We start from the raw sequence: 281,489 nt of genomic DNA, 5'->3' as shown, positions 1-281,489 counted from the left end.
AACTTCCTCTTTGGCTCCCCCTTCCTTTTGCTCTGGGAATGTCAGGATTTCTGCAGTTGTGCAGGCCTTCTGCACGGCTGTTTACATCAGGTGCCATAAATCAAAGCAAACAGAGAAAGGAATGGAGTGACTAAAGACCCTAAAATTCAAGTGGGTACTAAGTGAGCTCAAGATTGACTCCTCTTTATTCTGTTTGCTTTTCAAGTAAACTCCCAGTGTGAGAGGAGTCAATAAATACACAAATTCACGTAAATATTTTACTGCTGAGAAGCTCCACAAGGGTAAAGGGGCTACCTCTTACCCGCGTCTAGCAAAGAAACATAGTAGGGCCAGTTGGCAAACACATAAGGTGAAGAGGTTGAAGAGACAGGATCATACAGCTGATCTCTGCCTGGTCCCCCCACCCCTCCCCAAGTATCCGCAAGACAGTGTTGGTTAGCCACAAACTCTCTTATAGGCACTTGAGACCACTGATTTTTAATATTTTCTTAAAAAAATACAAAGGAAATGAACTCTTTACACCAATACAACTCGGGGAAAGAGGAAAAAAATGGAATTTTAGAATAAAGGGAAAGTGCATCCTTGTTTAGGTTACCACATCCCCACACTCCCAATACCCACAAAGCCAAGAATTTCACTCCGTAACACAGGGGAGCCTTGAATAGTAGCTCAGAAATTCAGAAATGGTGGTAGCAAGTACTGGCACTAACAAAAGAGTTTTGGTTGCCTTGATTATTCTGTCCCAGGAAGAATAAAATCCACTCTAAGGACAGGTCAGGGAACCTCATAGTAGGAAAAGGACTAATTGTACCAAACACAGCAGTAAAAACCACTCCTTAGCAGAAGTGTGCCCTTAGAAGAACAGGGCAGTAATCAGGTAGCTGAATTTCTACGCTGCTGCCACCCCCACCCCACCCCCAAATAAATAGTAATGAAGTATAATAGTGTAGTAGTATTTGATTCAACACAGACAGACAGTGTCTCACCGACTCAAGGCAAACCTTGCCACGGAGAGATGAGCCCTGGCGGGAAATAAGACGACTGTAAAATCACAGGTACTTCTAGTTTGTTCCCAGGCATACCAAACTCCCACCTTTATTCCATCTCTGCTCCTCCCAACATTTGTTCATTCTTACTCTGTCAATGCCAAGATGCGCACCCAGAAAGATCATGGGGAAATTAAAAGATCCTTCCAATGACACACCCTTTTAAGTCTTCCAGGTTATACCTCAGCGGTGTTCTAGGTTTACTCACGTTCCATCAAATTCTGTTTACTTCCCTTAATCTAAACCCAGTTCTGATACACCAACCTTGTCCCTTAAGGCAATGCCAGGTCTCTCCCCAAGCCCCCCAAGTTTTGATAGGGGGCTTTCCCCTCTATTATCCTCCAGAATGGAACTGTGTCGCCCCTAGTTACCTGCAGACTAGGAAAGACATTTATTCCTGGAAAACAAGACTTGGATTTTACCCAGCTTACTCAAGTTGGTATCCTTCCAATCATACGCTGGATACTGTCCACATCTAGTAGGTCATACTCACCTTAATTCTCTGCAATACGCGAGGCACAACATATATGTGGATTCTCCCAAGCACATGACAGTGCTCTCTGGCCAAGGAGAGATGGTCTGGCCTCTCAGATCCATTCAGTGTGCATTGTCTTCCCTTGAGTGTCTGTTACCCACCCTCCTCAGAGAGAACTACCAGCACAAAGTGGAGTGTGTGTCAAATAAGTACAATCATCACCACACTGGTGCTTGTAATCACCCTGTGCACACGGTGAGAAATAGATATTCTGGAAAGGATCCTTGACGCTCCTGTAAACTGTCCCTTGGACTGGTCACTAGCTCTGGATGGTGCTCCAACAACGGTCACTTCTCTCGAAGAACACACACGCCAGCATCACAGCGCTGGGTTCCCATGGATGTCACTACTTCCCAACTGTCGATGATAGGGTCATAGCACTCGATGCTACTCAGCAGGGAATTCCCATCGTATCTGAGTGGGGAAGAAGCAAAAGAAGAAAATGAACTTTCTATTCCTCTCCATACAGTCCTACATTAAAGTTTGCCACTGGAGATGTCTCCCCCAACCCAAACCCTGTCTCGATCCAAAAATTCGGAATGGATCATGTTGTCCTGGATGCACGACGACTCTAGCCTGGCTTCCAAATCCTTACCCCGCAATAGCATAAAGTCTCCCGCGAAGCACTGTGGCCCCTACATAGCATCGTGGAGTGGTCATACTAGTGACAGTTGTCCAGGAATCGGTGCGAATGTTGTATGCTTCAACAGAAGAAAGGTGGGCTGTACCATCAAATCCCCCCACCACATAAATATGGTCATTCAGCAGGGCTACTCCTGCACCTTGGGGGGAAAAAGGCATAGTAAATCAATACTACTAAGCTTAGGAGAAGAATTCTAAAAACAAAACATGATCATTGGTGGCTAGCTGAGTTCCAGAGTAGCTGAGGGATGTGGACTAGAGCCAGACAGGCTTAGAATAATCTAGTTGTCTTTATTTTCATTATGTTTAGAGAAAAGACAGGCAGAGGAGAATGAAACCAGACTTATGTTTTACATGAGTGAAGTGTACGGTAAAGAAAGAAATACAACTCTGATTTGTTGACACCCTCTTTGACTCCACCACCACTGCGTATGCAAAGATTCATCAGCACAGATTGTCCTCTCCTTTAGATATGAGTGTCTTACCAGAGCGCTTAGTGGCCATTGGTGTAACATTAGTCCAATGTCCTGTGTGGGGATCATATTTCTCAACTGAATTTAAAATATTCAAGCCATCATATCCTCCTGAAAACCAAAGCAGAGACCATTTCAGACAGACTGGTAAACCCTCATGCCCATTCCCAGTGTGCCTCTCTCAGAGTGTTTCAACTAATTCTTATAGTTTCAGCTCTCCTTCAAGAGTTCCAATAATCCAAAGAAAAATCTGATAGTACCCTAATTTCTGCTTCCATGAGAAAGATAACCTCAGTTAACAGAAAAGATATTGGGATAGACTAGGGTTTTAGTTGAAAAAAGCCTATGAACTTCATTTTGATAAAAAGGGGTCCCCACCCATTGAGTTCCCTCATCTTCGCCTCCCAGACTGAATACCTAGGCAGTAGATCACTCCACTGGCCACAACTAGTCCAGCACCCTCCCGGGCGGTTTGCATATCTCCCAGCATGCTCCACTGGTCAATGTTTGGGTCATACCGCTCCATACTGGTATGACGCCTACTTCCATCAAAGCCTCCAGACACGTAGATCATATCTGCTCAGAATGAATGAATCACAGACTATTAGAGGATGAGAGATTTCTTTTTAAATTTTTTATGTTTATTTATTTTAAGGTGGGGGAGGGGCAAGAGGGAGAGACAGAATCCCCAGCAGGCTCCATGCTGTCAGCACAGAGCCCGATGTGGGCCTGAACTCACAAACTGTGAGGTCATGACCTGAGTCGACAGCAAGAGTTGGGCACTTAACTGAGTGAGCCACCCAGGCACCACGATGATGAGAGATTTCTATTAATTCTTCTCCTTACAAATTCCCCACAAGTCCTTTAAATGTTTGGGAACAAAAAGAAAGTGTTTTTTCATGAGATAAGTCAATTAAGTCTTATAGATAAGGAAGACATCAGAGTTAAGACATCTAAAAAGAACGGGGTAAGATGGAATCCTTGAAAGCACTCAAAGACTTCAAAGGTGGAGTTTGCAAAAATATAACCAGTGCCAATTCTCCACTCGGCACACTGGAACTTGATTTACCAGCTCTGTGGTCAGTGTTGAAACACTCATGAATACTGAAAAGCCTTGGTAACATCAATATTTCCCAAAGCAAAAAGGAATATTTGACCTCATGCTCCTGCCAGACAACAGGAGAGTTATGAACCCTGATCCAGCCCCAACAAAATGGAAACACTGCTCTGCACACCAAGCATACCTCCTAGGGTGGTGGCTCCAGCAAGGCCTCGTCGGACATTCATAGGGGCTACAGAATACCAGACCCCATCCTCATCTGCTGTGTAGTCTAGACATTCCACCGAACTAAGGCGGGAACGGCCATCATAGCCACCAATTACATAGATCCGGTCATGTAGGGACACTGAGGCCACGTAACGTCTCTTACGAGTGATGCTCTATGGATTTAGGAGAGAAGAGGTACAAATATTTCAGTCATGCAAATCTTAGGCCTTATCTGCTGCTAACCTTCCTGTTTTTATCTATGTACCTCTCCTTCTTCACTGTGAACCCCCGGGACAGTAGTTCACCCTCAAGTGGCCTCCAAACCCTCTTGTTTGTTGTGATGCTTTTAAAGATGCAACCCTTCTCCACATCTGCCTCTCTCCAAGGCTTCCAAAAAGTTTAATGTCTTTCCATTATCCAGTGTCTGATTCCTTCCTGTTCCACTGGGCTAAAGACTGTTATCTTTCTATAAAGTAGAAAAGTAGCCCCAACTGCTAATCAAAGGGCCAGGATTCCAATATCCTAAAAGTTAGGAGGACTGATTAAAAGATTTCCATGTTCTCAGAACTATTATTGTTCATCCAGCACTGAAACAGAGACATACAAAGGGAGAAAGATATAAACTTCAGACTTCAAGTGAACATTAGTTCAATTTAACATAATTTAACAGAATTCAGCTTAACAGAGCATGACAATGGAGCATGCTGGGAGTTACATGGACAGCTCAGGAAGGTGCTGAAATAGTGGTGGGTCAGGTAAGTTTAATTTCGCACAGGGCCATTGATATTTCTCCTCTTTTGGAACGGGGGCATTGATATTTCTGAAGTCTAATCTTCTAATCAAATGGTCAGGAACGATGGATTGATTAATTGATTTTGAACCTACCATGTACATGACACTATTGTAAGGAGCATCTTACTATTACTAGGCTTTGCTACTTTTAGGGCTGGATTACATATGATCTAGAGTCAGGGACTGAGGACATTTAAACTCTTTCCCAATGACTGGCTCCACCATTACTTACTGGCAAAAAGCTCCACTCCTGAGTCTTGGGGTCATATTTCTCTACCACGTCGATGGGAGACTGCTGGCTTCCGAAGCCCCCAACCACCAGAAGCACTTCATTGGCTCCTGAGGACAAAGAGAGAAAAAGATAGGTTACGTCACCATCCCAAGCTGGGAAACTACTCATAGGGAAACATAAGTAGAAACAGTTGTAGGATTTTGTTTTATGTGGCCCAGAGAAGCAATCTGAAATAGGACACTCATCACAAGGCTGCCTAACAGGAAATTATTTCTTTCTGAGGCTCTAGCTCTTGAGGACCTGGACCTCTGAAATTAAAATTTCAGGACAATATTAAACTCCAGAAGGCAAACTTGAACACACCACACCATTCCAACCTACCTACATGCCTCTGGCTGACATAGTAAATGAGGTTCTAAGTGCAGGCAGGGGGCTAAAGGAGCTCCCTGCCCTTCTCAGGCTGTAAAACTCAAAATGGGAGTTTTTTGCAATGGGGAAATAACATTCTCCTACTAACCTTGTCTCAAGAAAGTGGAAAGTTGTGGTTTAAGGACCAAGTGGTAGGCTTTTTTTTGTAATTTTTAAAATGTTTTTATTTTTGGGAGACAGAGCATGAGTGGGGAGGGGCAGAGACAGAGGGAGACACAGAATGTGAAGCAGGCTCCAGGCTTTGAGCTGTCAGCACAGAGCCCCACACGGGGCTGGAACTCATGAACCATGAGATCATGACCTGAGCCGAAGTCAGACGCTTAACCTACTGAGCCACCCAGGTGCCCTCCAAGTAACAGATTTTTAAAATTCTCTTCCATGAACTTTTATTTTTCCAATGTAGCCAACTATATGACCATGTTCCCTACTAATTCATCACAACTGCCAGGGAATCGTAACAGGTTTTTTTCCCCCTTAAATGTTTGTTTCTTTATTTTGAAAGACAGAGAGTGAGCAGGGGAGAGGCAGACAGAATCCCAAGCAGGCTCCACACTGTCAGTGCAGAGCCCAATGTGGGGCTCGAAGCCACGAACTGTGAGATCATGACCTGAGCCGAAATCAAGAGTCAGACACTTAACTGACCAAGCCACCCAGGTGCACCATCATAACAGCAGGCTTTTAAAGAAAGTCTTTTTCTCTGTTTTCCCAAAGAAGATATTTTGATGTCCTTTATATCTTACTCTCTCCCGTAAAGCCTTCTTGTATTAAATATCTCCTCCTTTGCCTCTTTTCAAAGAGCAAAGTCTTTTGAGAAAATCCTCTGTAAATGTGCTCTACTGAAGTGCATGGAAAGAATGGAGCGTTTTGTATGATTCAATTACTAGGAAGACATTTGAGAGACCAAGGCACTATTATAAATAACTGGACTTTAAAGAGTAAATGGAATACATTTCTTTCTTTTTAAAAAATGTACTTAGAGAGAGAGGGAGAATATGTGTGCACACATGAGCAGGGAAGGGGCAAAAAGAAAGGGAGAGAGAGAGAGAGAGAGAGAGAATTCCAAGCAGGCTCCAGGCTGATGGCGCAGGGCTCTAACCTACGAACTGCAAGATCATGGGCCAAATCAAGAGTCGAATATTTAACCAACTAAGCCACCCAGGCGTCCCACAAATGGAGTACCTTTAAACTGCCAAAAACAGATGCATCCCTGATGAAGTAATGGCTCTGACAATTATCATCAGTGGCTGCTGTAATCATTAGGTGAAAGCAAAAATACTACTTTATAATGCTAAATAGGAAGTATACAACCATCACCTATGAAGTATTCTTGCTAAAAAACTGAACCCAAATCTTGAAACTTACCAAGATTCTAGTGTAATCACCAGTTTACAGACAATACAGGGGACAGAAGAACACACTAAATGACACTACATGGATACAATCAGCAAAATCCAGAATGTGGGAAATTCTAGAGGCCAAACATCTTGGTTTCTTAAATAAATTGCAAGGAAAAACCAAAGCAGGAGGGACAAGCCTATGGATTAAAAGAGACTAGGGGCGCCTGGGTGGCTCAGTCGCTTAAGTGGCTGACTTCAGCTCAGGTCATGATCTCACAGTTTGTGAGTTCAAGCCCCGCATCGGGCTCTGTGCTGATGGCTCGGAGCCTGGAGCCTGCTTCAGATTCTGTGTCTCCCTCCCTCTCTGTCCCTCCCCCTCTCGCAATCTGAGTCTGTCTCTCAAAAATAAAACAAGCGTTAAAAAAAATTTTTTTAAGAGACAAAGAGAGAAAAGAACTCAATGTAACATGTGGACCTTGTCTGGATCCTGATTGGAGAAACTTAAGTGTTCAAAAGCAAAAACTAGGGAAATACTAACAGGTATTTATATCTGATGAAAATAAAGAACTGGCTGTGTTTAAGGGTGATAATGGTGTTTTAGATACATTTAAAAATTTTTTTAATGTTTATTTATATTTTTGAGGGCGGGGGGAGGGAAGGAGGGGCAGAGAGAGACAGACACAGAACCCAGGCAGGCTCCAGGCTCTGAACTGTCAGCACAGAGCCTGACGCGGGGCTCTAACTCATAAGTGGTGAGATCATGACCTGAGCTGAAGTCTGACACCTAACTGACTGAGCCACCCAGGAACCCTGATATATTTTTAAAAAGCTCCTTCTTTCAGTGATACGTATAAAAGCATAATATATATGGATGGAATTATATCCTGAGATTTCTTTCAAAATAGGCCATGAGTTGATAACTGTTGAAACTGGGTGATGGGTACAGGGAATCATTATATTTTTCTGTTTCAGTATATGTTTGAAATTTTTCTTACTATCCCACACATAAACCATGAAGTTTAACCTCATTTAAGAGGACACCTGTCTTGTATACTTGCCAAATAAAGTTAAATGGACCCTTTTCCAAGGTGAGCCAGTAAGCAAGTCTCAGCAGTCAGCTCCTTTCAGAAAATCAAAGCCTTTGAACAAAGGGTCTTTTCATATTATGCTTATTTTATTTGTGCATAAAATTCCTTCAAGCTGGAAGAGGCCAGGACCACAAAGTATTTGTTTCTTCCTTGGCAGCACTATTCCCCTATTTACCCCTTTCTTACAGTACTGCTTCTCTCCCTCTGACTTGAATAGAGAAGGCAAAAACAATTCTATTCACACACATTTCCCTCTGTAGGTAAACAGGATACTAGTGGATGATACCTGTATGGCTAACACAATGAACATACGCCACAGCAACTGAGAGGCATTTTCTATGCTTTGCACATTTAAAAAATTCCCACTGATTTTCAGCTGTAATTCCTGTTGCTTTATGTAATTCCCAGAAACAAAAAAAACAAAAGCCTAGTATTATGCTAAGTGAAATAAGTCAGGCAAAACAGATACCATATGTTTTCACTCATATGTGGACCCTGAGAAACTTAACAGAAGACCATAGGGGAGGGGGAGGGGGAGAGGGAGAAAAGTTACAGAGAGGGAAGGAGGCAAACCATAAGAATCTCTTTAAGCACTGAAAACAAACTGAGGGTTGGTGGGAGGATGGGGGACAGGAGAAAGTGGGTGATGGGCACAGAGGGCACCTGTTGAGATGAGCACTGGGTGTTGTATGGAAACCAATCTGACAATAAATTATATATTTAAAAGGCATTTTTAAAAAAAGAACATACTCATAAAAATGAGTTCTGAGTTTCATTAAATTCTAAGTTTCTCAAATGTTAAAAAAAAAAAAAGCCTAGGGGAAAAAACCACTTTCTTGATAATATTTCACTCAGGCAGCTTCTGAAGGATAGGGCATACAAACAGGTAAGAAATACTTAGACTGTGTTACAAAACCCAGAAAACTGACAGTGCTTCCTCTTAGCTGAAAGTTTCTCCATAACAGTCTGGGAACTATATGTTTACAGTGGAACTTGGACAAATGTATCAGCATGAGGCACTCAGGGATTTTATGGGTCTAAATGCCTGGGGTCCTACCTAGACCATTGGTTCCAAACGTCTTTGTCATGAAGGACTCTTTTCATTATTTTCCCATGACAGATCTTGTGTGTGTGTGTTTTTTAAATGTTTTTATTTATTTTTGAGACAGAGAGAGACAGAGCATGAACGGGGGAGGGTCAGAGAGAGAGGGAGACACAGAATCTGAAGCAGGCTCCAGGCTCCGAACCGTCAGCACACAGCCCGATGTGGGGCTCAAACTCGCGGACTGTGAGTGAGATCACGACCTGAGCCGAAGTTGGACGCCCAACCAACTGAGCCACCCAGGAACCCCTGGGTTTTTTTGTTTTTTTTTTTTGATGTTTATTTATTTTTGAGACAGAGAGAGACAGAGCATGAGCGGGGGAGGGGGAGAGAGACACACACACAGAATCGGAAGCAGGCTCCAGGCTCCGAGCTGTCAGCACAGAGCCCAACGTGGGGCTCAAACTCATGGACCATGAGATCATGACCTGAGCCAAGTCGGACGCTTAACCCACTAAGCCACCCAGGCGCCCCAGATCTTGTGGTTTGAAACACTGTCTACCGAGCTGCATCTAAGTAATTAACTTGCTGGTACTGCTGGAGTTACATGTAAGTACCAACAGAGCTTTTGATAAGTATGAGAGCACCAGTGTTTTCACACTGAACAGATATAATCTTAATTTTTTTTTAATGTTTATTTTTGAGAGAGAGAGAGAGAGACAGAGTGTGAACAGGGGAGGGGTAGGGAGAGAGGGAGACACAGAATCCAAAGCAGGCTCCAGGCTCTGAGCTGTCAGCACAGAGCCCAACATGGGGCTCAAACTCACAAAGCATGAGATCATGACCTGTGCTGAAGTCGGACACTCAACTGACTGAACCACCCAGGCACCCCTGAACAGATAGGAGTTTAGTCTTTATTTAGACTGTGTAGCTTTTTTTTTCCCCAAAAAAAATGTTTATTTTTATTTTTGAGAGAGGGAAAGACAGAGTGCATGTGTGAGCAGGCGAGAGGCAGAGAGAGAGAGAGAGAGAGAGAGAGAGAGAGAGAGAGAGAGATAGAGAGAGAGAATGAATCCCAAGTAGGCTCTGCACTGTCAGCTCAGAGCCTAACTCAGGGCTTGATCCCTCGAACCGTGAGACCATCACCTGATCTGAAACCAAGACTTGTTCGCTTAACCAACAGAGCCATGCAGGTGCCCCGAAATGCCAGTTTTCTTTCTTTCTTTAATGTTTACTCATTTTTGAAAGGCAGAGAGAGATAAGAGCACAAGCATGGGTGGGGCAGAGAGGGGGACACAGAATCTGAAGCAGGCACCAGGCTCTAAGTTGTCAGCACAGAGCCTGATGCAGGGCTCGAACCCACGAACTGTGAGATCATGACCCGAGCCAAAGTCAGACGCTTAACTGACTGAGCCACCCAGGTGCCCCGCCAGTTCTTTTCTTTTTTTTTAAACTAATGTTTATTTATTTTTGAGAGGGAAAGAAAGAGAGTGAGAGCAGGGGAGGGGCAGAGAGAGAGGGAGACACAGAATCCAAAGCAGGTTCCAGGCTCTGAGCTGTCAGCACAGAGCCCGACATGGGACTCGAACCCAGGAGCTGTGAAATCATGCCCTGAGCCAAAGTCAGATGCTCAACCAACTGAGCCACTCAGGCGCCCCCAGTTATTTTCTTAATACAGCATTGGGAGGTTGCTGGAGTGAAGAACATGAACTTAAAAAAAAAAAACACCTTTTTTTTTTAAAAAAAATTTTTTTTTTTTAACGTTTATTTATTTTTGAGACAGAGAGAGACAGAGCATGAACGGGGGAGGGTCAGAGAGAGGGAGACACAGAACCTGAAGCAGGCTCCAGGCTCTGAGCTGTCAGCACAGAGCCCGACGCGGGGCTCAAACTCACAGACTGCAAGATCATGACCTGAGCCGAAGTCGGCCGCTTAACCGACTGAGCCACCCAGGTGCCCCCAAAAAAAAACCTTTTAATAAAAATTATAAAATTACTTTCTGAGGCTTAAAACAATTTATATGGCCACCAACATATATGCCAATTCGTATATATGCCAATTCATTCTACTCTCTGTAGCTGGATATTGTTTTTTTTTTAATCTCTGGTGCTATGGTAGGCAAAAAATTGTATTTATTGTTTTAATTCTTACTTTATTACTAATAAGACTCTATTAGTAATTATGTCACATTTCCCCCCTTATATTTAGTAGTCAATTGTACCTCCCCCTCTGTAAACTGAACACTCAAGTCTTTAGTGTTCCTCCCATGCATTTTTACTGGGCTCTTTACATACAAATAAATTTAACCCTTTGCTGTGGTTGTAGCAAATCTATTTTCCTAATTTGTCTCATAATGTTGCGCATTTTCATTTAGTCAAATACACTACCTTTTCCTTTGTGGTTTCTTGTATTGCTTTTGCCTAGAAAGTCTTCCTCTCCTGGAAGAACTCCAGTGTTCTAATGTCTTCGGACCCTAACTTGGGGACCACTACTTTAACAATCTAACTAATGTGAAAAGAGCTAGTCAAAGGATTGACTGGAAGAAAGCCTGTTTGTTCTTTGCCAATGAATGGGGGTGGGAGGGACTTGTTAGATTTTTATCTTTCCAACGAGGAAGATATGTCTAAAACACCTGACAGGGAGTGCCTGGCTGGTGCCTGGCTGCTCTTGGTTTTGGCTCAGGTCATGGTCTCACAGTCTGTGAAGTTGAGTCCCATGTCAGGCTCCGTGCTGACAGCACAGAGCCTGCTTGGGATTCTCTCTCCCTCTCTGTCCCTACTCAGTTCACGCTCTCTCTCAAAATCAATACACAATCAATCAGTCAATCAATAAAACACCTGACAGAAACAGTGTGAAAAAGCACATTAGTAAAACTGAGGCATCTTGACAATGCCATGGTCATTATTTGTGGGGGGAGGGATTAAGAGTTGTGTGTGTGCTGTGGTGTGATGTTAGAGGAATACAGCAGACAGACTGCAAGCTTGCTAAAATAACACGGTTCAGAGACTACATTGCCATACGTATTGATCTTTAGCTCAGAAAAGGAGACTGTGACAAATTAGGAATTGCAATTTCCATTATATCTTCTGTGAGAAAGTAATGGCTAAGAGGTAAATAACTAAAAGAGAATCCTCACACATGATTTGGCAAGCTATTTTTATGTAGCTGTAAATTTAATTTCCTTATGCTGTATGCAGAAGAGTTATCCTGGTAGCTGGTTTAGCAACCTCTATGAATAGAGATGGGCAGAAGACATGATAGGCAGGAACAATTTACTTCCTAAGGTGCTCATAAGGAGATGCTAAAATAAGAAGAGGGGCTTGTGGGTGGCTCAGTCGGTTAAGCATCCGAGTCTTGAGTTCGGCTCAGGTCATGGTCTCACAGTTTCTGGGATCAAGCCCTGAGTCGGGCTCTGAGCTGACAGTGCAGAGCCTGCTCGGGATTCTCTCTCTTCCTCTCTCTCTGCCCCTCCCCCACCCGTGTGTGTGTGTGTGTGTGTGTGTGTGTGTGTGCGCATGTGCACACGCACACGCGCACTCTTAAAAATAAATTAAAAAAAAAAAGAATCTACTTGGAGTGCCTGGATGGCTCAGTTGGTTAAGCGGCCAACTCTTGGTTTTGGCTCAGGTCATGATCTCACGGTTCATGAGTCTGAGCCCTGATAGGGCTCTACACTGACAGCACAGAGCCTGCTTGGGATTCTCTCTCTCCTGTCTCTCTGCCTCTCTTCGTTCTTGCTATCAAACTAAATAAATAAACATTAAAAAAAAAAAAGGGAATTAGAAATAGCTTCAGAATTTCTTTTCTGGAACTTCTGAAAAATAACCTCAAAATTATAAGGGCATGTAGAATCCTAATCTTTCAAGATCAGGGCAATAAGCAAGTTCTCTAAGCAGGCAGGCACCTTCTCCTGCCAGTACAGAGAAATGCAGAAAATGTATCTCCAAAAAGTCTTCTGGTTTGCTGGTTCACACAAATTTTCATTGGCTTTAGTTCAATTTAACAAGCAGCTAGGAAGTGCTATTGAGTACTCTCTGGGACACTGGCTCTGCAAAAAAGAAATGTTATCTTCTGTATTGGAAAGAACCTCAGTGGTTTGAATTTAACTCCCCTGATATACAGAAGAAATGGTAATCCAGAGAAGTTAAAGGACTTGTCCAGATTCAAAAAGCAAGTTACTAGAGTAATAGCATTGGGAGTCGAAATCAAAGGAAGCAAAGTGTCTTTTCTTCTGTACCAGATGATCTCCACTATATACTGGCTCACATAATATTGAAAGAATATCTATTTTTTATTATTTTTTAAATAACAAAGGTAACCACACATTTATGGTAATAACACAGAAATATATAAATAAAGCAACAGTAAAAATATTCCCCTGCAATCCCATCTTGTTAAAGGTGTTTATCCTTGCATACATATCCTTTGTTTTTAATCATGAAAACATATACATATATAGTACATATATCGGAGTTTTTGCCTTTTTTTCCCCAATGAAAAGTACCCCCAACTTAGTATATACCCAGTTAGTCTGTCCAGCTACACATGTCTGACTCAATGCTTTTAATAGTTTCATAATATTCTATGCTTCAGTTGTACTATAATTCAGTCAACCATTCATTCTTCTTCAGATGGAATTCAGGTTGTTTCCCTTTTTTCCTGAAAATATTTCTTTTTTTTTTTAATTTTTAAAAAATGTTTTATTTATTTTTGAGAGAGAGAGAGAGAGAGAGAGAGAGAGGAGAGAGAGAGAGAGAAAGAAACAGAATGTGAGCTGGGGAGGGGCAGAGAGAGGGGGACACAGAATCCGAAGCAGGCTGCAGGCTCCGAGATGTCAGCACAGAGCCTGATGCGGAGTTTTAACTGACAAGCAGAGAGATCATGATCTCAACAGAAGTTGGATGCACCAGAAGCTGGATGCTTAACCAACTGAGCCACCCAGACGTCCCATCCTGGAAATATTTCTATAGTACAGATTCCCAGATGGGACATAAAGAATATTCACTTAAAAAAAAAAAAGTTTATTGAGAGAGAGAGAGAGAGAGAGAAAGAGAGAGAGGGGAAGGGAGGGACAGAGAATCCCAAGCTGTGGGGGAAATAGGTTCTACTCACATAAATGGGTTAGAAAAAAGCTTAGGGTGGAAAGTCACCACCACAGGGTGAAAGCGCCTAAGGTTAGCTAGCAAGATACTGTAATGGGATCAGGAGCAGCTTGTTATATCACCTGCAGGAAATTACTTTCCATCTAGTGCCAATGTACCTTGCTAACAAACTCCACTTGCTCCCCCAGACCCTTTGCTTCTTACACACACAAGTTAATGATTACTATCTGATTGTTTTCTTCACGTTCACCATGTGCAAGATCTTGAGCGTTCAATAAATACGGAGATGAAAGCCCTGTTAGGGGCTCTTGTCTCCTCCCGGGCAATAGCCTCTTTTGTATTCAATTCTGCATCCGCTCTCTTGCTGGAAAAGAGAGAACTCCAGACTCACAGTTTGCAACACCAAGCAGGCTCTGCACTCTCAGTGCAGCCCCATGTAGGGCTCAATCCCACGAACTTTGAGATCATGACCTGAGCCAAAATTAAGAGTCAGATACTCTACTGAGCCACTCAGGCGCCCGGAAATATTTTTAGTATCTTCCACTTCAATAAATATCTTATTCTAAGGGGCGCCTGGGTGGCTCAGTCAGTTAAGTGTTGACTTCAGCTCAGGTCATGATCTCATGGCTCATGAGTTCGAGCCCTGAATGGGGCTCTCTGCTGTCAGCACACAGCCCGCTTTGGATCTTCTGTGCCCTTCTTTCTCTGCCCCTTCCCTGCTTGCACTCTCTGTCTCTCTCAAAAATAAACAAACAAACTTAAAAAATAACTTGTTCTAACCTTCATTTCTAGACCTGGTAATGAACTATATTTTCAAATGTTCATTGTTCACTTGTATTTCAGCTTCAGTGGGCTACTATAAGTCTTTCATGCCAATTTTCTATTGTGTTGTTTTTTTTTTTCTTGTTGATTTATATGGTTCCTGGGGTGTTTTTCTTGGTTTATTTATTTATTTTTTTTTTGAGGATAGTTCACACACAATGCTACATGAGTTTCAGGTGCACAAATAGTGATTTGACAACTCTATACATTATGCTGCACTCACCACAAGCATGGCTACCATCTGGGTATGGACTTTTTAGTTTTGTAAGATGAAAATAATTCTAGAGATTGGTTGTAGAACAATGTGAAAAAATATATATATACATTAAACGTTTATTTATTTTTGAGAGGGGGCAGGGGCAGAGAGAGAGGGAGAGAATCCCAAGCAGGTTCCACACATCAGCAAAGAGCCCGATGCAAGGCTCAAACCCATAAACTGTGAGATCATGACCCGAACCAAAATCAAGAGTTGGACACCTAACCGACTGAGCCCCCCAGGCATCAATGAACTGTACACTTAAAAATGGTTAAGACGGTAAATTTTACCACAACTAAAACTAGAAAAAAAAAAAAAGGCTCCCACCCAAAAGTTATACAAATATTTTCCTCTAACTTCTAATATTACCATGGTTTTTCATGCTTAGTCCTTCAATCTGTCTTGTTGATTAGTATGTATCCCTGTATATAGTATGAGATACAGACCACATGTTGTCATCCTGCAGGAATTAGTAGAACAGTATCATTTACTACCTCTTCTCTGAGTCCCCTTAAAAAAACAAAAAAAAACAAAACCCCAAACAAAGCAACATCTCTGGGTGGTAGGATTATGGATGATTTTTATTTATTTTTTGCTTCGCTGTGTTTCTAAAATTTCTATGTTGACATATGGTACTTATGCCATCAAAAATATAGGGGACGTTGAAACATTATTACAAGATGTTAACTAACTTGGATTTAAATTAAAAGCATATATATAGGAGACAAATCATCATTCTACTTAAAGCAATCAGTGAACAGCTTAATTATAATTTAATACCTTGGCAGGCCTGAGTCCACAGTCAGGGGAAAAACAGAAAGCAACAAAAACAAAATGCCACCCCATATATCATTTATAACCTACGACAGCAAAATAGGGAGGACAGGAAACAGAAGTAAGGTAATATCTGAGTCTTACCACCTGTCGGCTAAAATGTCAGGCATCTTACATACACTATCCTGTTTAATCTCCGTAACAACACAGTGAGATAAGATGCTCGGACCCTCACTTTAGAGGCAGAAGCACAGGCTCAGATAAACTGATACCTTACCCAAGGCCATACAGCCTGTCGTTGGTGGGGCTGAGATCTGCACCTAAGCCTCCTTGCTAAAACAACAGCTAATGTGCACAGCACTTGTTATGTGCCAAGAACTCTTTTAACCCTTTTACATACATTACTTCATTTACTCTTCAGAACAACCTCTGAGGCAGGAGCTGTGATGATGCCCACTTTACAGAGGAGGCAACTGACGCATAGGGAGGTTAAGTTTCTTGCCAAAGTTAATACACCTAGTAAGTGGTAAGCTGGGATCTGCACCCACACCGGCTCCGGAGTGCAGGCTCCAGGTTCTTAAGTACTACATGTCACTCCTGAATTTTATACTATGCTGCTGCCTTTCCTTCCTCTTTTCATCCAGAATGAGAAAACTACTACTTGGTATTTGAAATAATTTCTAATTCACAAGACTCCAAATATCTTGAAATAATAACTTGCATAATATTTTACAATTTAGAAGGTGCTTTTACACACTCTATACCATTTAATCCTCCAAATAGTTACGGGAAATAGATAGGGAAGGTATCCTTGGTTTATAGTAGAGCTCAGGGTGGCAAAGTGACTTGTCCAAGGTGACACCCTTTCTAAAAGGTTAAAAACAGGTCTAAAACAGGTCTTTGTATTTCTTACAGAATGTTCTTTTCAACTACATCATGCCACCTGGCAAGGGGTAGCTGAAAAATATCCCTCCTTCTGCCAAGATGCCGGCTTACCTAGACGAGCCCTCGTCCTGGGTCCCTGCATCTGACTTCGCAGTTCAGGTCTCAGATGAAACTTCTTTGCTTCATCAACTAGATCCCTGCACTGTAAACTACAGCGGATGAAAGGCTGAAATACAGCAGGCAGTAAAGTGAGCCACAGGGGTCACGTCTTTAATATTACGAGTATAAATGGCACACATAAGAATTCACTTCTTGATATAGAAAACCAGTTTATAAAGCCCTGTGGTTCCAAGAGGGCTGCTGGTAATAACTACGTTGCTGGTTTCCAGAAATGATTAAAAAAAATTTTTTAATAGACAATATATTATTACATGGTTCAAAAATCAAATGACATAAAAAGATATACTGAGAAGTATTCCCTATCTACCTCGGCACTAGGCAGTAACTATTTTAATTAGTTTGTCTGTACATCCTTCCAGTGATTACACAAACACAAGTATGTAATAGCTAACAAAAATTTTAAGGGAAAACCAAAAGGCTACTGTTAATTCCTGGGATGACAGGGAGAAGTAAATCTTGCCTGAAATAATTTCCCAAATGTTCACAACACTGTCACGATGCCTAGGTCTCCCCTGATGGAGCTCTGTACTGGGCAGCTCTCCTTCGTAACCTAATTCACTCCACATCCTTCTTCACTCTACTCTCTGGCTTGGAAGACTGGCCTACGTGAACTACGTCGTAGGGTCCCCATGCCCTCTGACTTCTGGCTCGGCTCAGCCAGTGAGGAGCCCTAGAGGAGCTCAGAGGGAGAAGGGGAGTGAGGCCAGGTTCCCCCACTCCAGGATGAGTGGTGAATATAGGATTTCAGTCTCCTGAGTCTGACTCGAGAGTCTGGGCTGTGAACCACAATATAAGGAAACAGACACAACAGCAATATGAATTGTTAGAAAGAAATTACAAATATGAGAAAGTGAGTTTGACATGTGACACTAATCAGCCTGCAACTTTTCTAATGTGAACTGGAAAACTGTGTTTGTAGTTAACTCTCAAAGAGGTCTGAGGCTGGGCCAGAGGAAGGAATGCATTCACTGACCTGGGCTTTACCTATGTGCTAAACAGCAGTGTTCGCCCAAAGTACAGTCAGGTAAACAGGTGATACATACGGTAAAAACCGTGAAAACATACCACACACAAAGAGCTTGTGTTGGAGAAACACTTTTATAAATAAACACCGTAAAAAACAAACAAGTAAGTAAATAAAAATAAATAAACACACACAGTATAACCTAAATTCATATAAGAATGCATCAAATTACTTTGGTGTTGGGTTTCACAAGAGGTCAAAAATAAAGACATTTGATAAGCAAAGCATCTTTTTCAGGGCAATTTGGAACAATTTATGTTTGATGGAGAAGGGGACATTTGTCATCTGATGTTGCTTACGTGAAACACAGGGGCATAGCAAACAAAAAGACAAGAAAACAGAAAATTAAACCATAGATTTCCATTTCCAGAAGGATAACTTGCCAACCAATTATCTGGAGACCACCTAGCACCATCCTCTCTGGCACTCCTAGAGACGCTAACCAGGAGACTCTGTGCCTACAGTGAATAACCAATTTGAAGTACATAATACTAAGCTGCAAGAGATACTCATGGTTTTCGATCCCGTGTGTTTTGCCTGACTTACCTCAGCATCTATGACGTCTGTGATGTACCTGGGGGTCAGCAGGGGCATCCGGACATACTGCAGCAGGTCAGGTAAGGATTCTTCTCGCTCCTTTTTGGCGTGCTTCACCCAGTTGATGACAGCTTCAAAGACTGGCTCCTCAGAATCCACCTATAAACGTGTAATTACACATCATGGAACTAACTCTGCCTTTCCAATGTTCTCACAATTTCAAAAAGTAACCATGCTTACTTTCTCCTTCCTGCTCCCCATCCCCTACCACCATTATTTCCTCTCTTCCAGAAACAGCTAAGCTCTTGGGAAAACAATCCTTTTCAGACACGACTCATTAAGACCAGCAAAAGAACTACAGTCAAACTGGGTAAAAAAAAAAAAAAAAAAAAATCAGATAGTGCCTAATAAACCATCAGTTACAAGTGGGCTTTTACTTCAGAATTGTTTCCATTCCTGAATTTTTTTTTTTTTTTAATTTGGGAGAGAGAGAGAGAGAGAGAAAGAGAGAAGGGCAGAGAGAGAGAATCTTAAGCAGGCTCCATGCTCAGTGTGGAGCCCAACACAGGACTCAATCTCATGACCCTGGGATCATTAACTGAGCTGACATCCAAGAGCTGGACACTCAACTGACTGAGCCACCTACGTGGCCCTTTTCTGGTCATTTTTGAAAATTTGCAGGGGGAGGAGGAATCTGTTGCCCTATTCAAAATTTGCTATATATTTTTTAAAATACGCTCTACGCTCAACGTGGGGCTTGAACTCACAACCCTGAGATAGAGTTGCATGCTCTACTGACTGAACCAGCCAGGCACCCCCAAAATTTCCTCTTAAAACAACTTGTGTTTATAAGTGTTGTCTAACGACCTCCAGGATTGCTCCCCAACACCTCCACCCAAGCCTGTGAAGCAGAAACTTCTATCATTATGCTATAATGCTGCAGTTTCCAAAGAATTGTCAATTAGCATCTGAACAAATACTATTTATATATATATAAATATGTAATTATATGTATATATGTATAAATATATATAGAAATATATAATATATATAATATAAATACTATTTATCAGGCACAATGCTTTGAGATGATATATGCAATTAATCATTTGGGGAACTTAGGTCTAAGCTTACATGTAACAAATTGCATAAGGCACAGCCTAAAAAACCTACATTGTATCCCTGCAAGAGCACTACATCTACTAACACCTAAGACCTCCCGAAGACAGACACCTGCATATAGGTCCTGTGCCTCTTCCACCAGCGCCTAGAACGCATCTGTTCTGAGACCTTTCAGAATGTGACAGTGCCCAGACAGAGACACCATTCTGTGAACTTTTCCCAAGAACTGAAAAGGCAGACGTTTCAGAAGGTTCATTCATCGGATGTACCAAAAACCTACTACGCGCCAGGCCCAGTGCTGGAAGCTGGTTATACACTGGTAACAAATGAGACATGAACCTTGCTTTTAAGTGGGGAGATAACAGGTAAGTTGGAAAAACGAACAATGCCACTTTGTCATTCTGTACTATGTAGGAAAAGTACAGGGGCTATGAGACAGAATAACACGAGATTTCCTAATTTAGGTTGATGGGTCAGAAAAGGCCTCCCTGCAGAAGAAATAGATTTCAGTATGATGGGTGAGTAGCAATTAGCCATGAAGAGTTAAGAGAGTGCTCCAAGGCAAGCAGGAGAGCACATGCTGAAACCCTAAAGCTGTACTGTCCAATATGGTAGCCACCAGCTACGTATGGAGATTTATAATTACATTAATTAAAATTAAGTTAAGGGGTGCCTGGGTGGCTCAGTTGGTTGAGTGTTCAACTGTTGATTTCAGTTCAGGTCATGATCCCAGGGTCGTGGGATGGAGCCCGGTGTTGGGCTCCGTGCCCTTCTGCTCCACTCCCCTGCTTGCTCTGTTAAAAAAAAAAAAATTAAGTGGGGCACCTGGGTAGCTCAGTCAGTTAAGCGTCTGACTTCAGCTCAGCTCATGATCTCACAGCTTGTGAGTTCAAGTCCTGCATCGGGCTCTGTGCCAACAGCTCGGAGCCTGGAGCCCGCTTCGGATTCTGTGTCTCCCTCTCTTCCTCCCCTGCTCATATTCTGTCTCTCTCTCAAAAATTAAATAAACGTTAAAAAATTTAAGTTAAATTAAAAACTCAGCTGCTCAGTCACACCAGCCACATTAGAAGTGCTCAACAGCCATGTGTGCCTAGCAAACTGGACAACACAATCTTAGAGCAAAAAAGAACACAGTTTGAGAAATGATACAAGGCTGGTGTAGTAGAAGGAATGAGGCAGGGGAAGAATGGTAAAAGATCAAACTGGAGAGGTAAGCAAGGGCCAGCTCAGAGAGAGCGTTAGAAGACTGGAATTTACTCTAACAGCAATGGGAACCCATGAAAAGGTTTCAAGCAAGCTTGGGATATGATCATGTCAATGTTCTGTAAAGATCACCCTGAATAGCATGGGTAGAACAGATTAGAAGGGCCAAGAGCTGGGACACCAGCTGGCACATTAGGCAAATGGTGATGGGTACTTAAGCCATAGCAGTGGTGACTGAAATTTATGCACCAAATTTATGGGAGGTGAAACTAACCCAGCCTGCTGATGGATTAGAGGCAGGGAAGTACGCAGAAGGGTGCCCACAATTAAAAAAAAAAAAAAAAGACAAGCTAACAGTTGTAAACCGCTCCATGCTAGGCTCTAACACATTCTAGGTTTAAATTAGATACATCAGTTTATAATGGGGTTTTTCAATCATGAGCAGCGACCCTTGATCTTACTGAAGAGAGAATAAACTAGACTTGCAGAGAAACAGCTAAACTGGGAGGAAAAAACCTTCACATTAATGTTTCACTATGGAGAAAAATTTCCCCATAATAAATTTTCAGAGAACTATTTTATGTATCAGGCACTGATATTCTTTTTTTTCTTTTAATTTTTTTTTAACGTTTATTTATTTTTGAGACAGAGAGAGACACAGCACGAACGGGGGAGGGTCAGAGAGAGAGGGAGACACAGAATCTGAAACAGGCTCCAGGCTCTGAGCCGTCAGCACAGAGCCCGATGCGGGGCTCGAACTCACAGACCATGAGATTGTGACCTGAGCCGGAAGTCGGACACGTAACCGTAACCGACTGAGCCACCCAGGCGCCCCAAGGCACTGATATTCTTATTTAATGATCAGAATGACCTCATGCACTAAGTAGGACTATTATCTACAGAAGAGGAAACTGAAGATTAGTGGTTAGGTTAACACGTGCCACACAGCCAAAATAAACCCCACCCTGATTCTAAAGCCTATGTTGTTTTAACCAGTACAACATACTGCTTCTGTGTTAAGTAGTATCTTTTTATGTAATTAAGAAGTATTAGCTGGGGAGTTAGACATCTGGTTCCTCTTTCTGGCTGGAATACATAAGAGAAACAATGTGCCACTTGCTGTCTTTCCAGAAAAAAAAGACAGTCTTTACAGACACTGAGGGAAGAGTTCTCAAACTCTTTTCATCTGAGTTTCTGAATAAAAAAGTTTTTTGCTCTCCCTATTCCATTTAGTTTTATTCCAAAGTATATATAGTTCTATGACTACATATGACTTCTGTAACTGCTCGCTGATTTGGTCAATTAGAAACTAACTAGGCAACCAGCTCATAGTTTCATGGAACAGAACAGAATCTGGAGCCAGACTGCTCAGATATGAGGCCTGGCTCTGCCACTTATTAGCTCCAGTATGACGCTTACCCTCGAAGCATCAGTTTCTTTCTCTGAAAAATGGGGACAGTTTTGACAACTACATAAGATAAAATATACCAAGAATGGTGCCATTAAAATGAAAAGTCCAGAGTATAGTAATTTTTTATCTGTTGTGTTCACAATTGGATTGCTGGCACCCAGAACCGTTCTGGGCACAAAGTGCCCAATAAATATTTAATAAAGGAAACCAATAGTAAATGCTGAGTAAGTTTTAGCAATTTTGTTATGTGCAGTGAACTTTAAGTCTATATTGTTCGCGCTATTTACTGCATTTCCTAATGCATGGTTAAATCAAGAAAAATCAAGATATTCTAGCAAATTACCAACTTCCCAAGTCTGAAGAATGTGCCATTTGTCTACACCTGGCATTTCAGTGCATGGACACAATGTTCTACCACAGCAAGAGTGAGAACAAAACTTTAGCAAATATTTGTCTCAGTAACACTTGTAACACCAGCTTCTCTGGGCTAATAAGTCAAACTGGAAAAATGATTCCTCTTTATTTTGGAAACAATGTCACCAATGTACCTTAATAAATTTTCCCTCAGAAGTCCGTAGGGGAAGGCAAAAACAAAAAGTTGGCTAAAATATGATAAATATTCTTAAGATCTTATTATATTACATGAAAATTCTAGTTTTAACAAAATAAATCAGAGAGTTATCATTTGGTTTATGAAAGTAAACTATAGGATTTCTTTAGCAAATTTCTTCTACATCATTTACTTTTTTAATTTTTATTTATTTATTTTAATGTTTATTTAGTTTTTTTTTTTTTATATTTTTTAAACATTTATTTTTGAGACAGAGAGAGACAGAGCATGAACGGGGGAGGGTCAGAGAGAGAGGGAGACACAGAATCTGAAGCAGGCTCCAGGCTCTGAGCCGTCAGCCCAGAGCCCGACGCGAGGCTTGAACTCACGGACTGCGAGATCGTGACCTGAGTTGAAGTCGGACGCTTAACTGACTGAGCCTCCCAGGCACCCCAATGTTTATTTAGTTTAGAGAGAGAGAGAGACACACACACACACAGAGTATGAGCAGGGGAGGGGCAGAAAGAGAGAGGCAGACACGGAATCTGAAGCAGGCTCCAGGCTCTGAGCTGTCAGCACAAGCTCGCCGCGGGGCTCAAACTCACAAACTGTGAGATCATGACCTAAGCCGAAGTCAGATGCTTAACCACCTGAGCCACCTAGGCACCCCCAGCTTCTATAGCATTTGGAATATTAATCAGATTTTGATTCCTTCCCAATATATCTCTTGTTTAAACTGAGGTGCCACTAACTTCCGGGAATCCACTAATTCAAAATTTATCTGAGCAGAGCGGGAGGAAAACAAATGAACTCTTAGCCTTCCTAGACAAGTGAATTTCTCCTGACGAGGGGAAACAATTGTCACTCTAATTGTTACCCTAACTACAGACCTCTGTGCAATAAAAACTCTGCTGGCTACTGGCACTATGACTTAGCATCAGGATTACCTAAGATCCTTCTTGCTGGGCCAAGTGACTGAACCCTTGCCTGTGCCCAGGTGGCTTCCCCTCTGCTGGGTGAAACACAACTCCTTCAAGATGCAGTTCATATGTTCCTTCTCCCCACTCCCTCATTACCCCCCCCCCCCCATTAGGCACTTATGATCTGCCTCCTGTTTACGGTTTCCAACCTTTGTTTCACTTCTTTTTGATCCACTTCCTTTTTGGTCTAATTTAAATGTAAAAGGTTTATTCTTCTTTCTTCTAATTTCTTCACTTTGAATAACCTCATTATTCTCACTATATTCTATTAAGTTTTGTCTTTCTCTGTCTCTACCACTATGTTGTGAATTACTGAAAACAAGGACTGTATCTTACTCACCCTTGGAGCCATAGCACCTGGCACAGTTTATTCAGAATATCTACTGCTGTAGAGTAGATATTCTCCGTAAATGTTTGTAAAATGAGTGAATGAGTAATACAGAAGTGCTCTATAGAAATCTCTTTACTTCAAATTTCTGCTTATTCCACACCACTGTCTCTTCAATAGTGACTCTTAACCATTGGGATTGTATATTGAGGAAGGTGGCTAACTCCTTCCCAAAACTCCCTCCCATAAATTTGGCATAAAATTTCAGGGGTATTTAATGAAACCTTTGGAGACAATATTGACACTTAAGATGCCCTGCTACAGAAACACAGTAAATCCACCTTGCTTTTTCCTAGTTTTGTGTTTGTTTTCTTTTAGTAGGTTCCACACCCAACCCAGAGCCCAACACGGGGCTTTAACTCACGACTTGAGATCAAGACCTGAGCTGAGATCAAGAGTCAGACGTTCAACCAACTGAGTCACCCGAGTGCCCCCCCCTTTCCCAAGTTTTGTAATGTTCCAGTCTTGAAGAAACCCCAATACCAAGCCAAATTTGTACCTGAATTTCATCGCACTTGATTAGCTTTTCCACTTCTCCTTGACTTAGAAGAATGAATTCTTCATGCTGTACCACTTCCGGAAAATGCTTCTGACTAAAAACCTCAGCTGCTTGCATCAGGTCAACACAATTGTGAGTTTCAGCAAAATCCCTGATACCCAGGCAATTAGAGGGGTCCAACTGACTTTCTAAGAACTCACAGCAGGCTTGCTTGACACCTAGGACAAACACAGACAATGAACACTTCAGGGTACTTGACCAGGTGTGAACTGGTTGGTCTACATTCTTGGAAGGAGACATCTTCTCTACAAGGTAACAGAGGAATCCTGGCTCAACATGGGTAAGGATCAAATTAGAAATTTTATGCTTAAGGAATTCAAATCCAATTTCTGTCTTATGTGTCGTGCGACCTTCAAGCAAGGTCTTGTGTGTCTCTGTTTCAGCTTTAAAAATAAGTATAGCAAGACAAATTGCTTCTATGGACACTGGCACAATTAAACAAAACATACTCCTGGGAACGAAGCTTTTATAAAACCAATCATAACTTAACATAATGTACCTAATTTCTACTCCCTATGAAAACTTGACTGAAAGACTCCTGCCAAGGAAAAATAAGAGCTACTAATGACAACCCCTTATTTCTCTAATTGCAAAGTTCAGAGTATAAACCTAATTTGTGCACTAATGCAAAAGCTTCAATACTGTTTTTCAATCATGTATTAAAAACAGAACACTTTCAACCAGGCATTTAGAAATACTAAAAATAACAGAAACATCAATGCAGGTTAAGAAAGACAGTCTGGAAATAGGAAGGGGGACCACCCCATATCCTGTGAAAACATTATATACTTTCATTTTTGTGTGCCAATTTAAATTTTCAATACATAATTTACGTGGCTCAAAATTAAAAGTACAAAAGAGTTTACCGTGAATAACCCCCCAGCCTCCCTTTCCACCTGGCCATCTAGTTCCCTTCCATATAGGCGATGAACAGTATCAGTTTCTTGTGTCTCCTTGTAGAGCTAGTATGTACATACATGTAAGAAAATGTGTCTGTTATCCCCTCTTTCATTTTTTTAAAAACAGAAAAGGCGTAAATGCTCTTCTAAAGAGCCAAATGGCCACATATGGAGGGGTTCTTTGACGTTGTGATTGAGACCTGATCTTCTGTGCCGCAGGCGGTAAACATGAGCGTCCACAGTCTGTCTCCATAATTTCCGTGATTAAGTTTACCTGATTAATTCTAAGTATTTCCAAGGCTACCGTGGCATGAGCAATAGCAACTTTATCATCTGTACCTTTCAGCTGAAGCAGACAGGCTGCAGGAAGCAGTTCTTGTACATTCTCCACCGTCACATGTACAGTTTCAGTGTACACGAAGTCCAACAGAATCTCCATGGTAGAAGCAGTTAAGCCTTGAATATCAACATAAGGTTTCCCCTTCTCTGAAAGCTGAGAATTCAAAGGGTATGAAATAACAGTGGTTATGATTCCACGAGATAAAGGCAGAATCTCATATCCGAGAGCTTGAAGGGATGTTAATATTAACGCCCATCTTTTAAAAATTATGGTCGGGGCGCCTGGGTGGCTCAGTCGGTTAAGCGGCCGACATCGGTTAAGCGGCCGACTTCGGCTCAGGTCATGATCTCACAGTCCGGGAGTTTGAGCCCCGCGTCGGGCTCTGTGCTGACAGCTCAGAGCCTGGAGCCTGTTTCAGATTCTGTGTCTCCCTCTCTCTGACCCTCCCCCGTTCATGCTCTGTCTCTCCCTGTCTCAAAAATAAATAAAACGTTAAAAATAAATAAATAAATAAATAATTATGGTCTAATTTGTTTGATTTGTATGAAGCAAATATGGCATGTATTTGTAGCTTGTCCAACTTGGGGCAGCTGCATGCTACTCAAGAGCACACCGGGAGGTGACACCCTGGAATATTAATTTCACCAGTGAATAATTTAAAACACTGCTTTTGTAATAAAACAAGCATAGATCTATTACAGGACTGAATCCAAAAGTTCTGTGAACATAGTACTAGTGTCCATGAGCTTTTAAGATAAAACACAAAATTTCAATGAGATTTCACGCTTGTAGAGGACTCTGTGGCTTACAGCTCCCGACTCATGACTACTCATTATTGTTCTATTTGTTCTTCGAGTACTTTTTTTTTCTTCCACTGTTTATTTATGAGAGAGAGAAAGAGAGAGCACAATCGGGGGAGGGGCAGAGAGCGAGGGAGCTACGGAATCTGAAGCAGGTTGTCAGCACAGAGCCTGACGCACGGCTCAAACTCATGAACCGTGAGACCATGACCTGAAACAAAGTCAGACAGACGCTTAACTGACTAAGCCACCCAGGCGCCCCCGAGTACATTTAGTAATGACCAAATATTCAGGTCATCTTAAGGGGCACTCTACTGTGACACTGGATATAACTGAATTGGTACTTTTTCTAAATATCAGATTGACTATTTTGGCTATATTGGCTATTTTGACTATTTTCACTAATTGTTTAGTGGAATATTTAGTCCCAGAATGCATCATTGCAATTATGAGTATTGAAGACGCCTGGATAATCATAGAAAATTGTTCGGCTAAGGGTATAAATCTTTAATTTTACAGGACAGTAAACTATCTAAAAATCGATTACCTTATGAAACTCTTACTACAACTTAACCTTAGTTGGAAATTCGAATTACTCACAAAATTCCAGTGCGTTTCCATTATGAACTACACATCTTTATCATCTCTGATTCCGCCATCAGCCCAAAAGAATAATAATCAAAAAGTATTCTCTACCAAAGCCAAGAACAAAATCAATCCCTAACATTAAAAATAGCACTCGTAAGCAGGACACCTGGGTGGCTCAGTCGGTTAAGCATCCAACTTTGGCTCAGGTCATGATCTCACGGTCCATGAGTTTGAGCCCCGCATCAGGCTCTCTGCTGTCAGCACAGAACCCACTTTGGATCCTCTGCGTCCCTCTCTCTGCCCCTCCCCCACTCTTTCTCTCTCTCTCTCTCAAAGATAAACACACACACAAAACGTCACTAGAACATTGTTTTGTAAAAACATTTGTTAACTCTGCACACAGTATGTATACAAGCAGCAGAAATATATAAGTACATTTATTCCTAAAACTTCTTATTCAATAAACTATTTTCCCATCAAATAACTTAAATATGAAAATATTTCACTATCTATGAACTCAGAGCAATTTATAGTACCATTTCACACTAATATTTGCTTTACAATTTTTCAGAGTGCTTCTTACTTACTATTATTTCACCTGATTCTCACAGCAACCTGGCAAAGTAGTTAGAGGTCTGATATTATTGCCATTTATGACAAAAAGGATCTAAGGTTCAAAGAAGTTATGTGACTCAACCAAGGTCTCTTAACTAGCAAGAGACAGATAAAACTCAGGTCCTCTTGCCTCACTCAAATGACACTTTAATTGGACCACATTTGAAGAGCATTTTAGGGCGGGAAGAGAAAAATGAAATCATCTAGTTCAACTACTTTATTTTAAAGATCAACCCAGTGAAGTTAAATGGCTGCCAGAGTTCACACAGCATTGTTAAGAGAATTGAGCCTAGGACCCAGGTCTCTGAACCCTCTCCTTTGTGTCAATTACTCTTAAAAATAAAGACAAAACCATCTGGCATTTTCTTGCCTAATACCAGTTTTTAAAGAAAAACTATAAAATGGTCCCTGGTGAGAAAAAAGAGAGAATTCTTTCAGAGAACTCCTTACCACTCTGAATGTGCAGAGAGAGCAAAGACAGACTATTTTCCTCCAGCTCACAGAGAACACGATGCACGCTACATAATTAGCAGTCAGCAGTCCTGACCCATTAGTACCTTCATGCTCAGCAGCTGCTGAGAGAACCGTCCTTACCCAGTTAAATGCCAACTGCTTCTGATGCTCTTGGGCAGATATTCTTTCCGGAGGACAATATGGGATAGGGATCTGTGATGTTATATTACACAAGAGCATTTTAAAATTAGCCTGAAGTCGCTGGAATGATCTGTCAGGTTTCCATGTTTTTCCTACCAGCCATGTGACCGAGCACTGGCTCAGAGAACCATAAACTATTTTGGCTTTGAAATTGGAGAATATAAAAACCCATATATCAGAGGCTAAGGAAGCACAGTAGTTAAAATGTGTATAAAGCAAGTAAGTAAGATCTGCATAGAGCAACACAGCATGTTTGTAGCTTTTCGGATACAGCATATATTGTATGGGTTTAGAGTCAGAAATTTAGGATTAAACCCCATCTCTGTCATTTATAAGCCATGTGATCTTGGGCAAGTCATTTAATATATAAGACCTTGTTCATTCATTTGTAAAATGAGATGGTAACATCTAACCCTAGGGTGAATAACATACAGCAATCACCCAACACAGTACCTGCCCCATAAAAGGTAGTTATTATTATGTAACCACCTCTCTTATTCCGATCCAACAGCAACATCTTCACTAAGATGATAAGATTAACTTAAAAAAAAAAATACTGGTGGTTAAAAAGATTTTTAAAAAAGTGTTGATACAATGAGATATTTCAGGCGTATTTAAGTAGAGGTATGTGATATAATACACATTGGTGTACTCATCACTCAAGGTTAAAAAATTCAAGATAATTTATTTAAAATTTAAAAATCAGACTTGAGATTTTGAAAAATAAAAAAAGTTGCGGTGCTTTCTGCTGTTCAGCTAAGAGTAATTCACAATATTATCAACAGCCTTACTCTATGTTTTAAAAGTTCTGTCAATTACTAAAGCAGGCTTTATTTTTATTTTTGAGAGAGAGGGGAAGAGAGCGTGCATGAGCAGGGAGGGACAGAGAGATTGGGGGACAGAGGATCTGAAGTGGACTCCACACTGACAGCAGAGAGCCCAACGTGGGGCTCGAACTCATGAGCCATGAGATCATGAGCTGAGCCAAAGTCAGATGCTTAACCAACTGAGCCACCCAAGTGCCCCAAGCAGTCTTTCTTAATACCTGTAAGCACAAGCTTTTATCTTGTCAAGCCAACCTTTTCCTTTTTCTCTTTTACTGCTCACACTCCATAGTCAGCATTTTTCCCCAAGTTATACTGCATATACCCATGCAGTCATTGAGTTATTTGTTAAGTCCTCCTCCTCTCATTTGAAATTACACTAAACTCTACATTGGTAGAATGAATACTGATTTTCTTCATATGCTGTTAGGTGGATGAGGACTGAATCCTACACTCCTCTTTCCTTCCCTCTCCCTTATCATCCTAGTATTCACTTTAAAATATTAGATTTTGGGGGCGCCTAGGTGGCTCAGTTCGTTGAGCACCTGACTCTTGATTTCAGCTCAGGTCATGATCTTGCAGTTCATGAAATCAAACCCCACGTCCAACTCCATGCTGACAGCACAGAGCCTGCTTTCTCCCTCTGACCTTCTCCTGCTCGCCACGCGCATGCAAGCATGCACTCTCTCTCAAGATAAATAAATAAAGGTTAAAAAATAAGTAGAATAAATAAAATATTAGACTTTGGAAGGAGAAAAATAGGAAACCAAATTTTAAAAGTAAAATCTGGGGCGCCTGGGTGGCTCAGTCGGTTAAGCGTCCGACCTCGGCTCGGTCATGATCTCGCGGCTTGTGACTTCGAGCCCCGCTTTGGGCTCTGTGCTGACAGCTCAAAGCCTGGAGCCTGCTTCAGATTCTGTGTCTCCCTCTTGCCCTCTACCCCTCCCCCACTCGTGCTCTGTCTCTCTCTCTCTCTCAAAAACAAACATTAAAAATAAATAAATAAATAAACAATAAGTAAAATCCAGTAGCTGACATTTGTGTTTTACCACATGCCAGATGCTGTTGTAAGCACTTCATATGTGATTTTCTCAAATAACTGTCACAATAACCATATGTGATTGCACATTGCTGTGATTCCTAATTTGGAGATGGGGAAACTAAGACACAGTCAAAAGGCAGACCTTGACCAGAGTCTGTGCACTGAACCACCACACCACAGAAATTCACTATTCTATCAAACTTCTATCATTTGATTCACTGAAATGAGACAACTAAAAGGTTACATGTGTGACTTTCATTTGTAAGGTGAAAACTTACCACTTACCTCACTAGTGAACATGGCACAGAAGTAATCGCTACAGGCGGCCAACACAATCCGATGGGCAGGGAAGTCTTTCTGCTCTACTCTCAGTGTCACATCGCAGAGGGTATTGCTCTTCCGGAGGGAGTTCATTGAATTGAGGATGGATTTAGCATGAGTATTTGTCATTATGTCTTTGGGGGCCATAATGCCTCCCATCAAGCAATGTGAAGAAAGAACGAAAGGGGTCCTTGGATTCTGCAACAAGAGAAAAAGAAAATAAACCCAGAACATACTTGAAGGACTAGGACAACTAAAAATGTTCAATTATCAATACGAATTAAGGCGGCTTCCTCAGATATTAAGTAGAGAGCATTCCTACTGGTCTTACCACCACAATCTAGCCACTAATAATCCCAAATAACAACGATTCTTCCTCTGAATTCCAGTATCGAGAGCCCCTACCACTCAACACTATAATCAATACTCAACTGTACTCGAAATATAAAGAAACCACACATATATCACATGTCTTCACAGTGCTGTTATCCCACATGATAAAATGAGAAGATAAAATGTCTTAAAGGTGCGATATCATTATTATTTAAAGAATAAGGAAATAAGTACTTAGAAGGTAGGATCTTGTTTTATATATTTTTCATATATTTACATATTTTTTCCTGTTTATATAGTTTTCCTATTCTGGCAGGTATACAGAATGTTTAGAAATTAAAAGCAAGAAAAGAAAAATTGTGTATTCACCTTACAGCAATAAAGGCCAGTCAGTGAAAACGAACTTTTTCTAAAGAAGTATGCAAAGAATTATTTGTGACTTCCAAATATATCTGGATTTCTTCTTAAAATGACATTTCAAATGAGGACCAATATCTACCCTGAATAATGGAAACACTGCAAGCTTATCTACGGATTTTCATGTGATTAAATTTTTTATTTTAAAACGTGTAGCATGCCAGTGGGGAAGGGACAGTGAGAGAGGAAGAGAGAGAATCCCAAGCAGGCTCCATGTTGTCAGAGCAGAGCCCAATGCCGGGGCAGGACTCCAACTCAGGAACATTGAGATCCTGACCTAAGCCCAAATCAGGAGTTGGAAGCTTAACCAACTGAGCCACCCAAGTGCCTCTCATGTGATTAAGTTATTGAATCTCTTCTATTGAAGGGTCTTCCTACTCTACATTATTAGCAACCGTCCAGTAGTAATTCTTCTATACTGAAACCAAGAACCTAATTATTAGGATAGAAACCTATTAAAACTCCTCTAATTTTACTGCCATAAGCAGTCACTTGCAAAGTTCACTTGTATGCATCGAATAAACTAAGTACATTAAAAAATGTACTTTTTACTTTTTTGATTGTTGACAAGCTTTAGTGACACTCTTTTTGCTTCAAGGAAAATTTCTGGGGAATGAAATGGCAGGGTTATTAAGGCAGTCTTACTGGAATCTATAACTTTCTGAAATGATCCAAGAAAAAAAAACCAAACTACAATCTTCAAGAGTCCACAACTCACGACCATAATTTTTGACTGGCACAAACAAGATCCTAAATTCTCATCTGCTCCTATGTACAGTTAGCATATTATTTTATAAGTACTCTAGAAAATCCCTCCAAAAACCCTGCAAGATCCATTTTACAGAAAAGGAGGTGATTCATCACAGCATACAAAGTTTTTCAAAAAGAGTTTCCTTAAGTCAACTTACTTCCAACTCTGGAGATGTAAAAAAAGTCTGAACAGATACCCACTTACTGTTAACCACAGGGCTCAGCCTAGGACTGGGCTTTACGGTGTCAGTGTCAAAACTGACAGTAACCCTAATGCGCTGTACTCTTCCTCCTTGGGGATTCCTGCCTCATCAGGCAAAACCTCAGCCACATCACTCTCATCTTTTTGAGGTTACCTATTCGGGAACTTCCGTTAACATCTGAATAGAGGAGCTGCACCCTGGAAGACTCGGGGAGGGGGTGAGAGCGAAAAGGTGTCAAATTTTGGAAAGGCTAAATTTCAGGTAGGAGAAGAGAAGGAAGGGCAGTCCCCCCCCCCCCGCTGACAACACGGGAACAGTGCCGGCAGCTCCAGGGGGAGGTCCTGGAAGGGCGCGGTCAGGGCGAAGTTGCGAGGGGGGCGCCCCAGCCCCGCAGACCTCCCTTCGCTCCCTTCGTCTCTCCGTTGCAACCCGGGGGGAGACGATGGTTGGGGGCAGGGCCGTAAGCTGGAATCGGGGGCTAGGAAAGGAAGGGCTGCCTGCCACCACCACCATGCAACTCACCTCCGCTCAGGGGCCCACCCAGCGGCGCCGGGTCCGTTCCCAGCTCGAGGGGATCGGGTGGGGCGCGGGGCCAGCAGGCGGCTCAAGAGGAGCCCAAGCGCCGCCGCCGCCGCCCCGACCCGGAGGCTCTGGAGCCGTCAAGCTGGTAGTCCCGGCTCCAGTCTCCGCGGCCGCGCGACGTGATGACGTAATGCAGCTCGAGGCCCGCCCCCTCCCTGCCCTGGGTCTGCGTCACGTGAGGCGGCGGTGTCACGTGACCCACAGGTACGCTGGGTGGGGTTTTCGGCCCGCTTAGAGGAAGGCAGAAAGAAAGGGTGGGGCAGGGTGGGGTCGGGCAGCGAGGGGCGGGGTGTATAGCCCTCTTGCCCCGTGATTGGCTGAGGCCAGATTCTCCCTGAGTCTCCCCAGAAAGGGCATATTGACAGGATTCCACATTTCTTTTCTTTTTCTTAATTTTTAAAAATGTTTTCACTTATCTTTGAGAGACAGAGCATGAGGCATGAGTGGGGTAGGGGCAGAGAGAGGAGACAGAGAACGGAAGCGGACTCCAGGCTCTGAGCTGTCAGCACAGAGCCTGACTCGGGCTCGAACCCACGTACTGCAAGATCGTGACCTGAGCCGAAGCCGGTCGTTCAACAGACTGAGCCACCCAGGCGCCCCCAGGATTCCACGTTTCTAAACCGAGGAGCTGGCTGTATGTTTTACCTGCCAGGTATTCAGGAACCGTTTCACATCGAGAAAACCCGCGGGGGCTTCACATTTCTTCACGTCTATTGCCCACAGTGGCCTTTTCCAGCGGACCATCGCTGTGGGGAGAATCCTCTGAGCCCTGGGCTCCACACACCTCAACATTCTCTGCATCACAATGGGGCCTATCATCACCCTCGAGGCGGTTCTCCTCCGCTTCGTGCACTTCAGGACAATCAAGTGGAAGGAACTTGTCCCTGGACGCTGGACGTTGTGAGGGAAATTGCAAAGGGTCGTATTAGAAGTCCCAGGAGTCATCATCTCCCCTGTTGCTGTTTTGCTGACTTTTCACCAGCTCCTGGGTGCTGAGTGTTCAGTTTAGGAATTTTGCTTCTAGCTGATTTTGGCACACTTACCTTAGTGGTTCGGAGGGCAGTGAGGTCCCTTAATTCAACTTCTGTGAATGTCCAAAGTAATTACGTTTCATTATACAGTAGTTCCCTCTTATCCTTGGGGAATATGTTCCAAGGCCCCTGGTGGATGCCTGAAACCATGGATAATACTGAACGCTATATATATACTGTGTTTTTTCCGATAGTAGGTATGAAGTTTAATTGCTAAATTAAGCGTGGTAAGAGAATAACAACAATAACTAATAAGGAAACAGTCTATAACAATATATTACAATGAAAGTTGTGTGAATGTAGTCTCCAGAAATATGGTACGGTACCCACCCTTCTTGTGATGACGTGTGAAGATAAAATTTCTACGTGATGGGATGAAGTGAAGTGAATGACATAGACACTGCGGCATAGCGTTAGGCTGCCACCAAGCTGGCAATATGTGCCCCGGATCATCTGCTTTCCGATAATGGTGACGACAGGTAACTGAAATTGTGGAGAAGGGAGAACTATTGTACTATTTTCCTCCGTGGTGCCTTTGATTTTTACAGAGAAAACGATCGCCTAGAGAGCAGCCATCTGATTTTACATACTATTTCCATCTTTCATATTATATCTCTTTGATCTAGAAGTATCCTTTATTTTATTTTTTTAATTCTTTTAACGTTTTTATTTATTTTTGAGACAGAGACAGAGCACGAACGGGGGAGGCGCAGAGAGAGAAGGAGACACAGAATCGGAAGCAGGCTCCAGGCTCCGAGCCATCCGCCCAGAGCCCGGCGCGGGGCTCGAACTCACGGACTGTGAGATCGTGACCTGAGCTGAAGTGGGATGCTTAACGACTGAGCCACCCAGGCGCCCCAGAAGTATCCTTTAGATAGAGGATTGGTACAAGTTCTGTTGGGGGCATTTGGGAAAAGTGCACCAAAATGATGAATGAAGATAACTTTAACTCAGGGATTTTCATAAATTTATCCTTCCGATGTACTCATGCACATGTAAAGTGATATGTGTGCCAGGTTGTTTGTAAATTAGATCGAAAACAAACTTAATATCCATCAGTAGGGAAGTGGCTCAATAAAGTGTGGTCTATCCATACAATCCAATACCAAGAAGCCATGAACAGTGTGTATAGGTTGGTATTAATTGTGTAAAAGTTTGGGGAAATTTTAATATTCACATTTGCCTGTATATGTATAAAACGCATCTGGGAAGACACAAAATGTTGGTTTCTATGGAGAGACGAACTGATTGGTTGTGAGCGTGGGAAAGAGATTTCCCCTCTATATCTTTTTGTGCCTTTTGAACTTTTCATCATGGGGGATTAAAAATATGTACAATTTGGAGCACGTGTGGGCTCAGTCAGTTGAGCGTCTGACTTTGGCTCAGGTCATGATCTCAGGGTTCGTGGGTTCAAGCCCCGCATCAGGCTATGCGCTGACCGTGCGGAGCCTGCCCGGGATTCTCTGTCTCTGTCTCTGTCTCAAAATAAATAAATAAGCTTGGGGTGCCTGGGTAGCTCACTTGGTTGGGCATCCGATTTGGCTCAGGTCATGATCTCACAGCCCATGGAATCGAGTGAGCCCTGCATCGGGCTCTGTACTGATCTCAGAGCCTGGAGCCTGCTTCTGATTCTGTATCTCCCTCTCTCTCTGCACCTCCCCCACTCTCTGTCTCTCTCTCTCTCTCTCAAAATTAAATAAACTTGTTTTTAAAAATTAAAAATAATAAAGTTAAAAAATATGTACAATTTATTTATTAAAAAAATTTTTTTTTCACATTTATTTATTTTTGAGACAGAGAGAGACAGAGCATGAACGGGGGAGGGTCAGAGAGAGGGAGACACAGAATCTGAAACAGGCTCCAGGCTCTGAGCTGTCAGCACAGAGCCCGACGCGGGGCTCGAACTCACGAACTGTGAGATCGTGACCTGAGCCGAAGTCAGACGCTTAATCAACTGAGCCACCCAGGCGCCCCCAAAATATGTACAATTTAAATAAAAAGTAAAAATAGGGGTGCCTGACTGGCCCAGTCGGCGGAGTGTGAAACTCTTGATCTTGGGGTTGTTGAGTTTGAGTCCCACATTGGGTGTAGAGACTACTTAAAAATAAAATCTTAAAAAAAAAAAGTAAAAATAATCCCATGTCTTCTGGATGCAAAATGGCACTTTAATGATATTGCCTAATTCCTCTCTGCTAAACTGAGTTTTTTCATAATGTGAGAGTTTTAGGTCTTTAAGTCATGGGGATACTCTCCTTCCTACACAGTATATTTCCAGTCATTTGGATATCTGACCCAATATCCTACAGCCCAAACTTATTCTGACTTTTTTTAGGCCCATTCTGGAAGGCGGGGGCTGGGTAAGGTAAGTCAGTCTGGTTTCATACATCATCCTGCGTTTATGGTTTTGATATTTATATTAAAGGGTTTCAGTAACAGAAAACAAGGAATTGACCTTGGAACTCTAGATCAAGCACACAGAGTATAGGGTGAATCGCTAAAACCAGCTAGGCAGAATACATTGCATTTTTGCCCCACTAGAGCATGGCAGACAAGAAAACGTACCTCTTAAATTACTCACTGAATGTAATCAAAGCAGGGCCCCGCTGCTGCTTTGGATTTCATCACTGAATCTGCACCCAGGCCCAGGTCATGTCTCCCAAGGGCTGATTACTGGGATGGGAGACATGCTAAGGTAGACCCTTTCTAGGGTAAAAGGGACTCTGTCAGTGGACTTTGGATCAAGGACTTCTCCCAAACAAAGGGCTTTGCTGAGCCTTTCTTAGATTGCAAGGCAGTTCTAGGACACTTCTTTCAACCTTCTCTCCCTCTTTTCTTCACGGGGGCTCAGACCTGCATCACAGCTTCATGGTTCTCCCTACCTTCTATGACTCCGTTTATGTTTTCTTTTACGTATAAGCATTTCCCCTAATAAAATATTTGCATACTTAATTTCATCTTGGTGAATGCTTCTGTAAGGACCAGACTAACAGAGCACTCAATGATTTCTTTAGATTTTATCTGTAGTAATTTAAGAGTTGGCTACTGCTCGGGGCACCTGGGTGGCTTAGTCGGTTAAGTGCCTGACTTCGGCTCAGGTCATGATCTCACAGTTTGTGAGTTTGAGCCCCGTATCGGGCTCTGTACTGACAGGTCAGAGCCTGGAGCCTGCTTTGGATTCTCTCTCTCTCTCTCTCTCTCTCTCTCTCTCTCTCCCTCTCTCTCTCTCTCTCTCTTTCTTTCTCAGAAATAAAGAAACAAAAAAATTTTAAGAGTTGGCTACTGCTCCCAAAGTTCTATGTTTAAATTGAAAATGGATGTTCTAAAAATAGAGATAAGTTAGCCTCACTCCTATTTTTTAATTTATTTATAGGGAAGGGGTAGAACCCGATTCTTAGCTTTTATTCTTGGCCTTTCTTTAATCACAGTTTGACAGTGTTTTGCCATCATTTACTTGTTCTCCTCTAGTGTCTGCTATACAGCAGGTCCTGAACAAGTATTCAGGAAGTGAATGAACCATATGTATTCAGCTAGAGAAAGAAGGTATTATTCACTTGCTACAAGTTAGCAGTTCTGATAAAGGCAAGGAAAGATACTGAAATCAGGATAAGTGATTTTTAAAATGATCTTGGGCTTTAGGGGTGCCTGGGTGGCTCAGTCGGTTAAGCGTCCAACTTGAGCTCAGGTCATGATCTCACACTCTGTGAGTTCAAGCCCTGCGTCAGGTTCTGTGCTAACAGCTCAGAGCCTGGAGCCTGCTTTGGATTCTGTGTCTCCCTCTCTCTCTGCCCCTCCCCTGCTCATACTCTGTCTTTCTCTGTCTCAAAAATAAATAAAAACATTAAAAAAATTTTCTAAATGATCTTGTTCTAAAGCATGGGGTTTTAAGTCAGCATGATCTGCATTCAGATACTGACTCCAATCCCGTCCATCATCTTGGAAAAAAGTCTTGGTCTTTTGGGACCTTAAGTTTTTCATCTGTGGAATGGGATACTACTACCTACTTCACAGGGTTAAAGATAAAAAAAAAAAAAGATATAAAATAACATATGAAAAGTACAAAGATGCTTAGTAAATGTTCTCAGGTCCTCTTTCCCGGGTCCTACTACTGACAAATGAGCAAACATCAACACACTAGGGTTCACCGCGTGCTCTGGGTCTCCGTATGTCCTCACGTACAAAACGGATGCAGTTGGCTAGGAATTTACCCAAGGGATACAGGAGTGGTGATGCATAGGGGCACTTGTACCCCCATGTTTTTGCAGCACTTTCAACAATAGCCAAATTATGGAAAGAGCCTAAATGTCCATCAACTGATGGATGGATAAAGAAGTTGTGGTTTATATATACAATGGAATACTACTTGGCAACGAGAAGGAATGAAATCTGGCCTTTTGTAGCAACGTGGATGGAACTGGAGAGTGTTATGCTAAGTGAAATAAGTCATACAGAGAAAGATACCATATGTTTTCACTCTTATGTAGATCCTGAGAAACTTAACGGAAGACCATGGGGGAGGGGAAGGGGGAAAAAAAGTTAGAGAGGGAGGGAGGCAAACCATAAGAGACTCTTAAAAACTGAGAACATTCTGAGGGTTGATGGGGGGGTGGGAGGGAGGGAAAAGTGGGTGATGGGCATGGAGGAGGGCACCTGTTGGGATGAGCACTGGGTGTTGTACGGAAACCAATTTTTGACAATAAATTTCATATTAAACACAACACAACAAAACAAAACAAAACCCCAAACGGATGCAGTTGGAGCAGATGTGGCCTGTCGCCTTTCTGTGCTACACTAGTGGTTGGAAACTCAGATGCCCACAGGAGCTGGGCCAGCGACTCCCATGAGAGACATCAATGCACTGAGAGCACGAGCCCTGTATAAAGGACCTAGCTGCTCTTGTGCTTCAGTTGGTCGTTCCCCAACCTGTGGGCCAAACGAAGCATGCTTGTGGAGGTCTGGGCCTGCAGGTCACTCTGTGACTTGTGCTATCCAGCTCTTTAAGTACTTTTTAAATTTTCAATTGTTGCGTATCAAAGAGATAGATTTCCTGCACGTAGGCAAGAAAAATAATCATGGTGGGAGCAACACCCAGGAACCCACCACCTAATTGAAAAGAAAAGAAAATATAAGCTTTACTTCAGACATAGTCTGTGTGCCCCTCTGTTCTAATCCTGTTCTTACCCCTTCAGAGGTAACCGTTTTCCTTTTCTTTATTTTAAAGTTATTTATTTAGAGAGGGAGAAAAAGTGCGAGCGGTGGAGGGGCAGGGAGAGCGAGAGAGAGAATCCCCTGCAGACTCCACACTCTGTGCAGAGTCTGATGTGGGGCTCGATCTCATGACCGTGAGATCATGACCTGAGCCAGTATCAAGAGCCGGTATAGAAGACCCTTAACTGACTGAGCCACCCAGGCACCCTGAGGTATCCATTTTTCTGAATTAACCTTTGTTTTTTAAAGCTTTTAGTGTGTATATCCCTAAACTATCTTTAGTGTTACAAATTAATAGCTCTAGATAAACACAATCATACCAAATATATTCTGTGAGTTGCTTCCCTCCCTCCTCTCATCTTTTTCTCCCCCCTAATCTTATTTGAGAGCCAGCCATGTTGTGGCTTGCCACCGAAACCGTCACTGCTAAATAGTGGTTCATTACATGAGAAAACCACGACGTATTTTTCCACTCTACAGTTTTGGGCATTTGGCTTGCGCGCAGTCTGTTGCTACCAGATACAGTTGCAGTCAATCTTTTCATCCAAGTTTCTCAAGGGCAGTGTTTTTCAAAGTGCGAGTTGTGACCCATTCAGTTAGTGGGTCAGAAGGAGCATTTTTAAAAAATCAAGTGATCTAGGATAGGCATCTCATGTTGTAAAGTGTTGTTTCGTAAAACGTTTGAATGTCGTAGCATGTATATATGCTCTATGCACATCCACACTCATCCTACCAAAACAGTTCCACCAGCAGCGTCTGGTCTGCTCCACATCTATACCAACACTTAACATTAGGATCTTTAATTTGTGCCAATCCAGTGGGACTTGGATGGTTTGTCACTTGGGTTTTAATTTACATTTCCCTCATTACTACTTGAGCTTGAGAAACTTCCTGTGCGTTGGCCTAGTTGGATTATTTTTTAAAAGAACCGTTTGTTCTCCCAGTTGTACAAACCTGACTGTTGAGGTGAACCCAACTTTGTAACTCAAGAAGATTCCCGTCTAACTGCCTACAGTTGGTGATTACTGTGGACCTTACGCTATCTGATGAATACAGCACAGGTCAGATTGCGTGCAATTTGCAAAGGCACAGAAAAGCATGGAATAACCCCTTGATGAGACAACCTTAAGCAAGGCAGTTTTAAAAGAACCAAACTCTAGAGGCGCCTGGGTGGCTCAGTTGGTTAAGCGTCCAACTTCGGCTCAGGTCATGATCTCGTGGTCCGTGAGTTTGAGCCCCCCGTCGGGCTCTGTGCTGACAGCTCAGAGCCTGGAACCTGTTTTGGATTCTGTCTCCCTCTCTCTCTGACCCTCCCCCGTTCATGCTCTGTCTCTGTCTCAAAAATAAATAAACGTTAAACAAAAAAATTTAAAAGAACCAAACTCTAAAGTAATAGGTAGTAGAGCTTTGATCACAAGGGATATATTCCTAGCACCTTTCAGAATCTTCTAATCATTGAACGCTACTACAGCAAACCAAACTCTGTAGTAAAATTTCCGTGTGGTAAGTAGAAAAAAAATAAAGCTGTATTGACGAGCTGATGCTAGGAATCCAATTAGACTCATTCATTGGCTCGCATGTGCCTGTCAATCAATTACCTGTGATTCACATTTGTATCTCAGCAGAATCTGAAACTGTTTAACTGGTTGTCATCCTTTGGCGTTGTGTACAAATAGTTGAGACCACACATGTCAGATCTTTGAATGCCAAATGTCTTCTGTACTTTCTTTTATTATCATCATAGTCTTTGCATCAAGATACATAGCAATGATAGCAGGTTTCTTTTTAAAGCTTAGTATTAAATATTAAATATCTTTCCCCATTTTAATTTTACATTACTCTGCCAAGAAAAAAACAAAATTAAAAGTCAAGTTACTTGAAGCCTGGACACGCTTCCATGATTAGCCGGGCTATGTAAAAGTTGGTGGCTGTGTTCTTCCTGCTGTAAAAGCAGGTCCAGGCCCTAGAAAGATGGGACCAGGTTCTAATTGTTTTTGAAAAGTGTGCTACAAAAATGGATGGCCTGTTATAAGCCAGGTTACAAAGTAAGGATGGGGGTAAGGAAGGGACATTTTCCTCCAGAAACAGGATTTCTGAAGAGTCCCAGTCCATCATTTTTTTTCCCAAAATGGCCGGAGGAGCGGTAAAGTCTCGACATGAGCTTCGAAGTCCTGTCTCTGTGAGGGGACGGTAGTTGCTTTGCCAACGAGGGGGACTGCTGAGGCGGGGCATGTCTGAGTCGGACCATCCCTACCCTCCTCAGCTAGGGAAATGGAGAGTCTGTTGCCCAGTGGGTGTGAAAGTGGGCTGAAGCGTGGTTGGTACTGAATTCTCCACGAGGTTTCTTCTAGAAACAGACAGCCCAGACTCTTCCTCTCACATCAACAAAGAAGTTATTTTTAAACGCACTTGGGAAGTTCCTCCTCCACCCCTCAGGTGGGAAGGCTCAGAGGAGGGAGTCATCAGTACAGCCCCCCTCCAGGCCGTAACGGAATTCTTGAAGGTTGGAGACCCCGTAGAAGTGGACAAAGGCTGCTGCCACCACCAGGACGTGGAAAATCTGATGAGACTGGAACTGCAAGGGTAACAAGAGAAGAGCCTTTAGGACAGTGGCAAGGAGAGATTAGAAATAAGTAGCAGAAAGCAGTCTCCTCCTTGAAAACAGTTTTTTTTTTTGTACCATAAAAGTGGTATTTGCGTTGCAGAAAAATTTTAAAAATCTTATCGGCGGTACGTCAAAATGGTAACCTTGGTTATTTCCCTGCCACGTAAATATACGCACCCCCAAACACTACCCGATCTCCATGTCTCTCACCGCCTTTCACTCAGACCTTTCACTGTGGCTGCTCTCACTCACCATCACAGGCCCTTCTGGCAGAGTCATCTCTTACCCATATGTCAAATTTTCCAGGAAAGAAGCGCTCGGGAATTCGAGCAGCATAAAGGCCAGCTCCGGTGATGTACATCACAGCCATGAGGAAGAACCAGCCCATCTGGCCCACTGTGGTGGCCTTGACAAAGCCCTCAGCAATGGTAAAGTGCATGGTGGGCACAACACCGCTCAAGCCAAGTCCCAGGAACACCCCTGAATAAAGCAGAGAGACGACTGTCAGGCAAGGAAGCATCCACTACACGGAAGGCACTGTTGTCTTTCTCCGGAATTCAGATGTGTAGTATGACAATTACCTATCCTCCATGTTTAGGAAATTGAGCCCCTTGATGGATAACAGCAGACATTTCATCAATATCCAGAATGGGAAGAAGGCTGTGTAAGTGCTAACATCGCTATTACCTTGTAAGGAGCACCAAGAGCAAATATCCGCCGTTCTTTTCTTTACTATTTGTTAAGAAATGTGAAGCCTTACCAAAAAAAAAAAAAAAAAGGGGGGGGGGGCGGGGAGAGCGAGAGAGAGCAAAGGCCATATCTATCAAAGCCCTCTGATGGCTGACTCAGACACAGAGCCTAAATGGCAAGGCTTCAGGTAGATGGCTTGCAAGTCAGAGGGAAGTTGGGCACGTTTTCCATTAAGATCATAAAAGATTTAAGTAACAGAACTCTGACCTCCTGGGTAGACAGACACACCCAGATCGGAAGTTGTCAAGGCTGCAGGGACACACGAGTAGGTTAAGAGGAAGGGAAGAATGGGTGTCTGTCTCCACACCACCGCGCTACACATAACTGGAGGGCAGGGACGACCTTCTGCGTTTCTGTGGATGCCCTTGTTAAAGCATGGTGCCTTATTCTTTAACTTCTTTAACTTATTCTTTTAACTGAAGGTTAAAACACAGCAGACATGAAGTCCAAAGGGCCTAAAGACTAGCGGCAACTTGTGTGTTGCTTCCAAAATAAAGCTTAAAAGGGGGGTCCAGATGAGCCAACACAAAGATGTGTATGCTGATGGCTGCTACAGACGTTGTGACCAGTGTTTACGCTCAAGGTACTTTTTCGTTCACCAAACCCAGTCTTCCATTCCCTTAGGAAAAATAACTCCAGGTGTTTGAATTTTAATCCCTTGGTTTGAGTGCTTAGGACTCAGGTCATTAAAATGACCATGCTCTGTACATCTTTTAGCTTTCTGAAACCAAATTTAAGAGTAGTCATTTTTATACTTGCAGTGGATTGATCAACTTGGTGACCAGGTGTCCTGTTAGCTAGCATGCCACTGAAATAGTCTGAAACATGGGGGAGAACTGAACTTTGAAAATCCACGGTGTTTTGAAGGTTAAACACAAGTCCACGTTCAGCTGGGCTCCCCGAACTGCAAACCACAGGGCCCAGGGTTGAGCCTATTAGGGCCCAAGGCCCAAATACAAATGAGGTTTACACTAGGGCTTCCTACCCACCTGCTCTTGTCTGCCGGTGCTTAGGAGTGGCAAACCGGTCCCACTGTGCCACAATGATGGCAGAGATGCCCAGGACACAGACGATGGAGAGGTAGATGAGCCGTGGCTGTGGGGAGCAGTAGAAGGAGTAATAGAGCCAGGGGACAAAGCTCCCCATAATCAGTAGAGCAATCCCTGAATAATCCAGTCTAAAAAAGAGCCACAAAAATGAAATGAATCAGTGGGAGAAAGAAAGACATCCTATGGCTTGTTTAACTTGTTCTTTCTGTTCACCTGCTCCCAGATCTGACCATTCTGTCTCCCTCATTTCCCATACAATCCCATACATACATTTCCCATACAATCCTATATCCTGGATCAAACACCCACCAGGTCAAGCACATCTGTTTTGCAATGGAAAAGTTTCTACGAACCCCTGATCACAGGACTTCATCCCTTCCCTCAGTTGTGGGCAGCCATATCTCCCCCTAGTGGATACTTCGATTTAGGAGTTCTGTCACAATTCCCTGATTCCCAGCTTTCCATTCACAACGGGCTCTGAATGTCCTCCCTTCAGTTCTGATTAAGTTGAGTTCCTAAAACAAAACCCTTAAATTGGGAGTATTCTTAAGAGGTACTGTTTTGACTTAGTCGACTTTTTTAACGATAAAAATGTATTTCTGTTACCAGTGTTACAGGAAAAACAAAACAACCCACCATCACAACCAAAACCACCACCACCACCACCAAGCAAATAAACAGAACTCCGGGGGGCGCCTGGGTGGCTCAGTCAGTTGAGGGTCCAACTTCGGCTCAGGTCATGATCTCGGGGGTTCGTGAGTTCGAGCCCCGTGTCGCGGGCTCTGTGCCGACAGCTCAGAGCCCGGAGCCTGCTTGGGATTCTGTGTCTCCCTCTCTCTCTGCCTCTCCTCCGCTCACGCTCTGTCTCTCTCTGTCTCTCAAAAATGAATAAACATTGAAAAAAAATTAAAAACAACAAACAGAACTCCGGGCGCAGCATTGGGGAATATGAAAAACATTAGATGAGGGGCATCTGGGGCTGCCAGAGTGCCTGGGCAGCACAGATAAGCTTAACTTGACTGGTGGGTAGAAACGCTGGCAGAATGAAGCATGGAACACCGCCACACCCTGCCGGGCCAACAGGAAGGCCAGATAGTACTGGGCACATGCTCGAAGAGCAGCCCACTGGCACCCCAAGTTTACAAAAGGACAGCGCTGCACGGGTAAAAAATATGTTCCACACTCGGGTTCTATCAGTTGCGGAGGCTGTGGGGCATTTTTCCACGAAGGATTTAAGAGAAAAACTGTACCACCCTACTATGCCCACAAAATAGAAAGCCTTTCCCCTGGCCCGTCAATCAGGGAACCTTTGGGAGTTATTGGCGTTTCCACTACCCAGTCAGCCCTCCAGTCACAAGACGTTGACAGTCGCATGCGGTCTTTCGCTCCTGACGTTCTTTCAACTCACTTGGAAAAAGTCCGAGAGACTTTCTCTGAATGACAATAGACGGTGTGAAAGAGCCAGGAGAAGCTGAGACAGAGCACTGCACCCAGAAAGAACATCCCAAAAACCACCTTCTCCTGTAGAGGGGCCATGAAGTACATATTTGGTCTGAGCATGGTCAAGATTCCCAAAAAGAGAAACAGCACAAAACCTGCAGGAGGGAAAAGAAAAAAAAAAAAAAAGCCTAAGGAAAAAGAGAGTACGTGCACTTTTTTTTTTTTGAAATACCAGCATTTTGTTTTGACAGCAGGAATTTATGAACTCGAAGGGTCTGCCTCCATCGAGGACGGTTCTGCCAGGGATCACATGAGAACATCTAGTTCTAATTTCTTTTCCGGGTTCTAGGCCTTCCTCCTCTCGTCTCAGAGATCATGATCGAGGATCAATCCATCAGAATAGCTTTGCCCTTTTTCCTACCCATGGACAAAGGCTATACAATCCCTTGAGATTTGAGAAGACAAAAACAATGGGTATTTCCCCCACCCAGATCACTCACCAAGCAGATGGGTCCAGATGTTGCCAGTTTCTGTATGGATGCGGAAAATGCTCTTGAAGCAAGCCCGGAAGGAGGGCATCGGCGGTCTGTGGCCATGTAGCAGGTAGTCATTGTCCTTTAGCCAGTCGGGGAGTACGTCATATGGGATGACCCTCCAGCGTCCCTCCCAGACCTGGAATACATACACACTCTCTAAGAAGGGTCCCAAAGGAGGCCAGTCTTCCCAGGCACAAGGGGCGAAGGACAGCCAGTCTAGGAGAATGTCAAGCATGCTTTGGGTGGTCCTAGGTAACAGGGAATCAGCCAAGACAGAGTATCAATGAGGCTATCGCAGTACTGTGTATCTCGACCAATTTTTGTTAATGCCTTTGTTCTTCGTTCTGTTAGTTTATCTGGATGTGCTTTAGATTAAGCGTATCTCAATCTTTAAAATTTCAAAATTAATACAGTGAGTGAAAACAAAGAAATAGAAATGAAATATATGGTTTCAAAAAACATACTTTTTTTGCCCTCCTCTGCTCCTCTACTCCAGGGGATTCTGGTTGACCCCTGCTCGATCCTTTCCCCCCAGTAGATTCTAAGTCCTCCTTAGGTTAAGACTGTGTCTTTTTAGAGCAGTGATTCTTAACCCAGGGCACAAGGACAATGGACAGAATCCAGGGAGTGGATGGAAATTTGGATGGGAAGAAATTATTTTTATTTTCACTCACCTCTAACTGAAATCTAACGTTTCTTTCAATTATAAATGTGAACAACAAAGCCCAGTAGTTCTAGACCTTTTGACTGTCACCCACAGAAATCATAGATGTTTTCATACATTAGCTTTGCAGATACCAAAATATTGTTATTCTTCACCGCTTAGAAATTATAAATTTAAATAAAATACGTTATCATTTTCCATGAATGCATATTTAATGTGTTCGTAAAGGAGGCCCACATGAAAATTTTAAGTTTTAAAAATTAAAAAATTCTGATGACTGCCAAAGGGATCCATGGGCAAAAAAAAAAAAAAAAAAAAAAAAAAGAAGCCGAGAACTTCTGTTTTAGAATATATTTTGAACAACGTCTAACATGGTAGGCAATACGGATTCAGGCATAAAAGTTCTTCAATCTAATGCACGTTTGCCAGCTGGGAGCATCCCCAGGAAGCCTGCCGTCCTTCTCCTTCCAGAACGGAACCCAGCGGGCTGTACCTTATACACAAACTCCTCCATCTTCTCCATGGCATGATGGGCTTGCAGGGGAAGTGTCAGTACCCGCACTTCCTCCTCCTCTTCCTGGGGCACTGGGCATGCTTGCTCTTCTTCAGCCTGTAGGGGGGGAAAAAAAACCCCAAAACCCCAAAAAACAATCCTAAGAGTCATCTCATAAATGGTGCCATTCCAGATCAGAAAGATCCAGAGAAACCCAAGCTGAACGCTTTCTGCCTAGCTTCTCTCCTGTACATAGGGCCTTGCAGCTTTTTTCTCTAAAAGCATGACAGTGAGTTTATAACACTACGGTTCAAGCTTTATTAATACTTGGTACAGGCTGGGGTGGATGCTCAATTCAGCAGGCAGGAGACAGACTGACGGGGGCGGACATCAAAGCGATATCGGATTGGCACGTCAGTCCTACCTGTTCTTTAGGTCGGGACAGCCCATCCTTACCTCTTGGACAGTGGTTCTCAACTGTCCCCCATTTCCCAAATGTTTCTCTATTCCAGACCGCTGAATTCTCAAAACAATGGAAAAGACAGAGTTGCAGAGATTCCCTTAACAATTTAAATCTGTTCCTAGTTCCCTGTGCACTGACTCTGGGGATTATATCATGACGGAAACTTTGTATTCCTAGCAGCTCCCAGAGGTGTCAGGGCCTCCAAACTTGGTTCTGTAGAAAGCAGCAGCACTGAGTCCTGTACCCCAAGGAACCTTGACATAAAACTTGCACACGGGTGAGCACTCCCCTATCAGGGAGAGAGACTTTTCTCTCAGTCCCAAGGCTCCAAACCATGGAGATGGAAAGCCTGGAGGTTCAGCTCCTTCTCTGGGCTATTCTCTTTCTCTCTCCTGTTGATGGGCCCTGGGAAACAAACGGTCCCTCTTAAACTTTGTGATGTAGATTCCTGTTTGCCTACCCCAATGTCCATTCTCTCTCTCTTCCTCAGTAAAAAGGTCCTTGGTTTTACGCAGGGTGGCAATGTTACTGTGATTTTACGCAGGCCGAGTGAAGAGGTCTAAAGTCCAGTGCAGCTGAATAGAATGATGTAACTAAGTTCTGGCCTATGGGCTGTAAATGGAAGTGTTGTGAGGTACTTCCAGAAAGGGTGGGCCCTTCTCCTTTTTCCCCTTACTCATTTTTGAGAGTAGTGAGCAAGAGAGCGAGCAGGGGAGGGGCAGAGAGAGAAGGAGATAGAGAATCCCAAGCAGGCTCCGCGTGGTCAGCGCAGAGCCCTATGTGGGGCTTGAACTCACTACTGTGAGATCACGACCTGAGCCGAAATCAAGAATCGGACGCTTAACCGACTGAGCCACCCAGGTGCCCCCTTCCCCCTTCCTCTTTTGTAGTGGCTCGTAGGTGGATGTGATGGGTAACATTAAGAATGAAGGAGGAGTGGGGCACCTGGGTGGCTCAGTCGGTTGGGCGTCCGACTTTGGCTCAGGTCATGATCTCACGGTTCGTGGGTTCGAGCCCCACATCGGGCTCTGTGCTGACAGCTCGGAGCCTGGAGCCTGCTTCAGATTCTGTGCCTCCCTCTCTCTCTGCCCCAACCCACTCGCATTCTGTCTCTGTCTCTCTCAAAAATAAATAAACATTAAAAAAATAATAAAGAAAAAAAAAAGATACGGATAATACAGTATGATAAGGACTGGGATAGAGATACTCCCAGGGTGCTATGGTTCTGCCTTTGGGGAGAGAGGGGAGATCGTAAAAAAGTGGAGACTGACACAGGCCTAATGAGAGGTTCTGATCAAAAGAATGACTCCTGGGATGACAACTTACTTTGGTTGGGTTGGCAATGACCCGTTTGCCCTTCTCTTCTAGCAGGGGTCCCAGTTCAGCCAGCTCCACCGTGTCCGTTTCCCTGTTACTGGCAGGAGCCCCATTGCCCTGTGCCACCACAGATCCTTTGTGAGAAGACATCTGGCTGGTACCTCAATCCCCTGCAGCTTCAGCTTGGGGATAGGTTGGGGTCTCTCAGCCCCAGGGGGCAGAGATCTCCCTGTGGTGGTAAACACTAAAAGCAAACACAAACATGAAGGGTATTGAGAATTGATTCCTCTTACAGTTTCATATCCGCGAGTCGACACTGAGTAAGACACAGCTAATCAACGCACATCCTGTCTCCAATTCTGAAGGCCAGTTAACTGCTAAATTCAAATCCATTCCTTGTTCTCCCTCTTTAATATTAGTCTTTACTCAGAACTTTACTAAGCTGACAGATAAGGTTGAAAATGTAACATCTGGTTGCTTGTCTTCAAAGGATCTGTGGTTATGGTACCAAACTGTCACCAAGAAAATCAGCTACTCACCTGCAACCCCCTCCCACAAGTGTGGAGCCCATTTACTGAGGAGAGTCTAGCCTACCATTCCCAAAGCTATTCTGCCCAAGAAACACTTGGTTCTGAGAATGAGGAGCAAAAATACGAAGCCAGCCCCTGGCTGTAATTACAGTTGGCCCTTGAACAACACGGGTTTGAACTGCATGGGTCCACTTATATGCAGATTTTCCTCAGTACATATATGTACAGTAATGTGAATGTAAATATATTTTCTCTTCCTCATGATTGTCTTAATATCATTTTCTTTTTTCCAGCTTACTATATTGCAAGAATACAGCATATACTACATATAACATACAAAATATGTGTTAATCAACTGTTTATATTATTGGTAAGACTTCTGGTCAACAGTAGGCTATTAGTAGTTAACTTCTGGGGAAGTCAAAAGTTATTATGTAGATTTTCAACTGTGCAGGGGTCAGTGCCCCTAACCTCTGTGTTGTTCAAGGGTCATCTATACTTCAAGAACACCCGAGCCGTAGAAATAAATTAAATGCCAACTGAACTCAGTTGGGCTTTATCTACAAATGCTCTGACACATGTGCCTTGCATGCAGAAGGAACTTGGTTGGGAGCTAGAGGCCCGGGGGTTAATTTCTCTGCGATGTCTACTAATTCCATTGTAGGATTATAGCCTGGGTTCAACATTTGTATAACAAGCTTTCATCACAATCTCTCCTTAAAGCAAGCAATAACTTACCTGGAAGCAGGAAGTTGAAGACAAGGAGGCAGCCCCAGCCTTGCCCTTTGCCACACACATACCAAACAACCGGCTCAGCAAGAGCTTGTCCCCACCACCACTGCTCATCATCTAAGCGCCACTCAAATTAGTCTTTCAGAAACTAGAGACAGGCACACAAATCCTTAACCAGAGAAACCTAGAACTCAGTTTTCTAGGAAAAACTTCAAACACTTGAGGTTCTCCGGAGTTGGACTTCAGGGAGTAGTCTTTCAATTAGGCCTCAGGGAGATGAAAATATGAAAATGATATCAAAAAAGAGAGGAAAAGTGCCCAAAGATGTCCGTCATCTTGTAAATTACTAGTCGAACCCCTCCCCCCACAACAAAGGAGTTTATTACTCCTAGCAATAGTAATGACCAGCATATTCGCATTTTTATGCACTGGTTATCCAAACCCAATAACCACAGGGCCAAACAATACCTGCACAGGGAGTGGGTTGCACTACCAGAGAGGAAATTTAAGCTTAGGGAATCCAACCCTTTTATAATAGGCAGTAATCACCACTGCCTGTGAGAGACACTGTATCTATCTCCCACCACTGTTCACTGTATAAACATCTTTGATATCTTTTTTTGTTTCAAGTTTTTATTTAAATCCCGTGTGTGTGTGTGTGTGTGTGTGTGTGTGTGCGCGCGCGCGCGCGCGCGGGGTGTGTGTTTTTAAACATCTTTGATATCTGTACCAGTTCTCTTTTCATCCAAGACCGATTACAGTTCCTTCTCGGGGATTACAATTGGATATATGTCGTCAGATGAGGGCAGTCCTCAGGTTTCAAAAGTCATGCTATGCTCAACTCACAAGCACAGCTGACAGCGACAGGCAAGTCGAGTTCAAGAGAGCAAACAGTAACTCACTGTACAGCAGACCTTTATATGGTGTCAACACATAGATAGTTTTTCTTCCGTGAAATGCGCAAGATTCTGACAAGACAGACGCCAGCCCGCAGCCATAGCGAACAACTGAGCCCAAGGTGAACAGGAAACTGAAGGCCCCTGAAAACCTCAGGAAATAGGCAATCCACATAAGAAACACTGGGAAATCTTTTTCAATAGGTTGACCGCAAAACATATTTCCTCAGAGTGAATAAACCGCTTTCCTCAGAAATAATTTATACAAGAGGAAAAAAAAAGTTTTGGGCCCTTTGGAGAGGTCTGAATAGGGGAATACACTTAGCTTAAAACACTGCTACCAGCACTTTAGAGGCAGGCCACCAAGGCTAAATAAATGAATGAATGAATGAATGAATGAATGAATAAAGAAAGTACTCAGGTTCTGTGATATGTACCCTTGATTTTGGTCAGAACCTATACAGTATTTCAAAATGAATGAATGAATAGGGCAGCATTCTAGTGGGCAAGCATATGACTTATTAGCTTCTTGTCATTAGCTAAGGGTTTATGTACTTTTTCTTGTGCTTGTGGGGCTTTCTCCTTTTCCTCAGAGTAAGCCAATACATTCACTGAATATTTAACACATATATTTAGCACTAGCACCCTAAGGTATTCTAAGGTACTGTGCAAAATACCCAGTTGAACAAGTGTCTTCAAAGAGCCTTTAACCAGATGGCACAAGGTCATTTCTGACATGTACAAAATCAGCGATACAATTTCACTGTTCCAGGAGGGCAGTGGAGGGAGAGAACACATAACCTAGGATGGCCACACACTAAATTCAGTTATTTCAAATGCTGTGTAACTATTTCACTTGAGGCAATGAGAATAACATAGGCAAACGTTTAAGTTGGGCAGTTAGAGACCCAATGCAGAATCCAGCTTGATATTCATTTCCTCATTTGACCTGCAAAGTTTTTATACCCTCAAGTCTAATGTTCTCCTAGGATGATCTCTGTCTCTTGGCCATCATTAGTCTTTTCGCTTTCAGTCCAAATCACTCTCTGTTAATTCTTCTGATTTCCCTCTAGCTCCTCTGTCACTAGCTCCTACACCTCCCCTCAGCGTTGTCTTCTAGGCCCAGAGTCACTAAACGTAACAGACATCCTAGTTAACTCACAAACCAGCCATCAGCTGCAACTCATCATACAAGATACGGCATCATGCATCATGTAAAGTACATACAATGGAGGTCAATGGAGATCACATCATCATAGTGAGCAAAGTCCATTGTCCGGTTTGGTCTTGTAAACTGTAGCAACACAGAGACAGGAAAGGGAGAGATAGGGATCGGAGGTCTGGCAAGAGAGGAGAGCAAATAACACTAGGACCTGGAAATATAACTTCTGATAGGGTGACCACTCATGAACAACTGGGGATGGTTACAAGCAAGTGTTTTTGTCTCTATTGTATAAAACCAGCATAAACCCTTAAGGTCTCAGGACTGATTCTGAGAACACTCAGGAGCATCAAATATACTTCAGCTTTCTGCCAGCTTTCTACATCCTTATGTATTTTAGAGGAAATACATTTCCCCTCAAACTCGCCACACCCAATATAGCAAATTATAACTGGGCCTAACTCCACTGAGTGCATTTTTGATGGGATTTCGTCAATTCAAGCTAATAAAATCTTTACCACTAAGCTTTCCAACTGGATAAACCTATGATATTAGAGAATAAAGCTGTGGAGGCAGGGAGGTGTTTGTGCTCCTATAAATAAGATAATCCTGTGCCACATTTGGGAAAGAACTGATTCTTAATCACCGGCCAGTTCTAGCTACAGTTTGTATCCCTCACAGTTTCTGGAGACATTTATTCTGTGAGCCAGTTCTGTGAACCAGTTTCCCTCCTTCCCTGGAGTCAAAGGCATAAAGCTTCTTCTGGGAATTTTTAATCTAGAGTCCCCGGACCCTTAGAAATTCTGTGGATAGGCACGGGTAGGCTCTATCTACGTCTGCCCGACTCTACTGTTCTAAAGCAAGATTAGTCTAGCAGTAAAGTCAAAGAACACAGCCATCTTCTCGATGCATGCCTCTGTTAGAGGTGGTTTCACAACTGCTGGGGGAAAAATGAGTCAAGGCCAAGGCCTATGTTTGAAAATCACCAAATTGCAGTAATGGTGCCTTGGCTTTCTCACGGGATGCTAAGTGTCACTGACTTAGAGTCTGAAGTAGAACATCACAATCTAACTTCCTTTGTAGCTCTTCTCCAGCTAGCCCAACAGAAGGAGTCTTTTTGATCCCAAACAGAGACAGAGAACCTTTTTCAAATGCCATGACAAAAAAAAAAAAAAAAAAGTACACAGGCTTATGGAGTTGTATGCCAGTCCCTGTTTTGAATACCTGGCTTTCAGATACATGGTCGATACAGTTATACATCACAGCAGTCACTTTACAAGGTGTACCTCAGAAGCCCCAACCTAGATGCATGCCTAAAAGTCAATCAGTCGGAACTGGTTTGCCTACAGGGCACGTTCAAGGATCCTTTCAATCTAAGATAACTACAAACCTTATAAACATTAATCATGCCAACGTTTCTGAGCAGGAAAAGGGGATTAACTTTGAGCACAGTGAGAGGAACAAAATCTGGTGGGCAACATTAGAGATACACGGACATTAAGGGAAAAATGTAATGACTTTGATGAGTATCCGTACTAGGAAAAAAACAAACAAAAACAAACACCATAATTAATAAAGCTTCTGGGTTTAAGGATGACTGTTTAGTTCACCAGTGTGATTACAGGTAGATGGGACAGGATAATATAGCAAGAGTGTTAAAGAGTTTCAGTGTGGCTTTATAGTATAGGAGTCAAAGGAAATTTCCTAGGCAAACAGAGAACAAACTTAACTGGCCTAGAAAGAAGCACAAACTCTATTCTTTCTCCATCTGACAATATCTATTGATTATTTACAATGTACATGGCACTGTGGCTACAGAGATAAGGCAAAGGAGCATTAGAGGCCTAACATGGTTGCTGACCTCTATTTTAAGAGGGGGCAATAATTTTTGTTTTCTACTAACATCCCTACAAGGCCAAACGTCAGTAAATGCTGGAGGAGAAGTTCAGAAGAAAAGTTCAACTTTAGTTGGAACGATCAGGAAAGGTTTTGTGGAAGATTTTAAGGAAGTATCTTGATAGGTAAAGATGGGACTAGTGGCCATTCCAGAAGCACACCTGGTATGAGCCAAAGCAGGCTTGAAAGAACATAGCGCCCAGGGCAGTGAATAATCCATTTTTCTATAAGGGAATCTTCCAAAGGCAAAATGAGGCCAGACTGAAAAAACTGAAGATAGCCTAAAAGCCTACTTAAGGTGGTACACTTTACCCATTCGCAATGGTGAGCCTAGTGATCCTTTCCTACTTGCAGGCAGAGTGGTCATTTATTTTTTAAATCCCTTCAGAATCATGTAAATTTTTTGGCCACTGAGAACAGAAGGCTTTCAGATTCTACTCTGCAATTAGGTATATTCTGTGGAGGTCTACCTTAAAACCAAAGCTTTGAAGACCTAAAATCTCAAACATGAGATGGCATACATCGATGTGAGATTTCTGAGGTAATAAAATTCCGTTTTCCCCCAGTTTGGATTTTGCTCACATTTCAGCTTTTAGGATTACCTTAAATAAAGGTAAATTGTCCACTAATCTCCCTTTCTCTCCCAAGTCGAGGTGGGGACACTGTTACGGTTCGATCTGCCAAGGACTTGTGGTCGAGGACCCTGGGGGCTGCCCCTGCCACCAAAGGCTGAGAGAGGTGGTTCTGCGACCCAAGCCCGCACCCCCCCACTCCCCACTTGCCTGGCGCAGCGGCCTTGGGAGCCGGCTTAGCTCTGGCCTGGCCCGTCTCGATACAGGGCCGGAATCCAGACGTCTCGACCTCCCACCGGGGCTGGGAAGACTCGGCACTCACCGGGACTGTGGCAGTCGACTGAGAAAGTCGGAGGACGAGCAGCCCACCCGCCCTTAAATTGTAGTGGAGGCCGCCTCGGAGGCGGCGCGAAGTGGGAGGGGCCGGAAATGTTTACAACCCCGACCGCAGAGTAGCCGGGAGGCGCGGCCGGCTCCTGGGTGGGGGTCTCGAGACCCTTGGGGCTTCTGGGCAAGTCAGTCCCAAGGGCTGTCCCAGCCTCAGGCCTGCGCCGAGGCTCCCGGGGGTTCCTGAGCTGCGGCCGATCCCCGCACACCCGCTCGCCGCAGCAGCCGGGGGGAACTTACGGCCGGCAGGCGGGCTCTGCTGGGGGCCGCGATCCCCGGCGCTACATCCCGCGGCGCTGGAGGCGGCCTGCGGCCGAGCGGCCCCGGATCTTCAGCGCCTTCCCCGCGCCGGAAGGGGCGCGCGACCACTCGGCGTCACCTCCGTGGCCGCGTCACCTCCTCTCGGGTGCTCCCTCCTCCTCCTGACAGGCATTCCTCCCGCAGTTCCAATCACAGGCCCTGTCCCCTCGGCCACGCCTCCCGCTCGCGGGGTGCCGCCCCATCCGGCCTGGCCCCGCCCCCTACGCGGCAGGCCCCACCTGCGAGGCCCTGTTTCCCGCGGCAGGCCCCGCCCCCTCGCTCCGCTCCAATCATGAACTCCTCCTCTAAAAGGACCACACCTCCAAGTCACTAACTGGAGCACGTGATAGAGAAGGAATTTCAGGGAATTAGACCGAGCCCTGCGAAGGAATGCCAAATTCCCTACCGTGCACCTTGTTCACTAAATTGGGAAAGTCCCTCCACTTCATCTGTTACCAATGCCAGTCATTTTATCTCCGAAAACGCTTAATTCCTTCTTCAATCTCATGGTCCCTCCCTCCAATCCACAAATATTTATTGAAGCGCTTATCATGTGCTAGCACTGGGCTAGACTTAATTTTGGTTAGTTATTTCTGTTTGGAAACAGCGGAATTGTTTCTAAATAGTCTTGCTTGACGGCTCCCTGCTCCAGCTCCGTGTTCTCATATTGCAGCCAGAGTGGTGGCGCCAGAATGCATGTCGGGAGACTATTGGATGGTGCAGCCCTCATCTGAATCACAGAACGCAGAAACTTTGAGGAACTGTAAGTCAGTTCTCTCAATTCTCCCAAGGATAGTACATAGCTGGTGCTATTCTAGATGCTGAGAGAGAAGGTAATTTATTATAACCTTACATGGATGCCTAAAGCCAGTGGGATGAAATCTTTTGGTGCTGGTAAAAGCATGGGCCCAGGAGTCGGATAGAACCAAGTTTCGGGCCCTGACCAGCTTATGATCTTTAGAATGTTACTGAACCCCTCCAAATAAGAATGATCTCATCTGGAAAACGGCAATAAAATAGTGCTATTTCAGGGGCGCCTGGCTGGCTCAGTCAGTGGAGCACACAACTCTTGATCTCTGGGTTGTGAGTTCAAGCCCCACATTGGCTGTAGAGATTACTTAAAAAAAAAAAAAAATCTTAAAAAACATAGTGCTATGTCACTGGCTCTTGGATAGGATTAAACAAGATAATTTATGGAGGCTCTTAGTGTGATTCCTGGCAAAAGGTGAATGCTTCATAAATGTTAGCTATGTGTTGCCCACAGAACCTCAGAAACTTCCACTGTTCACAGGATTTTTTTAAGTTTATTTATTTTTGAGGGAGAGAGAATCCAAAGCAGGCTCCATGCTCTCAGCACAGAGCCTGACAAAGGGCTTGATACCGCCAATCGTGAGACCAGGACCTGAGCTGAAGTCCAGAGCCGGCCGCCCCCACAGCATTGAGTTTTAAATCTCTTCCCGGTAGTGTTACAAAGGCCTTTCTCAGCTGGCTCTCACCTACTCTCAGAACTCTTCCTCCTCTATTTTCCTTCTGGCATTTAGGCCTCAAAGAACTTCTAGTTCTCCAAATGCGAACTTCTCTTTCATTCCTCCAGCCTTTTTCAAATGCTGATCCTTCTGCTAGATTGCCCTTCCCCCCATTCTCTGCTGCAAGATCCAAGCAGTTTACAGTGCTCAGTTCTGGGTTTGCCTTTGGACTGAGACAATCCTAGGTTCACATTCTGGCTCTGCCAGCCACTGACCGACTTTGACTTTTGGCAACTCCTTAATCTTAGACTCACAGGATTATCATAAGGATTAAGTTATATAGACGAGTACTTTGCACAGTATGTGTTACATAGCTAACTCAAAAATGTCTCTCTCTTCTCTGAATCTTTTCCAAAACCTTCCCATCTGCACCTTGTATCTCTACTATGCTATTAATCACACTGCACACAGTGTTATAATGTTTATCACTTGCCTATCTTACTCTAGACTGAGTTCTTTGGGGACTGAAGACCAGCGTTGGTCATAATTGTGTCCTCAGGAACGAGCACAGTGCTTAGAAGGTGGCAGGTCCTTAGAATACATCCTGTTTGTATGTCGAGTGAATGAGGCAGAAACCCACGTAAGACAAGAAATGGTGAGCTTCTGTGTGGGAAATGCTCTTTGCTGGACTGCTTCACTATTTGAGCCTAACAATCCCTGTGCAAGATCTTTCTTTTTGGAGGTGAGGTGGCCAGGTGTATCTCACAGAGAACAGTGGCATACACATACGAGTTGATCGAGAAATGTTTGATGGAATACTCGTAACAATTTATTGACAACTCTGCTATATGGAGGGGTGAATTCTGGGGGTCCCACAAGCCTTTCTTTTGGGGCCCCAGGGAAAGCAACACATAGTTCCATGCAGAGAAGCAGTGCCGACCTTCTTCTTGAGGCCATTTCATTGTTCTATCCCAATGGGACTAACAAAGAAGATCGGAAGAAGCTGCCCTAGTCCAAATCTGGGAGAAGTGGGTGGATTGTCAGAGCAGAAGAGAAGGGCAGTTAAGACAGATGGGCCTGGGGGTGGCCACGCCTATCCAGGCACCTACAAGTCTGGCTGGGGCTGGTGATATCAGGTTACTTTTTAAAGGGGAAAAGCTTCTCGTCCAAACAGAAAGACAATACTTTCATTTGTTTGCCAGGTACCCTGAAGGGTAAGTTTGGCGAAGGGAGGGCCAAGAGAAGGAAGGGAAAGAGTGGCCAAACCGAGGGACCACTGTGATCGTACCTGGGCTCAAAAAGCCTCCCCTCTAACTTCGGTTCTCCTCCCCCTCCCTTAGAAGCCTCCAGGGAGAAGTTGAGCTCCTGCCTCTGCTGAGACAGCTGTTAAGTGATCACTGAGTGTGTGGCCAGGTCAAATTTCAGCACATGGTACCACTGCTCAAAGGTTCTCTGGAAGACCTGGGAGGAATTCTGTGCTGGGAAATCCTTCCTCCCCAGATTCGCAGACATGAAAAGCCTTAGGAACAAGGACCCCAGACACAACAACCCCGTAGGTTTAACACGGGGGCCTTAGCCCCATTTATTTGCATAGCCAGAGGTCTCTGCCACAAGCGGCAGTCTTAGACTGTGGGTAGCCATTTCCTTCCAGCCTGGGCGGGGGCTGGGAAAGACAGACGCACAAATACATATTTCAGATTCCCTTCTCTGATGTCTGAAGAAATCATTTTCTCCTTTCCTGCAATCTTGAGGAGACCACCTCTGTGAGGCTGCTCAACTTGCGCTCACTAACACACACACAGAATCTGCTGTGGGTTAAGCACCGAATATTAAGTAAAACCCATTACATAGATTGTTCCTTTCATCACAGACACAGAGTGTGATGCTATCAAGGAACTAGTCAGTACAAGCAGCGAAGGTACATGCTTCCTTCTTTCTGACCCATGGAAGAGATGTCTCCACGGGCCTGACCTGGACCTTCTATCACAGGGAGATTTGGGGGGCCCTTTCAGGGAACGACTCAGCTTTAGCCCTCTTCCATGGCTACAAGGATGTCATTCCTGCAGGTATCCTCCAGATTTCAGCTCCAGAGTAAGACAAAAAGGCTGACACTGCCAGGAAAGGAAGCTAGGGCTTATAGCACTTGAGTACTGGCTGAGGACAGTTGCAAGGAACAGGACCAGGGACACAGGCCCACGGAGCAGGAAGCTCAGTAGGTGAATCGCATCTTTTGTGAGTAGCCCAGTTTGTCCAAGTTGGGATGGCAGGCCAGCTGCACCATGGGGGGTGGCCCGCAGAGCAGCAGCAGCACGCCATCCCCTGGGGCGGGCAGGTGTTCCCGGATCATGTCAGCAGTCACAAACCCCTTGCTGTAGGCCCAATCTGCAGTACAGAGGAGAAGAGAGAGCAGACATTCCAGACCAGACCCGAGCTGACAAGGGGCGGAGTACCATGAGGCGGGGAGGAGGGGGAGGGCCCGGAGAGCCTCCAGAGAAGGTCTCAAGTTGTAGCAGCAGCTAGACGGGGAGACTCAGCCTGCTTCAGCTTCACAGCCATGCCTGCCACCCACCCGGAAAACAGGAACCAGAAGGAAAGGGCCCAGGAGATCACCATGTCTGTTGCACTCACACTTGGGAGTGTGGCAGTACCAGGGAGGGCTTGTTTCACTGAAATCAGAACCCCCAGTGCGGGAAGGCCCTGATTTGGGGGTGTCCAGGAACGGGGAGGGTACCTTCTGGGGGGTGATCCAGAGTGAACCAGAGCTTAAAGCGACTGGGATATCGGGCCTGCAGTTCCTCCAGCTCCTCCCGCAAGATTATGTCCTTTTCAGTCTGAAATGAACGGGGAAGCAAAGATTCTAGGAACCTCATGAGGCCCACGTACAAAAAGTTCGCCGCTCTGACAACTTTCCAACCGGGACAAGATTAGAGAGCCAAAGTTCTAGGGAATAATCAGGGCTTTTAGAGAGTTAGCGTGAGGCAAAGAGAGGGGAACGGCCTTTATTTACACAGTATGGAGGAATAAAGATGAAATATTTCACAAAGGAAACCCAAGGAGCAACTTTTTACGCTTCGGACTCGGTTCCTTAAATGTGTCCTTTTCATGTTTCCTTGGGGGCCAGGGAAGGAATTTGGCCCCATGCTCTGTCCTCCTTGCGGTGGTAGAGGGTCCTCTACCTTGCAGGGGGGACCTTGGGCAAAGGCTACAACAGGCTCTGGACTAGCTCTGCCTGCCGGTGCCGCATCTCTCAGGCTGCCTGCACAAGAGCTTTAAAGACCCAGGTGTGAGAAAAGTAAACCAACCTGGTTGGCAAAAAGCAGAGAGCACTGGGTCGGATCTTTAGGGTCCTTCAGGATGGCCCGAATCAGCTGCAGCATTGGGGTGATTCCTGCAAAAAGACAGCCCACCATGAGACAGGATGGCCGCAGACCCTCCCCTGTCCCAGCTCCTGAGCTGACCAACATCTCATCTTAATTCTTTCTACCCATTCACCACCCCGCTCCATTTTTCCTTTAGTATCCCGATCCTCGAATCCTCTCCTGTGTCCTGGAGCACTGACATTCCTGGACAGAGATGCCCTTGACCCCACACTCAACATCATGTCTGGTAGGTGCACTGTGGTCATGCTCCATATTCGCATAAGATCATACAGTTAACAAACGGAGGATTGATGGGGGTGGGAGGGAGGGGAGGGGAGGTGATGGGCATTGAAGAGGGCATCTTTTGGGATGAGCACTGGGTATTGTATGGAAACCAATTTGACAGTAAATTTTATATATTAAAAAAAAAAAAAAGATCATACGGTTGAAATCCTTCCAAGGAACCAATCTAAGACCCTTCCTCTGAAAGTCTGTTGGAGGCTTGGACTCAAATGTCACAGATAACTGTAAGTACCTACTGATTCAGTGATGAGGGTTCTGGAACACTGGACTTGAGGGTTAAGTGCATGTGCTTTGGAAGTGGACAGAGTTAGAAACTAACCCTACCTCTGGTCATTACTGTTTACCCTGTGGAAACCCTTCAACTTCTCGCAACCTCCATTTTTTTCATCTGTAAAAGGGGAAGACTAATATCTACTTCATAGATACACACATAAAGTGACTAGCATAGTGTCTAATATTTAGAAATGTTCACTGTTTGTTCTTTCTCTTCCTTCTTGCCTATCCTATTTCTAGCTGCTTCTCCATTCTCACCTAAAAATTATTAGATTCATTCCATTTGAGGTCTTAGGAGAACCCACATGATTTATTTCTCTCATTCTATTAGTTAAAAAAAAATTCGTTATTTATTAATTTTTTTTGGTTTCTACCTGATTATGATTTTGTTTTCCAGATATCAGGGAGTTCTAAGCATCACCAGGAATCCCCCGACTAACAGCTTGGCTATGATTACCAAACCTTCTGAGGGTCACTTGGGCGTTTTCATGGCAACAACCAATAATGGTGGGAGAGAATGGCCCCTCAAGTGATATACACCTGTTCCGCCGGCAATCATTCCCAGTTTCTTCGCCACTTGGGGTTCTGGCGGAGATTTTTTGTTGGGCTGAATGCTAAAATTCCCTGAAAAGTCAAGTTAAGAGAGGGGTGGAAGAAAAAAGTCAATATGGGGGACTAAGAAAACAAATATAGAACTGAAGATGTGTCCCAGGCCGGTTTAGCAGCTGCAGTGAAATCTGATCCTGGAGCTTGGGTGGAGGTTTGAGTTGAGCCAGCCTTGACAATGATACACTTGAGGGACAATGGGGCCAGGACTATCCGTCCCATATTATTAAGTACCAGTCAGTTTAGGGCCACACAGTGAGTCATTAGCTGCCTCTGGCAGACCGTCACTCCCTGGTGAGGGAGACAGGCATGGGGCCAGGTGTGAATGTATTTTCCCAAGTGGCACAGAGCAGCTCCAGAGGCTTGCTAATGCACACAGCTGTTCCCATGGGCAGGGATGAAAGCTGTGTCTGGCTATCTAAACTGCTCAACTTGAGAAGCGTTCGGGGGAGGGAAAGAGAGACATAGGTTTGCTTTAGGCATCTCCACAGCAGTCATGGCTGGTGAGCTCCAGTGGGTAGGGAGCTGATCCCTGTGGCAAACGGAACTGAGAAATATGCCTTTCCAAAATATCAGCGCTATGTTTAAAGGGCAGGTCTGGCCCTTGCCCACGTACTCACATACATGCACACGCACGGCCGCAGTGTGCCAAGTGGACTACGCGTACTGGAGAAGTGGGAGACAGGCTCAGGGAGAAGAGGGGCCATTACCTTTCCCAGTGTAAGTGAGCAAACCACTTGGCCCTCGAAATTCCACCACATCCCCAATCTTCAGGCTGTTTAGGTACTGAGACATCTTCCCTCCCTCAGGAAATTTGGGGTGCACACCCTTCAGGTACACCTGGTAAGACAGAATGGAAAACACTTTATCTGGAATGTCACTGGCTTCTGAGCTGAAGCTAGAGCAGGAACTACACATGTGCTATCGTCCCCAGTCCACATACCTTCTTCATATGCCCTAAGGACACATGTCTCCTGCTATCAAACAAATCTTGGAAGTTTACAAATTCCAGAAAGAGAGGGATAAGGAGCTCCTGGGGTTCCTTCCTACCCACTTACCTTGATGACAAGATCCACGTAGCCTTGGTCCTCGTCACTGGTGACAGGAGTATATGGCCTGATGACCAGGCTGCCATCGATCCGGGCAGAGAGGTAGACATGTTTGCCTGGGGACCATGTGTAGAGCTACATAAGGGCTGCTGGTGGACGTGTAGCCTTCCTGTCACCTTTCAAAATACTCAAGGAGTTTTGAGAACAAAGATGTCTTGCTTCCTAGAGTGGTTCCAATGAGATAGCAGGCAGGGAGGGCCCCTTAGGGCCCTCAGAAGCCCCCCATTGGAGAAACTCTTGTCAACTACTGCCAGGACCTTAGCAGTAGCAGGAGAATTGAGGGTCTGGGCAATGAGGAAAAAATAAATGTTTGCTCAGGGGGAAATACAAACAAATCCTGCAGGGAGGAGGAAGAACTAGTGAGTGTCAACGATGTCTAGGGGCACAGAAGCCACACCCTGGAGGGGCCCAGTGGTCAGTGATACCTCACCAATCCAAGCTGGGTAGGGAAGGGGAATCACCCTTTTAGGATACCAGGGAAAGGAGCCCACTCCACACTTTCCTTACCCACAGGCAGCCCCAGAACGTGGTGGGCGGTGGGCAGGGCAAAGCGGAACCTCTTGGTGTTGTGGCTCACAGTCTGGAGGATGGATGACACACACGTTTCACCAGGCAGGTCTGGTGCTGCAAAGTGCTTTGGGGCATCCCAACCACAGTGGATGGTCCCTCCTCTACCCGGGCTTTCCTCTACAACTTACCGTCTTGTCTAGCAGTCGCAGCAGGTACTTCTCATTGGGGTCCAGGAGAGTGACCTTTGGCCGGCGGGACTTTCGAACCAAGTACGAGCCCAGAGCCAGGCCAAGCACGGTCAGCAGCCCCACCCCCAGGGAGGCCAGCAGGACTGGGCTCTGTGGGTAGAGAAGGCAGCGTGACCATCATGCTGGGGAAGAACCCGGGGAGTGGGTGGTGACTGTCCCATACGACCAGCCGCCCCAGGGATGGCTTTCCCGAGCTCCAGCGCGAGAGCCTTTCACGGCCAGAAAGGTAACCGGGGAAGGGTCCCAAGCCCGACTGTGCGGTACCGGGACCCCGGATTCCAGGGCAGGTGTAGAGCCCTGCGGAACGGGATCGGCGGCGAGAGCCCCAGGTCCGGAGCTGAGTGCCCAGAACGAGATGGGGCGGAGTCCCCTGGTGCAGGACGCGGAGCAAGGGTCTCACCGGTTGGAAGCCCATGACCGAGCACCTCGTCCTCCACCGCCAGGCCCGCGGACGGATCCCACAATGCGCCGCGGGGCGGGCAGGAGGCGGGGCGGGCAGGAGGCGGGGCGGGCAGGAGGCGGGGCCTGGCGAGGGTGGGGCTGGCGGGCTGAGTGGCTCTGCGCCCCACCCCTTTGCTCTCAGGCTTGGTGGCCAAGGGCCCCAGGAACCTCCAGACTGACCCAAGATCCATGAAGACCGCAGCTCCAGCCCTCCTTCCCCTCCCCAGCCTCCTATTCCCGCCACTTCGATCCGCTTACCCCGAGCAAGAGGGGAGTCCTGTCAAATGTAGAACCACACCAAGTTGGGGGACTAGAAATCTGAGTCTGGAATACTAAACAGAAGGCTGTCTGACATTGAGCCAGTTGAGCAGGAAAGGCTGAAATTAATCATTTTAGAGTCACCTTAGTTTTTCAACAGGCTGAACTGCAACAGCATTGAACAGTCTGGCGGGGTCTTCTTTAGGAATGAGGAGTGTGGCATGGCAACTTCATTTCCCGGTCCCATTTGGTTTTGCATACAGCACCAGGCCTTCGGTACCACTCAGTGGCTTCCTATGGGTCCAAATCAAGCTTCTTGTCCTGATCTGGGTTCTCTTACCCTCAGGGTCAAAGACCTGGGCTTTGGAGGCAGACTGTACAGAATAAGAATCTTGCCTCCAGCACTTACTGGCTCTGTGACCTTAACTTTTCTGCAATTCCTCATCTATAAATGGATATATATTATCTTGTGTCTAGTCCATAGGGGTGTTGTGAGGCTTAAATGAGATGTGTAATGTGCCTAGTGTACTGTCTGTCAGAGCAAAATACTCGATAGATGTCAGCGACTATAATGGCTCAGAAGATAGCGCCAACAGTTAGGGTTTTAGAACTAAGCTCTGTTGGCAGCAAAATGGGACAAAGGGAGTCAGAAATAGACACTGACAGCCACTGGGGCTACACATTTGCCAAGATGGCTGTTCTTTCTCATACACAGTTTCCCAACCAGATTGACATTTGCATTTGATTTCTTCTGAGGTCTCTTGCCTTTGCTTACAGACATCTTTTTATATTTTTACATGGTCTTATACATCTGTGTGTTTGTGCCCTAATCTCCTTATAAGTTCACTAGTCATATTGGACTAGGGATCACCCTAACAACCTCTTTAAAGACTCTATCTCCAAGGGAGCCTGGGTGGCTCATTCAGTTGAATGTCCAACTCTTGGTTTTGGTTCAGGTCATGATCCCAGGGTCATAGGATTGAGCCCCATGTTGGGCTCCACGCTGAGCATGGAGCCTGCTTAAGATTCTCTCTCTCTCTCTCTCTCTCTCTCTCTCTCTCTCTCTCTCCCCCTCCTCCTCCTCCTTCTCCTCCTTCTCCTCCCTCTGCCCCTCTCCCCTGCTCACACTCTTTCTCTCTCTCTCAAAAAAAAAAAAAAGAGTTAAAGACTAACTCCAAATACAGTTACATTCTGAGGCTACGGGCTAGGATTTCAGTATATGAATTTGAGGGGGAGATGTGACACAATTCAGGCCATAATGGAGGGGTGCTATTTTAAATGCTATTGTTCTTAAAGTTTTGATTTCTACTTGTACTTTATTATACAGCAATAGGTTGATTTCTCTGTGTTGACCTTGTATTCTGTGATCTTGCTAAACTCATTCATTAGTTCTAAGAGGTTTATTTTGTTTGTTTTTGGTAGATTTCTTGGAATTTTCTATACAGACAATCATGTCATCTGTGAATAGGAATAGTTTAATTTTTTCCTTTCCAGTCCATATCCATTTTCTTTGACTTGCCTTATTGCACAAACTAGTACTTCCAGTATGAGTACTGCCTCATTCCCATCTAAGGGAGAAAGCATTCAGTTTTTCACCAGGAAGTGTGATGTTAGCTATAAGTGTGTGTTTTGTAGCTGCCCTTTATCGGGTTGAGGAAGTTCCCTTCTATTCCTAGGTTTCTCGGAGTTTTTATCTTGCATGGATACTGAAGTCTATCAAATGTTTTATTCTTCATCAATTGTTATGATCATCTTTACACTATAATATAGTGGATTATGTTTTGTTGTTGTTGTTGTTGTTGTTAATACTGAGCCAGTGTTGCTTTCCTGGGAATAAGCCCCACTTGGTTCTGGTGTATCATTCTTTTTACATATTACTGTATTTGATTAATATTTTGTTGATAGTTTTCACAACCATATTCTTGAGAGATAGTGCTCTATAGCTTTCTACTTTTTCTACTGTTTTTGTCTGGTTTACGTTGTAAATGCATTGTTTGAATCAGGATCCAAATAAAGTCCATCCATCGAGATTTGTTTGTCTCTTAGGTGTTTTTAAAGTATAGATTTCCCCTCCATCTCTCTCTTGCCTTTTTTTCTCCCTTACAAATTTTATTTACTGAAAAATTGAGAAGGCTGCACTCCTAACCACTACAATAAGCTGCTTGTAGAAATTATTTGGGGCCCAGTGTCCAAAGGGCACAGGAATTTATAAGCTTATAGATAGTCCTGGGTGAAGTAGTTCCCAGGGGTCCTACTGATAAGTAGGAGGGTGGGTAGTTGTTATCAGGGAGTTCTGTTTCTCCTCCTGAGATGGGGGGCTCTGTCTGGGTGGAAAGCTATAGTTCAGGATGGTAGAGGGAGCATCTCTTACTTTTAGAGGGTAGATCAAAGAAGGATATATGAGCATTTAGTGTGGGTATTGAAGTCAGGAGGTCAGGCAATGGATTTCAACAGGGGTGCTAACAAAAGTTTCTGAGGCAGGCAGGAGCAGCTGGATTATGAAATGAGGGGGAATCCAAGAAATAGAAAGTGGGAAAAACGATCACAGAACACATTTGCTGAGTGCTTATCATGTTTCAGGCACTATTTCAGGCACTGGGGATATAGAATTCAACAAGACACAGACCAGCTTTAGGGGAATTAATAATCTGGGCCTCCAATCCATTAAAAAACCCCCAAAACCCCATTCTTGGCTCCCCATTGTTCTTAGAATAAACATCAGACATAGCCTCCAGACTCCCTAAAAGAAGTGGTCCCTCTCTAGCTTTTCTTCCTCACATGGTGACAGACTCCATTTGCTTTCTTCCCTTCAGTGACTCTCTTTTCCATTTTCTTGAACAATCATGTTATTAGGGTCTTCGTAGTCTTTGCAAGTTCCATTCCTTTTGCCTGGAACATTCGTCTCCCATCCTTCCACCCACCCTTCACCTAGGTTTTCCTAACTTATTCAGAGATTGTTATAGGCACAGTTCTAAGATGGCTCCCAAGATTATCCCCGATAACCCAATCTCATTAGACATCCTGACTCTGCACTGCTTTTTAAAAAAAAAAAAAATTTTTTTTTAACATTTATTTATTTTTGAGACAGAGAGAGACAGAGCATGAACAGGGGAGGGGCAGAGAGAGAGGGAGACACAGAATTGGAAGCAGGCTCCAGGCTCTGAGCCATCAGCCCAGAGCCCGACGCGGGGCTCGAACCGCGAGATCGTGATCTGAACTGAAGTCGGACGCTTAACCGACTGAGCCACCCAGGCGCCCCTGCACTGCTTGTTGTTAGCACTTACCACAATGGTTATGTCTGAACCATCTTGTAGTCAGTTATTTTCTGTTTCCTGACTAAAATTTCAGCTCCGTGGGGTAGGGACCGACATATTTCCAGCACCTTACGAAGTGTTGTCATACATTAGGGGTTCAATAAATATTAGGGGATTATACACTGTTCTGATATTACAGACAGCACAAGAAAGGAAAATTGTTTACTCTGTATGAACATAAATATAAAATTCATAAATAAAATACTAGCAAATGATATCCAACAATTAATTAACAAAATAAGCCACAATCGTGTTGGGTTTACCTCAGGGATGGAAAGATAGGAAATCTCTATATAAAATTCTTTGCATTAACGGATTCATGGAAAATGATCACATGATCATATCATTAGTTGCCAAAAAACATTTAATAAAGCTCAACCCCATAAGTTTTATAAAATTATTTTTAAGGCTTTTGAAAATGTTTTATTTATTTATTTTGAGAGAGAGAGGGAGAGAGGGAATGCGTGCATGAATGCGGGTGGAGGAGCAGAGAGAAAGGGACAGAGAGAATCTCGAGCAGGCTGTGTGCGGCTTGTTTGGTCCCATGAACCGTGAGATCATGACCTTAGCCGAAATCAAGAGTTGGGCGCCCAACCAACTGAGTCACACAGGAACCCCAAACCCATAATTCTTAGGAAGCTAGGAATAGATGAGAACTTTCTTAATTTGATAAAGATCATATACCAATAGTCTACTTCAAATATCATACTTTAGATACATTTCCTTTAGTCAGGAACAAAGCTAGAATATCTGTCATCAATGCTATTATTTAACATGGTATTGGAAATCCTTGCCCAGAAGTTGGCAAACTTTTTCTGTTTGGGTTGAATAGTAACTATTTTAGGACATACAGTCTGTGTTGCAATTATTCTACTGTGCTGTTGTAGCATGAAAGCAGTCATAGGTAATACATGAATGAATGAAAGTGACTATGTTCCATTAAAACTTTATTTACAAAAACTGGCTGGGGTGCCTGGGTGGTTCAGTCAGTTAAGTGTCTGACTCTTGATTTCAGCCCAGGTGGTGATCCCAGGGTCGTGGGATTGAGCCTTGTGTCGGGCTTTGTGCTGACTGAACGTGAAGCCTGCTTAAGAGTCTCTCTCTCTCTCTCTCTCTCTCTCTCTTACTCCCTCTGCCCTTCTCCCCCCAGCTTGAGCACTCTCTGTCTCTGTCTCTCTCTCTCTCTCCCTAAATAACAAATAAATAACCAAAACAAAAAGAAAAACTTTATTTACAGAAACAGGTAATAGGAAATATTTGGCATGTAGGCCATAGTTTGCTAATCTCTGTTCCAGCCAGTGCAACAAGGTAAGAAGAACAAGTGAGGAATAAGAACAGAAAGTGACAAAATAGTCATTACTGGCATATAGTGCACGAGAGTTCAAGAGAATCAATGAGCTCACTATTATAAATAACAAGAAAATTCAAGATGATTTCTGGATACAAGATCAAACTAAAATATTAAATTGTCCACTACATTATAATTGATGAATATAAAATAAAATATTATAGTAATAGTTTAATATATTAATATCATTATAATATGTAATATATAATATTAAATATTATTATATATTATATATATGTATTATATATTATATTACATACAATAATATATAATATATGTTATATATAATATAGTATATATAACATATATAAAATATAATATAATATATTGTATAATATATCAATTATAATATAATATATTATATATTATACAATACTATAATATACTATATAGTATATATGTTATATACACTATATTATATATATTATATAACATATAATATAATATATATTAATGATATATATAATATATATTAAACATAATTATTATATTATTATAATAATTATAATATAATATAATATAATAATAGTAATATTATTATTATGATATAACAATATAATAATATACCATAATATATATTATATTATATATGATATCATTAATATATAACATATACTATATTAATATAATATTAATATATTAATATCAACAGAAAATATGGACTATGTAGGAATAAATGTAATGAAGGAGGTGCAAGGCCCTGATGAGAAAATTTCCAAACTTCCTAAAAAGGCATATAAAAAATTCTTTCCCATTTCAGTGGAGGGCAGCTCCATCTTTCCAGTCATTTGGTCAAACACTTTGGAGTTATTCTTACTGTTTTCTCAAACCCTAAAACCAATCATTCAGGAAATTCTCTTGGATCAATTTTCAAAATACAGTAAAAACTTGGTTTGTGAGCATAATTCGTCCGGAAAACACGCTCGTAATCCAAAGCACTTGTGCATCAAAGCGAATTTTAAGAACCATTGGCTCAGTTGTGATCATGTGACCTTTGGCATCATGTACTACTCGTATGGCAAGGCATCGCTCAGTTTATCAAGTTAAAATTTATTAGAAATGTTTGCTCATCTTGCGGAACACTCGCAGAACAAGTCACTCGCAGTCCAAGGTTTTACTGTACGTTGAAAATATACCTGTTTCCGATTCTGTGTCTCCCTCTCTCTCTGCCCCTCCCCCATTCATGCTCTGTCTCTCTCTGTCCCAAAAATAAATAAACGTTAAAAAAAAAAATATGACCACTTCCACTGCCACCACTCTGGTCTAAACCATCTTGTGTCTGCAGAAGCATCCTAATGAACCCAGTCTCCACTCTTGTTTCTCTATAATCTATTTGCTACATAGCAGCCAGAGTAATTCTTTTACAACTTTGGTCAGATCATGTCACTCTTTTACTCAAACCCCCGCAATCTCTTCTGCCTCACACTTAGTTATTCTGTTCATTGCTTCTCCCACTTTAGTATATGTGCCCCAAGGGGGAGCCATCTTGGTCTGCTTACCGATGCGTCCTGAGTGCCTACAACAGTGCAAGTTAATACAAGAGATAACGGCTAGCTCCAGGGAAAACTTACACATGAAAGAAAATATAATCACGGATCGCTACTGTAAAATCAAGCCATCAAGCAATCCCTGAGCACAGTGTAGCTGCTAGGCTGTCTTGCCACACTTCCATAAATCCAGTTGCTAAGGAAACAAAGACGCCGTTATTACCCATGACACGGCAGGTAGCCTGGACTTCATGCTGCGATAATTCCCTTTGCTCCCTGCCCCCAGTTCTTCTTGGGAAGAACAGTGGATCAGTGTCACACCTGAGAAATGCTAATCTTAGGAAACTCTCAATCTTATAAGGGGACTGCTAGCAAACCTGACCAAACTTTGCCCCTCGGGGAGAGGTTATCTTTATTATCCTGCTGAGGAAACATCTTCTCGGAGGACAGAAGGTCTCTGCAGTACTACATCTCTATATCTCTCCAGAGAGAGAGAGAGAGAGAGAGAGAGAGAGAGAGAGAGAGAGAGTTACTGTCTTTTAAAACAAATCTGCCCTCTGCGGTGGTAGAAGACACTAGCTCTAGGTTCTAAGCCTGTTTGCTGTACAAACATCCTTGAAAAGAGAGCCAGAGTTGTGTAGAAATGCCTTGGACAATTGCCTGCCACCGACTTGTTCAGCAGTGAATACTTGACAAAAGCATGAGAATGTGATCATCAAGAAAACTCTATTGGAAGAATGGGGGAAGGAGAAGGGCCTATTTGTGGAGTAGCATAAAAGGGCTAATCCCTTGGCTGTTATGGTAAGGAATTGTATACAAAACTAATCAAAAAATGGTAGTGTAAGTATATGGTGATACGGACTCAAACAAACACCCGAAGAACACTTAAGAGGGTTGAAAGTAGTTATGTCACGTTGCACTCGCTTGGTTTCCCTCCTACCTCTATAGCGACCCTTTCCCACTGACCCTTGGTGCCTCCCCTTCATCGACTCCACGTCTTCGTGTTGAAATGATCCCGGGCTCCGTCCTTGGAAACCTCGTGGCTTTATATGCTGACAAATTTCAAAATTTGCAACGAGGAGGTCATTAGCAATCTTGACAAAGAGCACCTTTGGTTGGGTGTAGGCACAAAATCCTGACTGGAGAGGGTTTGAGAAATTCATATATTTATAAAGAATGGATATCCTCCCTTTGAGGATTCAGATCATCTTTCTATTACAAATCCCAAGTAAAACCTGATATTTAACAAAAGACACGCAGTTCAAATGTAAAGAATCGTAAAAAGTTACAAGAAATCCTAGCAGAAATTCCTTAAAACTTCACACTCATAAATTTTGTTTTTTATAGACATTTTTCTAGATAGATTTTATGCATGTCGTGACTTACTGAACTAGTGGTTTTGCCTTTCGTGGATAAAACATTTTTTGTTTGCTCCTTCTGCTATGTGATAATTCTATTTTCTCCTTACGTGATTTGGACAATTTCGTCCAAAAATTTTGAAAAACTATTTAAAAGTTGTGACATCCTGTCATGTATGCTGCTGCTGATTAATTGAAAAGCTGGTTTCTCAACATCGGTGCTATTGACATTTTGGGTGGGATATGTCTGTGTGGTCGGGGCTGTTCTGTCTGTTGCGGTTTGTTTAGCAGCATCCTCGGCCTCTTTGTACGAGATGTCAGTCACGTCCCCCGTTGTGACAACCGGAAATATCTCCAGACATTGCCAAATGTCCCCCCTTGGGGGGGTGGTGAGGCCAAATCCCTCCAGGTGGAGGACCATGGTTGTAGAGAGGGTCAGAGAACAATGGAATTCAGGGAGGCTGGGAAGAAGGTACATATACAGTGAGGGTAGAGACAGATTGCAAGTGAAAAGATGGTGAAAAAAAAACTAAAAAAAAAAAAGTTAGATGCTCAACTGACTGAGCCACCCAGGCACCCCTCTAGTGTAATTTTTTTAATGTCTATTTTTATTTTTGAGAGAGAGGGAGGGTGCGGGGCAGAGAGAGAGAGAGAGAGGAGGACAGAGGATCCGAAGTGGGCGCCGTGCCTACAGCAGAGAGCCTGGCACAGGGTCAAACTCATGAACTGAACCGTGAGATCATGACCTGAACCGAAGTTTGACACTTAACCAACTGAGCCACTCAGGTACCAACTCCCCCCCACCCCCCCGCCCTTTTAGTGTAATTTTTAGTGGTGTTTCCTTTCATTCTCAAAAGTGTCCCAGTTTGGATAATAAATTACATGCTCATCCTACTCTGAAGGAGCAGGCCTTGATCAATTTCGGCTTTATTTCTGGTCGGCCATGTGGATTCCATTCCCAAACCCCACCTTTCCAGAATTCCCACTGTAATAACTCTCCTCTTCCTCATGCTGAGTCCAGACTTTGATCTGCCTGATCAGGAGCCAAGACTCTTGAGAGGCTAGCACAAGCAGTCATATACAACTCAACTCCTCCACAGAATCTTCTTCATAAAATACCCTCTGGTCTAAATTTCCTTCCACCAGTGGACCTAGAAGGGTATAGCGGGTGCAGCCTCTGGAATTCTCCAAGGGATCATAGCCCAGCTCCACTTGCCCCTGTCGTAGCCAATACAGCCCTTTTTTGTCAGAACCTGTCAGGACCTCTATCTGGATGACTTTTTGTGGCTTCTCCAAAATCACTGTCAGGTAGTTGCCTCTTACAGGATTGAGAGTAGAGTAGCACTCTTCGTTCAGAGTATAAGCGTATTGTGGAATACCATTCATTTCTGCCATCATGTCAGTGAGGACGCTGGCAATGGGGTTGTCTGGTTCACCAAACACCTTCTCCTTCTCCACAGGAAAGCATGTGTCCTCAAACGCAGGATACTTGCCTATGTGGAAGAAGACTGAGGGACTGAAACGAATTGGAACACTCTGGGCCAAGAGAAGGCGGAATTCAGAGAGAAACAAGTAAATGGGAATATCCTTATGGAAAAGGAGAAAGAGAGAGGCCAGGCGGGAGAGGTCACTGGTGTGGAAAACTTTCCCAGAGAGGCTTAGGCTGCAGAACTCCAGGATCGCCCAAGGTAGTTCTTTCCAGGCTGATAATGCCCAATAGATGGTAGAAATAAATTTGGAAGTGCAGTAAACATAATCTTCCATCATCAGAAAGTATTCAGAGAGGTTGACAGCAAAGTTCATGAGGAGGGCATAATGGACTTTCTGCCTGGAATAATGCGCTTCACAGCGTGAGGTGTGACTAACATTATTCCGATCTCCTGGGAGAGGAGAGTCACCGAGACGACCGTGGATCACGAGCAGCTTCTGGGCCTCAACATGTGGTTTGAAGAGGTGTGAAATATTGGCAACTGTTCGTCTGAGCCATTCGGGGTCGGGATCTGACAGGTGGACCAGCACCACGATACAATTCAGCTCGTGTTCTGAGGAAGCTTGGAACAGGGACCGCAGGGTGTCCAAGAGGTAGTTCCCATTAGGGTGTTGCTCCGAGGAAATCCCTATGGTCAGCAGTTCTAGGGGTGGAGGGAGACAAGGGAGACTTTAGCTCTTCAAGATGGGGGAAAGGTTCCTAGGACTTCCTCTCAGGTCTCCCCTTAATGCCACACCTGTGACAAATTCATATTTCCCTTCCTTGGGAGAGTGTGGTCCAGAGGTGAGGATAATCTCTGGTTAGAAGTTGCCAAGTGGTTTTATTTGATCACAACTTTAAAAGGCTATCGGTGGAAACTTTATGAAAAACAAGCTTCTCTCTGATGGGGGAGGCTGCCATGTACCAAAGGTAAATTTGCTGGCTTGGCCGGTTGGCCAGGCCTTGACCTCAGAGTTTTCTCAGCTACCTTGGATCAAACAGACCCCGATTGGGGGATCTCCAGGGACTCATGTAAACCCAAGGGTTCTGGCAGCCTAGTGCACAGCTAGTCAACATTCACCCTCCCCTTTCTCCCTCTGCTCAGTGCTTTTTACCATAGCTCCCTCCGGGTCCTCTCTCATCATGTCTTCCCCTCCCTGGGGAGCTATGAATGAGCTTCGCTATGGGGTGGCTCCTTAACGGGTCACTATGGACTTCTCAACTTGTTAGTCATTCAAGGGGGTGGCCAGTGGGAAGAAAGTACACTCAGAATTATGATCTACAGCACATTTCAGAGCTTGGTCCTCCCTCAGAGCAACCTGCTTTTCCACCAGACACAAGCTCACGTTCCCTTTTTACCCACCTTCCTTTTTCTTTTCTTTTCTTTTCTTTTCTTTTCTTTTCTTTTCTTTTCTTTTCTTTTTTTTTTTAAGTTTATTTATTTTGAGAGAGAGACAGACAGACAGGGAGAGAGGGAGAGAGAGAGGCAGAGAGAGACAGAGAGACAGAGAGCATCCCAAGCAGGCTCTGCACTGTCAGTGCAGAGCCTGATGCAGGACTCAATCCCATGAACCATGAGATCGTGACCTGAGCGGAAATCAAGAGTTGGAAGCGCAACTGACTAAGCCACCCAGGCGCCCCTCCCCTCCCTTGCCCCCTCCCACCCAATCTTCCTTTTTCTTGTTGGAATACCTTGTCTGACTTTCTCCTAGTCTGACCACTCCCTCCCCTATACTCACTCTTTTCCTGGGGAGGGGATCCAGCCAGCAATTTGTACTTGGCCTGTTGGAGTAAAGGGGAGGCTTTCTGCATGTCCTTGAAGTTCTCTAGATGGTTTCTGCTCTCAGAGATCATTTGGTCCTGATTGAGCTGCCACAGTATTTTCTTCTTTTCCTCCTGCTGAGGATAAGATGAGCATCAGCCCTGATATTCATCCCTAGACTCCTGGAGGCAAATAAGGGGGCAGATCCCCCTTTTAGGACAGGCGGGGCAAGCCCCAGGATCTGGTCACTGGGAGCCCAAGTGTTAGGACTCAGCTGACTGTTATCCCCACCTCGCCATGAGAACACACAGTACTTTCCAGAAGGAGTGGTGGGCCCTGGAGTGAGATAGGAAGTAAGAATCCCTATAGGAAGATCAGAGGCTTATGCAGAGTAAGGACTTGCCTGCCCTACCCTGCCCCACATCTAATTTCTCCTACCATTATCAGGCTGGCAAAAAGTCCTCTAACTCGGCTTAGACTGTGGCAGGTGCTGAAGACCAATGCCTGGTCCTGTCCTTCACGAAGTTATCCACAGTGCCTCAATTCTAAAACCCTTTCTTTTACTCCACTCTGACCATGCACACATTTCTTTTTTTTTTTTTTTTTTTTGGAAAACGTGTCAACTTTTTTATTTTCTTTTATTTTTTTCTTTTTTTTTTCAATTTTTATTCATCTTTTATTTTTTTTTATTTTATTTTTTTCCAATATATGAAATTTATTGTCAAATTGGTTTCCATACAACACCCAGTGCTTATCCCAAAAGGTGCCCTCCTCCATACCCATCACCCACCCTCCCCTCCCTCCCACCCCCCATCAACCCTCAGTTTGTTCTCCGTTTTTAAGAGTCTCTTATGCTTTGGCTCTCTCCCACTCTAACCTCTTTTTTTTTTTTCTCCTTCCCCTCCCCCATGGGTTTCTGTTAAGTTTCTCAGGATCCACATAAGTGTGAAACCATATGGTATCTGTCTTTCTCTGTATGGCTTATTTCACTTAGCATCACACTCTCCAGCTCCATCCACGTTGCTACAAAGGGCCATATTTCGTTCTTTCTCATTGCCATGTAGTACTCCATTGTGTATATAAACCACAATTTCTTTATCCATTCATCAGTTGATGGACATTTAGGCTCTTTCCATAATTTGGCTATTGTTGAGAGTGCTGCTATAAACATTGGGGTACAAGTCCACGCACACATTTCTGAACCATTTCCCCACATCACTTATGTTTTTCTCTAGATGGTTTGAGGCATTAAGGAAAAATGTAGACTTCCAAAACCTGAGCATTTGGTTTTCTCTGCTTGCAGCTGTTGTACATGTGGGAGAAGTTATTTTAGGGCTTTGTGTCTCAATCGCTTCGTAAGAGAAATGGGACGAATAATATCTCTCACGCGAGACTCTGGTCAGGAAAGTGGCCAGCACCCAGGCAGTCCTCATCACATGCAGGTCCTGCCAGTCAGCCTGGTTTTCTAGAAGTATCTGTGCATTGCTCTCTCTGCACTTAAACTGCCCTCTCTTCCTCCTTGCCTTTATTCAACTCTTCTCCATCTTTCAAGGCTGGCTCAATATTTATCTTTTCTCTGACACTCTCCTGATTCTTCAAGTGCCCTCTTCTTAGAACTTCTATGATGATAACTACAGTGTTTGGATAACTGGAAACCCATCCCCTCCTACCGAAGGATTGACAAACAGTCCAGTCTCAGCCTCTGGTTCTTACCAATGATAAGTTATATGTAAGATGCTCTTCATTATTCTCTTGGAGGAAGAAGCTCAGGAAGATTAAGGACACAACAACTATGATATATTTCCATAGGCAATGACGCATGGTGCTGGGGCCTGGAGGAGCTCTGCAAAGAAATGTGAGCAGGATATGAATCTTAAGTGCTTCCAGCTTACAGAAGCATAAGGATGTCCTCCTCCTACCAGGAAGCCTCCCACATCCTTTCCCCCTTCCCTCCGCTGCCGAATTATTTCCATAGTCTTTTCCACGCACTTCAACCCTCCCTCCTACTTGTAGCCATCTATGGAGAGACAAAGGTCAAGGAGTTTGATTCTCTTCCACTTCTACCATCTTCACCTCCTGTCTGGGTTTCCAGGTAAAATTGGAGGAGCTTCTTTTGTTTATCCACTCTTGGAGTAGAGACCCAACCACAGCGGACGCGTTGCCAAGAAGAGGAAATCAAGGGTTAGGCATTAATCATATTTTCCCCTAAACTCTGAATTCAAGTCAAAGACTCTACTTGGATGTTATTGATCAATAAATAACTTTATTATTGTCTTGTCTGTTAGCTCCCTGTTTACTTTTGTGCCTGATCATTTCCAGGATTACGTTAGGCAGATTATGATGTTTTGAATCAACTCAGAGGGACCAAGAGAAACTCTTGTTGGTATATCTTCCCCCCCATCCTGGACTGGTAAGTAGGTTGGAAACTAAAAGTGACCAGAAATTTCTAATCACGTGAAAGTCTTTACCATGTTTGGAGTGCTATGTCCTTCAGAGTCTTTTTGTTTAACAGAAGATGAGGGCTGGAATTTCTCTGAAATCAAAGAGAAAAAACTTTAATATTTTTATGCATGCAGGATAGGGTCCCAGAATGGCTCTTCTGAGGTAGCAGAAACTAGTCACCCCTCCCAGGAAACCCTGCTTGACAACCATTGTCCACCCTGAATGGGGGGCTGGTTACCACTCCAGCCTCACATCGAGCACCTGTTTCTGGATAAGATGAGGCTGAAGTTAAAAAAAAATTTTTTTTTAACATTTATTCATTTCAGAGAGACAGAGAGAGAGACAGAGCATGAGCAGGGGAGGGGCAGAGAGAGAGAGGGAGACACAGAATCAGAAGTAGGCTCCAGGCTCCGAGCTCTCAGCCCAGGGCCAAATGCGGGGCTTGAACTCATGAACCATGAGATCATGAACTGAGCCAAAGTCAGACACTTAGCCGACAGCCACCCAGGTGCCCCAAAATGCAACTGATTTTTGTGTGTTGACTTTGTATTCTGCTTTTTAACTGAAATAGTTTATTAGTTCCGACAGATTTTGTTTATTTGTGAGGAATCTTTAGTATTTTCTACCTGTAAGAAATATCACCTGCAAACAGAAAATTTTACTTCTCCCTTTCCAATTTTGGATGTTTTTTATTTCTTTCTCTTGCCTAAGTGCTCTTGTTAGAACTTCCAATAGTATGTTGAGTAGAAGTGATGAGGTGTAAGCATTTTTAGCTATAAACTCTCCCCTTAGAGTCACTTTCAATGTGTCCCATAAATTTTGGTATACTGTTTTTATAAATTTTCATTCATTTAAATATTTTCTAATTTCCTTTGTGATTTCTTTTTTGATCCATTGATTAAAAGTGTGTTATTTAGGGGACCCTGGATGGCTCAGTCGGTTAAGCATGTGACTCTTGATTTCAGCTCAGGTCATGGTCTCGTGGTTCTTGGGATCAACCCCCCTTGTTGGCCTTGTGCTGACAGCGCAGAGCCTGCTTGGGATTCTCTCTCTCCTTCTCTTTTTTTAAAAAAATTTTTTTTCAATGTTTATTTATTTTTGAGAGACAGAGACAGAGTGTGAGTGGGGGAGGGGCAGAGAGAGAAGGAGACACAGAATCCGAAGCAGGATCCAGGCTCTGAGCTGTCAGCACAGAGACAGATGTGGGGCTTGAACTCATGAACCATGAGATCATGACCTGAGCTGAGGTCGGACACTTAACCGACTGAGCCACCCAGGCGCCCCTCTCTCTCCTCTCTTTGCCCTTCTCCCTCCTCACATGTGCTCTCTCTCAAAAAAAAAAAAAAAAAAAAGTTTTTTAAGTGTGTTATTTAATTCCCCCAATTTTGTGAAATGTCCAGTTTTCCTTTTATTATTGATTGCTAACTTTATCCTATTTTGGTAAAAGAACATACTTTGAACGATATCTATTTTTTTTTTTTTTTTTACAAAATGCATTGAAGCTTAATCTGTGGCCTGACATATGGCATATCCTGAGATATATGCACTTGAGAAGAATGTGTATTCTCTTGTTGGGTAAAGTGCTCTGAAATGCCTGCTAAATCTAGTTGGTTTATTGTGCAGTTTAAGTCCTCTATTTCCTTATTTATTTTATGTTTGGTTGTCCTGTTCATCATTGTCAGTAGGGTACTGAATTGTTTAAATATTATTGTATTTCTCCCTTTAATTCCATCCGTTTTTGCTGCTTATATTTTGAGACTTGCTATTAGGTATGTAAATGTTCATAACTGTTGTATCTCTTTGCTGTGTTGAACACTTATTAACGAACACTTATAATGTCCTTCTTTGTCCCTTGTAAACTTTTTTGATTTAATGTCTATTTTGTTTGTTATTAGTTCAGCTACCCCTTCTCTTTTGCTTACTATACGCATGGAATTTTTTCCCCATCTTTTCACTTGCAATCTGTTAGTTTCTTTGGATTTAAAGTGAATCTCTCATAGATAGCACATAGTTGGATCCGATTTATAAGTCAATTCTGCCAATCTCTGGATTGGAGAGTTTAATCAGTTTGCATTTAAAGTAATTACTCCTAAGGAGACTCTTACTTCTGACATTTTGCTGTGTGTTTTTTACAGTCTTTTTGTCCCTTATTTCCTGTATTACCATCTACTTTTGTGTTTAGTTGGATTTTTTTAATAGCAAAATGTTTTAATTATCTTCTCATTTCCTTTTGTGTATATTTGATAGGTCTTTTCTTTGTGATTGCCATGGGGGATTATACTTAACACCCTAAACTTATAACTCTTTAATTTGAATTTATACTCGTTTAACTTCAGTAACACAGAAACTGCTCCTTTACAGTTCCACTCTCCCCGCTTTTGGTTGTTGTTGTCACAAAATTACATCTTTATACATTGTGTGCCGTGAACTAAGACTTCTTTTAAAAAAAATTTTTTTTAATGTTTATTTATTTTTGAGTCAGAGAGAGACGCAGCATGAGCAGGGAAGGGGCAGAGAGAGCGAGGGAGATACAGAATGTGAAGCAGGCTCCAGGCTCTGAGCTGTCAGCACAGAGCCCGACGCGGGGCTCGAACTCATGAACCATGAGATCATGACCTGAGCCGAAGTCGGACGCTTAACTGACTGAGCCATCCAGATGCCCCTAATACTTCTTTTTAAATGCGCTACTCTCTAATAGAAGTTAGCTACTTCTAGTTACCTACTAGTTATCTAGTAGAAGATAAGATTTAGAGCTACAAACCAAAGTTAAAGTCATACTAGCTTTTACACTAATAGTTTTTCTTTAAATATATTAGTCTCTTAAGTCATATAGAAGACAAAAAGTATAATCAAAAACCATTGTTACAATAATACTACCTTTCATAATTGCCTGTATATTTACCTTTATTGAGATCTTTATTTCTCCATATGGCTTTGAGTTACTGTCTCATGTTCTTTCATTTCAAGCTCAATGCTTCCTTGAGCATTTCCTGTGGAGCAGGTCCACTGGTTATAGATTCCTTTGGCTTTTATCTAGTAATATCTTAATTCCTCCCTCCTTTTTGGACAGTTTTGCTGGATAATGGATTCTTCATTGACAATTGTTTTCCTTTTAGTACTTTGAACATGTTGGCCCACTGTCTTCTTGCCCCCAAAAGATTCTGATTAGAAAGGTGTTAATAATTTTATTGAGGATTGCATGTATGTGGTGATTTGCTTCTCTCTTGCTGCTTTCAAGATTCTCTCTCTGGTTTTGACTTTTGAAAGTTTGATTATAATGTGTTTTGGTGTGAGTCTTTTTGAGTTCATCTTACTTGGAGTTTCGAACTTCTTGGATGTTTATAGCCATCAAACTTGAAACGATTTCAGCCATTATTTCTTCAAATACCCTCTTTGCTCTTTTCTGTCTCTTCTCCTTCTGAATCTCCCACAGTGCTTATGTTGGTCTGCTTTCTGAGCTGAGATATCCATTTTCTGCCCTCAGACATCGACATGCCTGGTTCTCAGGCCTTTGGACTCAGACTGTGATTACATCATCAACTACTCTGGTTCCTGGGCCTTCGAGTTTGGACTGGAACCACACCACTAGCTTTCCTGACCCTCCAGTTTGTAGACAGCAAGTTGTTGAATTCTCAACCTCCACTCCATAACTGTGTGAGCTAATCTCTCATAATAATCTCTTTCACTCTCTCTCTCTCTCCCTCTCTCTCTATCATCTCCTATTGACTTTGTTTCTTTGGAGAACCCAGACTAACACAGGCACTTATTATGGATCTAAGGTTATTAATGCAATCAAGTCAGATCCAGGAGATAATCTCCCTTTCTGACTTGAGACTTCCATTCCCTCAAGGCTTTTGACAACACAAACACACATTTTCATATATATAAAAGTTTCAACCACAACACGTGAAAGTCCTCACCTTTACTGGAGGTATAGTTCTGAGGCTTTTTTTGGGGGGGTGGTGCAGAAGAACTCAGCTTCACAACTCCTGAGACTTCAAGGTTTTCTCCAAAGTCAAGAAGAAAATACAATATTTGTGGGAGCTAGATGAGGCCAGAATGTGCATCCTCTAAGGCAAGGCAAAGTTGGTCACTGCTTTCAGGTGACACTCCACCTACAACTATTGTCCTCTCTGAATGGGACCTGTTTACCTCTCCAACTTCACATGAAACACCAGCTCCTTGGTAAGGGTTGCAGGGAAATGGTGAGGAAGTTTTGACATCAGTGTCCTGAGATTCTGACCTAGATCCAGGACTGTGGACTGGGCCACATTTTTCTCCAAATAGGAATCATTTTTTATTGATATTTTCTCCAAATTCAAATCAATATATGTTTAATGTAAAACATTGGATCAATTACGAAAAAAAAGAATAAAAATTACTCAAAATCCCAATGGCAGGAGATCATCTTTGGTTAGCACCTGGTGAACATCTGGAATCAAAATGAGAAGAGCAGATTGGAATCTGGCTTTATGGCAACAGAGGTCAAGTCACTCGGAAGCTCCCCAAGAAAGTCATTTGGGCAACATGACTTACCAAGTGTGGCAATCTCGTAGAGAGTTTAGGGAAGAAGTAAATCTATCTCCACAAATTTACCAATTTCAGTTTCCTTGGGTGATTTTCAATTCCCACTTATTCCAGACATGCTGGCTCTTTCCCTGAAAATCTCCTTCCACTTTATCTTGTCATCTTCCTTGTCATCATTAAGAATTAATGTCCTAAGTCTGTCTTTCCAACCTCCAGCTCCCCCCCCCCCCATTTTTGGATTGCTCTGAATAAAACATACACTTAGTCACTATCTAAGAAAAATTAATGCCAATAGAATACTATCACTTTTATAAGTCCAGGATTACAGTGTCCTCTTTTAAGAATATCTCTCCAAAAGAACTAGGTCTGCATTAAGAACCAGCTTTTATTTTGTGATGGTGTTGCTTTGATAAAGCCATTTGCTTAAAAATGGGATTCCCTCTTTCCTTCCCCTCTTCTTCTTTTTGATTCAGCCTCCCCATTCTCTTGGCTTCTTAATCTATGTTATCCCCTTTATATTCTTTTGTTTCTTCTCCCTGTAGCCAAAGACCATTTTAAAAGAATGATGTTGAGGGGCACCTGGCTTGCTCAGTCTATACAGCATGCAACTCTTGATCTCAGGGTCATATGCTTGAGCCACATGCTGGGTATATAGACTACTTAAAAAAAAAAAAAGAAAGAAAAGATTATGTTAAGAATAATGGGCATAAGGAGCCACAGGCAGAGTGTAATCTCAGCAGGAGGAGGCTGTGGCCAAGGCCTGCTGTGTAGGTACAGACTGGGCATGGCTGTGGCCTGGGCCCACAATGCAGGCTCATGGGTGGCACCCCTGGAAGCCTCTTCAACATGCCCTCAATGCTGGTGGGGCTTTATGGGGCCTAGCAAGGGCTCAGGCCAAGGGCAAGGTAGGAGACTGGTGGGTACCACTGTCTTCCTTAGAAGAAGCAAAACACATCTATCTGCTCTGTTGCAGGACTGATGCTGTGGTTGGATATTTAGAGGACATTATCATCGACCAAGAGTTCTACGAGTCGCAGGGAAATTCCATGGACAAATACTATCAGGAATTTGAATACGGGAATTATAAAATTGCTTATGCTGCTTATATTTTAACAAAACATATTTACTTAGTAGAAAAGCATATGAAAGAACAGCTGCTGGAGCTTTCCTGGATTTAACTTGGTGACTTTCACATTACAGCCCACAAAGATGAAATGATTGGTAACGTATTTGACAGGCTGCTCCCGTTTATGGATTCTCTGTCTTTCAAAGAAATGTTTCTGAACTACAAAGCAGAAAAGGGAGGTACAGGAAACAACCAGTGGGCTAGTGGCTACTTCATGGTGAACATTATCTTTCTGTCATCCAGAGCACTGCAACACTAGCTTTCACCTCCAGCCAATGGGATTGCTTTGGACACTACAGCCCAATAGGTTGGGAGAAGATTAGGCTAACAATGACAGAAGAATAGGTCTTAGGAAACCTGAATTTGTTTGTGCCTGCTCATTAATGTTAAGTATCAATGAATAATAAAACAAATCCAGAAGATTTCATGTTATTAAGACAATACTCCCAAATTGATAGGCAGATTTAATACAGTCCCCATCAAAATTCCAAGATAAAACAACTCTGTTTCTCTCTCTAGGCTACTCACAACATTTCACTTCTGACACCAGATGCATGGGTTTTTCCATAACAAGCAATTTAACTCAATTCTGATACTATCTACTTGGAGTTAATACCAGATCCTGCAGGTTAAGGGCTCAGTCCCACAAGACTGCTTCCCACTTCAGATGCCAACTGCAAGTTTGGGCCTCTGGTATTTCTGACCAATAGGCTATAAATTGGGGATTCTCACAATCCCATCTTTGGATTTGGTAATTTGCTAGAGTGGCTCACAGAATTCAGGGAAACACGTTTGTCAGTTTCTCCTATCATAAAGGATACAAATGAATACCCAGATGAAGAGGTACATAAGGCATGATCTGGAAGGGTCCCAAAGGTAGGAGCTTCAGTTCTTATAAAGTTGGAGTGTGCCACTCTCCTGGCATGTGGATGTATTCACCAACATGGAAGCTCTCCAAACCCCTTACTTTAGTGATTTTTATGGAGGCTTCATCATGTAGGCATGATCAATTATTAACTCCATCTCTAGCCCCACCTCCCTCCCTGGAGGATGGAGAGGGTGTAAGACTGAAAGTTCCAAGCTTCTAATCATGGCTTGGTCTTTCTGGTGACTAGCCCCCATCCAGGAGCCCATCAAGAGTTGGCTCATTAGAACAAAAGATACTCCTATCACTCAGGAGATTATATATGTTTTGGGAGCTCTGTGTCAGGAATTGGGGGCATATCTATCTATATCTGTATCTATGTCTATGTCTATGTCTATGTCTATGTCTATATCATATCTATTACTATATACCCATATCTATATCTATGGGATTTCACAATTCCAACTGTTTTTTTTCTTCTTCAAGAAATTGATGAGCTGATCCTAAAATTTACATGGAAATGTAAAGGACCCAGAATAGCCAAAACAATCTGGAAAAGACCCATAAAACACCATCAGACAAAGTTAGGGGACTCACATTTCTTGATTTCAAAATTTATTTTATTTTTTAATTTTTTATTTATTAAAAAAATTTTTTTTTCAACGTTTATTTATTTTTGGGACAGAGAGAGACAGAGCATGAACGGGGGAGGGGCAGAGAGAGAGGGAGACACAGAATCGGAAACAGGCTCCAGGCTCTGAGCCATCAGCCCAGAGCCCGACGCGGGCTCGAACTCCCAGACCGCGAGATCGTGACCTGGCTGAAGTCGGACACTTAACCGACTGCGCCACCCAGGCGCCCCTTGATTTCAAAATTTAATTACAAAGCTACAGTAATTAAGACAGTGTGATCGTGGCATTAATGACACACAGATCAATGGGATAGAAGAAAGTTCAGAAATTGCCAAGATAATAAAATGGGAGAAAGAATAGTTTTTTTTTCAACAAAGCGTGTTGAAACTGAATATCCACATGCAAAAGAATGAAGTTAGACTACTACTCCACAAAGACTGACTCAAAATAGATAAAGAACTAAATTTATAAGACTCTTGGAAGAAAACATAGATATAAATCTTCATAATCTTCTGTTAGGCAATGGTGTCTGTTAGGCAATGACAACAAAAATACAAGCAATCAAAGAAAAGTAATGAATTGGACTTCTTCAAAATTAAAAACCTTTGTGCTTCAATGGATACTAAGGAGAAAGTGAAAAAGACAAGCCACAGAATGAGAGAATATCTGCAAATCATATATCTGATAAAGGACTAGTATCCAGCCTATATAAAAAATTGTTACAATAAAATGACAAACAACCCATTTATGAACGGGCAAAGTATTTGAATGGACATTTTACCAAAGTAGATATACAAATGGCTAATAAGCACATGAAAATATGCTCAATATCATTAGTCAATAGGGAAATGAAAATCAAAACCACAATGACATACTATGTCATACCTACTAGAATGGCCATAATAAAAAAGACAGACAATGACAAGTGTTGGTGAGGATGTGGAGAAGTTGGAACCCTCATACGTTGTTGGTGGGAATGTAAACTGATACGACTGCTTTGGAAAACAGTTTTACAGTTCCTCAAAAAGTTAAACATAAAGTTTTTGTATGACATGGCAATTCCACTCCTAGGTGTGTACCTAAGAGAAATGGAAATATATGTCCACACAAAAATTTGTACATGAATATCCAAATATTATTCGAAACAGCCTAAAAGTGGAACCAATCCACATGTCCGTCAATTGATAAACAGATAAATAAAACATGATATTCCATACCATGGAATGTTAGTCAGACATTAAAAGGAATGGAGTGCTTACACATGCTATAGCATGTATGAACCTTGAAAACATCATGCTAAGTGAAAGAAGGCAGACATAAAAGGCCACATATTGTATGATTTCATTTATATGAAACATCCAGAATAGCAGATCTATGGAGACAGAAAGTAGATTACAGGTTGCTAGCAATTTGGGAGAGGGGGAATAGGGAAACTTGATAATGAAAACTGGGAGAAATAAGGCTGTAGTGGTCCCTCGGATCGATGTGATGCTTCAAACATAATATTGGAGGAAAACATTAACTAGAACTGTACAATAAACAATACAGCCCTAAGAAAAACCTCTATTGAAATGTCTCTCTGGGGAGACGGTTGATTTATGTTGCTGAAGCCAAGCAGCAGGGAATGCCTGGCCCGCTCAGGGTGGACAGCCACCTGCTTCTTTTGCTGGTACTTCTCCACTTTCTCAGAGACCATGACCACCTGCTATGGGTCTAATCAGATTCTTTGTGCTTGCTCAACCATAGATTACTCCCGCTAGGTGCTTAAACAAGTTCTGTTTTCCTCCTAAGAATACTCTTTAAACAATATAATAAATTGTGATGCCTATTGATGGTTGATGTGGTTTTCTCAATTAATATGAGAATGAGGAGTTGCTCAGGGCGACCGTCTTTCCAAACTGTCGTCCCCTGCTCCCTTTCTCTTGCAGCTGACTTCTTTATACCTCATTCTTCTCCCAAACGCCGTGAAGAAAATGGCATAAACCCACTGACTCAACCAAAGGAGGGACGTGGAGATTAGGCACACAGTGAAGCAAGGCTTTGATCAACTTTCTTGCAAGAGTGGGTGTCTGACGGGACAGGCACACTCGGGGCAGTTACAGCAGACAATTTGTCTCCTAGTGTGCAAGTCCCTCCCCTGATTCCTCATTGGCTGAGTAATACAGAGGTTACAGCCTTACCCAGACATCGCCTATGCCCAAGTAAGGCAAAAGCAGTTTGATTGGTACAAATGTACATTTTCTGAGGTGAGGCGGAGACTTTCAGTCCCTCCTTTGTTCTTTGGTGCATGCTCATTGCAAAGCCCATAAAAATAAGCTGTGAAATGGAGAGGGGAGGAAGACCAGGAAGTGAAGTGTCTAAGAGTTTGGGACTCCATTATGGGGGGTGGTTCATATATATTTCCAACAGATTGTAAACCTACTGTTAACTAGACAGCGCAGCTTTTATTTGGTATTGCTGAAAACGAATCATCTCCCTTTTCACAAAACAGTTTCTTTTGGGGGTGATTAAAATGTTCTGGAATTAGATACTGGTGATGGTTGCACAACTTTGTGACTATGCTAAAAAATACTTACTGAATTGTACACTTTAAAAGGGTGATTTTTATGGTGTATGAATTATATCTAAATTAAAAAAAAAAAAACAACCCTAAGGGCCTGAAAACAAAATTACCCGACTCTTCAGAGACTGCTGTTTCTTTTAAAATATATTCTTATATTCAGTAACTCTAGTATTCCTCCCAGAGTAAATACCTGTCCCAGGTGTTTCTGAGTCAAGCTACTCCAGAGTACGTTGATGTTGAACATTCCACCTGGGACCCCCTTCCCTCAGCACACATACTGAACCCTCTCTTCCAAATACCAGAGACAGGTTTGCACAAATCTTTTGTGTGTTCACAGCTCTTTCACTTGGGCAAGCATTTCAGTTTTTCAGCCCCAGAGGCTCAGCTATGCGGTGATTTTGAGTGTTTGGGAGTGTTTCTCTAAGGTGTTACTCAAACTAGCTGCCCCTTCTTAAGTTTTATGAAGATCCTATTTTCTGCCCACCATTCTAAGAAAGTCACAGCTGGTTTTGGCTGTAGGAATCATTTGAAAGAGATGTTCTTTGCCTAAAAGATAGATGTAAAACTCAACTCCTAGGCTTATGTGTGCAGTCTTTTTTCCTAAAAGGACCATATCTTCTGCTGATCCTGATGTAGTTCCACCGTTTGTACGAGAAACCTCTTTCTTAAAAAAGCATTCTTTTTGAAAAGTATTTTTGATAAATATTCACGTTAACTTAGTGGGTTTAATCTTGGAATTTTAAATGATCACTTACTTAAGGACAAAATATTACATATCGTGTGCTCTCTAGATGTTAGTACTGTGAAGAAAAGAATAGTATATGTATTGGAGTTCCTAGTTTCCTGGGCACCCATAAATGGATGCTGCGTGCTGGAAACAAACTAAACAGGCATCCTTTTTTTACAGCATGTTAGGTGTGTTTGTACAGGTTTGCTTAAAATCCTTTCTGCATAAATGAGTTCATTAGGTTTTCTTTTGGTGTGGGAGCAAGTTTGGTAAAAAGGCAACTGACTCTGTAAACTACGAAATTCCACCTAAATCCTTCTTCTGTCAAAATCTGTCTTCCCATCATGCTATTCTACGGTCTTGTTTGGCATGAGTAAGAGGAGGTAGCAAACAGCTTTTCTAGTTGCCTATTTGGCTCTGGTTTAGTAAAATGTTTGGTATAATATTACCAGAAATATATATGTCAAACCTTTGAGGCTAGACCAGGCAATCCCAGTGAGCTCAGGTCACGGGAGGTGGATGAACCCAGGGATGGAGAGCTGCTGGCACCAGAAAACCACAGGCAATTGCACCCACCTCACAAAACAACTCCTTTAGTCATACTACCTAGTCTGCCACCCATCTCACCCCAGGACAAACAGCATTAGGGGGAGACATTCCTCCAATTGTAATTCATTAATCCCCCGGGATTTAGAAGAAGGTATAGGGAAGCAAGTTCCAGAATTTAGTTCCTACTTGCTTTGCTCATTCTCACAGGCATGGTGTTTTTGAACTATCCTGACTTTACCTTTGAAAATACCAGAATGTATATGCAGAGAGCCCTTGGACTGCTTGAATGATAGGGGGAAGGTCAAGGGTAAAAGGAAGGAAAAACACATCCTTTAATGTAAAACATCCTTTTGAGAGCACTTGTTATGGAATTGGGTGGGGAATGAGCAGAAGAAAGAATCCCATACTCAAGGAGTTATAGTTGGAGGTCATAGGACATGGATGATGAACAAGACCTAGTAATCCAGCTGTCCATTCTTAGGCTCTCCATGTTCATTTCCCATCCCACACCCCAACTTGCATTACTGAACCAAGAAGAATTTATGCAGTTGTCCAGTGTTGGAGCAGTAACTGGAGAAGAGTGCCTCTCTGCTATGGGTAGAGTAGGAGTTAATGACAGTTTCCTCTCCAGGTGATGGTGACTCTTGGGGAGGCAGAGTTGAGCTACAAAGTTTAGCTATCCCTCTCCCCATGTGATTTTCTCTCCTGTGCCAGTCCTAGAGGAGACAGAATTTGGGGCTTCCACTGGGGCTTCATCCAGACAAATGAAAGCAAGATGAAACAGAATAAAATCCAATAGGGCTTGAAAGTCAAAGTTGGTTGCCCCTGCCAGGGAACACCCTTCTGACAGTCATTGCTCTGAATGGGGGTGGGGGATGAGTAGAACCTTCACCTTTTTTCCAAGGGTGGGGGTTACTTGAAGGAAGGAAGCTCTGATACCCAGCATGTACACACTTTGGTGAATATGGTGGGTTTGTTTGTTCAGCAGCCAGTTCAATGTTTTTCTAAATATGCTTCCTTGTTCTGCAGAGGCTGGCAAGCTAAAACCTACATTTCTCAGATTCCTTAGTAGGTAATGTTCCAATACGATTTAGATTTAGATTTAGATTTCTGTATTTAGATGGACATGTATGAGATCTCACTGAGGTGAAAAAAAGTTACATTTATAAAATGAGGATGATAATAATACCTGCTTCATTGGGTTTGATGTCCTATAGCTATATGGATAAACATATATGTATATGTATAAACTATATGGCATATTATACATAGAGAATATAGTATATATATTTATATATATACTACATATATAAAATTATATATATAGCCATTGTATAATTATATACTATATTTTATATATAGAGTATAATAGAGTGTCTGGCTCATGCTAAGCAGTATATGTGTGTTAGCTATGAATATATTAATATTTTAAAAGATCTCCAAGTGATTCTAAAATGTAGCCAAGGTTAGGAACCACTAGTTTAAGACCTTATAGCCATGGTAAGAAATTTGGGCTTAAATTTAATGTAATCAGAAAATATGGAAGGGCTTTATGCAAGGAAATCATATGATTTTATTTACATTTTCAAAAACTGCCCAGGCTTCAGTATAGAGAGAGAATTTGAGAGTGGGCAAACAGCAGAAGCAAGAAAAGACTTACATATTACAGGTGTTCAGGTAAGAGAAGATGGTAGTTTTATAATGGAAACAGAAATATAGTTGGGTTTGTGATATTTTGGAAATTGATTTGACCAGCAGTACTGATGGATTGAATGTGGGTACGAGAGGGTGATGTGGCATGCCCAAGTTGAGTCCAAAGGAAATGAATCAGAATCTTTGGGGCATCACTGACAGCATCTCGGTCTGCCAGACATACTAGCAATACCATTGGGTCTGCTGGATCCTAAGGCCCAAGTGGCAGGGTAGTTGGCTCTACAAGCTTCCTGGTTACAAAACTGTTTATTGCTCTAGGTCCTACTCAAAGCTAGCAGTGGTACCATTGCTTTTCCCATTGAACAGATGAAAGGGTAATCAGATGAGGTTAAATAATCTGCCCCCAATCACACAGCTGGGATAGTAAGAGAGCAGATATATGAACCCAGGGGATGCCAGAGTCTGTCCTTTTAACCACTGTGCTGTACTACTTATTATAAACAAATGTCCTGTTTAGTTTGGTGCTAGTTGAATTGACTAATGTTATTTTCAAGGAGTTTTTTTTTTTTAAATTTTTTTTTTAATGTTTTATTTATTTTTGAGACAGGGAGAGACAGAGCATCAACAGGGGAGGGTCAGAGAGAGGGAGACACAGAGTCTGAAACAGGCTCCAGGCTCTGAGCTGTCAGCACAGAGCCCAATGCGGGGCTCGAACTCACGGACAGAGAGATCATGACCTGAGCCGAAGTCGGGTGCTTAACCGACTGAGCCACCCAGGCGCCCCTCAAGGAGTTTTAACTAGTGTGCATACTCTGATGCTTGGCACTGTCGGCTGCCCCTTCTTTCCCAGAATGCTTAGACTCCCTTTGCTTTGGTGAGATGGCACTCTTCTGGTTCTCATATCTTCACTTTCCTTTTTGGTTCCCTCTCCTTCCTTCCATCTGCTCTTTACATAACAGTTTCCTCAGGGACTGTCATTGTTAGGCCTCTGCATTTCTCACTGCACACTCTCTAGGCCTCATCTCCCACCATACTATGGTTAGCACTTTTGTTCCCATACCACTGTATTTACACACACACACACACACACACACACACACACACACACACAGTGCCTTTACACGTGCTGTAATGAAGAGAAGATCCAAAATAAGTGAAACGGGGGAGAAAGTACAATAGAGAAAATGAACAAAGTTAAAGGTTGGTACTTTTAAAAAGCAGTAACATTGATAAACCTCTAGGCAAGACTGATCAGGAAAAAAGTATAAACAAATCTCCACAGATATTAAACTACTAGCAAGATAATAAACCATAAATTTGACAATATTTTAGATGAAATGGACAAAATTCTCGAGAAACAACTTATAAAAATTAACACAGGAAGAAAGAAAGCCCTACTGGTTCTTGATCTACTAATGAAATTGAATTCATGATTAATTTCCCCCACACAAAAAAGTACAGGCCCAGATACCTTCATGGGTGAATTCTCCTAAATATTAAGGTGAATTCTCCTTAAATAAATTCTCTCAAAAACTAGAGGAGGTACTACTTCCCAACTGGTTTTTACGAGGCCAGCATATTTTAATACCAAAATCTAACAAAGATATCATAAAAGGGAAAATTACAACCAACCTCATGAGAACGTAGATGTAAAAATCCTAAGCAAATATTAGCAAACTAAATCCAGCAATATATAAAGAGTATAATACATCATAACTAGATGATAAATTTTCCAGGAGTTATCATCTTGATAGATGAAGAAAACCACCAGGTAAAATTCAACATTCACTCATGGTAAAAACTCTTAGCAAGTAGGAATAGTGGGGAGATTACCTTAATCTAATTGGACTATTTACTCCTCTTCCCCAAAATTCTTAATGGTGAATTATTATTTACTTATATTTATTTATTTTTAAAGTGTACAACATTTTGATTTGATACACATATGCATTGTGAAAAGATTCCCATCATCAAGTTAATTAACACATTAATCACCTCACACATTTACCTTTTTGTGTGTGTGTGAGAACACTTAAGTTCTACTCTTTTAGCAAACTTCAGTTACACAATACAGTATTATCAACTGTAGTCACCATGTTATACATTATAGCTTCAGACCTTATTCATCTTTATATTTATTTTTGAGAGACAGAGAGAGAGAGAGAATGGAGGAGGGGCAGAGAGAGAGGGAGACAGGATCTGAAGCAGGCTCCCCTGCTGCCACCACAGAGCCCTACCTGGGGCTTGAACCCATGAACTTCGAGATCATGACCTGAGCTGAAGCTGGATATTTAACTGACTGAGCCACCCAGGCACCTCATTCATCTTTTTTTTCCCTTTTCTTTAGAGAGAGAAAGAGAGCACAAGCAGGGGAGAGGGGCAGAGGAAGAGAGAGAACATTTTAAGCAGGCTCCACACTCAGTGCAGAGCCCAACACGGGGCTCAATCCCATGACCCTGGGATCATGACCTGAACCAAAATCAAGAGTAGGATGCCTAGCTGACTCAGCTACCCAGGTGCTCCAAGACCTTATTCATCTTATAATTGGAAGTTTGTACTTTTTTTTTTTATCAGCCCCACCCTTTTCCCCCACCCCTTAAGACCCTGGCAACCACCATTCTACTCTATTTCTATGAATTTGCCATTAAAAAAAAAAGATTTTGCATGTAAGTAATTATTTGTCTTTCTCAGTCTGGCTTATTTCACTTAGGGTAATGTCCTCTAGGTTTATGCATTTTATTGCAAATGGCAGGATTTCCTTCATTTTTCAGGCTGAATAACATCGTGTGTGTGTGTGTGTGTGTGTGTGTGTGTGTGTGTGTATGTGATGGTAAATTATTGAAAGCTTTCCCACCTCTGAGAATGAGAATAAACAAGGATGCCCTCTGTCATAACTTCTGTTCAACATTGTAATGAAGGTCCAGCCAGTTCAATAAGGGGAAAAAGTAAGAAAAGGCATATGGCTTGGAAAGAAAGAGATAAAATTTTAATGTGATTATATAAAAAAAAAACAAAGAATTTACAAACTATTAGAATTAATATGTGAATTTAGCAAGATCACTGAATTCAAGATCTATATATAAATACCAATTGTATTTTCTATATACTAAACACAAATAATCAGAAAATAAAGATTCCAAATGATATTATTTATAATAGCATCAGAAAATATCAATCCTATGCAAAAATTCTCAACAAAATACTAGCAAATTTAATTCAACACTATATTCAAACAATTATTCACCATGATCACATGGGATTTATTCCTGGGCTGCAGGACTGGTTCACTATTCACAAATCAATAAATGTGATATATCACATTAATAAAAGAAAGGATAAGAACCATATGATCCTCTCAACAGATGTAGAAACATTATTTGACAAAATCCAGCATCCTTTCTTGACAAAATCCCTTAAGAAAGTAGGGATAGAAGGAACGTTCCTCAACATCATAAAGGCCATATATGAAAAACCCACAGTTAATATCCTCAATGGGGAAAAACTGAGAGCTTTCCCCCTAAGATCCGGAACATGACAGGGATGTCCACTCTCATTACTGTTGTTCAACATAGTACTGGAATGTCTAGCCTCAGCAATCATACAACAAAAAGAAATAAAAGGCATACAAACTAGCAAAGAAGTCAAATTTTCATTCTTCACAGATGACATGATAGTCTACATGTAAAACCTGAAAGACTCCACCAAAAAGCTGTTAGAACTAATACGTGAATTCAGCAAAGTCACAGGATATAAGATCAATGTGCAGAAATTGGTTGCATTTCTATACATCAATAATGAAACAGCAGAAAATCAAGGAATTGATCCCATTTACAACGGCACCAAAAACCGTAAGATACCTAGGAATAAATCTAACCAAAGAGGTAAAAGATCTGTACTCTGAAAACTACAGAAAGCTTATGAAAGAGATTGAAGACAACACAAAGAAAAGGAAAAACATTCTATGCTCATGGATAACAAATATTGTTAAAATGTCTATACTACCCAAAACAATCTACACATTCAATGGTATCCCTATCAAAATAACACCAGCATTCTTCACAGAACTAGAACAAACAATCCTAAAATCTGTATGGAACCACCAAAGACCCCGAATAGCCAAAAGCAATCCTGAAAAAGAAAACCAAAGCTGGAGGCATCACAATTCCAGACTTCAAGCTGTATTACAAAGCTGTAATCATCAAGACAGTATGGTACTGGCACAAAAACAGACACATAGATCAATGGAGCAGAATAGAGAACCCAGAAAGGGACCCACAACTATATGGCCAACTAATCTTTGACAAAGGAAAGAGTATCCAATGGAAAAAAAAGACAGTCTTTTCAGCAAATGGTGCTGGGAAAAGAGCAACATGCAGAAGAATGAAACTAAACCACTTTCTTACATCACACACAAAAATAAATATAAATGGATGAATGACCTAAATGTGAGACAGGAGACCATCAAAATCCTAGAGGAGAACACAGATAGCAACCTCTTTGACCTCAGCCACAGCAACTTCTTACTAGACATGCCTCCAGAGGCAATGGAAATAATAATAAAAATGAACTATTGGGACTTCATCAAAATAAAAAGCTTCTGCACAGTGAAGGAAACAATCAACAAAACTGGAAGGCAACCGACACAATGGGAGAAGATCTTTGCAAATGACATATCAGATAAAGGGTTAGTACCAAAACCTATAAGAACTTAACCAAACTCAACACCCAAAAAACAATCCAGTTAACAAATGGGTGGAAGACAAGAATAGACACTTTTCCAAAGAAGACATCCAGATGGCTAACAGACACATGAAGACATGCTCAACATCACTCATCATCAGAGAAATACAAATCAAACCATAATGAGATACCATCTCATACCAGCCAGAATGACTAAAATTAACAACTCAGGAAACAACAGACGTGGACGAGGATGCAGAGAACGGGAAACTCTTTTGCACTGTTGGTGGGAATGCAAACTGGTCAGCCACTCTGGAAAACAGTATGGAGGTTCCTCAAAAAATTAAAAATAGAATTGCCCTACAATCCAGCAACTGCACGACTAGGTACTTATCCAAAGGATGCAAAAATGCGGATTCAAAGGGGGCACATGCATACCACTGTTATAGCAGCACTATCAACAATAGCCAAATTATGGAAAGAGCCCAAATATCCATCGACTGATGAATGGGTAAAGAAGATGTGGTATATATATACAATGGAATACGACTTAACGATCAGAAAGAATGAAATCTTGCCATTTGCAACAACGTGGATGGAACTAAAGTGTATTATGCTAAGAGAAATAAGTCAGTCAGAGAAAGAGAAATATCATATGATTTCACACACATGTGGTATTTAAGAAACAAAACAGATGAACATAGGGGAGAGGAAGGAAAAATAAGAGAAAAACAGAGAGGGAAGCAAGCCCTAAGAGACTCTTAAAGACAGAGAACAAAAGATTTGAATTTGATTCAGTAGAGTGAGTGAAGAGATCCACTCTCACCCTTGTGAAACCTTTTTGGTATACAACTTTATAAATGTTAACACATGCATAGCTATATGACAACCACCATAATCAACATACAGAACAGTCCCAGCCTTCTACTAAAATTCTTTTGTGGTATCCTTTTATTATCACCCCCCCCCCATTCCTACTCCCTGGCAAGCTCTCCTTAACTGTTCTCCATCACTGTATTTTTTTTTGAGATTTCCATAGAATAGGAATCATATTAGCTTTTTGAGACTTCTTTCATTCAGCATATCTTTGAGATTCATTTGTATACAGGGGTTTGTATGAACACAGATTTTAATTTCTCCTGGGTAAATATCCAGGAATATGATTTCTGAATAATATGGTAAGTGTATGTTTAAGTTTACAAGAAAATGCTAAATTGAGGCTAAATTGTACCATTTTGCATCCCTACTAGCAATGTATGAAAGTTCCAGCTGTTCTGCATCCTTGTCGGCACTTGGTATTGCCAGTATTTTTAGTTTTGGCCATTCTAACAGTTGTATAATTGTATCTCGTTATGATTTTAATTTAAATTTCTCTAATGGTATCTTTTGAAAATCTTTTCATGTGCTTACCTGCTGTCTGCATATCCTTTTTGTTAAAGTGTTTTAGTCCATTTAAAAAACTGGGTTGTTTGTATTATTCCTGTTAAGTCTTGAGAGTTCTTTAAAGGACTCCATTCAAGTCCTTGGTCAGATATGTGATTTACAAATATTTTCTCCCAATCTAAAGCTTGTCTTTTCATTCTTTTAACAGTGCCTTTTGCAGAGCAAAAATTCTCATTTTGAAAACCAAGTTGAAGACCAATTTATCAATTTTTGTTTTGTGGCTTGTGGTTTTGGTGTCATATTTAAGAACTCTTGGCCTATCCCCAGGTCTTAAAGGCTTTCTCCCATGTTCTCTTCTAAGTATTTTCTAGTCTTACATTTTACATTCACATATGATAGTTTTTGAGTCAGTTTTTATATAAAGTATGAGGTTTAGATCAATGCTTATTTTGGGGCACCGGGGTGGCTGACTTCAGCTTAGGTCATGATCTCTAACCTCATGAATTCGAGCCCCATGTCGGGCTCTGTGCTGACAGCTCGGAGCCTAGAGCCTACTTCCAATTCTTTGTCTCCCTCTCTCTGCCCCTCTCCTGCCTGCACTCTGTCTCTCTCTCAAAAATAAATAAGCATTAAAAAATATTTGATCGATGCTTATTTTTTGCCTACTGATGTTGTTTTAACACCTTTGTCAACAAGACTACCTTTTTCCCATTGAAATTGCTTTTGCACCTCTGTAAAAAATCAATGGGCCACATTTGTGTGAGATTATTTCAGGACGTTCTCTTCTGTTTCATTAATCGATGTGTCTATACCTTTGCCAGTATCACACTATCTTGATTACTGTAATTCTATAGTAAATCTTATCATTAGGGGTAATGGTTAATTTTATGTATCAACTTGGCTAGGCTGTGGTACCCAGGCATTTAATGAAACACTAATGTTTAAAAGAAATAAGTTTGCAGACTTAAAGTTCAAAGCATAAAGTCAAAGATAGCCAATAAACTCAATGAATAGAAGCATTGACTCCTGAGAAAAGGTAAACAATTCAGCAATCGATTAAAGGAGGGCTTTATTTTATTTTTTAATATGAAATTTATTGTCAAATCGGTTTCCATACAACACCCAGTGCTCATCCCAACAGGTGCTAAAGGAGGGCTTTAAATGAGTATGATCAAGATCCCGCAAGGAGATAAACAAAAGAATACTATCCTTAAAGCTAGAACAAAAGGCCATAAAACAAAAGAGTCAGATATTAATTAGGATTGTGTAGCTATGAAAAAGAACTAACTAGGGGTGCCTGGATGGCTCAGTAAGTTAAGCGTCCCACTCTTGATCTTGGGTCAGGTCATGATCTCACATTCGTGGGATTGAGCCCCATGTCGGGCTTTGTGCTGACAGTGTGGAGCCTCCTGGGGATTCTCTCTCTCCCTCTCTCTGACCCCTCCCCTGCTTGTGCTCTCTCTCTCAAAAATAAACAAATAGATTTTTTAAAAAGAACTGAACTAATCATAAATTAAAACTAAAAATACATTTACTGAAATATACAAAAATAAGAAGCCTTAGTCAGGGATATTTCTTAGTGGAGTTACTTCTGATGGCTCTTGGTGTTCTAGCTTCTGAGATAAATTCTGTGGTTCTGGCCTCGAGCACAAAGATACTGGAGAAGGAGGCCCAGAGATCACTTTATGACACTACCTTATGTTGGAAGTATCTTGTTAGGCTGAGCTCGGTCAAACTAGATCAAGATTGGAGCAAAGGAGTGAGATAGTCTTTGCTACAGATAAATACCAGATAAATCCCTTCTCTTTCTTTCTTTTTTAAATTACTTTTTTAATGTTTATTTTTGAGGGGGGGGAGGAGGAGGGGCAAAGAGAGGGAGGCAAAGAATCTGAAGTTGGATCCAGGCTCTGAGCTGTCAGCACAGAGCTCAATGCGGGGCTCCAACTCACAGACCTGAGCCAAAGTTGGATGCTTAACTAACTGAGCCACCCAGGCATCCCACCCTTTCTCTTTCTTATCTACTGGTCTTTGGATTCCGTAAGCAAAGAATAGGTACTGAACTGCTGTTCTTATCCAGTATTCTCTGGAAATTATTGGACAGCCTTGATTATCCAGAGGCTTGCTACTCCAGGACCATTGATAACTTGTCCAGCTTCATATAGACGTCTTGGAAGGACAGAATGTTGTTCAAGAATTCTCCCTTTAGAATTTCCACTATAAATTTCTCAAGATTATCTCAGAGGTGCTGTGGCCCAGATCAGGGAATCATGAGAGGTTAAATGGGCATATAAGTCAAGATGTCATATAAACAGTTGACAACTATTCTATGAGGCTATGAGAAACCCATTCATTATTCCAAGGAAGAATACAAGGTCATCTGTCATAAGAGCCCAACATACTCTTTGGGCTAATGCCAAAAGATGGAAATTCATTAAAATCTAAGGTTTATGGAGAAGGCCCAGAATGTTGGTCATCTGTTTAAGTTGTTTGCCATCCTGTTGAAGCTGCAGCCATCTTAAAAATGGGATGTTTTTCTTGTTCACAAAATGTGCTGCCCTTCATCCCCCAGGGGGAGCCAGTGGCTTGCTGAATCTGCACTGCAAGTTGGTACAGGTAGGTTTCAGGCTTAGAGAACAAAGCAACCAGGGTTCTTTAGTTAAAAACAAAAAGAACCAACTCAAAGTAGCTTAAGATCTCAGGGTGTCTTGAGGTGCCTGGGTGGCTCAGTTGGCTGAGTGTCTGGCTTCGGCTCAGGTCATGATCTCATGGTCCGTGAGTTCGAGCCCCACGTTGGGCTCTGTGCTGACAGCTTGGAGCCTGGAGCCTGCTTCTTGTTCTGGGTCTCCCTCTCTCTGCTCCTCCTCTTCTCATGCTCTGCCTTTCTCGCTCTCAAAAATAAATAAACATTAAAGAAAATTTTTTTAAGATCTCAGGGGTGTCTCATGAAAACAAGGAAAGGAATGCACCTGGATCTCAAGAGGAATTGTAATGACACAGAAAACCTAGTTTGAGTCAGAAGTCAGGAGAAATACCATCTTCACCTCATGTGCTGTGTTTCTTGGGGAGTATGCTTCCGTCTTTCTTGCCAGATATGCTTTCCTATACAAACCTTATCCACTTGACCAGGAAGCAGTCCATTAGAACCAGGTATATCCAGTCATACTTAAGACATCAGGATCAGTTTCTTTTACGTCAGGTTAAGAAACATCTCCTGGTATGTGATTTATTTATCCAGGCTTCTGATAACAAGTCAGGATAGGGAGGCTGTTTTTGATTTGCACAGTATGTAAGCTGATGAGTGAGGTAAAGTAGAAGGTTTAGGTGTTTTAGGTAATAATATGGTTGTCAGTTTGAGCCAGAGTCTGAGGGTCTAGGGGGAAATGTGGCCAGCATTTCAAAGTTCTTTCACATGCACAGTGGGAGCTGTCAACTCGTCCCATGTGGCTAAGACTTGGTCCTCAAAGCCATTTCATGTAGCTCAGTTTATGTTAGCATTCACTGAGAGGTAGAACAACTGCGTACCCAGGTGCCCAGGTGCTCTTCTTTTCTTCTTCTCCTTCTCCTTCTTCTCTTCTTTTTTTGCATAACACAGAGCTCCTATGTTATCCAGAAGAAAGGAACAGAACAGGTGTCCCCTAACAGAGGATACAGGATAAAGGTCTCTAAGGTTAGACTTGAGCCTAGCCCTCAAAGCTGACTGAGTCACGAAGCGTGGGCTTATGAGGCTAAGGAAGCTCTACCCCCTAACTTATTATGGTCTGCCCTTTGGACATGATGGTTGATCAAACCTCTTCAATTAATACCATTTCCTTCTTATCTGGTCCCATTTCAAACTAAACCATGGCTGCCCCTTGTCAGTTAACAACCTGATTCCCAAACTTTGTAGGGCTAGTAACAATTTACAAAAGCAAATCAGTGCACCTACTTGGACTGATACCCATCCTAAACAGAGCATATTAAGAGAATACTGGTTAAAGGAGAAGAACAAACAGCTTTTTCATTGAGAGCGGCCAGATAGCGAGAGAACTAAGTATGTGACGTGCCATGGAATAGAGGGTTTCAAGGAGGATAGGATCTCAATAGAAATACTAGAGTGAGAATTCAGAAAATGCATTTAGGAGGTCATTGGTGACCCTAGAGAGCAACCTTTCAATAAACAAATGAGTTTTGAAGCCAGAGTTCAAAGACACCAGAAATGAGTAGGTGAAGAAAGAAAGGCCATGGGTAAAAGCTCTATTGGGAGGGATATGGGGATATGTGTTTGGCATATATGTTTTTGAAAAACATCCTATTTTTAAGTAATCCCCACACCCAACATGGGGCTCAAACTCAAAACCCGGAGATCAAGACTCATACATTGTACTGGCTAAGCCAGCTGGGTACCCCGGCTTAGATGTTTTCAAGACAGAAAAGACTCGTGCGTGATTGGAACCTTGGAGAAAGGAGCTTATAGATAGGAAAAATATATTCATTTCTACAATTGCTGATATGTTTAGTTTAGCAGAATCAATTTTCGAGTTTTGTTGTCCGTAAAATGGTGATCCTGTAATGAAGCTCTATTGCCCCCATGTGGTGTAGGCTGCCCAGCAACTTCATTCTAAACTAGGAATTGACAAACTTGCTGTAAACAGTAACTATTTTAGTTTTGAGGGAAAGTAACCACAGATAATACATAAACTAACAGGTGTGACCATGTTCCACTAAAACTTTAAGTAATTTGCTCAAGGTTGAGGGGATCAGAATATGGCACCCCCAGATATGCCACTTTGGCATAAAGATTACTTTAAGCTGAGAGCATCTGAGATTCAACAGATGCAAAAAAAAAAAAAAAAAAAAAAAAAGGCTTCTTAGAGCTTTCATTTTCTGACTAAAAGTAACAACTTCTGGGAAATAAGACTACCATAAATTCTCCCCGAGGGCAGATCTACTCCCAGGAGGAAGAATGAGAATAAAATCTACCTCAAATCCCTTATTTAGGGAAATGTTATGGCCCTGAAGAAGATGAAAACACCACTCATACCAAGATAGAGAAGCTTTATCACAAACTTTTAATTTCCTGTTTGTTCTCCTGAAAATAATTTCTTTCCAAAAAGTCATTTGTTTTCCTGTAAGTGCCTTTCTCCTCCTCTCCTTTACCTAGTAAGGTGGTATACAGATAGGAAATCCTATCTTCTTTGAGTTATCACTGACGTCTCCCACGTGTGTGCATGAGGCACATGGAAATAAAGTGTTTTTCCCCCTCCTGTTCATTTGTCTTTTGTCAGTTTAATTTGCAAGACTCCAGCCACAGAATATAAGATGGCAGAAGAAAAGTGTTTTTCTTCACCTCCAAGTCAGGTAGCTATTAAGTGGAGGAAAAGGAATTTAAACCCAGATATCTGCTTCTAGAAACTGAGCTCCCCCTTACTAAGCTACTCTATATATTATTATTTTTAACTGAGACTCCATCTTAACATAACTATTTTTACCATACACTTATTTTATTTTTAAATGTTTATTTATTTTGAGAGAGAGAGAGAGAGAGACAGAAAGAGAGGGAGAGAGAGGATCACAAGCAGGCTCCGCACTGTCAGCACAGAGCCCAACTTAGGGTTTGAACTCAGGAACTGTGAGATCATGACTTGAGCTGATATTGAGTCAGGTAGGGGCCCCTACCGTACACTATATTTTAAATAAGGCATATAAAAAGTTAGTCACAGGCACTTTTCTCCAGATTTAATTAATGTACTTTTTTCAGTGCTACTGAATCTTACTTTGAATCAGGTTCTTCACACACCTTGTCTACAGCTTGGGCACATGATAGAAATTCATTAAGTACCTTTTGGTTTGTTTTCTCTCTTATAGATTTTCCCTCTTTTAGCCACAGTTTGACTCCACGTCTGTTTAGGCTATTAATATTATTCAAAGCCAAAGTTTTCATATGATTTTCTTCATTTTAGAGGTAGTATAGTGCAGTGGTTTTACATATGAGCTTTGAAGACAGTCCTCAGTCTGAATTCTGGCACTTGTCACTGCGTGGTAAGTACTCAGTAAACATCAGCTAGTCTATTCAATCAACTAGAATGTATGCCTTGGTTCAATTTCCCCATGTTTTCTCTCCTCATGCAGAAGCAAAAAGGACCTTAGTCATCTTAGGTCCCTTTAAATAACCACCACCACCACAATTTTAACTATCATCACCATAATAGTAGCTGACATTTACTGAGTGATTACTATGTATTATTTATTATTTTTTCCAAAATTTTCTTTAAATTCAAGTTAGTTAATATACAGTGCAATATTAGTTTCAGGAGTAGAATTCAGTGATTCATCACTTACGTACAACACCCAGCGCTCATTATAACAAGTGCCCTCCTTAATGCCCATCACCCATCTAGCCAATCCAGCAACCCTCAGTTCGTTCTCTCTAGTTAAGAGCCTCTTATGGTTTGCCTCCCTCTCTCTTTCTATCTTATTTTATTTTCCCTTCCCTTCTCCTTTATCAGTTTTGTTTCTTAAATTCCACATATGAGTGAAATCATATGGTATGTTATCTTTTTCTGACTTATTTCACTTAGCATAATACACTCTAGCTCCATCCACATCATTGCAAATGGCAAGATTTCATTCTTTTTGATGGCTGAGTAATATTCCATTGTGCATTAAATACTTTCCATGAATTAATTTTACTATTTCAATAACCCTATGAAGCAGGTATTATCATTATCTTCATAGACAGGAAACTGAAGTCCAGGGAGATTAAATAACTTTTCCAAGGTCACGTGGATAATAAGTGGCAGAGATATTTTTTTGAACCCAGGTAAGTCTGACTTCAGAATCCATACTCTTTATTACTTTTCTCTTTTGCTTTATACTGTCTCCAACAGAAAATTTTACTGTTATGTATTTCTTCAAATTAGAAGGAATAATTTTCCAATGTCTCCAAAGCAATGGTTACTAGGCTTTAGGGTTTCACATGCTATTAAAATTTTAAAGATTCTGATAAACAGCATAGATTTGCCACATTTAAGTTTTGACAAGAAAGGACCTCAAAACAAAACAAAACAAACCACCACCACTATCATTTACTATTAGCTTAAAATAAAGGATGATTTAATACCAAAAAAGTAGGATAGATATAACCTAGAACTTCCACTTTGGTGAGAACAAAGATTTTAGGACAATATTCTCCTTCCTTCTTAATACCAGGTTAATAGCTACATGCTGCTTGCATTTAGATACAACTCTTTTAGTAACTTTTGCAACTTGTCTTTCTAGAGAGAACCTGTGTCTTTGGATCTGGAAGCTAAGACTGCCATTAATTAAAAATTGTTGCTTTTTAATAGAAAGTGGAATAAAAGATCTATAGGTGTTTTGTTCCACTAAAGTGGCCATAGGGCTTAACAGTCTGAGTGGCCTTACTTCTACTCTTGAAATTTCAAAAGATGAAATAAAGTTTCAGGATTAGACTTCTTTCATTCCAAAGCATTAGAGGAGTAATCATACTGTTGAAAATGAGAACATCTCAGTTAAAACCTTATTTTTTTGCACCTTTGATTTCCTCCAGAATCCCAATGCCCGAGTGTTTTCAACAAAGTGCCACATCATTAGAAATCAACATGAACATTGGTCTTGTTAATTTTTTTTATTGATTACACTCTGCTGGCTGCATTTTGAACTTGACGACAAACATGAATTGTGTACACATGTAAAAATTTGGAACAATTCTTTTACGTAACAGTCTATTAGACCCTTGTTTTATGTTATACTTTAGATAAATTAAATTTGAATAGCTCAATTATAATCAAGTATATTCAGCTTCAATTATAACTTCTAATTGATTCAAGCCTATTAGCACAATGTTAATAAAAGGCCAGTGGTTTGCTCCTAATGAACTTTTATGTATTACGTAATCACATTAAAAACCGGAGTCTCCTCAATACCTTAGGGTGGCATTCGCTAGTGGGTCCTGCAGTTTGGATGTCAAGACCAGTACCAGCATCTTTTGGGAGCTGCAAGGAAGTCAGAAGGACAAAGAACATAACTCAGAACACTAACTTCTTATTCGTACTAGCACTTAGTCCAGGGTCCTGCTGTAACCTTTTTTCTCTATCAATACAAAGACAATTTTCTCTCCTCATCGATCCTTCTCGTATTTTGTTTGGGGGACGGTGGTACGTTGAAAAACTTTTAAGAACCTCCTTCTCCATTTTGAGAGTTCAGAACTTTATAACTTTTGGATAAGCAATCAGAGCGAAGACTCTTAGAGACCCAGGTTGGACTAGCAAGCACAAAGCTGACCTCGTACGGATATGTGGGTCTGAAGTGAGCCTGGAGTGTGGACACAGGCGGTAGCAGAAAAATCGTTGATACCAGGGTGTAAACGCAGTTCTAGTCCACGCCGGGGTGGGTTCCAGGTCTGCGACACCAATTACCTCTCAAGAGGTGCGGCGAAATCCCACACAGCCCAGAACAACGGCAACCCAGACTCAGGTCGATTCCGTACGGAACCCAGACGCAGGTGATCCGTGGGCGCTGGATGATGACGTACTCCGCAGACCAGGCGGTGATTGGTTTCCGAATGGGGCGTCGACCGCCAACGCGACGCGGAGCCCTGGCCTAAGTCCTCGCGAGAGCGGCGGACTCCGGTGCGGGATGGCCGCTGAGCCGGGCGGAGCTGGCTCGCGGCTCCCGGAGCCGGCTCTCCGGCCCGAGGCATGGCCCGGGGTCCCGGCCCGCTAGGCCGGCCTCGCCCCGATACGGTCGCCATGCCCAAGAGAGGGAAGCGCCTCAAGTTCCGGGCCCACGACGCCTGCTCTGGACGAGGTGGGCGAGGGGGTGGGGGCGTTGAAAGGCTCATTGCTGGCGGCAGGGAGGGGGGCTGGACGGCGCCGGGGCGAGCGCTCGCTTGCCTGTAATGGGAGAGCGGCTGGGGCCGGGGACCTGCAGTGAGCAGGAGGTCTAGGCGGGGAGGACGCTGACGAGAGAAGGCCTCCTCCTTTGAGGGTTGATGCTGTATTTCAGTGACCGTGGCGGATTATGCCAACTCGGATCCGGCGGTCGTGAGGTCTGGACGGGTCAAGAAAGCCGTCGCCAATGCTGTTCAGCAGGAAGGTAGGCTGCCGACAAGTCTTTTCAGACTCAGGCCGTGAAGACAGAACTAGGTGTTTCATTTTCCTGGGATCCTGCCTCAGTGTTTTTCTTGGAATCCTTTGGGCATCTTCCCATAAACGTGTTTGCCGTCCTGAGTAGTCATTTATGTATTCGGAGGAGGGGAAAGGGAGGATTAGCCAAGAGCAGTAGCAGTTTCTGTAGCAGAAATATTTTATTTCTGTTTTTGCATCCAAAAAAAAATATATATATATCTTTGTGTACTTTTCTGTAATTTTCACTGCCTCCTTCTTGGTTATTCGTCTTTTTCCTGTGGTTCATATGTACTCTCAGTTATTCTGCAGTTTGCTTCTTTGTGTGATAACCTTGAGGTGTGCTTTTCCTTTTCTCATGCTTCTCTTACAAGCCTTTAACTCACAGGTCCCTGCGACTTGTGCTTTTACGGCACCCACTGACTCTAGCTTAGGAACAGGGTTAAATTGGATTCATTTTCTCTCATTGCTTCTCAGAATTTATGCAAACGAGAATAGCATTAACCTTTTGTTTTTTATCCTACAGGGTTTATAGTGGAAGAATAATAATGCACTCCCTTTTTCTTCAGGTCTGAAGTTGACACTTTTAAGGAGTCAATCTCTGCAACTTTGGAGTCAGATTTGCTTTCCAGTTTTTTTGTATTTAAATGCTAAAATTTCTTTCTTTTTGGTTCTCGGCTTTCTTCAGCAGGCTCTCTCACACTATTGCTCCCCCTCCCCCCTTTTTCTTTTCCTCTTGGATGCTGATATCCTGCCTAAGTCGTGTCATTTGTATTTCTGGATGGGACTCTGCCATCTCATTCTCCCCTTATTTTCTTCTAGTAAAATCTCTTTGTGGCTTGGAAGCCTCCCAGGTTCCTGCAGTGGAAGCTCTTTCTGGGGTTGGTGAGCCCTGTGACATCATTGACAGCAGTGATGAGATGGATGCTCAGGAGGAGAGCATCCATGAGAGAACCGTCTCCAGAAAAAAAAAGAGCAAGAGGCACAAAGGTATAGGGCTTGTTCGCTTTTGGTTTAGTCCTGTCTGTCATGATCACTTGAAGCTGTTCGCTTTCTCAGTAGCACAAGAGGTGAAGCCAGTGGAGAACCAGGGTTTGGATCTTAGTAGTGGGACAGGTTTAATATACTAGCGCTTTCTACTTTTGTCTACATTTGAGAGGAAAGGAGATTGGTAAGAGTCAGTAGGTTTCTGGAGTTGTAAATTCGACTGTACTAGCCATTCATTGAGAACATGTCATTGGTAGGTAAAAACCCATATGGTGACGTGAACACAAAAAGCCTTTGCATTTCGGGATTTCTGAACAGGTGAGGAAGCAAAGATGTGACCAAAAACGTTTTCCTAAATATGTGGATTGTATATAACCAGTTTCATTTCAGCTGAGGTTAGATATTACTACGGACTTTTAAGTGCTCTGCAGTTGTTAATGTCTGCTTATGTCTAATAGATACTGTGGGAAATAGAAAATTATGTGATTTTATACTTTAGTGCCAATAAAACTCACACAAATGAAACAAAGAAAAATAAACTAACAGTATATAATGTGCCAGACTGTCGTGCGGTGGTTTGCTCTAGACTTCATGAATCAGACTTTCCTGGGGTAGCACCCAGAATAGCTATTCTTAAAGCTAAAGTGGTTCCAGTGATCAGCTAGAGTTAGGGGAAGCTAATGTATAAATGATATGTGTATTTTTGGTGTCAGATGTGCCAGAACTTTGATCTGTACTTGAGAGTCAGATAACAGATATTTGTATTTATTAAAATATATTGGAACAATCAATAATTGGTGGACTGACATCGCTTTGCAATTATGCCAGTTATTGTCAGTGATACCACTGTTTTCCAGAAGGCCAAAGTTAATACTGACATTCTTCACATTTCTTTGTTCCTTAATTTTTTGCTTGAAATCCCTACTCATCATCACCATGCTTTTAGAGGTTTATCTTGCTTTGCTTTGTTTCTGGGCACACTCCAGAGAACAGCTTACAGACTTTTAAAATCTCTTTACTGACACAAAATTCGCTCCTTTAATGTGTACAATTCAATGGCTTTAGTATGTTTACAGAGTTGTGCAACCATGAACATGATCTGAGTTGAGAACATTTCTATCACCCCAAACCTCTTAGCATTATTCCTCATTTCCTCCTAATCCTCCTGGTCCCCCTAGCCTACCCCCAACCACTGATTTACCTTCTGTCTCTATAGATTTGCCTGTTCTGGACATTTCATATAAATGGAATCATACAATATGTGGTCTTTTGTGTCTAGCTGTTTTCATTTAGCATGTTTTCAAGTTCATCCATTTTGTAGGATATAACAGTACTTCAGTTTATTTGGCTATTTTTTAAAAAAACATTAAAAAAGTTTTTTTTTTTTTTTTTTTTTTTTTAGTGTTTATTTTTGAGAGAGACACACACAGAGTGTGAGCAGGGTAGGGGTAGAGAGAGAGGGAAACACAGAACCTGAGGCAGGCTCCAGGCTTTGAGCTGTTAGCACAGAGCCTGATGCGGGGCTTGAACCCATGGGATGCAAGATCATGACCTGAGCTGAAGTCGCGGATGCTTAACCAACTGAGCCACCCAGGTGCCCCTATTGGCTATTTTGAATAATGCTGCTGTGAATGCTCTTGTACAAGTTTTTGTACGGACGTATATTTTCATTTCTGTTGGGTAGGAGTGAAAGTGCTGAATCACATGGTAACTCTGGTTTAACTTTTTGAGTAATTGCCAGTGTGTTTTTTGTAGTTTCCATTTTATATTCCCACCAGTAATGTAAAGACTTCCAGTTTCTCTACATTCTCACCAACACTTGTTATTGTCTGACTTTTTAAATTAAAGCCATCTTAGTGGATGTCAGGTGTATGTCATGGCTTAGATTTGTGTTTCTCTGATGGCTAATGATGTTGAACATCTTTTCATGTGTGCTTATTGCCCATTTCTATGTCTTCTTTAGAGAAATGTCTACTCAAATCCTTTGCCCATTTAAAAAAAATTTTTTTTTAACATGTATTCATTTTTGAGAGACAGAGACAGAACGCAAGTGGGGGTGAGGCAGAGAGAAAGGGAGACACAGAATCCGAAGCAGGCTCCAGGCTCTGAGCTGTCATCACAGAGCGTGATGTGGGGCTCGAACTCACAGACCGTGAGATCATGACCTGAACCGAAGGTGGATGCTTAACCAACAGCCACCCAGGCACCCTATCCTTTGCTCATTTTTAAGTTGGGTTATCTTTTTATTACTGAGTTGTGAGAATTCTTTGTGTATTCAGGATACAGATACATAATTTGTGGCTTTCAGGTTTAACTATAATTCATCTTTTAGTTCTCTGCTCTCTCTGCTTTACTTTCCTTAGGTTCCTTCATTCTAGTCAGACTGGTCTTTTTTTTTTTTTTTTTTTTTTACCTTCTCTTTTTAGCTTCTTTTTAATGAAACAAATACAGAAGAAGAGAAAATAGTATAATGAGTCCCATATAGCTGTTACCCAGCATTAACACTTATCAACTTATGGCCATTTTTGTTTCAACCAGTACTCCCCCACCTCAACACACACACTGGATTATTCTGAAACAATTTCCGGGTATCCTGTTATTATCTGTAAATATTTTGGTAGTTCCCTCCAAAAGACAAATACTCTTTAACAACAACAACAAAATTAATCCTGTCTAAAAAGGTTAATAGTAATTTCTTAATAGTATCAGAATCTTGTTAGGCTTGGCTCTATATTGCTGTCACATGTGTTTTGTTTTTCTAGGTCTCTGGGCTTTATGTTTACTGTTTATTTCACTTGGAATACTTTTCTCTTAAGCTGTATCTATCAAAGTTCTTTATGTCCTTCATGGCTTATCTCCAAGAGGCTTTCTTTTACTGATTCCATTTCCTGCATCTTGAAATTTCTTAATAATGATGTTTCAAACACTGACAGTTCTTGAGTAGTTACCAAGTTTTGTCCCTAAAGATGAACATTTTTAAACAGCACTCTGCTTTGTAAAGCTCCTTATGGGACTCAGTGGGAGAAAGTCTGATAGTCCTTTTCATTCTTCTTCAGGGAGAGATTTAATGTGGGAGAAGGTGGGGCCCAAACATGGCACACTTAACCTTAAATGGTTACCAGAAATTATAAGGAAGAATTGCAACCAGAGAAGAGGATGTTGTTTTGGAGGCGTTGGTCCGTGTAACGAAGAATGTAATGCAACAACCTGATTGAGTCATATAGCTGCAGGAAGCTGTTAGCTAAAAAAGTAGAGGCAGCTTTGGGGAGGTAGTGTAGGGTCCTTTTGCCCAGGAAAGAGAAAGAAGAAAAGTTCTTTTTGGATAGTTGTGTGACTAGGTCTGAATTACAGGTTAGGGTTAGGGTTTGTCCAGGTGCAGATATCTTTATAGAGTGTGAGTTTTTGTTTGAACTTGAGACATCTGATGGACCTCAGAGTTAAGAGAATGAACCCTGATGAGGTCTGAAGGAGGAGGAGGTGGGGATACGTTGTCACAGGGCATCTTTGAATACTGAATGCTCCTGGCCAGGATCATAGGTCAAACTGGCAATGAAACGAGGAACTGGAAGGAAAGAAACATGTCTACAGGCATTTGTTGAGTGATGAAGATATGCTGTAACTTACCTGCTGTTTTATTTAGTTTGCACTTTGAGGCTTCATCATACCATTTTAAAATCAGTTTTTGTTTTTTGTTTTTTTTTTTTAGAATGACTGAATTGAAGAAAATGTTTAGTGGATGGGGACTGTGAGGGAAATCAAGGGCAGAATATTTTGTTTTGTTTTTTTAAGTAGGCTTCATGCCTAGTGTGGAGCCCAACATGAGGCCTGAACTCCTTACCCTGATATCAAGATCCGAGCTGAGATCAAGAATCTTTTTTTTTTTTTAATAACATTTTTTTAAAGTTTATTTTTGAGAGAGAGAGAGAGAACGAGAGAGAATGAGAGAGAGGACATGAGCAGGAGAGGGGCAGAGAGAGAGGGAGACAAAATCCGAAACAAGCTCTAGGCTGTCAGCACAGAGCCTGATGCGGGACTTGAACTTGGGAACTGTGAGATCATGACCTGAGCCGAAGTTGGATGCTCAACCGACTGAGCCACTCAGGCACCCCTGAGATCAAGAATCTGATTCTCAACCGACTGAGCCACCCAGAGGCAGAGTTCGTGGTGCAAAGCTAGAATTTGGAGTAAAACCTGGGTTCTGTTTACCTTAACCTAGTGCCAAGGTTGTGTCTTATTACTAATAAAATGGGCACAGTAATATTTTCCTTATTTCTGTTGAAGAATTATTGGAGTGGAATGGTATAATGTATGCAGAAGTACTTTGGCAAACTTCAAAATAGTGTTTGAATAGTTGTTAAATAAAAGTCTTTTAAGAATATGACCTAGTCACTTGGGCAACAGGAAGCAAAAGTTTCTAGCAGCTAGAATAAGCAGGACATGATGAGCCTGACAGGCTTTCTTGGACCTGTTTAAAACTGTTTTTTTAACAGTGCAAGCCCTGGGAGAATTGAAATGATTGGGGATCTTTAGGTATGTGTGTAATATAAGGTCAAAGGTTATATTCTCTTTTCTGTTTCAGAAGACCTGGACGGGGCTGGAGGAGAAGAGTATCCCATGGATATTTGGCTATTGCTGGCCTCCTATATCCGTCCTGAGGACATTGTGAATTTTTCCCTGATTTGTAAGAATGCCTGGACTGTCACTTGCACTGCTGCCTTTTGGACCAGGTTGTACCGAAGGTGCGGCCACAGAGAGCTCACTCTGTTGTCTTTGTAGCTGATTTCATTGCTGATTATGATTTGGAGCTACTCCCTGGCTGGTGACTGTTTTCACTTTCTCTGCTCCATGCCGGGCGTGAGCCTAGCTTTGGACTCCTTGAGCCCCTCTTTAATTTAAAATTGGTATTATTAATTCATCCAGGTAATTGTCTTCCCTATGGTTGCCCCCTCCCCCATCCAGTATCCACTTTCAACAAAAAGTCTTTCTTCGGGTCTCACAAAGAGTGGTCTTTGACTTTTCTTCATAAGTTTATTTTAACTAGAATTTTCAAAAGCTACAGATGTCTATCTGCTTACCTTTCTAACTGGGTTCATTGTTTCTTAGTTTGCTAATTATCATGAAGTATCGTAGAGTTTTTGTACTCATGTTGCCCTGTGTATAGTTGTAGAGGTGAGAGTGAGGAGCAAGTGAATGATATAATTAGTAAGACGGCTAGCTTTTGCTACCAGATGCAGAAATGTAACGAAGATTATAAACTCTCAGTAAGGATGTTATGGGGAGAGATGTGGAGGTGGAAGTATGTAGAGAACTCGTTGAGACATGAAACACATGAGTGGACTGTGGGATTACAAGATATATGTGAATTGGTTTTTGCATAGCAAAGAAGTAAAAATAGCTAAGAAATGAAGAAGTGGTGGTGGTGGTGGTGGTGGTGTGTGTACACGTGTGTGCATGGGAGAACACTGGGGACAAGCTAACTACTGGCCAGTAGAATCATACAGTTAGGTTCATATGGAGAGTAGGAATCCTAGGGGACCCAGAGCAGGAGAGATAGGTCACATATTGGTAGGAGTAATGTGTCATGTTTCAGGCACTACACGCTGGATGCCTCTCTGCCTTTGCGCCTGCGACCAGAGTCCATGGAGAAGCTGCGCTGTCTCCGGGCATGTGTGATCCGATCCCTGTACCATATGTATGAGCCATTTGCTGCTCGAATCTCCAAGAATCCAGCCATTCCAGAAAGCACTCCCAGCACATTAAAGAATTCCAAAGTAAGTGAGAATTATTGTTGGTGCCTAACTAGTGGACTCTTGTATGGTGGGCCTATTAATATGGCTTATCTCCAGCTTTCTTGATGGGGAGGGCTAGGGCTATAGGTTCCAGGCTGCTAGGGGACTAATGGAAGCTTTCAGGACTCAAGGGTTTCACTTCTCTAAGACATTCCTGCTCTGCTGGGCTGGCTTTTCTTACCTTTACCTTAAAGCTTTCTTGTGCTTCTAGCATATTCTTTATTCTCTTTACTTTATTCTCACGCATTGTACATTGGATCACTTTAGCTGGTTTTGATGGTTTGGGTTAGGAAGAGCACAACTCAGACGGTAGATGTAAACTGTAATTCTTACAAGGTGCTTTAAATCACGATGCAAAGATATAACACGAACACCTTAGTAATTTTCTTTTCTGAATGTGACCTTGATGTCTAGGCTTCTTGTTTCTTGTTGACCTCGTTAAAAGGTTTTGGTACAGACTTTAGCATATGCTAAGTGCCCACTGTTGCCAAGCTCTGGGCTAGGTCATTTCAGAGAGTATAAGGTACTCGCGCTTGTAGATTTTAGCTCTCAAATTCTTGCTGTGTCCTAGGCTATTTCTTATATCTTGGGATTTCCCCAGTAGTTTTTATTCATACATTGTATTCAAGTATCTGGCATTCTTCTGATTTGTAAATAGGTCTATTAGCCTTTGGTCCTTTCTCTCCTTTTCGCCATATTGAAATACCCAGCGAACCCACTTTTGCCGAGCTAGACCAGTACAACAGACACGATCACTTAGGCAAGTTGATGCCTCAGCCTGTTTCTCCTTCAACTAATACCATTGTCTACATTCTGTCTCTTATGAGTTGTGGGTAAATTTTATCACTCTGTTCCTACCCCAGCTCTGGTGTTCTATAGCACTTTCCGTTCTCTTCTATTTTGTTTCTGCGCTTTCGGTGTTCTGATTCTTCTCGCCTAGTTTAGCTCCAGTGTGATACTATTCTGCCTGCTACATGTTGGTTGAAAGGGTACTGTTGGTTTCAGGATTATCGAGGTTCCTTCCAGGATTGCAAACTGAGATGATCAGGGTTATGGGCTGAGCTCAATTTAATACCACACTCGCTGGTGGCTTTAGGGCAAGAGTAGAATGCGGGGCGAGTAGAATTTCACCCAGCAGCTGCTTCCGCTAGTAATATGAGTGGACGGTATATCATCTCACACTTGCAGTTTGCCTCCCCCAGAAACATTTGATAGTATCAGACCAAGTATGAGGAGGTGGGGATCATCCCAAACTACACATCATGCCAGGTGTGAGTCATTTGCTGGGAGTAGAGCAGCACTGGGCGAACTCCTCATGCCTGACACATCCTAGCGGCTCCAGTGCACAATGCAAGTGCTACTGCCTAAATCGAAAATACCTCTGGCTTCATAGTCTTATCACTTATATTAATTTTTTGAAAGTAGATTATAAAAAGCCAAGGTGGTGAAACCTAAGGTCTTATTCCAGATAGTAAGCCCAGGCCTCTTGGCTGCTTCTTTTGTGCCTTGTTGTTAGAGATCTCTTAAGAGGATGTGGGACCTGCAGTGGCAGGTGTCCCATGCATGGCCTTGCCACTTGTATAACCACAATCGCATGGCATTCAGGGAGTTGGCAGCATGCCTAAAGGAAGTTGTCCCACGTTCCTGGACTCCAGCTTTTCGTATTTGATTCTCCCTCTCTCTCTTTTCAATAGCATAGCTTGTATGGGACACTGGAGCCGTTGTGATGGCAGCAGAAGTGTCTGCCCCTTAAAGCCAAGCCCATTATTTTTGATGGAACAGCAGGACGTACAGGGCATGTCTGAAGGGCAGGACAGCTGGCACGGCGGACGACCCACCCCTTATCCCCTGGGAGGTACTTAACTTCTTGTGTTAACCCTAGCTGTAGCCTGACTTTCACTGAGGGGCTTACTTGAGACTGAATTCAGCCCAGCTCTGTAGTTTTCACATCGGCTGTCTGCTCCCAGAAGGTCCTGAGTGGCTTGCTCCTGTTACAGGACCGGCCATCTCTGCCTGCCTTATGGCTTTGTTATCATCTTGCCTGGTGGCTACTGGCTGCCCTTATATTTTCATATAGAGGAGTGGCTTGCTGAATCAGAGAATGTCTCAGTCTCTAGAGACCATGTTTCTGTCTTTAAAGATGAGAACAGTGGGGGCTGACCTCAACAGCATCTGAGGTTGACTTATATTGGTCCCTCTTCTCTTTACTGAATAACCCTGGGACTGTGTCTTTTCATGTTGCACCAGTGTCAAATTGGCGGGGAGGGGTCTCTATCTGTGCCAAAGTAAAATCTCAGCATTGGGACTGTGGCTGGCTTTAGAGCTGTCAAACAGGTTTTTGCTGGTTATTTTTTGTGACCTTATTTTGATTTTTTTCCTTTTGTGTCTTATATTTATTTATTTTTGGTTTACTTTATTTTTCTTTTTCTTACAGTGCTTACTTTTCTGGTGCAGAAAGATTGTTGGGAACAGACAGGAACCAATGTGGGAATTCAACTTTAAGTTCAAAAAACAGGTATGTAGTCGTATCTTCTTGTTGTTTTTCAGGCACTATGCTGTTCTAATAAATTTCACTAGGCATAAAATTGCCTTATTAAAATCAAATAGTACACATCAAAACTTACAGAAATGCCATGAGAAGAAAAGGAAGGAGGAATTACCCTATACGAAAGAGACCCCATGGTACAATAGTGTAATGCAAAGTGGGCACTGAATCGGGGAACAAAGAGCTATAAAAGACACATGGGGACAATTCGAGAAATTTGAGGATGCTGTGAATATGAGATGATAGGAAATTGTTGTTAATTTCTTAGGTATGACGGTGACACTCTGGTCATATGTGTCTTCATCCATGCTGAATAAGGTGGTGCATCAGTGCTGCTTTCAGATGCCTTTGCCCCTTCTGCCCCCAACGTGCGTGTGATTTGTATATGTGTGTATACATAACATGAGAGAGAGGTAGGAGGAGAGAAAATGGAATATCTAATGATAGAGGGTATACAGGAGTTTATTGCACTCTTTTATTACCTTTTCTGTATAGTTGAAGACTTTCTAAACATGGGAAAAAGGGGAAAACTTGTTATAACAATGTACTGGGGTTGTTTGCCTATCACTTTTTGTATTTCAAAGCAAATGTATTTGCAAACAACAGTGATTTGTATGGTGTTACACCTGAGGCCATGTGGGGAGGCCCTGAGGAAAGGGGCTGCCAAGAGGCTATGTATAAGAAGAGGAGATAGTATTCTACTCTGTCTCTGCCTTTTGCTTGGACTGTACCTGAGATCTTGCCCTCTGTGAGGGTCTGCTTTGCTTGTCTTTACTTCTTGTCCTCAGCAGGCTCATTTCTTCCTTCTGTCTCCCCTACTTAGTATCTTATGAGGAGATGCATTATAAATGCGATTAGTTATCCTGCACTTGATGGTAGGTGAGTTACAGATAGGTTTATAATGAAAGTAAATAATATTTTTCCATTTGATTTTTTTTTTTTTTTAAACGTGGTTTTAGGGACGAATTTTGGCTCTAATCATTTGATGTTAATAAGAGGTCCTCAATCTGTGATACCCATTAGATGTTGATAGAAGGTCCACCATGGGATCTTTCTGGGAAGGGGCTGCAGGGCAGTCTCAGCAGTGTTCCAGCTGAGACCGGAATTAACTGCAGAAAGGTGAATGCTGAGATTTCCTTTAGTTCTGAGACTCACGACTCTTTTATTTATGGTGACTGGAATTAGACAGCCACTCTGCTTCTGTCCCATTTGTGCAGCAGACGTTCTTTGGAGTCCAACAAGTCACAAGGAATTTGCGATCTTTCAAACATTGGAGAGCTTCTGATAGAGCTATAAGTTTCCATTTCTTGCCCGAAGGCCGGAAATCCCGCCTAAATGAAGCATATACCCATTGCCACATTGCTTATCCTAATGTGTTTCCTGTTCTTTCAAAAGGCAGGTTTTCCTTGATCTGTATAGAAACCAATATGTCTATAAAGAGAGGAGGTGACAGAAGGGGGATCTCATCCTTTTGTTGAGCCATAGGACTTTCACGGGTGGAGTCTTAGAGCCATGAACATTTCCTCTAAGCTATGAGAGTAATTCTCAGTTCTGTTCAGTCCCCTAGATTAAAGAGCAAGTGTATGGGAGGGTTGCAGCCTCCCATTCAGTACGAAGATGTTCATACCAACCCAGACCAGGACTGCTGCCTACTACAGGTCACTACCCTCAACTTCATCTTTATTCCAATTGTCATGGGAATGATATTTACCCTGGTAAGTGGGGACAACGTGTCATTCTTAGCTCTTTTACATACTCTCACTATACGGAGGGCTGGACAGAAATTTATAAATTTAATCATCGAGGAAGAAATCTTTGAAGAATAATTTTTTTTAAAAAAAATTCTGAAAGCAGAGTTATATATTAGGAACAGATTTATGGAGGAGTTAATCATATCTGAGAATATCTTATCTCATTTTTTTTTGTGTCTTTGTATAGTTATCATTAATATTGGAGAAACATCATCCTTTCAGGGATAATATGGAGGCTTATATATGAGCACTGTATGTCAGGACCTTGAGGCATGCTTGTGGTGTCATAAATGGAATACTAAAATGTAGGGTGACCACTCGGTCCCCTGTGTGATGGTGACTATTCAAGCCTTAGCCAAGAATTAGATTAGTAAACAACAAATATGTCTCTGGCCTATTTTCCAAGTTTTTAAAAATTTTGACTGGATTGGGAACTTGAGAGTTCATGCGATTTATCTTCGCTGTCCTTTAGGCTTATGTTCAGAGCTGCGTGGGGTTCCAACCTCCACACTGAAAATAGTTTTATTCTTTTTTTAATGGTAAAATAAATAATGCATACTTCATGGAAAGAACTTAACACATAAATACATTGAGAAAGGAAAGGTGACCTAGACGTTGACTGTCCTATAACTATTAACTTTTTGGGAGTTGTTCTTTATTGTGTCCATTATTATGTACATGCATACGTCCACTCTCTTAAATAATTTTGTATAATTGAGATTATATCATACATGCTGTGTTGGTTGTTAGGCACCTCTCCCCTCCCTCAAGGTTAAGTCACATTAATGACCTAGTTATATATTCAGATTCCCTGTACTTCATGCTCCTACAGTTCTGTACAGACCAACATATACATAAACATATTTAGAGATTGTGTGGTTTATTTTACCAAACATGTGATCAGATGTATGTTTCATGCATCTTGTTTGACTTGCTCAAAATATCTCATCAGGATGCCTTCAAGTCATTTCGTATAGCTCCCACCCAGTTTTTAAAAATTGACTTCAGTGGTAGTCTGTGTGTGTGTATCCTGATTTACTCAGCTATTTGAGAGGCTTTCTTTAGCAGAGTTTAAATATGAAGAAATTTCATTTTGTGGCCCAGCCAGTGTAAATTTTGTCTAGACTGTCTTATTTTCAGAGTAAGCCGTAGGAAAACAAGGTTGTTGGATTTGGGGACTGAATTTGCTTTTTCTCTGCTAGTTTACTATCAATGTGAGCACGGACATGCGGCATCATCGCGTGAGACTGGTGTTCCAGGACTCTCCTGTCCGTGGCGGCCGGAAACTGCGCAGCGAACAGGGCGTGCAAATCATCCTGGACCCAGTGCACAGCGTTCGACTCTTTGACTGGTGGCATCCTCAGTACCCATTCTCCCTGAGAGCATAGTTACTGCTTCTCGTCGCTGAGGGCAGCCCTGAGCTGGGCCAGTCCATTAGTAATCAGATTCCGGTTTGGAAGGGGCGTCCGGATTGTATATCTGGTCAGTAACGCACGTGCTCTTCCAGTTCCCCGGGCTCCTGGTAGGGGAAGGAGAAGGATTGAATCGAGAGGAAAAACAACTATGATTTATAAACATATTTTAATGTAAAAAATGTGCATTTGAAAGGAGAAACCTGGCCCCATTTTCTGTGTTAAACCCCATTTGGTGCTATTGAGTTTGTTGTTCTTTATTCTTTTATCCCAGCAAAAATGGAAGATCTTGCTCTAGGGAAAAATTAAACTCTTGAATCTCCAAACAAGGAAATTTCAGCCTTCCCTTGTGATCAGAGAGGAGCCTTAGAAGCCTAAAATTGTTGCTACTATTGCTTCCCATTAAGCTCCCCCTCAAATTCAAGTGAATATTTTCTCTTCTACCTTTACTCTCCTCCAGAAATAAAGCAGGTGACAGGGTTTTCAGAATCTTAGAAGATTGACTTGTGTATCTTTCTTTAAAAATCACTTTTGGATATTTGCATAAATATTTTTTTGCCAATTTGGATTTTTGCACGAGGCTTGATAGTGGTGGTGATGATGACTTTGTGCCCTTGGTACTATACTAGGAACTTTACACGATAACACTTAATTCTCATGATCCTGCAAGGTAGGTGATACTGGTCCCATTCTGTGGTTGAGAAAACTGAATCCATGACTTACCCAAGGCCATGCAGCCAATAAATGGTGGAGGATTCTGACCCAGGTCTTTTTGCTGTCCCACAGTTAAAAAGTTCCGTTTCATTCCCTCTGGTAGATGGTGGCAAAAGGGAGGAGGCAGATTGTACATAGATAAGAAAGTAAGAGGGTAAGTAAAAATTTGATTGTGGTATACCTTATCTGTAATCAGCCTAAAAGGTATATATGAAAGAGTCTTTGGAATATGTCTTGTCTTGTCTTTTCTTTTCTTTTCTTTTCTTTTCTTTTCTTTTCTTTTCTTTTCTTTTTTATTATTATTATTTTTTAATGTTTATTCATTTTTGAGAGACAGAGAGACAGAGCATGAGCGGGAAAGGGGCAGAGAGAGAGGGAGACACAGAATCCGAAGCAGGATCCAGGCTCTGAGCTGTCAGCACAGAGCCTGATGCGGGGCTCGAACTCACGGACTGTGAGATCGTGACCTGAGCCGAAGTCGGACGCTCAACCGACTGAGCCACCCAGGCGCCCCTGGAATATTTGTTTCTAAGTAAATTGCAAAACAGACCAAGAAAGGCAGAAGAATAATGATATTTTCATTGAATTGTTAGGCATTTATTATGCTGAAGGTCATTTAAACAAAAATGCATTCTGTGTTGAAACCAGCCTCCTGAACTATAAGCACTTCATGATCTGCCTCTGCCCTGGCCTGCCCTATGCTGCCTATCATTCTGTGTGCCTACAGGAGCCTGGCCTTACATCCCTGCAGAAATGCTAATGTCCTGTTAGAGGACTTGCTGTAGCTGGTGTACTCTGAGAAGAGGTTCGTGGGTGGGATTTTTGGCTTTATTTTGTCTTTCCTAACAAGATAACCTTGCTACTTGTCCTCCCTCCCCAGACCCCCAAATTAGCTGGTGTGAGCTGGATAGTAGCTGGATGGTGCCATGAGATTCAGATAATAGTCTCAAGCCATGTAAATCTTATGGGGGTAATTATTACCACAAACCAAACTGTTAAATTAGCGTGTGGTTTTTTTCCTTAACTATCCTCCCTAACCCCTACTATTTAAAGAATATTCTTAGGAAGCATCTGTTTAAGACTGCTGCTAATAGCTAAACCTTACCCCACACCGAGGGTGGTACTAAAAGCTGTTCACATGGAAAGTGAGCCTGGGTCAGTGAAAATCAGAATTTGAGTATGTGAATGATAAAAATAAACAACCCCCGCCCCCCTCCAAGGACAATAACACCTTGCATAGGTCTACAATCAAAAGTTGCTTTTTTGAGGCAGAAGGGAAGAAGCACAGAGCTCTGGTTCCCTGGACTAATGATGCCATGAAGCAGCAGGGAATTATTCTGATGGATCGTGTATACCCCATTTAGGAGGTACCTTTAAAAGGGGAGTGAAACTAATTTGGCTTAATAATTGTCTTCTGACTCAACTTTTAAGTTTTGGCATTAAACTTTGTGGTGATGATTGATACAATATTAGATACCTCCTCAGCTGTTTTCTTAGCATGATATTGACAAACACTTGGTTATGGTTTCAGCCTTCCTTCTGCACTGGCCAAGTTGCCTTTTCTAGGATGATTCATGTTTTAGTGAAAGGATGTGTGAAGTGTCCCAGGGATTTCCTTTCGAAGAACCCCAAGCCACCTGGAGAAGAGTTGGAACTTTCTGGACTACTTTTGTAAAAACTGCTTTGTAATTTTCACTTCTTAAAAGTATATCTCTTGATCTTGCTCTCAGGGTCAGACAAACAAAATTACACAAATTTAGCTGTGTTTCTCACCCCCATAATCAGAATTACTCAGATTTTCCTGTCTTCCACCAAAGATCTAAGGAAACTAAGCCACTTGGTGAATATACTGGGAGAAAGAAAAAAAAAAAAAAGAACGGTATTATGTGTCGTTCTGATTTCAACTACATACAGCATTAGTTGCAGAAGATCCGGAACATGTTGTGTGTAAATCTATAAATATGTACACATTGCATGTATATAAAAATTCTTCACACTTGTAGCGGTGCGCACTGGGTATCCTAAAGAATTGAGTAGGCACTGTGATGAGACTTCACAAACCAGATGGGAAAGATGCAATTAATAGCCACACGGGACAGGGTATGGAGCAATTCAGGAAAATAGAGAGATTTAAGTAAAACGTGTCAGTCAGGAATCTGGCATGGAGACTGTCTTCATACTATGTGTATGTAACAGACATTTCATATTCTAGTAACAGTGTTAGCACGGACGGGTGCCTGAATTCAGGCTAGCGATACAGTTCATTGAAGTATCGCAACTGTATTCGGAAATGTATTCGGATTTCAAGGTTCCCCACTTAGGAAATAGATGCAACCAAAAGAAAAGTAATAAAGTGGTATGAGAGCAGGTGTGAAAGGTGACAAACCATTGGCAACCACTCAAAGGCCAGGACAGGCCAATTTAGGGAGCTGGTGGTTGGATTAGGAATAAGGGCAGAGTACAAGTGGAGGGGCAGGACGTGTGCTCCTGGGAAGGAGGCAGGGGACTGCTGGACCCTGACACTTCAGTGGTGTTGGGTAAAACCCTGATTCTCCACCTCCTCAGAAGGGCTCTCCGGGCCAAGCCAAGATGGCGCGCAGTAGCATAGCGGCTCTCGTCACGTGCTGGGGCAGGGGCGTGGCCTCGGGGGAGCCGGCCAGGCCCCGCCTTTCGGGGTGGGGCCAGGGGCCTTTAGGGGAGGGAGGGGCGGGGCCTAGAGGCGAGGCGCTTAGGCGCTGGCGGAGGCTGCAGCTACCTCCGCGCTCGCTCCGCTCCCGCTCCCTAGGACGTGTCTGGCTCCCCCGAGTCGGGGGCGGCTCCCTTCCGCCTCGGAGCTGAGCTGCCTGGCTCTCGACGACTGCAGGCAGGTGAGCGCCCAGAACCCAGGCTGGGAAAAGGATGCCTCTTCTTCCCACCTCCAGCTCCCCTCCAGTTTGGGGAGGGGTCTCTGTCTAGCGCGCCTTGGAAAACAGCCCCGTTTTACTCCGGATGTGTCGTCCCCGGCTGGCATAGATATTGCTCTCTCCGCCGCCCCTCACCGGCTTTATAGTGCCCTGTGTCCTTGGGGGTGAGAATGGGGGGCGATGCCTGGTTTGCGGGAGGGCGTGGAGTTCTCCCTCATCTCCACCATCCTCGGAGGAGGGGGGCTGAGTTGGCAAGTCTCCCGGTGGGAGCTAGATGGACTGCGCCCCCATTTCCCATCCAGGAGAGTCAGAGAAAAAGCACCTCTTAGCTCTTGGGCCGGCTCCGCTGCTTTGGGCACAGGAGGTACTGAGGTCTTCGAGCTTGCCGGGGGTCTTAATCCTTTCCGCGTTGCTCCTAGCACCCCTTCTTAATATCGCTAGCTCTCCGTTCCTTGAACTGCCAGTCTCAGGCTGTGCCAGAAATGCCCCCATCTCCGCAGTGCCGGGGCTGGGATGGAAGGAGCGGCCAACCCGAGGTCTGGTGGGGGTGGGGGTGAGAGTGGGCGCAACCGGAAAAGAGGGCTGGAATAGATTCCTGAACTGGGAGGATGGGAGTGGGGAGTTGACTTTGAACCACGCAGTAGGAGTGTTTTCCAGTATAGATCCTGCAGGTTTTGATGGTCGGTGAGAAGAGAGAGGTCAGGTTGGAGGACTTGGAAATGTGGTGTGGGTGGTTTTCTTTGAGAAGGAGGAGGGATCCAGGACAAGGTGCCACTAGGAGCTGATGTCACCTTTGAGGAGAGGTCTGCTGGCAGTATCCATTTAGAGGGGTATGTTTGTTGGGACTGCTATTCTGCTGTTCTATGTGGTGAGCGAGTGGTTAAGGAGGAGGCTTTGCTTAGTTAGCATGGAGATCCCCTCCTGGTGGGAGCTGAACAGGCCCCTCCAGTAGCCAGGTTTCAGGGACTTCCCTGTCTTTCCAGAGCTGTTGGAACTGATACCTAGTACTTTTGTTCAACACCCAGCAAACATTTATTTGGTACCTACTGTGTGCCAAGCACGATGCTATGTGCTGGGTCTTTTGAAGGCAATTTACGGCAATGGAGCAGCTGAAAGGTACACACTCTGTTCACAACTCCCCCGCTCCCATTTTATTGCACTGCTGTTGGATTAGGAAAAAGCAGAGCCCTGTCTACATGCTTTCAAACAGCTGTCTGAACTGGATTCCAACTCATCCACCCACTACCACTATTAACTGGACAGGTAGTCCCAAGAGAACCTGCCTTAGCAAAAGGGACAGTTTGAACGATTTTTCTTGGCTATTTTCTAGGACTTTGTCCTGAGGCCCGAGGAGGCTGCCTGAGATAAATAGCATCTCAAAATAATGAGATGATGAATCGCACAATGATTATTAGAGGCCAAGAATGCACGAGACACTCGCCACAGTGGGAGATGCCCTCTTGTGGAAGATAGAAGAGTGTGGGGAAGGGGGTGTGAGAAATCTCATTTAGTGGTACCTGGGCGTGTGCCGATGAGCATGTCATGATGTCAGAACCGTGGAGTATATGAGGTCTGGCAGTTGGGTGATAAGGAGGGATTGGAGGGGCAGGGTAGGGCAGGCAACCAGGCTCCTAGGTCTCTTCTCTGAGTTGACTGCTGGAATCTTAGAGTTGCCAAGAGTTGTCAGGGATGTCAGTGGATCTTTCAGAGCCTATGAGGCTAGCAGGGTGCGAGCTGGGGAGGGGAGGAGGAGTCAAATTTGAAGGCTCGGTAGGGCCAGGGAGCCGGAGACCAAGGGGGCTTTAGGATATGGAGACACTAGCTGAGGCCTTTTTATGCCGGGGGGACTCTCCCCTGGGGCCTTAGGCCCTTGGATGGGTTGCTGTAGGAGCAAAGGTGTGGCTTCTGATTGGCATGGGGTTGTGCGTGGCATGTGTGTCCTGGAGAGGAGGTGGTAAGGAGCAGAGAGGACCACAAGAGTAAAAGCTGCCTCAGAGTCTAGGTCCCAGGTATGGAATCAGGAGGAATGGAGGGGAGGTCACAGAGAGGGGTGGTGTGTATTGCAGCCACATGAAGTCACCATCTGTCCCCCCTCTGGCCTGCTAGCTCACTGACCTATAATTAGCTCTGGAGGGCATACGGTGCTGGCTCACAGGAGCGTGGCACTGTGGATGGCTAGTGGGGTAAAAAGTACTCTGATGGACCGTGGTGCTTGGCCAAATCTGAGAGGGGCAGCTTCTAGGGGACCCTCAGTCTTTGCTGTGCAGAGAGGGGCCTGTGGGAACTGAGAATGCCATGGGGCAGGGCCGGTGGGGGGAAGTAGCCGTGGGAGAAGGAGCTCTGAGCTTGGATGGTGTGAAACTCCAGGGCTGGGCGGGGCTTGAGGACTGCCCTCTTCTCCTTGGCAATGGCTCTCCAATCCCACAGGAAACATTGCTGCCCAGTGCATTGCTCTGGTCTCCGAGAGCCTTGGGTCCTACAGACCCCTCTCCCGTCAGGTGTCTTCTGTTCCGCCAGGCGAGGCCAGCTCCAGCACGGAACAGCTTCTTGCCTGTCGGGCTGAGAGGCCTTGGCTAGGGCTGCTTCATTCTGAGAGAGCTGGAGGAGAAACTGCCACTGGTTAATTCAATTGGACATACTCCCAAGTGGTGCTCGGGGCTGACCCCAAGGCTGTGTCAGAGACGGGTTGTTTGGTCATGTGCTACTCTCTGTTGCTTTCGAGCCATTTCTTGTATACGGTAGTCCCCCTTGTTGCAGGGGGACCCACGACATTCCAGCACCCTCCGTGGATGCCTGAAATCGCGGATAGTACCAAATCCTATGTATGGTGTATTTTTTTCTTAATGCTACACACCTATGATAGTTTAATCTATAAGTTAGGCACAGTGAGAGATCGGCAACAATAACTGGTAATAAAATAGAGCAATTGTAACAACAGACTGTAATGAAAGTTACATGTGAATGTGGTCTCTCTCCCTAAACATCTTACTGAACTCACCTTTGTTCTTGTGACGACGTGAAATGACAAAGGGCCACAAGATGAGATGAAGCGAGATGAATGACGTAGGCACTGTGATGTCGCCTTAGGCTGCTGTTGACCTTCTGATGATGCATCAGAAGGAGGATCCTCTGTGGTTGACCACAGGTAGCTGAGATCCCAGAAAATGAGACTGTGGATCGACGAAGGGGCAGGGGGGAACCACTCTATCTGTGTCCTCTCAAGTAGACTGTGAACTTCTTGAGGGTTGACGGCATATCTCACACGCCTTTTGAATCTATAACAACGCTTAAAATCCGGTATTGGATTCATGGAAATCAGCTCAATATGTAGTTGTTGGATTGAATCAAAGAGGTCTGTCTTCTGATTCCCTGGGTTCAAAGAAGCAGGGCTGCCTTGCAACTAGAAATATTTAACCTAGAGCAGAGAAGCCCCTAGGGACCCCGTACAGTGTGGTCTTACATCTCAGTGGGAGAATTAGATTCTATAGGCAGTAGGTAAAGTGAAAATCCCCAGATCTCCCATGAAGCATGGTGTATGGGTTTAGGTCTCTAATGCTGAACAGTAGCGTTACTGTAGATCAACATATACATTATGTTAATAGTATTCATGGTATATTAATTGTATAATATGTGCAGTGATTTTTAAGAGAGTATGTACAGTATAATTTTGTGGTTAGGTGTCAGATGAAGTAGCTGCTTTGCATTAGAGGCTTTTATTGCATATTTTGCTTGGCCAATAGAGTTGAAGTCTCGTAACTAAAATATGTGGCTGATGTGACTTCATGGCCACTGTCTTCAGATGGATGACTGTCATTTCAGAGGGGAGACAGGTTTGCATTTGGTGCAAGGAAAAGTTTCCTTAGGACAACGAGGGCTACCTCATTTAGCGGTGAGCTCCCATTCCCGAAGGATCATCAAATGAAGACTGAGCTGTCAGGGATGTGTAGAAGGAACTCCCACCTTGTGTGGGAGGTTGGCCTACGTGACCTCGGAGAACCCTTCCAAGTAGGAATGTGCAGTTCTAGGTAAGGGACAGGGTAGGGTGGGCAGTGGATGGCAGGGGTCCTTGGCACATGCCACAGAAGAGGACTCTCCTTTGGCTTGGAGGAGGATGCTGAGAGTGGAAGGCTTGGGGGGTGGGGGCCAGGCTAGGACCTCGGCCTGGGCTGTTTTATGAGGAACGACGTTCTGGGAGATCCAGGGGGTGTCCACCGCCATCTCTGATGCACCTGGAGCCCTGGGCCTGGGAGACCTGCAGGGCAGCTCTGATGGGTAGCAGTATAGAAGGGTGGGCTGGACCCAGTTCCTTGAACTCCGCTCACACGAGACTAACTGTGGAGCACCCCCAAAATGTTTGGCTTTTGTTTGGGGCAGAGTGCCTGGAACAAATGGAGTTTTCATTCTTTCACTATCATCCCCATCCCTCCCTCTTCTCCCTCTCACACGGGTTCAAGGCCATGCGTGCCCTTCGTGCACTTACAGTCTGTCATGACCAGCGATGTATGCTTTCATGATCAGACACACACACCCATGCATAGGCTCTTGTGGTGCCCGCATGCTCTTAGGAGCACACATGATTTCTTGACTCCTAGATGCCCGGGCTTATATAACCACACACACCTTCACTCCCATGACTATACCCACACTCACAACACATTGTGATGATCAGACTCATAGTCATGTGTGTCATGAGCCCTTGGCGTATGACCACACACAATCTGTCTCACCATTACACATACCTATGCACTGTCTCACGCACGTGCTCTCAGAGAGGACCCTGTCCTCACGACCGTGCTCTTACATGTGGGCACTCTCTCATGGCCATACATACACAGCACACGTTCTCATGACTGTTACACAGCATTGCACAGATACACGGGTCCCCACACACGTCCTCTGTCTCATAACCTCTCACACCCTTTTGTGCCCGCGCACACACGCGCACTTTAGGATGCAGTTCTGAGTGCTCTGGGCCTTTCGTGCCCTGGTGCCTGACAGCACTTCCATCTTGTGTCCCTGATCCCCCCCGGGAAGTTCTGTTTTCTGCGGTGTGACAGCTCCCTTATCTGATGGGCTGATCTACCAATGCAGAGGCTTCTGAGCATTTTTTTTTTTTTCAACACCAGAAGAACCCTATGTGTCCTACAGGGACCCTAGTTCTGAGAGATTTCTTATTCCCCAGATATGCCACACTTTGTTTCTTCTTCTGCAAACCTTATTTAAGGACATCTGTGAGTGTTAAACACTGGCTCTGCTTAGCAAAACTTGGCCCGGGTTACCGAACCTGATGATGGAAGTTCAGCCAAAGCCACGTATGTGCTGTGTGCAGTGGCCCAGCCTTACGTTTTGCTTTATGCGAGCCTATGATCTGTGAGACGTTCAGAATGTGGGAAAGAGTCGGTGGGCCCCCAGTGCCACCTGGGTAGCCTTCTCAGCTTTACGGCTGTGTGCCATTGACGTGCTGACTCTCTGAGGGAACATGTGTTTATTTTGGCAGGGGTCTCCTGTAGACAGTGCTTAGCCCAGGGTTTTTCTAACCTCTTTTTAGACTTGGAACCCTCTTATGCACACAAAACCTTAATCAGGTGGTCGGCCACAGTGACGGATTTGGAGCTGACGAGATTAAATTAAGAAAAGGGAGCTCGGGGGCGCCTGAGTGGCTCCATCAGACCTCACTCTTGATTTCAGCTCAGGTCATGATCTCAGGGTTCACGAGATCGAGCCCTATGTGGGGCTTTGCGCTAACAGCGAGGAGCCTGCTTGGAATTCTTTTTCTCCCTCTCTCTGCCCCTTCCCTGCTCACGCTTTTAGAAACATTTTTTTTTTTTACATTTACATTTTTTTTACATTTATTTTATTTTTGAGAGACAGAGAGACAGAGCACGAGTGGGGAGGGGCAGAGAGAGAAGGAGACAGAATCCGAAGCAGGCTCCAGGCTCTGAACTGTCAGCACAGAGCCCAATGTGGGGCTTGAACTCACAAACCTCCAGATCATGACCTGAACTGAGGTCGGACGCTTAACTGACTGAGCCACTCGGGTGCTCCACCTCTGTGCCCTTTTTCCTCCTGGGCTGCCCCTAAAGGTACTCTCTCATAGTCTCTAAATCCTGCCTTCGTTTAAAGAGGTAGTTGTGATGGCTATACTTTTGGGTATTTTAGAAGAGGAAGTATTTAGAAGAGGAGACTCACAGTCTTTCTTTCCCCACTAGCCTTTGACGTTAGTCTTCCTGGGGTGGTGACAGTGAGGGTGACCATGCAGCCAGGTATGTCCAGGGTAGCCTGGTTCACACCCATGTCCTGGTGTGATTGTTAGCAGCGCCTCCATCCATTCTCAAGAAGGTCCTGGTTTGGGACGCCTGGGTGGCTCAGTCGGTTAAGCATCCGACTTCAGCTCAGGTCATGATCTTGCAGTTCGTGGGTTCGAGCCCCACGTTGGGCTCTGTGCTGACAGCTCAGAGCCTGGAGCCCGCTTTGGATTCTGTCTCCTTCTCTCTCTGCCCCTCCTCTCACTCATTCTCTGTCTCTCTGCCTCTCTCTCTCTCTCTCTCTCAAAAATAAATAAATGTTAAAAAATAATAATAATTAAAAAAAAGAAGGTCCTGGTTTGGATGGTAAGTTGTATGTTCACCTAAGCGATAGGCCGTGTCTTGGGAAGAAGGTGGCTCATACCTGACTGCTGGGGAGCCGCTGGGGAGATGGGCTTCACAGATACAGGCTTGGGGAACCTGCCGGATAGAGACATCGCTCCCTGCATCTATCTGAGTGCACCCAGCATTAGGAAGGAGAGTGCCTGGGTCTGGCAGTGGGTGCTAACTGACACTTGGGTAGGGTTTTTTATTCCTCATAACAGTTTCTGTCTCTTATCTCCTTGGACCCTCATGACAACCTATAAGATCAGTAGAGTGTATTGTGTTCTGGCCTTCATTTTCCAGATTTGGAAACTGGAAGCCCAGAGAGATAGTCTCACTGCCGGTCTTTTCGGGGGCCCGGAGAACTGGATGCTTTTGAAGGGACATGTAGCCAGTCAGCAGTGAGAAACTGTCAGGAGAGCTTTTCTAAGGGTTTTTCTCTGGGAATGGCTTCCTGTGGCTGACATGGATTTTTAGTTTTCTTACTGTGCTTAGAGTGAGCCCTGCCTTGAGGTGCTTTAGCGGCCTGGGGTGCTAAGAGTTAACACCGACTATGTGCTGGACAATGACCTCAGCACTCTGGGTGCATTAACGCCAGTGATCTACATATCGGCTGTTCGGCTGTCCGAGGAGGGACTGGCTATCCTCCCCACTTCACAGATGAGGAACTGAGGCTCAGACAGATGAAGTCTCTTTCCAGAGTCGCATGTGTGGTCAGTGGGGGAGCCGGCAATCAGGCCCATCAGCCTGCTCCAGAGTCTTGCAAGGGAGGAGGGGTGCCTGTCTTGCTCTCAAGAAGCTTTACTTTTCAGAGGGCAAGAGAAAGGAACCTGCTCCCAGGCCTTGGGCCAGTGTTCACTCTTTTGGAATTCCTCTTCTTTGAACTTGGTCAGCGATGGTCTGCCCAGAAATGACTCTGCCACACGTATCTGTTCAGTTCCATGTATGTTAGGCCCCTGGCTGGAGCATCCAAAGACAAGTAGGAAATGGTTCTCACCCCAGAGTATTCAGATGCGATGATGTGTCATGGAGATAGGTATAAAGAAAGGGCCGTGTCGGGTCCGTCGAAGGGCCAGTCTTACCTGTAGGAGAATCAGAAAGGGCTCCATGGAGGAAATAGTGTTTGAGATGGGCTTGGAAGGGTGAGCGGAAGTGCCTTAGACTGACATGGAAGGGGCCACTGAGGCAGGCTGGGTGAGATGCTAGAAGCTGACATTAGCTGACCCAGCTGGTGGGTCTGGGAGCATGACCCCAGTGTAGGGAGTAGCAGGGGAGGAGACTCACTGGGCTCTTGGGGGAGAGGAAGAGTGAGGGTGAGGCTTTTTGGGGTGGTGGGCTGAACAGGGAGAGGGAGGAGGGAGGAGGAGAAACTCCTGGGTTAGAGGGAAGGAGAGGTGGGCAGCTGGACTTCATTCAGAGGATTGTATCTGAAAACCCTGCAGGGTGAGGGGAGCTGAGGGCTGTTTCTGTAGTTCTTGCGGGAGTGTGGTGTGGGGTGCGGGGCTCTGGGGACTGTTGACAGCTCAGTTTGGAGTCCTTAGGGCATCTGGGGTCAGGGGAGGGCTTCAGGTGGGTGGCGGATGAGGCCTTGGAAGTGAGTCACTTCCAATGGGCAAGTGACCATGGTGGCTGCTGTGCAGAGACCTTCCCCAGGGGGCACGGGGGTGGGGGAAGCCAAGGCGATATGTCCCTAGGCTGCCTTGTCCCTGGACAAGGGCGAGAAATGGCAAAGGAGTCATGGCCTGTCTTCCCTTTCTCAACTGCCTTCCCCTCCTCCTTGGAGTCAGACAGACCGGGATCGAATCCTAGTTCTTCCTCTTCCCAGCTGCGTAGACTTCGTTACATGACTCTGAGACCCAGTTCTCACTGGGAAGAATTGGAAGAATTGGGTCTTCCTCGTGAGGAATTGTGAGGATGGAAGCAAGTTAATAGATGTTAACCGACAGCCCAGTGCCTGGTATCGAATACGTCAAGAGCTGCTATCATAATCAGTATTATTTTCCTAGAGGACCACCTCCCTCCCCTTCCTCCAGTTGAGTGGGAGCATGGGAAGGAAGGGAGCACGGCCCTCCTCTTTTGCCTCCTTGCTCTGAGGGGCTTCACCCTGAGGCCCCCTCTTGGCCAAGCTCGTGGCCCACTCACATTTGGGCACAGCTCCAGCCAGCTTTGCCCTAACCCTTTGGCCTCTACAGGGCCACCAGCTTTGCCCTCGATGAGCTCCCTCACCATGGTGGGGCCTGCCATCTGGTAGGGCAGTAGGGAGCCGGCCTGTGTGTGTGTGTGTGTGTGTGTGTGTGTGTGTCCAGCCAGAGCATCAGACCCAAGTCAAGTGCACAGCCCTTCTGTTTGTTGGAAAGAGATGGGGGGGGGTGACTCTTGGAAAGCCAGAGAGGCCTCAGATTTGCCTCTTCTGTGTTTATGAGTCCAGACACCTGGTGTGGGTCCGACCCCTCCATACACACTCACACACTTGCACTCACACTCATGCCTGCTCTCTCTGGAGCCCTCTTCCTCGGTGTCACAGCCTGCCCATACTCCTCACCGGCAAAGCCCCTCAAATGCTCACTTTGGGGGCTGGTAGCTGTCGCCTCTGAATCAGGACCTGTGAGTGTTACTTAGAAATTGTGCAGGAGTTGAAGAGGCTTCTGTTAGGCTGAGATGATCATTGCGCTATTTAAAGCCGGCCCTGGAGCCAGAAGGAGCCAGGTGTCCCGACCCGGTTGCCCTAGAGCTCCTGGCTATTGTTCACCGTGCTGCACAAGTGGGGGCAGGGTAGGGGGCTCCTGGCCAGCCATCTCGGGGCATCTGCCTGGCATCGCCCTCTGGGCTCATCCTCAACCTGCTCTACGTGATGCCATTTCACTAGCGGAAGTGGAGTGGTTACCTGGCACCTGGTTGGGAGGGAGGCTGGGAAAGGCTGGGGGCAGCCAGCTTCTCAGTTGCCAGAAAGACCAGGAGGACTGGGGGAGGCCAAGCTGGACCAAATAGCCAGCACATCCCGGCGGGCAGCCTGAGGTCTGTTCTTCCTTCCTGAGAACCTCCCAGCCCCTTTTCCGTAGGCGCTAGGACAAGCCCTCCCACAGGCCTGCCTTTGCCCTCTACTAAGGTAATTCACACGCCCCTGCAATCATGGGGTGCTTTCTGCTTTTCCCAGCTCTGTGTTATCTGTGATCTCATCCCTCGAAGGTGGGCAGAGCAAGGGTCGCGGGTTCCATCTTACAGCAGAGCTCTCAGTAGGTGGCGACAAGCCCAAGGTCATCCGGCTGGTCTGTGGCAGAACTGCACCCGAGGTGTCCAGAGTCCCGGCTCTGGGCTCCTTCCTCTCTTACTACACTGCAGGATGCCTGGGGATCTGTTGGACTGAGGCTGTTCCCAGGACCCTGAGCTCCTGAGTGCACTACACTCTTCTTCCGAGGACAGGTTCTGTCACAAGGAGCCTCTTCCCCAGCCGGACCCTCACTTCTCTCTCATTTCTTCTTGGAGTGGGATGGGGGCAGTGAGAGGGGACGAGGGCCTGGCAGCTGGTGAGTTTGGAGAGGTTGTGGTCTTTCAGCCTCACAGATTAGAGCATTCGGGGTGAGGGTCGTGGGCACAGTGGGAGGAATCGCTATTATTGGCATTAGTGAGTTGGCACTTCTGGCAAGACTGGGGTAGCAGCCCCTCCTGTCTACTCCCATCTGCTCTGTGGGGCAGGGACGTTGGGCTGGGAGGGTGCAGACCAGGGTGCTACTTTTGACCTCTGTAGCTGCTAGGGACCCAGCCCTCCACGGTGGCTTCCAGCTTGGGGAAAGGATCCCCTGGATCAGAGTCTGTGTCCAGGGTGGGTCTGGGAGCATGTGTGTGGCCACACGTGTATGTCCCAGGTCCCCATGGTTCGGCGTCTGCTTGTATGCATGTGTGCGTGCACGCGTGTGTGTGTGTGGGCATACCCACATGCCTGCCTGAACTCCTGGGCCCCCTGGGAAGGACTGTGGGGGTGAGCTCAGGAGTTCTCAAGCTGGTGCTCTAGCTTGTGTCTGATCTAGGCCCACATTCCTCCCCAGCCTCCCTCTTGCTGCTCCCATTTCTGCCTGGATCATGAGTACTTTGGGGGGGGGGGCAAGCGGGGGATGATAGGTGGGTTCAGGTAGAAGAGGCTTGGTCCTTCTCTGGTTTCCCTGCTGGGTTCAGCCCTGCCACAGGCTGGGGGCTGCCCAACGTCCAACTTCTTTCCTCGCATCGGGTCCTCATACCTCCTGTCTGTCCCCTGATTGTCCCAGTCTGCCTGTTGCCCAGTCTGCCACCGGGGGCGGGGGGTGGACAAGACGCAGTCCCTGTGTCCCCCAGATGGTAAGAGGAGGGAAAGGAAGGAAAGCATCATTTAGAGAGCATCTCCTGTGTGTGCCCATTACTGTGCTGACTGCCTCACATCCTGTTTCTCATGCAGCAAGAGCTCTTCTGAAACGGATTAAAGTAGTGGCCTCCTGGCAGTGGGCAGGGGGGTTGGAAGGCAATGGCAGGCAGAGGAATCCCCAGCTGCACGCTGCCTTCCTTGGTACACCATTCTTTGCTCTGACCCCCGGGCTTCCCCGCGCCGGGCTCAGGGTGTTCTCAAGGCTAGGCTGGGCACACGTTCCCCAGCAGGGAAACCAGCCTGCTGGCAGTGGCAGCGATGGGCCGTTACACGGTGGGAGAAGATTCCCGGCCATGTGCAGGGGCCCGCACGCCTCGGGAGACTGACACCCTTTACCCCCACCTGACCGTGGGTTCCTTCGCATCATTCAGTTCCTGCTCCGACACGGAAGTCGCGGGCCACGACTTCAGAACGGAAGCCTGCTCTCTGCCAGGTTTCAGGAGGAGGGGCGACTTGAGCTGGAGCCTCTTTTCCTTTTTATTTTTTTAATTTTTTTTTAACGTTTATTTATTTTTGAGACAGAGAGAGACAGTATGAATGGGGGAGGGTCAGAGAGAGGGAGACACAGACTCTGAAGCAGGCTCCAGGCTCTGAGCTGTCAGCACAGAGCCCGACGCGGGGCTCGAACTCACGGACCGCGAGATCATGACCTGAGCTGAAGTCGGCTGCTCAACCGACTGAGCCACCCAGGTGCCCCTGGAGCCTCTTTTCCAAATGATGGGCATGGAGCAGGTCAGGGCTCTCTGCCACCCAGTGCCCAGCCCGTGCCTTTCCAAGGAACCGTACTGGGTCAGTGGTCAGGGTAGGAGGTACCCTGGCCTTGTCTCCTGTGACCCTAATAGTGCACCCTGTGTGGGTTCACACCTGCTTAGAGCCCTTTAACCCCTTCTGTGCTTACCTCGGCCTGAGTGCAGGGGGGAAGGCTATGGTGGGGCAGAGACCCTATTTACCCCCCTTTCACTTTCCCACCCCTGGGTCTCAGGAGGACTCTGGGCAGCCTGCTGGCTGCTCCCCTGCCACTGACTGAATCATTTCTATATTTGGCCAGTGAGCCACGTGGGTGGGGAACCACTCCACTGCGGCTGCACTTCTGACAGCTGGGGGGTGGGGAGAGCTGGAGGCAGAGGCTACGGCAGCGGGCATGTGCGTTCCTTGGGAGAACTAAGGAAGGCGCCATCCGAGTGAGTGAGTAAGCCTGGAGGAGGGGCATGCGCTGACATCTCCTTCTCCTCCCCCACGTTCTGGTCCAGGTCCTGTTTCCCCCCCCCACCCCCCCCACCCCGCCGCCATCCCCTCCCCTGGATGCCCTTCTTTCCTCAGCTGGTCCTCACCACAGCCTCTTCTCCCACAGACCACTGCCCTCCAGAAAACGATGGGCGTCGCTAGACCCAGCTGGGACTCTGCCAGGCTCCAGCACTCAGCCTAAGGAAGGGCCCTCTTCCAGCCCTGCTCTCCCTGCCTGTCATGGCCACACTCGGCTGCTGCCCGCTTGTCTGGGGACATAGGGCACCCAGCCCCAGCCCTGAGAGGTTAAGCCAGGCCCTCTGGCTCCATTCCACAGGGGCACTCCGGGCACCAGGCCCCTTTCAGAGCAAGAGCGACTGATGCCATGGGAGAAGGCCCTGCCCACCTGCCCACTCACCTGGCGCTGCCTGCTCTGAGACCCATGCACTGGGTCCCCCTGGAGGTGCCAACCCTGTGAACCCCTCCCCTGTCCCCCGCCGCTGAGAAGGCCCTGTCCACCCCCACCATGTGTGAGGTGATGCCCACAATCAACGAGGGGGACCCCCTGGGGCCCCCCCATGGCGCCGATGCTGACGCCAACTTTGAGCAGCTGATGGTGAACATGCTGGATGAGCGGGAGAAGTTGCTGGAGTCCCTTCGGGAGAGTCAGGAGACCTTGGCAGCCACGCAGAGCCGGCTCCAAGATGCCCTGCATGAGCGGGACCAGCTCCAGCGCCATCTTAACTCCGCCCTCCCCCAGGTAAGGCCTGATTGTCTGCACCTCCCCACATTCTGCCCCCTTCTCCACCCCCCCACCCTGCCCTGCTGAGCCCTGCTGAGCCCTGCACACTCTGGGCCCTCAGCTTATCTGCATCTGTTTGCTTATCGACAAATGGAATTCACAGAGCATTTAACTTTCCTTCATCTCCCTACATAAATCCTTTCCCTGTCACTCCCAAGCTCCTCAGCCTGGCATTGGCTTCACCTGGAGAAATGGATGGAATTTGATGCGGGAGAAAAACCCAGCCATAGCTGCCAACTGCAGTGAGCCCATGCGGCCACCAGGTGGCACCCTAGACTGGAAAGACACTTCCGCCTTGCCTGATCCTCACCAGTGCCCTATTCTTGGAGGTGGTGGGTGGGGAATCACAGAGGGTGGAAATGGAGAAGCCTTAGAGAGCATCTAGTCCTCTTAATGCACAGATGGAAAAAACAACGGGTATCACATAGAAAATTCTAGGCAGAGCTGAACCTACAAGCCAGGGGTCTTGACACCTGTCTCATGCTCCTAAATCAACACCACTACCACTAGCAACGATGGTCATCATTTCTGTTTTCCGTGTACTAAGCACTGTGTGTGCGGCTTGCCCCACTAAATGCTCATAGCTATGAAGCTGGTACTGTTACCGCCATCGTCTCTGTTTTACAAATGATGGAGGTGAAGCTCGAGGAGATTAGTCAGTTGCACAGCCTGTGAGGGTGCTGCTGGGACCGGGGAGGAAGCTCTGAGGAGCCACAGGGCTCCCGACTCAGCCCCAGGCTCTTTCCCCACATGTGGGGAGGAGAACTGAGGTGAACCCAGGAGGGCTGCGGAAATCTACTGGGAGCTCAGAAGTGGTGGGGGGCAGAGTCTTATGATGCTTCATCAAGAGGGATATGGAGCCCTGGTGAAGAAATGGCACGAGAGGTCCCCGCTGACTGTGCATGAGGCCCCGAACAAGCCCTAGAATGAAGGAGCCAGTCCCTGGCCCTGGGGCCCACAGGCTATAAAGGAGATGGATTAAAAACCAAAATGACTGGAATACCAAGCAGGAGAAGAGAAGAGGGGCTCCAAAGGGTTGTTGAAATGGTGGTAAAAGTAGCCGCCTTTGGTGGACTTGTGCTAAGTGCTTTCCATGCGTTGGCTCATTTGGTCATTGTAGCAACACATGAGGGTGGCCTCTACTGTGTCTTACAGATAGAGATGGAGGTTCAAACAGGCTAGATGACTTGTCCAGGGTCACACAGCTAATGGGGCAGAGCTGAGATCTGATTCCAGCCACACACTGGGAACTTCAGGAGGGCAGGGATTATGTGTTTCTTGTGTATGTACCCAGGGACCTGGTACACGGTAGGTGCCCACAGTATTTGTGGTTAAACCATGGGCTTCTAAGATGGTGCTCTTAACCACTCTTCCAGACAGTTTTCAGAGGAGGGAGAGAATCTTCCACTGGGGAGTCTGGAGGGTTGCAAGAAGGTATATCCATTGAGACGGGCTTTGAAAGCTACATGTGATTTCATCAGGTGGTGACAGAGGGTTGGGCTTCCCATGGGGAGGGAGCCCATTGAGCAAAGGTGTGGAATTAGGATGCTTTGCTGGTGATTGGATGTAGCAGGAGACCCAGGTTGACCAGATCTTAGGGTGTATGAAAAGAAACCATGAGAAAGAAACTTGAAAACCAGGGTAAGAAGTTTATGTTCAGCGTTGTAGACAATTGCCATGCTTTGGGAGATTATCCTGGCAGCAGTGTGTCAGATGGGCTAGAGTTGGGGAGGAGGCAGGTGTTCTGGGGTGGGGAGCCCAGGAAGGGAGAGGAGAGAGCCCTGGTGGTGGTGTCAGGGCATGGGGCTGGGGGCGTGCCGAGTCCTGCCTCTGGGTACGTGTGTGTGTGTGTGTGTGTGTGTGTGTGTGTGTAAACTAAGGAGTGGAGCAGCACTGGCACCAGGCCTGGCTTTCCACCTTTGGCCATGGCCTTGACAGAAGGGCACTAATCCAGGAACAGGGTTAGAAGTCTGAGACTTCTCAAGCTCTGGCATCCCTGGGTCTCTGTGCCCTTCCCACAGCCCTTCTTATCCCCTGTTGCCTGATCTGAAGTGATGAGTGGGGACTGCTTTGGAATTTTTCCTTCCGTCATGAGTCCTTGGTGTGTGAAGGAAGCTTTAGGTTAGGACAGGGCTGCAGCTATCATTCAGTCACTTCCAGACGCTGGGCAGCCACAGAATTTGCACCACCTCTCTGAAAACTTTTCTGGAATAAGGTGATGTCTACCTTAGTTTTTATTTATTTATTTTTTGAGAGAGAGAGCATGAGCAAGGGAGGGGCAGAGAGAGAGGGAGAGAGAAAGAATCCCGAGCAGGCTCCGTGCTATCAGAGTGGAGCCTGATGCGGGGCTCGAACTCAAGAACCAGAAGATCATGACCTGAGCCTAAGCCAAGAATCGGATGCTTAATCAACCGAGCCACCGAGGCACCCCTATGTCTAATTTAATAGGATATGATGGACCTGGAAATGTGAGGCCAGCTTCTCACCCCTGTGTGCTTGTCCTGACCCAGATGGGTGGGTTGAAAAGGTGTCTCACGGTGTGTGGGCCTGACAGCGTGGGAACAGGGCCCCTCAAAGGGATACTTTGAGCATGGTTACCCAGTAAGGCCAGTGCAAGTGCCCTGCCATCAAGCCCCGGGATGCAGCCCTGGAGTAAGTGAGTGGGGATCCCTAGGATGTGTGCTAAAGCCAAGTGGCGGACTGGGCAGGTCTACAGGCTGTCTTGCTCCCCTGTCCATGGATCCTTATTTCACCAGCCACCTGCAGCTTGCAAAGCCCTGGGGAGCGGGCAGGAGGGAGCTCCCTGGGGTACTCCCTTCAAAGCCCCCTCTCTTCCTTGACTAATATCTTGGGACCTTACCATAAGGGGAGACTCCCCTCCATCTGTTTCTAAAGGATGATGTCATCGGGTTGTTGGGGAAATAGAAATACAAAATAGGAAGGATATAATCAGGTTATACTGTTGGCTGGAGGGGCAGGGGGCTGCGAAGCAGATTCAGTGACTTTCTCACTCTTGTTTCCACCTCTGCCCCTGGTACCCTAACACATACTTGGAATGCATGGAGGGCGCAGAGATGTGGACCCCTCTAGGGATGCACATGCTGGCTGCGGTTTACAGCCCCGCGATACAGATGGATGGGGACTTTTCTGGGGGCAGGTGCTGGAAGTAAGGGACGGGTGAGACGATCCCACCATTGACGTGGGCGTGCAGGACACCGGTTAGGGGGCAAATCCCCAAGCACTCAGAGGCCTTGGGGGTTTTCAGGAATTTGCCACCTTAACCCGGGAGCTGAGCATGTGTCGGGAGCAACTTCTAGAAAGGGAGGAAGAGATATCAGAGCTGAAAGCAGAGCGGAATAACACAAGGGTAAGTGGGTGACCTGGTGTGTGTATGTGTGTGTGGACCCCTTGACCAAGGGAGCTGGCATGGCCAGGGCCAGGCATACCTCCCGCCCCTTCCTAACGTCTTTTTGTCTTGTGTTCTGGGATCAAATGATTCAGCCGTCGGTGCTAGGCCTTTCACCTGTAGATGGGGGTGGTCATAGGAAGGTCGGGGTCCTGGGAGAGAGGCCAGGCCAGCTGGCTCGGGGCAGGTGTTCTACTGGGGCAGCAGGTATTTACCAACATGAAGTATTTCGGTGTTTTAACAGCAGTGCACATGGCTGTACTCCTGTCCACTCGGTGGTCATGTGGACCCTGCTCATAGCCCCTGGGGCACATGCTCACAGCCCTCCCTCTTGCCCTCCCCTGCTCCCTGCCAGTTGCTTCTGGAACATCTGGAGTGCCTGGTGTCCCGCCATGAGCGGTCGCTACGGATGACTGTGGTCAAGCGCCAGGCCCAGTCACCTTCGGGGGTCTCCAGTGAGGTGGAGGTGCTGAAGGCCCTCAAGTCGCTGTTTGAGCACCACAAGGCCCTGGATGAGAAGGTACCCAGCCTGGCCCACCGCGTGGCCCACTTCCCTGGGGCCTCTGTGAGACCCTTCTCTGCGATTTCTGCATCCTGTGCTTGGGGAAAACAGCCTTCTCGCTTCATAACTGGCCCCGCCCACCACTACCACCGGCCTGATCTCCAGGTCCTCCTCTTAGGTTCCCTCTCTTGGGACTTGCCTCTTGGCAGGTCCCTCGCTTTGCCTCATGCCCAAAGCTGGTGGATCAAGCCCAGGCTCCTCCAGCCTGAGTCCAGTGGGGTCCCTGTTTCTTCCTTCATCTCCCCTTTCCGTGGGCAGGTGCGGGAGCGGCTCCGAGCGGCCCTGGAGCGCGTTACCACCTTGGAAGAGCAGCTGGCGGGTGCCCACCAGCAGGTAAGCTGCCTGCCCACCATCCACCTGCAGACGGCTCCTGGAAGCCACGGCAGGTTTACTGATCCGCCCCAACCTGTTCTGCACTGGATTTCTCCCACCGTCAAGGCTGGAGACCGCTAGCCAAGGCGAGGCTGGGAGGCAGGGGACTCCGAAGGGTCTGGAACATACAGGAAGTTCTCTCCTCTTTGACTCACTGCCCTGGGGGCTGTGCCCTGCAGGTATCTGCCCTGCAGCAGGGGGCAGGGGCGCGGGATGGAGCGGCAGAAGAGGAGGGGGCCGTGGAGCTGGGACCGAAGCGCCTGCGGAAGGTGGGTCATGGGAAACTGCGTGGCAGGGGCAGGTCTTCCGCCAGACGGGAGGTGAGGGCCCTACCCTGCTTTAGTTCAGCAGAGCAAATGCTTGAATTAAATTTGGGACTTTCTCCAATATTGCCACCTCTGTCTCCTTCTTTCCCCCACCCTGCCTGCAATGAAATCTATAGATCTTGAGCGTGTGTGTGCGCCCAATGTGCTGCTGGCTCATAATAACGTTGTCCACTTGAATCGCTAGGTGCCGTCTACCTGGTGTGTCGGTGTCAGGCGAGATCCCTTCTCTCTCTGAGCCTTTGTTCCCCTAGTCAGGCCCCTTCCTAGGTTACAAGAGTCTGAGACAGCAGGAGGTGGTGCGCACTGAAATTGGAGGCAGAGCTGTGGTCTGCTCTGGTTGTGCTATCCCTGGGGTGGGCCAGGGGAGTGGGATACCCTGGGCCCTGAGGACTGACTGGTGGCTCACTGTCCCTGGAGGATGACACGGGCCGGGTAGAGGAGCTGCAGGAGCTCCTGGAGAAGCAGAACTTTGAGTTGAGCCAGGCCCGGGAGCGACTGGTCACCCTGACAGCAACCGTGGCCGAGCTTGAGGAGGACCTGGGCACGGCCCGCCGGGACCTCATCAAGTCGGAGGAACTGAGCAGCAAGCACCAGCGGGACCTCCGGGAGGTGAGCAAGGCCCCCCGCCCCCACCACCCGGCCCCATCTGGTTGAGTGGGGGCGTTCGGCACCGGGAGGGGAGGTGCTTGGATGCCCTGGGGGTGGAGGGAGGGCCGGACCGGGGCTGGGGGGTTTAAGACTAAATACTGGGTGGGCCCCACTGTGGGGAGGAGTGGCGGGAGGGATGGGTCAAGGTCAGCAACTGGCAGGGCGATGTGGGGAAGATACAGCCAGCCAGGTATTGGTGGGGAGGTGCAGACAGTATGGGGGTGGGGTGAAGCTGATGACGTTCCGTCCTGTCCCCTCCTCTCCTGCCCAGGCTCTGGCCCAGAAGGAGGACATGGAGGAGAGAATCACGACACTAGAGAAGCGCTACCTGGCTGCTCAGCGTGAGGCCACCTCCATCCATGACCTCAACGACAAACTGGAGAACGAGCTGGCCAATAAGGAGTCCCTGCACCGCCAGGTAACTCCTCCCGATGGGGTGGGGGCAGGCCTCGTACTTGACCCTGGAGGCCCTGGTGGTCATGCCGGAACCTCCCCTTGGTGGCCCAGGAGCCCTTGGGGGTCCTGCCGGTCACCTTGGGAAAGGGGAAGCCAGGCCTCTTGGGCAGCCAAGAACCAAGGTTGTCCTTTGCTTCTCTGGCCTGGCACCTGCTCTCTCCTGAGGCTGGGGCAGAGGGTCGGGAGGCTTCGGTGTCCCCTCTTAACTCTCCCCCGCCCCGCCCCGCCCCGCCCCACCCCGTGCTAGTGTGAGGAGAAGGCCCGACACCTGCAGGAGCTGCTGGAGGTGGCGGAACAGAAGCTGCAGCAGACCATGCGCAAGGCCGAGACGCTGCCGGAGGTGGAGGCCGAGCTGGCTCAGAGAATTGCGGCCCTCACCAAGGCGAGTGGGCCCGGGGCCCGGGGGTCTCCCCTGCTTCCCTTTCCGCTCCCGGAGCTCTTATGGAGCCAGGCAGTGAGTGGAGACAGCGGGAGGCACGCGGCACCGGGAGCCAGGAGACAGCTTCCCACGGCATGACTTCACTGTCCGTGTCTGTCGGTTGGAAGACCAATCCCTGCCCTCATCACCCCGCAGGGAGGGGACGGTGTCCTGAGAAGGGGTGGAGAAGCCCTGGGAGAAGTAGATGAGACTGCGTGGATGCAGAGCGTTTATACTTACACTCTTGTGTTAATATTTCCTTTTGTGTGGGGCTGGAGTCGAAAAATTAGGACTTTCATCTCTGGAAAGATGAATTCCGAGAGGAGATAGGATCAGAGGGGGTGGAGGGTGGGAGTTTAGACCGAGCTTTTTTTTTTTTTTTAACATTTTATTTTATACTCGATGATTTTTCTTTTTTCTTTCTTTCTTTTTTTTTTTTTTAAAGTTTACTTATTTTGAGAGAGACAGAAAGAGAGTGCAAGCAGGGGAGGGACAGAGAGAGAGGGGGGCACAGAGGATCTGCAGCAGGCCCTGTACTGACAGCACAGAGCCCGATGTGGGGCTTGAACTCACGAACCACGAGATTATGACCTGAGTCAAAGACAGATGCTTAACTGACTCAGCCACCCAGGTGCCGCTGAGTATACCTCTGTTTATCAAACTGAAGCATTCTGGGACCAACTCTGGTTGCTTGAAGGTGGCGGCTTTAGGATTAATACAAGGCAATAGAGTTGTACCTGATGGGTAGTAAACTTTGTGGAGTAATCATTCTTAAGAGGTGTGCAGGCTGGAACATCACAGGATCTGGAAGAGCTGGGTAAATGCACAGATATAGATGGGATGGGTTAATCAAGAGAATTTAAGGGTGTCTGCAGCAGGCTGGATGCCTTCAGGGGTGGCCTCACTTGGGATCACCTTCGCTATCCTCCCTCCGGCCCACTGAGAGAAGGAAATCAGAAGTAAGCATCAGGCCCCCGGAGCTTGGGAGGACACAGGCTGGCCAGTGTGGCAGGGTGGCAGCTTGGGGGCGCTGCGGCGAGAACCTGCAGCCTGGCTGTCCTCGGGGAAACCCAGGACCAAGTCTGCTTCTGCCACCAACTGGCTCCGTGACCTGAGAAAAGTCACCCCCTCCCCAATCAGGTGTCAGTGTCGTTATCTCTTTGATGATGCCATCATCTCCATGATGATGGGGTTGGACTTGGTGGTGTCTAAGACCTTTCTAGCTCCTAGGGATGAAGTGCCGGGTTTAAAGTGCAGCAGAAGATGTCACATGTGGGATGCTGAGCCGTCAGCTTGAGTATCTCCCAAAACTGCCAGGAAGGATGGGCTGAACTGAATAATATGTTCAAATGACTCAGTGGCGGCGGGGGGCGGGGGGGGTGGGCTTTAAGGAAGGATTTCCTGACTGTGAGATGTGTGATAGTCTGGAGTATCTAGTCAGCAGAGACAGTGGGGTCTCCATCTCTGGAGACACATGAGTGGAAGGGAGACCACTCTCCTTTGGCTCGTTTAATTACAAAGATGATAACCATGGCTGGCGTTTACTGAGTGTTGATTGCGTCCTAAGTGTTTGCCATGGATTATCTCATTTAGTTCTTGCAGTAGTCCAATGGGCATAGGTGCTGTTGTTATCCGTGTTTTACAGTTGAGGAAGCTAAGGCACATAGAGGTTCAATGACTTGCCTGAGGCCACACAGCTGGGAAGAGAGGGAGCTGGGATTCGAACCCAGGCAGTCTGGCTTGCGTCCATACTCTTAAGTGCAGGTGCATCTGCCTGGAGGCATACAGATTTATGGTAGCTCATGTTTTCCGGTGGAGTTTTCTCTGGGAGCATGGAGAGAAGTTACAGTCCATTGGGCTGCCAGCTCTGGGATTTTTAAGTTTATTTATTTATTTTGAGAGAGAGCGGGCAAGACAGTGAATATGAATGTGGGAGGGGCAGAGAGAGAGAGAGCAAGAGAGAGAGAGAGAGAGAGAGAATCCCAAGCAGGCTCCTCACTGTCAGTGCAGAGCCTGATGTGGGGCCCAAACCATGAGATCGTGACCTGAGCCAAAACCGAGAGTCAGACGTTTAACCGACTGAGCCACCCAGGTGCCCCTGGGATGTTTTAAGGCAGGCCCTGAGCAGGAAGAATGGGGTGGGGAAAACACCTGGCAGGGGGTAGAGAGTACTTGGGGAGAAGGGCAGTGGTGATGGCAGTTCTGCTCCGAGGTGAGAGGTCGAGGGCTAGGCTTCGTTGGTACTGAGGCCCTGATCCCCCAAGGGCACCCTGGCACTGGGGGATGTGGGGGCCTCAGCAGGCTGCACTGACCCATCCCTGCTTCCAGGCTGAAGAAAGGCATGGTAACATTGAGGAACACCTGCGGCAGCTGGAGGGGCAGCTGGAGGAGAAGAACCAGGAGCTGGCAAGGGTGAGGGCACCGGGCCGGGGCTCTCGGTCCCCCTCCCTGTCCCCAGGGCAGCCTCCCAGGATGGTGGGAGCTGGGAGGGGCCTGGCCAGGGACAGAGCCATAGAGGGGCAGAGGAGGTGGTCAGGTGAGTGGGCTGGAACTGGGGGGGAATGGATGGCTCCCTGGGAAGGGCCTGGGGTGACCTGGTGCCAGGTGTGCTGGCTATGCAGGTGCGCCAGCGGGAGAAGATGAACGAGGACCACAACAAGCGGCTGTCAGACACCGTGGACCGGCTGCTCAGCGAGTCCAACGAGCGACTGCAGCTGCACCTCAAGGAGCGAATGGCGGCCCTGGAGGAGAAGGTGCGGTGGGACCCCGGCCCGGGTGGGCGGGGCTGCCGGGGCGGGGCGAGGGGTGGGTGTGGGTGGAGCCGGGCGGGCCCCGAGGGGAGGAATCGGGATGTGAGAGGGTTAGGGGCGGGGCGTGTCCATTCCGCAGACACTAGTGGACTGACCCCAGGGAGGCTGGAGAAAGGAGGAGCGGGAAGGGTGGGGGGGGGGGGCGAGCTGGCCTGGGGAGGTGGGGCGGGGAGGGGGAAGGTGCGGGGCGGAGTCCCTAGCTCGCAGCTCTTCTCCCCCAGAACACGCTGATCCAGGAGCTGGAGAGCTCCCAGCGGCAGATCGAGGAGCAGCACCATCACAAGGTACCCAGCTGCCGGCCAGCCCCGCCAGCCTGGGAGGGCCGGGCTTGCGGTGAGGAACACGCCTGTGTTTCATGCAGCTGCTCTGACACCCAGCACCACGCTAGTCCGGGCACAGACTATTTCACTGATCCTCGCTAGGGCCCGTCACGGTGGGTGCATCACCACCCACAAGTAAAGAAGAAACGGAGGCCATAAGCATAGGGCATAGGGTGGGCAGCAGAGAGGCAGGGCCCAGGGAAAGATTTGGTGGGGCCCTCAAACCTGGTAAGGCAGGAGTCTGGTGATTCTGGGAGGATTAGGCACCGTGCCTGCCTCAGCAACGTCTGTGAGGTCTGGGCGGGCACCGGGCGCCCCTCTGCTGCCCAGCCTCCATTGCCATGCGTTTGTGTGGTGGTGAGGGCTCAGCAGGCCTATTCCGGTAGAATCCTTACCCAAGACAGACCCTCTTCCGGCCCTGCCCCTCTGCCTGCCCACTGCCGACCTTTCTGCTCCCTTTCCAGTTGGACCTCTTCTCTTGGTGTCATCTGTGAGCCTGGCCGGGGGCCCCTGGCTTTGGACTTTGCAGTACATTCTTCTGCTTCTCCCCAACTCTGCTGTCCTCTCTGTCCCTCTCTCCCCTCTCCGCCCCTCCCTGGTCCCACCCCCACCCCGGGTCTGCCTGGCACAGGGCCGCCTGTCTGAAGAGATTGAGAAGCTGCGCCAAGAGGTGGACCAGCTGAAGGGTCGAGGGGGGCCGTTTGTGGATGGCATCCACTCCAGGTACTGGAGCGCGGGAGGCTGGGCGTGCTGGGATGGGGTCCTGGATGGACCCTGAGGAAGGAGACTTCCTCCCACCAAAAGACCGCCCAGGACCTCAGGGGTCCTCCTCCTATCCAGGGTGGGACACTGAGGCTCCAAGAACTTGGTCAAAGTCACCTAGCTCACTTGGGCAGCTTAGAAGGAGCACCTGTCCTCTGAGCTGAGGGATGCTGAGAGGCAAGTAAAGACAGGATGCTCCTTCCCCAGTGCCATGGAACACAGGCCATGCTGTTTTCCTTGACAGAGGGCATGATGCCCTTGCAAGGGGTCTGCTGAGTTACATGCTCACCCATGTCCCACAGGACTTGCTCATGGCGAATGTCTGGTTCATTCTAGTTCTTTTGAGTCACCATCTTTAGGGCTCTGGAGGATTGTTGTTTGAGAGTTAAGGACTGCCTAGGTTCAGGTAGCAAGCAGGGGGCAGAAAGGCAGCATGAGAGACTGAAATGAGGCATTAAGGACTTCCTTACTGTTGGAAGTTGAGATGCCATGTCCACGGTTGGTGACATCCCTTTTTCCAAAAACATTTGAAGAGATGGTGAGTGGAGCTTTCTACCTAATGTTTGAATTAGGTCCATGTTTTAGGGAACTACTGGATTCCCCCCCACCCCCACCCCCACATTTTGCGAAGTCATTGACATTGAACTCAGACCTCAATCCTGCTCCTACTTCTCTGCCCAGAGAGGCAAGGTGAAGACTGAAGATACTAGTAGGTGATGCCACTTGAGGTTCATGGCTCCTGGCTGTTTTCTTTCCAAACCAAAGTGTCACAGAAGAGAGTCTCACAGGTTCCCTTTGGTCGTGCTCTTGCCATATCAGGGAGATGGGGATCAGCTTCCCTGAAGGAAATGGGTACATGCATATATATGTGTGGAGGGGTAGGGTTTGAGTTAGGGAAAGGGATGTTGACTTTGAAGAAGAGAAGCCTGTGGCTGTCTGGAATAGTAGAGATGTAAGTACCATCTTCAAGGTCATCAGAAATTGTTGTATAGGAGAGGAGTATGGAGAGAAGCAGGGAGTGGAAACAGGAAATAGTAGGTAGGATTCCTCTGACTTCTTCCTTCCCATAGGTTTCTCAGAAGAGACCCCCCCCCCCATAAATAACACATGACTTAGAGTATATCAAGCCATTTGCCACTGCTTGCTTTCCTTAATGGTTGGGAATTCTTGGCTTTGACCGTAGAAATACAGGACCCATCATGGAATTGGGACTGAACTGCAGGGGAGGAGAGGGAGATAAGCAGAAACTCCCTTTTCCCTGCAGCTACCTTGTACAATCCGCTGTAGGCTTGCCCTGTCCCTTTGCCCTGGGCCCCCTCAAGGCTTCCAAATTGGGAAGGCATAGGGAAGAAGTGTCACTAGGGAAGGCTTCCAGACATTCCAGAGCATCATAACTGGGATTCTAAAATCTCAGAGTTGAAATAGACCTTTGGGGCGTCTCTAGCCCATGTCTCTGATACGGTATCAGGGTGTCCTGAAGTTTCCTGGGGGTAGGAAATATGCCTGGGTTGAATTTTGGCTAGGGACTCTTCCAGATTATGGGGAAACCTAAGGAATGTTGCTTAGGAGAAAGCGAAGAAACAAAAGCCCTCAGGATTAAAAGGAGTTTTAGAGATCCTTCCTTCCAATGTCTGTCAATGCCGGGAGCTCTCCCACACCATTCTTGTCAGGGCCCGAGAGCTGCTGCTTGACTAACTCGTTGATGGAGAGCTCAGCTTTTTAAATTTTTGTTTAATGTTTATTTATGTTTGAGAGATAGCCTGTGTGCGAATGAGCGGGGGAGGGGCAGAGAGAGAGGGAGACAGAGGATCCCAAGAGGACTCTGCACTGATAGCACAGAGCCCGACGCAGGGCTTGAACAAACTGTGATATTGTGACCTGAGCTGAGACGCTTAACCAGCGGAGCCACCCAGGCGCCCCACCCCACTCCACCTTAAACGTTTTTTTTAAAAATGTTAATTTTTGAGAGAGAGAGACAGACAGACAGCTTTTCTAAAGCCACCAGATGCATCCCAAGCCAAATTTTACCATTCGTAGGTGCTTCTTATGTTTTCTTTAAAAAATTTTTTTTGAATGTTCATTTATTTTTGAGAGAGAGAGAGAGAGAGGCAGAGCGTGAGCCGGGGAGGGGCACAGAGAGTGGGAGACACAGAATCCGAAGCAGGCTCCAGGCTCCGAGCGGTCAGCACAGAGCCCGACGTGGGGCTCGAACTCACAAACTGTGAGATCATGACCTGAGCCTAAGTCGGACGCTTAACTGACTGAGCCACCCAGGTGCACCCAAGATGCTTCTTATGTTAAATGGAAAGCTGCCTCCCTAGAACTTTCTCCCCTGGACCATTCTGATCCCTGGGGCACCAGAGAATAAATCGAATCTTGTTTACATGGCAGTCCTTAAACCGTTTACAATAGCTCTATGCCTGCTAAGACTTCTCTTCGCCAAACTGAAGATCCTTTAACCCTTTGAACCTAGCGGGTGTGGGCCGGGGCACTCAGTCTTCAGGGCTGGCCTTTTCTTCCCCTGAACACTCAAGGTCGCATATGGGCAGTGCAGCGGACGTTCGGTTCTCTCTGAGCACAGCCACCCACGCGCCCTCAGGTCTGCATCGCCGCTACTCGGCACTGCGGGAGGAGTCTGCCAAGGTGAGGGGTGGAGGGGTGAGTGTGGAGGGGTCTCCCCAGGGAGCTTGGGGTCAGTTCAGCCGCGTGCCTGGCTCCAGTTTCACAGACGGCTGGCGTGCGGTGCAAATCCTCCCCCTCCCGTCCCCCCGTGTGGACAACAGCTGCAGCCGGGGTTGGGGCCACTGTCAGCTGCAACAGCTGTGCCCCCTCACTTTGGCCTCCTGGTGGGCAAGCGGTAGGGGCTGGCGGGCGGCCAGCCAGTCCCTGAGGCCCCACTGAAGTGTGTGCACGTGTGCCTGGGCGTGCAGGCGTGTGTTTCTAGTGGTCGGGGTGGGAGATGCAGGGGCCAGACGGAATTGGCAAGCTTTCTGGAGCAAAAGCTGTGGTTTGTGGGGGAGTTGAGGGAGGGATGGCAGGTTAACTGGCCCTGGGGATGGCACCTGAAGTTTTCTGAGAAGCAGCTTCAAGTTCATGCTGAGACTGCCTGGGGAACTGGGGCGGGAGGAGGGAATCAGAAAGATAGGGGCAGAAAAGGACCAACTTCCTCTTTTTTGGGGGGCAATGTGATTCTGTTTTAACCCCATAATGGTGAAGCATGCTTTGTCTTGAGCCCGGGCCCTCTACATGCGCTGAGGCACTACAACATACATGTAGAGAAGGGGGAACTCCTAGCCTGATAGGGGAAGGTTCATCTCTGCCCTTAGGAAAGCCCTAGTCTGATGGAATTGCAGCCTGAACGAAGGCTTCTCATTCTCTCTCCCCTTACCCTTTGCTCTTTCTGTTTTAAAGAACACAGCAGGTGCCCAGGAGCTAGAAAGGAACCCTAAGGGAACCTTGGGGGGTTGGGTCCCAGAGGATGGGGTTAGGGCACCTCTCTGTCTCTGATCCCTTTCCTTTTCTTCCCCCGCTCTTCTGGCTCATTCAGTTCTGTGCTCTTTCTTCTTCCACGCCTTTGTCCACCGATGAGGTTTGCAGGTGACTTCTGGGAAGCCACCACCTCTCAGGGTTGACTACAGGGCCCTGTGATGTGCTGAAACTCTGGGAGACACAAGGCAGTCAGGACTGCTTGGTTTCTCTTGTCGCCTGGGTCTGGTTACTCTTGGAGAGTTTGTGTTAATAGAAAGGGATAGCCTACATACGGTGCTTACTTTGTGTCAGACACCGTGCTAAGTGCCTCACGTGCATTTCCTCACTCAGTTCTCATAATTACTTGCAAAGTAGGTTCTACTACTATCCCTGTTGTACAGACGAAGAAACTGAGGCACAGAGAGGTGACATAGCTTTACCACAGTTGCCCGGCAGGTTTCAAAGCAAGGCAGTCTCTCTCTGGAATCTGTGCCTAACCACTCTGCCACTCCGGCTCCTTGAATTGGAGTATTATGTCTTAGACTTTAACAGGCACATAAATCACCTGGGAATCTGGTTAAAATGCAGACTCTGAATCATGAAGGCCGGGGGCAGGGCCCGAGATTTTGCACTTCTAACAAGTCCCCTGGAGATGCCAGTGCTGCTGGTACAGGTGGGGAGGGTCCTGCTCCTCAGCCCGTCTGTTGTGTCTTATTACTACCCTTCTCCCCTCCTTTGCTAAGGGCTGGGAGCCCTCTCCACTGCCTGGGGTGCTGGCGCCCACAGCCACCCCTGCCTTTGACAGCGACCCTGAGATCTCCGACGTGGATGAGGATGAGCCAGGGGGTCTGGTGGGCTCCGTGGATGTTGTCTCTCCCAGCGGCCACTCGGATGCCCAGACCCTGGCCATGATGCTCCAGGAGCAGCTGGATGCCATCAACGAGGAGATCAGGTTAGGGCAGGGGTGGAGGGTCTGGGAGGTACCTTGAAGGACAGGGGCCCCTTTGGGTTTGGGCACTGCAGGAAAAATTCTTCATGTATTTGCTTGTCTCCAACAGCTGCACCTTCGAGTGCTTGGTCTAGGGACTCTGTGTGTGTGTGTGTGGGGGGGGGTGGTCTCAGGCCCACTACTGGACGGAGAGGGGTGGGGTCTCAGACTGACTTCTCAGACTTCATTTCCCCTCCTAGGGCTTGGGAGGCTGTGTTCCAGCAGCTAAATGTCATCGCTAAGAGCCTAGCTCGCACTTACTGAGGTCACCTCAGGGTGAGAGCTTTGTATAAATGCTGCTGTCAGTCTCACTAGCCTCTGGGGGAAGCAGCATTATTTCCATGTTACAGACAAGGGAACGGAAACCAGACAGGTTAAGTGATTTGCCCAAAACCACAGAGTAAGTGGCAGAACCAGGATTCAAACTCAGGTCTACACTCAGTGCACTGTAGCATGTCTTCCATCCCTAACAAGACATCAAGCGGAAACCAGTGGCCGGGAAAGTTACCAAGCCCTGTACTTTACCCTGCCTTTGTAATGTTATTAATGTTTATCACCAACGGCAAGGGAGAATCTGAGCCCGAGTGCATCAGAGCTTTAGAGGGCTATCAGGGGCATCTGGTTCCGTGGTTCCCACACTTTTGGATTTCACAGACCAGTTAAAAGGAAAACATCATAACACACACACACACACACACACACACACAGGCCTCCAACTTTTATTCTGCAAAGGCAATCGGGAATGGTAGCTGCTGTTTCCTATCACAACTATTGTACAAAAGAAAGGGCATTCTAACATTCCCTAGTGTCAGAAGACACTCTCAGGATAAAGACAAGCCCTGCTCCCGGAGGACCGAAGGCATGTTACGTCAGCGCGCGTGTGTGAGAGTGCGCACGCACTCCCCCTCCCCCGGCCCTCCCCCCTCCCATGGTCATCAGTTTTCTCATTTTTCTGTCTAACAGGGAAAACTCCTTTGGGGTCATTGTCAGTTAAAGGACAATGGGTTTGGGGAAGGACCTGGGTTTGGGAACTGCTGGCTCGGACCCCTCCTGGCGTTGGGGATATGGGGAAACTGAGGCCGGAGAGCCTGACTCAGGGTTGCCCGCATAGTTAGTGGCAGGTCAAGAATTCTGCCTCCCAGGATGGCTTGTATGCCACTGACTACATGCCTCCTTTTCCCACAGCTTCTTTTGGTAGACTGGGGAGTTTTGTTACGTGAGGCCAGCTGACGAGAGACGCAGAGAGAGGGAGAGAGAGAGCGATGTTTCTGAGCTGCGGTGGGCAGGGCCAGCTGTGTCGGCGAGGCCATGCCAGACACAGCGTGGCTCCCCCACCCCAGGCATGGCCTTCTGCCCGGGGTCCCAGGGTGGTGAGCACGGACGCTGCTGCCACCGGCCTCCTGCTGGGCCTCAGAGGGGCCAACTCAGGGTCTGGTTTCCCCAGGATGATCCAGGAAGAGAAGGAGTCCACAGAGCTCCGTGCCGAGGAGATTGAGACTCGAGTGACCAGCGGCAGCATGGAGGCCCTAAACCTGACCCAGTTGCGCAAACGTGGTTCTATCCCCACCTCTCTGACCGCCCTGTCCCTGGCCAGCGCGTCCCCTCCGCTCAGCGGCCGCTCCACACCCAAGCTCACCTCCCGCAGTGCAGCCCAGGACCTGGACCGCATGGGGGTCATGACCCTGGTGAGAGTCTTGGGGCAGTTGATGAGCGGCCCTGTCATGGCCGGGCTCTGCGTTGGGGGCTGGCCCAGGGGAGCTGCTAAGGCAGGGGAGGGCTCCTTCCCTCTCAGTTGGGGCTGGCATCTTCTTCCCATGATGTGTGCAGACCCCGGCATGTCAGGCCACCAACATGTCCTTCTGGGTTTGGAAAGGGCCTGTCATGTCTTCCTGAACCCTCTCTCTTGGATAAGCACAGAATGCGTAAGAAACTCACCCCCTGCCCATACCTCTCCCTTTCTTCCAGAGGTGGCCCTGACTTATTTCATCAGGCCAGCTTTTTTTCTGCTCTTGTATTCTCTCAAGGCCTGTGTGAGGCACTGAATCCTATCTTCTCATCCTAAGACCACCAGGTTCCCCTTGGGGTTGACTTTCAGGCATCCAGAGGGTGATTCTGAGCTCACCCTTCACTCTCTCTTCCAGCCCAGTGACTTAAGAAAGCATAGGAGGAAGCTGCTGGTGAGTGCTGCCTGAGGACCCAGGTACTAACGGGTTAATTCTCCCAGGCCCTTCCCTTTCGGCCTCTCTCCCCTGGGCCCCTGAGTCTGAGTCTGGGCTCAGAGAGGCCCCAGGCCTTCCCATTGCGTTTCTCCAAGCTCCTCTGCCTTGTCCGGGCTGGGTAGGCAGGCCCCAGATCTCTCCCTCTATCCCCTGACGGCTTCACTGTCTGTTCAGTCGCCAGTGTCTCGGGAAGAGAACCGGGAGGATAAAGCCACCATAAAATGTGAGACTTCTCCTCCTTCCTCACCCAGGACGCTGCGGCTAGAGAAGCTTGGCCACCCAGCCCTGAGCCAGGAAGAAGGCAAAAGGTAAGTGGCACGGGCCCCACCTTGAGTCTCTCTACCGCCATGGTCATGTCCTCCCTGTTTCAAGAGAACATCTCACTTCTCTTTGAAATGCCATCATGGAAGGACATTCCCGCATCTCCTTTGGTCACCTGCTCTGATCATACCCGCCCCCCACCTCCAACCTCCTGTTAAGTTCTTCCTGAGGTCTAACGTCCCTGACTCCTGCTATAATTAAAGTATGTTTCTTTCCATTCCACCCGCTCCTGGCTGTCATCCTGTAGTGCTTTGGAGGATCAGGGCAGCAACCCCAGCAGCAGCAACAGCAGCCAGGACTCCTTGCACAAGGGTGCCAAGCGCAAGGGCATCAAGTCGTCCATCGGCCGCCTGTTCGGGAAGAAGGAGAAGGGCCGGCTGATCCAGCTGAGCCGAGATGGAGCCACGGGCCATGGTTTCTGTCCACTTCCTAGCGAACGGGTGCAAGTAGGGGGGCCAGAGCAGGAGGGTGTACTCAGATCCAGCCTTCTCCCCCTGCCTCCCAGGGGCCAGTGGGTGGAAGGCACAGCCAGGCAGATTTCGGCTCCAGAGAGCAGCGGTTTTCCGTGAGATCTGTTCCATGAGAGCCCCGGGCTGCCTTGGGAGGTGCTAGCTCTTGCCACAGAAGCTCCAGGCTGCAGGGAGGGAGGTATTTATTTGGAGCGATGTGGAAGGGATTCCTGTCTGGAGCGAGAGATTGGCCCTCTGAGGTTTCTTTCAGTTTGGAGGTTTTCTGGTGTTCTCAGGGCCTTCGGGAAGAATTTCTTGGTTCTTTCTTTAGGAGAGTCAGTTCGTGATTAGAACTTATTTCTAGTATACCTGACCCTCGGACGCAACGTATCGTAATGCCTCATTATGGCTTCGTAGACCTTATATTCGCGTAAACGCTTGGGAAAGAGCATTACTACTTCTGTGCTAATATAAAAAGTTCTCATACATGCTTGGCACATGGTAGGTACACAATAAATGTCAGCTATCTTCCTTTGCTTCTTCCCGCCCCCTCTCCTTTCTGTCATCTTTTCAATCATTTTTTTCAACAGGCATTTATTAACTGCTATATACAAGGCTTAGTGTTGGGTGTTGGAGCAGTAGGCCATTCCTTCAAGGAGCTCAGTGTCTAGTGGAAAGGAAATAATAAAGAGATGATTCCAAAATAGTGTAACGATAGCGATATGCTTAGGGTGCTTCTGGAACTCAGAACTCAGCCATGGAGTGGTAGGGACTCCAGCAGTGGCTTCCTCTGCTAGGTAACAGCTGGGCTGAAGCTTGAAGGCGGAGTAGGAATTAGCCCAGCTAAGAAGAGTTGTATGTGAGGGAACCGGGGATCTGGGAAAGGCAGCTTCTGGGTGCAAGAGCTTTGTTTGCAAAGGAGTCTTTTCAAAGTGGGAAGAAAGGGGTGGGAGGAGTGGAGGAGATGGCTTTGGGTCCTAGGCTGGGGCCAGCTCATAAGGGCCTTGAGAAGTTCCCCCAACGCCACGGGAGCATTGACAATTGTGTGCAGGGGGACTTGGGAGCATTGACATGTGCGTGCAGGGGGACCCGATCAACTAGAAGAAAGGAACGTTTGAACCCAAAGGCATAATTAGACCTTGCACCTCAGGGAAGGTGTGAATCAGAACATAGCTAGCTGGGTGAGGAGGAGGAGGAGGAGGAGGAGGAGGAGGAGGAGGAGGAGGAGGAGGAAAGGTGGGCACCTGTCCCCTGGGAGGGGATTGAGGTGGAGCACCCTGCCCCCAGCCCACAGGGTGCAGGGAGTCGTAGAGCTGACCACAGATGGGGCTGGGAGGGAGCCGAGAAAGTCTGATCTGTGCGAAGTCTCATGGTTTTCTACGCTCCCCGCGCCCCAGTGGCATCTAAGACAGCATCTCACCTCGTTTTCTGGATTATCCACACCTACTGCTATCTGTGCTGTATGGAGTGACCAGAACTTCATGAATTCTAAGATGTTGCCCCCGCCGTGAACTCTGTGGGTTTTGGCATCTGTTCAGGAGATCCTTGTAGAAGAAGACAGAGCTGGAATGTTCCCCTTTGTGGTTTGTGCAAGTGTGCCCCTGAGAAAGAGGCCGAGAGGCATATCTCTTAGTGTGCCCATTTCCCCGCCCCAACTAGATGAGGATAATCCTCTGAGCCCGTAGCCCGCCTTATGGCTGGCTCTCGGGGTTTCCTTTGCACCTCGGTTTGGAGGAGGGACAAGTTCTGTCTAGGATTTTGCTGGTGTAAGGGTGTGGCAACTTTGGTCCATTGGGCTGGAAAACGCCTCCAGGGCTGAGGCTCCCAGGGCAGACAGTCTGGGCTGGGTGACCCATTTGATGGCCACTGTGGGGCTGCCTAGATGTAGGGACATTGGGCAGAGGCTCCAGGAACAGTGGATGGTCCCGTCAGGCCTCCGGGGTTGTTATACACTGAGGTTGTTATACATCTGCTGGTCTGCTCCCCCATCCTGGCCCAGGCCAAGGGAGGAGAAGGAGAGGGACTGGCTGACATGCCACATCTTCCCTTCCAGTTATGCTGACAGACTCCGAGCTTGGTCTGCAGGAGCCCATGGTGCCTGCCAAGCTGGGGACCCAGGCAGAGAAGGACCGGCGGCTGAAGAAGAAGTAAGAGCCACAGGCCAGGTTCTGCCAGGATGGTACCCAACCCTTCACCCACTTGGCCTGTCATGGGACTGAGCCCAGACAGCCAGAGCGTGGCAAGGCCCTTTCTGAACTGAGTTGGCCTGGTCCACATGGGCACATCAGGGGCTGGGAGGTGGTTCTTAGGACAACCCGCCCAGAGAAGGAGGCTGGGGTGGGGGGGCAGTGGGAGAGTGACCCTGGCCCTGTGGATCTCTCACAGAGCAGACCGCAATGCCTATGGGTCAGGCCCTGTGCAAACAAGGAAGAGCCTCCCCTTGCCATGTGGGGATGGAGGGGACTTCCTCCCCCCGTGTCTTGGCATCATACTGCTTCAGGCATGGAGCAGGGATGACAGTCCAGTGGTGGGGAGTAGGGTTGTGGAAGTCCCACTCAGCACAGCCATGGTCTCAGGAGTAAGCATGGTTGAGAGACAGGGAAAGACTAGTGAGTCTATTCTTCCTCTTTCCACAAGACACCAGCTGCTTGAAGATGCCCGCAGGAAAGGAATGCCCTTTGCCCAGTGGGATGGCCCTACTGTGGTCTCTTGGCTGGAGGTAAGTCTGGGCAAAGGAAGTCTACTCAGAGGACCGGTGGGAAGGGTAAGTGGGGTGGGACAAGGATTCCTCTGTAGGTAGAGGGGTGGTGTCCCTAGAATTTTCCCATCCCGTCTCTCCCCTGCCAAGTGCACATGTGCCACACCTAGAATTTAGCCCCGCTCCCTTCCAGTTACCTTGGAACTGATGCCACTTAACTGCTGTTGCCTCGCAGGTAGGTGGGTTTGGACAAGGGGCGCTAAGGGTCACCAAGCCATAGGCTTCCACAGGCAATTTGACTCTTCCCATAGGCCGTCCCCAGGAGCTAATCACCCATACGATGTTGGGAAAATCTCACATTCTCAGGCCTCAGATTTTCCATCTGTAAAATGGGGAAGAGAGGCGTTTGGGGATGGTCATCTCCACGTTTCTAAGTTCTTCTGCTCTGCGTTTGCTCTTTTGAGTCCGCGGAGGAGGCCTGGCCCTACCCCCTTGGTATGGTCAAGCTTGTGGCAGCAGGGCCCAGATCTTGGGGGAAGGAGCTGAATTTACCCCCTGTGCCCGTATCTGCAGCTCTGGGTGGGGATGCCTGCTTGGTACGTGGCCGCCTGCCGGGCCAACGTCAAGAGCGGTGCCATCATGTCGGCCCTGTCGGACACAGAGATCCAACGGGAGATTGGCATCAGCAATGCCCTGCACCGGCTCAAGCTCCGGCTGGCCATCCAGGAGATGGTGTCGCTGACCAGCCCCTCCGCCCCGCCCACCTCCAGGACTGTGAGTGGCCTCTTCCTCACCCAGGATGTTTTTGGACAGCCCTGGAGTAGTATTTGGAAAGTTTCCCGTTGGTCTTTGGGAAGCTAGTAACTTGATTCCTGCCCCTTCCGGTCCCCTCGGGGCTCCACCTGGTCTCCAGGAGGGGCTGACGTTGATTCCAGGAGGATCCCAGCAGCCTGGTTCTCTGCCCTACTGTGCCAACAACCGCACATCTCCGGGCAGAGTTTCCAGGACAGGACTTCTGGGGTTCTGTGTTGTTGCCAGATTCAGGGAGGCAGAGGGGATAGGGCATTTGTGAATCCTTTCCTGGTCCTCCAACCTCTCCACAAGAACACAGACTATTCCATGGACCCTCAGGCTAATACTAGCTGTCTCTTCGATTGGCATCAGCCGGCTTTCCAGATGTGCCCCATCCATTCATATTCCTTCAGGAAACATCCGTTGAGCATTTCTTGGTCCCAGACACTGTGTTGAGCAGCGCGGATACAGTCATAGAGGGAGTTGCTCTGAGCCAGACAGTATGCAGGGCTCGGGGCTGGGCCTGTGGGAGGACTCAGGGGAAGGGATGTATGTCCTTGCCCTTGGGGTTCCCGGCCTCAAGGGGATTTCGGGGACCCACACGTGGGACCAGATAGGTTTCCTCTCTGCCTGCAGTCTTCCGGAAATGTCTGGGTCACCCATGAAGAGATGGAAACTCTGGCAACACCCACTAAAACAGTGAGTCTGGCCCTGGGCCCTGGGCCTGGGCTGAGGGCTGATGACCCCCATGAGGATGAGGGGAAGGTTTGGGGAGTCAGAGGGGGTTGCGGTCAATCTAATACGAGATTGGTATCCCTGATGTATGTCGGGTTCTGTTCTCAGGGTGGCGGGTTGGGAGAAAGAGGTGGGAATGGGAAGAGTTGGCATGTGTGGGGGGATCCATCTCTGGGGGGGTCTCCAAGGCCAGTGGGGAAGAGCTGGCCATGGGAGCGGTCTGCCCTGCTGTGGGCCTGAAGCCGGAGTCCTTTCCCTTGTGCTGATCCTTGGTGGAGGGACGGGGAGTGGGAGAGCCTGGCCCCTTGCGGGGCTGCGAGCCAAGCTGGGGAGGTGTGGAAACGTGTTTTTGCCACACACACATTCACTCCCCCCTCACTGCAAACACAGGCACATGTGCCAGCCTTGTGTTCTCGCTTGGTCCTCCCAACAAGCTCTCCCTAGTCACCCTCCTAGCCACTGGTGCGTCTGCTCCCTCTTCTCGATGGGGCCTGGGGTGGACGCTTCCAGGTTTCTTGACTTTGCCTGTTTCCCCTGACACGCTGCACATCGTTCCCGCTAGGACAGTGAGGAGGGCAGCTGGGCTCAGGTAAGACCCCCTTCCCTGTCCAGAGCCACCTCCCAGGAGTTCAGGACAGATTTTTTCCCAACAGGCTGTCTGCCCGACAGGACGCCCTGAGTCCCAGTCTATTTATGTCCCTCTTCGCATGAAAAGCCCTGGACGGGTTTTCTCCTGCCGCTAAAGCACCCTCCCTCCTCATTGCCCTCTAGCTTCTGGTTTCTCAGGATGGCAGGTGGGGAGCCTTGGAGGCCCCCAGCATGCCTGCATCTTCCCCTCTCTTCCCAGGAACCATGAGACTGAGATTGGTACCAACCCTTTTCTTCACCCCATCCCTTTCAGAGGGCACAGCCGTGAGCTGGGCAAAGGCCTTTTACTCATTCACTCAGTGGGCAAATATTTATTGAGCAGCCGCTAGGTATCAGGGGCCTTTCTAAGCTCTCTGGATACAGAAGTGGACAAACTAAGCCCCACAGAACTTATATTCTAGGAGAGAGATAGACCCTAAGCGCGTAAACCCATCAGTGAGCACTGTGTCACACGGATCCACGTGCCGTGAAACAGCACAGGGAAAGCCAGAAACCAGGGCCTGGACAGATCGTCGTGTACATTCACCCAGTAAAACAGCAGGGGAGATGGATGAATTTTAGAAATACAACGTCAAGTGAAAAGTCTAAGTCCCAAAAGAGTCATAGAATTTTATGCTAAAACTCAAAAACAAGCAAACTTAATAATACGTTTGTTAGAGAAATATGCATTGGTGATTATAAGGACTGTAAACAATGTTTTTCAAGCAAGGGAATGATAGAAAACTCTAGACGGGCAGTTACCCCTAGACGGGCGGCAGGGGACAGGACGGGGAAGGAGAGCGTAAGGTGGACACAACCGGGTGGCGTTGTCCATCAATGTTAACTTCATTTATTTATGCTTAACGGCGAACGTTTGCTACATTTATTTTTGTGTGTATAACGGTTTCATTTTCAAAGATAAGTTTCTCAGCCTAAAAAAATCAAGTAGGGTTAGGAAACCATGATGGAGGATTGCTGTTCACCCAGTCTTTCTAAGGATAGGTGGTCAGGGAAGTCCCTGCTGTCGGCGGGAGGTGACAACCAGAGCAGGTGGGGAGGGTCAGGGGGGCGTGGAGGGTGCTTGGGAAACAGGAGTTCTGGAGAATTCCTGGAGTGGACACCAGGCCTCAGAGAACTGAGTGCTGGCTGTTCAGACGCTATTCATCAGCCTGTAGCTTTTGACGTCGCGAGTCAGTACGTAACTCCCCTGTAGATGCGTGAGCCAGTTTCCCAAGTGACATTGGCTCTTTTCTTGCTGTTCTGCGGGTCCTCTGTAACTTGGCCTGTCCCCTGGGCGCAGTGGGCTTGAGGCTGACCGAGCAGCAGGAAGGCAGGTCTGCCACACAATACCGCAAATGCATTCCTGGGTCGACAGGAAGGACTTCATATTATCTGCTGCCTGGATAGTTGCTTCTGTTCATTAGTGTAGATAAGTGATCCACGAAGGGAACCGTATCATTCTGAGATCTTACAAAGTTCCATTTAAACCCCCCACCTCCTACCACGCCCAGCTTCTTAGCGAAAATAACCCACCGTGGAGGATGGAGTGACGTTCCTCTCGAGCAGATACGCCAGCCGCGGTTCGCTAGCACTGCCTTCCTCCCCTATAGCTCCTCTACCTTGTTCCCCCAGACCCTGGCCTATGGGGACATGAACCACGAGTGGATTGGGAACGAATGGCTCCCCAGCCTGGGGCTCCCCCAGTACCGCAGCTACTTCATGGAGTGCCTGGTGGATGCTCGCATGCTGGACCACCTCACCAAGAAGGACCTGCGGGTCCACCTGAAGATGGTGGACAGCTTCCACCGGTGAGCAAGGCTGGAGCCCCGCACGGGTCTCCGCCAGCCCCGGGGGTCTGTCTCCCGCAACGCACGTGCCTCCAAGCGGCCTGTCCGGGCGCCCGCAGGTCTCCCCCTTGCGAAAGCCGGGTCCTTGTCTCGTCCTGCAACTTGAGGGAGGGTTCTGCCCTCTTACCTCCCGCCCTTAAGACACAGAAAGTCATTTTTCCTTCGCTTCACTTTCCGGGAGATTTCCCCTCTGAGGTCTGAATTTCATTTCTTCCGGCTTGCCGAGTTCTCTCTGTTTACCCTGGGGAGGCTCCAGCCGAAACCAGTGTCCAGCTTGGGTGTCTAAGAGGAAGGGTGTTTCTGAGCCCTTGTCCTGCCTGCCTCCCAGGTCTGAGCTTCTCAGCTCAGCCCACGCCCTTTTGTACAGGATGCCATCCAGTTCTCTCCTCCTCCTCGCGGACAAGGTCTTCTGTTCAAAAGTGTCTGCGGTGGAGGTCTCCAACTGGCAGCCCGTGGGCAGCATTTGGCCCACAGATGTGTTTTGTTTGGCTGACACGGTATTTTAAAGATTATGAGTTTAGTTGCCAGTATTCAAACACTGGGAGATTTTACACAAAATTCTGGATGTCTGGCTTCTCTTAAAAAAAAAATTGGAAGACGTGTTGACACATTCCAGCATGGGGACAGCCCTTCTGAGACAGGTAGGCGTAGTCTCCAGGTCCTGCTTCACTCATCGCATAGTGATGCGTGCTTGACCCCAGCAGGCACTTGGGGTGGGGAGCGAGGTGGGTGCTGATGTTCCAGGGGTCGACGGTAGTTAGGGAGTCCTTTTAACGTCTAGCTTCAAATCACACAGGTCGCTGTTTGAGCCAGGTTCTTGGTCTTTTACCATTAATTAATGCCTACGCCACCCCGCAGGGGAGGTGTGACCCCATCTCACATGTTCTGAGTGCCACACAGCTGGAAAGTGGCTCAGCTGGCGTTCCAACCCAGGCGAATGAGAGGGTAATGGGACGAACGCTGGAGCTGGGGGCGTGTGGCTTTACTAGCTTCTCATGGGGCTCCTTGGATGTCCCTTGGTCTCTCTGACTCATAAACCATGGAAGGTTAAATGCATAAGGGATCTAGTTAGCCTCCCTATTTTGTGGGTGAGGAAACTGAGGCACAGGAAGGAGCATCGGGCATGACAGCTGAGTGCATGTCTCCTGACACTGAGTCCAGCCTTCTTGCCCCCATGCTGCAGAGCCTTTGATGCTAGAACTCTCTACTGTGACCTCCCTCACCATCCCCCCACCCCTTCTCAGGGCTGAAAGGGAATCTTCTGTCTCAGTGGGTCCGGGAGGCTGCCAGGCCTGGCTGCACCTGTCCCCTTGTCAATGACTGACAGGGCTGCGGACAGAAGGGCCACTGGCCGGCCAGCTGGGATGTCCCTGGGCTGCTGGAGGATCAGTCTGCTCGGCCCCACCCAGCACTATGGAGGTCCTCCTGGGGACCCTCTGCCCAGGCCCCAGGAGAGCCTCGGCCTGCATTCATGCTTCCAGATTCAGCTCCACATCTCGAGTACTTCAAGGGTTCCTAAAGCATTTCCACGCCCTTTACTTCAACTTTGTGTATACCTGCTTTTATTCCACTTAACCTTCCATAAAGCGTGTTCTTACATCTTTAAGAAATTATTTTGAATCGTCCTTATTATGATGAGAAAAAGATATTTAAAAACCCTCCTTTTAATGAGGAAAACAAGCCCAATAGAGGTGGAGTATCACCAGGTCACTCAGCCAGGTGGATACAGGATGGGGCCAATACCCTTCCTTCTTCACACCTAACTCTGAGCGCTTTTCCCTGGAAGCATGGTGTCCTAGTGAGCAGCTTTTCTAGAGAAGCGGCTGTCCTGAGGAGAACCGGCCCACACGGCATCAGTAATGTTCTCCCAGTGGTGGTACCGTTGCTGAGTGCCTGGACGTTCCAGGGGCTGGGCTAAGCCCTTCCATGCACGATCACCTGTGAGGCTCACGGCAGCCCGGCCGGAGAGGTGTGACCTCATCTCACGTGTGCTGAGGGCCACCAGGCCGGGGAGTGCCAGAGCTGGCGTTCAAACCCAGGCTGATCTGACTTTAGATTTTTGCTCTTCGGTGAAACAACTTTGAAAGTCCTCGGAACTGGACTGAAAATTATAGCACGTAGGACTGGAAGGAGACAAAAGGCATTTCTAGTTAGGACGTGTGTGTGCTCCTGCCCCCTCCAGTGGACCCAGGCTTGAGCAATGACTGAGTGCCCTGGGCCAGAAAAGAAGTCCTAGAAGTGGTGTCTTCGGAGCTGTGAGGGATTGTTCGAGGCCCCAGGGCTGCCTGGGTATAGCTGAAGGGGGAGAGAAGAAAGGAGCCAGCAGCATAGTTTAATTTCACAAAGCAATGGCCACAAAATAGAGTTTGGAGGGAACGTCTGTTCCTCCGTTTGCTAGGCGACAAAACCCAGAGAGGCTGCATGACCAGCAGTGTTCAAGTTAAGGAGGGACCTTACGATAGAAGCTGCCCACGGTGGAAGGAGCTGCCTCAGGAGGTAGTGAGTTCCCTGTCGTCAGAGGTGTTGGGCCCAGGTGTTCATACTATGCAGAAGGATGGTACACAGGTGACACCTGCATGATATAGGAGCTTGGACCAGTGGCCTGGAGGGTCCCTTCTAACCTGCAGACTCGATGGTTCTTGGTCTGGTTTAGTTATTATTTACTGCATGCTTGCTACGCACCTGGTACTGTTTAAGTACTTTTAGTACTTTCCATGAACCATTTCATTCCATTCGTTAAGCATTTATGGTGTTTACTAAGTGCCAGATGCTATTCTAGGGGTTTGAGAAATATCAGTGAACAAAACAGGGTTGCCCTCGTGGAGTTTACATGCTAACTGGGAGGGACAAAGAACCATACGTGTATTGTATATAAAGTACGTTGATAGATAAAAACTGCTAGGAAAAAAAATAGACCAAGGTTAGACCAGGATAAGGCGGCGGGGGGGGGGGGTGTTGGGAATACGGGCTGGGGGTAATGATGGTGGTGGTGCAGTTTTAAATCAGGGGGACAGGGTGACCGTTGAATTGAGAAGATGACACTTGAGCAAAGACTTCGAGGAGACGGGGTGAGCCACGCAGCAGATCGGGGCAAGAGTGTTCCAGGCAGAGGGAACAGCCAGGGCAAAGGCCCTGAGGCACAGAGGCCAAGCGTGCCTGCTGTGTTTGAGGAAGAACAGAGATGTCACTGTACAGGGGCACGTCATGTAGCACGTGTAGGTCATTGTAAGGACTCTGAGTGAAATGGGGATACAAAGAAATATTTGTAGGGATCTTTCTGTGGGTCCTATTTTTATGGGTCAGATATCTGTAGGGTCATTCCAGTGCCTGGGGTGGGAGCAGGGCGGGGGGGGGGGGGAATGTTGCTTCTTTGAGAGAACTTTCCTTCCATCAGGCCCACACCCTGGCCAAGAGGGAGGACATAGGGTAGGCAGAGGAGGGAAAGTAGTCTTGGGCTGGATCACACACAAGCCCTGGGAAAAGGAGGAGCATGAGTGGGCCGGGGTGCTCTTTATGCTGGAAGACACAGGCCTGAACATGCTAGGGCCAGTGCTGGATGTAGGACAGATGTGGCAGGAATGTGGCCCCCCTGAGGCTCTGGCTCAGGGGGGGCTATGTACCTGCAGAACCAGTCTTCAGTATGGCATCATGTGCCTGAAGAGGCTGAATTATGACCGAAAGGAGCTGGAGAAAAGACGGGAGGAAAGCCAGCATGAGATCAAGGGTAAGCTTAGCAGGCTCAGCGTGCCTCCTCTGAAAGGCATGGGAGCAGCCTTGGGGGAGCAGATGCCTGCCTCCTGTCCCCTGCCCTGGGCGAGTGGGGGGAGAAGAGGCATTCTGTACCTTAGGGAGCCTCCAAACCTGAGGGAAGCTCAGGTGATGAGGGAGACCTAGTCCGTGCCCAAAGGACGTTGTCATCTGGTGGAGAAGAAATAGCCCTGCCCGGTCACCTGTAACCCCACCCTACCCCCTGACAATGGCCACCGACTGGACACATGCAGTGAATCCCCTCGGACAGTGCTATGGACTGGCCTGGGAAAATGCTCATGGACTGTGTTGATCTGGGTGGCATTGGGCAGGAAAGAGAGACAAGTCTTAGATTCTAAGAGGACCATTCCAGCCTGGGGGTAGGGGATGGCCTGGCCAAGGGCTCTGGGGAGAAAGTCAGGAGCCTGCTGGCCTGACCCTTGAGTCCTACAGGCTGGCAGGGATGGAGGGAGGTGGTGCTGGTTCTCTAGGAGCCCAGGTGCCAGGGAGGACAGACAGAAGACAGAAAGCAGGGTAGACTGGAGCTCTGGGTCCAGGGAAGCCGGTTTCCGTCCCTGGAGGGGGTGTGGCCAAACCTACTGTCTCTTCCTAACCCGTTTTCTTGCCCCGCCCTCCAGATGTGCTGGTCTGGACCAACGACCAGGTGGTTCACTGGGTCCAGTCCATTGGGCTCCGGGATTATGCAGGAAATCTGCAGGAGAGCGGTGTGCATGGTGCCCTGCTGGCCCTGGATGAGAACTTTGACCACAACACGCTGGCCCTGGTCCTCCAGATTCCCACACAGAACACCCAGGTGGGCATCCTTGTCATCAGTCAGTCTTAATCTCAGGCTCCCCCTCCGCCGACTCTCCTGCTCACACACACAGGTTTACAGATTTGTTGAGGGACTGTTCTGGGGCCTGTCTCGGAGGGGATCACAACGTCCTCACACCTCCAAGTGGTCTCTGTGCATAACCAGGCCACCTAGGGAGCAAACTTCCTTCACATACAGGGCACATCTAGCCCAGGCCCAGAACACTGTGTTAATCCTCTCCCAACCCCATCTTTGCATTTGACACTTTGTTTTTTATTTAATTAATTAATTAATTAATTAATCTGCCTGTTTACTTATTTATTTATTTTTCATATACTTTATCGTCAAGTTGGCGAACATACAGTGTATATACGGTATGCTCTTGGTTTTGGGGTTAGATTCCCGTTGATTCATCGCTCACGTACAACACCCAGTGACGCTTTGTTTTTCCTCACTCTGCTTTTCTGACCTGACTCTTCTTAGAGGAGAAAAGGCCTGGGGGCCGAAGGGATCAGAGGACACCCCCCCTCCCCCCCCCTCCCCCCCCCCCCCCCCCCCCCCGCCCATCTCCTTTGTCTCCTACCCCAGAGATCTGCCCTGGGCTCCCAGGCTTGAGAAAGCTAAATATACCAAATAACACAGCCCAGAGCCTCTCTGCACCAGGCCGTTGTCTCCCTGTCAGCAGCTCAAATGATGAGACATCTCCTTAAATTACATTTCACAATTGTTATGGAGCTCTCATCCAAGACGATATCTAAACTCTCTTGGACCTATTTATATGTTTGGCCTTTCTAGCTTCCTGTGGGTAAAGGACTCCAGAAGTACTACCTGTTGTGTTTAGTACTTCCTGATTTTATTTGTCCCAAATTGTGCCCCAGTCAGGCTCCCCCTGGGGAAGGGAACGGCCTCATCCTCATTTACTAGGTTTGGTGAGGCTATGTGTATTTGGCCCGTGCTCACCTTTTGTGATTTCATAAACTCTGATTGTGTTGCCTCGGGGCTCAGGCCTTTGTCTCTCCAGACGGAGTGATCTTAATTCTTTTAGGCTTTCCTCATATAGACTCGCCTCCGTGCCCTGATCGTTTTAGCTGCCCCTGTCTGGACTGGTTGCAGCTGTCAGGCCTCTTGAAATTCAGCCACTGGAGTCGCACAAGCTATTCCGGGAGCAGATGCGTTTTGGCTCGTGCGAGGGTGGGGCTGTGTGGTCTCGTAATGCCGGGTGGCGTGTGGGCCTCTTGGGGATGTTGGCAGCACACAGGGCCAGTGTGTCCCATAGGCTCTCGGCAGTGACCCCCCTCTCCCCCCTCCCCCCCCCCGACCTGTCAGAACGGAGAGGACAGATCCCTGTTCTCTAAGAAGAGCTGGGATTCCCCTACCCCCCTACGCAGTTTTTCTGTACGTGCCCACCTCCAACCTCATCTGCGTTCTCACCTGCTCTCACAGCTCTGGGACAGGTTTCTGAAGTTTGTAAGTGTCATCGTCACCTTTCCTTACCCAGAGGAGCGGTGTCGTCTGGAGACTTGGAAGTGTATTAGGCTTCTCCTTTGCTGTCACTTATGAGAATATTACCTTCTCAATACTGACAGAGACAGTCCTTATGAACCTCCGTGGTTAGCATTTCTCACCCGGAAATGGGCTTGTTCTTCTCTATCGTTTGTTTGTCTCCTGTCTCTAAATGTGTCCGGGTTTTGTGGCTCGCAATGCATTTGTAAAGAGCGGCCGGAGACATCTCTGGTGCGTGCTAACCTTTCTGGTTTTCCTGACTCTTCCGTTTAGCTCAGCTATGAGAGGAAGTGGGGGCTGACCCAACATGGAATTCTTCCTCAACAATGGTTAAAAATATCTGGTGGCAGTTCTGAAAACTTTGTTGTTTCTGGCGTTTCCCAAATCTCCTGCTGAGTTAGGCTCCTGGGAGGCTTAGTCAAGGCCCGTATGCACCGTCAGCCCAAGGGCCATGGAGATCTGTGACTCAGCCGTCCTCCTAATTTAAAGTTTTGATGTGGAGCCTTATGAAATACGTTTCTTTAATCTAAATTAAATCCTTATTATCCATGGTCTACATGCTCATTTATCCCTTCAGAAAGGTAGTAAGGCCTGATTTTCCTTTACAGACACAATATGGGGTTACCCCTCACCCCACTTAAGGGAACCCTGTGATCCACGTGTTCTGTGGTCCTACTTTGTACAAAATTACAGTTTTCTAATGTGCTCCATATGAAAGAATCCTAAGGTTTACAGTTTCACTTCCAAGAGGACACTGAAGTTTGCTTGAAACAGCATCAGGGCTCACGGGTTAAATGCACTGAAAGCCCTATCTCTGTCTATGGGCCCCTATGAAACAGAAGCAAGATGACATAGAAGTCATTGACTATACCCCTTCCACCTCTTCCTCTTTCACCCTGTGGACTCCAGGCTCGCCAGGTGATGGAAAGAGAGTTCAACAACCTGTTGGCCTTGGGCACAGACCGGAAACTGGATGATGTGAGTACTTGGCTGTGAATCAGGGGCCTTTGGGATTTGGCCATTGTTGGTTGGTTGGGTTGGAGTTCATGAGTTGTGCTTTCCTTGGGCTGATAATTGGTGGGGTGGTCAAAGGGAGAAGAGCCAGAGGGGATGGCGATGATGTTAGAGAATTGGGGGAGGGGGGCAAAAGAGCGAGGCCTAGCAGTAGGCCTGGAGAAGTCTCCAGGAAACTCCTTGTACAAAAACTAAAGGCTCCTATATGTTATACTTCTAGCATCTTCCAACTCTGTGCCCTGCCGCTGTCCTAACCACACAGGATCAGAGGTTCCCCCAAAGGCCATCTCCTTGGGATCATACCTTTTTCTACCATTTCTCAGATACCATCTCTCAGTGCTATTGGTAGAGCATGATTCCAGCCTGCTTATTAGGATTCCCATCCTGTCATAGTGTGGTTGTTTGGAGGCAGGCGTTATGCTGAGGTCCTTAAACGACAGGCTTGCTCGCTTGTTCCACAGGGCTGTTTGACACACTGGCTCAGACATATATCATCACTGCTTCCTCTCCAGTTTTACTCTTGAGTTACCTTCATATCAAGTTAAGGTTCTCTTTTCTTGGCCCCCATGTTCGATGAAAACACAGCCTTTTCCCCTGGGTTTTGTCAGGCCTTTCCCTTGCGTTTAGGCTGGACTGTGTCCAGGAAGACCTGCATGTCCTGAGCCCTAATGCCCCCATTGGAGTTGCCTACCAAAGGGTTACCTGTTTCCTGAGGGTGCAGCCCCCTCCTCAGCCCTCCTCTCTTCTTCCCCCTTCCCCCTTCCCGCCTTCTTCCCTACTTACTTTTGATCACCAACCTTCCCTGCTGTTGCCTGTCAGGTGAGGCTTGGCTGCCCTGGCTCCAAACAAGTTAAAAAGGAGCCCAGATTATTTATTTTTAGCTTCTCCATCTTCAATCAAATCTAGTTCTTCTGATCTCCGTTGTCTGTGTAGCTTCCCTTTCTACACATCCCTTCCCCGACCAATGCCTCTGTTTGGACTAGTGGACCTCCTTTTTTGGGACACCCTTAGTGTCACCTAAGTGTCAACTTAGTCTTTCTTAGTTGGGTTGGCCAGGGCTAAAATCCACCTTTGTGGAATGACTGCTCTGCTTCGGTAGATAGGACACGCTCAGGCATACACGGAATTTGTGGAGGGGTGTGTTCTTCACGGAGGTGCCTTGAAATATGGAGTGTGTTATTTATACACACACACACACACATATATATATGTATATATATATATATAAAATCACACACACACGTACACATATGTGTGTGTACGTGTGTATGTATTCCTGTCAAGGAGATAAATTGCCAGACCCCACCAGCTGTCCCCACCCTCAGAGATCTTAATTTTTCCAATGCCCCTGCCATGTGGACCCTTCTTTTATTCCCCACCTGCCGAGGATCTTAGCTTTCTTTGATGCTGTTTAGAAAAATGATTCCTGTATATCTTAGTGCGGTGCTTCCTAATTAGAAAGCTGTGTATTCCTTCAATCCTTATAAAAATATTCTTTGAAGGCCTCCTCTGGGCCAGACATTGGCCCAGGCATAGGGATATACTGGTGACAGACAACTCATTTTATGCTAACAATCATCATGTGGGGCAGGTTATCATCCCCCTCTGACTGATGAGGAATTAAGCTTGAGGTGGGATTTGGTGGTGGTGGGCACAGGGGAGGTCAGAGATCCAGGGAGACTGCTTTCTGTCTAGGCATCTAGCACAGCATCAGCAACCTTGAGCTGTCTCTTGTTTCCTCTGTCAGTTCTGGTTCTCAGTTTCCCCTCTCAAGCTTCAAGGCCCTGGAGGGCTGCATCCAAGTCTCCCCCTACATGGAGAGCAGGACTTAAGGAAAAAGAGGAGAGGAACAGGAAGAACATCTTCTAGGGGACAAGTGATACAGAAACAAGTCTTAGCGCTGGCTGAAGGTAGAAATCGAGAGAGAGAAAGAGAGAGAGAAAGGGAAACCACCCTGGGCTAGATTAAGGGTAGGATCATGGACCAGACAGAAATAATGAGGAAAGTTCCTGATGAATTCAGGGATAGGATGCCTACATAGGAAGCCAGCTGCCATCCATTCATTTAACAAATATTTATTGAGTGCCTACAGTGTTCCTGAGCACTACTCTGGGGCTGGGGATACATTGGTTGGAACTAAAAAGATGATGGTGTCTGTCCCATGGAGGACAGAATTTGAAAGTGAGAGGGAGAGAGTTGAGGGAGGGGAGTGGAAGAAGGAGAGAGAGAGGGGGGTGGTTAATGAAATACAGTAAGACCTTGGTTTTGAGGCAGAATTTGTTCTGGAAACATGCTTGTAATCCAAAGCACTTGTATATCAAAGCAAATTTCAAGAACCATTGGCTCGGTTGTGATCATGTGACCTTCAGTGTCACGAACTATATCACAAGACATCGCTCGTTTTTCAAGTTAAAATTTATTACAAACGTTTGCTCATCCTGCAGAACACTCGCACAAGTTACTCTCAATCCAAGGTTTTACTGTAATCCCATAAGTACACGAAAAACTGATACCAGCGTGGGTGCTGGGACAGAGGTACATTGTGCCAAGAAGTGATGGGGTTTGGCCTCCTCAGAGCACAAGCAACAAGGGGCTTGGGGCCGGGAGGGGTTGAGGCAAGAACTGGTGGGTTAATGTCTCTTGTTCCTCCTGCAGCTCTCTGCCTATACCCGTTCTGAGAACACCGATTGGCTTGGTCGGGGTGGGGGGGGGGGGTGGTGCTGGGGAGATTAGACATGGCTGCCAAGCAGGGTGGAAGTGAGCTCTTCCGGGGAGGATGGGGAGGCCTGTGCAGAGGGGCATCCTGTAGAGTTTTGGCTCTGGGTGCCCTTTGGCAGAGATAGTCTGGAGACTCCGCTGACAGATGGCCCACCACCTCCTTTGGGGGAGCCTGCCTCTGATCTGCCATCCACCTGACCCATCGCTGTCACAGAATGCTCTCACTTGATCCCATTAGGGATAGGCAGCCTGAGAAAGAGGGCAGATGATGTTCTTCCTATTTTATGGACACAGAAATGGAAGCTCAGAGAGGTCACTTAACTTGCCCAGGGACACATAACTAGTAAAATGGTAGTCAGGTCTCCTGACTCTTGGCCCGGTGCGTTTCCGGCACACCCTGGGCTGCAGCCAGAGGGAAGGCAGGAGGGGTTGGGTGGGGGCTGCTCGGTGCCCCTGGGACGAGGCTAGGAGAACGTGAAAGGTCAGTGGGCATCCCCAGCCCAGTGTGAGATGACGGGGCTGGGTAGGGAAACGGTTCAACTGCAGGATGGTGCCAGGTCTGACAAGAGGGGACCCCACCCTACCTGGCGATAAGGAATCTGAATCCCCCGGGGCCCCTGGGAGTCCTCTACTTCGCCCCCATTCATTTTACCGACGGAAAAACAGGGCCAGACAGAGGAGGTGACCTTGCCCCCCCTCCGTACCCCGCCTTCCAGTGGGACGGGAGTGGCACCCCTAGAAGCAGCCGCGAGCGCGCTTCCCGCGGGCAGGGAGTGAGGGCCTCCGCGTGTCCCATGCAGGGCGAGGACAAGGTGTTCCGGCGCGCGCCGTCCTGGAGGAAGCGCTTCCGGCCGCGGGACCCGCACGGCGGCCTGCTCGGCGCCTCGGCCGAGACGCTCCCGGCCGCCTTCCGCGTGGCCACGCTGGGGCCGCTGCAGCCGCCGCCCGCGCCGCCGAAGAAGATCACGCCGGAGGGTGAGTGCCGGGCCGCCGGAGGGGCCTGCGGGCGCCGCTGCACTAACGCTGCCGCCGGGCCGGCGGGCGGGCGGGCCCCCGGAGCGCGCGCACTAACCGCCGCTCTGTGTTCTCCCGCGGCCGCCGACTCCTCCCAGCCGGGACGGCGGGGGCGCAGAGACTGGAGCCCTCCACGGTTCGGACCTACTCCTGCTGACCCCCCTCCCGCCCCGGCTCTCGCGGGGGTGTGCCCGTGGCGCGGGGTAAGTGGGCCGGGCCCGGGCCGGACACCACCCCCCCCCCCCGCCCCCGCCGCCGGCGGCCCCCGCTCGCGCGCTGTGCACCTGCCAGGCCAGCACTCGTCCGGCTTGCCCTGCCCGCTGCCGCCGCCGCCGCCGCCCGGGCGCTTGGCGCTTGCAAGCTCGCTGCGCATGCATGCGCCCCAGACCCCCAGGGACGACTCCCAGCTCACCGTGCAATGCATCTCTCTCTCTCTCTCTCTCTCTCTCTCTCTCTCTGTCTGTCTGTCTTTCTCTTTCTCTCTTTCTTTCCCTCTCTCTCTCTTTCAGCTCGCTCCCACTATCTCTATGGACACATGCTCTCCGCCTTCCGGGACTAGCCACGGCCCCCAGGGCCAGCGTCCTCCCGCTGGGTTTCACAGGCTCAGCTGGCCCTGGCCTCTCCTGCTCGTTCCCTGGTCCTCTCACGGCTCCTAGTCTCGTCGTGACTTTCCGGTTGCCCTGGATCTCAGAATATACTCGTCCACCCCCTTCGGCATCCCACTACTCTGAGTTCCACCGTGTGTCCTTTGTAAGTCTCTTGTGGCTGTGGCTGGGACTCGAGGTTGTCCATGCTTGGGATTCTGCAGAAGGGACAGGACAGCAGTAGCCCAGGCGGGGTTGTGACTTCACCCTCCATCTTCTGGGCCTAGCCAGCCTGTTCTGGACTGCGACCTCCGCCAGATACCAGGATGCCGTGCCAAGGGCTGAGGATGGCCCTTCCAAGAAAACGGCACTTCGGACTCTGCCTTGCTCAGGCTATTGGGCCTTCTGGTCCCCGTGCACATCCTGCTTGTCTGATATCTGGTTTGGGCACCCCCCAGCATTAGCCCCTTTTCCCACCTTATCTCCACAACGGCAGCTCCTGCCTCCAGAACCTCTTTGGGGGCTGGGAGGGGCTGCAGAAAGCCCCATTCTCCCTCAGATGGTGAGGCTGGGGAGGAGGAAGGCTAAGGTGGTGATTCCAGGCTCTTGCTTAAGATGAATCCCAAATGTGAGTTGGGGAAGAATCTGAGAAAAACGGGCCTCTGAGCTTTGGGCCAAGGGTAAGGATGGGGAAACTCTCAGCCCTCATACCCAGTAAGAAGTGCAGGCAGGTCAGCTGGACAGAGAGCCAATGGCCTGCAGTAACCTTAAGTCCAAAGAGTGGTGGGAATGCCTCCTACCCCAGCGGTAGCGTGGAGTTGCTGTTGGGGCAGGGCTGGGGGTTGTGTGGGGTCCTGGCTCTGGGGACAGAAGAGAGCTACCCATGCGCCGTCTATTCTGCTCAGCATCCCCTCCCTTGCTGTCCTCCTCTGTCCCACGTTAGTAATCCAGCCCCTAAGAATATACCCAGTGGGTGGGTTGAAGATACACTGACCTTCAAATCAGATGTGGGAAAAAGGTAGTCCGGGGTTCTCTTCCCCTGATCTCTTAGGAAGAAAATAAAGCTTCCGCTTTAGTGAGCATATTCCAGGTCCAGGAAATCCAGTGTCGATGAAGGTCTTCACTCTCCTGCCTGCCCCTACATCAGCCAGTCCTTGTTCAGGGCTCTCTCAGTGTGCAGGGACTGCCTCCTCCAGAAATTCCTGAGCCCCACCCAGCTTCCACCATTTTAATTGCTTCCCTCACGCAGCACAGTGGCAACCGGGCCTGGGGGATACAGGTCCTAGTTTGGTCGGAATGTCATTCCCAAGAAACCCGTCTTAATCCACTTCCTCGTCCTGCCAAAATGCCTGGACATGTTTGGGGCCCAAGTTCAGGGGGGAGTTGATGGAACCCAGGGCTTCATCCAAGTGAGAGGAGAGGACACGTGTCTGGAGCATGTTTCCTGGAGAGGCGCCAGTTCGTCACCTACAGGTGGCCGAGCAGCTGGTTTGCAACCTGATCGACTTGGGTTCTGAGCAGGGGCTCGGCTAACAGGTGGGATAGTGGGTCAGAGCACCCTGGCCCGCAGGAGTGATGGAGCCTGGGACGAGGCCAGGGCTCAGAGCCTTCTGTTTTTCGGCAGAGCAGAGGTCTGCCAGGGGCGGGGCTGGGTGGGCTCCCCTAGGTGTGGGCAAGGCCCCCCACCTGCCCTTGTTCTCCCTGGTTGTTCCTCGCCCTCCCTGTCCATCAGGCTGCTGCAAATGGAGCTGGATGCGTTCTTGAGCAGAAAACGACTTGGGTGGAGAGAAAAAGCCCCTATCCTTGGGTAATGGATGTTAAGATTATGGAGAAACCCCAGGCTCCTAAGATTGGTGGAGTTGGGGATCGCAAAGCCATCTGACTGTGTCAGGGGACTTTTGACGGACTAGCTCAGTGGGAGATTCAGCCCCATCTTCTCCTCTACAACTTGACCCTGTCATGGTTGGCCATGTACCTGGGTCTCTTCAGGGCATCTGGGGAGGTATTGCAGGGAGGTGATGGACAAGAGAACTTGTCCATTCAGTGATGGAAGGCTATTGTCTTGGTGTATCCCTTGCCTCACAGTCCGTGTAGTTTTTATTTGGAGAGTCACCAGTGACCCGAAGCCCCCTCACCAGCCTGCTGTATCTTGTCAGTTCCCTTCTCAGTACTGTACTGGCCCAGTGCGTCAGGAGTGGATGTGCGGGGGTGTATGAGTGTGATTGTGTACGTACCAATAAACAACCCGATGGTTTTAAGACAACCTACACATGGCTCTGGTCTTTTTTTTAACTTAGCGTTCAGCTGACGTGTCCAGCTTCTTCCACCGTCCTACGGCTGTGCTCCTCTGGGAAGTCAACATCAGAGTTTTAAAAACATACAGTCGGTAACCTTCTGTTTACTTACATAACCATGGGGTTGCTAGAGGTTAATGTGCAGGTTGCCTGTGCCAGGGGAGTTGAGGAGCGCCGATGCTGGACCTGATTTATTCCTTCTCCCTCTCTACTCACCTGGTCATGCTCCACTGCCTCGTGGCCTTTCCCACGGCCCCCAGGGCTGCCGCTGCTATAGGCCCCCTGCTCGGGATCACTGCAGCAGCCCCCGCAGCCTGTAGGTCAGAGGCCTGCTCCCTCCACATGGCGTGACAGGCTGCCTGCGACTTGGCTCCAGGCTCCCGCTCCTCCTCTCACCAGTCTGTGTCCGCCGACCTCAGAAACCTGTGTCCGCCAGCCCCATCAGCAGAAGGCAGCAAGAGTGCCTCTTGCCTTTGCAGCGCGAACCTTCCAGACCCACCTGGAGCATCACCTGGAAGGCAGGACCAGCCCCTCCCCGGCAGAATTGGAGAAGCAACAACCCTTTGCTCGCTGGCACTCTGGAAGCCACCGTGCCGTGTGGTGCCTCTCCTTGTCTCTTCCCACACGGCGCTGTGAGGGAGCCCCTCGGGTCTGTCTTCTTGATCTCCGTATCCCCTCGACAGACACGCTCGAGAGAATAAATGAACCGACCTTATCTCAGAGGGTTCTTATGAGGATGATTATTAAATAAAGCTCAACACTACCGGGAACTATTGTGCGCCAGATGCTGTTCTAAGCATGCTCAATGTATTAGCTCACTTAGCCCTCACAACTCTGTGTGGTGTTATCTTCGCCATCTTGCAGAACAGGAAATTGTAAGGCTAAGAACCACACTTCTTAAGTGTGGTTAATTGTAAGGCTAAGCTGGTGAGAGACAGACGTAGGTCCCAAAGCTAGCGCGGGGCCCCGTCCTTAACTGCGACACATATGTGAAAAGTTCTGACCATCTGCCAAGAGCCTTACCACTTACTAAATGTTACTTGCGTCTCTCTTTTTTACTTTTTTTTTCTACTTCTCTTTTAAGTGAGCTCAAGCCTCTGTCCCTTGGCTAAGCCTCCCCCAGTTCCCTGTCCCAAACCCACACTCATGCTGGAGCGCCTGGGTGGCTCAGTTTCCAAACCCACCCTCCTGTGGTGCTTGGCTTATGTTCGTCTTTGGACTGTGTTTCTTCTCACCTAAATTGTGAACTCCCTGAGAACAGCACAATACACCATATCCTTCCCAAGGCTAATGCCGTCCCAAGCACTGATGGTACGGGAAGGCGGAGTCCACCGGCACCCGTGACAGGGTGCGCCCCCGACAAAGCAACCTGTGACCCAGAGAGGGCACACAGGTGAGGGAAGGTGCTGGCCTTGTGTTTACACACCTCTGGGGTCCCCCCTCACTCCCTCCATGACCAAAGGTAGAATCGACCAGCCTTGGTGACCAGCTGGCCACAGGATGAGATCCGAAGGAACTCAGAAAAAAATTTTTGGGATGGGAAACTGCTTCCCAGTGTTGCCATCCACTGGGATGGGGAATGTGGAAGGAGCAGGCTTATGTGGAAATGTGAGTTTCGTTGTAGACCTGCTGAGCTTGAGATGAGATCCCAACATCATGTTTCTGTCAGCATTTGTAGGAAAGAAGATTCTAGGTTTCTTTCCCAGAAAGAACATGCCTCCCCTAGGGATGTTCTAAGCAGCGCAAGAGGCATAGAGTCTGGGTCTGGTTGTTGCCCGTGGCTGAGGGGTGAGGCACAGCCCAAATTGCCGTGGGGTGGAGATTTGGGGTTCCTATATGGGCCTGGACTATAGGTCCTTAGCCAAGACCCCAGCCTCACCTGGAACCTTCAGTCTTTCCTGAGTTTCGGCACAGCTTTAGGCATCTCTGCCCGAGCCTGGAGCCCAGAAGCCAGGCAGTGAGACAAGTCGGGGGGGGGGGGGGGGCGTGACATCTTGGGGGTAGGGTTTTATCCATGACAGAACCTGAACTGAGGGGACTCCTCTCCTTTCACCCTCCATTGTCTGCCCCCCTCCACCTCCCTCTCCAGGTGCAGCGTTAAATTTTTTTTTTAATGTTTATTATTTTTGAGAGAGGGAGAGAGAGAGAGAGACCAAGCAGGGAAGGGGCAGAGAGAGAGGGAGACACAGAATCCGAAGCAGGCTCCAGGCTCTGAGCTGTCAGCATAGAGCCCGATGCGGGGCTGGAACTCACAGACCGCGAGATCATGACCTGAGCCATAGTCGGCCGCCCAACTGACTGAGCCACGCAGGCGCCCCTCCAGGTGCAGCATTTAAAATGTTTTCCACTTTGCGAGATAGATTACCTTGAGAAGTTAGAGATCTAAGCCACAAATAGTACTTGAAGCAACAAATAGTACTTGAAGGTCACACTAATTATCTAAACACCCTAAGAAGTTCCTATCTACACTCTCAACAACTGATATGCCGATTCCAGGTAATTCTTCTTTGCGTTCTAGCGCATTCCCTGAAGCCCATTGTTAGGTAACATTTGATTAACCTGGCTTGATTTATTGCAGGTACTTCCACTGGAGACCGGATTGAAGCTAATTTCCCTAAAGAACTACCACTCATTATTCATTAATTGGAGTCTTATCTGTACTTTAGTTGTGAAGGCTAAGCATTTAGTTTAAGAAAGACCCAGTGCATTGATGACAATTGCTCATTCTGTGCAAATAACGAGTGAGGCTGGCTTCCATTTGGCCATGTCTGCTCTTCACCCCTGTGAGATTCCAGCACTCGTTTCTCTTTCTCTGGTGGAAGGCTTAAGGACGTAAAGACTGAAGAAGAATTAAGTAGACAATGGCCACCACCCCTGACAACGTTCAGGAACTATTAACCCTGATGGCTTTTGCTGAGGACTGTTCATTCTTACCAGGTCGTGAACGTGAACCTCAGTTTCCAACTGACATGATAGGTAAAGAAGAATAAACTTACCAAATACGTGCAGCCACTCCAGAGCCTATCAGCTCTGTAGAGATGAGCCCCCCTCTTCATGGCCACCTCAAGCCCCCAGTGAGAAGCAAGTCAACTGAAGGTGGTGGGATCGTATCCACTTGGGAGCTTGGGAGGTGACAGGGGCAGAGGAAATGAACTCGAGGGGAGCAGATCCTCCTTGAATGTGTAGCTCAGCATGTTCAGTGGTTCGTAAGGGAGTGAATGTAAATTTGAGAACCAAGGTGTGGCAATCAGGCTTGTGGCTCTCCTCATCTCCAAGGGCGGTGAGTGAGGGGGAGCTAAGAGCCTTAGAAATGACATCGGTATTCCTCTCCGGCCCTTTCAAGGTGGTACGACTATAAACACAGGGACACAACTCAAGAAGAAAATCCCACAGTGGGGCAGATTAGGCCAGTTTGTGACTCTCAGTTGGCCCGGCCCTGACTGGTTGTTTGGGACAGATACACCCCAGGTGGGGGGCTGCTCCCTTCTGCACCCTCACCTCGGTCTGTGAGCCTGCTCTGAGGTTTCCTTCTTCTCTTCCTTAGGCAGAGTTTCTGGAGAAACTCTGGGAGCCAAGAGTTGACCGTCCTCTTCAGGAGCAAGTCAGGAGGGGCAGATGTGGGGGAGATGGCCCAGCTGAACCCAGGGGTACACTGCAGAATGGGTCACAGAGCCTGGTAGGTAAAACAGGGTTACTTCCATTGTCAAGGGCCCTGAAGAATTGGGTGGGGGCTACAGTGTACCACGCTGTGAATCCCCAGACTTCTGTAATGATTCTGAAATTTATAATTTGCAATACATCAGACAAGTTTAGCCTCAAGCAGTTGGAATTAATCAAAATTTTAGTAGATGTTCACGAGCCATTCAGATTCTAGCTCCTGCTATCTCCCCAGCTAGTCCTTATGTAATTTCTGTCCAGAATCTTCTCTATTCTCCACCCACCTTCTCCCCTCAGCTGGCAGTTGGAAGATAGCATCCCATATGAAGAAAACCCCAGCTTCTCTTCCTGTGATTGTTGGTGAGGCCCTCCCCTCACCCCCAGCGGAACTGCCGTCATCCTCTGAGCTGTGGGCATGGGCCACATTCCTCTTTGGCCTGGAGGAACGGAAGGGTTTGGTAAGGGGACATGCTAGTTGGCCTGCCTGTGAGGAAGTGGCAGTGTCTGACCCCAGTCATGCTGATTTAATCCCCTCCCACTTTCCTGCAGGGCTCCTGGTAACCTCGCACCAGAGGAGAGGCAGGGAGCAGGGAGAGGGGAAAACCTGCAAATTCCCACCCTACAACCCTGCCTGCGGGCTGTGGGATGAGCGCTGGGCACAGAGCATGCTCATTAGTTGGGATGGACCCCTTGGGGTTTGAGATGGAGCACACAGACCGTTGCGGTGTCCGTGAGTAAGAAAGAGTGACACAGAATGTTTGCCAGGGTTTCCTCCTTGTCCCACAGGGTGTTTGTGGATCTGGCTCTCACCCAGCCTGTGGACCACACTGTGGGGCTCCCAGTACCTGGTGACCAGCAGCAAGGTAGTGCCCCAGCTGCTTTTGGAGCCCCATCAGCTCCGATCCTTAGCAGGCCTGCCCCCTGAGGTGTGTCTGCACCACTGGAGGGGGAGGAGCAGGAGCGGCGGGCACCCCCTCCCTCCACATCATCACAGACATTCTTCTAGCACCCAGTCTTTATTCGTTTTTTAAAAAAGAAATCCAAATAAGTTAGCAAAAAAAAAAAAAAAAATACAAAACAATGGCAAAACCACACAATGCTTAGTTAAGAAAAGAAATCACCCCCAAGAGCCCCTGCCCCCCTCCCTGCCTGCCCCTGGCCACTTGTGCACAGGAGACCTTGGTCAGATGGTGGCTTTACAAACAACACAAAACATAAAACCACTGGAAGGTTCCCGATATTCACTGCAAAAGCTTGGCCCCCCAGGGACTTGGGAACAGAGGATTGTTCCTCTCCCTTTCCTCTCCCTCGATTCAGGGCAGGCCCAGCCCAGCCCCTGGCATCAGGAAAAGACAAGAACAGAAGATGCACACAGCCTGTCCTGGTCAGGACACTGTCATCGTCTCTCAGACCGTTTCTTTGGAGGGGGTGGAATTGGAGGCTGCACTATGAACAAAGGGGAGCTCCTGAGTTTGCCCCGAGACAGGGCATACACGAGGGGCACTCTGGTCCCCTGCTCTATTTCCCGGGAAACGGCATGCTCCTTGCTGTAAGGAGTCAGCTACACGAGAGCATCCGTTCCCTCTCTGGGTGGCGAGTTAACCTTACATGGATGAGGAAGGGGATAGGCTGGCATTTGATAGCCCCAGCACTGGCCCTCTGGCATCAGGACAGCCTGGCTGAGGAAGCCCCTGCTGCGGGGGCGGTGGCATCTGTGGCCAGCGTGGGGGCTCTCATGGACGCCCGGCCTGGCAGATAATCTCAGTTGGGCATGGTTTCATCTGGGAAGGCCACAGAGACGTCTTCCGCTGTGATGCTGTCCACAATGGAGGTGAGAGAGTGCAGGTTGTGGGCGTCCGTGGGGTCAGCCGTGAGCAGGTGATCTGTAAGGAGAAGGGGGGAGGATGTCACCTGTGTGATAAAGGGGGTTTCAAGACCCAGGACAGGGAACAAGGTCTTTGGGGGTGGCACAGGTTTCCCAGGACAGATGAGTGCGCAAAACTCAAGAATCCTACCCGCTAGCCCATGCCTTTCTCAGTGCCAAGCATATGTGTGTGTGTGCGTGTGTGTGTGCACGCGTGTGCATGTGTGTGTGAACACTGAACGCATGTGCCTTCTCTCTGAGCTCCCCTAGTGGGGTTAGGATTTGAAAGCAGCTACTCTGAGACGGAGCCAGGACGGTGTATCCTGGGAGACTGGAACTGTCCTTTGCTGGCCCAGTTTTGCAGCACTGACTCGGCAATTCCCAGGGACCCCTGGGGCAGGGACATTCCCCTCTCCGTGGAGAAGGTCAGGCACCAGGCTTTGGTCGGGGAGCTGCAGGAGGCCTAGACCACTCCTTAGCTGGTCAAGGTCTCAGGGAGGCACAGGGCCTCGCTGCCCAGCATTTGGAATCCCGGGTTCAGCAGTGCCCTGGAGAAGCCAAAGGCAAGAGGACTGGAGCAAGAAGCAAGGTAAAAGGAGACAACTGGGCCTAGAGACAGGCTGATGGGGTCAAGCCAAGGTTATGAGGGTCCGGGTCTCACTTACCCCCTGTGTTGGGACCAAACTCCAATGTGCTGCCCCACTCTGGACTGCAGGAGGCGCTGTGGGAGCTGCATTCACTGGGCACCTGCAAGACGGGGTGAAGGCCCAAGGTCAGAGCACAGCCATTCTTGATGGTGTCTCTCTGTCCAGTTCCAATGGGCAAAAGCTCCCCTTGTGGGGCTGGAGGGTGGGCCACAGGCTGCAGCCCTCCAGCCCGGGGCGCCCCTGGCCTCAGGATCTTCCCCATCAGCAACTTTCATGCCCCCGCTCCCTGCCTGGCCACAGAGCCCCTACTTCCAGGCCTTTCTTGTCCTCCATTCTGGGTGGCGATTCTGTCCTCACAGGACACCCGGTTTAAAAGGGTTCCTGGTTTTCCTGACCTTACGATAAGGGTGAAGGATAAGGTGAAGGAAGCAGGTGCAGGCCCGCTGGGGTTCTTGAGAGACCCTGGGTAGGTGTTGCCTCTGCTCAGCCACACTCAAGATGGGGTGGTGGGGCAAAGCGACGCTTGGCCTTGCCTTTTGGACCCCATCCCCAGGCGCTGGGATTGATTCTCACTCCCACCCAGGCTGACTCTGGACTTGCTCTTGGATCCGCCCGTCCTTCTGTTCTCGGCCACCCCCCTCCACCTCTGCTTCTCCCTGTGGCCTTTAGCTTGGCCTGAAAGGACAGAGGGACACAGGAGGTCAACTTGACCGCCCAGCTGTGAGGAACGAGGGGGTCCTGCAGCCCCCAAGACCCCACCTGCTCCAACCCTCTGACTGAACCCCACACTGGGGTCCCGAAGCCGTCCAGGGGCCTCCTGCGCCCCCTCCCCCTGGGGCGGCTGGGGGGGACCGCTCACTTACCCCGGGCTGGGGCCCGCCCCCGCCCCGGTACCGGAGGTCACGCTCTTCCTGGTTGAGGGAGCTGAGCAGGGCCTGTAGGCGCTCGATGTACTGGATGGCGCTGCGCAGGATCTCCACCTTGGGCAGCCGCTGGTTGGGGTTGAGCAGGGTGCTCCTCTTCAGAGCCTCAAAGGCCTCATTCACCTTCTTGAGCCTGCGCTTCTCCCTCAGTGTGGCCGCACGCCGCCGGTCCACGGACACCGACTTCCTCTTACACACCTTGCAGGCCCACGGCAGGCACTGGCCCAGGCAGTGCTCAGGGGTCCCCAGCCCCTTGTCTTCGAGGGGCCCTCGGGCCTCAGGGCTCAGGCTGAGCTCAGTCCGCTCGTAGCCTGGCGGCTCGAAGGCCTGGAGGTGGACGGGCAGGTAGTTCTCCCCGTCATAGAAGTGGGGTTCCTGGTAGAAGTAGGGGGATGTCTCATATAGCTCCATGGGGTCGGAAGAGACTTGTTCCTGCCACTGGCCCCCAAGCTCCTGCAGCCCCTCACGCCAACTGCTGGGTGCCATTTAAACCCTCCCCGCTGGCATGGAACCAGAGATAAATATAGCCAATGCCGCAGAAACCTGAGCCCCCCCTAAGCTGTCGCTGCACATCAAGACGTTTACAGTGGATTAGATGTGATTCCCCTTCCCTCTCCCCCCAGCCCCCACCCCACCCAGCCCGCTTGCCCCAGCCTGGGCCGGCTCCTGTGCACGGGGAGGGAGGCCGTCGGTGTAATTTGATTAGTTTTCATTTCTCAGCAGCCCCCGTGGGGCAGGGGAGGTGGGGGAGGACACACATTCTCCTCTCATCTGCTCCTTTCAATTACTCCTAGCCGGGCGGCCTGCCTGCTGTCTCCTTGCTAGTCCCAAAGATGTGTGTGTGTGGGGGGGGGGGGGGGTGGGGGTGTTGAGGGGAGGGAACAAGGAAAGGCAGGGTTCAGGCTGGAAGAGGCCTTAAGAAATCAAAGTATCCATCCCCCGGCTTCCTGACAGCACCTTAACCAGGCTCCATCAGTCAGAAGCATGAGACTGCTTCAAATTTGGGGCATGTGTGTGGGCTCAGTGTCCAGGGGTAAGAAGGATTGAAACCTGGAGGGTCAAATGGCTTCAACTTCTGGGTTTTCAAAGCAGCCTTGACATCTTATGTCGCTTAGGTCTCCTGTGACGGGGGCAATTGAGGCGAGAGGAATTTTTTGGTCTTTTTGGCAGGGGTCAGTAGAGGTTTTCCTTTTAACTCAGTTGGTCAGGGGCAGAGCAAGAATTACAACTAATAGGCTACACCTTTCCCTCCGTGGCAAGGTCAAGACCTATTAAACCCTCGGTCTCTTCCCTCTCTCTCCCTCTGGATCGTTTATCTGTCCTTCTGTGTCACCTCTTGAACTCTGTTTCCTGCCCCCTTGGGACCCCAAGCTTTTCCTGAGTGGGTGGAGTGGGAGGGAGAGAAAGCAGAACCCTCCAGACTCACTTTGACTCTCCCTTCTCCTTGACCACCTGGCTCGGTTGTTCCGCATCTTCCTGTCTAAGCCATCAGTTTTACACGTAGCATGTAGGTCTCAAATGTCAGGGGGAGGAGGGACTACTTAACCTTCCAGCTTCTCAGTCCATGGTCACCCCTCAGCAGAGTTTGGGGCCTGAGAGGACCAATGCTCCCAATGCTGTGGGCAGGCCTGAGAGACCAGCAGAGAACAAGCTCAGTCTTCAGGCTGAGGGGTTGGTCACAGGGACGCCCTAGGCAGGGTCTCTGCCCTCGAGGACCTTACCATTCGTAGACCCCTGTGGTCGTCTAGTTCCACCCAACCCATGATGCCTCAGTCCCCTTCACAGGTGGCCATTGTCCAGCTGCTACTGACCTCACAAGGCAACCCGTCCCACGGAGGTGCAGCTCTGGCCACAGGGAGGCCTTCTGGGTTTTGAACTGCCATCGGTTCCCTCTTTTATTCTTTGGTCCCCATTTTTCCTCTAGGAACCCGTGGACTAAGTCTGATCCATCCTCCACTTGACATTTGAGATTGGTGTTATAAGTTTCAATCAGTGGCAAGGACAGTAAAAGGAGGAAGTATGGTGCTGGGACTCAGAGAGGGTTTCTCAGGGGAGGTGAGATCCAACTGGAGCTTGACGGACCTGGATGTCCTGTCGCTCGTGGTCTATGGTGAGGAGCCGGGAAAATGCCGGTGTCTGTCTGGGGTGGGGAACAGAGATGAGGAGGGGTCGTAGCTAGACAAGAAAAAACCCCACACATGTTGAGGAAAGCAATGGGGTCTTAACTGAGTTCTTGGCCTTACCAGTGTGGCAGCCTGGGGGCTATGGGTTCTAAACCCTGCTTTTGACCCCGACCAGCTGGGTTGAGGAAGAATTGCTATTTCTAACCCACATCCTTCCGAGCAAAGAAAAGCCTGGCCTCAGTTTACACTCCAGTCCTATGAGCCTTGGGAAAACAAGGATGTTGAAGTTACCGTGGAAACCAAAAAATTGCATCATTTTGTCCTTTTGGGATCCAATCTGCCTTGCCCCTCAACAGTGTGTTCGCGTCCTCTAAAAATGGAAGCAGGAGAGCTGGGCTTGTTCTGATTTCCAGGATCTTACTATCTGGTTGGCAAACATGGACACTGAAACGTGAATGTTAAATTATAATGTGAGAGAGAGCTATTTTAATTCAGCAGTAAACACAGGGGCCGTGATCGATTGCCAGTGAGTGGGCTCATCAACTGAGTGTTTCAGGAGTTTATAGAAAGTCAGAATCACCAAGTCTGGGTCTCTGTGGAAGGCCTGAGGAGGAGGAGGGTTTGTGCTGGGTCTTGGGGAACAGGTGAGAATTAAATGAGAAGAGAGGAAGGGGGCACTGGGTGGAGGGTTTGTATGGCACGCGGGGTCCAGTAAGTGGGCGATTGGACAAGTGTGTAGAGATGAGAGGAGGCCCAGCTGAGCGTGGAGGGACTTGAAAGCTGAGGCAAAGAGACCACATAGAAAACCATGGCAGTAACCCAGGAGTGGGGTGCTGGAGGCCTGAGCAATCCACTCAGGCAGGAGGATGGATTCCACCAGGAGAGGATGCATGTTTCGGCTGGCCAAGGGATGTGTGTGTGTGTGTGTGTGTGTGTGTGTGTGTGTGTGTGTGTGAGGTAGGAGGATGATGGTTGTATTAATGAAAGGGCACCCGGTACATGGCAACACCCAATAAATGTTAGTCCCTTTCCTTGCTTTGTCCTGTCCTCCACTCCTGGCCCCCCCTCCCCCCCCAGTCTATTGCCTTGGCCATTATTGCCTCCAGGGGACCAGAAGAGCAGGAACGGGGGAGGGAAAACCTGGTCTCACCCCAGGTGCCTATATATTTATTCACTCAACTCTTTTGATCAAGAAACCTGTGTTGCACGTCTCGCGCTGGGTGTTGGGGTCACTGATGTGAAGACGATGTGGTCTTTGTGCCTGCAAATAGTCACAGCTGGGTAAGATGAGCGCACAAAGTTATCTAACCAAGGTGGGAAGCGGTAAGTGGTAAAGGAGTACTATCCTGTAATCCAGAGAAAGAATTTATTAATCCCCCCCTTCGTCGGCTGAACCCAGTTCCCTAGGAGCCCACTCTGTGTCAGTCCCTGGGGCTGGGACGGGACCTGGGTGAGGGCACTGAATAGGAGCCTATGGGAGCACCTATGGGATTGATGGGAGTGTGGCTTTGCGCGTGTAACGTTTGCTTCTAACCAAATGTGAGGGTGGGGCTGCAGGGCTAGAGCGATCTTGTGCGTCCGGGTCTCAGTGCATCCCTGTCTGTAGACGTGCTTGCGTACGTCTGCCCAAGTAAGTGCCGAGGACCACGTCAGGGCCCAGCTGTGGGGCACAGACCCTCCCAGGCCCGAGAAGACAGGGTGGCCCAGGTATCTCTGGCCTCAAAACCCTGATGGGGGGTTGGCCCTCTATCCACCCTGCTCCTCTTTCCTAGCCGAGCTGTGGAACAGCCGCATCTAGGGGCTTGGCCTTCTTCCCCTGCACACTCACCCACCCCATGCAGGCTGCCCTCTGATGGATGGGAACACATTGGTGCCAAGCACAGAACAGCCTTTGTGCTCCACCACCAGCGGTGATCCATCAGCTCTAACCTGACAGCAGGGCGTCGGGCCCTAATCCCCATCCCTGCTGGCTTGGGCACTCAGGGCCCCCTGCCCCGACTGTAGCCTCCTCTAGCCGTCCCCTGCTCCCTCCGGAGGAAGCCCTTATCCCTGGTGGGGGCTCCAGGGCCAAGCTGTTTGTGTCCCCACCCTGTCTGTCTCAACTCAATTCTGTCTGTTTGCCTGCTGGGCTGATCTCATTTGCATGGTAGTGGTTGGATTTCAAAATGCCCAGAAATCCCCTTCACCTGCCTTGCGGGCCCTTCCTCCCCGCTCTGCTCTACATACTCAGCCTTACCCTCTGGCTCCTAGCCTCTTCCAGTCCCTGCTGACCTCGCAGGTGGGCTGACCTGGGCTGCCATGTTGTTTGGCCAACATCAAAGCAAGTTTCCCATTCTGGAGCCTCGATTCTGGAAGTAGAGGAGCAAGAAGGAGAAGGGTCTGGAAGGACAGGAGCCTCTGGCTTCTCCGTACAAGCCCCCCCTTTTGTTTTCTTAGCCTGGGTCTCTGGGTGTTACGGATGGGAACTAGGTAGGGCTTGGGTGGCAGAAATGTGTGTACATTTCAAGGACCTAGATGCATGAACGTGGCATCCAAATCAGCTTGATTATTGGGGGAGCAGTAGCCTTGCAAGCAGGGTGAGAACCGATCACAGAATCATGGAATATCAGAGCTGGGAGGTAACCTAAGGATTAGCTAGTCCACCTTCTTCCTTCTACACACTGGGAAACTGAGGCCCAGAGGTGGGGATGTGACTTGCCAAGGGTGCACAGAGCACTAGTGTCAGAAGTGTGAAGGGGGCCTGATCTTAGGCCTTGGGGCTGAATCCCAGTGCCTCGTCTCCCTCCCTGAGCCTGACAGGTGAGGAACATGCTTCAAGTGAGTACCTGCTTTCCCGGTAGGAGGCAGTGAAGGGACCGGAGCTGCTTTAGGCTTCGAATGGAGAGTCAGGGAGATGTGGAGAGATGAACAGAAGATAGGAGAGACGGGTGAGAGGCACTAGGCTGGGGAGACCGAAGGAAGCCTGAGGGTTTGAGACAGAAGGAGAGGTCTCGAGGCAGATGGGAGCCCCAGCTGAGGGGTGAGGGGTGGGGGGGGGGGGGCCTCCGGAGGCCACACATTGTTTCCATTGAGGACTGAGCATCAGATAACCACTGGGAAATCCGTCCCTGCCTGGAATCTGGAGCTCAGAGCCAGGCTCATTCATCAAGAATCTCTGGCCTTGGGGTGGGGGAAGGTGTGGGCCTGGAGGCGGAAGGGAATGGGTCCCCAGGGAGTGGGGGTCATGGAGAGGTGATTGGTGGACACAAAGCACAGAGCTAGGTTTAAAAATAACCAGATTTCAGCAGAGTGTGTGCCTGGGTGAACCTGGGCGCCTTTGGAAATACGGCTGAGGATTTCTGATGCGTATTCCGTGTTCCTGTGTGAGCTGGGCCTTAGCTCTGGATTAAGACAAATACTGTGAGGAAACGAAGGGCATGTGGAAGAAGGAACCCCGGATAAGGAGTCGGGGCACGTTGGTGTTGTTTCTCCTCTCTGGGTCTCATTTTCCCTGTTTGCAAATCAAGATGCTGATATGAATGATCCAAGTAGCCCTTTGAGAGGTAACATTCTTTTTCTGACTCCGCACGTGGGTCTAGAGGAAGTGCTCATAGGGTCAGAGTCGGACTGTTTGGAGACTCGTTCGAAGCGGGCCTGGCCCTAAAGAATGGACCTGTAGGATCAGAGAGGGCAGGTTTCTTTGGATGTTTTGTCCTTTTCCCATCTCCACTTCTGCTCCCATACTCAGTCTCACTGAAGTGCAACCAGATGGTTCTCGGGACTCATTTCGGCCCACCTAGAACCGCCTGGCATGTATTTGTCATACTCGCCCCCGGACTCAGCCCCCCCCCCCCCGGTCCCCTTGCTTTCTAACCCCACCCCATTCTGTCTTCCCTGTGGATTCAGAAGCTTCTGCCCTCACTGTGGGTTCAGAAGCTGCCCCACCCCCTTCCACTCCATAGACAGCTTCTATTTCTGCCTCTTTGACAAGTTGTGACATATTTGGGAGCAGCTGCTGCCTGGGTGGAGATGCCTTTGCTTTTCTTCTGGCTCTGTCTTCTCCTCCCCAATACCTCTCCCAACAGCCACCCCTTCCCAGAATGTGCTAGAAGACCCTCCCTGCATTCCCCTCTCTGGAACTCAGACATCCAGCTTTTCCTAGGTTTCCGCAGGAGTGGCCCAGGCTCTAGACTGATAGAAAGGGAGTCTTCTGGGATAGAAAAGTCAGGTGGCTGGGTGTGGGGGATAGGATCTCTTCTGCCAAGTCCCAAGCTGTGTGGTTTGAGGCAAGTCTCTTCCCTGCCCTAGGCTTCGTTTTTCTATCTTTTAAGATGGGGGCCATGAATAATGTCTTCCCTGCCAACAGCAAGTTGTTTTGCCACCTGTTAACTGTGGGGACTTGGGAACTCTCCCCGTCCTATTGATCCCATTACTCTTGTCTTCTCTGAAGATTTTATTTCAGTGTGACCCACAAACAGAAATCAGTCAATTGAAATAGATTCAGGAATGATAGGGAAGATAGAATTAGCAGGCAGGGCCATTAAAAGAGCTATTATAGATATGCTCAATATGTTTAAGGATTTAAAGAAAAACATGAACATAATGAAGAGAGAATTAGAAGATATAAAAAAGGATTATAGTTCCACTGGATGGGATTATATATTAGTCTGCTTTGTTGCCATGACAAAATGCCATAGACAGGAGGGCTTAAACAGCAGACATTTATTTTCTCACAGTTCTGAAGGCTGCAAGTCTGAGGTCAGGGTACCGACCAGCACAGTTGGGTTCTGGTGAGAGCTCTCTTCTTGGCTTGGAAATGGCTGCCTTGTTTCTGTGTGTTCACATGGCCTTTCTTCAGTGCATGTGTACAGAGAGAGAGAGATGCCAAGCTCTTTTTATAAGGGCTCCTAATCTCATCAGACCAGCCTCTCACCCTCATGACCTAATTGCCTCCCCAAAGCCCCATCTCCAAATACCACCACACTGGGGGCAAGGACTTCAATATACGAATTTTGGTGGGAATACAAACATTCAGTCCATTGCATATCAATAACAGATTAGACACTGCAGAAAAAAGTTCACTGAATCTGAATACAAAGCAATAGAAATATCCAGAATGAAACACAGAGAAAATAACGTGAACCACATTTCACTGACCTGTGAGAGAACATCAAGTGGACTAACATATATGTAATTGAAGTCCCAGAAAGGGGCAGAAAAATGTTGGAAGAAATAATGGCTATACATCTCCAAATTTGGGGCACCTGGGTGGCTCAGTTGGTTAAGCACCCGACTCTTGATCTCAGCCCAGGTCTTGATCTCATAGCTGTGAGTTCAAGCCCTGCATTGGGCTAGGCGTGGAGCCTACTTAAAAAGAGATTTCCAGGGGCGCCTGGGTGGTTCAGTTGGTTAAGCGTCCGACTTTGGCTCAGCTCATGATCTCATGATTTGTGAGTTTGAGCCCCACATCGAGCTCTGTGCTGACAGCTCAGAGCCTGGAGCCTGCTTTGGATTCTGTCTCCTTCTCCCTCTGCCCCTCCCCCTGTGTACTCTGTTTCTCTGTCTCTCAAAAAAAAAAAAAAAAAAGAGATTTCCAAATTTGATGAAAACTATAAACTCATAAATATAAATCATTTAATAACTCCCCCAAGAAAAAACACAAAAAACCACACCAAGGCATATCATAATCCAATTTCCAAAAACCAGTGGTAAAGAGAAAAATTTAAAAGCAGCCAGAGAAAAAGTGGCATGCTATATATAGGGGAACCAAGTTAAAAAAAAAAAAAAGTACTGATTTATCATCAGATACTATGAAGACCAGAAGACAATAGAACAACATCTTTAAAGTGCTAAAAGAAAAAGTATAAACCAAGACTTCTATATCCAACAAAAATACCTTTCAAGAATGAAGGTGAAGTAAAGACTTTTTCAGACAGGGAATAGCTAGCAGAGTTTATCACCAGGAGATAGTCACTATAATAAATGTGAAAGGAAGTTCTTTAGGCAGAAGGAAAACAATACAAGATGGAAACTTGAATCTGCATAAAGGAATGAAGAGTATCAGAAGTGCTGAACATGTGGGTAATATAGAAAGGATTCCAAATACCCCCCTCCCCCATTTAAAATTTTATTTAAAAGATAGTTGCCTATTTAAGGCAAAAATAGTAACAATGTGTTGTAGGGTATATAATATAAAAATAGAATTATGAGAACAACAGTACAGAGAAGGGGAGGTGGGAAATATACTGTTATAAGGTTTCTGCATTATATGTGAAATAGCATAATATTATTTGAGAGTAGACTGAAAAGTTAAAGATGCATATTGTTAACACTAGAGGAGCTTCTAAAAACTAAAATGAAGCTAATAAGCGAATACTAGAGATAAATTGGAATGTGAAAAAATACTCGGTTAATCTAAAAGAAGACGGGAAAAGAGACAAAGAGGAACAAAGAGCAGATGGGACAAATTGAAAACAATTTATGAGATGGTAGATTTACTCCCAACTGTATCACTGCATTAAATGTAAATAGTATGACTGAATAAACAGCAATATCCAACTATAGGCTGTCTGCAAGAAATTAACTTGACACATAAAGACACAGGTTGAGAGTAAAATGATGGAAACGTACGTACCATGCAAACACTAATCATAGGAAATTTGAGGGATCCTGGCTGGCTGAGTTGGTGGAGCATGTGACTCTTGATCTTGGGATTGTGAGTTTGAGCCCCATGTTGGGTGTAGAGATTACTTAAAAAATAAAAAAATCTTAAAAAAAATGTGGAGTGGCTATATTAGTATCAGAAAACAAATTTCAGAACAAGGAATATTACTAGGGATAAAGAGAGATACTACATAATGATAAAGGGGTCAATTCATCAATAAGACATATTAATTTTTGAATGTCTATGTACCTAATAATAGACTTTCAAAATAGATGAAGCAAAAATGACAAAACTTAAGGAGAAACAGATAAATCCAAGATTGTAATGTTTTTATTAATTTTGAAGGGGAGAGAGAGAGAGAGACAGAACATGAGCAGGGGAAGAGCAGAGAGAGAGGGAGACACAGAATTCAAAGCAGGCTCCAGGCTCTGAGCTGTCAGCACAGAGCCTGATGAGCGGCTCGAACCCACAAACTGTAAGATCATGACCTGAGCTGGAGCCGGACGCTCAACTGACTGAGCCACCCAGGCGCCCCAATACATCCAAGATTTTAGTTAGAGATTTCAAAAATCCTCTCTTGGTAATTCACAGAATAAGTAGGTAAAATCAATGAAGAAACAGAAGACTACTCATTCCATCAGTTTGCCAGCTGATGTTTGTAGGGTTTTCCACCCAACAATAGGTGGCACATGGGACACTGACCAAGGTAGACCATATGCTGAGCTACTAAAAAAGTCTCAATAGATTTAAAAATACTTATTCCAGAAAGAGCATGTGCTCTGACCACCATGGAATCAAACTGGAAACCAATAACAGAGACTTCTAGAAAATCCCCAAATAATTGGCAATTAAACTTTTAAATGACCCATGGATCATTACTTATTGAGTCATTTCTGCCAAGATCTGTGTGCTAAGTGCTAGATAACTGTAACTCATTTAACCCTCACAACAATCCCCGTAAGATAATTACTATCATCAGCATTGTGCAGATGAGCATCCAGAGCCCAGAGAGGGTAGGCAGTTGGTAAACTGTAAAGCTAGGACCGCAGACAGAGCCATCTCATGCCAAAGCCCAACTCATGATTAGTATGTTAGTCAATAATCAACTAGTTAGAGTATTTGAGATGGGTGCACTAAAGAGAGATGTGCTGGGGAGCCCTGTTGGGCCTGGGGGTGAGGGGCGGGGAGTGCATGGCTGAGCCATTGACAAGCTGCTTGCCTCCTCTCCAACTCCCCATCCCCAGTCTCACCCCCAGGCTTGGTGCTGAAGAACCTTCCCCATGGAAAGTTTCACATCGTTTCCTTGTGCTCTTCCCCAAGCAAATTCCTCTCTGCTTTGGGGCTCCTCTGTCCCAGCCAGCTCCCTCCATGGCAGGCTCACTGGCCTTTCGCAGGTGCTTCATCTAAACTCTTCACAAGTGCTCCTGGTCTTCCTCCTCCAGGGGTTCTACATCTACTGCCCCCAGCCTGGCTCTCCCATCCAGATCTCAGCAGACCTGCTCTCTGCTCCAGGGCTTTCTGGAACCTTATCCCCGGGTCCTCAGTTCCAAGCAAGACCTGAGACACTATGGTCCTCAGGCAGCCTTCTCAGACCAGATCCACTATCATCAGTTACCTGGAATCCACGGCAACTGGACTGCTTGCTTTTTCTTGGTCTTTTACTTGAGAGACCCCTAAGACAGACTACCTGGGTTTTAATTCTGGCATTGTCACTTTTTAGCTTGGTGATCTTATGTAAGTGGCTTGACCTTTCTGTGCCTCTACTTTTTAAATCTTTTAATAAGGATAAAAATAGGACCTGTCTCATAGAATTGTTGTATAGATTAAATGAGTTCATATTTATAAAGTGCTTGGCACTTAGTATATATTCAATAAACTTTAGCTCCGTTATCACTGTTGAACCTGCTTTCTGTCCATGTCTCCCCCATCAGACTGGGAGCTTCCTGGAAGCAGCAGTAGTGTTTTTTTTTCTTTTGCTCTGTCATCCTGGGAGTTCTCTGGGGAGAGGGCTGCATCTTCCCTAATGAGTGGGGGGCTCCTTGAGGACACAAGAATATGTCTGTCCATCAGACAGGCTTTGTCCTCAGGCTCTGAATTTCCTTCTTTGCTTGCCCCTCGGTACTCAGGACAGAGATGTGAATATGGCAGACACCCAGGAGAGCTCCCAGGTGGTGAGGATGTTGCAGGGAGGGGCCCTGTTGAGGGAGCCGTGGAGTCCTAGACAGAGATTCCTACCCAGGGGGGCCCCCAGAGAATGCTGAGCAGCTCCAGGATTGAGGTCACAGAGCAGCCTCCAAGGGCTACTTCTGTCCTCAGGAAGGGGCCAGCCAGAAGTTGTCCCAAGACCTTCTTTCTGTCCATGTCCACCACTGAGGTTATCAGGCCTCGGCACGATCTTAATTCTTTTCTCCTCATCGGAAGACCGGAGATGTGGATGGCATGGGGCAAAGGGCAGACAGAGATGGCATTGAGTCCTAACTCTGCTGCTTGCTAATTGCGTGACCTTTTATTCATTTGATACCTTGGAAACTGTTTTCTCATAACAAAATGCTAATTAGAAAACCTGTTACTCTGGGCATGACATATACTCAATAGATGTTGAATGAATGAATGAATGAATGAATGAGTGAATGCATATTTGTTTCTTTTCTTTTGGAGGCGGGGAGTTAGGGAGGGGTGCAACCAGCCATGCTCTGGGTAAGTCGAATTCTAGCATCTGCGGGCTGAACAGGTCATTGAGATGACATTTAGTTCACTCCCAGCCTTTAATCCATCCCAGGCACACACTTAAATAAGCTCCCAAAATGGAACCCTTGGTAATACATTCCCATGCTTTGGCCATGAGAAAATCCCTTCTAACATCACTTCACCCCCACCCTACCCCACCCTAATAGCACATTATAGGCATATCTTGTCTTTGACTCTTTCCTTTAGCTGGGATGAGGAATGTGGTGTAACTCATCGAGTGGAGAGTCAGGACATTTGTATTCTAGTCCTAGCTCTGCTGTCGATTCCCATGTGACCTTGCGAAATGGAAGCCAACATTTACTGCGTCTCTACTCTGTGCTGGCCACAGTGCTAAATGGCCTATGTGCATTACCCCACTCATTTCTCCCAAGTATATGGAGTGGCGACAGAATCCCTGTTTTACAAAGGGGAAACTTCTCTGAGGCTCAGAGGAGTTAAGGAACCTGGATCAAACCACACCGTCTTTAAATAATTAGTTCCTGTCTCTCTCCGCGGTTTCTTTCCACTGTGCTATGCTGACTTCTCTGGGGGCCTCAGTTTCCTGATCTGTAAAACAAAGGGATGGATTCAGTGTTCTGGAAGGTCCCTTCCAGCTTTGGCATTTTGTTACCCCGCGCTCAAAGCCTCTGGAAGGGTCTTAGGAAGTTTGTGCTTAGCTTCCTGGCTTGGCTTCCCTGACCTTCCCGACCTTCTTTTTTTGTTTGTCTATCGCCAGGCCCTCCTCACCATCCTCTCCAGCGAGTCGGTGTGAGACAAGGAACCAAATGTTTCCCTGGAGTTGGGGCAGATCCATCTGTTGCATTCCCTGAATTGTGGGCTGTGGGAACACTACGTTCTGCCCTCTGGCCCTGGTGCCTGGAGCGTTTTCCCTGGGCCATATTGCCTGTCTGCATTCCCCTCTCCGTGGGGGCTTGGGCCAGCCCAAGGCAGGACCCGTTTGCTTTTCTGCAGCTGAAAGCAGATGGCTTCCGGGTGGTAGGGGTGGGTTGGGTGGGCTTGGTTCCCAGGCCCAGGGACTTTTCCTCAGCAGGCTGTTTTCATTCCTCAAGTGCCGGCCTTGCACCCTCTCAGACCATTGATGGAGTTCCTGTAGCCAGACATTGGCTAACTCACATGCTGCATGCCCTCCCTCCACAGCGGAGACATAGCTCTGACTTCACATTGCTAGCCATGGCTCCCCTTGGTCTATAGATGATTCATAGATGGGGAAGTGGAGGCCTTGGGACGCGGGTCAGAGGGCCAGACTGGGACAGGAACTCAGGCACCTGCTCTTCCCAGACTGGACTGGACTCCCCACCCCTGTCTTTCAATAAGGCTGCTTTCCCAACTCTGTGTCTGGCTTCCTAAGTCTCCAGTTGCCTGCTCTTCATATTTCTTGTCTGTAACCAGATTATTAAAAGAGACTGTTTCCTTTGTTGGCTAGTGAGGCTCTCGTACTTCCTGGTCCAGGGGCGAGGGGCAGTGTTTTCTTGGATTCCTGAACCCAGAGGCAGCTGCATTCTCCATCTAGTGCCACCTGGTAGGCGTTGGCTGGTCAGGGGAAGTAACCTGGGTCCAAAGTAGGATTGACTCAAGGGGACAACGTGACTATCCTTACTAGGTCATCATCAACAACTACATCACCATTTAGGACTTTCCTGTTTGTCAGGCACTGTGATAAATGCTTTATACACATGAACTCTTTGGTCCCTACGATAATGCTATGAAGTAGGTATTCCCTCAGTTTTCAGACCAGGAGTCTGAAATTTGTTAAGAATGGTTAAGAAATTCGTTAATAGTACTAATAGAAGGTGGAGGCAGGATTAGAACCTAGCCTGACCAACTCCAAAGTTGGTGGATGGTCTCCTCCATTAACGTCTACTACCTCAGACTCAAGCCTTGGAAAACCTTGGTGAGCAACCCTTCCTTACAGTGGGTATATAGTAGGTATTCAGCAAGTGCACACGTAGCTGTTCATTACATACTTGCTGATTAGCTGAGCTAAACAATGGAGCCCATGTCATCAAAGCAAGTCCCTTCTATGGCACAGAATGAGAGTTCAGGCCATTTTTCTTTCTCTGGGCTGACCTGAACATCATAGCCTCCATGTCATGCTCTGTGACCTGGGGTGAATTCCTGATCCTTTGGATGCTGGTGGTACCCACTGGGATGAGTCAAGATGTCATTCAGAGGGGAACGGAATTGTAAACGAATTGAGACAGGAGGCTGGACACCTTGACCTTCAAAAGGGCTGTTGCAGGAATGGTGAGCTGCATCAAGCCGTCTGGTGGTTTGCTGATTGTGAGGCAGACAGCCTCGCTCCTAGAGGCGTGTATTTAGGAACATTCCATCCACTCGTTGGCGGGCATGCCTGGCACCAGTGCCTATAGCCCTGGGAGTGGGTGTTGGCATGATCATGGCCTTGTTCCCTGCCACATGGAGCCAACAGAGACAAGCCTCCTGACTTGTGTTCTTTTGCTTTGCTCTTGCTGGCCGTCCTTGCCAAGGCTTGGTTCTTGGCTGGGGAGGTTGGTAGCCAAGAGCTTGACTTCTGACCTCTGACAACCTCAACCTTCCCCCTCCCCCACACCTGCTAACTCCAGTGAAGCCATAGATGCATAGATGATCAGAGCTGGGAAGAATCTTAGACCAACTGCCTCATTTTAAAGAGGAGAAACTGAGAAGTAGAGAGAAGGAAGTGACTTGCTTAAGGTGACAGATGGCAGAGTGGAGTAAACCATATTGGACTTCAGCAGCCTGCCTGCCTTGTCTTCGAGAGCCAGGAAATATTCATTTAATATACATGTAATGTCTTCTATGTATAATCACATTGCCTTCAGCTGAGTGATCACCTGGATGCACACACACACACGTGTACACATATACACATATACATGTATGTGTATACATGTATGTGTATACACATATACACACACATTGTCCAGAGCCTCCGTCTGTACCTCCCCTGGCTCTGACAGGTCACTGTCCCCTTCTAACCACATCGAATTCCCTGGGCCGGATTTCTACCCCTTGTGATCTTGCCTCTTGAGGTGGCTAAGGGCTGATGTGACAGTGGAAGATGTCTAGATCCTTGATCTTTCCTCCTTTCCATACAAGGCAGGGAGCCAGGCAGAGGGCTTCATCACTTAGAGTTATGAGGCCCTAGGTCGGTTACTTATCCTCACTAAGCCGCAGTTTTCTCATTTGGAGAATGGGCATAATAATACATTTAGCTTAATGCCTGGCACCACACCAGCTAACAATGTGTTAGTTACTATTTATTATTATTAGTGGGACTATTATTATTCTTGAAAGCAGTGGTTCTCTGGGGGATTTCCCACCTAGCCGATAGGATGGGGCTTGGGTTCCATAACCTTTCCATGATGTATCCCCATCCCCCACCACACACATACATACACACACACACACGCGCGCGCGCATGCACACACATGCATGTGCACAGACACACACATGCACACACACACATACGCACACGCAGCTAGCATTCTAGCAGTTTCAGTCCCTACCCTGGCCCCATCCATTGTCAGCCAAGCCCCTGGCATTTCACGGATCTCAGCTCTGCCTGTTGCAAGTTATAAATAACCCCTGGCCATCTGTTCTATGAAACCCCAATACTGAGACCACAAGCAGAAGCTTCCTAGATCCTTGTCTCCATCCTTCCCCATCTTCTTCTGTTTCTGGCAGGATTTTTATTTTCTCCAATTTAGAATGTAAAGCTCTTCCCAAGCCTCTGTGTGGACTCTCCATCATTGCAGATGTCGAGGAAATCTCTGGGGAACAGTTCTTTTGGAAGGAAATGCCCGTTTAAAGAAATTGCCCAGAAGCACTGTTCTCCCTCCGTTGGGGAGGGCTAGCGGCTGTAAGGCGGATGGAATGTGCCCAGAAAACCTGAGGGGACTATGAGGCAGGCACCACCCACAGCAAAGGGGCTCAGAAGCAGTGGCTCTCTGAGTCCCCAGAGCTAAGCAAACCCTTAACCTTGCTGGGGGGGATGAGGTGAGAATCCTTGGTCCCTTCCTTTCTTCTCATTCCTACTCACTAAAAACACATATAAGTCCTGTGTGCCCCTCTCAACCTGCAATAATTAGCTAGTTAAAATAATATATTAGCTAATTATAATAACTAGCTCATCTGGGTGGCTACATGCTATGGACTGAATGTTTATTTCCCCCACAAATGCAGATGTTGAAGCCCCAACTCCCAGGGAGATGGCATTTGGGGATGGAATCTTTGGGAAGCAATTAGGATTGGATGAGGTCATGAGGGTGGGGCCCCCACAGTGGGATCCCCACTTAAAAGGGAAGTGCCCTTTTAAGAAGAGGCACCAGAAAGCTTACTCTCTCTCCAAGTGTATTCACTGAGGAAAGGCCATGTGAGCAGAGCAAGAAGTGGAAGGAGGCCAGGAAGAGGGCCCTCACCAGAACCTGACGGTGCTGACACCCTGGTCTTAGTCTTCCAGCCTCCAGAACAGTGTTTAAAAGCCACCCTACCTGTGGTATTTTATTATGGCAGCCAAGCTGACTGATACACTATATAAACATATTGGTCAGGACATTCCCTCTTCTCAGGAAGAGCATTCCAACAGGGCCTTCATGGAGACAATGAAAATGACTGTGGTCTGCTTCTTAGGTGAAACCTAGTATAGGGGCAGCCATGTTTTTTCCATCACAAGCCAATTGACCAGAAATCCATATGTATGTGAAATACATAAAGTTCTAAATGCCGTATCAAATTTAACTAAATAGGGGCCCTGCGTGGCTCAGTTGGTTAAGTGTCTGACTCTTGATTTCAGCTCTGGTCATGATCGCACAGTTTGTGTGGTTGAGCCCTGTATCGAGCTCTGCACTGTTAGCATTGATCCTGCTTGGGATTCTCTCCACCCCTCTCTCTCTGCCCCTCCCTGCTCTCTCTCTCTCCCTCAAAAATAAACATTAAAAAATCACTAAATAAGAAGTAACATTTGTAAGTTATAATGTATGTATAACAATAAAAATTCAACAAACACTCATGGTCCTGCTATCTATTTTAAGGAACAGAACATGGCAACATTGCCTTTGAATGCCTCCCTAATCTTATCCATTCCCTCCTTGATCCGAGTTAACTTTCATCATTAATTCTGTGCTCATGATTCCCTTGCTTCTCTTTACGGTTTTATCACATTTCTATTCCGAAATGACATACTGTTTGATTTCATATATTTTTGAATATTTTCTCAGTGGAAGCAAAGCACACACACATCTTCTTGTGTGACTAGCTTCTTTCATCTGTGTTGCACGTGTTGCCGTTCATTGTTTTTTAATTATAGTTCAGAATTCATTGTGTGAATTGCTTCTCAATTCTATTGCTGATCAAAAGTATCCGTCATTCCAGTTTGGGAGTACTGGATGCTACGCTGCCACGAATATTCTTCTTCTACAGGGAAGACTTGCCCTAGGGTGTATACACAGAAGTGGAATTGTTGCCTCACAGAGTATATACATCTTCATTAGATAACATAAATCCTGCTTTCCAAGGCGACTACATCAATTTACACTTCCACTAATAGTGATATTGTCAAACTTAAAAATTTTGTTTATCTGGAGGGAACAAAATGGCATCTCCTGTGATTAAAATTTGCATATCCCTGATGACTAATAAAGTTGAGAATTTTTTTTTCATATATTTATTGGCCATTCATATTTCTTCATTTGTGAATTTCCTGTTCAAGTACTTTGCCCATTTTTCTATTAGATTCTTTATCATTTTCTTATTGATTGTAGGACTTCCTCATGTTTATATTTTTAAAGTTTATTTATTTTGAGGGGGAGGGGCAGACAGAGAATCCCAAGCGGGCTCTGTGCTGTCAGCACAGAGCTGGACATGGGGCTTGAACTCACGAACCATTAAGATCATGACCTGAACCAAAGTCAGAGGCTTCACTGACTGAACCACCCAGGTGCCCCCCTCATATTCTTGATAGCAGTCCTTTGTCAGAGAGAAGTATTATAGATATCTTCTCCCTCTCTGGTTTCCTTTTCACTCTCTTAAGATGTCTTTTCACTTACTTTCCTTTAGAGTTAGGGATTTTTGTTCCTGTTTAGGAAATCTTTGCCTATTGCAAGGTCATGAGGATACTTTTTTTCTGTTTTCTTCCAGACATTGTTTTGTTTGAACGTTCACATTTAGGTCTCTGTATCTGAACTGAGTTTTGTATGTGGTGTGAGGCTGTTGGTTACCCTGCTGGCAAAAGCTGCTGGTGTCCCCATGGAGCAGGCCATCAAGGACCCTGATGGCACTGCCATGGGGCTGATACTGACAGCTCCCACCCTTTATTCCTAGCCATCTCCAGACAGCCCAGCTAAGTCAACATCCCTAGCAATCTTTCTTTGTGGATTTTCTCGATTTCTCTGTGGCATTGCTATAGATTCTTAATAGGACGACTGAGCCCTCCCAGGACTAGTTTTGTTTGTGGATAGAAGTCTGTTGTTTTTTGTGGGAGAACAAAGCCTGTTGTTCCCTACTCCGCCATCTTGCCGATGTCACTCCAAGGTTATTTTTGCTGTTTATAAACTCTAAATCTGAAGTTATGTGTTTTTAGCACTGTAAAGATGTTATTCCATTGTCTTCTGGCTTTCATTGTTTCTGTTGAAAAGTTTGCTGATTGTATTATAGCTGTTCCTTTGCAACACTGTATCTTTTTAGCGCATCTACTTTTAACATTTTCTCTTTGTTTTTGTTCTCTCCAGTTTTACTACGATGTAATTATGGGTTTTTTTTTTTCTGTGGTAGAGTATGGACATTCTTGAATCTATGGCTTCATTTCTGTTGTTGTTTTTGCCCTTTTGTTGTGTTTCCTCATTTCTTTTTTCCCTCTGTGTGTGTATGTGTGTGCGTGTGTGTGTGTGCGTGTGTGTGTGTATTCAAGTATAATTAACATATAGTGTTATATTGGTTTTATGTGTACAATACAGTGATTCAGCAATTCTGTGTATTAGTGCTCATCACGATAAGTATATTCTTAATCCCCTTCACCTATTTCAACGCCCCCCTCCCCACCTCCTCTATCAGTTTGGGATATTATAGGATTTAGAATGCTTATATTTGAAGGATCTCTTCAAATACTGCATCTGTCTTATCTTTCTTTTCTCCCATCACACCAATTACACATATGTTGGGATTTTAACTGTATGCTATGTATCTAACATATTTTCCACCTTTTTGGGAGAGTCATTTTAATTTTAATTTGAATTTTTCTATTGATTCATCTTCCAGTTCACCAATACTCTAATCTGCTGTTAGACCCATCAAATGAATTATTTGTTGTTAATCATGTTATTGTATTTTTCAGTCCTGGGCTCTCCATTTTGAGATTGTAGCCCTCTGCTGAAATATACCATCCTTTAATGTATTTTCTTGAATACGTTTATCATAGTTATTTTAAAGTCTGTGTCTGGTAAATAAAACATCTGAATCACCTATGGGTCTGGATTTTCTTCTTCTTGGGGATAAGGGTCTTTTCATTTTTTCCTCTTGGCTTTCAATCTTTTATGTTGACAATTTTTGATTGATTGTTAGATATCGTTTCTGATAAATTGTAGAAGCTCTAGATTATGTTAACTTCCTCCAGATAAGGATTTAATTTTCTTCTGGCAGGCAGATAGATTATGATCAAATTAACTTGATTCAATTGAGACTTGTCTGTTTCCATGTGACCCTTACTTCTAGGATATAGTTCTTCCACTGGCTAAATTGAAAGCCTGAACTCTGATTTGTCTTTCCTGAACCATAGCATTGCCAGAATTTCTACTTGGTTTCTTGAAGCATTGCCTTACATGTGCACAATTTAGGCAAATTACTTGATGAAAAATTGTCTTTACAATGTTGGGATTAGCTGAGTACATTTCCCTTTTCTTTGGATCTTGGTCCTTCAAGTCTTGGCTGCCATGGCTTTGTGCCTTCAAACACTTTTATCTAGCTTTTAAAGTTCTCAGTGTGCGGGATAATTTGATGCCAATTACGTTTTTATAGGTAGAAGCAAAAATCCTCCCTAGACTAAAAACTCAATGAAAGTGGGGACCACATCTATCTTGTTTTTCACTGTATCTTAATTTCTAGAGCAATGACCAGAATAATAGAAGGTGCTTAATAAATGGGGCAGCCCAGGCCTTGGCTTCTACCCGGGTCACATTAGTGATGTGATTTGCCTCCTGCATTGAAAATCAGTAGATTTGTGACCCTGTGATAGTTTCTAGTGTCCTTGCCTAGAAATGGGATGATTATAATAATAAAGTCTTTCTTTGATTTGATTATAGGAGTTAGTAGGTTAATAATTATAAAGCATTAGAACCACTTGACATGTAATGGGTTATGCACAACTGTTTGTTACATGAAATAATAATTCCCCCTTAATGTCTTTCAATAAAGTTTTAAATATTTCTTCATAAAAATCTTGCAATCTTTTGTTAGATATATTCCTAGTTACTTTATATTTTGATCTTATTTTGTATGGCTGTGGTTTTAAAAGTTATATTCTCTGTTTTTGCTGGTTCATGGAAATAAAATTAAGTGAAATTGATTTCTGTATATTGATTTTTTTGACCAGTAACCTTGCAAAATGCTTCCATTTATTCTAATTATCTGTGGATTCTTTAGGGTTTGTCACACAGATAATCTTATCATCTATGAAAAATAACAATTTTGACTCTTATCAATTCTTGTAACTTTTTTCCTGCCTTCCTTTTCTCCTTTCCCACCTTCTGTGTCTTGCTTAGAAGTTCCAGGTCAATGGGAATGATAGTGTATACTCTCTTCTTGTTCCTGAACTTGTAGGGACTCTTTCAAAGATTCACCATTATGTATAGTGTTTCCTGTGAGTTTTTAAAGGCTATCTTTTATCAATTTCCTTCTGCTTCTAGTTTGCTAAAGTTTTTTATCAGGTACAGATATTTAATCGAATGGTTGGGGTTTTTTTTCTTTTTTTTCCTTTTTTTTTTGTAGCAAGGGAGATGATCTATCTCCTTTAATCTGTTAATGTGGTGAATTACATTAATTGATTTTCTTAAAAAAAATGAGAGAGCAGCTTTCATTCCTAGAACAAACCGTTGGTCAAGTTGTAGTATATTTCCATATGTTGTTATACGTGGTTTGCTAATATTTTGGTTTAGATTTTGCATGTATATTCATGGGAATAAATGGCCTATAAAATTATGTTCTTGTACCTTTTTTTTTGATCTGGTTTTGGTATCAAAGTCATGCTACGTTTGTAAAACGAGGTGGGGATTTTTCTCCTTTTTATACTTCTAGAAGAGTTTTTGTAAGACTGGAATTATTTATTTCTTGAATTTTTGTAGAACTACTGACTCGATTTCCTTATTGGGTAAAAGACTATTCAGATGTTTTTCCTTGAGTTAGTTTTGGTAAATTATATTTTCCTAGGAATTTTTCCATGTCATCTAAAGTTCCAAAATTTTGCACATAAAATTTTTCTTAATATCATCTTACTATCTTTTCAAAATCCTTGTATCTTTTCAAAATTTTGTCCCCCTTTTCCTTCTTAATTTTTTTTTGTATATTGTATCTTCCCTTTCCTACTTGATTATTCTTGCCATAGGATGATCAGTCTTGGCAGAGAATTTATCAATTTTATTGGGCTTTTCAAAAAAACCCTAACTTTGGGCATTACTGATTCTATTTTCTATTTTATTAATTCTGGTTCTTATCTTTATTTTCTTTTTTCCTCTTTCTTTGAGCTTAATCTATTATTCTTTATTAAATTTCTGAAATTGAATGGTTAACACATTAATTTGCAATCTTTTTATTTTCTGACATAAACATTTAAGATTATGATTTCCCTCTAAAGTACCACTTTAGTTATATTTAACAAATTTGACATGTAGTGCTTTTGTTTTTAAGCTTTTCTAACTATTTCTAATTTCCGTTATAATTTACTCTTTAATCCATTAATTATTACATATTTTTATGTGTCTTTCTTTCATGGGTGATATTTTCACTAAGAATAGTAATTCTAGGATGACAGGGTTTTTTTTTTTTTTGTATATTAAAAATATAAGTCTGCTGTCCTCTGGCTTTCACTATTGATGAAAAAAAGCAGTCTAATTGTCCTTTACTTGAAGGTTATATATCTTTTCTCTCTGACTGCTTTTAATATATTTTCATTCTTTTGAATTAAAAAAATTAAGACATTCTGAAAATTTCACTGTGCTGTGGTGTAGGTAGGTGTGGATTATTTTTTATTTATACTGTTTGTGATTAGGTGGTCTTCCCCAGTTAGTGGAGAGTTTTCAGTCTTCGGTTCCAAGAAAATTTCAGCCACTAACTCTTCAAATATTACTCTGCACCTTCTTTCTCTCATGTCTTCCAGAATTCCAATTTAATTTTTCTGTCATACTTTTCATCTCTTTGTGTCTCTGAACTGCTGTTCCGAGTTATTTTAACTGTTATAAAATAACAGTTATTTTAAGTGTTATTTTAACTGTTATATTAACTGTTCCGAATAATTTTTTCAGATTTGTCTTCCAGTACGATAATTCTCACTTCAGCTTTGTCCTATTTGCTGTTAAACCTACCCACTTCATTTTAGAAACTTTTTCTTTTTTTTACATTTATTTTATTTTTGAGAGACAGAGAGACAGAGCTCAAGTGGGGAGGGGCAGAGAGAGAAGGAGACAGAATCCAAAGCAGGCTCGAGGCTCTGAGCTGTCAGCACAGAGCCCGACGCGGGGCTCAAACTCACAAACCGTGAGATCATGACCTGAGCCGAAGTCGGACACCCAACCGACTGAGCCACCCAGGCGCCCCTAGAAACATTTTTTTTAATTGGGAAAAGGCTACATGGTTCAGAAAAGTGTGAAAAAAATAAATGCACATCTTAGCAATTAATTATAAAACAAATTCCAAGTAATCACCCTACAAATAGAACATTGTCAATAGTCCAGAAGCCCCTTGTGTGTCCTTTCTTGCTCTCTAACCCCTTCTTCCACCAGAGGTAACCACCACCCTGACTTCAATGTAATTAAAGTCTCTGCTTCTCTTCATAGTTTTATCCGCTCTGTCCGTTTTTGTTTGTCTGTTTTCTTTTAACTTAATAATCTGTACATATTTGGAGGCTTCTTTCATTCAACATGCTGTTCGGAAGTTAATCCGTGTTTGTACCTGTGGTTCAGTAAGTGTACATGTGGTTCACTTACTTTCACTGCTGTGAGGTAGTCTGTTGTATGAGTATATTATACATTTTCATTCTTTTTTGTTGGATATTTCATTCTATCTTGTTGGGTTAGTTCTTCCCCCTTTTTGAGAAGGAACTAACTACTTTCAACAATGCTGGTCTGAATATCGTATATGCATTTGTGTATGTATATATTATTTTACATGTATATTGGAGCACATGTGCGTGAGTTTCTCCAGGTTATATACTAGGAGTGAAATTGTTGGGTCACGGACTATGTATACCTTCAATTTTGCTAGATAATTCAAAGCTGTTTTCTAAAATCGTTCCTCCACTAATTTTTAATTCCAGTTGTCTTATTTAATTCATTTTTAGAATTTTTTTCTGGTTCTTCTTCACATCTGCTTGATAATACACTGCCTTGCTCTTTACTCATATGTCAAATTCCTTCTTTTATATTTCTTTAAGTTTGCACCTTTACTTATCGCCTATACTATTTCTGATAATTCCCCAGCAGAAGCTTTGCAGATTTGGTTCTGCTATCTCAGGGCTTCTCGACCTTGACACTGTTGACATTATGGGCGAGACACGAATCCATATTGTGGGAAGCTGTCCTGTGCATTGTAGGATGTTCAACAGCTTCCCTGGTCTCTACACACTAGATTCCAGTAGCCCACATTTTTCTCTTTCCAAGTATGACAACCATTATGCCTGCAGGGCAAAATTGCTCTGGGCGGTGAGCCACTATGCTCTCTCTCTTTTTTTCCTTGTGGGACCTCACTTATGGTATCCCGTCTCTTTGTGTTTTGTGATTCGTTTTTACTAAGCTCATGTTTTCTTAGAGCCATGCCTGTGGAGATTCTCCGATGCCTGGGGTCGAAGGTGTTTTTCTCCAGGACTGTTTTTCATTTACTACGGGCTCTAGGCTTACAAGTTTATGCTGGGGATGCAGGCTCCTGTTGGACTCCTCACCTTTGACCAGCCCTCCCATGCCTTGCGAGGTTTGTGAAAATGGAAGCTTTTGTAAATGCTGACGTCAGTGGGAGGCTTTTCTCTGGGCTCCTGCCTTCACAACTTTAGGCTTCCAAATTCACCTTTCGTTCTTCTCCAGTCAGACTGATGCATTTTAAAAGAGGGTTTTTGGGGTGCCTGGGTGGCTCAGTTGGTTAAGCGTCCGACTTCAGCTCAAGTTGTGGTCTTGTGGTTCTTGAGTTTGAGCCCCGTGTGGGGTTCTCTGCTGTCAGCACAGAGCCCGCTTCAGATCCTCTGTCTCCCTCTATCTGCCCCTTGTGTGTGTGCTCTTTCTCTCTCCAAAACGAGTAAATATTAAAAAAAATTTTTTAAGAGGTATTTGTGTGTGTGTGTGTGTGTGTGTGTGTGTGTGTGTGTGTTTTGGCTTAAGGAAAATCCCCAAATCCATACAGCTTTTATTCCATCTTTAAAATTTCACAAATAAGTCTGAAAAATCATTTGGCATCTTGCTCTTTCTGTCGCTGGACAACTTAGATCTTATCCATCAGCCTGCTGAGCCGCTCCTTTTTCAGAAATGTAGATACCCTCCCCAAATTTTCTGATATCCTTGTTTTTTAACTGTTGTGGCTTGCCGAATCAAAGCAGCTAGTTTGATACAAGTTCAATGTCATTTCCTTCAAGAGTTAACTCATCCTCCTGGGGTTGAGATACCGAATAAGCGACGCTTGGCCTCATCTGAACCCTGCGGATAAATTTTTCACCCACAAAATTTCGAATTTCGACAAGGGAACCATTGTCCTGAACAATGACGTTGATGGGAAAGTGAGCATTCCCAGACCCCATTTTGTAACGGAAACCCAGCGTAATGCCCTTCATCATGCTCTGTACGTGACGACAGATATTGTGAACGGTAGTGGTTCTTTTCCATTTCCCCACCATTTGTCAGCTCGGAGCCTCTTCATTTTCCTTCCGAAGAGACTGAGTTTTGCAGTGATGTGATTGAAGCCCCTTTGCAGGGTTCCTCTGGGGCCTCTCACGGTAACGGCACGTCCCTTCAGAGTGATGTCGATGTTTTCTGGAACGTCAACAGTCTGATTGCTGAGAATGGCCTTCATTCTCACAGTAGATGCAGCCAAAGCGTACAGAGAAGTGTTTAAAATTGTTTTGTCCAGTAGTTTTAGTTGTCTTTAGTGACAGGATCAGTCGGTAAATTCCTCTGGTATACTTTGGAACCTGAAGTCCACCACTTTTGAAAATTAATAATAGTGAAGCTAGCCGATCAAATGCACGGGTCTTTAACAGCAACACAAGCGCAGTACAAATCGAATTAACACAGTTTCTACAGAAACACACTCCTAAGGGCCTGAGCTAGATGTGGGTTTGAGAATATCGGTGAAGTCCCAGAGGACAGGTGTTTAACAAAGGGAGCAGTGGAGCGTCCTTCGGTCAGGCACGTGTCGACACAGGCTCCAGATATACATCACCAGTGACAGTTCTCAGTGTTTGTCCCCGTTGTTTTATGAAAAGAAAGAAGTGGACCCAAACACTGCCCGAGTGAGACCACACAACAGGTGCGTTATCCAGTGTGATCTGAAATTCTAGGAAAAGTGAATCCACTTGGTGAGTGTAATTCACTTTCATCATGAAAGTTCCGTGGAGACGAAGCCCTGTTGACAGGGCTGAGGCTCCATGAGTTGGATCCATCCATCCTCAAGTTTACAAAAAGCGGTCAAGGGCACTGACATCAGACTGCCGGGGTCAGAGTCCAAGGTCTCCCACTTAAAAGTTTGCTTCTTAACCTGTCTGTGTCTCCTTTTTGTTATTGTGCAATGAGAAGAAACTCCTCCACAGATTTATTGTGAGGCCAAGGATAGTGCCTGGAACGTATAAACACTCAGCAGATGTTCACTTTAACAAGGTAAAAGATACAGAAACTTAAAGCGAAATTCCTACTTGTCAAAACCTGAGAATTTCTCCTAAAAGGTGATTTCATGCCCATGAGATAGCACTGCCTTTCTTTACCACCAGTGACTTCATTGTGCTCAGAGTAGTCAAGCAATAAGAAACAAGAACAGATTCCAGTAGTCAGTCACTGTGTCTATGGGCCCAGCTTAAGTTCAACATGAGCATTTCCTCCGTCCAATGCATCAGCAGTGTTTTACATTCAAGACGAGAGTGTTTACAAGTCTTGTCACATCAGTAAGACGCGAGCCGCCTGAGGTCTGATGAGTTGGGTCCTTCAAAGCCTCTTAATTCCACGTGGTGGGAAAGCAGTTCAGTAAATCTTTCCGACACGTTTCCATGATGTCATCACCCAACAGCATCAACATAAACAGTGTCTCCACACCCTGCTTCATCTTCTTCCAAACTTCGAACGAAAGCCCAGGAAGAAAGAAAATTCACAATTTTGGTGACTTACTCCATGGTATCAGGCAATGAATGTGATTTGCAAAGTGCGTGGTCCGTAGTCGTAAAATGATGGATGCCGTTCAAACTCCTTTCAATGGGACTAAACTGCCGAGACCCTTCTGCCCCCATCTTTGCTTTTCTTTGCAGGAGCCAGACCAGCAGTGAACTCTGTTTTTGCGTGTTTCTAGCCACTCTCTCTCTCTCTTTTTAAGTTTATTTATTTTGAGAGAGAGAGAGGGAGAGAGGGAGAGAGAGAGGAGGGGCAGAGAGATAAGGAGAGAGAGAATCCCAAGTGGGCTCCGTGCTCAGTGCAGAGCCCCATGGGGAACTCGATCTCACAACCATGAGATCATGACCATGAGATCATGACCTGAGTCAGAATCAAGAGTCGGACGCTTAACCGACTGAGCCACCCAGGTGCCCCTAGCCACACTCTCTTTTTAACAACCTCTTTTTGGGAGGTTGAGGTCTGGTTTGGCCAAAAGTCTCTGGTGGACTGCCTTTCTGGGACACAGGGCTATGAGTCTGTCCCCTGGTCTCATGGAGAGAGAGGCAGCCTGTTAAGTGTGAATCTTGCTTTAAGTTTCTGCACGTTTTACCTGTTTCCTTTAAGTTTGCATTTGTTGGGCACTTACTCTGTGCCAGGAACTATTCTAGGTGCTTTCCATGTGATTCATTCAACTGGGATGGCAACAGACAGCCTAAGCCACATTTGGCTCTTCTCAGTGGGGTAGGAGCAAAGTGAGAGTGAGAGGCCCAGGTCACGATCGTCATCTGCCCACAGACACGCCTTTGTCCTGAACTCCCTGACCCAGTCAATGGGCTCCACTGTCCATATAACATCTGAGGCAGGGACCTAGAAGCACCTCCCTGCCTTCCCACATCCCATCTGCCCCTGACCCCCTCTCCGGTCCCCCCTCACCGGCTTATCCCTACTGTGGCACTTTTCACAGCTATCTCAAACCATCTGTCTCCCTGTCCATCATCCACTCTTAGGACAGAGACTGTCTTCTGTCTCTGAATGCTCAGTGCCATAGCAGACCCTCAAAGATGGTCGCTGCATGAAAGAATAATGTTCTATTTCTACATAAGAATTTCTTGAGTTAGTCCCTCTGCCCCCATCCCATTAACTGCCCCAGTTTAGGGTCCTGTTCCTTCCCACCAGAACTCTTAAAATAGCCTCATAAATGATGTTCCTTTTCTCCACTTTGCCTTACTCCCACCCACCCTCCTCATTGTCTCAAGGGTCATCTCTCTAAGGCACAACTTAGAGTGCGGTACTGCTCTGATCAGACGCCTCAGTGCTTCTCTTTGCTCTCGGATAAATTCAAGACCTCATCACACACGTCTGTTCTTCCTGAGCCCTCTGTTTAGCCATGCTACATGGTGGTGTATGTGCGCTGTGTGTATGTGTTTAGGTCCCAGTGCCTTTGCACGTGTGCCTTCTACCTAGGATAGATGCTACCCCCTTTTCTCTACCTGCCAATCTCCTGCCTCTCTTTGAGACCCAGCTTGTGAAGCCTTCTGGGACCCTATAGCCTCCAGCTTCATAGGATGAGACCTCTGGTTGAGAGGTTGATGATCTGTCATTGCTTACGTAGCTATGTCCTCATGTCTCCCTACCTGCTAGACCGAGTCCCTTAAAATCCTGAACGTGGTATCCCTAACTCCTTGGTAGGCTTTAAAAAATTCTGGAGGGCAACAGGAGCGGGGGTGTACATCTTCTGTGTATGGTGCAAAGTGTTTTCAGACCGAAGACCCTGGAGGAGCAGCCTGAGTCAACCCTGGGGCCAACATGACGGCTAAAGATGGTCTAACCCCCAGAACACAAGCTTTTACTCCAACCTCCCTTCCTCAGCTCTTCATCCATGACCTCCTCCCTCCCTCTCTTCTTCTTTTCTTTTACTCATTTTCCTTCTCTGCCTTCTTCCAATTGCTATGTAGCCTCAGTCATATATTACCCAAAACAACATTATGGCAATGGTAATGGAAGTAAGTGATGACACAATAGTGCACCCCCAATTCTGCTGCCACAACAAAGCTGGCTGTGTTCGTTTGTCTAGATTCCCTTTCTGTCTTTCTATGCGCCCATCATGTTGCAGGGTTGTAATCATGAGGCCGTTTTAATTTTGTAGTCTACTTTTTAACTTCATATCAGAGGCATTTTCCGTGCTCCTACATGGTCTTCGTAATTATCATTTCAATGGCTGCATGATATTCCATAGAATAGATGTGCCAAGTTTCACTTAACTGTTTCCTTTCTGCCAGACAGTTCCGGGTTTTCCCTGTTGCAGAGAGGGCTGTAATACGCAGGTTCTTTTACTTCTCTTTCTTGTTCCTCCCTGTTCACTTGCTCCTCTCTTTGCTCTCTCTTGTGTCTCCTTCTGCCTCCTTGACCACAGCTCTCTTTCCCAGAACAGTAATTTGCCCCCAAGTGGATATAGAAATCATCTTAGTGGTGTGGTTTATATATACAATTGGAATACCACTTGGCAATGAGAAAGAATGAAATCTTGCCATTTGCAACAACGTGGATGGAACTGGGGGGTATTATGCTAAGTGAAATATGTCAGTCAGGGAAAGACAGATACATGTTTTTACTCATATGTGGAATCTGAGAAACTTAATGGAGGACCATGGGGGAAGGGAAGGGGAAAACAACAGTCAAACAGAGAAGGAGGCAAACCATAAAAGACTCTTAATTACAGAGAACAAACTGAGGGTTGATGGCGGAGGCGGGGGGAGGGGAAAATGGATGATGGACATCGAAGAGGGCGCCTGTTTGGATGAACACTGGGTGTTGTCTGTAAGCGATGAATCATGGGAATCTACTCCCAAAGCCAAGAGCACACTGTATATACACTGTATGTCAGCTAAATCAACAATAAGTTATATTAAAAAAAAAAAAGAAGAAAGAAATCATCTTAGTGGGACCCAGGATTTTGAAAAGAATTACAACAAATTGGTAGGAAAATGCTCTTAAGGTCACTTTTGCTATTTGTGTATCTTGAAAACAGTGTAAATGATAAACTCTCTTGCCCACAAGGGGTGGGAACATAGGATCAGGCAGGACTATGACAGAAAGCTCAAGCCTATGACAGGGACACAATGTTTGTCATGGAAGAAAAAGAGAGACAACCTGAATGTCTATCAATAGGGAAATAGCTAAGTATACCATTATGTGTCCATAGTCAGAATATTATGTAGGATTTAAAGAGATTGTTGTGGATCTATATGTACCGACTCAGACAGATAAAACCTTTTTTTTTAAGTGAATTTAGTTGCAGAATATTTGTAGTTATAATTTATGTAAAAATTAACAGCAAAACCCAAACCCACAGGATAGTACGCTGGATTTTCTGAGGATATGTTATGTAAATATATGGCCAGGCTGATAACAGTGGTCCCCCTTTGTTCAGGAAAAGGGGTCTGGATGTGGGGGACCGGTCAAAGGGAATTTGAGCCTGAACTGCAATGGTTTCATTTTTGTTTTTAATCAAGGAAAATGTATTCACATATTGCTTGTATAACAAAAAATTAATTAAACGAATGTTGCCACTGTTGTGTCTTTCTGTTTACGTTGTGCATTGACCAGCCCAGATTCCGGCGCTGGCCATGAAGGAATAAAACGTAATAAGAGAATGTTACTAAATATCAAATGTCCTTTTGGGAAGAGTGGATTTTTTGCAACCCCCCCCTCCCCCCCCACGGGTATGTAGGTTGTTTCAGACAGTACCGGTGGGCCTGGGGTGGGGGGAAAAAAGGCCTCCTCTTCTAGGAGACAAGGATGCCCCTGATCTAGACCCTTGCCTCTCAGCCAGTCCTCCCCACCCCCATCCTGGCAGGTGGGAGCTGGGGGTTTTGAAGTTTAGTCTCTTGCATTGAATCCTGGATGGAGGACAACAGATGGGGCCACACAGCCCTGCTGCTCAGACCGAGGGGAACAGGTGGAGGCTCTGGGGCCAGAGTGTGAATGCTGGCGATTCATGAGTGGTGCAGGCAGGCGGAGTGCCCAGCTCAGCGCCGGTGACAGCTGGGCAGCACGTGGGTGGGAGAGGGAGTCGGGGCATGGGGCGGGTGGGCTGCAGTGGGTGGGTTCAGCCACAGAGAGGAGGTATGAGAGGGCAGAGGATAAAGGAGGGAAAGAGGGAGAATGCCTCCCACCCACCCAACCCCCCGGCCCACCCCCAGGATTAAGGCAGTAGGGAGGTCAGAGGTTCCAGGCTGACCCGAAAGGCTTAGGAAGCAGCAGGGTAAGTGGACATAGAGAGGAGAGTGTTCCTTTTCTGCCCCTTCACCCTCCTCCCCCATCCCCAGCTGTCCTCTACCTAGTCCTAAACCCGAGGCATTTGGGCCAATTCCAGTGGCTGTGCCAGGCCCTTGGCTGGGTCAGGGCCTGGGCAGGGGAGGGAAGCAGCTGCCGCCCCTCCCCTTGCAGATAAGGGTAGGAGCACAAGGAGGTGACAGGACGGGACAGTCCGCGCCTTTTTGCCCAGAGCTACCTGCGTGCCGCACCCCCTCACCCCGTTTCTCTTTAGTTAAGTGCAAGAGTAAGTAAGAACTATGAAAACAGTGCTAATTATTAGTAGCACTTACAGAACCCTCATGATATACACAGCGCTGATTTTATAATTTATCGCTGAATTCTTCCAACAGCCCTTCCTGAAAGTATAGCTTCCATTTTACAGGTGAGAAAACGGAGTCTTCTTGGTTAAGTAATGTACTCAAAGCCCGACACTAAGTATCGTTTGACTGCACAGACCAAACCCGGAACCTTCCAGGTGGATGGAATTAACAAAACGCTGGGCTGAGAGCCAGCAGTCCCCCATTTCCCAAAGGAGCAAGAGGTGGCTGGGCCTAAATTAGCCTTTTTCATTGTCAAAATTGAGAGCAGCTAGATGAGGTTAGGGTGGAAAGTAAAGGAAGCTAGAAAACCCTTTTCTCTGGAGATTTGTCCAAATAGGAACAATCCCATCGCTTTGGGCTGGTTTAGGAGACTTGGCCTGGAAAAAAAGGGAACCAAGCACTTTGGTTTGGGCGTCAGGAGACAGGCGCCTCTGCGTGCCCTCCGAGTGGGCAGATTTGCTGACATTCCTAGGCCCCCAGCCCTCTTAGTGCTACAGCTTTCCAGATGAAGAAGACGAAGCCTGGGGACGGTGGGGGGTGGGGGGGGGGCAGGGGGCGCTGTCCGTCTCCCACTGGTCTGGTGCACTCTGTTGGTGGAGCATCTAACCTGACACTTGGCGCAGTGCACCTGCGAGTCGCCCATTCCTTGAGCCCAGATATGGCTCCTCCTCCCAGCCTCACGAACCCAGCCCTGAGTGGGCTGGGGAAGGAGAGGGAGCTCCGGGGAGTGGGGGGCCGGCCCCAGCCAACAATTCACCCCACGCCCAGACTTCCGTCCGGCCAGCAGGGGGAGCCCGAGGCCCAGGCAACGGCCGTGAGCGGGGAGGCTGCCACTGGCTCTGGATGCTACCGCTTCGCCCACCCACGCACCTCCCTGCGCCTCAGTTTCCTGGCCTGCGAAATGGGAAAATAATTACACTAAGTTCCCCAGCAATGCTGTGAGAGTTAAATGCGTTCTAAACAATAAGGCGTTGCTAGACTTCTTTCTTGTTGTTCTCTTGTACGATGTGATTCTGAACATTCAGTATTCAATAAATACTTCCTGAGCTCTATTAAGCACTAGAACCCTATTTTCGGCCCTGGATGAAGCCTGTCCAACTTGTGGGCCACGGAAAGCGGTTAAAATAGAAAAGCCTGGCAACTGGATGGTTCGTCTGTGCCTCCCACGCACCTGACCAGCCAGATAGAGTGGGTGGCTCTTTCCCTACAGGTCAACACTTCAGCAAACTCCTGTTTGTTCCTCTGGCCTGCAACTTGGGCCTTTGGGCTGGGCCTGCAGAGGCGGCAGGGAGCCCAGGCCACAGCCCCCTGGCCACCCTGACTTCAGGAAAATGCACTTAGTGCAAAGACCTTTCACGCCCAGGGCTCTCTGGTGACAGGGCCTTTGGGTTCAGGGCAGAGGGGTGAAGCGGATGTGAATGGAATAATCCCCAATTGGCATTTAGAGTTCTGCTTAAGATCAGCGTAAGACTGGAGCTGAGAGAAGGGGCTGAAGCCAGAATCCGTGGCCAAGCCTGAGATTGTCTGTTCTTTTCCCAAGAATGTGGACCGGTTTGGATTCCGCAGTGCGATGGAGTCAGTGCCTAGTCTCCTGGCTCCTGTCCCTGCTGGGTGGGGCGTCCGTCAGACAATCGCTGTGGAAGCCTGTGTGTGGTGGGGTCTGCGACAGACTCCCAGGGGTCCCAGCGGAGGAGAGGGGCCTTCCCACCTGTGAGATTTTCGCCCAGCTCCTTCTTTCCCAGAAGCCTTGGCTTCCGTTTAAGCCCTCACCCCTGGACAGGGTCCCCAGAGCACCTAATGAGGAGTTCAGTGTGACGAGGTGACTATTCACATTGACTATGTTGCTTTTCAAATTCCAGATGTTTCGTTCCCTCGGGTGGACGGCCGACTCTCTGAGGGGGGCTCATTGTGACGTGTTCCAAAGAACCCTGGACTGGGAATCGGAGGCCTGAGCTCATGTTTCAGTTCTAGGCTTTGGTGGCCCCAGGCCTCCCTCTGAGCCTCTGCGTTTTGACCCGTTAAAGGGGGTCATAATAGCTTCTGCACTGGGCAGGCTGCCAACACCTGGGGTAGACGTGACGAAGGCCCAGACACGTGGTTCTACCCCTTCTTCTGTCTGCGTCTACCTGAAACAAGTGAAAACGTATGTTCACGCAAAAACTCGTACACGAATTTCACAGCGGGATTATTTACCATAGTCTCAAAGTAGAAACGACCCCTATGTCCATCAACTGATGAATGGATAAACAAAATGTGGTGTAGACACGTGATGGAATATTATTCGGTCCTCAAAAGGAACGAAGCGCTGGCACCTGCACAGTATAGATGGACTTTGACAACATTATGCTAAGGGAAAGAAGCCAGTCACAAAGGACCACGTAGGATCCGGTTTCACTTACACGAGGGGGCCAGAACAGCAAGATCCACAGACACAGCAAGTATATTAGTAACTGCCTGGGTCTGTGTAGGAGTGGGTAGGGGTAGGGAAGTGACTGCTAATGGGTGCAAGGTTTTTTTGGAGGGCGATGAGAATGTTCTAAGATTAAATTATGGTGACGGTTGCACAATTCCGTAATTATACTGAAAAAAAAATCACTGAGTTGTACACTTCAAACGGGTGAACTTTATGGTATGTAAATTACATATCAACAGAGCTGTTAAGAAATTTTAACTGGGTGTCCTGAATTTAATTTAGAAACTCTCATTCGGCCCTTTCTTGCCTCTTTCCCCCAATCTTTATGGCCTTGTTGTCCCTCTCAGAACATACAGAAGGTAGTGGGCATATTTTGCTTTCCTGGGGGGCAAGGGCACTGTTTGACGCGTGGGAAGGAATAGGGAAGCATTAGGGAGGCCAGATGCCATCCGGCCCAACCTCTCACAGCAGCCACATGAACTCCCCTGCCTTGATTTCCCTTCCTGCCCGCTGTGGGGAGGGACAGTAGGGGATCCCTGCCCCTGCATCCCTGGGGGTGGTGTCTGGGGAGTCCAGGAAGACCGGACTGGGGAGGATGCATTGGCCAGGATGGGGTGGCCTGTGCAGGGAGCTCCAATGAGTCTGTTATGTGGCAGGGCCGACTTGGGGTCTTCTAAGCGCTGGTGGGGTGGCAGGTAGGTTGCCCAGAGATACTTCTTTGGCTGCAGTCAAGGCCAGAGAAGCCAAGAAACCCACAGCTGGCGCCCTGTGGACTGGGGTCAGGGATGGAACTGGGCCATGGGCTGCCAGACGAGGAGCTGCTGGTGCCTAGAGAAGGCTGATTCTTTAATTGGTGTGCTACATGGCAGGGCAAACCTCGGGCCATGTGTCTGGTGGGGGCGGGAGGGGGAGTGCAGGAGAGACAGGCTGGGGCAGAAGGCCTGCGGGTCTCCCCCCAAGACTCAGTGGGGGTGGGGCGAGAGGGGCTTGGAGCCAGCGGAGAGCTCATACTTCCAGCTCTGTGTGCACCCAGAGCTCTGTGCCCAGCCAGCTGTCATCGACCCCTTAGGATGCTTGACAAGTGGGGTCTGTTCTCAGCTTCTCTTCCCTCTGATTCATCTTTCCTTGCCCCTGCTTCGCTGTCTCAGGCTGTGAGCATGCTCAGATCTCCCCACCTAAAACCAACCTCTTTTTGACCCTACTCTCCTGCAGCTAACAGTCCGTCGTTTCGTCTCTTCTCTGCCAAGTTCTTTCAAAGCCTTGTCTGCATCCACACCCCCCCCCCCCGCTTTCCCTACCTGCTCCAGCATTCACCCCAGAGATGGTGCTCCCAACCCCACTCCTCCCCCTTCTTGTCACCAAATCCTACCACTTCCCCCTCAGATCCTTCGCCACTGCTCTCCAGCCCTGAGCCGCTCAGCTCCCTTCTTCCTGAAATACCTGCTTTTTCCCTCCCCTGCCTGTTCTCCCTCCTGGTGCTGTAGGCATAGCCTACTTCTGTCCAGCTCCTCTCCTGCATCCTCCCTCCGAGTGATCTCAGCTCTCCGGGAGCTTTGGCCGCCACCTCAATTGAGATGGCCCAGCTAGAGCTCTGACGGCCCCCTTGGCCATTTCCGCAAGCCCGCTGGCCCTTGCTCCTGGGTGTCCCCTTAGGTACATCGCACCCAGCCTGCCATCCTTCCCCTGGTCCCCGAAACCTGCCTCTCCTGCCTCACGTTCCACCTCAACAGCTGCCAACACTCCCCGGGAACCCAGGCTGGAAAGCTGAGTCGTTTCCTCTCCATTCTCCCCGGCTGCTCCGCGTGACTGGCCAAGGAGCCTGGGAGTCCCATGAGACATCTCTCTTGTCCATTTTCTCTGTTCCCCACTGCTTCCTCTTGTGTTTGGATTTTAATCTTCTTTGGCCGAGGCAGATCTTTCTGTTTTACCTCTCCTTCCTCCCATCCACACTGCACAGGGTCACAGAATGGTCTTTCCAAAGCATCGTTCAGATCCTTCAGCCTCCTGCTCAAAAATGCTCAGAGGCCTCCCGTCACCAAGAGTAGACCATGATATATGTCTAGTGATTCACCACCTGAAAAGCACTTCCAAACAAATAGAACGGGTAATGTAATGATTCCTCTTTTACGGATAAAAGGTCGGAGGCTCAGAGAGGGTGGTGAGTGGTTGGGGTTCGCCCAGCATTGCAAGGTGGAGCTGTGACCGGGGCCGAGGCCTCCTGGATTTAACTGGGTGCACCGCCCACTCAAGTCTTCTCAGCCTCCCCTGGGAGGCTGCAAGCAGCATCGCCCCCAGCTGTCACCCTGCTGCCCAGCCCGAGGCCGGTGCCCTAGCCAAACCCCTGGTCTTGCCCAGAAACGCCTCCTCCTTGCTACCAGAACTTCTCCACAAACACAGAGCATCCTGTCCCTTCTCTAAGGCCCTTCCCAGCCCCGGGCCGGCCCAGTGAGCTCTCTGCCTTCTCTCTGGCACCTGGAACATACACCCTGGAACTCTAGCTAATTCTAAGCAGGCATGACACTGGCCCTGCCTTCCAGGACCCACGTTCTGAGCTCTTGGAGGGTGCCTTACAACAGTTCCCTCTTCCTAGTAGGGCCCTAATAAATACCAGCTGGGCAAGCAAATGAATGAGGCTTCTGGAGAGTCTCTTCTCCAGGGACCTCTTCCAGACCAATGGGTTCAGTGATTCCAATCACCTCCGATCCCCACACACCCCTCCATGAGTAAAACACGGCACATCTGGGTCAGTCTCCGCTCTGCCAGGTGGCTCTCTCTGTGTGGGTTAGCAGCCTACCTCCCACCCCTGTGACTTAGGGAGGCCGTGAAAGCCAAGACTGCTTTCACCAAGCTCTGGGTTTAAAGGGCTAGTGCTTGAGGGGGTTTCCCGAGGACAGGCAGGGCCAGGGCCCAGAGGAGGGCTCACTTCTGGAAGTCTCCTCCTGGCACCAGGCTCCTCCCCATCTCAAGGGTGGGTTTGACCAAGTTTACCACCTCTCTGGGTCTCAGTTTCCTTATCTATACAATAAACAGGTTGAGCTGAAGTTCAGATTTTCAAGCTTTTTAAAGCCACAGAGCTAATAAGAGCTTATAGTCAAAGAAAAGCTCATAACAAGGAACCCACACAGGGGGTAAGTCAGAGCAGAGTTGCTCTAGCTGAAGCAGGGGTGGCTCTGTGGGCCTCCCAGACCTGACCCTCCTTCCCAGCCTTGGACATCCTGAGGCTCCCCTGCTGAGTCCTGAAGGGTCCTCAGCTCACATTACCACCCCACCCACCCCCACTGGTAGGCTTCCAGTGTGGAGCCCAATGCGAGGCTTGGTCTCAAGACCCTAAGATCAAGACCTGAGGTGAGATCAAGGTTAACCCACTGAACCACCCATGTGCCCCAGGATAAAAGAAGGAAGGAAGGAAGGAAGGAAGGAAGGAAGGAAGGAAGGAAGGAAGGAAGGGAGTGGGGAGGGAAGGAAGGAAGGAAAGAAGGGAGGGGGGAGGAAAGGAAGGAAGGAAGGAAAGAAGGAAGGAAGGAGCAATGAGGCCAAGGAAGGGAAATGCTATCCTCCTTCAGGAACAGTTCTGTGCTGTCTGGAGGGGCTTGGACTGGCTAGCCCCGACCTATCCCAGGCCTCCCCTGCCCTCAAGCACGTGCACACGCAGGGGAATACTCAACCCACACCGAAGCTCCTTCCCCAACATCTCCCCCACAGGATCCTCTGACCTGGGAGAGGGGAGAAGGAGGCAGAGAGACGTAGATTCCAAATCTGAAGAGGGAGGGAACCTCTAGGAAATCACTGCAGGGGCTTGGAGGTGGGCTCCCGGGACAGGGGAAAGGCCAGGGGCTTTCCAGCCACCCAGAAATCCTTCCCTTCCAACCTGCCTGCCCTCGCTCAGCCCTCCTCCCTGCTCTCCTCGGACACATACTGCCCAGAACAATGCTGAGAGACCACACGGGGACCGAAATAACCTCCTGCCTGCTGCAAGGGGCAAGAGGCAAATCTTAAAACCTTGTCCGCTCCCCCAGGCCTCTCTGGCCTCTCTGGGGGCCTAGCTGGCCTTGCTGCCCCCTCCCGGCTGGCAGCTTGAGGGAGGGGTGCTCAGGGATGGCTTCCCTCCTTGGCGAGGCCTCTCCCTGCCCAGTGTGGAGAACTCCAGGAAGGAGGGCATGCAAGGTTGCCCCTCAGGCGTGCTTCCACTTAAGCGTTCCCTCTTCCCCCTACACCCCTGCCTCCAGCACGGAGGCTTCAGGTGTGAGGGGCCTGGAGAAACCCGGGATGGGGTCTTGGAAGGAGAGAAGTAGGAACAAGAGGCAAAGGGGAGAGGGGTTGAGGGCTAGGCCCTGAGGTTATTTAGACTCACTGTGACAGAGCCACCTGCCAGATAAAAGTTTTTCATTGTGTACCTGTAAGGGCCCCCAAATCTGGCACCTGTAGGGTGTAGCATGACTGGCTGCACAGAGAGGATTCCAGAATTTTGCACTCCCCTACTCTTTCCCCTGCCGACACTACGGCCTGGTGCTGCCTTCTTGCCTTGCTGAGAAAATTACCTGTGTTAGCCACTCTCCGTAAGTCAGCCCGTTCAGCCCTCACGACTCTGCTGTGAGGTGATGTATCTACACCCATTTTATGGATAAGGAGGCCAAGACTCAGCTGTTCACGGCAGGGGGAAGCATGGAGGGTCATGTGTCTGCAGAGCATGAGTGGACCCTGGTATGGGGAGGGTCATCTAGTCAGGGGGTCCTGTACGTACCTCAAAAGCCAGAGCGTTTTGGGTTCACTGTACATTCCGGATACCTTGTTCCACCTGTCCTGTCTACACCTTCCCACATTGTCTTCCTCCTACCATAGACCTGTGATGCCCCCCTTCCCCCACTACAAACCTCTCCTCCTCTCAGCCCTGGAATCTGCCCTAGACAGGGTAGCCAGGACTCAGAAGGCTTCTAGGTGGACAGGCCCAGCACCCATGGTCTCCATCTTGACCGTCTTTCCCACCTTGGAATGAACTTACCAGCTGTCAGAGCAGGACAGGATGAGAAATGTCAATTGTCCAAGTTGACTGATGGGTAAACTGACGCCAAGAGAGGAGAAGTGGCTTGCCTGGACCACCCACGCAGTGTAAGGCCTGGAAACCAGCTTGCAGCTCTTCTGACTCGTAATCAAGTGCTCTCCTCACTGTAGCCAATGGCTTTGCTGTCCGGGAGCACTGTGTTCACCACTGACACCCCCACTGATGCCCCACTCTTCCCTGCCCAGGAGATGCTGAGGAGATGGTTTTTCCAGAGCAGCTCCCTGGGATGGACCCTGACTGGGTCAGCTCTATTCTCAAATAGGCCCGGCTAATCCCCCAGGAGGCCTGGCCCTGGGAACAGGCAAAGGTTGAGGGAGGAAGGGAAGGAGGGAGGGAGGGAAGAAGGGAAAAGAGTTTGGGTTTATTTTACCCAGAACTGAGGAAAAAAACAAATGATCTGCAGGTATTATGCAAACGTGTCTACTACATGTCAAGCACCCACAGTAGGAGTTGGGGGTGGCTCAGGTGCCCTCCAGAGCTAAAGATGCCGGAAAGTTAGATAAGGTGACCCAATCACCCACCCCACTCCCTGCCTGGGTCTTCCCGGGTTTTTCTGTCAGCTGCATGAGTGAAAATCAGGGGCCTGAGTGAAAATCAAAAGAAAGCCTTGGTCCCCAAACAACCTGGGCCAAGGCAAGGGTTCAAGGCAGCGGGTGCACGCACAGGCTGGGGTGTTCATGGGCATGGGGAGTATGCGGAATGTCAGGCTGCCTGTTGGGAGGGTTGAGGAAGACTGGGGAGGGTGTGTGGAGGGAAAGGGGGCAAAGGGGAGTGGGCACTTCCTAGTTTCTCTAGCTGGGCTCCAGGGCAGGACGGCAACTTTGCTGTCTGAGGCACAGATTCCTTGCTCCCCCCCCCCACCCCCGAAAGCAGAAATGGAAGTGATCTTGCCCCAAGCTGGGTTTCTTCCTGCTCCCCCGAGGAAGGTTCAGCCCCCTCCTCCCTCCCTCAGCTTCAGGTCCCAGCCCACCCCCCACTGTGCCTCTGCGCAGACCCCCCCATAGAAGCTGTGTGCTCACCCTCCTCAGGGCAGAACCTTTCTCTGGATATCCTGGGATCCTACAGGGGGCAGTGCCCTCAGGGGCCAGATTCTCTGATTCTCTTTGTTTGCCGGCCTCTCTTTGCCCTCCCAGGCCCTTTTCCAATATCCGTGAACAAGGATTTTTCTCAGGTCAGGATGTCTGCGAGGCACATGTTCTGGTTGAGGGTCTGCCCCCCAGGTGGTCCTTGGTGGGGACCAGTGAGCCACCTCAACTGCAGCAGGAGGCAGCCAAGGGAGGGATCAGGATGGGGCGAAGTGTGGAGGGCACTGTGTCAGGAGTCAGGAGCCTGGTTTCTTACTCTGGTCCTCTTAGGATTTTGCTGGGTGATCTTGTGGAAGTCCCCTCCTTCTTTATCTATCAGGGCATTTAATTTATCTATGAGGGGATTGGACAGGATACCTTATGGCTTAGGTACTTAGGTGCTGTGAAGAGGGAGAAGGAGGAAAGAAAAGGGGCACAGAAGGGGTGACACCGGCCAAGATAATCTTAGGAAAGTAGGTCACTCCTCTGAGCCCCAGTGCCCTCATTTGTAAAATGGACATTGCTAATAGACTAGCAGGCCGTTCTGAACGAAAGAGGAGGAAGAAATATAATGACTCAGGGTAGAGCCTGCAAAGTGATGTGCTCTGGAAGGATGTTAGTTCCTGAGACTATGCAGGGGCTGGCTTCATGGGAGAGCAGGGTTTCAGGATTGAAGGGTGGGACAGCGTGTAGAGCTTCCAGCTGACTGTTGGGGGAGGTGGGGGTGGGGTGGGCGACATCCCGGAGCCCTGCAGGTGAGAGGTTGTGCGGTGTCGGGTGCAGGGGTGCCGCCGGAGGCCAGACCAGGGCTCCGGGCATCCCACATGGAGAAGGGAACCGGTGAACACATGGAGGCTGCACCCCTGTCCACTCCCGAGACTGGATTCACACACCAGACCCTGCGAAAATCTCACATTTTCCCAGCTTTTCTCACCCAGAATCACTTCCTTTGTTTAGAGGAGGGGGTGGGGGAGGAGACGGAGGGCGAGGAGGGAGGGGCCCGCGGGTGCCGCCGCCGCCCCCGCCCCCTCCCGGTGTGCGGAGCCCGGTTGTCACTCAGCTCCCGCGCCGGGGGCGACGGAGGCGGCGGCGCCCGAGTCGAGTCCCAGCCAGCTACCGTCCCCCTGGACCTCCCAGGCTGGCCCCGGATCGCCCAGGCATCCCCGGAGCGAGCGGCTGCCGAAGGCGTCGAGCTGGGAGGGCGCAGAGACACGACCGTGCAGGTAGCTAGGAGCTCTGCCAGCTTTGGTGACCTTGGGTAAGTCTGTGCCTCGCTTCGCCGCCGTGGCTTCCCAATGGGGATGCAGGAGAGTGTTGAGAGGGGCGGCTAGATGTCCCTTGGGACTGGGGTGGGCGAGGGTCCGTGGCCCGGGAGGGTCCCTGGAGCGGAACCAGGGCACTGCTGGGAGGCGGGCGCCAGCAGCGGCTTGGGTGGGTGGCGCCGTGCACGTGTGTGCGCCAGCTGGGCAAAGGCGGGGCCCGCGCCCGGGTCTGCGGCTGGGCTCGGTCCCCCAGACCCACGCCTGCCAGCCCAGTCCCAGGTGCGACACCGGGGCGCTACCTCTTTAAAAGCGCCTGGGGCTGAGCCTCCGCCGCACCATGTGATTGCTGGAAAGGCCGGGCTGGGAGAGCTGCGGCGGGAGCCCCAGGACGATGAGCCGCCGCGCGGGTCCCGGAGCCCAGCCCTGCCCGGCGCGGCCCCGCGGCTCGGCGCGCCCCCAGGTGCCGGCAACTTTGGGTACCGCCTCCGGGACCCCCTGGTGGCCAGCGGGCAGGATGGTGAGCTCCCTGCAGCCTGTTCTGTGGGCATGGGTGGGCAGAGCCAGGCAGAGGGACCCCTGTGGGGTGCGTGTGTGTGCGCCCCGGGAGCTGCCTCACACCTGATAAAGGAGCCAGTGGAGGAGTGAGCGCTGCTATTTTAAGTTGTCGAATGGACCCTCTGGGGAAGATAAGGGGAGGGGACAAAGATCAGGCAGAGAAAGGGCCAGGGTATCCCGCCAGCCTGGGCAGGCACTGGGTGTGCCAAGTGGGGCACAGCTCCAAAGGGCAGTGGGAGTTTCAGAGCTGCCTGGGCTCCCCCTGCACCTGCCGGCAGGCCTCCCCACCCCAGGCTTCCGTGACCACAGGTGCCTGCCTCGTGCCCCTTGGTGCCTGCCTGCTGATGTGCCTCGCCTGTGCCTGTCATGCCGCCCTCCATCTCGGCCTTCCAGGCCGCCTACATTGGCATCGAGGTGCTCATCGCCCTGGTCTCTGTGCCCGGGAACGTGCTGGTGATCTGGGCAGTGAAGGTGAACCAGGCGCTGCGGGATGCCACCTTCTGCTTCATCGTATCGCTGGCGGTGGCTGACGTGGCGGTGGGCGCTCTGGTCATCCCACTAGCCATCCTCATCAACATTGGGCCACGGACCTATTTCCACACCTGCCTCATGGTCGCCTGCCCTGTCCTCATCCTCACCCAGAGCTCCATCCTCGCCCTGCTGGCAATTGCCGTGGACCGCTACCTCCGCGTCAAGATCCCGCTCCGGTGAGTCCAGAGCAGCTGAAGGTACCCCCTGCGCCCCATGCTCGGTGGCTCGAGGGCCATCTAGAGAGGATAAAAGATCGAGCGTAAGGCCCCACAAAAGCCAGATATTCCGCGGGCCGTTGTGCCCCAGCCCTCACTCTGCCTTCCTGTCCTCTGCTCTACTGAGGGAGGCCGAGCTGCAGTGGAGGCCGTGAGAGCCTGGGTTGCTGGAGGAATGTGAACCTGGCAGTGCCCACGACCCCAGAGCTGAAGCTGCGGCTGCTCTCCTGACGTGGCCAGGAATCCCAAGGCTGCCTGTGCAGCCTGGGGTGGGGGGTTTGGAGGGGCAGCCAAGACAGTCGCAGTGAGCTCAGGGTGGGAATAAACAGCTCCGCCCGTTCCGGGGAGGTGGAAGGGGCAGAACAGACTGCTGGAGTGGGGTGAGGATGGACGGAGGGGGACGTACCAGGGGCAGAGGAGTGCTGCTTCTCGAGCCAGACCCGGGCAGGCTTCCCGAAAGAACGCAATCTTCGGCTCTCCTGTTCTCTGGCATCTGTGGCCAGCTCCGCCCTCCGGGGCTGTCCTTTGAACCCAAGCAGTCTGATTACTTCTGCCCAGCTCCCACTCATGGGGTCTCCGTTGCAGGCAGGAGGAGGGAGAAATTCAGGCACTTGCTTTTACTGTGCCTGTTCTGTCCCTAACCCACGTGTGTCTTTGCCAGTCACAGCAGAGGTGCTTGTGCTGTGTCCAGGCAGCACCGGGGTGGGTGGCCTGACAGTGGCAGCCCTCGTGCGGGTGTCCAGTCCACGACGGGGCCTGCCAGGACATTATCTCGTCGCCAGGCAGTGCCTGGGCCACCGAGTGCCAGCGAATGCCTGGGCGCACTGCCAGGGCTGGCCCGGCCGGGATGCTCTTGTGAGGCGGGCTCGCCCCCTCTTTGAGTCTTGTCACCAATAGGTTCCCTCTCTACCAGGGAGCTGTGGCCATCTCTGGCCATCTCTGGCACCTGCCATCCCAGAGTCACTTCCATATCTGGGACATGGGGCCTCTGGCCTCACTTGGCAGCTTGCCCGGGGAAGGCCTTGGCGCCCACGCTTCTCCTGTTTGCCTTGCATTTGTGCACATTTACCTTTTCAAAGCTTTTCTTCATGCACCGCCTTTTCCTATTCCCTCGGTGATCCCCTAAGGGAGGTGGAGTAGGAGCTGGGAAAGGAGAAACTTCAGAAAGACCCAGAGGGTCTCCCCAAGCTGGTGGGGAGCACAGCCTAGATTCCGCCGCCCACCTTCCTTCCTGATTTCCCGCCCCCTCCCCCACCCCCCACCATCCCAGATTCTGCGCCTTGCTTACGGCCCTCACACTTTCCCAGGGGAGGGGGGTGAAGATGGCTGCTCAGGGCACAGGGGGAGGCACAGGAGGTGGCCCTGGAGCCCCGCAGGCACAGCCGCAGAGGGGCCTTCATGCTGCCATTAGTCCCAGGTCGTGGCCGGGCTGTGCAGAGGAAGCTGGTCGCAGCCCATTAGAGTGGGCTGGGCCTCTGAGCGGGACCATTACAACAACGTATTGCCACATTAGAAAACTCACACAGATACGCAGATGTAGGAAGGCCTGCTCAAGAAATTCTGTCTGCTGAGCGGATGCCAAGGTGAACCAAAGGCCTGATCCTGCTGTGACGGAGGTCACAGGCCTGCCGAATGTGCCCTACTTGCCCTGTGGGGAGGGGGCGGGCTGTGCCGGCAGGGACTGCAGGCTCGTTCTTCCAGGAGGCAGCTGTGGTTGTTCCTTGCTCCAGCTTCCGGGAGCCAGGGGTCTTGAGGAGCTGCTGCCTTCCGAGGGCCGAGGCAGGCATGTGCACAGAGGCTAAGAATACAGGCTGGGTTCGAATCCTTGCTATGCATTCCTAGCCGTGTGACCTCGGGAAAGTCGCTTGTTAATCTCGTGAGGCTTCAATTTCCTCATCTATAAAAGGGGATATTAATAATAGTACCTTCTTCCAAAAATGATTGGAAGAATATAATAAACCCCTATACATAAAACACTTAGTACTATGTAATGCACTCAGTATTATCTGCCAGCCATTCAGTGGTATGTTTATGTTTGTAGCTTTAGTATCATTATTCACGTATGGCTCAAAGTGAGTCTGAGTGAGCAAAGCCCTTGCCCCCCACCCCACTGTGCCCTGGTGCTTTCAGACAGCAACACACACGCCCCCACACGCGTGCACATGTGCACGCGCACAAACCCCGCATTTCCAGGTAGATTTCAAAACACCGTTAAGTTATATTTGTACGTGAACTTGTACTTTTCTTCCCCGGTGGATTGTCACTGTGTCAAGGGCAGTGATCTGAGCAGCAGCAATTGCATTTTGTCCATTTCTGCAAATTCTCCAGAATGCCTCGCCCAGTGTCTGGCACATGGAGGACACTCAGGAAATGTCGACTGAACTGGATGAGTTTTCAGAGCTCATAGGTTGAGCCTCAGGCAGGCATTCCAGATGTCTAACCTCTAACCTTCTTGCGGGAGACTAGACCGCCCGTGCATTCTTTTTATTTATTTTTTATTTTTTTAATGTTTATTTAATTTTGAGAGAGAGAGAGACAGACAGACAGATAGACAGAACACAAGTGGGGGAGGGGCAGAGAGAGAGAGGGAGACAGAATCCGAAGCGGGCTCCAGGCTCTGAGCTGTCAGCACAGAGCCCGAGGCAGGGCTGAGCCTAAGTCAGATGCTTAACCAGCTGAGCCACCCAGGCACCCCATGACCTGAGCCTAAGTCAGACGCTTAACCAGCTGAGCCACCCAGGCACCCCATGACCTGAGCCTAAGTCAGACGCTTAACCAGCTGAGCCACCCAGGTACCCCATCTGCCCCTTGCATTCTGCTTCAGGTATCTGACCACGGCTGTCCCAGTAGCTCAGGCAGTTCCTTAAGAGCCGCAACCCCGCAGTAGCTTGGGAGGGCCCTGCCCCATGGAGAGGAGTCTCCTCGGTTAGAGAAAGGCTGCTGTGGTCTAGCTCCTAAAGCCAGGATCCTGGAGGCTGGGCTGACGTGATGGGCCACTCCAGGCCCTTGCCCGTCACTGCCAGGTCCCCCTGCAGGAGGAACAGCATGATGCTCCCTGGGCAGTTACAGTCAGGAGGCTGCTGGGCCTGGGGGACTGTCTGTCAGCCAGAGGTCCCCATGCACTTGACTTGCTGCCCTGACAAGCCAGTCGGAGGTAGATGCCTTGGACGCTGGGGAGTAATACTGAGCAAGCGTTGGTGAGACATCTGTGGGGTAGCCGGGTGACAGAGTGAGCTTGGGCCCCTCACCAAGCAAAGCATGGTTCGGTCAGTCAACCACAAATTTTATTTCATTCCATTTGGCAGAAAGCCAAGAAAGAAAAGAAGGTTCACATCCCATAGTGTGGTCCAGTGACAAAAAAAATAAATAAATAAATAAATAAAAATAAAAAAGGAAGAAAGAAAAGAAAAAAAGAGATCTCAAATTGTTGATTCATCAATAACCTGTGGTCATTTACATGTGTTTTGCATCCTATTTGCATAACACCTCCACAGGCCTGGTAATCCACACCCCATTACCCCCTGAGCTCGTACTTCTAGGGAATCTCCAGTCTTTATCCACCACTCCCGCACCCTGAGTTTCCTTGGTGGCCCTCTGTGGCCTACTCCAGGGGGCTGGTTATGGGGAGGAGTGCCAACAGGGGGCTCCCCGGCCAAAGCCCTCTCTGTGGGAAGGAGACCTGAGCAAGGGTTACCTGTGGCCAGATAGGCTGGGGTGGGGTTGAAGGGGCAGTGGATGCTTGGGAGTCAGAAAAACTTGAGTCTGAACCTTGCTCTGTTACTTCCTAGCCCTGCATCCTTGGATGAATTATTCAAACTCTCTGAGCCCCACCCCCCCACCTCATGTGTTAAATGAAGGGACTAGATTTGAGGTCTCTGAGCTGCCTTTTAGCTCTAACTCTGTGGTTCTTCCTTATCACGACTCCTGAGAAGGTTGTGTTTTTTAGTTCCTAATGGGTAGGAGCTAGGCACAGTGCTATGTTTTTTTTACATGCTTCATCTCATTTAATGCTCCTGGCTTCTCGCTAGGAGAGGGCATTGCTGTCCCCACTCTGTAGACACTCCTGTAAACAGGTCTAAGGGGCAGGGAGGTTCAGTAAGTTGCCCTGACGAAAGTCTTGTCGCCAGCAGAGACAGGATTTGAATCTGGGCCTGTCTCACAGCCGTCTTTAAGCAGGGAGCCCCTGTGCCTCTTGAATCGGCCCCAGGAAACTATGGGGATTATGGAGGAGTTTCCTCAAGGCTGTCAGTGTGGTGATTTTGCTCCCCCGATCTTTGCCAATGGCCCTCGTGCTGTGCCCATGCTGGACGCCTCCCTCTGAGTCCTCCTCACCTTCACTCCAGTGCCGCAGCTGAGCCCCAGGCAGCCCTGCCTCTGTCCACAGCTGGAGGCCTGCCCAACTGGACTGCTGACCCGGGGAGGCACAGCGGGGAGTGTGGGAGGCCAGCATGCTGGGGCCGGGGAGGAATCTGGTAGATGAGGACATGTTTGCTGTTAGGCATAAAGTTAGCGGGCCTGGGTCTTTCCGGACACCCAGCATGCCTCCTGTGCACGTACCCCAGCAGGCGACCGTCTGTGTCCCCGGAGGCCCCGAACAGTTGTTCTCTATGGTGACACTGCTTTCACGGGGGGTGTAGGCCATCTCCAGCTCCCCTGCGGGGTGGGGTGGTCAGAGGCTGAGAGTGGCTGGGGAGAGGAGAGCTGGCAAGCCCTGAAGTCTGACTTCCTCACACTTGCTGAAGGGGAAAGAGAGGCCCGGGACCCCTGCGTGTTCAAGGTCGGTCAGCCACGAGCTCTTTTCCTCCCCTCCGATCCTGACTCTCGCCCCCAGCGTCTGATGTAAAAGGCTGGGGCAGGAGGAGCCCTTGGCAATCGCCTCTCCTGCAGGAACAGAACAGAGAACGCAGCCTCCCCAGGGTCAGTCAGCAGATCAGTGGTGGGCTTAGAGGGGGAAAGTGAAGAGAGACGTCCCTCTGAGATTAAAAAGGACATTTCTTTGTTTGACCGAGGGCCACCCTTGAGGTGGCTTATGCTGAAGAGCGTGCTGAGTGAGGGGGGCATAGACTTCAGTTGAGAGAAATCTGGATTCGTTTCAAGGGCGAAAGAAACTTCTCCCAGCTGGCATCAGAACGGCTTCCAGGAGGCCTCTGAGTGCTTTAGGAGTAAGCTTCCCAGGTGTTCGTGCTGCTTGGAAGCAGGGGAATGGCCACGACGTCCTCCCGAGAAGCCCTCTACCAAGGGCCACGGGTGGAACCTTAGAGGCCATGTCCTGACATTTGATACTTAATCTCCAAGCATGAAAGCCATCCATGTTTCCTGTTAAAATGTTGAGACATATAGGAGGGAGTAAAGATGATAAAGTCACCAGTAATTCTACCACCTACGCGTAACCAGTGTTAACATTTTGGTGTTCCAGAGAATTTTTCCATGTGTGTCTATATATATCTGTACCTCTAAATATAGATAGATTATAAATATAACTTTTACACAGTTGAGAGCATGGATGGTTTTATGCCCCATCCCATTTTGTTTACTTAATGCATTATGAGCATTTCCCCATGTCAATAAAAATGATTCTGTAAGAATTTTATGAGGGTAAAAACTGGATTGTCTTTTCGTCCATCTTTTTAGGTCTCGGCTAAAACAGCCCCTCCTCCGGGTGGACTTTTCTGACCTCCTCTCCACCTGGACCAGACTAATTTCCTCTGTTAGGCACCTTGCACCTACTTCTTGCCCATCACTCGTGGTCCAGCTGGTTTTTCTGGGCTCGGTAAACACCGAAATGGCACGTGTCCCCGTGCCTGGCACAGAGGAGGCAGGCTGGAAGCACTTTCTGAATAAATGAGTTTCATATTTTATTTATTCATGCTTATATTTTGGGCCATTTGGATCCTAACTACAATGATACCCACAATTCACATTGTTGGTAGGGTCAGGGCCAAGCCTAGAACCCTAGGTGAGCACAGCTTCCAGCCGTCAGGATTTTTTAATTTTTAATTTTTAAAATATTTCCCACCTCCCTTTACTCCACCTCTCCCCACTCCTCCTGCCCAATTTCATGGAAACTGCAGATCCCCAGACGTGCATCGGTTTTCCTCTGCCCATTTGCCTTTCTGGGCTCAGCAGGGCAGGACTGGCTGGGCTCCGGGCCTAGTCCTCGTTGCCTAGTCTCTATTCCCTGAGGCCTGGACATCCTGTTTCTTTGCCCCTTGGTGAGGACAGCTGTCCCCGAGTGGGAGAGGCTTGGAGTGTGGCACTTGCTAGTTGGCTCCACTTGGCAGGGTAGGCACAGAGCAGAGAGGAAGGAGGACAGATGGTTCCTTGGGCTGCGTGAATTACCCCGTCAGCCTCAGTCTCCTTAACTCAAGCCCAGAGGAGGCTGCCAACTGCTGCAGAACGAGAAAAGGCTGGTGGGTAGCCATGGGACGGGAGAGGAAGAGGAAGCAGGTGGGTGAGTGGACCTCGGTGTTCATGGCCCCTTGGAAATACTGGCGTGGGGGTGGGCAGGGAGGCAGAGACAAGGGCCTTCCCTGACCGCAAAGACAAGGAGATGAGGCACCTTTTCCTGCACTGCTCTTCACCCTGGGAGTTTTATCCCCAGCGGCATTAGGGGTATAATGTTAGGGACATGGTGACTTTCATAGATCTATTTCAATTTTTTTTAATGTTGTATTTTATTCTTGAGAGAGAGAGAGAGTGTGTGTGTGTGTGTATGTGAGCAGAGAGACAGAGTGTGAGTGGGAGAGGGGCAGAGAGAGAGGGAGACACAGAATCCGAAGCAGGCTCCAGGCCCTGAACCGTCAGCACAGAGCCCAGTGCGAGGCTTGAACGCACGGACCGTGAGATCATGACCTGAGCCGAAGTCGGGCACTTAATTGACTGAGCCTCCCAGGTGCCCCCCATAGATCTATTTCATAAACTGACTTGGAGCACCTGCCATGTCCCAGGCACTTTGCAGGGCTACCTGTAGATACAAAGATGGGTGGGCTGGGCTGGTCTCTACCTCCATCTGGGGGCTCTTAGCCATTGTTGAACTTGTGGATTCCTACAGACCAAGGTGGCTGAGGACAAACTCCCAACCTGCCTATGGTGGAAGTGGGGGTGTCAGGAGACTGGCACTTGACACCTTAAAGTGCTTGGGTGGGGCCGCTGGACCCTTCTCTACATTCACTCTCTGCAGCCCAGGTCATGTGGCAGAGGCCCTTGAGGGATATCTTCCTGCCACCTGCCTCCAGAACTTCTCTGTCCTTTGAGAGAGTAGGGCAACTGGCTCCTTTTTCTTGTTCTCATGCAGAGCCCTGATCTATTAATTCGTTCATTCATTCATTCATTCATCCATTCAACAAATACTTATTGAGTGCCTCCTATGTGCCAGGTATTGTTATAGATATTCTGGATGCAGGATACGTTCATTAACAAAACAAAGATCCCCCTGGAGTCTGCATTCTAATGGGTTGGAGGACAGATGCTAAGTAATGAACACAGTGCCTAATATGCAGAGCGTTAGAAGGTAGAATGTGCCAATGGGGGAAGGAAAAGAGCAGTCTAAGTGGGATTGGGGATGCCAGGGTGGGGGTGGAGAGAGAGGGTTGCAGTTTTAAACGGGGCAAAACCTTAGAGGTGAGGGACTATGCTGTGCAGATATTGGGAGAACATTTCACACGGAGGAGATACTTGGAGCAAAGGTCCTAGGGAAGGAATGTACCTGACGTATTTGGAGACTGGCAAGGAGGTCTGTGCAGCAGGGGTGGAGTGATAAAGCTGGAGAGTGGTCAGAGATAGGGCTGGAAAGATGATAAGCTACTGGCTTAGAGGCTGCTGGAAGGACATTGGCTTTTATTCTGAGGGAAATGGGGAGCCACTGCAGGGTTTAGAGCAAAGAAGCAACATGGTTTGATTCACTCTGCTGCTGTATTGAGACTGCACTGTAGGGGCGGGCAGGGGACTAGTTAGGAGCTAATCACATGAGAGCAGAGGTAGGTACCCTGAATCAGAATGATGCAGAGATGACAGTGAGAAGTGGTTGATTCTGGATGTGCATGTTCAAAGTTTATTTTTTATTAAGGTAAAATGTTTATATAGTGAGGTGCATACGTCTTGAGCATACAGCTCAATACATTTTTGCATGTTGATATACCTATGTAACCACCACTCTGATCAGTATTTGGAACATTTTCAGCACCCCAGAAGGTTCCCTTGTGTCCCTCCCATGCCCTCTGAAAGGTCACCACTATTCTGACCTTTATCCCCATGGACTGATTTTCCTTGTTCTTGAACTTTTATAAAGGGAAATCACATAGTGATTTGTGTCTGGCTTCTGAAGCTTAAAATTACGTCTGAGAGTCATCCTTATTATTGAGTGAAACAGTAGAAATTTTTTGTGGGTTGGCTGGTTTTTGTTTCTGTTTTTTTTTTTTTCTCATTGCTAGAATTCCACTGTATTGAATGTACGGTGACTTGTTAAAATTCTGGATGTATTTTGAAGAAAGGGCCAATGAATTTGCTTATGGATTGGGTGTGGGATATGAGAGAAACAAGAGTCCAGCATGACCCAAGCTTTAGTCCGAAGCCACTGGAAAGATGGAGTTGGCATTATCTAAGGCGGGAAAGGTTGTGGACGGTCCAGGTTTTGTGAGCAATAGAGTTCAGATTTAGACACCTTGAGTCTGGACTGTTGAGCGGGTGGTTGGATGGATATGTAAGCATGGGGTTCAGGAGAAAGGTCTGGACTGGGGATATCAATGTGAGAGCCATTGGCACGTGGATGGTGTGTAAATCCCCAAGGGGCCGCCATGAGGTCTCCAAGAGCGGAAGAACAGATAAAGAAGAGACGGGAACTGAGGACCAAGCAGTGAGAGGCTGGGGAGAAGAGAAGGCTCAGATGTAGGAGGAAAACTCAGAGCCCCCAGCGCCCTGGGTGTGGTGTCCCAGAAGCAAAGCTTAGAAAGTATGTCAAGGAGAAGTGAGGGATTGGCTGTTTCAGATGCTGCCGGTGGATCGAGTGATGTGAGGACTGAGAATTACTGTTGGATTTAGCAAGAACAATGGCAGCGGAGGGGTGGGAGCAGAAAGCTTGACTGGAGACAAGAGAGAAGAGGAAGGAATTGAAGGCCGTTGGCGTAGATTACTCTTTTGAAGAATTTTGTTACAAAAGGATCAAAGTAACGGGGCAGAAGCTTTCAGGCCAAGCGGGAACCAGGCATTTTGTTTTGTGTTGTTTTCTAAGATTGGAGGGGGACCTGGGCACACCCGTGTGCCCCTATCTCACGATCCAGGAGAGAGTGCAAAACTGGCGTTGGAGCCAAGGAGAGAATTTCTGGAGTGCAGGCTTCGTTTCGGCAGCCCGGGTGGGGACAGACACTGGTGGGCTGGCTTCGAGGCGCTTGGAGATGGCCTATCAGGCAGGAAGGCAGGGCGTGTGGGTGCAGATGCTGCCAGGTGAAGTTCTCTTCTAGTGTTTCAGCTTTCTCGGTGAAGTGGGAAGCAAGGTCATCAGCTGAAAGGGAGGATGTGGGAGGAGGCAGCGGAGAGAGTAGCAAGCGGGAAATAATTCTCTGGAACTGGGGGAGGGAGTAGACTCGAGACTCTAGTCTAGACTAGACTCTCTATACTCGACTCTAGCATAATTGGAGGCAGCATTCAGGGCCCACCCGAAGTTCACGGTGACGAATTTGAAGCGAGGCTCTGGCGGCGTGGCCTTGTGCTTATCACAGGCCGCGTTCAGCAGCACTGGCTCAGGCATGGGGCGGATGGAGAGTCCCTTCCTTCATTTAGAAGTGCCAGACTTTGGACCAGACGTTAGGTGTCTTAATCGTGGTCAAGAAGTTGGCCCTGGTCCCTGGAGCTTAGGAACTGGTGTAGGGAGAGAGCTAGTCCACAGATAAACAAGCGGGTAGCTACAATGATAACTTCAGGGGAATTCAAGGAAGGAAGCCCTCTTTCTCCTCTCTGTGGCTGGCTCTGGCTTCTCCAAACCCTGAGTGTGTCCAAAGAGACCCACACGTGTTCGAGGACTTAGGTGGGGGCCTTGTAGCCCTTGTGGTTCCTGGGCAAGGGTTTGGATTTTATTCTGAGTGCGCTATGAAGCCTCTGAGTGCTTTAAGCAGGGAATGACGTCATCTAAATTACATTTTTAAAAGGCCAGAATTAGCCAATGAAATATTAGGAAATCAAATCCGGTGATAGGTAAAAAGGATAATATATCATAACCAAATAGGATTTATTCCATGTGTGCGAGGGGGGTTTAACACTGAAAGAACTCAATCAGGGTATTCGCCACATTGACAGAAAAAGGTCACCCTGCCTGCTGTGTGGAGGATGGGCCGGAGGGGCAAGAGAAGACTATAGGAGGTCATGGCTCTGGGGGGAGGGCGGGAGTGGGCAGGGAGTCCAGGAGGCAGTGGAGATGGAGAGAACTGGAAAGATTTAGGGTATGTGAGAGTTAGAACCCACTGGTAATGGATTAGGTGTGCAAAATGGGAGAAGGGGTCAAATATGAGTCCCGGATTTATGGTTGAAGCCATTGGGTAGATGGCGGTGCTGGGTCCACAGAGAAGGAAGAAACTGGGGGGGGAGATTCAGACCCTAGTAGATACTCAAGCGGAGGTGATATGATAACGGGTCCTCTGGTGGCCTTCTCTCTCACTCATTCCCCAGCTTCCTGTCCTTTCATGTGGCCCAGCAGATGGGCCCCTTCTTGCCTCACACAGCCTTGAGGAGGGAGCCCCTCGAATACCCAGCAAGCTTCCTGGGTGCCTCCAGCTGCTCCGTCTTCTCACCTCACTTCTTGGGAGGCTATTGGCTTTCTTAGGCTGGAACCATAGCAATAAGGCTGTATGTCTTTGGGAAGCAGACAGCACACTTGGGGGTTCTTCCTTGCTGCCAGGCTCCATTCAGAATGAGACACAGTGGCTTCTGGGATCGCTAAGGCCCCCAAGTGTCTGTCTGTCCTCAGGCTCCCTTGGGTGCCACTGTCCCTGGAGTCTCTGTGTGCCTCCAGAGCCTCATGTCCCCCCCTCCCCACCCCCCCGCATTGCTGGAACCCACCAGACCTAGCACCATGGATTGTGCTGGTCCCCTGCAGGGTGGTTGTACCTCCCCCTACCCCCCCACAACAGGGTCCTCTGATGGCCACTGTAGGGCACTGAGTGGTGCAGTTTCAGCTACAGCAGCAAAGAGGATAGTAGTCACTAAGCAGTTATCAAGTATCAGCTCTGGCCCTCCCCCCCCCCCCCAACGATGGGCAGAGCGGGTGGGATGGGGGAGCCCCATCTGGGTCTTTCTTCCTGGCCTGCTCGGAGAAGCACGGTCTGTCCTTCCCCGAAGAAAGCGGCCACGGTGCAGCCTGATCTCGGAGGCCACTGGTTTCCGATTCTCCCCTCTCCACCCTAAGGGCCCAGACTACCGCGTGGCAAGTGCTGGTTCTCAGTTCTTTTTTTTCTGTCCCGGCGGAACCAGGAGCTCTGGTACGTACCCGCCCAGCTGGAACGGGATCTCACCAGGCAATGAACCTCTCGTGGGGGCACAAGAGGGGAAGGTCTGTTGGACAAAAGCCCCTCTACCCTAGATATTTGTAATGATCCCCTTTTCGGAGAGGCTTCTCTCTTCCCCTGCTTTAACGGAGCTACATCAGTGGAACAAAGGGTAAAAGCAGTCTCCCCAGGCAGACGGTTCAGCACTTAGAGCTGTGCCATTTTGGAGTGCTTACTTAACCTTTCTGAGCTTCCATTTCCTCCTCTGCACAAGAGGCTGCTTAATACTTCCTTCTAAAGGTTGTTAGGAGGCCTAGTGCTGAGATATGTTAAGAGACTGGCACACAGTAGGCACTCAGGAAGTGGGGGCTGTTACTATCGTCAAATAATCCTAACTCATTTTTCATTTACTGCTTGATGTTATGTGGCCCCTGGGGTCCCACCGGGCTCAGATCTGTGTCAAATGGGTTGTGTGCCCTGTGAGGGCAGGGTGTAGATCTCTCCATCTGTCTTGCTCGTTGTATCCCAGTACCTAACACAGGCTGGCACCTAGTAGGTGGCCGAGTCAGTGTCTGGTTGGGGGAAGGAATGAGAGAATGCTGTCACGGAGGAAGGAAGGCTTAGGGGGGCAGATGGAGTGGCCACCTGGGGAAGAAGTCGATTGGGTCTTTTGTATTCACTCACAGAGGTACTGGAGCATGAAGGGTTATTTCATTAAAACATTCCCAAGAGATCAGAGGGTGGGGGGCTGGGAGGCAGAGCGGTGAAAGGTCTCACCTGGGCTTACCAAGCAAGCTGGGGAGAGAATCCTGGTCTCTGGACCCCAGCTTGGCTCCCTCTGGTCTCCACGCTCCTGTTTCTATGAGGGGAGGGGATGTGAGCAGCCCCTCCCAAGCCCTCCTTGTCCTTCTGAGGGACCGGCTGAGAGAGCTGAAGCAAGGGCTCCCCTGGGGGCCGCTGGCTCTGTAAATGCTCCCTGGGGAGGAAAACATTCAGTGTGTTTGGGGACTCAGCAGACACACCTGCCAAGGTGGCTCGTCCCCTGCAGAGTAAACACAACCCTCCCCAACCCCCACATCATGGGCCTCCTGGGGCTGCCTTGATGACAGTGGCCCCTCGAGGGCTGGGGAGAGACACAGACACCATTCAGAGTGGCTGTGTCCGGCCCCAGGGACTGACAGTCTGGGAGTGAGCCAGGGAGCCAGCTAGGGGTGTGAAGGAAGGCATGACGCCTTTGCCACCACCACCTGTAATCATGACAGGAGGCCACTGTGGCTTCAGGCTCTTAGTGGGGTATGTGTATTCATATATGCACACCAGGGTTTGTGTGTGCGCGTGTGTGCGTGTGTGTGTGTGTGTAGGGGGTTGTAGCTTTTTATTTTTATCTTTACAAATAAAAAAAAAATAATATCCTGGGCTTCCAAACCTTTCATTCAACCCTGTTTGCTCCCCCCTGCCCCCCCCCCCACCCCAGCTCACACTCTCTGAGGCCCTGACAAGAGTCCCAGCCAAGGCTCTTTCCTGTTTGTGCTCCCCAAGGCCTTCATGCCCCGCCCACCACCATGAATCCTCCCTGACAAAGGAACACAGTTTGTGCGGTCAAGTCAACTAGTGTTTTCTGATGACACAGGTCCTGTCCTCAAGGGCACAGACCTATAGTCTGGTGGGTGAGACACGGTTTACCAGTGGCCACGCAGCAAGAAGCCTGAGTAGGCCTGGCCTGCACCCAGGCACACAGAGCCAAGGTCACTCCCCCAAGCCTGGGATGCTCAGCCCCACCCCTCCCTGTACCTGTGCTTAAAACTCACTTTCCCTGGCTCTGGGCCAGTTATTTCTTAACCTGTGCGTCCTTGGAGTCTTAACATCTAAGACCATATCTTAGACACACACCCATACACCCCGGGAAGCTGTTTTATTTTCTCCTCTTGTCTAATTCCTCCTCATTCTTTAATACTCAGCTCAGATGAGACCTCCTCCAGGAAGCCCTCCTTGCTCTACCTTCATGTGCCCACAGTTCTTCTTCAAGGGCTTTAAACACAGCTTTTGCCAAACTGCACGGAGGTAATCTCCATCACTTGCCTGCGAGCAGTTTGCGGGGGTGGGGGTCCAGGTCTATGCATCTCTGTCCCCATGGTGCCCAGCATGCTTTCTGCCCATTTTTTATTCCCATGACTGGTCCATTGAATCAACGAATGAATGGTAACAGTAGCGAGGGATTCTTGAGCACCTAGAATGTGTGACACCCTACGCTGAATACTTTATACGGACTCCCTAATTTCCACATTTTCTGAGGAGCTGAGGCTCAGAGAGGCTGAACAACACACTGTCAGTCACATAGCTGCCAAATGTAACCAGAACTGTTAAATGAATGGCTGAATGGCTGAATGAAAAGATCCGTATTTGAGCCTTGACTCCAACACTTAAGCTGGGTGATTCGGGATAAATCACTTCCTTCTTTGGGTCTCAGTTTTCGCATCCATAAAATGGGCCTAATCCCCATCCCTACCACCAAGAGTTGCCTGTGAGACACCGTTCTTGCAATGGGAGGGGAGAATGGCTCCATTGTTCAGGGGTATGTTGGCGCGGGGACGAATGGGGGGGAGGGAAGGTTACCCCACCCCACCCACCCCACCCACCCCACCCGCACCCCAAATCTGCTCTCTGGCCTGCAGTTCCAGGTGCTGCCCAAGGGCTGGCCTGACTGCCCGGCGCTGAGGTAGCAGAAGGAGCTGATGTCTCCTGCAGGGCTGGAGGCGCATGAGGGAAGCAGAGACCCAGGAGCCAGGTGGAGAGCTACGGCTAGGAGATGAAGAGGGTCAGGAAGTGGGTGCTGCCCGACGCTTGGCAGAGGAGCCAGGTCTGCCTTTGGAGCTGGTGTTGCAAGAGCAAGCCTCTCCCCTCTCGGGCGTCTACCACCTGCTGGAGCTGCCGACAGCTCCTGGCTGCTGCGAGTTGGGCTGTGAGATGGGCCCCCGGGCGGTGGCTGGCTGCCGGCAGGCTGGAGGGTAGAGACTCCCCGACCACACCAGGCGGGAGGCGTGCCTCGAGGTTGGCCGGGAAGGAACCAGCAGTGACTGAAGGTGCAGGCTGGCCCGGGCTTTAACTCCCCGGTGATGGGGCAGTCCCTGGCCCTCCAGGGGTCCGCAGAGATGTCTCCTCCCGCTGCTGGAGTCAGTTAGGCGAGGAGGGGCCTAGAAAAGGCCTGTCAGTACGCGGCCTGGGTCTGAGCTCCGACTGCAGGCAAGGCTTGAAGGAAAAATGTTCAAGGGAAACACCTGTGAGGAGAATCAAGGACAGGGGGCCTTCTCCTGAACCGGGGTGGGGGGGGGTGGGGGACGGGGGGAGAAGCGATTTCCCAGTCTGGCCAGTCCAGAGGGAGACTGGGGGCTGGGAACCAAGAGGCGGACGGGTCTGCCACTTGGACAAGCCACCCCACCTCGCCCCACCTTCACTGGTAGAAAGGACGCAGGCTTCTCGGGGGTGTTACCAGGATCCGCTCAGCGGTGTCGGTGCGGAGCCTGATGAAGGATAGGGGAGCCGAGGGGCACAGAGGCCCGAGTGCCTCGGGAGTCAGGCTGGCCACACTGCCCTCCCAGCCTGGGCTCTGCTACTTACGTGTTCTGACCTTAGGCAAAGACTCTGAGCCTCAGGTGCTACGTATGAAAATGGAAGTAATAATATTTGCCTCACGCGACTCTTGAGAGGGTGATGCGTGAAAACCTAACGGCTCCCTCCAGGGTCATGGGGCTTGTTCTTCCCCTTCCTGCTGTTTGGTGGGAGGGGGGAGGATGGATGGATAATGGTGTGTGTGTGTGTGTGTGTGTGTGTGTGTGTGTGTGTGTGTGTGCGCGCGCGCGCGCGCGCGTCTTCTGTCTCTGGTGCGATTGGGGTGGACAGCTGACACTCCCATCCACCAGTGTGGCTTGAGGGGTTCCTTTACATGCATGCCAAGGCCTGCCGTCGTTGGGGAGCTCAGCCTTGGGGAAGTGGCAGGCCTGGGAGGCGCAGAAAGCCCTGTGCACAGGTAGGGGTGTGTTCCATCACTGCCCTGGAGAGAGTGTTTGGGCACCTCCCTTCCTGCTCCAGGCTCTTCCGTGAGTGCAGGGATGAGGGGGTCCCGAGGAAGGAGAGGTGCGGGCTGGTGGGAAGGGAGTGCTCGCCCGGGGAGCATCTCCTCGGTGTCGGGAGCAGCACTGAGCGCCTTCTTTGTCAGCATATTTGATTTTATGTAGTCCTGCAAGGCTGCGATCAGCATCATTTTACACATAAAGAAATAAGGAACCGGGGAGGTAGAGTCCCTTGAAAATTGTGACCCAGCTCCTAAGGAGCAACACTTGGATTGGAGCTTGGCACCTGCCAGATACCAAAGTGGATGCCACTTGTGAAATACCCACTCCCCACTGCCACTGTGCTCAGGGATTTCCAGACGGGGAACCGCAGCCCCTGTCCTCAGAGAGCTTCTGGGCGGCGATAGACACGGGACACAAGATTTTGCAGACAGCGAGGTGGATCGGCACAGCCTGAGCTAAGATGGCTGAGACTTCTGGGGCAGAAATTGCCAGTGGGTGCAGGCCTGGCCTGCCGCCTGGTTTCCTTTAGGCCCCGCCTGCTTTCTCTCAGGCCCCGGGGCCCGCACGTGCTCGTTTGCCCGGCCGCTTGAATCACAAGCGCAGCGAAGCTAAATCTGGAGGCGTTGTCAGCATCAGGGCAGCGGAAATGATCCCACGAGGTCCACAGAGGTGAGAGTGGTGGAGACGGGCTAGAGAGGCCTCCCAGCAGGCCCTGGGCTGGGTCCTGGCGGCAGGGGGGTGCTGTGAGGGGCTCAGGAGGACCTCTCTTCTACCCACAGGGAGAGTGCATCCTGCAAAGAGCACTGGGCCCAAATCAGAGGAACCTGGATTCAGTTTCAACTCAGACACTAGCCAGGCAAGCTGTGGCTTTGGGCACGCACCGAACCTTCCTGGGCCTCAGTTTTCCAATCTGTAAAATGGCAACAGTCTGTTCTTTTTTAACCTGGCAAGCTGTTTGCAACAAGTAGGATCCCTGGCTGCAAAGCGCTTTGCGATGGTGCCGGGCTGTGTCATTATCATGTTGCCAAGGTGGGGAGCGTCTTTATCCTTTCTTCTCCCATGGTGGCTCTTTTCTGTCTGCACGGTGGGGGGAGCTATCCATTAAGAGGAACAGGTCACACGGGTGGCTTTGCGATGAACCTGGCGGGGACTTGTGTTCCTGTTTCCTGTAGGATACAAGACAATGCCTTTCCTTTTTTTCTGGGCTCCTCAGTCAGCCTCTCCCCAAACAAGGGTGTGGGGAGCTACTCTTGTGCCAGATATTGTGCCGAGTGCCATTGGGTCCTGCCACCCACACCTATTATAGTCTGAGAGGCTCAGACAACAAGGGACACCAAGGGATGAAAGGCTACGGTCCCTATCCTCCCTTCCCTCACAGCCTCACGGGAACACAGATGTGTGAAACACAAAACACCACCTTTGGAGGCAGCCTGAGCTGTGATTCCAGTTCCGGTCAGCAGCTCTATGACCTTGGGCAAATCACTCCCGGGATGACTGAGAAAAGAGGGAAGGAGAGACTGTGTGCAAAACTCAATGCCAGATGGTGACAAGGGACACACCGGGAGCTGGGCCCGGCAGAGCTCAGCTCCATTTTACAGACGCAGAAGCCAGGATTCTGTGAGGTGATACAATTTGCTGACGCGGCAAGTTTGAATCTGATTCAAAGGCAGGCCCTCTAATGCCTGTTAAGAGCCTGCTAGGGCTGGGTTAACCTGGAACTTCTTGCTCCCCGGCCAACCGGTGTGTGGCTGTCAGGGATGTGAGTACCAGCCGCGGAGGTCGGAGGAAAGAGAGGGGTACGTGGTCGGGCCTCTGCAAGATTTAAATGTTGGGGGCCCCCGAAGGTGGACCTTCCAAGTAGCCCAGATCGTCAGCATTGGTATCAGGAAAGCCACTTCGGTGCCCCCAGCCTCACCTCCCTCACCCCTGGGGCGGCAGTGCGTGTCCTGCCTGATTCTTGCCTGGTTGAGTCCCCAAGGCCCATTACTGCCAGCCCTCTGCATCCTCTTTTTCCAGCTCTGAGCACGATGCTTTGAAGTTTTCGTGAATGGTAGATGGAAATAAAAAAAAGGGCTTTGATTTAATAAGCTTCCTCCTCCCCCACACACATCGTAATGTGAGATTCCGCCATCCAGGGTCGTAGCAGATGTGAGTGATTTACAGGGCTTTGCAGAAGCGGGAGTGACTGAAAATGAGTTTATCGATCAGCCCTCAGAGAAGCTGCCTCGCCGGGCCCCTGCTCTGGGACGCTGCCAGCCGCTCTGGCTGCTCTGTGCAAAGGACAGGGGTGCAGGGCAGCTCCCTGCAGAGCAGAGAACAGGCTGGGCCCCACCTCCTCCCAGGGCTGGCCGTGCAGCAGAAGGAAGTGTGGTTAGACTCTTGCTACAACTATCGAATTAAGTGGCTAAATGTACTGGGCTGGGTGACAGAAGCAGGACCCAAGCATGAAATCCTGAGGATCCCATAGCAGGTGCCTGATCTGTGTGTGCTTGGTGCAGAGTCTTCTGTCTGCTGGGAGGGAGCAGGCTTCCTCTGACCCTCCCTCCGACTTTATCCACACTTCTTTTTTTTTTTTCAATGTTTATTTATTTATTTTGAGAAAAAGAGGGAGAGAGAGAGAGGCGGAAACAGAGAATCCCAAGCAGGCTCTGTGCTGCCAGTGCAGAGACCAAAGCGGGGCTTGAACTCATGAACCGTGAGACCATGACCTGAGCCGAGATCAAGAGTCGGATGCTTAACCGACTGCGCTGCCCGGGCGCCCCTGACTTTATCCACATTAAAAGTGATTATTGGGGTGCCTGGGTGGCGCAGTCGGTTAAGCGTCCGACTTCAGCCAAGTCACGATCTCGCGGTCTGTGAGTTCGAGCCCTGCATCAGGCTCTGGGCTGATGGCTCGGAGCCTGGAGCCTGTTTCCGATTGTGTGTCTCCGTCTCTCTCTGCCCCTCCCCCGTTCATGCTCTGTCTCTCTCTGTCCCCAAAATAAATAAAAAACGTTGAAAAAAAAATTTAAAAAAAAGTGATTATTGACATGGTTGGATTAATATCTACTGTGTTTGGAATTGCTTTCTATGTCATTAGATTTGTTCCTTATTTCTTCCACCTGCCCCCTCTTTTTCAGCCTTCTCTGGTTTTAATTGAGCGTTTTATACGAATCCGTTTTCCTTCCCCGAATATTATTGGGTGCCTACCGTGTGCCAGGCACCGCGGCAGCTGCTAGGACACAACACTGAAGCAGACCTGGGTGCTGCTCTGGGGGTACTTGGGGTTTTATGCTCCAGAGGAAAACAAAGAATTCAACTTATTGTCCCATGTGGAGAGGAGGAGGGTGTCAGGCTCCAACTGTGACCCAGGAGAGCCAACATCCTACCTCCTGCCACGTGCTGTCCTGGAAAGGGGGATCTGTGCCCTCCCTGAGTCCACCCGGGGGAGTGTGGGTGCAGGTGCCCCCCCTTCCACTGCTTCTGGGGCCCCCCCCAGCTCATTTCCGTGGCTGGGGCAGAATAGAGGGGGGCCACCTGAGCCAATGCAGGGTGGGGGGCGCTGGCAGGGCTAAGGGCCAGCGGCTGTTGCCCCGTTCTCCCCCGTGCGCTGTTGACTGGGAAGGACTGGAGTCTGGGCTGGGCCTGGCCGGGGACTTGGCCGTGTGGGGCTCGGTGAAAATGCACACATGCAGTGAGATACACGGCAAACAAAGCATCGGGAGATGCCGACCAGCAACCGTGGGAAAGTGCTGGGGTTCTCACTGCTGTTATTTGAGCTCCAAACCCCACTGAGCTGGATGTCTGTGGGGAGAAAGGCCAGGACCTGGGGGGAACACACAGCTCCTTCCAGGTCCTAAGAGCAGTCCCGCTTTTGGATGGTGAGGCAGCAGAAGGGACTGGAGTTAGACCTGGGAAGGATTTCCTGACACAAAAGCAGAGGCTCTGGAGTGGAGGCCTGATGGTGGGAGTGGACTCTGGAAAGATTTCCAAGGTGGGGAATTGCCCCTGCCCTCTCTGTCCTCCCACATCCTGCCATCTGTCACATCTTTTCTAGAGGAGAGGGCTAGAGGCTCTGAACGTTAGGAAGCCCCCTGGGAACAGTTGCCTCCCCAGGACGATCATCCCCGTCTCCTAGGCTGGGGAGGGTCTGGCAGAGGCATTGCCTGTGACTCCAGACTCAGCCACGGCGCAAAAGGCCTGTCTCCTGGGTCCCAGCTGGGCTACTGCCTTTGGGATGCTCTGGAGTCTGCATGGGATCTCCCTGGCGGGGGTTACATTATGGTCCCTTGATGGACATAGGCTTTTAGGCAGATGCTGACTATCCCGTGGTTTCTAGGCCAGGAGATGCTCAGAAGGGAGGAAGGAGAAAGAACGTGGGCTCCTCCTGAGTCTGCCCTGCCGCTGTCTGCAGTCTCCACACGGGCCACTTCCCCCAAGAGAGCTTTACTGGGCCCAGCTAGGGAGTATGGCTCCTCCAGGGCCCTGTGTGGGGTTTCGTGCTGGGCTGAGCAAGCTCCCACCCTCCCCTGTCCCCTCCCCACCCCAGGCAGATCAGGGAACACAGACTAATTCTGTACCAAGGTTGAGTTAGGTGGGAGAGCTCCTGCAAAGAGAAACTGAAGCCATGTGGCCAGTCTTCCAAAATGAAGCAAGCAACTTTTAAAAAAAAATTTTTTTTTTTAATGTTTATTTTTGAGACAGAGAGACAGAGCATGAACAGGGGAGGGGCAGAGAGAGAGGGAGGGGCAGAATCAGAAGCAGGCTCCAGGCTCCGAGCTGTCAGCACAGAGCCTGACGCGGGGCTCGAACTCACAGACTGCGAGATCGTGACCTGAGTCGAAGTCGGACGCTTAACCGACTGAGCCACCCAGGTGCCCCAACAACTTTTTAATCTGTGTCCCTGCAACCTGCTTTGTATCTCTTTAGGAGCTGACCGTATTTTCCAGTGGAGTCAGGGGTGTCCCCTGGGTGGTGACGTGATAAGGTGAGGTGACAACGCTAGGCCCCAGCTGCCACTATTGACCCAGGGCCTAGACAAGTTGGCGCACCAGCCCCGCGGTCACAGTGAGCCAGCAAAGGGCAGTCTTCTCAGGAAGGCCATTGTGCCGAGGACAGAGCTGAGGCTCCAGTCGTTACTTGCTCAAGGCTACGAGCTGTTAACTGGTGGAGCCGCAGCTTGAACTCATTCAACTCATTCAACAGAGCGAACTCTGACTGTGCAGCACACTTCATTCATTCACTTACTCCTTCACTCACCCCACACACACGCTTCTCTTTCTGGCCTTTGTCACTGCCCATCATCCTGTCTGTGGGGCACATAGCTAGAACACGAAAGCTGAGGGGAGGAACTCCCTTCTGGGAGACTGTGTGTGCCTCACCCCCACAGCCCTCGGGCCCCTCCTCCCCGCACTGGGAGAGGAGTTTGGGTCTCAGGCCACCCCCCCACCCCTCCAGCCCCGCTTTCTGTTAGCGCCAAGCTCAGCTCTCTATATAGGATGATCGAACGCATTCCAGAAGAGGGGGCACACTGTGCAGAGCTTGGGAGACATCTGGCTTAGTCCCACATCATCTCGATTGAGGACACAGATGCCCCAAAGGGGAGGGGTCTCACCCAGACCAGCTCAGTCCCAGCAGAGCCTGGACCGGAACCCCTCTCTCCTGACCCACACCACAAGGAAGGACCCCAAGGGAGGACTCTGTCTCTTTGGGGGTCCTGAGGTTGCTGCCACGCGGACAGGCAGCATGGGCCCCTCTGTGCCCTCGAGCCCAGGGAGGTGCACACGTTCCCAGGTCCCTCCTGCCCTGCCCCGCTGACGTGCCAGACACAGTGGAAGATTCTTGGCTGCCTCTTGTCAGTGGCCACTGTCTGAAGAGGCCAGAGAGGCCTGTGGAAATGATCCCATCAGGTCCCTCTCCCCAGAGGCAGGTCTTTCCACTTCACTGGAAAAGGAATTTGGCCCTTCACCACCACGGTCGTCACAGTAAAGGCCTCGCTGCACCAACCACTCACAGGCCATTAAATCCGTATGCAGACAGGGTGGGTTTTTCCGTCCCACCCACCAGATGAGTCAGAAAGTCACCCTCGGCAGGTGGGGCCATTTGGCCTTGGTCTTTTTGCCATCCTGGCCTTACCTGACAGCAGGAGAGAATTAAGTCTCAGAGCAGGACATGGCCAGGAATGCCGAGGTCTGGGTCCGGTTTCCCTGAGCTGACTGATCAGGTCAGACCCCCTCCTTCTCCAGGGCCACCCGGTCACTGGGATGTGGGGCCACACCTGGCCTTGGGAGTCAGAGAGCTGCTTCCCATGGTGGGTGGGGAGGAGGTGACTGCATCTCAAAATCACCCAGGGCATCGTCTGTTCGGGGACATTCCGACTCACCCTGGGCTGGGGGAAAGGACTGAGGATGGCAGGCAGATGTATTTGGAAAACGTGCCTCCTCCGAATCAGAGAACCCTGCTCCCTACGCCCTACCCCCTGCAGCCGCCTTTGCAGCTCTGACAAATCCAGATCCCTCTCTGTAAGGATCAGGGAAGGCACACCCACAGAGAAGAGGTGCTTCGTGGGGTGGCACGCAGGCCTGGGGCAGGACTGGTGATGCCAGCTACACGTGCAGCCTGTGAGCCTGGGCTTCATGCCGGGAACCTCGGCCTTGTGTGTTTCGGCAGGGGCTGCTCTCTGGTCACCCTGGCCGCTCCCTTTGGGCAGGGGCTGTGCCTACCTGTCAGACAGAGAGTTCCTTTAGGGCAGGAGCTATGTTTTTTTCTGCTCACTCCCAGATCCAAGGGAGAGGCTCTGAATCTCTAGCGGGGAGGGGTGGGGAGGCGGCTGGTTTCTGAATCACATATGCACACTTGATGGTCTGCCCACCAGGCTGTGGAGTGATCTGTCCTTAGCAAGTGACCAGGAGATATTTCCAAGGCCCATTTACACTAATGACCTAATCAATTTATCCGGCTCTTTTCTTTCAAGTTGCTCAGAGCATCCGCTCCTTCTCTCTGTAGCCTTTGGGCTGGTCCTGGAGGTATCAGACAGATTTCCTTCCCTCTTGGGGACTGGTGACACTCGTTTCAGACACTGTAGCTGATGCCACAGGGTCTGAAGGGAGCAAAATTCAAGGCAGGGTTACTAGGACCCAGGCATCCTGGCCCCTCCCCGTGACCCCTGATCCAGACTCCCCTGGGCAATGTAACTGTTAAATATTTGGCCCCTGGAGTGTGCCCAGCACCTTTGATTGTATCTGGTTTCCTGTTCTCCTTTGGGAGGCAGAATTTCTCTGCAGGAAGTAGTTTAATAGTCTGAAAGCCTTACTTCCCTGGTCTTGAGATCCAAGTTTCCAGTTGCAAGTGGCCAAGATTCTTGATAAGAAGGGAGGCAGGAAGGAGGGGAGCAGAACAATGTAGCCTCGCTCCTTCTCAGACACCGAGGAAGAGGGAAGGAGAGGTGGAGGGTTCAGTTCCCGACTCTCCAACCCGTAGGGCTGCAGATACTCGCTGACAGCTCCCCGCTCCCTTCCCCAGCCCTCGGGCCCAGTGCTCTGGCCACGTGACTGGGAAACAGGGACAGCCAGACCTGAGGACCTTCCCTGGCCTCAACAGTTGACAGGACATTTCATCACCCCTGTCTTCCAACAAGGCCACATTCAGCCCTTTCCAAAACGGCCATGTGGCTTCTCTCCCTCCCTCTCTCTCTCTCTTTCTCTCTCTCTCTTCTGAGTCAACACATACTTGTGAAGAGTCTGGTCAGTTCTCTCATCCCCCTGGCAGGGAGTTCTCTGTGATGACTGTGTTCAGTTCTTCCTGTTCTGGCTTCACTTCTGAGCGGCTGGGGTCTAACGGGGAACTCAGAGATCATTGAGGTGTTTACGGCTGAGGGCCTTGAATGCCAGGAATTGGTTCCGCAGGTGAGGAAGCATCTGAGAGGCCAAACGGGATAGCGAGGTAACCCAGAGATTAGAAGCCACGGGAAGGTAGCCCTGGGCCGAGGGACAAAGGGAGGAGGTGGGTCCTGGGGCCCAGGGGCTGGTGGAAGCTGGGACCACGGTGGGCACGTCTGCTGGGAGGTAAGGCCAAGGAGCCGATGTAACGGCTGCATAAGACTCACAGAGAGGGGTAGAAAGATCCTGGCTTTCCTCTCCTCCCTCGGTGCTTCAGTGCTCCCCCGCAGACCCCCACCGACTCAGGAGCTTGGGAAACGCAGCCTGCAGGGCTCAGCCCCTGGTGACACACAGCAGGGCAGAAGGAGGAGGGAGGCTGGGGACAGCCAGCTTCAGGCCCAGGTCTTGTGTGTGCAGTGACAAAGTGCCCTGAACACTTCCTCTGTTTGGCAAGTTCTCCATCCACCAAAGAGAGATCTTTCGGGTCTCCCCCCTTCTCTTTTCTCTGTCAGATTCTTCTTTCCTGCCCCTGTCTTGTGGTCTGTTCATCACCAGGTGACTTTCGGAGCTTTGGCCTGCTTTGAGGAGGGTTTTTGCTCACGTTCTCAGGGTCCACCGAAAAGTCAGTGCCTCATCATGCGCAGGAAGATCCTCCCTCGGAGGCTCTGGGCAGGGAGAGGCCTCCCCTCTGTGCACAGCTAGGGCCTCTGACTGGAAGTAATCTTATCTGTGAAAAGGAGCCTATTCATGAGGCACGGGACCCATGAGGAGGGGCACGCCCATGGCTCCCACTAGGATTTCGCTTGAGATGGAGACATCTTCTCTGGGCTACAGGCTGGAAGACTGGGGAAGTTAGTTCTGGCCGCGGTTTGCAGGGGCAGCACAGGGCTTTGGGCCGCCGTGGAAGTGTTGGGGGCTGGCTGGTGACCTGGGGGCTCTTTCTCATACCTCTCGTAAGAGGCCCTCGTCAGAGCGGTCTTACGTCCCAGGACCTAAGCAGGAGACCAGCAGTTACCCAATTCATCAGTGGGCTCCCACAGCTCCCAGGGCAGCGGGGAATGAACCAGGGAATGGTTTTTTCTCATCCATGGCACTATGATTACTTCCAGGGCTCTGGCTATGCCTTTCTTATCTGACCTTCTCCAACTGAGCAGCTACCATTTAATCTTTATTTCTGGTGCCCTGAGATGTACTCCTGTGATAGGTCCTCAACCAATCGTAGATGATCGAATAAATCCTTTTTTATTTCTCACTGAATAAATTTTATTTATCATGGGATAAATCATAAGTGATTGAATAAATGGCTGTGTGGATTCACTTACCCATTTCTACACGTATCTATTCATTTGTTCAGCAAATAATGATTGAACGCTGTTCAAGGTACTGGGGTTGCGGTGGTGAGCCTGCAAAATAGGGCCCTGTCCTGAGCGGAGCTCACATTCTGCTGGAGAGAAACAGATGATAAATGCATATATGTGTATATATATGTGAAGACAGAATGAGAGAGAGAGAGACAGGAAGTGATAAGCTCTATCAGGAAAATTAGGGGCACCCGGGTGGCCCTAATTTTCCTGATAGAGCTTATCACTTCCTGTGTCGGCTGAGTGTCTGATGGATTTTGGCTTGATTTTGGCCTGGGTCATCATCCCAGGGGGGGTGGGATCGAACCCTGCATTGAGCGTGGAGCCTGCTTGAGATTCTCTCTTTCTCTCTCTCTCTCTCTCTCTCTCTCTCTCTCTCTCTGCCTCTCTCCTCTACTCTTGCACTCTCTCTCTCTCACTCTCTCTAAAAGAAAAAAGAAAAAAAAAGGAATTAAACAGGGCAAGAGGTACAGGGTGATGGGGGCTGTCTTGCAGGGCGGTCAGGGAAGCTTCTCTGAGGAAGTGATGTCTGAGCTGAGATCTGAATGAGGGGAGATGGACAGAAAGCATCTGCCCCCAGCTGGACAGAAGCGAGGGCCCAGCGATGCGGTGCGGACCTCGTGGGCAAGAGGACTGGGGTTCAGAGTAAGGGGAGGGGCCCCCGGAGGAGCCAGGGGTCGGGGAGACTTAGGAAACGGTATCTCCCTCTGCCCAGTGGCCAGGATCACAACATGAGCATCAGCCTGATGATTCTTCCTCTCACCTGGATGGCCAGACTCAGCAGCAGGTCCCATTGGCTCGGTTCCCAAGTGCGTCTTAAAGCCGTCCATTGTCCCCTGCCCCTGTGCCGACCAGAGAACACCACCTAATCTCTTGCCTGGATGGCTAAAATAGCCTCCCTGTGGTTTTCTTGCTTTCCCGGCCACAACTCATTCTCCACATGGCGGTCCGAGGGAGCTTTTAAAAACAGACGTTGGATGACATTACTCTTTTATGTGCCATGGCTTCCCTGCACTTAGAATATACCCCAGAACCTTTACTGTGCCCCTCCCGGCCCTGGGTGTGTCCCTGGCCATAGCTGTGACCGACCCGCCCTGGTCCCTGCCCTCACTGGCCTCCCTTGCTGCTCTCTGTGCCTTGACCTCCAGCCTCAGCACCTGCACCTGCCTTACCTTGTTTTGTTTTGTTTATAATTTTCAAAACCAACTTACTATAGCAGCATGAAGCCCTCCACACTTAAGGCCTATTACTAGTGTGTTTTCAAATTTTTGTAGTTTTCAAGCGGACCGGCCGTGCCTTCTGCCGGAAGGCTCTGCCCACCCCCCGCCGCCACCACCCCCATCGTTGCCTGGTTGGCTCTTGGTGATCGTTCGGTGCTCAGTTCAGTGTGTCCTCCTCAGAGGGTCCCCTCTGCCCAGCAGCTGCTCACTCCCTCGGGGAGTCCTGTTGACTTCACTGTCTGAGATGATCGGTTTGTTTTTTACGTCCATTTCCTGTCCCCTTGCTTCGAGAAAGTTACTTTCATGAGAGCCCGTTCTCTTCAATATTTCAATGTTTCTGAACCCTAAAGGTGCCCAGTGAGTATCTGTTTAGTGAATCAAAGGGAGGTACCCTGCCCGCTTGGTTGCCCCGACACCTGCTGCTAAACATCTAGGCGGCTCATGAACAGACCAGTCTGGGGGCTATGAAGAGGTCAGACCCGGAGGGAGGAGGGAGGCTCCCAGGCAGGTCTAATGGCATCTTCAGAACGGCTCAATCCAAGCAGCTTGTCTGGAGCAGGCAAGGCTCACCATGGCTCCCTTCCACTCTGGGGTTCCACCCTCCAACCCCCCTCAACCCCAACTTACGGGAGTGCCAGAGTTGGGTCCAGCCTGAGCTTTGGACTTGGAACGATCTGAATCTTAGAAGTTCTGTCTCTGCCTCTGTCTGGCTGAGGGACCTTGGACGGGTCTCATCATCGGAGTCTCGGTTCCTGTAGTTGAAAAAAATGGAAATAATAACCATAACAATACCTAACTCATAGGACTGTCTTTAGTCAGTGCCTGGCTCACGAAAAATATCAGTAAGTGTTAGCTCCTATCGGCATTGTTCTTGTCATCTTTCCTGATCAATTAGCTGTTATTTTTTCGATGCCCCCCCTCCCTTAGCCTCCGGAACCTCCCCTTCCCGTGTGGCACCCCTGCCAGAGTGTGCAGGGGTGTGGCAACGGCATCCTCTGCCCTGCCCTCTTGAGCGTGGGATTTGTAGACCTTCCCCCTATGTCCGCCTCTGAACCACACTTGCTCTGGCGGCATCTGTGGTAGGAGATTCTTCCTCATTCAGCCGGGCCGGCGCTCAGGGATGGGAACTCCCCGCCCCTCTTTCCCGAAGCTCTTCCTCTCCCTCTCGGAGCCTGCCACCCCTCTACTCCAGGTGCACAGTCTTTCCATGTTTTCACTGTCATCAGGAAGGTGCTGGCTCATAAGCGAATTCATACTCTGGAGTTAGTGCTGTCTTGGCTTTTAAAAATCATACCCATAGAGGCCAATTCTTAACCCAAAGGGATCTATCTCACCAATGGTGGGATTTTCAGCACTGTGAGGGAGATACTGGAGGTGATGGGGCTGGTGCCTTCAATGACGTCCGGAAGGTGCTGCCTGCCCTGTGTTTTGATGTCTCCAAAGTTTGCTCCCCCGCCGCCCCCCCCCCTCCATGTCTATCTGAGACTGCACGCTCCTGAGGACAGCCGTCTGTCTGGCTAGTTCCCAACACAGCCGTGGGGGTGGTGTGGCCTCAGGCCCCAACTTGGGAGGGATAGCCCCAAGCATTGGAGAACATTCAACTTGCCCCACCCCATGTGCGCCCCAGGACTTGCAGCCTCTGTTTCTCTTTCCCACGTGTGGGGAGAGGTGAGTTTCTCCCTGGCCCTGGGACACAGCCCTTCCTGTGAGAGCCCGCCCCACCTCAGCTAAGGTCCTGGGTCCAGCCCTTTCCCACCATGGAGAAAATAGCAAGAAAAACAGATGAGAACTGATACCCTAAGCTGCAGGTCTGCTGGGACCTGGCCCTGGAGGAGCCCCAGGAAAGCTTTAACCCCGGGGCTCCAGACAGTCAGGAAGGGTGAGGGGAGGAGGGGTGTGGGCGCCTCTCTAGTGAGAAGTTGCGTCCTCCCTCTCTCGCACCTGGGTTACTGTCCGTACCCACCTCCTCTCTCAGTGGGTCATCATTGCCCGGGTGTGGGTCCTGGGTGCCCCCCGCCCCCCCCCCCGTCCCCCTAGTCCCCAGGCTAGATGACAACATGAGGTCACCTTGTCCATCCCCGTTTCTCTGGGCAGACCCTCTTTGGACAGGGTCCAGATGTTCCCATTTTAAAGCTCGTAGGAAAGGGGCATTGCCACTCTGCCAGTCAGCCTGTATCTAAGTGACCTGTAGGGAGCCTGGTGCCCCGAAGGAGAACTGGTCTCAGAGTCACGAGTCCCTGATAAGTTATCGGCCGTTTTGGGGCCTGGAGTTCCTAATCTGTGAAATGGTAATCCCATTACGTGCTGCGTTCCCAGGGTGGTTGTGGGGATCACCTGAGACGTGAATGTACAGGGCTCTGTAAACGATAAATGGATATAAATCGGATGTGCGATGGGCCGCGATGGTGGGGTCAGGAGCGGGGGTGCCTGGCCCCCAGCCTTCCACAGCCGCAGCCCCATTTGGTCCTGCTGAGGCTCACCCTGGAAACCCGCTTCCCCCAACCTCGCGGCAGCCATGGCAATGTCAGCCTTCTCTCCCGGCAGAACGGTCCGTGCTCCTTTGGTCTTGCCCCCTAGACTCATCTAGAGCTTCTTACACCATGGGATGTGTGGGGAGCACTTCCAGATCATCAGTAACGAGCCCGGAGCCAGATATCTGCAGAGCCGTTAGGCTGTGTTTTGCTGAACGTCTAGAGACACTGGAGGTTTTCCAAGTGGGAGCGTTTCTAGGGGCTTCGAGGGGTAGGAGCTCAGGCACAGGAGCATTGGTGGGGTGTTCACAGACTACTTCCCTTATGTTATTTCGTCTGTCCTTACCCTCTGAAGTGGGGTCCACTGTCTCATTTTACAGAGAAAGGGTTGATCTAGTAGGCTGCAAATTCCAGTCTCTGACTTTCAGTGTGTGCACCAGGCTGGCCGTCCTGCTGGCGGTCCAAGAGGTGGGAATGGGCTTCAGTTGCAGCAAGATAGCAAGGATTATGTGTAAGAAAACTTAAGGAGGCACAAGCGAACTGGGTGCCTTCAAGGCGTCTGGGTGCTCCGGGGACACGAGGACCCTATGATCAGAGTAGGGGCGGGGGCACCACACTGAAGGTGTCAGAGTCAGCCAGGGTCCCCATTTCTCCCATTGGAACGATAAGGAGATTGGAAATGAGGTTCCCAAAGTCCCTTCTAGTGCTTGCTCTCTAGATGGGGTGAGGGGATCTGGTTTCTCCCTCCCCTCCAATCGTTCCCCTTCCCATCCCTATAAACCTTCACAGAGCAGGGGGCTTTGTCGCTTGGAGAGGTGTCCAGGGTGAGAGGGACCTTAAAGTATCATCGCCGTGAAGAAGAAAGCCACGGATTCTGCAGGCACAGGACAGAAGCAAATGGAGTCCTAGGGAGGCCTCCCGTTCCACCCCTGTGGGTCTCAGGAGCTGTTTAGATGCTCAGGAGGGCACTCCATCCATCTCAGAGGCTGCATTGGAAAATAACAACTGGGCAAGTTGCTGCGCTGAGCCAGCTCCTCGGCACAGAGCCGGGCGGGCCCCAGCCCCTGGCACTCACTCCAGGGCGGTGTGTGGGCAGAAGACATGCTGGTTACTGGCTGGATTGGTTTAAAGGGAAGTGGGGAGCTCCCAGGACGCTGAAACTCTCTGCCCTCGGTGGGGGCGCCATCACCGCCCATGGGCAGCCTCGTCCGTTTTCCGTGTCATCCAGATGTTCTCATTTTCTCTGTGTGTCATGACACAGAAAAGGCTGGAAAGCTCTATCCCCTGACATAATCTGTTCATTTCCTTCAAAGGACATACGGCAACCTGTAATTGTCTTGTGTATTTATTTCCATGTTGGCTGTCTCTTTGCCCAAAATGTGAGCTGTGGAGAGGCCAGCGTCCTTTACCTAATACCAAGCACAGAGACCGGCGCTTGGCACAGAAAACACCCCATCTGTGGAGCAAGTGCACCCATGCATGCATGCATTCATGTGCCTTGTTTGCAGCGAATGCTCAATGACCATCAGTTCTCTTTCCTGAGAATAATTCTCCATTAGCTTGGGGGACAGAGATGGTGCTTGAGCTCAAGCCCTCAGGAGATACGCATGGACAGTGATTGGAAGGGGAAAGGGGAGGTAAGCATGGAAGGGGAGATGGGGGCACCGGTAGGGAGGTAAGGGGCAGGGCCAACAGGAGGGAGGTGTGGAAGGCTTTTTTCGACAGTTGAGTCAGCTGGCCCAAGGGGAAGAGTGGTTCTTCAACCCTCTGGCTGTTTTTGGTCAGTGTAGACGTGTGTGAGGAAGCACAGGAAAGTGCCACCACCTTCCATGTGGACTTGGGCGGATCACGTGATTGCTTGGAACCTCAGTTTCCTCATCTGTCAGATGGGCACTCATTCGTCCGGTGCTTTCCTACCCCGCGAGGGCTGTCGTGAAACAGTGACGAGAGGTGACCAACGGGGACGTGCCGAGCACACGCGATTGATTTTTACTTTGGTGATTTTATTAAAACTCTTCCGGGAGGTCCTTTGTTGTTTTCTGTGCTGATTTTTAATCTTGATTTTTTAGTTTGTTACGATTTTTCTGCTAACCAGGCTTCCCACCCTCTGCAGGTGAGATGCACCAGTGCATTGTAAGCTCTGGCCCAAATCTTGGATCCTGGAGACTCGGAACTCTAGCCAAAGACCGGCACCTCCCCACTCACTGGGTCCTGGCTGGGGCGGGAGCCTCCTTTTGGGGCCCCGTAGGGGCTGATGGAGCCTGGTGAGAGTGGGGGGGACTCACACTCTGCCCTCCCCTTCCCCAGGTACAAGACGGTGGTGACTCCCCGGAGGGCGGCGGTGGCCATCGCCGGCTGCTGGATCCTCTCCTTCGTGGTGGGCCTGACACCCCTGTTCGGCTGGAACAAGCTGGGGGAGGTGGAGCGGGCCTGGGCGGCCAACGGCAGCGAGGGTGAGCCCGTGATTGAGTGCGAGTTTGAGAAGGTCATCAGCATGGAGTACATGGTCTACTTCAACTTCTTCGTCTGGGTGCTGCCCCCCCTGCTGCTCATGGTCCTTATCTACCTGGAGGTCTTCTACCTGATCCGCAAACAGCTCAACAAGAAGGTGTCGGCCTCCTCTGGCGACCCACAGAAGTACTATGGGAAGGAGCTGAAGATCGCCAAGTCGCTGGCCCTCATCCTCTTCCTCTTCGCCCTCAGCTGGCTGCCCCTGCACATCCTTAACTGCATCACCCTCTTCTGCCCTTCCTGCCGGAAGCCCAGCATCCTCATCTACGTCGCCATCTTCCTCACGCATGGCAACTCAGCCATGAACCCCATCGTCTACGCCTTCCGCATCCAGAAGTTCCGGGTCACCTTCCTTAAGATTTGGAATGACCATTTCCGCTGTCGGCCCGCACCCCCTGTTGATGAGGACCCCCCGGAAGAGGGGCCCCATGACTAGACTCCACCTACTGCGTCTGCCTGCCCCCATCAGGGGCATCTCAGCCCAGTCCCACCTCCCCACCGGTCCCACTCCCTGAGCCTTTCTGGCGGGGCTGTGGGGTGTGGGTGCCCTGCACCTTGGGTTCTGGAGGAGGTTTGGCGGGGGGGCCGTCCATGGATGGGGAAGGAGCCAGGTAACCTGAGGGGAGGAGGAAAGTGGCTTGAAACTCCCCACCTGTGTGACCATCCCACAGGCAGCCCGGTGCTTCAGGCTGGACTGACCTGGGGAGACTGAGGCTGCAAAGGGGCCACGTGGGCTGGAGGGCAAGCTTGGGCTCCCATGGCAGGTAGGGGAGCCTGCTTATCTCTGGTGGTGGTCATGCAACCCTGGGACCAAGCCTAAGGAAAGGAGAGGATCCCTTCCAACGTGCATGGAGAGAAAGAAACTGGGCTTCATGGCCCTGCTTTCTCTCCTGTTCTGTAGGAGAAGGTGGCAGAGCCATGGAGGGGCGGGAATCAAGGAGCCTCCGTCCCAGCCTCCCGGGACCCTGAGCTCCCAGCTTTGCTGGGCGTCAGGGTACCTGCCCTCCTTGCCCTGGGGAGCCCAGGTTTATATCTGGGAGAAGCAGAAACGGCGGATCCAGAAATCATCCCCAACCTTTGTTTTATTGTCCACCAACCCCCGGACCCTGGGTAGAGGCTCCAAGCCCCCTGGAGCTGGTGTAGAGTTGATGTGCAGGCCTCATGCAGCCACCAGGTGGCAGCACTGAGCCATTGTTCTTGCCCTGAGTGTCCCAAGGTGGAGCCTCGAGGGTACCCGTCATCCGGGCCAACCAGCTCCACTAGCCCCTGGTGATGGCCTGGACTCCCCTAAGTGACATCCATCTCTGCTCTTTCTGGGCCAGATGGAGAGGAGAGCCCCAGACGTGCCAACATGAGGGCGCATTCTGCCTGCCTGGGGAGGAAGGGACCAAGGGAAAGTGCTGAGGTTGGGCACTCCTGGGATGCCATGGACCAGGCTGGAACAGGCCGGGGGAGACCACAGTCCTGAGAGTAAGGGAGGGGAGGTCTTGCTGGCGCTTAGATACCCTCAGTATCCCTGGCATCTAGCACAGTTTTCAGGGGCTTGGGGCTCTGTTGCACAGTCTAGGCTTTAGAGCATCTGGGGAAGGGTCCACCCTCTGCCAAACTCGGGCACCCCGTGTGTGGAGGGAGGGGGGCAGGGTTCTGAGCGTGGACAGCAACTCCAGGCCTTGAGTCCAGGCCCTTCCCTTTCTCAGAGGTAGGATGTTCCCTGGCTCCCAAGGAGGGCCACCTGACTAATAAAAGACTGTGAACCTTGATGGAGAGCACACCCCTGGCTACCCACCACAGCCCCCAACCATCTGAAGGCAGTAGACAATCTCAGCACAGAGGAGCAATGGGGGGGGGGGTGGGGATGGGGAGGAAGCAGGGAGAGGGGAGATACGGAGGCGTTCAGAGCAAGGAGGGTTCCAGAGAAGAGGGTGTCTGTTCGCGTAGTTAGGCTGTAGGCATAGCAAACCCTGACTGTGAAAGCGAGATCCTAAAAAAAGCTCATGTCTGGAACTCCCCACCCTCCCATGACATCCTGAGTCCCCTCCCACTGGAACCTTCCTCAGGATGTCCTACGTGGAGACCCCCTCACGGTGACACATCAACCCCCCCCTCACTGGGACACAGCGCCTCCCCCATCACAACGATGCTCGTGGTCACAGAGGCCCCCGCACACACACCTTTATTTGAGCGCTTTTCGCCCAGACTGCAGCTCTCTGCAGGGGCACTCCAATCTCTGCACTTTCCAGGCCCCCTCGCATGCCCGGGGAGACTGGCCTGGGGCCCGCCAGGCCTACTTCTGGCTCCTGGGCACCAGCCGCTCGGGGAGGAGGCTAGGCAGGTACCAGGGAGCAAAGCCATCCGCTGTCACAGAAATGGGGGTCTGGGGCATCCGTGGAGCTTGATGCTGAGCCTGGTGGCCCCAACGCCCCCAGGTCTGCAGCACCTGGCGGAGGACACGTTTCATGAGCCCTGCTGTTAGGCAGGGCTGGGCTCCACCTGCCCTCTGAAGAGGAGAGACAGGGCACAGGGACATAGCCCCTCTCTTTCCTTCCCAGGCCTCCTGCCCCAGGGGCCCATGTCCAGCTCTGACCTCTGCCTCTGAGGCTCCGGGAAACTTCCCTGCCTGTCCAGAGCCTCAGAACCCCCTGGGGAGAGAAGGTGGGGCATAGGTCATTGCCCCCACATTGCTGCCAAGGAAGTGCCCTGGTCTAAGGGCATGCAGAGCCAAGGCTAGACCCCTGTCTCGGGTGCACATTGCCTGACGCTGCAGGTTTGTACCCAGAGCTGACCACCACCTTCCCCTCTCACCCCCACCCCCTGCCTGACCCCAGAGACAGCGGGTCCAGACATTTACCATTCTCATCACAGCCTCCTGTCGCTCTTCAGTGTGTGGCTGAGGCCGGAAGAGATGCCGCAGTTAGAGTGGGGGAGGGGGACACCTGCAGGGGCCCCGAGTTGGGGGCAGCGGGACAAGAGGGGCTCAGGGCTACACCCCTTCACCCCAGTCAATGGATCAGTCTGAGTGGCAGACTCTATTACCTCCTTTTCCTACACCGGGCCAACCTCCCACTTGGAAAATCCTTCTGACAGCCAGACCTCTCCATCTTTACCACCCCTCTGTCTTGTCTTGATTTCCAGCACCCAGCCTCATCTGGCCCAGCAGGAGAGGCGGTGGCTTCTCCTCTTCTCCAGTCCTTGGGAGGACCCTCCTCATAACCTTACCTTTGACCTCCAGCTGGCAGGCCACAGATGCCTCCCCTAGCACACTGATGGCCTTGCAGGTGTAGAGCCCGGAGATCAAAGGGGCCGGGCTTCCGGATCTCCAGGGTGCAGACACCTTGCTCAGAGAGGGCGTGGTATTTGGGGTCACCCTGGATGTCCATTTTGGTTTTCATCCAGATTATCTTGGGCTAGAGGAGCATCGAGAGCAGAGGAGGGCTGGGATGGGCTTTGAAGGAGCTGCCTGCGTAGATTCAAGCCACTGCCCCGCCCGCCCCCACCCCCACCAGGACATAGCAGGGCTTCACCCCTTCACCTTGGGCAGTGCTTGGACCCTGCAGAAGAGCTGAGTGCTGTAGCCCGGGGTGGAGGTGTGGTCAGCCAGGGGCGGGGTAAACGAAGGGGCTTCTGAGAAGTCTTGCTCGACAAACCCTTTAGGCTTGGCAACGATATCTGGGTTCGGGAGGGAAAGGGGGGCAAATTCGAGGTTATAGGAGTAGACCTCTTAGAACTAACCCCATCCATTTTCCTAAAGTAATCACGATAGCTTACACTTAGGCGGCTCATTTAATCTGCATCGTGTCCCTCTGCCAGCGTGAGTGTGTTATCCCCATTTGACAGATGGGAAACTGAGGCCTTCATGGATGCGTGTCTTGCCTGATATCACTTGGCGAGTGTGGGGTTTAAAGGGTAGAAAATTACACGAGGACCATGGCTCTCTGATCAGAGAGCTGCTGGTCTGGAGAAGGATCTTAGCATCACAAGGGCAGGCGACAAGCCATTTCATGGCTGCCGTGGAACGAAGGAGCTCTGTGGCAGGGTCCCACGCTCCTGTGATCTTGGAAGCCAGGGGTGGCCAACGTGTGGGAACGTAGAGCCCGAATGTCTCAAAGCGGCAGAGGAAAGCTGGGACCACGGCTGGGCGGGTCAGCGAGGGGACCGAGAGGGGAATGGGCAAGAAGACTGGATAGAGGAGAAGCTCTTGGCTGAGGCTGGGGACCTACAACCCAGAGATACCATATTTCATTTCTGTTGGTCTTGGGAGACCTGACTGGCTTTCCTTTTTTAAACAAACATTTCTTCCTAATTCTGTGTAGCTCGGGCCGGAGTTGAAAAGAGCGTGCCTTCCCAAGCCCACACAGACTCTGCATGGGGGTGGGGGGAGCTGGAGGTCACAGGGCAACAGGGAGAAAGGGCTTGGCATCTCACATTTGACTCAAGCAGGCCGGGTGCCTGTGTGGAGACAGTAAATACCCCTCTCTTTCTTATCCGTCTCTGTGGTGTTGTATTAGGGTTGCGAGGCTCGTGTTTTAGCAAACTCACTGGACAATACCCGTCCACGCGCTCTGCCCTTCAGAGCAGTTGTCTTGGGACACTGCACATTAGCCCCAGTGACTGCTACGATGCCGGCAGCCACCAGCAACGGCAGAATAAGTGCACAGCCTCCCCAGGGGCGCATCTCGTCTGTTCCGATGTGTTTGTTAAAATCAATCAACTGCATGCATTTCTTTACAGCCGCTCATGGGAATGCGTGAGTGCGTGCGGAGCTGTGTCAGGGGTGAGGAGAGGGAAGCCAACGTCCCAGCTCGCAGCCCCCACCAGAAGCCCGCAGGGAGGGACGCTGACACGCCAGGAAAGGCTGAGCCCGGCAGTCAGGCCTGGCTTGGTGTCTGCTCCCAGGCCCAGACCCACCTGCCTTCCGGATCCGGGCTGGCTCCTTGGTGACGGCGGCCAAGGTGCTGAGTCCACACAGGTTCTCCGAGAAGACCCGAAAGGAGTAGGCGTTTCCCACGATGAGGTCAGAGACAGTGCAGGTGGTCCGGTGGTAGCGCTCCAGCACCGTGAACCATTGCTGTGGGAACCCCAGCCCTGTCGTCCTCCCCTCTGACCCCTGCCCTTGCCCACCTGGCTCACCCTGCGGTCCCTTCCTCCGAGGGGCTCATTCCATGCCCTTTCCCTGGGGGCTGAACCATCCAGCTTTGGGAGAAGGGGTCCCTGGGGCACTCAGATGATCTCTCTGGGGTCCTCAGAGAATTCTGGATTTTTACCACTCCAGGGGTGGCCTGAGGACCTGCAAACTCAGTCACCTGGGAACTCCTTGGAAGTGCAGGATCTCAGTCCCCACCCCAGAGCCACTGAGTTAAAATCTGCATTTTAGTGAGATTCCCAGGTGATTCATAGGCATAATTACATTTCCAGAAGCACTGCTCTAGACCTTGCAGGGCCTCAGAGAGTCACACACACACACACACACACACACACACGCACACACACTCCTTGCAGTCTTCAGGAGGAAACTGAGGCCCAAGGAGGACAGGGATCTTGCTAAAAGCCACACGAGGAGTCAGGTTAGTGGCAGTTAGACTAGGACTTGGTCCCTGGACTCTTGGAGGGCTGGGCCTTCCTGGCCACCTTGGCCACTTCCCCCACCCCACTCGGCTCCAACAGGCCTCACCCCTGTCTTTTTGTCTGCCTTCTGCACCACGTAGCCCAGGAGCTCTGTGTTGCCTGGGTCCTGGGGCGGTGTCCACTCAAGGGCAACGTCGTAGCCCCAGACGTCCAGGAGCCAGATGCTGCTGGGGGGCCCAGGTTTCTCTGTGGGACCAGAGTGTGAAGAGGGAGTGAGGGGGGAAGGCTGGGCTTGCCACAACCCCCCCCCCCCCCCCCAGCCAGGATCTGGCTCCTGTCACAGTCTCTGGTCTGATCCCTTCAGCTGTCAGCTCTGGGGTAGGAGGTGGGATATCTGGACCCCCAGCAAGTCAACTCTGCCTCCCCTGACCCGTACCAACCACCAGGATGTCAGTGGCTGCCCTGGCCTCCGAATCTTTGAGATGCACAGTGAGCTCGTAGCGGCCTGAGTCGGAGCTCTGGGCCGAGGACGGAGTCCTGGTCCCCAGTGCACACGTGCACTCGCTGGCTGTCCAGGGCGTGGCCACTGTGGGTCCAAGAGGCCTGAGCCTTGGGACTCCCCCGGAAGGGAGGAGCTTTCGGGGCAGGTGCAGGAGGCTCCAGCACCCCCATACCCACTCAAGTCCAGGGATCCCTGGAGCCGTGCCCAGGGGAACCGGCTTCATCAGCCCTTCCCAGGAACGGCACCAGAAGTTGGAGACACACGTGCTGCTCACAGCCTCGTTCTCCAGGTGTCCAGCCAGCCCTGGGACCACCCGCCCTGTCCACAGGCTGGAGAGTCGCAAGAGTCCCGTGTACGACAGAGGGAGGGTGAAGCTATCGTGGTGGGTCTTAGGCCAACCTTCATGGGGATCCTGACATCCCCTGGGCTTCTCTGACACATCTCAGATGGGGGCCCTGATTTCCGTCCAGGTCGTTATCCTGGGCAGGAGCCACACCTACTGGAAAGGGATTTGCAGACTCTCTCCCACCTGGCGGATGTAGGTCTGACGAAGATGGCAGGGGACGCGGATCTTGGGGCCTCTGCGTCAAAGCGAGAGTTTAGGCTTAGCCCAGCAATAGGGTTGCTGGTTGGAGGCTACTGTGGCGGGGGTAGGAGACAACTGGTGAGGGTCACTGGCTGGGCAGGAGGGCTCCGAGGGGTGTTCTGGGGCTGCCTCCTTGGTGGGCAAGGCAAAGCTCACTGCTGGAGATCCATGGGCCCATATTCCCTAAGGTGCCTGGGGAATTGAGAACCAGGAGGTTCCAGGAGGGCAGGGCCTCCATGGTGTGAAACAGTAGGCATCCCGGGCACTCCCTTGGTGCCCTGACCTTGTCAGGCTGGGATTTGCCCTGCAGCCCAGGCATTCCTGGGCTCCAGATGGGTCCTGGCGGGCTCCTTAGCTCCCCCTAGTGGGGAATCAGGTGTGGCACCTGTTGGCCTTCATTCCCAGGAAAGGCGTCAATGCCATCTTCCTCCGAATCCAGCAACTTCCTTCCATTCCACACCAGCCATGGGCCTCCAGAGAAGCCCCTCTGAAATTGATTTGCTCACTTCTCTGTCTCGAGGCCACATGGGAGGATTAGGAGCTTTCCCTTCTTAAATGAGGCCGGAGCAGACATACCCCCTTCTTTCTCCCTCACCCCTCTCACTGCCTTTCAGTCTTACAATTGGGAAATCCTTCCTGAAATCTTACTTCAGTCCCATGCCAGGGCAGGGAGCCACCTTCCTGACCGTCACCTAATCAGGTGCAACCGTTAAAGCCACTGGGCATTCCAAGGGAGCCTGCAGTGGCCCCTGCCGTTGTACCCCCTGGGCGGGGCAGCAGTGGTGGTGGCCGGGGCCCCTCAGCAGGAAACAGGTGGCAGCAGTTGGTGGGTGGCACACAGGCTGGAGGGGGAGGAGACGGTGGGAAGGAACACTGTGTCTCCGCGGATTAGCTGTGCAGGCACTTGGCTCTGGGAGCCTAAGGAGCAGAATGCTCCAGGGGCAGCTGCAGGGGGCCAGGAATGCTTGGCAGCTCCAGGTGGCTAAGAAGGGACAGCTGAGCAGCTGAGGATTCTGGACAAGGTCCCCACCCTGCCCTGCCCAGGAGGAGGGCCTGGCTGGTCCCTCTTTGTTCACGGCCTCCCCTCCCTCTTCTCTCCAGGAAATCCCCTCCTCGCCTGCCAGAGGAATGTTAATGGAGTCGTGGGTGCTGAGTGTGGCTGGCTCCTTCAGTGTCGTGCCTTGGAGCAGAGGGCCCAGGACCTGCACCCTCTCCGAGTCTGAGCTCCATGGGGCAGGTCCAGGAGCCTCCCAGCCAGGAGGGCTTCCTGGCACCTCCAGGCTAGAGTCAACGTGTCCATACTGTGGCTGCTAGGGGAGGGCCATGTCTCACACTCAGAGGATGGGAAGGTCCCAGAGAAGACTCCCTGATGCTTGGTGGCACGTGAACGGTCTTGTGTGGGAGTCAGGCTCTGGGATTGCCGCTATTGGGCTGGGTGACCTCGAGGGAGTCCCTGGGCTCCTTGGGACCTGCTTGGCTTAGATGGACCAGCCGTGACAGTCTAGGATTCTGATCTCACTAGCCCCGTGGCCCCACATCTCTTGGGCCTTGAAGTCGAGAAGTATTTCCTTGAATCCAAACTTGACCCCTCCTGTGGCTATGAAGCTCACTCCTTTTTGGAGGGCTTGTCCAGAACTGTGGGGGAACACTGTCCCCCTGTGGGTGCGGGGGAACAAGAAGGAAGGCCACCTGCTGGCCTGTGTCTCTCTTCACCCTGGGCCCTGGGCTGTCCCCAGAGACCTCGGATCAGACCAAATGACTCACTGCCATTAACAGACTGAAACCTGAGCAGCTCTGGGAGGGGAGCAAGGGTAGGCTTGAGGCTAATGCACCCTGCAAATAGAAATCTTAGCAAGGGGACAGCAGCTGGCCTCCTAGGTCCCCAGTACACCGCTGCCCTCTGGGGATGGAGAAAACTTCCCCGGCCTTCTGCAGGCTCTCTTCCTCCCACCGGGGACATGGTGGGATAAGAGGCAAGCGAAGACTTCTCTCGGTTACAAAACCTTTGGGAAGATCTGGAACCCAGGCCATAGGACAAGAACAGAAAATGGGCAGAAAATGAGCTTGCGTGACCGCTGGAGGGGCTCAGATTAGATAGGAGGAAGAACAGGATGGCTCCTAGCATTGGGACCCTGAGGCAGGTGACTTGGGGAACTTGAGCTTTCAGTTCGGGGGGGGGGGGTCAGGGAGCCCTTCCCCCCCAACGCTTGGGGGCTGGGCCACTCGGGGAAATAGCGTCTTTGACCTCCAGAGGCTTGCTGCTGAGGAACCTGGAACTTTCTTAAGGCAAGCTGGTGATAGCACGTGGCTTGTGCTCGTGAGGGTGGGATGGGGGGGGAGAAGACGGTCCTGTTTCCTTGGCCTGATGGCCTCAGTTTTCCTACCCATTGGATGAGGTGCCTGGGAAGGGCTCGGGGAGCAGGAGACGAAAGGGTGGGCCTTACCGATCATCTTCTGGATGTGGACAGGCTGCTCTAGCACAGCTGGTGGGCCGGCCCCCGCAGAGCTCACTGCAGCCACACGCGGGAAGAATTGGTCTCCTGGAGCCAGGTTCCGCATGGTCGGTCGGCTGGGTCACCATCATGGGCCGGGCATTCATGGGCACCCCCTCAGAGGCTGTGGCAAATGGGGAGCAGGCAAGGCCCCCGCTTCATGGCCATGGTCATCCTTCTCAGAGGGGCTTTCCTTTTCCCTGGTGATCTGGGGAAGTTGACCTCCCTCTCTGAGCCTCATTTCTTCCTTGCTCCCCTTCCCTGACTTGTCAAATGGCATCAAACACCCCTGGTGTTCGAGCCCTGGAATGGTGGCCAGAAAAGCCCAGAGAGGGTTGGACACACTTGCCACGTCATGCAGCAATGTAGGGGCAAAGGCAGAAGCCAGGCTGAACTTGGCCACCGTGGAGGTGAACGGCACAGAGACAGCAGGAATTGGGCCATTGCCCTGGTCCCCCGTTTCTCCTCACGGTCTCCTGCTCTCAACTGTCCCCTACTCCCTGCTTTTCTGGTCCCCACCTCCGGCTCGCCCTCCCCCAGCAGGGCCCTCTGCGACTCAGCATCTCCTTCCCTTCTCAGCAGAGCAGCACCCGAGGGACCCCTACCCTTCTATCTGATACTTGCTCAGAGGCTCCCTGGAACTGGAGGACAGGGGGTCTCCCGAGGTCATTTGGACAGCCCCCTGCCTCAGAGGTACATGGAGTGAGCATGAAGTGGGTAGGTGAGTGGGTTGAGGGGACCACTTGCACTTCATCCTTCTGTATCTAGCCGCCCCCCCACCCCAGACTGGCCCAGCTGCAGGGTCTGGGGGCTTGTCCCTCCTACTCCCCAGCCCACCACCCCTGGGTGTACGCAGGGCTTAGCCCAGAGCTCACCTCCCTCTCGCCAGAGCTCTAGCACATAGCCCTGGAGCCCCAGCCGCCCTAGCCTCTCTGGGGGCTCCCAGCTCACGGTCACTGAGCTGTCGCTCACATCCTCCACGGCCAGCAGCAGCGGGGCACTGGGGATGTCTGGGAGAGAAGTAGGGAGAGATGAAGAGGCCTGTGGTGGAGAGCTCTCCCCGCTCCCCTCCATTCCCTGCCATTCCCTCCCCGCTTCCCTCCTCCACCTGCCCCATCTCTTGTCACCTTCATTTGGAGGTGCAGGTTTAGTGGCTGCGGGGGTGTGGGGGCCGGTGCCTGAGGGGTGGGCTCCTATGGTGCGGGAGCCTACTCTTCCCCAGCAGACTCCGATGCTGCCATTTCTCCAGAAGGCTCTGCGCTGGGTGCCTTGGCAGACTCCGAGGCGGTTTCCTCCGGACCACAGGCGAGGGCCTCCGAGGTGGCTTTTTCTGTCATTGCTGCGCCGGCTGAGGGGTCAGGCTGGAGTGTGCAGGGGTCAGCAGGGGTAGGTCTGGACCTTCAGGATGCCTGGGACACCTAGGCCCAGGCTTATATAGTCAGGGGTTGCCCCACCCCCAGCCAATGATGATTCCCAGCTGTGGGGTCAGGTCAGGTGGGAGGACTGGTGGAGTGGGGAGACGCCTAGGCCAGGAATAGCTCTGGGGGAGGAACTGCAGGGTCCCTTGAGGCGCGCACTACCTCGTCCATCGCTCTGATCGGACCTCGGCGGCCAGGGTGCTGGTGCCCGGATGGCAGGAGGGCGCAGATGGGTGAGATGGGACGTTGCCTCTGGAGGTTGTGCCAGGGGTCAGGGCAGTGGGAACAAGAGCTCCCATCTGGAGAAGGAACCCAGATCGGGTGTTGTGTTTGGCCTCTGTGGAGCCACTTGTACCCAGGGCTTCTCAACCTGGGTGCTGGGACCCAGACAGCCTGAAACAGCCCTCCCTGGGGAGCCCTGCCAGCTTTGCGCTGGTATTCCACACTCCCCTTGGCCTCACATTCCCTGGGCATTCTCACTTGTGCTGTGTGAGGCTGAGGGTTCTAGAGAGGGAAGGAACTGAGATGCCCAAGGTGGGGCTAGTTGGAGGAAAGTCTTCCAGAAATGGGACCCTGGGAAGGGGGTCGAAGGCTTCTGGCCACTGCTTCTGCTGGAGAGGCTGGAGAGGACACCGTCTCCGCGATCTCTGCTCAGGGCCTCAGTTTCCCCATGTAGTACAGAGAGCCCTGTGACAGTCCCCTAGCCCTTGGGAACGAGATAAAGTCACGAGGCAGAGCTGGAAGAGACCCTGGAGGAGGACAGCCCTCTGAAACTTCTAGACTCTTGGCAGCAGGGCATGGGCACGGGCATTTGCAGTGGGGGCGATGAGGCAGCTGCAACCAAACGTCTAGTCATTGATTCATCCATCCAATAAAACATTAAGATTGGTAATCATTTAATAAGCCTGAAAATACCACATGCCTGGGAGAAGGGGAAGCAACAGGAACCATCATGGCTCGTGGGAGCGGAGATCGAAGAAATCCCTTCGGAAAAAGCGAGACAGTATCTAGTAAAAGTAGACAATGGGCTTATCTGTGACCTGTAGTGACACCCCTGTAGTGACACCTTCACGCACGTACCCCCAGAGACACGCACGAAAACATTCACAGCAATCTTATTTGTAATAGCCCGCGCCTGGTGAAAACGGCTGTCCCTCAATAGCGGAACGCATCACTATTACATCATCACACAGCATCACGGGGCACAGGGGTGCGCCTGTAATCAATCCAAAATACGGAAGGAAATGAACAAACTTCAGCTGCGTGGACGATCTCACAGACATAATGGCGAACGAAAGGAGGAAAGCTCGCGGAACGGGGAGATCCCGTCCGCGTTCAGTTCAAAGGCAGGAAACCCCAGGCTCTCTTTTCTCGAGGGGCTTCCATAGGTGGTGAGGCCACAGAGGAAAACAGGAGCAGTCAGGACAGGTGCCTCGAGGCAGAGGGCCGGGGAGGTATGTGATGGTGGAGTTTCAGGAGCACTACTGAGGTCTCACTTCCTGTCCTGGGTGGTGGGTACGCAGGTTTTCACTAGTTACTAATTCTTTACATTAAACAAATACATTTTATGCACCCTTTAAAAATATTTTGTTTAATGTTTATTTATTTTTGAGAGAGAGAGAGAGGCAGAATGTGAGCAGGCGAGGGGCAGAGAGAGAGGGAGGCACAGAATCCGAAGCAGGCTCCAGGCTCTGAGCTGCCAGCACAGAGCCCGATGCGGGGCTTGAACTCAGAGACTGTGAGATCATGACCTGAGCCGAAGTCAGACGCTTAACTGACTGAGCCACCCAGGCACCCCTTATGCACTCTTTAGCATGTACGATATATCCTGTAATTTAAAAATAAATACACGTGTCATTTATTTAGGGCCCTCAGCCATATGCATGCTCTCCCCCTAGCTGGGGTTGGCCACACAGGAGTGGGGCCGCCTTTCACGGCTGGCTGTCTTCTTTGGGGAGTGGCAGCGGAGGGTCTGGAGAGCCTCAGGGTCCAGCCCTGCCTGGGTACCTGTGTCCTCTATCAGGTGACTCAGTGTCCTGCCAGGCAGGGGGTGGGCCCTGGAGACCCGATCCCCATCCCTGGCCTCTGACTCTGCAGCTATAAGTGAATGTGACTAACTCTGCAGGCCCCTGAGTCAGCCCTTCGGAGCCTGTCCCGGACTGAGGGAATGGTGGCTGTAGGAAGGAGGAGGGGGGTTGGCTGCCCTGGAGGGTTTTCAAAGACCCTTGTGTGAGGGGGTAGGCGAGGGGCAGGGATTGAGGGTGCCCGGCCCCCCTCTCCAGCGATGAAATGCCAGGTAACCCCCTCCCCCCATTAACTCCGGCCAAGTTCTCATTTTCTTTGCCTTTAGCAGGGCTGTGACCTTGGGATCAGTTGCATTGGCCCAGCTCCAGCTCGTTCAGATTTGAAGGTGGCCAGTAGGTACTTCCTTCCCTACACCTCTAACCCGTGTCACAAACCACTAGGCCAAGTCACAAATAATTCCCTCCAAACAGGAAGGAATCCACACATAATTCTCTTTGACTTTGGAGTGTACATCTGGACTCTTGGGTAGAAGGCATGCCTAGGGCCCTGGGAATGCTGATGAGGGCATTTCTACCTCATAAAGGCGGGAAGACTGGCTTGTCTTCTGAGCCCATCACATCTCATCTATATTCCTATCCCATCTGCCTGCCACCTGCTGTCCCTGGTCAGCCTGAGCAGAGGAACCTTGGTCTCTGCTTGGGTTGAGGGCCGAGTGTGTCCTAAGAGGGGAAGAGAATATTTGAACGGCCATCAGCCCTCTTGGATTAAGTCCACAGCAGATAGATCTGCAGAGGCTGGCCTTCTCTGGGGACCCTCTGGAGCCCAGTGGAGGCCAGGGTAGCCTCACCTCCTACAAGCTCAGGGCCCCCAAGCCTGAAAGAAACGAATCCAGCCAGAAGAGATAGGGGAGGGGAGCCCAGGGAGGGTCCCACCAGGCCACAAAGAGAGACTGAAGCTGTACCAACACACCATTAAACTCTGGTGATTTATTGAGCAGCCGCTGGGCAATTAGGAAAGGGAAGTAGGAGGGGAGACCTAACATTCCTGGGTGCAGGTTTCAAGTTGGGCTTCGCTGAGGGTGTAATTACTGTGGCCGCTCCTTTGAGAGTGACGTTTGGCTCCTCGGTGGTAGAGTTGGCCAAAATGGGGTCCTTTGGCAAGGAGGCTTGGGAGTAAGGGAGTTGGAGAAGTCCCCGTGTGTGGGGCTGGGGTCATTGAGCATTTTCATAAAGCAGCAGGTGTGTGCTGTCCCCATGGCTTACACTGTGCTGGCCCCCAGGCCTTACCTGCCTGTGGCCCTGCCTCTACCTGCTTGTCCACTAGAGCTGAGCTCAGATGGCTTCACTGTGGCTCTCTGCGTGGGGTCCAAGGGAGGGAGACTGAGGCTTAGTCGGGGACTCAGAAGGGTGGGCGATCCGGCTCCCGGCCGGCTGGAGCCAAGGGGAGGGGCAGCCCTGCCCCACCGTGGGCAGGACAAGGGCTAAGCCGCAGCGAGCGCATCCTTGATGGCAGTGGTGAGAGGGAAGGGCAGACCCCGGCCACAGAAGGACCCCCGGAAGTCATCCAGATCCACAGCCCACACCATGGCACCAGCCAGCTGCCTGCTCCTCAGGTACTGAACCTGGAAAGGAAGACCCAGAGCGGGCGGAGCTGGGTTCCCTGGGCTAGAGTGTGTATGGGGGGAACGTGCCGCCTAGGCCCCTCCCCAAGGAAGGAAAACAGCAGGTGCCTCAGACCTGATTGTCCCCCCCCCCCACCTCAATAACCCAGCTCCACCCTCAGTGCAGGTGACCTGACTCTGGCCGCTTGGAGAAGGGGTTCCCTGTCCCTCTTCATCCCGGGGCACAGCCTTGAGGACCTACCTTGTTTTTGACGCTCTCCTGGTCATCGTACCCCACCCACTGGTTGCCCTTGGTGGCATAGGGGACCTTCTGGGCAGAGAGTCTATGGACCGCGGCTCCCTTGAAGAAGTCACAGATCTGAGCAGAAAACGGGGCAGGGGTGGCATGCGGAGCTGTGTGAGACTTCGCAGGTCACCGAGGAGATGCCATTCTCCAAATCTCTTTCAGCCTCTTGCTTCATCCTGCTGACTACATCTGACCCCAGCACTGCCCCCCCCAGCTCAGATTGCAGTCTTCATGCAAATTTATGTAAAGCAGATGCAAATGTCCTACAGTTCTGTGGGTGCTGTGGCCTGAGGGCATTAAAGGGACTCTGGTTTGCTTCTGGTATTTTTTTAAATATACTTTATTGTCAAATTGGCGACCACACAGTGAGTACAGTGTGCTCTTGGTTTGGGGGGTAGATTCCCATGATTCATCGCTTACATGCAACACCCAGTGCTCGTCCCAACAAATGCCCTCCTCGATGCCCATCACCCACTTTCCCCTCTGCCCCGCCCTCCGATCCACCCTCAGTCTGTTCTCTGTATTTGAGTCTCTTATGGTTTGCCTCCCTCCCTCTCTGTTTGTAACTACTTTTTTTCCCCCTTCCTTTCCCCCATGAGATGCGAACTGGTGGAGCCGCTCTGGAAAACAGTGTGGAGGTTCCTCAAAAAACTAAAAACAGAACTACCCTAAGACGCACTAATAGGTCTACGAGGAATTTACCCAAGGGATACAGGAGTGCTGATGCATAGGGGCACATGTACCCCAATGTTTATAGCAGCACTTTCAACGATAGTCAAATGATGGAAAGAGCCTGAATGTCCATTCACTGACAAATGGGTAAAGAAGATGTGGTTTATAGATACGATGGGATACTGCTTGGCGATGAGAAAGCATGAAATCCGGCCATTTGCAGCAACGTGGATGGAACCGGAGGGTGTTATGCTGAGTGAAATAAGTCAGTCAGAGAAAGAGAGATATCGTATGTTTTCATTCAGATGTGGAACTTGCTTCTGGTATATCTTAAACGGGGATGTGGGAAATGATGGGTGGACACTAAGGACTGGCTCGAGGCTGTACAGAGGGGCAGAGGCTGGGGCAAAACAAAGAACCTGGCTTTTAGCCACCGCTCTCTTCCGGGCTGGGAGGAAAACTCTGACTCGGTGGCCAGAGGAGTATCTGGGAGGTTAGCGGTGCAGACCCGCTGTGCCTTCGGGAGATGTAGTACCAAGAGGCCTGACTCCCCCCTTCCTCCTCCTCAGGGTGCAGTGTTTGCTGGAACGTGTTTTTATTCCCAAAGGAGCGAATGGGGGGGTGAGGTGGGAAGCTCACCTTCCCCAGGGCCTCTGGGAGTGTGGGGATCTTACCTTCTCCCTCGTGCATACCTCATAGTAGGCCAGGATCCCTTCCTCCTTGGTGAACTGGCCTGGTAATCCGGGCCCGGAGACTGGGGCTCCCACACCCGTCTTGGAGGAGGCCAGAGTGAAACTCCTCCCGAAGGCGGGGATGCCCATCACCAGCTTATTGGCTGGGGCCCCCAGCCTCAACATGTAGCCCACGGCATAGTCCTGGCAGGGGAGAGGAGGGGAGGGCATGAGCAGTTAGGGGAACTGGCAGTGCAGGACAGGTGAGATCATACAATTGCCGGTGCCGCCCTGACGGGCCGAGCTCCAGGTCTGCCGTGCATCTGGGATTCCCTTCCTTCCGGGAACTGATAATACCAGTCTAAAATGCATTTTGTAGGGACGCCTGGGTGGCTCGGTCTGCTGGGCACCTGACTCTTGGTTTCGATTCAGTTCATGATCTCACGGTTCCCGGGAGGGAGCCCCCGGTCAGCACTGCACTGACATCGCGGAGCCTGCTTGGGACTCTCTCTCCCTCTCTCTGCCTCTCCCCTGCTCATTCTCTCTCTCTCTCTCTCTCTCTCACACACACACACAATACATAAAAATTGAAAAATGCATTCTGTAGTTTCATTCTCGAAAAAATTGTCTTAGGTATAGGAAGGGATTATTACTATTTGGCAGCCAATCGATGATCGGCTCAGGTTACACAGCAAGCGAAAGGTTGTTCTAGACTAGACTCCTGCCTCCTCCGTTCCGGAGCCGTGGAGAACTCACAGACTTCGCGCCTTAGTTTCCTCATCTGCAGAGTGGGCCCCATAACGCCTCCCTTGCAGGAATTCCTGAGGTACACAGGCTTGGTGTGTGAGCCCTGGCAGGCGACAGGTGTCTGTGGTCCCTTCCTGGCTGGCCACCCTCCTTCCAGGCACTCACAACATTGTTGAATCTGTCAGCACTTTTATCCTCCGGGCCTCGGAACAGGGGACTATGATGTCCTGTGGTCTGACGCCAGGCTCCGTGAAAGTCATAGCTCATAACGCTGATGAAGTCCAGGTGTCTGGGGAAGAGAGGTCAGAGGGCGAGGCAGGAAATTAGAAAGGCATCCATCAGCCCAGCGCGTCCTGAACAAGGGGAGGCAGGAGACAGGCCGTAAACCCAAAGCCCCATAGGGAACCTGTGATCCACTGTCCAGGCCGCGTGACCACTTCCGCTGTGCCGCGCCCCCGGGGGGTGGGCTCAGAGCCCCACAAGTGCATTTAAGGCAAGAATGGAACTCTTCTGTTATGCCCCCGGCACACATTTGGGAACTGGCTCTATCCTGCCTCCCGCCCTCCACGTCTGCCACGTTCATCTTAGTGAGAGCAGATTAAAAGCGGCATCGAGGGGCGCCTGGGTGGCGCAGTCGGTTAAGCGTCCGACTTCAGCCAGGTCACGATCTCGCGGTCCGGGAGTTCGAGCCCCGCGTCGGGCTCTGGGCTGATGGCTCGGAGCCTGGAGCCTGTTTCCGATTCTGTGTCTCCCTCTCTCTCTGCCCCTCCCCCGTTCATGCTCTGTCTCTCTCTGTCTCAAAAATAAATAAAACGTTAAAAAAATTTTTTTTTAAAGCGGCATCGACAGACAGCCTGGTGGGGACGGAGCTGGACTAAAGGACGCACTGGGGTGGGGAGGGAGGGTTACACGCACGTGGGTGAGAGGGACCACAGGTAGGTTGTGTGAATATGAGCCTCAGGTGTTCGGGGCAAATGGTTGAGAACCGCCTAGTTCCTACCTCCCAAACGATCAACGTAAACACTGCGTCTACACCTCCCCCAATTCTACAGATTCTAAAAAGTCACAGTAAAGAACCTTCGTTCTTTATTCCCAGGTTTCTTAAGCTCCATGTCTTTGTTCCACTGCGACATCAGCCCCACTGGGCAGTGAGCTGCTCATTCTCACATGCATCAGGGGGCAGGGGGAGGAGGAGGGATGCACAGAGCGGGGGTCGCCCGTGTGTGTGCAAGCACACAGAGGCGGTGCAGAAAGGCACAGTTTTCTTGCCGCAGTCCGGCATCTCCAGTGACCAGCACTCTGTGGAGAAAAGCCTGGTGTGGAGGAAACGTCCCTCAGTGGCTGGCCGGTTGGCATATTATTTCCTACTTCCTTTTCCACAAATACCTTCATAGAAACTCTCCCAACTGGTTAGCACAATCCCCCCAGGGACTACTATGCCCCCATTTGACAGATGGGAAGACCGAGGCGCAGAGAGGGGAAGTGACTTGCTCAAGAGCACACATCAAATGTGTGGAAGAACGGGGACTAGAAATCCAGTCTTCCGACTTTACGAGGAGCGCTGGGGCGGGCGGGGGACTCACGGGGATATCTGGGCGATGTCATAGCCGTTGTCGATGGCAACCTTCCCTGCAGACACGGCTGCGCTGAGAAGGAGCTGTCCTGCTCCCCTCTGGGCTTCCCTTGCAAACTCAGCCTTCATTTCCTGGTTGGGAGAGATGCAGGGGAGTGAAAGGGGCCCCGGCTGTGTGAGAGGGAGCCTGGTGAGAGAGACAGAGGTCCCCCCCCACGGATACCCATCGACACTCAGTCGCTCCCTGTCCTAGAGGGACCATGAGGAGAGACGGTGATCCTAGTTGGCCCACAGGTCAGGTTGGAAGAAATTTGCTTTGCGGTCTGTTTTGTTCAAGCCAGTACGTGAGACGACAAGATTGAAGTGGTCTTTAAATGTACATTTAGCGGTCTTTAAAATTAAAATTATATCGGTACTGTGGACAATTTATTTAAAAAATTTTTTTTGGTTAATGTTTATTCACTTTTTGAGAGACAGAGACAGAATGTGAGCAGGCCATGGGGCAGAGAGAGAGGGAGACACAGAATCGGAAGCAGGCTCCGGGCTCTGAGCTGTCAGCACGGAGCCCGACATGGGGCTTGAACCCGTGAACTGTGAGATCATGACCTGAGCCGAAGTCGGACGCTTAACCGACTGAGACACCCAGGCACCCCTTGTGGACAATTTGTTTAGGTGATCACTCTGTCCCTGGGATAGTGGAGATGCTTGGGCTGTTGTCAGATGTGGCCAAGAGTCCCCAGTGCAGGGCATGCTTGGTAGCGGGCATCATCAGTTTGGGACCAAACAGTGGATGATGATGCCACCCCACTAAGTGGGTGCCCGGCCTCCTGCCTCGGAGGACCCCAGCCCACCTCCCATCGTGTTAATAAGACGTCTTCCTTGCTGTGTAAGATCTTGGGGCACAGGCCAGTTCCCCAGGAACTGGGGCACAGGCCCAGGACCCCGTGGCCAGGAGGTGTCAGGCCCTCTCTGCCCGCCCTCAGGAGGCCAGCAGCTAAAGACCACTCCCGCCCCCCCCCCACACCCCCTGGTGCCGGCTCAGGTCCCCAACGTCCCCACCCCTCTCCCCAAGCCCATCAGTACCTTGACCAGGGTGGTGAAGTAGGGCTTGTCTCTCCGCCCAGGGTGGAGCCAGGCCAGGTCCAGCCCATCAAAGCCATGGGTTCGCAGAAATGGCGGCACCGATTTGATGAAAGTCCGACGACTCTGGGTCGTGGAGGCTATTTTGGAAAATCTAGGACCCAAATCACCCCAGTAGAGGGCTCAGTACCGACGTGCTGGGAGCCTTGGCCGTCGGGAGAGATTTCTGAGGCACGTGCAGCCGCGGGCCTGGGCCCCACAAGCTCTAGAAGGGCATGGCTGGGACGGGACCCCGCTCCAGGCATCTCAGAGACAGCTTCTGTAGTGTCATTTTTGAAAAAATTGTCATACGAGCCAAGCCACTTTGGAAAGGTCATAACCCGCACCTCAGTTTCCTCCTCTGTGAAGTGGGGATCCTGACCCTCTTTCACAGCGCTGCCGTGGGGATTTCCTGTGACCGTGGCTGGATGGGTTGCCTGACATGTAGCGATCACTCTTTACGTGGCAGCCGGTAGGGCCACGTCTCCCCTCCTTTTTAAGCCCTGCTCCAACCCTACCCACCCCAGGGAGTCCTCCCAGGCTGTCAGCACTCCGTGTGACCCTCTGCGGGGCCCTCTCCCTCTCTGAGCTCTGATTTCTTGGCTATACGTGGGGTGGGCGCCTGACAATCATTTAGGCCTAACCGGTCTGGAGCCCCCGTGACCCCGTAGAGTGGGTGGGGAGACCTACGCCTCCTCACCCCCATTCCATCAGCCTTTGGGGGATGGGTCTTACCTTTGAGAACCAAAGCTCCATCCGCCCACAGACAGAAGGGTCTTCAGGTTGGGGTTCCTGTGGGGAGCAGGGAGGCGGGGGGGCCGGCGTGGAGTGAGGCTGTCGTGACACCGGCTGGCCCCTGTTTGGGAGGCTGTCACAGGCTTCTAGCTTAGGTGGGATGCCTTTCCGACCCTGAGAATCAGGATACTAAGAGGCATAGACCTTGCAGCGGTCACTCTGAGGTACACTGCCCATTTTTGTTCCCCTGAGTGGGGAAGCCGGGATATGGCAAAATAGAGTCATGAGTATTTTCCGTGCTTCCTGGAGAAGCACCCCCAGTGGGGGAGAGGGCTCCCCTCAGCCCGCCTTCCAGAGCTTGCCTCTGTCGTCGCCAGATATGGCCCAACACGTGCCCTCATCGCCTGCTCCCTTGGAAGCCCAGGCCCTCCCACTCCCCACCCCGGGCCCCGGGGGCCCTCATCCATCCTCCCGAGCAGAGGCACCCTGCCCTGGGACCAGCCAGCCCCGCCCTGCATCTCCCTCCTTTCTTGGCAGCCTGTGGCCCGACCTGTCCTTGAGCGTGTTCAGCGTGTCGTAGAGAGTGACGTCATTCCACTCCCAGGTGTCGATCTGATCGTTGCTGATGTTGGCAAAGCTGTAGATGACGTGCGTGCAGAGGAAGGGGTCGATGGCATCTGGGAAGCAGCTCCCATCACCCTCCCGGTACTGGGACCAGCTGGTGTAGTAGCAGACCAGTTTGTACGCAGAACCTGAAGACGGAGCCCGGGGTGGCGCCCGAGCCAGGACTGAGCCAGGGGGCCTCTGGCTGAGGCCCGCGCCGAGCACCGATGGGGCACTGGGCGCTGGGGCCGAGATGTGAGCAAACTTAGAATTCTAAATGCAAGGGGCTGGCTCGGTTCCCTCTGCCTCTGATGAAAATGAGGCCGATTCTGAAAATGCTTTGAACAGATTAAATGCCGTGGATGACTATCCTGTAGACTTAGGACACGGCACTGCGTGCACTGAGGGTAGGGGCTGGTGAATAAAGATAAAACAGGGCTCGGTGCAAGTAAAGAAGGCTTCCTGGAGGCAGTGGCTTTGAAGGAGAGGAGGGACCCAGCCCAAGACGGCAGGTTCAGAAGACCCTGGCCCTCAGGGTGGAGCCTTGCAGATCCTGCAGTGTCGTTGATCGGGGCCGCTCTGGCCCTTTTCTTCTCTGCCTTCCTGTGGGAGTGTCCCTAACTTGTCACCCACCCAGAATGGAGGTCCCCAGGCCCCCTCAGCCTGTCCCCCAAACTGGGGCACAATCGCAATGGGCCAGGAAGTTCTTCTCCTCGTTCTAAGTCCTCCTGCTGCAGAGTGGGCCTTTTCTGCCCTCTTGGTTATAGAGGAAGAACCGTGGGCACTCCCCCATGCTGCTTACCGGGCCCATGGGTGGTGCTCACCAGGCCGTGAGTCCAGGCCTTCATCGGACCTGAGCCTTTGAAGGGTTTTTATTTTGAAAATTTTCCAATACACAGAAAAATACAGAAGAAGAGTGTAATAAACATCCATATGCTTATCACCTTGGTTTAACAAATGCTAATATTCCCGAGCCATTTGAATCACAGAAGACAGTGGGAAGGGCTCCCCTCTGCCAAGACTTCATCCACATCACCCTCATCAGACCCCTGTCTCCCGTGACTTGAAAGAGGGGTTACTTACAGCTCTGGAGCAGCACCAGGACCGCAAAGCCTGAAGGGAAATCCAGAGTCAGACCCCCTGTGAGTACATCCTGCCCTTCCTTTCTGCTCACCCCCCCTTTCAGGCAATCTAGGGGTTAACACCATTTGCCCTGGTGCCTCCTCCTCCTCTTCTTCCTCCTCCCCCTCCTCCTTCCCTCCCCCCCCCCCCCCCCCAGCAGGTAGGAGGCCAGCCTCTCTGTGCAGTGGCTCTGTGGGCTATCTCTGGCTCTCAGCCTGAAAACACACAAGCAGAACAGCCTTGACCAGCCCAGAGACCTGTCTGAGCCGCCCTCAGAACCATCCTGGCTGTAGCAGAGAGGGGCACGGTGTGGCCAATTCCGGTGCCCTCAGCTCCTGGTGTCCAGCTGCTTAGACAGGGCTCCTTCCCCACACCTCGCACTTCCTTTTTATACCTGTCCCGCTCCACTCCCACGAGCTCCAAAACGTCCCATTTATGGGAAGTGACCCGTGTGGAGGAAGAGGAACTACTGTGGCTGGGACTCGCAGGGGAGGAGCGCTGTGGGCTGCCGGAGGAAGATTGAGAAACCTTGGAGAGTTTTGAAAACTCGGGCCAGGTCTTCAGGAGGCATGTGCCACCCACTGGGGTGATGGTCTGGTGACTCCTGGGTGAGTGACCCAGCCTTATTCCCAGACACCTGCCTCCCTTGCCTTCTGCCCACCCCACCCCACCCCCACCTTTCTGCCTGCAGTCTCCCAGCTTTCCTAGCAGCCTCTGCCCCTTTGCATCGCCAGCCCTCCGTCCAGGCCCCTGGCCGGGTGGAAACTGGGCACAGTGAGTTCTGTAACCCGCAGCACCCCAAACAAGGCTGTAATTTGTTTTCTCCCCAGGCCAGCAGCATCCTGCCTGACCTGCTCCCCACGCAGGCTTTCTGTCTCCAAGCCTGTTTCCCACAGCCTGGCCTGTGAGTCAGGTGAGGCTCAGACAGCCTTTTAGCGATTGATGGGCGAATTTTTTTTATTTTAACTTTTATTTTAGAACAGAGAGAGAGAGTGCGCACGCGCTCCCGAGCAGGGGAGAGGGGCAGAGGGAGAGGCAGAGGACAATCGCAGCAGGGAGCCCAACAACATGCTGATTATTTTCTAATGGAAAGCTGCAGAGGAGTGGGAAATTCCCTGGACTGCTCTCAGGCCTGCTGGTGTTTTGCTTTCCTTTTTGAAATTCCAGTTATAGGATTTGTTGCCAACCTGGGGCTGCAGTGAATTGCCACAGAGTTAATTCCCGCAGTTCTGGATTTCCCCCCAGGAGCAGATCATTCCAGAAGATCGATAACCTCCATGATCTCTCTCGTGATGCTCCTGAAACCCACACCTAATGATGTCACACCCCCCCCCCCAAGTCCTCCTGTGACTCCTTATTACTCTCAGGGTAAGAACAAAAAAGTTCCTTAAAAAATGTTTTTTAATGTTTATTTTCAGAAAGAGAGCACAAGCAGGGGCAGAGAGACAGAGACACAGAATCCAAAGCAGCCTCCAGACTCCGAGCTGTCAGCACAGAGCCTGACGCGGGGCTTGAACTCACGAACCGTGAGATCATGACCTGAGCCGAAGTCCGATGCTTAACTGACTGAATCACCCAGGGTCCCCCAGAACAAAACTTCCTAAGGAGGCTCTGCATGGTTTGCCCCCTTTGTGGGGATACTTTTTTTGGCCAAAGATCCAGGGCAAGCCCATTCTTTGCAGGCTGTAAATTAATTAATAGGCAGTGAGTGAAATGTCCCAAATTCCAAGAGCCAGAGCAGCTCAGAGGGCTTCTTAACAAAGCCCTATTATTTTTACCACAAAATTAGGTAATAATCTGACGTTAGCCACCCTGGTTTCACAGCCTTCTCTTGGTGAGTGAGGTCTCTCCTTCTTTCCCCCCTTCCTCTCCTCTGTAAAACTGGGACAAGTCCCCTTTATTGTATGAGGAGTGGACAAAAAGGAGTTTGTCCAGGGTCACTCTGTGCGTACTAAAAGGGTCACTGCTTTTCCTTTTAAGGCGACTGCCTCCTTTTGGACCCTGGGTGGCAGACAGTGGTTAACGCCAGTCAGTGATAGCTTTTCCTCCTTCATTTGGGCACTGAGAAGCGAACTTCTTCTAAACTTTAGCAGAACTGTTACAAAGTAGCATGCAAGAAAAAGTTTCATTACAGCAGGCAGGAGGTTAAGAAGACCCTTCCCATTTTCACTCTTCCTTTGTTAAAAGTTATCTCATAGGCTCAGATTTGCCCAAGCCTTGTTGTCCTCTGCCCCTCCAGACCAGTTTATTAATTCTACACGTTCTGCATGAAAGTGGCAGTGTCACAACAAATGGCAAAGATACTCCTGGGCCTGCCTCATCAGTGTGGCTAAGTGTTCCCTAGCTCAGCGCCTCCCAGCCTCCTGTCACCTCCTGCCCCCTGCATCCCCACCTCCACCCGTCTTTCATATCATTATATTTGCTCTCCTGTCTCCCACCACAGGGCTTTTGCACATGCCATCCAGTAGCCTGTCAATAACTGAAGGACCTGAGGTTTTATGCTGCTTGCCAGCTAATGAGATAGACAGCCACAGTTTCATGGATTCTGGCAGAAGACATGAGAATCCTAGGTCAGAAGCAAAGGACTTATTATTCATCGCGGGGCAAGAAGCATGGATTTCATGTTTGTGTCCTTTCCTGTGATGAGAAAACAGCTATTTTGAATTGCAGCCTCAGCATTTTATAGTATTGACAACTCTGCTCACCCTCAGAATCTGAACATTTAGATAAGGACCCGAACTTGGGATTCCTGCTACAAGTTCCTGCTTTTCTTTTCTTTTCCTTAAAAAAATTTTTTTTAATGTTTATTTATTTTTCACAGAGAGAGAGAGAGAGAGACAGAGCATGAGTGGGGGAGGGGCAGAGAGAGAGGGAGACACAGAATCAGAAGCAGGCTCCAGGCTCTGAGATGTCAGCCCAGAGCCCGACACGAGGCTCGAACTCACAGACCGTGAGATCATGACCTGAGCTGAAGTCGGTCGCTCAACCGACTGAGCCACCCAGGCGCCCCTTTGCTTTTCTTGGTACACCTTTTAAAATAATCACTTAGAGCTGAGCTGGTGAAAAGTTACTGACCTCTGCCCCAAGCAGCTTATAAGTAATAGGTGCTTTTTCTTTGTCTCTTGCCCACTCGTGACCTGGGACAGAGGACCGTCCTTCTCCTCTCTAATTACCATTTATCCTAATTTCTGAGACTTGTAAGTGAGAAATCTTGTGCCTCTACTACTCTCGTGTGACTGCACTGAAACTGTGTGGAGGTTTCCCAAAAAAACAAAAACAGAACGACCCTACCAGCAATATAGCACTGCCAGGAATTTACCCAAGGGATACAGGGGTGCTGATGCATAGGGACACATGTACCCCAGTGTTTATAGTGGCGCTTTCAACAATAGCCAAATTATGGAAAGAGCCCAAATGTCCATCAACTGACGAATGGGTAAAGAAAATGTGGTTTATAGACACAGTGGAATACTCCTTGGCGATGAGAAAGAATGAAATCTGGCCATTTGCAGCAACGTGGACGGAACTGGAAGGTATTACGCTAAGTGAAATAAGTCATTCAGAGAAGGACAGATACCGTATGTTTTCACTCATATGTGGACCTTGAGAAACTTACAGAAGACCATGGGGGAAGGGAAGGGAAAAAATAGTTACAAACAGAGAATGAGGGAGGCAAACCATAAGAGACTCTTAAATACAGAGAACAAACTGAGGGTTGATAGGGTTTGGGGGGGAGGACAAAGTGGGTGATGGGCACGGAGGAGGGCACCTGCTGGGATGGGCACTGGGGTGTTGTATGGAAGTGATGAACCACAGGAATCTGCCCTAAAAACCAAGAGTGCACTTTACACGCTGTATGTTAGCCATTTTGACAATAAGTTCTATTTTAAAAAATAAAAAATAAATATTTACCGAGTTAAAAAAAAAGGGGGGCTCCAGGGCATTCACTTCCCCAAAGTGGGAGCTTTGATGCTGAGAGAGGTACCTAATGACCGCGTGTGGATGGCTTGTGCCTCTCCATTCAGCATGTCATAATCTGCATACCCTTTTCATTTTTTATTTTATTTTTTAAAATTAATTTATTTTTGTGTGTGTGTGAGAGAGAGAGAGAGAGTGCCTGTGCATGCACATGTGTGAGCTGGGGAGGGGCAGAGACAGAGGGAGAGAACCCCAAGCAGGCTCTACACCCAGTGCAGAGCCCGACGCGGGGCTGATCTGGAGCCATGAGATCATGACCTGAGATGAAATCAAGAGTCGGACGCTTAACTGATTGAGACACCCAGGTGCCCCAATTTGCATACTCTTAATATAACACACCAGCTATGGGGCCCCCAACACACTTCCCTTGGCCCCAGGTTCCAGGGGTGATGTTGGAACAGCCCAGGTGGATCCTGTGTGTGCAATATCTTGCGTCACGGCGGAGGAACCGAGCTTGAGGAACCCAAATATTTTACAGTGAGCGGTAAGCCTGACTCTCCTTGGACCTTGGGGGAGACAGTATCTTTATTATACTGGACAGTAAACAAAGCTGCCTTTTGCTCCAGGGGAAAACACTGTTTCTATCTTCCAAGGCTGTTTGCTATACAAACATAATCAAAAAGGTAGCCTGGAACAAAGATGGCCTGTTCTTCTGTTCAGAGGCTGTGCAAAGGTGCTGTGGGGACTTGTCTCCCCACACTGCCGTTCTGTGGTCAGTTTACTCCTACTCGTCCTTCACACTGAGGCTCAGCAAGCACCTTCAGAAAAGGCAGACGCCCTGGGGAGGGATACCGCCCGACGGGAGCTGTCAGAGTACTTTGTATCCCTCTTCCTAGTACCTGACTCGTTGCAAGTTTACATCTTGCGTGTGGATGTGGATGCCTTATTAAGGTCTGCCTCCCTCACTAGGCAACAGGTACAGTAGAGGTACAGTAGGTACCTGTACCTTACCTGTACAGTAGGTACCTTACCTATTTCGCTCATCCCCCTGGCCCACTTCTCTCCAGTAACCATCAGTTTGTTCTCTGTATTTAAGAGTCTGTTCTTTGTTTCTCTCTTTTTTTCTTTGTTTGTTTGTTTGTTTTGTAAATTCCACCTATGGGTGAAGTCGTATGGTGTTTGTCTTTCTCTGACTTATTTCATTTAGCATTATACCCTCTAGATAGATCCATGTTGTTGCAAATGGCAAGATTTCTTTCTTCTTTATGGCTGAGTAATATTCCATTGTATATGTAAGTATAAACTTCATCCATTCATCTTTGAATGGACACGGGTTGCCTCCATATCTTGACTATTGTAAATAGTGCCGCAATAAACATAGGGGTACATGTATCTTTTCAAATGAGTGATTTTGTTTTCTTTCAGTAAATACACATTCCTAGGAGTTATTAGGTCATATGGCAATTCTGTTTTGAATTTTTTGAGGAACCTCCATACTGTTCTCCACAGTGGCTGTACCGGTTTGCATTCCTGCCAACGGTGCGGTCCTTTTGCTCTACATCCTCGCCAACACTTGTTGTTTCTTGTGTTTTTGACTTTAACCCATTCTGAGAGGGGTGAGGTGACATCTCACTGTGGTTCTGATTTGCATTTCCGTGATGATGAGTGATGTTGAACATGTTTTCATGTCTGTGTTCGCCTTCTGGCTGTCTTCTTTGGAGAAATATCTGTTTATGTCTTCTGCCCATTATTAATTGGGTTATTTGGGTTTTTTTTTTTTTTTGGTGTTGAATTGTAGAAGTTCTCTATATATTTGAGTATTAGCCAAGATTGGGTCCATTTTATTCACCGTTGTATCTGTCCCCAGTGCTTGGGGATACATAGTAGGTGCTTAGTGAAGAACTCACCGAATGACTGGATAAACGAATGAATGAGTGATCTCAAGATGGTACATAACTCCAAACTCTTCTATTTTGAGTTTGGAACCTGCTGTTTGTGAAATTTCATCTCACGCAATCGTTCTTGTCACTCTGAATAAGACTCTATGCTACACTGGTTATCCATTTACTCATTCAACCAAGGCTTATTGAGCACTTCAGTTGCACCGTCGGAGGTGGCAGAGACAGAAAGATGAGTAAAAACAAAGTCAGTCCCCATCCTCTTGAAGTATACAGTCTGGCCAAGAAGATGGACATGACACAGAGAGTCACATAAATAAGTAATCTATTACAATTGGGAGAAGTTTACCAAAACAATTCTGAAGGTCGGGAGACTTTATACTGGGGCGGCGGTGGTGGTCTGGGTGGTCAGGGAAAGCTTCCGTAGGAAGTGATGTGTAAACTGAGGTAGGAGGGAAGGCTAGGTGCTGGCCTGCCTAAAGAGCATGTGAGGCAGAAGAAGCAGAAAGAGCCTGTGTAGGAAGAGGCCGCCATGTTCCAGGAACTAGAAGAAGAGCTCAAGAGTGTTTGAGGCAGGGAAGGGAGTGAGGGAGGCACAGGCCAGGCTGGGTCAGGAACCCGAATGTGGACAGAACTACCTCTCTGAGGACAAGTTCCTGGACCCCTAGGGTGGCCTCTTGTGTGTAGCCATTTTGAGGATCCTTTCCTTTTGCATAGGGTGTCAGAGCAAACAGATGCGGTGTGAACTTCCCACCAAACATTTGAAGGGAAGGGTGTTTTTTTGGGGGGACAAATTTTTCCTCCAGATAGGAACTTCAGCCAGGTGGGAGTTCACATTCATTTCCAAAACCTCAGCTCCAGCTCTGTGTTGCTGTTGGCACATAGCACACGCTACCGAAGACTCAGAAACATTTAGACAAGAAAACAATTACTTGGGAAAATGGAAGAGGAGTCAGACTTCAGAAAGAGAGACTGGCCTGTCAAATACAAAACGCAAGTATTTAAAGGGAAAAACAGATGACCAAGGCTACCATATTCATGGTGGAAATCAGCTGCTTCTTACACGTTCATCATGTTTACAACATTTCTTCACTTAGCCTCATCAAAATCAGGGATGAAATTGTTTTGGTCAGAGCGTCCATACTTTTGAGAACGAGTCAAAGCTAATTATTTTGGAGCCCTGAACCAGTCAGGATAAGTTGTTTTTGGTTTACCTCCCGATGAACAATGTCCTCACCCCACCAGCTGCACCCCCAGTGGTACTCAGTCATGAATAGAGCAGGGTCGGTCTTTGCTTCTACAGTTTTTCTTTCCTCGTGGGCAAGTTCTTGCTGCTGAGAAAATTTAAATTCGATTAACTCAATGTCTTCAAATTAATATTTTATTTTACTTGATGAAAATTTACTTCCATAGGTATACCAAGCGCCATTGATTAATGCATAAACGCTTTCTTTTTGAATGGCTAACAAAACTTGAGCTGTGTGATACTGATGCTTTATGGTGAACTTCTGTTTGGAGGCCTTGTAAAGCTCCTCAGGTTATAAATTACTCTTATGTGTCAGAAGGATCTTTACCATCTTTATTAGCATGATTTTCTCTAAAATTCCCCTCTGTGTTAATATTTCTGGACTGCCAGGAAGTGAATATTTTTACTACCCGTAAGGCTGGAATTTCTTGAGTCATAAGGGCTGTCCCAGAGTTTTCCTGGGAGGACTTTATAGGTGTCATTCCCCCATGTAAATCGTAGTCTTTGTTCCTTATGGGTTTGTCACACCTAATTAAGTGGGATTTTTGGCATGGTCAATATCCAAGAAAAAGGACAGATTCTTATTGAACCTAGGCAAATAACCTACATGGTTGTAAGTATCAATTCCCTCTAGAATTCCCTGATGTCGGTTAATGTAAGTATTAACCATAACGAAGCCAATTCATTTAGTCCTAGGTAACCAATATTTGTTTTTGCTGCTCTTGGGTTAGGTAGACTACATCTGCAAAGTTTTATGCTTTTAAATTGTTTGCATATGCGACCACTCAGCTCTGCTGTTGTAGTGATAACAACCCAATGAGCACGACTGTGCGGTTCTTTGTTGACATTTTTCTATTATTTGTTCCAGAAGACTCGTTCCTGATCTTGAGCTCATAGCAGCGGCCTTTATTAGATGCAGGGAAAAAGGAAATATCATCTGTAATTATAAGATTAATTATCATCTGTACACATGAGATTAAATGGTTCTAGTTAATCAACGAGAATGGAGGAACTTGGGAGTCTTTTACTAAGGTATAATATGCAATCAGTTTGTGAGACCGAGGGCATTAGCAAATCCCTAGGGCCTTTATTTTACGCCATAAAGTAAGAATGTTACCAATTGACGAGGATAATTAAACCTAGGGA

General features: G+C 48.5%; 10 protein-coding genes, 2 long non-coding RNA genes and 1 pseudogene across 32 annotated transcripts; 4 read left to right on the top strand and 9 right to left on the bottom strand.

Annotated features, from left to right (window-relative positions):
- Positions 1-458: 458 nt before the first annotated feature.
- On the bottom strand, positions 459-34,211 carry KLHL12 (kelch like family member 12). 2 transcript variants are annotated; one of them, XM_027074736.2, is made up of 12 exons: positions 33,690-34,211; positions 30,724-30,957; positions 25,915-26,068; positions 24,617-24,834; positions 18,473-18,622; positions 16,834-16,948; positions 4,988-5,094; positions 3,941-4,136; positions 3,114-3,272; positions 2,709-2,807; positions 2,177-2,363; positions 459-1,995 (listed from the first exon to the last, which is right to left on the bottom strand). In XM_027074736.2, exons 1-12 carry the CDS (start codon positions 33,990-33,992, stop codon positions 1,869-1,871), a joined length of 2,049 nt encoding a protein of 682 aa, XP_026930537.2. In that variant the 5' UTR covers positions 33,993-34,211; the 3' UTR covers positions 459-1,868. The 2 variants fall into 2 exon arrangements, with proteins under 2 accessions (XP_026930537.2, XP_026930538.1); XM_027074737.2 differs by lacking the exon at positions 33,690-34,211 and adding an exon at positions 32,985-33,124.
- Positions 34,212-40,991: 6,780 nt separating this feature from the next.
- On the bottom strand, positions 40,992-55,206 carry ADIPOR1 (adiponectin receptor 1). Of its 4 annotated transcripts, none has more exons than XM_053208943.1 (9): positions 55,013-55,206; positions 54,596-54,712; positions 48,607-48,841; positions 46,818-46,934; positions 45,625-45,796; positions 45,093-45,279; positions 43,625-43,812; positions 42,172-42,365; positions 40,992-41,855 (listed from the first exon to the last, which is right to left on the bottom strand). In XM_053208943.1, the coding sequence occupies exons 3-9, from the start codon at positions 48,745-48,747 to the stop codon at positions 41,727-41,729; spliced, it is 1,128 nt and encodes a 375-aa protein (XP_053064918.1). In that variant the 5' UTR covers positions 48,748-48,841; positions 54,596-54,712; positions 55,013-55,206; the 3' UTR covers positions 40,992-41,726. The 4 variants fall into 4 exon arrangements, with proteins under 4 accessions (XP_053064918.1, XP_026930549.1, XP_026930548.1 ...); XM_027074748.2 differs by lacking the exon at positions 54,596-54,712 and adding an exon at positions 51,983-52,049; XM_027074747.2 differs by having other exon boundaries at positions 54,596-55,206.
- Positions 55,207-58,091: 2,885 nt separating this feature from the next.
- On the bottom strand, positions 58,092-63,490 carry LOC106972467 (NADH-cytochrome b5 reductase 1). Its single transcript, XM_015069477.3, has 9 exons — positions 63,347-63,490; positions 62,887-63,036; positions 62,696-62,768; positions 62,138-62,244; positions 61,790-61,919; positions 61,014-61,097; positions 59,841-59,926; positions 59,270-59,369; positions 58,092-58,920 (listed from the first exon to the last, which is right to left on the bottom strand). Exons 1-9 carry the CDS (start codon positions 63,359-63,361, stop codon positions 58,748-58,750), a joined length of 918 nt encoding a protein of 305 aa, XP_014924963.1. The 5' UTR covers positions 63,362-63,490; the 3' UTR covers positions 58,092-58,747.
- Positions 63,491-72,049: 8,559 nt separating this feature from the next.
- On the bottom strand, positions 72,050-104,050 carry LOC106972135 (alpha-1,3-mannosyl-glycoprotein 4-beta-N-acetylglucosaminyltransferase-like protein MGAT4E). Its single transcript, XM_053209496.1, is given in 4 exon segments — positions 72,050-73,284; positions 74,360-74,516; positions 76,096-76,225; positions 103,452-104,050. Coding segments are annotated over 4 exon segments (1,551 nt in total). The 5' UTR covers positions 103,511-104,050; the 3' UTR covers positions 72,050-72,079.
- Positions 104,051-104,112: 62 nt separating this feature from the next.
- Positions 104,113-117,632, top strand: TMEM183A (transmembrane protein 183A). Of its 6 annotated transcripts, none has more exons than XM_053209498.1 (8): positions 104,113-104,334; positions 104,533-104,622; positions 105,474-105,641; positions 110,221-110,377; positions 111,229-111,409; positions 113,862-113,942; positions 115,540-115,687; positions 116,926-117,632. In XM_053209498.1, the coding sequence occupies exons 1-8, from the start codon at positions 104,226-104,228 to the stop codon at positions 117,069-117,071; spliced, it is 1,080 nt and encodes a 359-aa protein (XP_053065473.1). In that variant the 5' UTR covers positions 104,113-104,225; the 3' UTR covers positions 117,072-117,632. The 6 variants fall into 6 exon arrangements, with proteins under 6 accessions (XP_053065473.1, XP_053065472.1, XP_026930544.1 ...); XM_053209497.1 differs by having other exon boundaries at positions 104,114-104,334; positions 110,218-110,377; XM_027074743.2 differs by having other exon boundaries at positions 104,116-104,334; positions 115,532-115,687.
- On the bottom strand, positions 117,382-120,476 carry LOC128313077 (uncharacterized). Its single transcript, XR_008293243.1, has 3 exons — positions 120,407-120,476; positions 119,623-119,698; positions 117,382-117,945 (listed from the first exon to the last, which is right to left on the bottom strand). It is a non-coding gene; the product is annotated as an uncharacterized LOC128313077 (long non-coding RNA).
- Positions 120,477-120,552: 76 nt separating this feature from the next.
- PPFIA4 (PTPRF interacting protein alpha 4) lies at positions 120,553-171,685 on the top strand. 9 transcript variants are annotated; one of them, XM_027074733.2, is made up of 31 exons: positions 120,553-120,716; positions 133,126-133,758; positions 137,066-137,167; positions 137,562-137,726; positions 138,027-138,101; positions 138,320-138,409; positions 138,884-139,075; positions 139,386-139,532; positions 139,845-139,952; positions 142,317-142,400; positions 142,610-142,741; positions 143,020-143,082; positions 143,750-143,841; positions 146,415-146,523; positions 148,092-148,300; positions 149,781-150,021; positions 150,478-150,513; positions 150,730-150,863; positions 151,124-151,290; positions 153,379-153,472; positions 153,963-154,044; positions 154,597-154,797; positions 155,452-155,514; positions 156,113-156,139; positions 157,810-157,985; positions 161,651-161,748; positions 162,410-162,585; positions 164,998-165,066; positions 168,621-168,795; positions 168,933-169,037; positions 169,344-171,685. In XM_027074733.2, the coding sequence occupies exons 2-30, from the start codon at positions 133,525-133,527 to the stop codon at positions 168,989-168,991; spliced, it is 3,600 nt and encodes a 1,199-aa protein (XP_026930534.1). In that variant the 5' UTR covers positions 120,553-120,716; positions 133,126-133,524; the 3' UTR covers positions 168,992-169,037; positions 169,344-171,685. The 9 variants fall into 9 exon arrangements, with proteins under 9 accessions (XP_026930534.1, XP_026930528.1, XP_053065470.1 ...); XM_027074727.2 differs by having other exon boundaries at positions 139,818-139,952; XM_027074728.2 differs by lacking the exon at positions 120,553-120,716 and adding an exon at positions 132,851-132,959 and having other exon boundaries at positions 139,818-139,952.
- Positions 171,686-176,361: 4,676 nt separating this feature from the next.
- Positions 176,362-179,344, bottom strand: MYOG (myogenin). Its single transcript, XM_027074751.2, has 3 exons — positions 178,744-179,344; positions 177,899-177,980; positions 176,362-177,252 (listed from the first exon to the last, which is right to left on the bottom strand). The coding sequence occupies exons 1-3, from the start codon at positions 179,287-179,289 to the stop codon at positions 177,131-177,133; spliced, it is 750 nt and encodes a 249-aa protein (XP_026930552.1). The 5' UTR covers positions 179,290-179,344; the 3' UTR covers positions 176,362-177,130.
- On the top strand, positions 177,116-212,153 carry LOC128313076 (uncharacterized). Its single transcript, XR_008293242.1, has 2 exons — positions 177,116-177,822; positions 211,348-212,153. It is a non-coding gene; the product is annotated as an uncharacterized LOC128313076 (long non-coding RNA).
- On the bottom strand, positions 201,491-208,127 carry LOC128313075 (60S ribosomal protein L9-like; annotated as a pseudogene).
- A 6,891-nt stretch (positions 212,154-219,044) lies between the features above and the next one.
- ADORA1 (adenosine A1 receptor) lies at positions 219,045-253,307 on the top strand. 2 transcript variants are annotated; one of them, XM_027074760.2, is made up of 3 exons: positions 219,045-219,282; positions 220,151-220,548; positions 251,344-253,307. In XM_027074760.2, exons 2-3 carry the CDS (start codon positions 220,208-220,210, stop codon positions 251,981-251,983), a joined length of 981 nt encoding a protein of 326 aa, XP_026930561.1. In that variant the 5' UTR covers positions 219,045-219,282; positions 220,151-220,207; the 3' UTR covers positions 251,984-253,307. The 2 variants fall into 2 exon arrangements, with proteins under 2 accessions (XP_026930561.1, XP_053065467.1); XM_053209492.1 differs by lacking the exon at positions 219,045-219,282 and adding an exon at positions 219,667-219,803.
- MYBPH (myosin binding protein H) lies at positions 253,033-264,954 on the bottom strand. Its single transcript, XM_053209493.1, is given in 14 exon segments — positions 253,033-254,836; positions 254,838-254,951; positions 255,077-255,213; positions 256,453-256,612; positions 257,216-257,355; positions 257,546-257,637; positions 257,639-257,725; positions 258,106-258,190; positions 260,475-260,477; positions 260,642-260,765; positions 260,767-260,813; positions 261,565-261,699; positions 261,817-261,850; positions 261,853-264,954. Coding segments are annotated over 14 exon segments (1,521 nt in total). The 5' UTR covers positions 262,027-264,954; the 3' UTR covers positions 253,033-254,647.
- Positions 264,955-265,088: 134 nt separating this feature from the next.
- Positions 265,089-273,737, bottom strand: CHI3L1 (chitinase 3 like 1). Of its 3 annotated transcripts, none has more exons than XM_027074759.2 (10): positions 273,509-273,737; positions 273,243-273,272; positions 272,107-272,308; positions 271,557-271,613; positions 270,786-270,936; positions 269,713-269,834; positions 268,295-268,418; positions 267,404-267,586; positions 265,995-266,111; positions 265,089-265,753 (listed from the first exon to the last, which is right to left on the bottom strand). In XM_027074759.2, exons 1-10 carry the CDS (start codon positions 273,561-273,563, stop codon positions 265,613-265,615), a joined length of 1,182 nt encoding a protein of 393 aa, XP_026930560.1. In that variant the 5' UTR covers positions 273,564-273,737; the 3' UTR covers positions 265,089-265,612. The 3 variants fall into 3 exon arrangements, with proteins under 3 accessions (XP_026930560.1, XP_014924372.2, XP_026930559.1); XM_015068886.3 differs by having other exon boundaries at positions 273,539-273,734; XM_027074758.2 differs by having other exon boundaries at positions 273,521-273,671.
- Positions 273,738-281,489: the final 7,752 nt, after the last annotated feature.

This window comes from Acinonyx jubatus, chromosome E4, assembly GCF_027475565.1.
Source record: "Acinonyx jubatus isolate Ajub_Pintada_27869175 chromosome E4, VMU_Ajub_asm_v1.0, whole genome shotgun sequence".
Taxonomy (NCBI): domain Eukaryota; kingdom Metazoa; phylum Chordata; class Mammalia; order Carnivora; family Felidae; genus Acinonyx; species Acinonyx jubatus.
The sequence above is the reverse complement of the archived record's forward strand: the minus strand, read 5'-3'. Positions and strand labels throughout refer to the sequence as shown.

Bases quoted from the DNA above. Each gene is read 5' to 3' on its own strand.
- PPFIA4 (XM_027074727.2), top strand. From the start codon at position 133,525: ATGTGTGAGGTGATGCCCACAATCAACGAGGGGGACCCCCTGGGGCCC. The intron at 137,727-138,026 runs GTACCCAGCCTG...TTCCGTGGGCAG, and splicing joins ACAAGGCCCTGGATGAGAAG to GTGCGGGAGCGGCTCCGAGC. The intron at 162,586-164,997 runs GTGGGCATCCTT...TGTGGACTCCAG, and splicing joins TTCCCACACAGAACACCCAG to GCTCGCCAGGTGATGGAAAG.
- LOC106972467 (XM_015069477.3), bottom strand. The intron at 61,098-61,789 runs GTAATGGCCCCT...TTGACTTTTCAG, and splicing joins GCTCACTTACACTGGGAAAG to GGAATTTTAGCATTCAGCCC. The intron at 59,927-61,013 runs GTGTATATCACT...GTCTTTTTGCAG, and splicing joins AATGATTGCCGGCGGAACAG to GAATCACCCCAATGCTGCAG.
- MYOG (XM_027074751.2), bottom strand. From the start codon at position 179,289: ATGGCACCCAGCAGTTGGCGTGAGGGGCTGCAGGAGCTTGGGGGCCAG. The intron at 177,981-178,743 runs GTAAGTGAGCGG...CCCGTCTTGCAG, and splicing joins GGGGCGGGCCCCAGCCCGGG to GTGCCCAGTGAATGCAGCTC. The intron at 177,253-177,898 runs GTAAGTGAGACC...TTCTCCTTACAG, and splicing joins GTTTGGTCCCAACACAGGGG to ATCACCTGCTCACGGCTGAC.
- ADIPOR1 (XM_027074747.2), bottom strand. From the start codon at position 48,747: ATGTCTTCTCACAAAGGATCTGTGGTGGCACAGGGCAATGGGGCTCCT. The intron at 45,797-46,817 runs GTACAGCCCGCT...TATGTATTCCAG, and splicing joins TGGAGGAGTTTGTGTATAAG to GTCTGGGAGGGACGCTGGAG. The intron at 42,366-43,624 runs GTGGGTAGGAAG...TGCTTTATTCAG, and splicing joins GCACCGGCAGACAAGAGCAG to GGGTGTTCCTGGGACTTGGC.
- TMEM183A (XM_027074742.2), top strand. From the start codon at position 104,226: ATGGCCCGGGGTCCCGGCCCGCTAGGCCGGCCTCGCCCCGATACGGTC. The intron at 104,623-105,473 runs GTAGGCTGCCGA...ATTTTCTTCTAG, and splicing joins CAATGCTGTTCAGCAGGAAG to TAAAATCTCTTTGTGGCTTG. The intron at 105,642-110,217 runs GTATAGGGCTTG...TTTCTGTTTCAG, and splicing joins AAAGAGCAAGAGGCACAAAG to AAGACCTGGACGGGGCTGGA.
- CHI3L1 (XM_027074759.2), bottom strand. From the start codon at position 273,563: ATGGTTCTGAGGGCGGCTCAGACAGGTCTCTGGGCTGGTCAAGGCTGT. The intron at 272,309-273,242 runs GTAAGTAACCCC...CTCCGTCTTCAG, and splicing joins CCTGGTGCTGCTCCAGAGCT to GTTCTGCGTACAAACTGGTC. The intron at 271,614-272,106 runs GTCGGGCCACAG...TGCTCCCCACAG, and splicing joins CTGAACACGCTCAAGGACAG to GAACCCCAACCTGAAGACCC.
- KLHL12 (XM_027074736.2), bottom strand. From the start codon at position 33,992: ATGATGACTCCTGGGACTTCTAATACGACCCTTTGCAATTTCCCTCAC. The intron at 26,069-30,723 runs GTAAGTGGTAAG...TTGAATTCTCAG, and splicing joins GTGCCATGTTCACTAGTGAG to CTTTCAGAGAAGGGGAAACC. The intron at 2,808-3,113 runs GTATTCAGTCTG...TTTGGTTTTCAG, and splicing joins TGGAGTGATCTACTGCCTAG to GAGGATATGATGGCTTGAAT.
- ADORA1 (XM_027074760.2), top strand. From the start codon at position 220,208: ATGCCGCCCTCCATCTCGGCCTTCCAGGCCGCCTACATTGGCATCGAG. The intron at 220,549-251,343 runs GTGAGTCCAGAG...CCCCTTCCCCAG, and splicing joins CGCGTCAAGATCCCGCTCCG to GTACAAGACGGTGGTGACTC.